Source organism: Hydra viridissima, unplaced genomic scaffold (assembly GCF_058129835.1).
Source record: "Hydra viridissima isolate aposymbiotic clone 2 unplaced genomic scaffold, HvirCarnegie_v1 scaffold_10, whole genome shotgun sequence".
Classification (NCBI taxonomy): Eukaryota; Metazoa; Cnidaria; class Hydrozoa; order Anthoathecata; family Hydridae; genus Hydra; species Hydra viridissima.
Genome location: NW_028324309.1, coordinates 1,736,066 through 1,967,171, shown reverse-complemented (window position 1 = coordinate 1,967,171; position 231,106 = coordinate 1,736,066). Strand labels below are relative to the sequence as shown.

The following is a 231,106-nucleotide window of genomic DNA, read 5'->3' as shown; positions in this document are numbered from 1 at the left end:
TTTGTAGGATGGACAAACTTTCTTAACATATTTTAATTATTGCGCTATAAATTTTAAATAAGTATATCCGGCATAGGATAAAAACTTCAGCGTTTTCTATATCTTCACATCAACTAAACCTCATATACTTGATTATAGCTTCTTTTTATAAATAGATAGTAATTATGGTTAATAAATGCTGTGTTGTTGGTTGTACCTCCAATTATCTAGGTGGTGAAGTAGTTCCAGTTTTCAGTTTTCCAAAAGATGATGATTTAAGAAAGTTATGGATTAGATTTGTAAATAGAAATTTCTGGACTGTCACAAAATCATCTGTGATCTGTTTAAAACACTTTGAGAAAAAGTTTGTACATAAAGGAGCATCAGAAAAACGATTTCGTTTGCTGTATAACCTAAAGCCTGTTCCTACAATATACCCTGCTAGCATAGCAACTGCTTCTCTTCCAGTTATATCTGGACCAAGAAAATCACCAGCTAAAAGAATATTTCAAGAAGATGAATATCAGAAATTTTTATTAAAAGATATTATTAAAGATGTTGATTCCCTTTCAGCTGCTGATTCACCAGCAGGATATTTATTTTCAAATTTTGATGATTGTGTTGTGTTCCATAGAATTATTCAAAATGAACTACACATACCTGAAGTTGCTGAGTCTATTCGTATCGACAAAAATTTACATGTCCAACTTTTTTATAAAAATCTTCCAGTTTCCTTACCATCATGGTTCAGAGTAACCCACCAATGTATGTTAAAAGAAGGAGTATGCTGGAAAATCTCAATTCACATTTTAGTACAGAAAAAGAAAAGTTGTCTTCTATTCTTGAAGAACTCAAAAGTCACCAAATAAAAAAAAAACAAATTTATTCTTCAAATGTTCTTCAATTTGCATTAATGTTGCGGTACACTTCACTGCAAACTTATCATTTACTGCTGAAGGAATTCCCACTCCCATCTATATCTTTGTTAGGCAAGCTTAAATCAGGTGAAATAGATTCTATGAAAGTTTTGAAGTTGCTACATGAAAATGGGAACTTATCGAAAGATCTTATAATAATTTTTGATGAAATGTATTTGCAACAATGTGCTGAATATTCTGGTGGCAATGTTATTGGGATTAGTGAGGAAAATGAATGTTATAGAAGCATTGTCTCTTTCATGGTAGTTGGTTTGAAAGAAAGTATCTCCTGTATTGTCAAAGCAATTCCAATTGTAAAATTGAACAGTGACTGGTTAAAGTCTGAAATTCTTAACCTGATTCAATTTTTAATAAAAAATAATTTTAATCTTCGAGGTGTTGTTTGTGACAATCACGCTTCAAATGTTTCTTCTTTTACAAAATTACTTGATACGCATGGTGAAAAAAAAGATGGTTTGTTTATTAATGTACTATCACAAAAAGTTTACTTATTCTTTGACACAGTGCATCTGATTAAAAATATTCGAAACAACTTACTTAATAAAAAAAGATTAATTTTTCCAGAATTTAATTTTTCAGCTTTCAAAGATGAAATTCATGTTCAATCAGGAGAAATATCATGGAAAATATTTCATGATTTATTAGAAAAGGACAGTCTGTTGGATGCAAGTTTAAAAAAAGCACCAAATATAAATAACAAAGTTGTCCATCCTGGAAAATGGAAGCAAAATGTCAGTGTTGCCTTAGGTATCTTCCATGAAACTACAGCAGCAGCAATAATTTCATATTTTCCTTACCGTTTAGATATTGCATCATTCTTAACTCTATTCAATAAATGGTGGACAATTACAAATTCAAAAAATCAGTTTTCTAATAATTTTCTTGGTAATGCTGCTATTATAAATGATAAAAAACCTGAGTTTTTTCGAGCTTTTGCTGACTGGTTAAACAAATGGAAAAACACAAAAATTCCAAATTTTGAGAAATATACATTATCTCCCCAAACATCATCAGCACTGCAAAGAACTTTATTATGTCATGCTTCATTAATTGAAGATCTGCTGGAAGATAAGTACAAATTAATATTGACTGCTCGTTTTCAAAGTGATCCTTTAGAAAGAAGATATGGACAATACCGTCAAATGAGCGGTGGCAGATTCCTTGTCAGTTTGAAAGATGTCATTTATAGTGAGAGTATAATCCAAATAAAAAGTTTGATAAAAGAAGGAATTGACATTTTTGAAAATGATATCAATGCTGATAAAGATATAGAACATGTTAGATCCTTAATGGAGCAGATTAAAGAAAGAGATTTTGATTGTGTGACTTTATCGGATGATTCTCGTGAAGTTACCAGTTATATTGCTGGTTTTATTGCCAAAAAATTGATTTTGCAACATACTCCAAAGAAGTTTGGAGTATGTTGCAAATTGCTTTGTACTCAAAATTGTCAACAGGAGTTAAATGATTATAATTATTTAAATATATTATCCAGAGGTGGGCTAACAACTCCATCAGTACTGCTTTTAGAATATGTCTGTGACAGTTTTGCTATGCTAGATCACATTTTTGATGTTATTTATCAGTCTCAAATGCAACACCGTAAAGCAGCAAAGTTAGTTCTTGGCAGTAGAGAAGGGTATCAACCATTTTTATGTTCAAACCATCAAAGTCATGGAAAAGAAATTATACACACTGTTATTTCAAATATTTATTTTAATAACACCAGAAAGAGAGTCGGGGATTCAATTGTTGCAGATAACATAGTTGCATTTAAAAAAAGACAGAGAGAAAAATGAAAATATTTTTTTTCACTTTTAATCAGTTTGTGTTAGAGTTTTTTATACTTTTGAAGCTTATTTTTGAGAATTTGTATATTTTTATTTCATGCACAGAACTTGACAGTCCCAAAATTTCTATTGCAAAATATAACTCATATCTTTCTCAAATCATTGTAGTTTGGAAAACAAAAAACTGAGACTACTTTACAACAGAAATAATTAGAGGTGCAACCATTATCTTATACTAAAAAGAAGCCACAATTAAGTATTCACAATTAAGTTTATTGAAATTTAGCAGTTAAGATTTAGCTAGCTAACGTAAAATTTTTTATCCTGTGCCAGATATACATACTGAAAATTTATAGCGCAATAATCAAAATTAATTTGAGAAAGTTTGTCCATCCGGCCGAATATACGATTTTTAAACTGGCCTTCTATTTTTTTTCGATTTAAGCAGTAAAGAAGGCCGTGTATTTAAGTAGGCCATGAGTCGACTTTAAAAAATCGAATAGTCAATTTAATCGACTTAGTCAATTTAATCGGGTTATGCTGACCAATTGCTTTAAAAAAAAAAAAAAAAAAAAAAAGGTAATGAGATATCTTTATAAGTGGTTTATCTTGCAAAGATAAACTATTTATAAAGATTGAGCCATGCGTAAGAATATTAGCGGTATAGCAGTTTTTTTAATTCAACCGAAATATCTGAAGACTTAACTAAATTTGCTGTATAACACAAACATAGCTCTTAGCTTAGTGTACCCCCCCTCTCGGCGGCCATGTATGTAGCACCACTTCATCAACATGTTTCTTTTTTCTTATTATATTAACCAGTTGATGCTTTTTAAAACAAAATGTTAAGCAATGTGTTATGGTATTCAGTTAGGGATGCGAAAAACATAAGAAATTTTATAAATTTGCTACCCAAAAAAGGTTTGGCAGGCCCCATCTGCCCTCACCTCGCTACACCACTCACCTCGCTACACCACTGTTCTTTATTAATTAAACTATTTTTTATTTTTGCTTTAATTGTTGTGAAAAATGATACAGAGAGTTTACTTATATATAACTTATTAAAGAATTGAGTTTAAACATTTTTTAAGTTTTATATTAATATTTTTTAAATTTTCTGTTTAAATTCAATTGAAATACTACAAGTGTTCTCGTATTTAATTAAATTCAATATTATGTAATGATTGGTACATTTATCAAAGATTTACTTTATCAACGTTTGGTTTAACTCTCTAGATTGGTATAGTTCCCTCTGGACTATTGATAATAATGATTGGTACACAAATAAATCCCTTCTGACGTTACTTTCGGATAAATATTACGGACATTATGAATGTACTTGATAGTCGTGCGGCTATACTTACGAGAGAGACGAAACGAGAGAGAACGATGAAGTTACTTATACTATTCCTTTGACTTAATCTTAATATAAGCTTTACTTTTATTTTCTTTTTTATGGTAGAAACAAAATGATGATTAGTAACTTTCATAAAAGTAAAGTCTGGAATTATTTAAAAAAAAAAAAAAAAAACTTATAATAACCACATGTAAATATAAAGATACATTAACAAACGAAGTTTACAACAAAGAACTAAAATACAATGAAAATACCAGCCAATGGCAAATCATTTGTATAGTAAGCATCGTGTTAACATTGCAGTCTAAACCTAGTACAACAACTGGTCATGTATCTTTTAAAGCTGCATTTCGCGAGGTTACAATTCTTTTGTTCTCCCATTTTAAATGTTGGGAGAAAGTTTTTGATTTTTTACTAAAAGTAATAAACATTTAAAATTTTAGCTTTACTTTTTAAAGAAATAATAACTCAAGCTTTAAATAATTTATATTTAATCAAATTATTTAGAAAAAAATTTTAAAAATAAAATATATTTTAAAAATAATCATTACTAAAATTAACAACTCATTTTCTTCCAACATTTAAATTGGGAGATAGAACAAAGGAATTCTAACCTCGCGATTTGCAACTCTCCCTCATATTGAAAATATGAAAAATAAATGATGAAACACTTTCTACACGCAATAATATAATGAATAAATTGTACATAACTTGTTTTTTTCATATACTAAATGCAGATAATTCATCAATGAGATGTTGTTCTAGCATAGACAAAGGATTTTATCTTCAAAACTTAAAGATGTTTAACATTTCTTTCGTTTACCCTCCTCACAGTATAAATCCCCGTAAAAACTGAAAAAATAAAGTTAAAAATGGACCACCCCTAAGCGATGTAAACATTAAAAAAAAGGTATGATTTGTTAATACAAACAAAATTCACGTCTTAAAAGAAACTACAGATTTAATTGCCCACGATTACAAACTGAAATTGCAGATTGTCGATTGCACTAAAATAAAAGAGGAAGTTTGATCGAAGAGTTTCAAGATTATTTTTTTGAATACTGAAGTTTAGTCATAACGAGGCAAGTTTAGTCATAACGAAATATTTAAAAGAATGACAAAGTTTTAAAAAAGCCTTGATAAACATTTTATGAAGTATGTTACAGCTGTAATTAGGTATCCATTATACGAAAACATGTTTGCAAGTTTTGGATCTATTATGTTCTGGCTTATGTGATGAGCAATCTTGAGCATTTTTATTAATGCCAAGTTCAAAATGATTTTTAGACTCCTAAAACCTCATTGGACGAATTTTCATACTTGCATTTCGGCAACTCATAAATGAATTATGATTAATTAGACGGATTAAATAATTTTTTAGGCTGCCACCAGACAATTGAGATTTAAATGAACTTTTTAAAATTGTAGTGTTTCTAAAGACGAAAAAAAAGTTTTCTTATTTTGTGATTTGTTTTTTACCTTCTTTGGCATTAACTAAAATCAATCATTGAATCACTCATATTCATCAATCGATGAAAGATTAGATCTACAGATTTCAATAAAGTATGATTCATGTCCATCAATTGATGAAAAAGGCCTAAGGTACCTGTTAGATTTTTATTTTAAAGTTGTGAACTCTTTATCATTTATATAATAGTTTTTAAGGCAAGTTTTACTGAAGTTTAGTCATAACGAAATACGTTTTATTAATCATTCAATATTTTTACTTTAGTTTAACGGAAAGAACACACTGCACTACTTTTGGCTTATTTGACTCAAGCTGCAAATATTGTTTACTGATTTGTATTCTTTAAATAGTTCAAATGTTAAATTTTTTTGTCTTTAGATGGAACTACACGTTAAAAACTTGAAATTTATTGCAGAGTATAGTAAATGGCATGGAAAAAAGTAGTACCCTATAAGTATTAGCCTAAAAACCAAAATAGAAAAAGTTTTTTTTTGGTCAAAGTGACAGAAAAACTAATAGTTCTTCTTAAAAAAATATGTTTTAAATCATACAACGTAATTACTAATGTTTACAAAAGGAAAAAAAAAAAACGACATCGCTGCCTTTATATTCTGTCTGGAAACCACATAACGGCAACTGTGTAACTTGTCAGATGGTTGAGAAACTACGAAAGGGAGCATTAGGCACACGATAAATTTTGAGAACGAAAAGAATTTTTTTACTAAAACTTAAAAAAAAACTTAAAGTCGGATTGTTGCCATGTCGGATGTTCCAATGTCGGATGTTCCAATGTCGGATGTTCCAATGTCGGATGGTTGATATTTGTGTCAATAAAAGTAATCTTAACATCTATATACACACTGAGCGAGAATATAGATACTGTATATACAGATGTATAATTCCAGACTTAATTTGAGCCCCATTTTCTAACCAACTGTACCAATCGGTTTTGCATAATAATAATTTAGGACAACGTCAACATTTTGCTTCGTCTTTTTTGAGGAGATCAAAATGGCTTCAAATCATATGAGCTTTATCACTTGAAGGCCATTTTAACATTAATTTTCTTCTTTTAAAGTTGATGCGACAAGGTTTGATCAAAGTTTGAAAATTTGAACAAAAATATTCGAGCGACACTTCTGATTAACTGACAAAATCTGTGAAATGTCGAAGAACTTTGCGGGAAATTTTAAATCGCTAGTTCACATTAGACACTATTTCAGAATAGTGTGGTACTATTTTGAAGACAGTGGTCCAATAAAAGATTTTTTTTATGGGACGAGATTCCAACATAATTATTTTTTAGTATTTTAAATAAAAAAAAATTGCTGCTTGGTTTTTGATCGTGCGTTAATAGATCCTGTATTAACATTTCGCTGCAATAAATTCCACCTTATGAATTTTGTGTGTACATTTTTACAATGATAGCCAGAAATTAAACCCGAAATTAACCTACTTTTAAAATCGAAGTCGATTTTACTTAACTCCACTTTGGAAGATATTACCAAAATCGACTAAATTATAAACTGGTAAATTGGTCGACTTTGACAAATTCGCTTTTTTTAAGGAATTCTTTTGTACTGAATGTAATTGCTTTGTCCATATCTGTATTAAAGTATAAAAAGCTATTAAGCAATATTAGCAACTTGTTGTATATTTTTTGTACTTTCAACATTATATTAGAGCACTTTACACTGAATTTGAGACCTATGATTTATACGAATCTTAATCAGCTTAAAGTTCTCTATCATCAATCATAAATATAGAGGGGCAGGGGGGAGAGGGTTTAGTTAGGCCGGATATTTCTATATGCTTTTGCTTGATGTAAGGTGACGATAAATCACAATTGAAATAACTTATAGCTGCTGTTAGACATATTATAATCTGAATGCGTTGAACAGTCGTAAACTATAAAATCCTTAACAAGATTTGATGTTTTCTTTAAATACATTGATACATTGATAAATGATGTTTTAATAACCCTGGTTTCGATTGCCGATATGTTTTTCACTATTAAAGAGTTAAAGAATTGGTTATTGGTGTCAATTTTTGAAGTAGCAATGGCCCTAACAGCTGCTGTAGTATTTTCTGTTCTTCTTGTGCTTAAAATTGAAAATCATATAAAGGCAGAATGGTGGACAATATTTGCTCCACTGTTTGCATTTGATATATTGACTGCATACTTCGATATAATTGTTTTTATAAGACTCTACTTGGCATTAGAACGAAGCCTTGCAGCAAAGAGACTTATTATTAATGCAGTAGTCATACTGTTGTTAGTTATTTTCAAAGTGCTGCTTTGTCAAAAACTTGAAGGAACAAAGCACTTTCCTCATTCTGTTGTATATACACCATTGTTTGTTCTTTTGTTTTTATTGCTAGTTCGCTCTTGTATTCTTTCTGATAAATTTTAAAGTATAAAACTATTTTAATGAAAATTATCATGAATGTGGCTTCAGTTAAGTTTAGTAATTATTTTATACACAAATATACATTAACAAATCTTTTGTTTGCATATTTTACATTATGCAATTATTTGATTGAAATGTAAAGAAGCATGTCTTGCAAATGTTATGTCCAATCAATTCAAAGATAGTTAACTACAGGACTGCATACTCTGAGATAAGTTTTATCAAAATTGGGATGATTTTTCTGTGTAGGAGAGCCTAGAATATGAGTAACTAGTTTCTACATCAGTATTTAAGGCTTCTAAATAGCTTATTTTCATTTGCAAGCATTTAAAAATATAACTAATTGCAAATTTCAATTGTTATAAACAATTGAAGTTTTCAATTGACACCAATAACCAATTTATGAGTGGTTTCGATAAGATCCTATAATACTACAATTTTACCCTTTTGATTTTGTTTCAGCAACAAATTTATTCTTTGATTGAACATTTGTGATCTTAAAATATAACTAATTGCAAACTTCAATTGTTATAAACAGTTTAAGTTTGCAATTATTTTTATATTTTTATTATTACATTTTTCTTAAGTTTACAGTTTAAGGATCCAGTTCACACAATTCAAGGTCCAACACCATGCACTAGAAAGAACTGATGAACTTATTAAATAATAAACATTGAAAACATGAAATTTGGTAATTTTGTATAATATTGTAATCTCTGCTTCTGTTAATGAGTTAAGTATATTTTTAACAGAAAGAAATTAATACTTTTTGATATCTCAGTTTCATATTGTTATCTTTAAAACAAAAAGCATCTAACCTTTTTGCAAAAAATAGGTTTTAGAGAAAAAAAATCTTTTCATTTGTCTTAAAATAAATCAAAAACTTCAAAATGTTCAATTATTGTCTAGGTGAATGCATGAAACCACAAAAATAATTCAGTAAAAGGCTCTTAGCCCTACTATTAGGTGCAATTACTGACACTAACATAAGAATCATTAACACATTAAAAGATACTTGACAAGAGTTTAAACCTTTAAGTTAAAACAATAAATTAGTATGAAATACTAATTTATTGTTTTAACTAAAACTTTTGTTTAAACTGAATTAAGTAAGCAAAACATTGAAGAGTAATCTAAGTATTGACACCTGCAGTAATTGAGGCATTGGCACCTGCAAATGCATAGCATGCTTCTTCATTAATTTTAACAGTATTTTGATAGCAAATTAATAATTTTTAAATAAGTAGCAGTTGTTTCAATTATGTTAGAGGTAATGTTTATACAGGTTATTTTTCTCCTTTTACAAAACTTGTAAATCTTTTAAAGTATTTCTAGAGAAGCAGAAATACTTTTACAAATTTTCTAATTCAAGTTTTCAATGAAAACGGTCACAACAAAAGCCAACTGGCGATTGTTGCAAGCCAAATTAGAAAAAAAAGTCTATAAAGAACAATAAAATTCAATCTGAGTATGATGCCCTCCATACAGTATCATTACCGTGGATATCATCACTATGCCCAAAATTAGGAAATATTTTTGGAAAGTTTGGATATAGAGTAGTTTTCAAATCCAATCTTGAAAATCTGTAAAAGTATTTCTACAGTAGTTAGATGTTAAGTATATATACTCATATATGTTAACAATATATATGTATTATATATTGTTAACAATATGTGTATTAAGGGTAACAAATTATTTTTAGCAAACTGTATGCATGTAAACTATTTTTTAAAATTGTTCAAACTTTGATTTAACAATATTTATGGCGGCTGTTGCTGTTGGAGCTCTAGTTGCAAGATTTTTTAATGGCTACAAGATCTGTTTGAAAAACCTTTTCATAAAAAGAAAACCAGGACATGTAATTTTTTAATTTTTGTTAATTTTTTTTACTAATCATTTCAAATACTATAAAAAACTAATTGTTTTTAAAAAATCTTATCAATATATTTACAAATAAATATTTTTTAGGTAAGTATATTTATAGATATATTCATAAATAGCTCTATCTATAAGTACATTTATAAACAAGTATTTGTAATAAAGTTTAATGTTTTTTACTGTTTACAAAAAGTAGTGTAATTAATTTTTATTTTGTCCTCTGACTAATTTTTTTGTTTTTGCAACTCATTACACATAAAAAAATATATAATGAACAAGAAATGAACAAAAATATTTGAGCAAGTATTATATATATATATATATATATATATATATATATATATATATATATATATATATATAATCATTTACATTTTTAGTTGCATTCACATATATAACTTATGTTTATTTCAGTGGCTTTTAAGGGTAAAAAAAACTCTTGCTAAATTTTTCTCAAATTCTGTCAGTTAAATATCATTTTGTTCTAGCTTCTCTTAATTCCAATTTTTTATTATCTTTTTTTCTTAGAGCATCAAATGATGGAAATGCAAGACAATAAAAAAAAAAAAAAAAAAAAAAGGAAATGTATCAGATTAAAGAAAGCATTCAGATAATTGCAACAAAACCCCATGGTAATTAATTTACTATTTTGTTGTATATGACTTGCCTTTGAACACACCTTCAATGACGTATTTCTATAATGAGTTTTAAAAAAGTTTTGTGGATAAAAATTACATCTTAAAAATTATATATTTATTACATTAAGCTGTTTATATATATGCATATACTTTTTATTAAATCATGCTCTATATCTAGTCTGGTCTATAAGTACAATCAATTACTTAATTTTCATAGTTCACCATAAATTAGTTTATAATTACCCAACTCATTTACATTAAACACCAAAACCATGTTTGAGTTATGTAATATCATTAATTTAACTGTCATCATTGGTGGTTATGGCTGTGTTTTAGCAAAATAGATTACTCAGAGATAGAGTTGTCACCAGTGAGTTTATTCAAGTTTATCAATGCTAAGCTTTCTTCTATGAGACAGACTTAGATTTTAATAAAACTTCTATTGTAATCATTGTCCAAATAATCTCATAGCATTCTGCTAGGATCAAAAAAGATGATGTGATGAAACTTAATTTGAAGCATGTAAAATGACTTTTTAGGTTTATGTTTTAGGTAGACTTTTAAGGATCTTGATTAATTTAATATTATTAGTAGTGTGAATTCACCAAAAGTTTGACTTTTTTTTTTTTTTTTTTGGCTTGAGAAAATCTTTTTATTGTTGTTTGAATGCTGTTTAAATGAATATTTGTTAATCAACGTTTACTTTTTTTTATAGCTTTAATTTTTTTTGAAAATAAACTTACAGGTTGTTGATTTTTTTTTTAAGAGCTCATTTTTTACATAAAAGGTGAAAAGGAAAAGTAATTTTGGAGAAAATTTTAAATCATTTCTTAAAAATTTGTTGTTTATCAGAAAGAGTATCCATAATCTAATATATTGACACTTCTTGTCTCTGGTTAGCAGAAGTTTAGTAGGAGAGGTTCTTTTTAATGCTTCATTTTTACTCATCCTTGTTTTTATGCTTACAGGCAGAAGCCAATCTTTGATATGTTTTATGTACAGATAACATTCTAAAAATATATCCCTCATATGTTGTCTACTTATTTTTTAATTATCATGTTTAATTCTATATAATGGGAAGTGAAGACATGCAATTCCTTTTTTTTTTTTTTTTTTTTTTAAATGATCAAAATTAAAATCTTTAGATTATTAACAGACCTGAAAATATTGAATTTAAAATACTTTGTTTTAAAGAAAATAAACATAATTTTATCCATTTAATCACAATTACATAAAATGTCTTTTTTCTCAAGACTAAACCAGGGGGTTAAAGCTAGTTTTACTATTATTTAGTAATAAATACATTCTTGTTTTCTTGTAGTTTGCTAAAAGCTTCACTATAACATACAACAAATCATGCCAAACATAGATTGTGGAATAAATTGTTTGGAGAAGAAATGGTCCGTGGTACCTTCTGCTATGTCATCAAGAACTATAAATCCAGTCCGCCGAATTGTTGATCAAATGAAAGTTGAAGCAAATCCAGAATTTCAACTGATTTCATTATCAATAGGTATGCTTTTACTGTCGGTGCATATAATTAAGGTTATTTTGTTAGAAAAATTGTTTTGAAGACTTGCATATATACAATGAAGTATAATTTAGGTGATCCAACTGTTTTTGGTAACCTTATTCCTAACGAGAATATATTAGCTGCTGTAGAAGAAAGCTTACGCTCACATAAACACAATGGATATGCACCTGCTGTAGGTTGGTATAAACATTAAAATTTCTTAAACTGCTCTTATATGTAATCATCCTGAATTTAAATTATTCTTAACTTAAATTACTTTTAAATAAAGGAGAATTAGCTGCAAGAAAAGCAATCGCTGAGTATATGTCAACCCCTAAAGCACCTCTCACTGAAAAGGTGCTTAAAAATATTTTTTGTAAAGTTTTGAAATAAAAGTTAAATACTAAATAATAATAAGTTATTTAGTTTAAACTTTTTTTTTAGGATATTGTTATCACCAGCGCTTGCTCAGGTGCTATTGAATTATGTTTGAGCACATTGGCTAACCCTGGGGACAATATTCTTATTCCTAAACCTGGATTTTCTTTATACAAAACTATTGGAGTCTCAAATGATTTAGATGTGAGACAATACAATTTAATGGTGAGTCAATTTAAGAAACATTTTCTAAATATTTACAGCAAAAGAAGTTAGTATGATGTAGATGAACTGAGAGTAACTTTTTCTGCAGCCAAATCATGAGTGGGAGGTGGATATTGCCCATCTAGAATCGCTTATTGATGAAAACACCAAGTGTATTATTGTAAATAACCCATCTAACCCGTGTGGTTCTGTTTATTCAAAAGAACATCTTGAAACCATTATTGCTGGTATTTCTATTAATGTCTCTGGCTTTTTGAAAAGTTAATTCTTTTTTTTTTAGTTTTTTGCAAAATAATCTTGTGTTTGTAAACTAATATTTTTGTAATTTCGTAGTGGCAGAGAAACATAAAGTGCTAATTCTTGCTGATGAAATATATGCTTATTCAGTAAGTAACTTCTCAATCTACTTGTTATTACACAGATAACAATGATTTCTTTATGGGTATTGTTTTTGAATAGACATAAGTGTTATTGCTAGAATCCAGGCAGGTGGCACATGCTAAGTTTATTAAAAAACAAATACCTAAAACAATTGAAAACATTTTGCTTTTAAATGTTTCAGGTATTTCCTGGGGAAACATTTTATCCAATGGCAAGTCTCACAGAAACTGTACCAATTTTGTCGTGTTGCGCCATTTCAAAGCGGTATTTGGCTTCTTTTCTTCTTTTTTTCAACAAATTTTTATAAAAATAGTAGTTTATGTTACTAGCTTGTAACAGTTTGTTATGGTTATGGTATATATATATATGGTACAGTCTGTTTGTTAAGTTCTTGTGATAAATATTGAATGTAATTTAATTTCTTAGCATCGTTTCCCTAACGTCTATGAATTAACTTTTAACTTTTCAATTTTTAAGAAGTCGATTTGTTAACAAAGTATTTATGCGAATAACCTTGCAGTTTTTTAGTGCCCGGATGGCGACTGGGTTGGATACAAATTCATGATAGAAATAATGTCCTTGAAGAGGTATTTTTTTCATGCAAATATCCTTTACTGATACTTTCTTGTGTGTGTACGCGCGCGCGTGTGTGTTTCTTTCGTTCGTTCTTTACAACTTATATTCCTTTTATTGAATTTTATAAAACCTAATTTTGTGGTTTCTGCCTCTCACAGTTTCGCAACCGTTTGTTTGATATGTGCACTCGTATACTTGGTGCAAACACTATTATTCAAGGTGCTATACCCAGGATATTGGCTGAAACTCCAAGAGATTGGTTTGATTGTAATATGCAATTTATAAAAGTAAGTAATTTGTAATTTATACATCTTTTTAGATATTGACAAATAATTAATATATTCATTTTTTGAATTTCCTATTTGTTATAGGAAAATGCTGACATTGCATATACCATTTTATCTAAAGCATCATTTTTAATACCAATTCGACCTCGTGGTGCCATGTACATGATGGTGAGTTTTTCTTTTATTGTTAAAGCGACTTTAACAAATATATTTCGAATGGTTACTTCTTTTTCCTCTATTTTCAAGTTCAAAGTGCTAAACGTTTACGCAATCGCAATTACAAATAAAATATTGCGCAATAATCCTATTTAATTACATCCGCTGAAGTTAATTTTCAAAAGTATTTTTGTGTGAATTCATCTTTTTCACACCAAAAAAAATTTATGTTTTAAATGTATAAAAAGTTCTCTACTTTAAAAAGCTACGAAAGTTCCATTTATCATAATTGATATATGTTTGTATTTATTCGTCATTAACTTAAAAACAAAAAATGTCGACGACTATTAACGCTCGCTTTTTTGCACATCGGTTGAATTACTTAATGCAGACTTATTTAGTTTTATAATTTAAATAACATAAATTTAAACGATATGATAATCATTCTTTTATTGAAGTTAGTTACTTTCTATGTTTTCGAAAAAAAGAGGGAAAATTTTACATCGAAAAATATTTTTAAATGACATTCATTTAAAAAAGTTTTCTAAGTTTTCTTTTGTAGATAAAAAATTTAAAAAAATTTAATCTAGTCTTTCCTATGGAATTAGTTCACTGTTAAAATAATTCCCTGTTATTTATCATGTTTCTATACAAGGAGTTCATTATAAGGATATTAAAGAATTGACGTCGATGTAAATTTTAAAATATAAACTTTGTTGAGGCGCACGCGATAAAACGCTTAATTTTGATTATCGCGTGCGTCTAAAGATTATTTTTTTTATAAATTTTAGGTCGGACTGAATCAAAAACTTTTAAGCATTTTTGTTGATGACGTGAACTTTACGAAAAGACTCTTATCGGAAAAGTCGGTTTATTGTCTTCCTGCATCGGTAAGTGCATCAAAGGAGCCTAAAACGTGTTTGAGCGTTTATTTCTGTGCGCATGCGTGCAATCGTTTTTTTTTTTCCGTCATGACATTTAATTTTCATATTTTAAATGCAGTGTTTCGAATATCCTGGCTATTTTCGTATTGTCTTAACGGTTCCCAGTCATTTACTGGAAGAAGCGTGTGAACGGATCCTATCCTTTTGTGGCAGTTTTTCGTGAATGGCAGCTTCTCGATTTTTAACTTTTATTCAAATGATGTACAATATTTTGTAGTTATTTAATTGAATGTGTCGTTTTCTCCACTATTTTCTTCTCAACGCGCCGCGTTACTTAAACTTGGTGATGGTTAGCAGTAGAATATGACGTATATACTTTATATATTCGTATATAAGTTTGCATTTTTTATATGCGCATATGTAAGTTTTCTTTCGGTGAAAAAAACTTACATATACGCATATAAAGAATGCAAACGCTAAGTTAAAAAGCGTACTTGTTTGAGTTGAAACTAGCTTTAAACTGTGGAGTTGGAGGTGAACTGATCTGCATTTAATATTTTACAACGTTTAATTATTACAAATTTGCAAACCCGAAAATCCCTGCTGACACTTGCTTTTTTTTAACGTTTATGATAAAAAATACCCAGCAAATCTTTTGGTGGTATAATAGAGTACACCGATTAGACCAAATATGCACTTTCATTGAAATCCAATCTCTAAGAATCAGTGAGAAAATTAAGTTTCAAAGTTTTTTTATTCTATAGATAAGATAGGTAACAAATGACAGCCAAATTTTGCATTTTTACAGCGTAAAAGTTTAATTTTTAAAACAAGTTTCACGTTGGTAGTCAAAAAGCTTTAAAGTATCTGAGATCTGAGTCTAAAAAAAGAATGTCCAAGACCAATATGTTCAAAAATGGTGAAAAAATTCTTCATCAAAGCCGAAGGTTGTAGCTGCAAGTTTAACTGCAAATGACTTAGTACAATTGCAAGTGTCAACACAAGGGATTTTTCAACATTAAAGTGATAAAACTTATCTCAACATTGAATAATGTTTTTGCTCACAGAATTGTAGAGCCTAATTTTTCTCAAGTGTCACATGATCAACAAAAAACCATTTTGACCATTTAAACATCTCTTCAATTTTAAATAGATCTGAATAAAAACAAAAACAAAATACAGTTGCGTATTGTAAAAGCTTGAAAGGACTTCTTGAAGAAATAATTAAAATCAGAAATGTCAGTCCAAATCATGATGTCAAATTGGTCATAGATGGTGGAGGTGATTTGGGTGCCCTTGTTAAGGAACCAATGGATTCAGATCCTCCAACAAAACGCCTTTTGACAACAAAATTTTTGAATACATCAGGTGTTAAAAAATAACTTCTTGTAGTAGTGTGTCAAAATCTTCCTAAAAATTATGAAAATGTTAAATCACTGTTGGAACTCATGGACACTAAGAAAGTTCAATATGTAATATCCTATGACATGAAAATGGCAAGTATCTTGTGTGGTATACAATCCCATTCAACCACACACCCTTGCTGATGATGTGCATTGATTTCAAAAACTTGACAGGCTGACTAAGAACACTTGAAATATTTGAAAAAAGATAATGAGGCTTTTGTTGAATCAGGTGCTGACATTATGAAAGTTAAAGAACTTAAAAATATCATATAAAAATATCAGATAAAACAAAATAAATAAGATAAATAAATCAGATAAAATAAAATAAATCAGATAAAATAAAAGATAAAAAATATCAGATAAAAAATCAACTCCTCATTTCATTTGATTCTGAAAAATCATTTATTCTTGATCTAATTCCACCAATGGAGTTCTACCTAATGATAGGAGTTGTTAATTATCTGATAAAGATTTTGGTTGGAAAATTACAAGATCTCTCAATTCGGCTCAAATAAATAATGATTATTTCTCAACCTTTTCAGTTTATATATTTTTTAAGTCATTTTATTTTTATTGTGTCTTTTCGTACTATACTTTACATTTTAATAGCTGTTAGTTATCAATTTGTCTAACAATGTGATATTTGTTTTAAAAATTTAACATGTACGCTGTAAAAATGCGAAATTTGGCAGTCATTTACTGCTTGTCTTGTCGATAGAACAAAATTTTTGAAACATAATTTACTGACTTATTTTTAGAAATTGGATTTCAATGAAAATACATATTTGGGGTCCACTTGGCGTACTCTATTATACCAGCAAAGGATTTCTTTTTTTTTTTTTTTAGTTGTCAAAAATATCGAAAAAAGCAAGTGTGCTAGAGTTTTAATTTCGCCATCAGTCGCCATGAGCTTTTATCTGCCCATACATCAAGTTTTTTTACTCCTGTGAGCAAAAACGTTGACAACTGAAGAATCATGTTGAGAAGAATCCTACCATGCCCATTAGAAAGACTACCAAAGTGTTTTTAAAAAATGTAAAGACCATGAGAAGGATTCTAAAGACTTCTGGGAAGGTCAGTGTTGGTCTTGCCTACTAGTTAGCTTTTGATAGAAAGAATAAATGATACAAATTGAAGCAGTCAAAAAAGATTTTAAATCGTTTAAAGAGCTATTGCCTATGAATGGTCAAAATCTTCTCAGATGAAAAGGTATTTATCATAGACTCTGTTATCAACAGAAGAAACGACCTATTTATTGTCAATTATCTCTTTCAGTTTAATAACACAGTCATAGACTTAACGCCCCAGATTACAGCAATAAGAAAAGCTTCTAAATTGATGATTGATGATTACGCATAAAATATTTCTATTTTTAACGTTCTTTCTTGTTATTGATAGGGTCAAATATTTCTCAGCAACAAATATTTGTCTTCCAAACTGAGTAAAAAGTATTTGCTTCTACCAGTATACTGTTGGGCCCGAATGAAAAAAAAGGTCATAAAAGTAAATCTACTCAGGAACCAATGACCAATGAACGTCAGCTTCTTATTATCCTCGTTGCTCTGTCTATTCTTAGTACCCTTATTGCTCTGTCTACTGCTTAATCAGTTTAGCATGCCAAGCTAAACTGATTAAGCAGCAGACAGATCAGCAACAATACTAAGTTGAAGACAGAGCAACAATATTGACGCTGAGAATTCTCAATGTGTGAGATTCAGTTTCTAGAAGACTTGACAACACTGCTTGACGAATGATTTTTTGAAAAACTGGTTTATCAAGATGAAAACTATTGGGTACTGAAACTTTCTAGAATTTAGTTGTCATAGTTTAGGTTGCCATAGTTTCTAGTTTGTTTCACAGAGAACTATTTGCAAACGAAAACAAATGAGGCTGCCTCTTGCGTTAAATAACATCGGTGATTGGGAAATATAACCTTCAAATGTGCTAAAATGTCTGAATAGAAAAATGTCAAATGTCAACGGAAATAACGAAACTTAATTAATGTTGTAAACAAATTTAGGATGTAACAAAATTTAGGGGGTAATTTTGAAGATTTTATCACATGGTTAATGACTTTTTTTTACAGTCTAATTTGCAAGTAATACAGTTTTTGTGGACGAGAATCAATTGGAAAGCCTGTGTTATGTTTCTCTAATTGACAGATCCAAAGAAGAATTCGATTTCATTAAAACTTTTATTTTCGATATAAGAATACCAACACAGTACATTCAATCACACAAACTTAATATTTATAGTAAAATAGAAAGTTCCTAGAAAGATACAGAACATTCTGGAATGTTATTATATATCTAGTAGGTTTTATAGAAGATTCTCGAATGTTCTGTTGAATGCGGAAAGTTCTAGAATAGACCATAACAGTTAGTTTTACAACATTGTCACAATTAAACTGTTTTACTATTAAAAAGTTGTCCAAGTTGCGGAAGAAGTGGTAGTTAGTGGGAGCTAGGTCTGGTAAGTAAGGAGAATGATCAAGAAATTCTAACTCCTATTTCTCTGGGTTTGCTAAAGCCATTTGTGAGAACAGATCAGGTCTTATCTTCGCCCAGTTGGTTACGTTATAATTTTGCTGTGGTTGATATGGTATTATGCAATCATAATGGATCTTCAAACACTCACCTTCAGCTTCTTTTGATGAATATTACGCTTTGGAGGCGCCACGGTGCTGAACTTTTTTGATTGTCATATTGAATCCATTCTCATGACAAGTGACGATTCGATTCAAAAATGGATCAGATTTATCACATACATCAAGAAGTTTCTAAACGCTTTCGTTTCTGTTTTTCATTCAGTTCCCGTGAAACCTTTTCACTTTACAGATTTGAGCTAAATGAGTTTATATTTTTTGCTTGCTAACGCAAAACTTCAATAATTCACTAATTCATAGTCACTCTTAGGTGGGCAACCATATAGTTCATTTGTGCGGTCAAATTTACTTGTACGAAAATTGCTGAACCGATTTAATTTGTGTCCGCTGCGTAGTAACACTAGAGCCAAATAAACAATGCTTTGCATGGTTTGCGATGACGTATCATATAAGAACTCATACTTCATAATAGCAATGCATTGTAGAGTTTAAAAATTTTTTTAGCATTAATGTAAATATAAGATTTACCCATCTTTTACCCATCTTTTACCCATCTAAGACCTGTAGGTTTTGTAATGACTAAAAATGTCCACTATCCGCAAACTTAATGTTTTAGCAAAGTTCAAAGCTTTATAATGATTTGTTCAATCTTTACAAACATAAAAAAAGAGAAAGAGGTTTTTTATGCTGTTGTTGTTGTAAAAAATAAATATCATTAGCAGTTTAATGAATCGGAAATAAATTTAAAACTTTATGGAAGTTCAAAGTTCTTTTTCCTTTTATCAAATGACGAGACATCAATGATGTGAAAGAGATTCGATTTGAAAAATTAATAAACTCATATCATAATCAAGAAAGTTTGTATTTTATAGTAATTGTCCGTTAAATATTTAGGTAAATATGTTGAAATCATTCTTTCAATCTTTTAACCACTGAAAATGGATTTAATTTTTTTCAGTTCAACCTTCAACAGCGGAAAAAAGAAATTTTACTCAGCTTTACTATCCCCTCAGCTCCACACTTGCCATAGAGAAATGCGCTAAGAAAAAGAAACCAATTTGATATCCAAAAAACCTCATAATGAACTTTCATAATTCAACTTTCATAGTTTTTTTTCGTTGTATTCGTGTGTTAAAATATGCTCTTGAACCTTTGAATGACAAGTTTATGTCTAAGATTACTTTTTTACTTAAATTCAGATTAACAACAGTTAACCAAGTAAATTTTCCTAAACGAATTTATGGACAACCTGTTAGTGAGGTTTAGGGCCTGTTTATATGGAAAGCGGGCTAGCTCGCTTGCCGAGCCAGCCCGCTTTCCATATAAACAGGCCCTCAATCTGAATTTGGAGGTTTTTATCAAATCATCTTAAATTACCCTAATCACTATGTTAGAAAGTTTCTAATAGCGCATGCTCAAACTGCTATTGACGTCAAGATCTTTGGAGGAGCTTTGCGATTAGTCGAAAAAAATCAAAGAGGGAAGAGTCTCAGTTTTTGATCTTTTAAAGTAGAAAATTATATCAAATATCGACAACAGTTAACATTTTAAGAGAGCTAAGTATTTAATCTTCAAAATTCAAGGTCATTAGTTTTTTTTTTGAAACGTTATAAGAATATTTGTTATTTGTTTTTGCTATTTTCAGTCATGGTAACACTAAAGTTTTATAAAAGAAAAAGATATTGAAATAAGATTTTTTAATAATTAATATAATTGAAAACTTAAGGATTTTACTCGGCTCCGCAGCATCGACAACAATTATAAATTTAATTCAATTACATAAATTCAGTGAATTCAATGGATGTATATCTCAGAGGATTTCACCTGCAAAACACTTTTTATCAAACAAAATAATTAACAGAAAATTTTTTGATAAATATAATCACAAAGAAAAAACACATTCTCGAATATAAATGATTTATTTTCAAGTTTATCAATATCAAATATCTCCTTATTTTTTATTTTTTATTTTTTTGAAAAAATATTATAAAAAAAAAAAAAAAAAAAAAATACAATCATATTAAAAATATTGGGTTCAGACTTTTTCCATTGATGTGAAAATAAAAAATAAAATAATAGAATGCGTTATATGTTTTCTATCTAATTGAGTACGTCTTATAAAAACCAAACAAACGTATATATATTTTTATACGGTAACATTATTTTTATTACCAGTATTAATTTATAATCTGTATCTGGAAACGTAAAACTCTTTTTAAACATACACTTAAAAAAAGAGATTAGATTCCCTGAAGATAATCTTTAATGGATTGTCGGAGAACTGCGGTAGCAAAAATTGCATCTTCTTTTGTGATACACATTGGAGGCTTTATACGCAAGACCTAAAAAGGCGAACATAAACTTTGTTACTATGGCTATTTGCTATAAAAAGTATTTCTTCTTTTGAAAAAAGAAAAAAAAAAAAAACTTACGTTGCCGAATCTTCCGCCTTTACCAAAAAGGACTCCGTAATCTTTCGTACGTTCCCATATATCTAACATCACCGCTGCAGGAAGCGGTTTACGACTAGCCTAAACAATACTCTTTGTTCAAAACAATGCTCCCTAAAATTAGCGGTGAATAGAAGTAATCTGCAGCATGCAGACGACTTAAAAAACATTTGTCAGGATTTGATTGAAGTTTTTTTACACGGGGAGTAACTGATAATAACTTTTGTGGCTAATTTGTTACTTTTGAATGAAAAAAAAAATACTTGCAACAAAAAAATAAAAAATTTAAAATATATATGAACCTTATCTGTGACCATTTCTACTCCAATCATTAACCCTTTCCCTCTTACGTCACCAACAACATCAAATTCTTTGCGTAATTCATCAAGCTGCTTTAAGAAAAACGTTCCAACAACCTCAGAATTTTTCATCAGTTTCTCTTCGTCAATAATCTGAAATGAAAAAAATTCAATATTTCATAGATTTAAATAAATTTATTAATCAAAGATTTTGTTTTGATTGGGTCCCGTGTGCAAAATGTGAACTACATATTATATAACAAATATTGAAACAAAATCTTACTGTTTGAAAAGAAAACTAAGTTATAATTCAACAAGTATGATGATCATAAATTTGTTTTAATGAACCAAATTGTGCCATAAACTTATAAAAACAACTCACATCTAAAACTGCAGATGCAGCAGAACAAGCCATAGGATTCCCACCATATGTATTAAAGGTAACAGCAGATTTCATTGTTTCAGCAATCTTTGGAGTGGTTATTAAAACAGCCATTGGAAAGCCATTTGCTATGCTTTTAGCACATGTAACTGGAAAAAATTTAATTTTTTTTTAAATCATTCATATATATAATATTAGAAAATGTAATATATAATATATAAGAAAATATAATATATGAGAAAAAACCTCTGATTAAAGAAAACATAGAGCAAACGAAAAAACTTGAAAAAGACTTACCCATATCGGGTACAACACCCATTGATTCAAAACCCCAATAATGACTACCAAGACGACCAAAACCAGTTTGTACCTAAATCAATTCATCATTAAATCAGCATCTTCAGAACTAAATTCATGTTATCAACATACAACGTAAAACTAGACAAACCTCATCTGAAAGACAAAGCCCACCATGCTCTCTAACCTTCTCATAGGCCATTTTCATGTAATTCTTTGGATACTGTACTGTTCCTCCAACACCCTATGACATGGTGAAAAAAAGAAATAAGACGCACAAAATACACAAGTTCATTGTAAAGCACCATGGTGGCAAGACAGATTTACAAAATATTATGCTAAACATATAAAATAGTCCAACTAAATTTACTTGTATAGGTTCTGCAAAAAATCCAGCAATCTTGTTAGGAACATTATAATCAAGTACATCTTGCAATTGCTTTGCATAGGCATCGGCTGCAACACACTGACCTGTTACATAAATAGCTTTAAATTTATCTAATGTTTTATAGAAAATCCATATAAACAATAATGATATTTCAGTAAAAATAATGCTAATACACAACTACATTTTCACTGATCACAATGTATGAAGAATGAAATTCACTGCATTAAAATTTCAACAAAATCTCACTTTAAAACTACAAAAGTATTTGAATATCTGTACCTGGTAAACAACTGCAAGGTGAACCACTCTAAAAGTTTTAAAGAAAAAATGTAAAAGAAAAATAGCAGGTTTTCCTGTTTAATTTAAAAGTTATGCAAATAGAATTTTATTCTAGTTTAAAGCTTCAAAACCTTTATATAAAAATAAACAACCTTCACAGGAGAGTCTCTGCAATTTTCACTGCCCCAAGGACCTCGGTATGGATCAGGATTGACTGTCTACATCATTTTTTTATTCAATTAAGACAATATTGCAAATGAACAATTGAAATAAAAAAATCAAAAAAATGAAATAATCATTAAAAATGCTTTTACATACAGCATGACAACCAAATCCTAGTGGTGTATTGTATTTCCAATTAGAATGTGATAATATTCCAAGTGTATGAGGACCAGCTCCATGGTAAGAGTTCCTATTAATACACATAGTTCCTATTAATATGCAATAAATTGGATTCATAACAGAGATAAGTCCTCAATGGCACTGGCCTTCCCTTGGCTTTGCTTACAGCCTTAAGACAAAAAATTACTGAATTTGTGTCTAGCTGAGTGTAAGGTTCTTGGCCTTAAAGACTGGCCTCGGACTTCACAGTTAAAATCTTAGCTTTTACCTTAAAGATCAAGTACATCGGCGCTGCATGATATTTACATGATATTAATGTTTAATCTCAAATAACCATACAATTTTTTAAAATTATATTGGTATGGAATTTTTAAAGTTCCATTTGCATTTCCAAATTTGTAAAACTCTATGTTTTTATTGGCATACAAATTTAAAATTTCCATTTCATCGTTGTAGTCAGTTATAGTTTTTGAATATTCAATCTTTTTTTTTTATTTGATGGTAATAACTCTGAATAAATCTGGGAATATCAGCTTACAAAATTTCTATCTTTTACCACATTTTAACAACAGTTTTTTAAAATAAACTAAAGAATGATCTATAGTTAGAAAGTGTGAGGACAAATTTTTTTAATTGTGAAAACTTTATTTCAGAAAAAAAAAAAAGTTTTTGATGAAAACTCTTATTTATACTGCACCATCTTGACAATTTGTCAATGAACTCTGGGTGTAGTTTTGTGCTTAACTCATGATCATGGCTGATTTTTCACATATCCAAACATTTTCTACTTTTTAATCAAGTCACAGATGGTTCCAAATGCCATTCCAGTTGCTTCTTGTATCAAATGTTTTACCTTAAGATTGATACAAAAAGTGACAGGAATAGCATTTGGAAACATGAACAACTCGATAAAAAAGAATCAGTAATTCATGGATTAGCTCTGACAGCTCTAAAAAGGGCACTATCGTCCTTTCTGGTGCTTGACAAGGGTCTACCTGCCTCGTTTTCTCGCTGAAATTTTTGAGCAAAGGAAATTAACAAAATTTTTTTTTGCTTCTTAACAAAAACTTTTTTTTCTGAACATTTAGTATTTTTTCTTTTTTTTTTTTTAATATATCTTTATTTAATTAATTATAAATATATATATTAAATATAATTTAATATACATATTTCAGTAATCATAAAAGTTTTTATCAAAAACTTATTTTTTTCTGCTTGCCAAGTTTTATTTCCGCAACTTTTTTTTGTTGGCATGCTTATCTTTCTAACTGTAATTAAAGAGAGAACAGTTCTAAGGTACTTATTTAGCGATTTTATATGTATGTATGTGTGTATGTATGTATGTATGTATGTATGTATGTATGTATGTATGTATGTATGTATGTATGCATGCATGCATGCATGCATGCATGCATGCATGCATGCATGCATGCATGCATGCATGTATGTATGTATGTATGTATGTATGTATGTATGTATGTATGTATGTATGTATGTATGTATGTATGTATGTATGTATGTATGTATGTATGTATGTATGTATGTATATATGTATGTATATAATTATTATCTGATTATTTCTAACAGGTGTTTTGCTGCATTTCTTTTAGATTATCAAATCATGTTCTTGTACCTTTAAATAAGAAAATTATGCATTCAAACAGAAATATAATTAACACAATTATTTATCATACATTTATTAAAAACATATTAGAAAATGTTTTAGGGGGTTTGAGGACCAGTTTAATACCCAGGTTTGAGCTTAAAAAATTAAAGTTAAAAAGCTAAACAACTTTTAAAATTGAATAATATAATACCTGTGACAAATGATATCCCAGTTTCCTGTATGTGCACGCATCAGCATCATTGCCATGTCATTGGCTTCACTCCCACTGTTGAAAAACATAACGATCTATTATAAGGAAAATAACAAAGAACAACTATAAACAATAAAGAAATTTCATCTTCAGAAGTGTTTTCTGTTCTTTACAAAAGTTTATTTCAATTTTTTAAACAAATAAAAAATTTTATTACAGCACAAGTGAAGTGCTGTGTATAGCTAGTAACTACTGTCAGCTGTTTTGCTAAAAAAGAAACAAAGCAGTGTATTTTTATACTTATCAGTAAAAACAAAAAATTTCAGAAATCTACCTTCAGGTCTCCTGGCATTTTTGCAGCAAGTTTTTCAGCATACTCATGTGTTTTTGGGTGCAAGTATATATTTGTTGTATGCCATAGTTTTTTCATTTGTTTGAAAGTTTCCTCTTCGACTTTTCTGATAGTTTGTTATAAAATTAACAATAATCATCCTTTAAAAAAACCCAGCCAACAATAACAAAAGCAACATCATCCTCAAGAGTATGGGCATAACCACTTTAGATACAGGGTGGGACAAGTCTCCCTCACTTCCCATATCTTTCTCCCCTGTCCCCCCCCCCCCCACACACACACACACTTTTTTTAGCCATTACAACAGCTTAACCCATTACGACAGTTTAATCCATCATCACATTCAATAATGTATTTTTCTGAGCAGAAAAAAGACCTTTAAAAAAATGTGTCCCACCATTTTTAAGGAGGTTACGCCCTTCCTCAAGAGAAATATCATAAAAACAAGATGCATACAGATCATTATATTTAAAAAGTTATTACAGGTGACAATGTCCAACACCAACAGTTACAATGCCAGCAAACATGTCTAAATAACGCTTTCCATCACAATCAAACAACCATTGTTTATGTCCCTAAATTAAGTAATAAAGATTCAAGCAGCACGCATTTATAAAAACTAAATAAACTATAAATTTATCAATAACAAAAATGTATCATTTCACACATAATCTTATCTCATTTTTAAGTTGTAAAGTATACTATATTATGATGTTTTTTATAGCTGAGATATCAATACTTACTTGATATTAAATTACCTACTTGGTGAATCATAACAGGTTTCTTGTAATAAGTTAAAAGACCTGGCACCATGTGTTTTTGTCTTATCTCTCTCACTTTTTCATAGCTAATACCCTGAAACACAAAAATTCAATTACATTTAAATACACTCAAACAATATAAAACATTTATACAATGCAGTATTATTAAGTGAGAAAAATAAGTGAAGAACATTACTTACGTTGTAAGGTTGAGGTTTAAAGTCACATGGAGGCATAGTTAAAGTCTCCTTATGAAAATACCTTACTGCTCGAGAAGTTAAATTGCAAGCTCCTAAATAAAAGTACTCTTTTATTAGATCTTTGGTAAAGAACAATATGTAATATATAACAACACTGCTATATACATAACACCAGAATATAATTACACCAATCCCCAAGAAGTAGTAAGGAAAAGTAAAATCTTTCAAAGGGAGAATTAGGATAACTAAATACTTCCGCTTACATACTTCTATAAGTTTTTCTTTGAAAATAACTGGCAAGTAATTACTGTTCAGGATATCAGAGGAAAATCAAACGAAAAAAACTTTATTTACCTTGAACACATTGTCGATGAAACATTTTAAAAAAAACTATGATGGTCTTGCTAAAAGAAAGTATACATGTATGTACAAATATATATATATATATAAAAGTATTTCATGACTGAGGATTGTTGCTGAAATCATACATAATAGAACTTTCTTCATTTTAAGTTCTGTTATGTTGAAATACGAAACCTCATGCTTGTATAAGAGTGCTCATACTATGTACAATATATACATACATATATATATATATATATATATATATATATATATATATATATATATATATATATATATATATACACACACACACATATATATATATGTGTGTGTATGTATGTATGTATGTATGTATGTATGTATGTATGTATGCATGTATGTATGTATATGTACATATGTATATATATATATATATATATATATATATATATATGTATATGTATCTGTAGGAATGTATGTATATGTACATATATATATATTATGTATAAGTAAAAAAATATATATATATACACACACATATATATGTATGCATGTATGTATGCATTTATATATATATATACATATATATATATATATATATATATATATATATATATATATATATATATATATATATATATATATATATATATATATATATATATATCACGCAACTACAATTTCTCCCCTACCCCCATCCACACCTTAACGCTATTTTTATGATAATTGTAATTTGAGAATTTTATGTTGATTAAGAACCATGTACAGACGTTGGTCTCAAAATCAATATAAAGCGCTCTAATCTGAAGAAGTTGCTTGTTGAAAAACAAACAACTTCAGATTAGAGCGCTTCACATTGATTTTGAGGCCTACGTCTTTATACGGTCAGCATGTTTACAAGTTACTTCGCTATTTAAAATATTTTTATAAATTTAGGGAATAGTTTTTAAAAACGCTATTATTGATTATATAAAACATTGAACTCTAAAACAACAAAAATTGTTTACATTAAAAATATTTAATACTATCAAAATAACCCGCCGCAAAATTTTGTTTTTATTATGTCCATATAGAAAAAGAAGTTTGAAAATAAATACGATTTTAAAAAACTTATATTTTAGAAATAGTCATGTATTCTGCTTTAAAATGTACATATGCACAAAAATGTAACATATATATATATATATATATATATATATATATATATATATATATATATATATATATATATATATATCCTAATCCCCAACACATTATTGACTACTTTTATATATAGTTATTTGTGTTAATACATAGCCCAAATTAAAATCACTAAAAAGCTCATTTTAAAGAAATCAATAATTTCATTAAATCTCAATTTAAAACTTCAAATCTTTGCTCTTAGCTGATGAACCCCTCTTTTGCTGCATGACAAGCTGGTACCAAATATTAAGTTTGGATCAAACTTTCTTTCAATAGAATTAACTAAGGTGTGTAAGTCTTCGCAGAGGTTTATGAAAAAGACTTCTGAATCATTGAACTTTATTTCTAGAGCACAGATGTTGTTAAACATTTTATCATTTACATTAACTATAACTTCATCATAATCACTAGTTGTAATGGTTATTCTATTTCCCTTTTTCTCTGCTACAATGAGACCACCATATTTAGCTTTCTCAATTGGAACTTCTAACCAGTAGAAATGATTCTTTAAGACATCATTGCATTGCTTCCAGACAATTTTGTTTGGAAGTGGGTCTCTCACTTTTTCTTTGAGTATATCAAATGCTATCGCATCATCATAACACATCCAATGTCCATGTTGATCATGTACTTTTACAAAGTGATCATAACCTTTACAGTCATTCTCTTTTAGAATTCGAAACTTCTCCCCATACTCTGCACATACCTTATGTCTGTTGTATGCAGTGTCTTTTCCACCTACTTGTAAAGCCATGAAGCAGTTTCTCATTGAATCCATTTCTGCTCCATTAGGATGACCACCCATCATTGCACATCCAGCAAATCTATCAGCCATTCTTGGTCCTAACTTGTAAACTCCATCTCCTCCAGCAGAATATCCTGTAAGATAAACTCGATTTGGATCAATAAGCTCCAAAATTAAGAATGATTGAATAATAAAGTCAAGCATTTCATCCATGTAGTCTTTATGCCACATATTCCAGACATCCTCAGGTGATCTTGGAGTAAACCAAATTCCAGTAACATTTTTGTATAATCTTTTATGATTTTCGTATTGTGAGTCATTAATTTGTTTAGGACATCCACCTCCTCCATGTAATCCAATAAAAAGAGAAAATCCTGTTTCAGGTTTTTTTCCATAAAAACAGTAGCAAAACTTCATGGTTTGTCCTTTTATTGTAATTTCTCCTTTTTTAAGTATCTCTTCTCTTTCAGTTTTGTAATATTTGGTGATTTCCTTGTACATATCCTTTTTATCAAGCACGCTAAACTCCTCAATATTGTATGGCCTGTCCTTCATTTTTATAAAATGTAAAAGGATATAATATGAATTACTTAAAATTTAAAATGAGCTAATGAAAGTGAAAGTGAAAGTAAGCAGTCTTTCCATTTAAATGGGAATTGGTGATTAGGCCCCAATCACATGACTGAAGCCAGAACACACGTGATAAGGGAGAGGGGGAAGCGAGTTTTCATTCAGAAATTTTAAGCGGTTTTAATAACCGGTTGTCACGTTGCCAGAGCAACGTGAAAGCCCTTTTTAAAACATGTTTCCCTAGTTGAATTTATGAAGTTATACCAGTACTGGCTCGAACATACTCCTTAAGAGAGAAAAATATCGAAGCGTAAGTATTCTAATAATTAACGTTTCAAAATTATTTAGGAGGTTAAACGAAGTTAGCCTGTCACCCGTTACTGATTTTTTGAAGCCCTTATAAAACTAGCAGTGTGAGTAATTTTTTATGATTTCTTACATTTCTGAAATTTGAGGCTGGGGAAGAGAGTCTCCTGCATTTTTAAATGTGACAAAAAACAAATGTTATGCCAATCCCCTACCCAACCTTCCACAACACACTAAACAATTATTTTTTACCTGCTTTAACGCGTAATGTTTTACGTCACAATTGACAGAAGTGAAACATGAGAGAAGGAAGGATAGACAATTTCATTAGTTTAGTTATTTTAATCAAGATATTGATTTAATAAGTTCTATATTGGTAATTTATTAATTTACTTAAAAATTGTGAAATTAAACTTTAAAAAAAACTTTTAAATATTCACTAATGCTAGCTTATAATTGGAGTTCCCATAACGAAGGTTAAAACTGGCGTCAGCTCTCGTCTATATGAGGGTCCACTTCCCTCCCCCACCCCTCTCTCCTAAATACTTTCATGAGCTCATAATTTATTATTATTTAGAATTTACAACATGAACAAAATAAGTTGCCCCATGAACCGTCATGGTTATTCCTAAGGAATTTTGTAGTGGTTAAGTAAAAAATCCAACACAATTTAAACCAGCGCATATTATTTTTGTTAAAATCTTTTTATTTTAATTGAAATCTATTTTATTACAGATAATGAGTACTTTAGTGAATTTTGTCTTAAACCTACTGGAAATTTCATTACATAAAATTTTTTAAAAGTAAGAAAAATTTACTTGAATGAATCGCATCTAGGAATGAATGGTACGCATATACAACATTCTTTAGAACTTTTTCAACAGTATTAATTAGGCTCAAACTTTCCGGTTGGATATAGTTAATAATAACTCGAGAAATACTTATCAAATAAGTTCCATATTGTTCTCATAATGACGTTTATATATATATATATATATATATATATATATATATATATATATATATATATATATATATATATATATATATACACAGTATTGGACAAAACATTTGCAACCAACATCGAACAATGCTAAAAAGTGTTCCTAATTTTACATGTCTTAAAAACGAAACGAACTATACTACCACAGCAAACAGTTCAGGAGTCTGGAGTCATAGCATGCCATGACATGAGCAATCAGCTGACAGGTGACAGCACACAGGCAGAATTTCGTTGACAAGTGCCATTTTGCAGCGGACAAAACAAGTGCAACTTTTTTGGTTTGTTTCATTTTCTTAAGTCTGGTCCGTGTCAACGTCACGGAAGTTTTTTAATAATTAAAGGAAGTATCTAGAAGTTTCCAGAAGCATGCAGAAGCTTCCAGTAGCATCCAGAAATATTTATTATTTTTATGACTTCAAGTGCAAAAATGGCTCCCGACAATCTTGGATTGGAACTAAGAAAGAAAATTATTGGCGATTACGTAAGTGGAATGTCACAAAAAAGTATTTGTGATAAATATCGCGTGAAAAAATGGCCGTATCAAGACTATGTTCCAAATATCGTTCTACGGGGATTTTGGCAGCAGATAACAAAGGTGGAACACCGCGTTCCACCACTTCTAGTGAGGATTCTATGATTGTCAGATCAGTCAAGAAGGATCCCTGGATATCATCAGTCGAGATACAAAAGCAATTAGAGCTGCCTGTATCGGACCGAACAATCAGACGACGTGCTACTACTATAAAAAGCGGGTTCTGGCTCATTGACATTTTTGCGCAGACTCATTGACATTTTTGCGCAGACTCATTGACATTTTTGCGCTGGCTCATTGACATTTTTGCGCAGGATTTTTTGCGTCTTTCCATTTTTGTGCATTTTCATAATGAGATGTCATTATGAAAAAAAGGATGTGAATGACTTAATTTATTCTTTGTAGTAGTTCAAGTATGGAAAAAGATGTTTATATTTTTCTCTTCGCGTTTCTCTAATTCTTTGTGCATGTTGTTTTTGTCGTTGTTCTTCAAATCCATGTCGTAGTAAGAGTTTAGTATTGGTATGAATGGGTAAGGTATTTAATTTTTTAATTTTATTAATATAATTTTCATCAATTCTTTTTTTGTGATTATCATCGTGGAATTGTATGGCCATTCTGTGTAATTCTGGGTCAAAAGTGTTTATTTCCTGTAGTTCGCTGTAAAGGAATTCCTCAAATTCTTCTTGTTCTGTAATACTCATTTTTATAACAAGAAAAAATTTATTTAAGTCATTTTAAAAAAGTTTTTTTTTTCACTGTATATTTTACAAAATTAAATTTAAAAAAGGGATGCTTGAGAATGGAGAGTTTGGTCCGAGAAGCAAACCAGCGCCGATAGATTCATATCCTCTTCCGCTTTTAACGTAAACTCCGTCTTTGAATGATCCTCCTTTAGGCCAGGGTGTTAAAAATAATCCGTTTCCTCTGTGCGTTCCCATTTTCATTCCATTTCCATTCTTTTTCAAATAAACGATACCTCTTCCTGCAATTTTATCAACCATAGCAGAACCTGCAGAAGATCCTACACCTGCTAACAATCCGGTAGCAAGAGCTGGAACTACTCTTGTTGCAAGTGTACTACCCAACATACCCAATAAAGGTAGAAGAGCTCCAATAAATCCTCCTTTCACATTTGCGTTATGTTCCAATTGGGTTTTGCTCATTTTAATGGTGACTCCAACTCCTCGATGGAGAGCGTCCAAAAGTTTTCGATGTTGATTTTGTGTTACAAGTAAAACGTCGTTTCCGTTAAAATCATCTTTTGAAATACGGATGCTCACAGGTTTACCTGCTATCATTGATTTTTTTATTTTTTCAATCTGTCCCTGAGACACATTTAATTTAACACTAACATATTTGCTCATTTTTAAATGTGGGAAAAAATATTTATTTCACTTCTCGAATGTGATAACGGATCGTAATCTCCTCTCCACGAAAATCAACCAAATTTCCATGTTGATCAACAACGCGAGTGATCATTGTAGAAATTTCTGAGACTTTGACAGGGAGGTAAACCAAATGAGTTGGTCTTTCGATGATTTTAAAACCAGGACCAACAGCTGGATAAAAAGAGTAGATGCAATTGAGTTGGGAGCCGTTGACGTAAGCCGACCCGATGACGTTGTTGAGGATTCTGATCGTGTTGATGCTTGAAATTCTAACAATATCGTCAGACTCATATTCGGAATTAGGATCCAATTGTCTTTTTGTAAATCCTAAAACTGATGCGATGCTGTTTTCCACGTTCAAATCCATCAAATAATTCATTCCAAGTGTGATGGTTGATTTTAAAGTGTTTAAATTGGATCCGATTTTTATGTTATCGGGAGAGTAGCTGATTTTATTTGCTGTGACGTAGCTAGCGCTTTGAGACGCATAATTTTTTATTGTGTTTGAGACGGTCTTTTGTAAATAACTGTTGATGTCTTTGATGTCGTAGCTCCCGTCTGGAATGGTGACATTTTCCCAATGGGTTCCGTTGTTCATGCTATACCGGAAAGAATTGTTTTTGCTGATGATGTTTGGAAAGCTGTTGTACGTCTCAAGCCAAAGAAAAGCCATTTCATAAGTTTTTCCTTTGTCAAAAACGATTTTGTCTAAAAATTCTGTTATGATTACGTTGGAATTTCCATCCACGTCGATGATTATGCCTGACATTTTTTATTATGTAACATTTTTTAAATCCGTTTGCGGATCAATGGAATTTCACTTGTGAAATTTTAAATCCTTCGGATTCAGACATATTTAAATGGCTTCTTTTGGAAAATAAAAAGTGTCAAATCCGCTTCGATATTTTCCATTGTCTTTTTTTGAAGACAAATCAATCACCGCAAATCCGTGAGGTTCAGACCAACAATGTCTGCAAAACTTTTCAAACTCTTTTTTTTCCATATCACTCGAAACGTGGTCTTGATAAATGTGGTTAATATTACGACCATCTTGAGGAAAGAGACAGATAAAATTGGTGTTTTCTCTAATCGTTTGTCTTGGGAGCATGAAATAATTTTGAGCGAGGTAAAAGCAGTCGACGTTAGAGTGTCTTCCTTGGATGTAATATTTTTCACACTTGTTTTGTTTGGTTAGTTGCAAATCGTCAAAGATCATTAAATTGTTTTTGGATGAATCAAGATCTTCAGGATTAGGCACATCGTCAGCCGTTTCAAAAAATTCACACTCCATGCCCTCGGTTTCGGAAAAATTTTTTGAAAGATCGTTGATAACACATTCAGGGTCTAGTTTCAATTTTTCAATTTCGGTTTGTACCTTGAACAAGTCGAGAATTATTTTTTTTGGTAATTTTTTTTCGAACGAACTTTTTAGTATTTTGTACTCGGGTTGGAAAAGAGATTTTCCAAAAACTTGCAAATGGTTATAATCCAACCATCCAGGTCTGAGCAATAAATTGAGAAGCAACGTTGTTTTTCCACATCCGGATTTTCCAACGATGATTCCTCGAATGCTTCTCGGTAAAAGCTTGTTGTTGTTTCTTTTGATTTTTCCAATATTCCATGACAAATCAGACACTTCCATTTTTAGTTTAAAAATATTTTTTTTAAATAAAAAAATGTACTGTGTTAAATGCAAAAGGAAAACAGAAACGAATCATTTGAGAAACGAAATCACAAAAAACAACCGACATATGGTTAAAGGGACTTGCAACGTTTGCGGAACGACCAAATGTAAGTTTGTTTCTTCGCATGCGGCAAAAGGAGGAGACTTGGTGGAATCGATTAACAATTTTTCAAAAAAAATAAAGCTTCCATGGGCAAAATTTCCAGGAGAAATGCACATTCCAGGAATGAATTTTGCAGGACCTGGCACAAACTTGGACAAAAGACTCACATCCACCGATATGTATCAAGAGTGGAGCAAACCGGTAGATCGAGTGGACAATGCAGCATACCATCATGATTTAGCTTATAAATATTTAAACGACGTTCAAAGCAGAAATTTAGCAGATCAAATGATGCTTGAAGAAATGAACTCTATACAAAATCCCACTCAGAGAGAAATAAACGAAAGAAAACTGATCACACCCATCATCAAAGCCAAAGCTAAATTCGGATTGGGTGTATCTGCAAAAAAAAACCACCGGAGAACCTGAAATGGACGGATCAACTTGCAAACGAGCTTCATAAACCAGTCATTCATCATTTTAAAAGAAGAAAAGTGTTTGTGAACGACATGGATGAAATATGGGCTGCAGATTTGGTTGACATGCAATTGTTTTCAAAATTCAACAACGGGGTAAAATATTTGCTCATGGTGATCGACGTGTTTTCAAAGTATGGATGGATCGTTCCGTTAAAGAGTAAAACTGGAGTTGATGTAGCTAACGCTCTAAGAAAAATATTTGAGGAGAGAAGGTGTACAAAGATGTGGGTAGACAAAGGTAAAGAGTTTTATAACAAGCATGTGAAAACGTTGGGAGTGCAATTGTATTCCACTGAAAACGAGGAAAAAAGTTCTGTTGTTGAACGATGGAACAGAACGATGAAAGAGAGAATGTTTAAATATTTTTCAGCCAACAACACTCATAAATACATTGACGTATTAGATGAAATGGTGAAAAATTACAACCACACCAAACACTCTTCTATCAAAATGACTCCAGTGGAAGCTAGCAATAAAAAGAATAAATATAGGGTTTGGATGAACCTGAATGGAAAGACGCAAACAGAAAGAGCAGGACCAAAATTCTTAATGGGTGATCAAGTGAGGATCGTAAAAAATAAGTCTCATTTTGAAAAGGGGTATACACCGAGATGGACTGAAGAGGTTTTTACCGTGTTAAATGTTCAGCATACGAATCCACCCACGTATAAAATCGCTGATGCTAACGGTGAAGAAATTAAAGGTACATTTTATGAACAAGAAATGCAAAAGACCAATCAAGACATATTTAGAATTGAAAAAGTCATTCGAAAGCAAAAGAACAGATCTTTAGTCAAATGGTTTGGATATCCAGACTCGTTCAACTCATGGGTAGATAATAATGAATTGTTAAGTTTGCAAAAATAGACGCGTCGTTTTGTATGGCAAGAAAAAAAATTTTTGAGTTAAATAAAAATCTTGTATATAGAAAAGAAATGAATTTTATTACAATTGAAAATTTTGATGAGAGCAAATTATCAGTTGGAGAAATTTACGCAGCAACAAAACCAGTAGTCTATCAAAAAGTGCCAGTAAAATATTCTTATCCAACTGGAGATGGTCCTCTTGTATTACGAACACCTACATTATTTTCGTATGGTGTGTGCGAGAATAAAGATCCGGTAACACAAAAATTGACTGGATATTCCATGTCCTTTGTTTGCTTTGATGCTAAAAAGGGTAAAACTGAAGAAGAAGCAAAGTTTATTAACACAATGGAAAAGATTACTTTGTTTATTAGAGGTGAAGTAGATAAATTGTCATCCAAACTTAAAAAAGGAGGAAGAAGAAAGCAAATTAACTCTAACGAATTGAGTATTTTAAAATATAAAGCTGACAATGCTGATGCAGCGCCAGTGTTTTATGCTAAAATGTATATAACTAAAAATTCGAAGAATTTTCATGAATCTGAAGGATCTAAAAATGAAGACGAAATATTCATTACTTCTACATTTCATAGAAAGAAAACAGCTCTTGATATAAAAAATGGAGTCAAAGGAGAACATCATAATAAAAATTTGGTCTTATCTTCTGGACATGATTTTATCAATCAACGATGTTATGCTATTGGAGGACTTAGAATTGAGGGGGTGTATATCGGTCCTTCGATTGTGTCTATTCAAGTTAAACTGTCCGAAGCCATCATCGTAAAAAATGCATCTTTACCTCATAGCATCATGATGTGTGAAAACTTGGATTTGGGGGAAATGGATTCTGACGAGGAAATGTAAAAAGCACAAAAAACTGAAAATAAAACGACTTAAAACATTTTATTTTCATATTAAAAATGCATGTCCCACACAAGTTGTTTAAAAACAGCGCTTCAGTAGAGATTCACAATGTTAATTTCCATCTGAGTCATTTAGAGGATAGAATCAAAGAGTTGGAACAAAAAAATATGAAAAACATTATTGTAACAAAGAAAAAGTTGGATTATCCCACCTATTTCAACATCTACAGACAGCACGAGATTTTTGCTCAACAAGACATTAAATTTCCTCCTGTATCTCACAAGCAGATATCGTTGTCTGTAGGTTTACAATTAGACAAAGGAATTGCTGTCGTCACTTTGATGAATAAAATAAGCAACCAAATGAATTATTTCAAAAACGATGCTATTTTTTCCGAGTCTGTGGATGACATAGTCATGACCATACACAATTACAGCAACCAGGAAGTCATCGTCAAAAAAGGTGAAAAGCTTTGTAAAATAAACTACATCGATTCGAATTAAAAAAAATGTGTCTTTGTTAAAAAGATGGAGATAATCAAAAACACTGAAAAAATTTATCCAGTTCTTCCAACAGCACCATCAGATGGAGGGCATATTTACCGGCTTCAAAAAATAAGCGAGATCCAAAAAGAAATAGAGGATGAAAAAGTGAAACGAATGGCTTTGAGTAAAAAATACCATCGAGCGGCAAAAATAATTCGTTTCACCGACGACGGATTACAAACGGTATGCATTGGTTTAGGGGTTGCAGGGATTGCACTTTTATCAACCGTTGTTGCCACTCCAGTTTCGATTGCGTGTGAAGGGATTGCTGTTGTATTGGGAGCTTTATCCATTTTCGGAAATCATCAGAACAAAAAAATGATGCTAAAGGCTGAAAAGCACGAAAAATTGAAAGTTCTTTCCGAGTCAAAATTGAATACGATTAGTGACCACATTTCAAAATCTCTTATGGATGGATTTGTGAGTGATTCCGAGTACGAACTCATTCTCAGCGAGCTTCAAAAATTCAAAGCCATGAGTGAAGAAATCCGAACCAAGACAAAAAGCGTCATTGACGAATTGACTAAAGAGTCGTTGATCCAAAAAGGAAGAGAAGACGCGATAAAAGCATTCAACAACTTGTTTAAGAAAAATTAAAGATTTTTCCATGAATCCGCGTGCGGATTTAAGAAATCGTAAACGCAATCGAGTTTTTGTTTTAAGTTTTTTTCTCCGTATTCTAAAAATGTCTTTTTTTAGAATACAAGATCCTGAAAAGCGAGATGAGATTTTGAGAGAATATAAAGCTAATAGAGAAAAGCTTTACAATGAGAGTCTTAACACCAACATTTCAGATGCAAATTATCAGACTGATTTGAGCAAGTTTTTTAAGCCTCTGATTGAGAGCAATGAAAATATAAAAAACGAACTAAAAAGCATCGCATACAGAGAGGTTGAAAACACTCCACTTGCTTTGACTTATCCAGAAAGCGAGTCGTCTTTTGAAAGTCTAAAAAGCGATGATAAAACTTTTGTAAAAACTTTTGGAAAAATGAATGTTGGAAATATTGCTTTGAAATATTTATACACTTACGCAACAGTTAAAAATAGTGCAGACAAAGTGTTTGGAATTCACTCAAAAAAAGAAGAACCCGGAAAAATGTTTATTGGAGACAAAGAAATTTTTATCGATAATAACGACGTTATTATTGATGGAGAAAAGTACGAGGGGACAATAGGTTTTTGGGAATTGATCACAAAATCTGTACCTGATACAAAAAATGTAACAGATGAGGACAAGAAAAATTATGAAAAAATACTCGTTGAAACGCATGCAATGGAGAAAGAAGGGACACCAACCATACCAAAATCTTCGGGAGGTCATAAGTGGAAAACGATTGTTTCACCCATTTGGAAAAAAAATTACACACTAACGAGTGGAAGAAAAGGTCGAGGAGTGATCATTCTTCCGAGCGATCCAAATGTGCTTACGCAAAGGCTTAACTTGAGCATCGCTGCAGGACATGCTGGAAATATAGCATCGAGAAACGAAGCCGTTGCCATTTGTGACGAGCTTTTGAGACAGGGGGAAATTAACAAAGAGGAATACAGAGCGATTCAAAAATACATCGAGTCGTGAGAACGGATTTAAAAAAATATTTTCTCATTTTAAAAAAATGCTCATTGTGAACAACAGAAGATATTTTAAAAAGAACGTCGTTGGAGGTGGAGGAATCATGGACGCGATTAAAAATTTTTTGAGGAGAATGGCAGCCACAAATGCTTCACGATCGTCTCTTCATTTATTGAGAAAAGCAGCAGCAAGCGAAATTGGAAGAGAAGCAATCACAGCTGCCAAATCAGCTGGAAAAGAATTAGCCTCTTCAGCTATATCCACTGCTAAAGACGTTGCCATCGACAAAGGAAAAAAAGCGCTTGAAAAAAGTTTACGCCAAGACAGGAACAGTGAATCCAAACCAATTACTCACCACGATTGTAAACGAAGCGGCAAAGCCTGATCCGTATATTAATCCAATGGAAGAGCTGCATAAAAAAATGTTTGGTTCTTCCATTCAAGTGAAAAAGAAAATGACGAAAAAGAATGCGGCTAGAATCCAAGATCTCGTTAAAATGGGGAGCGGGCTTTTGATTGCTTGATTATTTTAACAAATCAAAAATGACATAAATTTTTTTTTCTCATTTTAAAAATGATAAACACCGATAGATTAAGAGTTGATGAAATGCCAGAGTATGACACTGGAATTGAAAAAGTTGATTTTTTCGAGTACCACCCAACAAACCTCGATTTAAATTCTTCAAGTTCGATCGTTTTTAAGATTGATTGTCAATCGATTCAAACACTACCATCAGAGGCTTACATCCTCGTTGAAGGGGTTCTCAAAAAAGCAGATGGAACTGCATACACAGCAACAGACAACATTGCTCTGGTGAACAACGCCATCATGTATTTGTTTAATGATGTGACTTATGACTTGTCGGGAGATCAAGTGGAAAGAGTGTCGTATCCAGGTCAAGGAACAACCATGCTTGGATTGTTGAAATACCCTTTTGGTTTTCAGCTTGCAGATGGTTTGAAGCAAATGTGGTATAAAGACACTTCAAACGCCACCGGAAATCCAGGGTTTGTTGTAAGGCGAGACCACTTGTTTGCAGACACGACATCCATTGGTGCATTTTCGTTCAAGATACCATTAAAACACATTTTTGGTTTTTGCGAAACTTACGACAAAGTTGTTTATGGCTTCAGGCACATCATTACCTTCACAAAAAAAGAATACGACGACGCCATTTACAGAGCCGAGACTGTTGCCGCAGGAATGATCGACCTTAAAAAATTCAGACTTTTTATGCCTAGAATTGAGTTGGATGTTTCGAAGAAATCCGAATTCTTGAAATTAATGGCGAGTAAAATTGCTGTCCCAGTAGCTTATAAGTCAAACAGAGTCGAAAGACAGGTCATTCCTGCTGGTCTCACAGAATTCACTTGGAGCTTAGGAAGAATCACAGACAAAAGCGTTCCGAGATATATCGTGCTTGGACTTCAGACAAACAAGAATTCCAGTCAACTTGTAAATCCAGCCATTTTCAACCATTGTGATGTCAGCAATTTTTTCGTAACCGTCAATGGAATAAAATATCCAAATTACAATTACGATTTGAATTTTGGAGAAAAGAAAATTACCATGGCTCATTCTGATGCGTTCTCTTTTGACGATAAATATTATGGTACAAACGAACTTGTTTGTCAATCTGGTTTGTCTCTGCTTGAATATAAAAATTTGTATCCGTTGTTTTTTGTAGACATTAGCAAGCAAAAAGAAAGAGTTGTTTCTGAAACGGCAGAATTGGTGGTCAACCTCAAATTTCGAACAGCAATACCAGAAAACACCGTTATTTTTGCAGTGATCATTTCCGACAAATTGCTCAATTTCGTTTCCAACGGAACCAGCATGAACGTTGTTTATTAGGTTTGAAAGACCGTCATGAGATTCTTAACAAAAATGATTTAAAAAAATTTTTTTCTTTTTAAAAATAAAACATGAGATATACAAAAAATTATCTGAAAAATTTGCTTATGGAAAATGGAATCACATTAACCTCAAACAAATTGTTGCCTTTGATGATGATTGCGATTGATAATAATCTAATAAGTAAAGATTCGCTTTTGAAAGGTGTAAAAGAACACAGGTCAGTGGGTCGACCAAAAAAAATAAAAATGAAAAATGAGAAAACGGAAAAAAAACCGATCGATCCAAAATATGAGAGGCTTGCTTCAATTCGAAATAAACCTGTGTCTGTGAAAACAACCAATATGGAAACCGGGGAAGTGGTTGAATACAAATCCCTTTACAAAGCAATGAAAAAGACAGGACATGGATGGAGATATTTAGAACGTCGAAATGGAAAAGTGGAAGATGGAATAAAGATTGAAATTTTAAATTCGGAAAAGCTTGAAAGAAAAAGTCCGTGAGAAATGTAAAAAATTTTTCAATTCTTTTTTCAGAGAATTGAAAAGAAATAAAAATATTAGAAAAAAATGATTTTGGGTTAAATAAATTTCTTGCTATAATAAAAATGGAAAACAAAACGTTGAAAGAATTAAAAGAAATTGCTAAAAGACAAAAAATAAGAGGGTATTCTAAAATGAGAAAGGGGGAACTTATAATGGCTTTGCAACCTCCTAGAGTTGTCTCTGCTCCTGCTTCTCTTCGTAGGCGAACGACTGAGGCAAGACCTTTGCCTGTTAATGCTACCGTGGTGAGGTTTGTTAGACCAGCTGTAAAAGTTTCAATAAAGCCAACAAAAGTAAGGATTGTTCCTTCTGCAGTGATAAAACCTCCTATTGCTCCGAAACCAGCAATCATTCCACCAAGACCTGTGGTAAAACCTCCTATTGCTCCAAAACCAATTCATTTGCAAAAACACATCCTTGATGAACCGGTTTTAGATTTAACACCTGCCATAACACCAAAACCAGTCATTCCACCGAGACCTTCATTTTTTTCAAGTCTGAAGGCAGCTGCAAAAAGTGTGGCGTCGTATGTTAAAACTAAGTTTGATGATGTTAAAGATTGGATAGAACCCTACGTTCCTGAAGTAGTCAAGGAGAAGGTAAACGAATCAGCGGAAAAAATCGATAAAAAGATACAGTCTATCAAATCACTTGTATTAAAAACAGTGTATAAACATCCCGTGCCAAAGCCTTATAAAATAAAATTCAAGTTGACTGAACACGCGTTGGGTAGTACTGTTAGGTTATATTCTTACGAGCCTTCTTCTCAATATCAAGACATTGCATCCTTTTTTAATTTGGTAAGAGAGTCTGCCATTCAAACCATGGAGGGAGAAAGGAATACAAAAGTAAGAATTATTTTAACGTGCGAAATGAAATCTGTAAGCATCATGACCGGTGAAGAAGTGACTCGGGAAGCAAGCTTTTCATCCAGCTCGGAAATTATTCGAGCAGCTACAGATGTAAGAGAACTCATGGGTGAAATGGAAGAAAAAGTCTTGGAAAGTAGTGTCAAATACAATGCTTTAGGTTCTAATAGCATCCTATCTAAGATTTTAAGAATGGATATAAACTTTATCGATTACACACCTCTCAGCGGTGGATCCTACATTGAGCTGACTGACGATCTAAAAGACAAAAAGGCAATCATCAACATGAAAAACAACGACAATCAATGCTTTAAATGGTCAGTTACCAGAGCGTTGAATCTGAAAAATAAAAACAACGAAAGAATTGATGAAGACTTGATTGAAAAGTCAAAAGAGCTGAATTGGGAAGGAATGGAGTTTCCTGTGAATTACCATAATATTGGTAAGTTTGAAAAAAATAATCCAGACATTAGCATCAACGTTTTTGAGTATGAAAATAAAAAACCCAACCCTTTGAAAGTATCTGACTTTCTCGATCGAAAGCATAATGTTGATTTGCTGTATATTAAAAACGAAGACACAGAACATTACTGTCTCATTAATAGTTTCAGTCGATTTGCTGGCTCCTCAGCATCAAAAGGTAAAAGAAAACAACATTTTTGCAGAAGGTGTCTTCAATGTTATGATCAAGAAGAAAAGCTTCAAAAACATCGAGAAGATTGTTATAAAAACGCGCCAATGAGAATTGAACTTCCTAAAAAGGGTGCAACTCTTCAGTTTAAAGGCATCGGAAAGTCAATGAGGGTTCCATTTATCGTATATGCTGACTTTGAAAGCTTTATCAAGCCGATAGACACGTGCGCTCCCAACTCAAACCAGTCTTACACAAAAAAGTTTCAAAGACACATTCCAAGTTCCTTTTCCTATTACATTAAATGTTTTGATGAAACCGTTTATGATGCTGAACCATCCATTTCCGTATCGTCAAACGAGAACCAAGACGTGGCTCAATTTTTTGTCGAAAGTTTGGAAAAAGAAATAAAAGAAATTTTCGGAAAAATCGAGAAAAAAAAGATGGTTTTGACAAAAGAGGACGAAAATAATTTCAAATCCGCAACAGTTTGCCACATTTGCAATAAAAATCTCAAAGACGACAAAGTACGCGATCACTGTCATTTTACTGGAAAATATCGAGGAGCGGCTCACGACGATTGCAATAAAAAATTTCAAGTTCCAAAATTCATCCCAGTCGTTTTTCATAACTTGTCTGGTTACGACGCTCATTTGATCATCAAGAAATTAGGTGGAAAGATCACTTGTATACCCAACAATGAAGAAAAATATATCAGCTTCTCGAAAAAAATCAAAGTGGGAGAGTACATTGGAAAAGATGGAAAACCAAAAAACAAAAAAATTGAATTGAGGTTCATCGACAGCTTTAAATTCCTTTCCTTCAAATTGGATACTTTGTCTAAAAAATTAAAGCCAGAGCAGTTTAAAAGCCTTGCATTACATTTTGAAGGTGAAAAATTTAATTTGCTTTGTAAAAAAGGTGTATACCCTTACGATTGGGTGGACGGATTCGATAAATTTCAAGAAACGCAATTACCACCAAAAGAAGCGTTTTTCTCAAAACTTAGACACGAGGGAATAAGCGACGAAGAATATGCGCATGCGCAAAAGGTTTGGAACACGTTTCAATGCAAAACGTTCAGAGATTATCACGATTTGTACAACGTGTCGGATGTGTTGATACTGGCAGATGTCTTTGAAACTTTTAGAGACACTTGTATGGAACATTACGGTCTTGATCCTGCTTGGTATTACACCTCCCCTGGTTTGGCTTGGGATGCTATACTAAAGATAACTGAAGTTGTAATAGAGCTTATAACCGATATTGATATGCTCAACATGATTCGAAAAGGAATACGCGGTGGAATCTGCATGATCTCCAATCGATATGGAACTGCTAACAACAAATACATGAGTGATGATTATAAACCTTCAGAACCTTCGAAATTTCTTCAGTATGTAGACGCCAATAATCTTTATGGATATGCTATGAGCAAACCCCTTCCAGTTAGAGGATTTAGATGGATGACTGAGGATGAACTTTTAAATTGGAAATCCATGCCTTGCATTCTCGAAGTCGATTTAGATTATCCTGAAAGTCTTCACGATTTACACAATGATTACCCTTTAGCTCCTGAAAGAATGCTCGTTGGAAAAGTGGAAAAGTTAGTTCCCAATTTAAACAACAAAGAAAAATATGTCATTCACCATGAAAACCTAAAACTCTATGAACGAATGGGGTTGATCACTACTAAAATTCATCGAGGTATCACCTTTGAAGAAGAACCTTTCATGAAAAAGTACATTGATCTCAACACCGATAAGAGAAAAGAAGCTACAAACGAGTCTGATAAAGAATTTTTCAAACTCATGAACAACTCTGTCTTTGGAAAAACCATGGAGAATATTCTAAAACGCGTTGATGTTAGACTCATTACCACGAGAAAAGAAGCTATAAAATTATCTAAAAAAATTAAATATAAACGAAACACCATTTTTGATGAAAACTTAATCGCGGTTCACATGGAAAAGGCATTTGTTTTTTACGACAAACCTGTTTTCTTGGGAATGAGCATCCTAGACATCAGCAAAACCCTCATGTATGAACATCACTACGACTACATGAAACCTAAATACGGGGATAAGCTGAAATTACTCATGACTGATACTGACTCGCTCTTTTATGAAATAGAAACGGAAGACTTTTACAAAGACATTGCTGATGACGTTGAAAGCAAGTTTGACACGAGCGACTTTCCTAAAGATCATCCTGCCATTCAAAACTTTGGATTTGACGTTGGGTTTAAAAATAAAAAGGTTATCGGTAAGTTTAAGGATGAAACAGGTGGTAAGCAAATTAAAGAGTTTGTTGGGCTTCGTCCTAAGCTCTACTCTTATGAGGTCTTTAATGAAAAAGAAGAACACAAAAAATGCAAAGGAATTCAGAAATGTGTTGTTGAAAAGCACATCACTCATCAAGATTATAAAGAATGTTTAATGACTAAAGAAGAACAGCTCAGAAAAATGAACGTCTTACGATCTCATCATCACGATGTCTACACCGAAGAAATCAACAAAGTCGCACTCAGCTCTAACGACGACAAAAGAGTCATTTTGGAAGATGGAATACACACGTTGGCTTATGGTCACTACAAATTAAAAAAATCGACAGAGACAGAGGAAGAACACGGTGTAGAGGAAGAACCAGAACCAAAGACAGAGGCAAAAAGGTTGATCGAAGAGTGCAGAGGGATAATCGAGGATACAAAAAGGTAAGTGATAAAGACGAGTAACAAAAATGAAAGATTTAAAAAAATAACAAAATAAAAAAATGAGAAACAAAAAAATAAATGTGGAGGGAATTGTTTTACCAAACGAGGCTTTATCAACTATTCAGTTGATGGAAGCAGCAAAAAAACTAAAAATAAAAAACTTTAGAGGAGTTTTTGTCAGAGACGCGTTGCCAAAAAAGCCAAGAAAAAAAGAATGTGGAATTGTTAACACAGGGGATTCGAGCACAGATGGGTTTCATTGGGTGTGTTGGTTCAAAGACGGTGATAAAAAATTCAGCTTTGACTCTTACGCTCAACCACCTCTCGTCGAGCTCGTTGACTATTTGAAAAGTCCTGTCTTTTACAACAGTGAAAGGGTACAATTTGGAAACACGTCTTATTGTGGACACTTGTGTCTTTACGTCTTGAAAAAATGCGAAGAGGGAGACAGCTTTCAAGACGTTGTCAACACCCTTTGGTGATTTTTTAAAAGTTTTACTCATTTAAAAAATTTTTACCCCATTAAAAAATGATTGACAAATTCAACAGAAGCGAATTCAGTGCTTATTTTGATAATCTTGCATCAGACTCAGCCAGCAACGTTTATATTAAAACGGACGGATCGAGCACCATCACTGCAGATTTGGATTACAACTCTCATAAAATCATCAACCTGGGTGAACCCACCAACGCACACGATGCCGCTACGAAAAATTACGTAGACAATCACGTGACAGGTGGTACTGGAACTGTAGTGGGAACTGCAGATTTGGATTTAAATTTTCACAAAGCCATCAATTTGAACGAACCAACTAATCTTCATGACGCCGCCACTAAAAATTATGTCGATGTGAGTTCGAGTCTATGTGTTAAAACAGATGGATCCAGCACGATCACAGGGATCATCGACATGAACTCACACAAGTTGATCAACGTTTCCGACCCCACCGCTTTAAAAGACGCAGCGACAAAAGGGTATGTAGACACCAAAGTCTCTTACAACACTATTTCATACACCGACATTAACATGACGTCACACAAATTAACTAATTTAGCTGAACCTACATCAGCTTCAGATTCGGCTACGAAAAATTACGTAGACACTCATGCTTCAGGTGGAACAACTGTAGGTGTAGCAGATTTGGATTTGAATTCACACAAATTGATCAACGTGACTGATCCAACCAACGCGCAAGACGGATCAACAAAGAATTATGTAGACTTGTTGTTGCAAAAATCGAGTTTGACCAGTGTCGTTCCAGGATCCAGTTTTACCAGTTTAGGGCTTAAGTCTCAGACAGTGGCAGCGTTAACCACTTCTCCTGTGTTTGCGTTTTCTGGAAAATCAGGAGTGCTGAGAAGATTGTGGCTGGCTTTATACAGCTCCTCTGGTACAAATATTCCCGGTCAAGTTTTCATTCGAATCTTTACTGACGGAGAAATCAATGTAGGGAATTATGTAGAAGTGACTGACGGAGTTGGAGTGGATCAAACAGGACTTGCCACTGATTTGCTTTTTTCTCCTTTAGGAGGAGCTTTTTACGCCAACTCTTTGCAGGGATGCAACATGTTTAACACCACTTCCTTGGGAGGGTATTTCACATTGGACATGCCTTTTAGAAACGACATCTCCATTCAACTCGTCAACAGAAACGCTACTGCCATCACTTACTGGATTCAACCGTTCATTTCCACTCTTGCTTCTATTCCTGCTAGCATTCCTCTTTACAAGCTGTACTGCAGAACGTTTCGATATATGGATACCACTTACGGCAGCGAATACGTTTTGATGAACACCAACGGAAAAGGAAATGGTGTGTCGTTGAAATACATCAAGATACACATCATTGGCGCCTCTGGAAACTGGTGGGAGTCTAGAGTTAGAATGTACGATGGGAATTTACCTCCAGGTAACGGCTCTGTACTTACTCCTTGGACACCGTACAACACCAACAATTACACGTATTTTCCAGGATATGACGGTGACAGTACATGCTTCTTTTCCTCATCCGGACTGGAAGATTTTTATTTGTCGTCATGGAACGGCTCAAATTTAACTTCCTTCAACAACAAATCGACTGGACTTTTGTATCAATCCACTTCATCCATCGGTTCCACCACCACCATCTCTTTTTACAGAAATTTTGGAGAAGCAGATTCTATGCCTACTGTCGCAGCTGGTAGAAGACTCGTTGTCACGCTCAACTCTGGTGATGCTCAAGTTGGTCAATCCGGAAGCTTTTACCTTCTTCTAGGACAAGTCTATTATTACGCTTAAAAAATCATCATGATTTCCCATGAATCCGCAAACGGATTTAAAAATTCAAAGAATTTCCATGGATCCTTTGGATCTAATGTACAGATGAAAAAAAAATTGAAAATGACTTAAATAAATTCTTTCTTGTTATAAAATAATGAATTCTCGACGAGAAACAATAATTACAAGATCCCGTGTAACTGAAGATTTACGTTATTTTTTACATGATTTTTTTTATTACGATGAAATGATAGAACGAGAAAATTATGAAACGAGAGCAAACAGAATACGCGATGAGAGAGAAAGAAACCAAGAACATGATATTATTGAACGACGTCGAAGAATTGAAAGGCCTCCGTCTGAAATAATTATAACAGAACCCACTGAACCTGGTGGGAAAATTAAAGTTAAACTTATTATAAGGAGACCCTCTGTACTTGAAATTACATTAGAAGAAAAATTAACTCTTAAAAAACAAAAACGATATGAAATAATTGAAAGAGGACCAACAGTAATACTTAATGGACGTAGACAATAGTTTGAAGAACTACTACAAAGAATAAATTAAGTCATTCACATCCTTTTTTTCATAATGACATCTCATTATGAAAATGCACAAAAATGGAAAGACGCAAAAAATCCTGCGCAAAAATGTCAATGAGCCAGCGCAAAAATGTCAATGAGTCTGCGCAAAAATGTCAATGAGTCTGCGCAAAAATGTCAATGAGCCAGAACCCGCTTTTTATAGTAGTCGTGCTGTTGAAGCCGGATTGTTTTCTCGACGCCCTGCAAAGAAACCGCTGATTTCACTAAAAAATCAGAAGAAAAGGCTTATGTTTGCTACATCTCATATTGACTGGAATGCGCAGAAATGGCGAACTGTCCTGTTCAGTGATGAATCGAAGTTCAACATCATTGGGAGCGATGGCATTTGCCGTGTACGTCGACCGGCCGGAAAACGCCTCGATTTACGTTACTGCCATAAGACCGTGAAGCATGGTGGAGGCAATGTAATGGTCTTGGGGTGTTTTTCTGCTAACGATCTAGGTCCAATACATCGAAACGATGGAATAATGGACCGTTTCATGTATAAAAATATCCTGAAAGATGTTATGTTACCTCATGCTGAATGGAATATGCCAATAAAATGGGTTTTTCAGCAAGACAACGATCCGAAACACACTGCAAAAGTAGTCAAGCAGTGGTTTCAAGACAACCACCTATCGGTGATGGATTGGCCGGCTCAATCTCCGGATCTCAACCCTATCGAGAACCTGTGGGAGATCGTCAACCGCAGAATTAAACGTGAAGGTGTTCGTAATAAGGATCAACTGTTTGAACAAATCCAAAAGGCCTGGGCAGCGATTCCATAAAGTTTCATTGATCACCTGATCGAATCTATGCCTCGAAGATGCAAGGCTGTAATCGACAACAAAGGATTCGCCACGAAATATTGATAGCGAAATACAGCTTGGTCAACATTTTGTCAAGTTGCAATTGTTTTGTCCAGAAGGAAATCAACTTTTTTTAATACTTTTGATTAATTTATTAATTTTCGTGTACAAATAATGAACTTTGTGATGAATAAAACTTGAAGAACTTTGTCTCTAAACAGTTACATAGTTATTTCTCTAAATTGAAAAAATGCAGCATTTTATTATAAAGAAACTAAATTAGCATTATTTGGTTGCAAATGTTTTGTCCAATACTGTATATATATATAAAATTGTATTGGTGATTTACTAATACTATCAGTTTATCAGTCCAAATTGAGTAGATAATTGAATTCTTGGAAAAAGTTTTGGAAACTTTTCTTTAAAATCCAACCTCACATTCAAAAACTTTTCTAATTTTAATTCTATATTCATCACTCACAACATTTTGAAATATTAATTTGATATGTTAAAGGGCGAGGGGAGGGGTGGTGGATATTTTTTTGTCTTTTTTGTCGTTCTTCCCCTTTCAGATATTGTAATTACTTTTGCCAGCATTAATCATCCTTATAGCTTTTTTTTTATATGAGGTGAATATACAGTGAAAAAATATTAACAGGACGCAGCGGAAAAAGTTCTACAAACGGAGCGGACTGGATAAAACATCAGACTTGGTTTAACAAATGGTGTGGAATTTCTTTCGCGATACCTATAATATAGCGTGAACAAACACAACCATGTATTTGACTGCTACTCCTGAGCCTTCCCGATCAAAGGAATTACCGGCTACTGCGCGAAGTAAGTATAACTGGTACCAACAACATCTGCAACCGTTCTTTATTTGAAAAGCAAAATGTGACCACCTCCCCTAGATTATCTTCAACAAACAGCTTGGAAAGCATTCTGATCTATTTTCTAAGATTTCCTCGGCAAGTTAATTGTCCAAATACATGAATGTTGTTCAACTACTATTTAACTCATATTAAGCTTTAGAATGCAAAATGCCCCTGAAGCTCCATTTTCTGATGTCACAAATGGACTTTACTTCCCTGGAAATTTGGGTATTGTAAATAAAACACGGAGAACGATTTCAACAAGACATTATTGTAATGAAGAAATGTTATAAAGGAAAATAATCGCCTTCGATTGCAATGGAGATTATCGTTGATGCCTCTGATGTGCCATACAAAAGGAAAACTCATGCCAAAATCTTCCAGTATTTAAAGAAACTATTGGTAAGAACTGTATAGTGTTTGAATACTGGAATGAGTACTGTAAAAAATATTGAGTATATTTAAAAGAAAATCTTCCCCAAAAAAGTATTGTAAAAGAACATAGAACATGAAACCGAAAGAAACATCAATGAGAGAAAAGCACAACAGTTAGGGCTTTCAAAATCATTGCTGTACCGAATATTGCGGTCAGATCTATACTTTTTAATATCTATACCATTTTAGAAATATAGTGTTGGGCGTGACCTTGTTAAAAACAAAAACAGAATAAAACCAATTTTCATTATCTTTGAGCAAAAGTTCATAGAAAGTTCATTTCACAAAAAGTTTAGAAGTTATAACCCTAATATATATATATATATATATATATATATATATATATATATATATATATATATATATATATATATATATATATATATATATATATATGAAGACCTCAGTGGAAAAACCAGCGTTGTCACATTTTTCTTATTTTGAGATAATCGATTTTTAAAGTTCAAAACGTTCTTTAAAATTTAATTTATACACTGCTTTTTAGTTTTATGTATATATATATAGATTAACTATATTTATATCAGATTATTTCTTAAAAAATAAAAAATAAATATTTTTTCAATGTTTTTTTCGGAAACTAAAGTTCGTTATCAATAAATGGACATCACTGACTTTTTCCTTGGAATTTTTAATTGGCGTAATTACTATTTTTAGCCCTTCTTTTTTGTTTAAAAACAAAACAATATCTTAAAAATGGGCTCTTAATGATGTAAGGGGCCTCAAAAGACAGTTGACCTTGCTGTTTCTTTAGCTAATTTTTTTTTGTTATCCCACTAAAACGTCTATAGGAATTTATTACATTTTGTTGACATCTATTGTGGAGCGATAGATTTTTTTTATCTAACAAAGTCAAACTAATTAAAACATAAATTTTAACACAAATTAATCAGAAACATTACTATACATGAAATTAATGAGACCAACATGAAATTAATGAGAAACATAACCATAATTAAAGTATATTTTTCTAATCAGTATCTGAATCTTCTGATGCCGAATCTTGTGTTTCTGTGTTTGAAGTAACAAGATTATCAAAAAAACTGTGATTATCAGGTTTACATAGACGCTTCAGAACTTGTAAGTTGTTATACTTGGCAGTACTTATTGGTAGAACTGAGGAATACATATTAAACTGATTGAGTGCAGTTTCTGTTTGATTATTTTGTCTACGTTTTACCAAAGCAGTATTTTCAATATTGCCATTCCAGTTGTTACGAAAGAGAAGCAGTGCAGGGTGTATATCTTGAATGACAAGTTCTCTGACTGGTCGAGTTTTTATCGGACATGCGCACTTATAATATTGTTTCAAGTAATCAGAAAATCTGAAAAAATTTACATTGAAAAAATTTACAACATTAAAAGGTGAAGGTTGTTTTCTGCAATTCTTAAGAATCTGACGCCAATCCTCAGGAATTTCAACATTAGCCTTTATATTAACATTTGCCATGTCACGATCGCATTCCATATAGGAATGACCTCGTATAGGAAATGACACTTTAATACATTTAAAACGTTTTTGAAAGTGAACCATCCAATGCAAAAAACGAAACATAGTGTAACTTTTGTTTTGTCCTGCACATCCATCGCAAAAAAAATGTAATTCAAGGATTGTGTCAGAAAGATGATTAATGATAAAATGATAAAGCATAGAGCAAACATCATCAGCTCCCTTTTTTCCTGTTGTTTCATCGTATGTATAAAGAAATACTTCATCACTGGATAGGATGTGTATATTAAATGAAAAAAATTTAAGCTGTCTTTGGTAATACACATCATTAGTTGATTTATTAGGCATGGGTAAATTCTTCTGAAAATCAAAAGCAATAGCTTCAAACATGTCTGAGTTTTTTGCTCGTTTTTTTGCATCTGACTTTCTGTTATAAAATACAGCAGCTTTTTTTGTGTGAAAATCATGCTCTGTTTCAAGATCTTTTTTTTTTTTATTAAGTTTGATAATATCTTGACCAACTGCATTTAAAAGCTCTTGGTCAGTGTGTTTTATATTTACAATGAACTCATCACAAGCTAAACAAGTGTCTTTTCGTGGAAAGCCAAACCCAATATTAAATTTATTGTTAAAAACTACTCTGTATGTTTCGTATCCTAATTTAACAGTTGGGTAAGCATGTTTGAATAGTTCAAACATTTTAGAGACATTTAGATCTTCAGATAAGTAAATTTTTTTAGTTTTTCCAATAGCATAATGAGATGACCTTCCTCTGAAAGAAGATATATGTTTTTGAATCGCTTCACTGTCACTTTCGGTTATTTTGTGTGGCCGATTTTTATGCTTGCCTCTACCATCAATTGGAGGGCGACCTAAAAGAACAAAATGACATAATACTCATATACACAAATATATATATATATATATATATATATATATATATATATATATACATATATATATATATATATATATATATATATATATATATATATATATATATATATATATATATATATATATATATATATATATATATAAATAGTATAGTTCATAACTTAAAATATTATAAATAACTTCTTTAACTATTTACTAACCAGTTGTAGCAACTGATTTCCTTATTGATTCGATCCTAGCTTTTGTAATTCCGAAAAAAGACATCATAGCTTTAATGCAGATTGGGACTTCGATAGCTGATTGTGCTCTTTGCACCCTTACACAATAAGAATATGAAAAATTGTGTAAGTAAGTTTTATCTGCATTCTGTCGTGGTCTTCTTCTGTTAATGTTTTGGATTTTTATTAGTGTGGATAAGTACGCGTCCTGACTATTTTTAGATGAATATTCATTAAAGTTCTTAATTAGTTCGTTCCTTTCCTCACTACTAATATTTTTAAAACATGCAAGTCGAATACAATGACAGTCTTCCCCAATAATGTGGCTCGATAAATTGTGTATTTTTTTTCTATTTTTGGAATTAATATTAATCTTTCTTTTTCTTGATTTTTCTGTAACCACCGGACTATCATTACAAGCCATTTTGTTTTTTGTTTACTTTTTTCCGCGGCTTTTTTTTCAACCAATACTTGAGGTATTAAGGAATCACGTGGTTTCGTAAACTATAAAAACTTCGGACAACGCAGGTTATTCCAAATGTAACCCTTGACATCACCGATTGTTCCATTTGATCATGTTTAATTTTATCCTCTTTTTTAATGAGTGGTCTAGTTTTTTCACTTGGTAATTAAAATAAAAGATGAAATAAGATATGCTTGCTTGAAAAATAATAGTTTCTCAAAAATTTCAAAAATGTGACATCGCTGGTTTTTCCACTGAGGTCTTCATATATATATATATATATATATATATATATATATATATATCTCACGGTAGTTCTAACTCTGTTAATAAGCGACAGGTTATTGTGCGCAAGCGCAGTTGGATTATGAAAGTTTTAGAACTTTCAAAATGGCTACGGACCTTCGTTACAGAATGAATTTTTACTTAGCGACCAATTTTTCATTACTTATCACGTTTTTTAAAATCGTCTACGTTGATAACCAGCTTTTAGACTGTTAGTAATGTCTTGGTAACTTAATTTTATTAAGAAGTAAGTAAAATGAAAGGGGAATATTATTTTATGATTGAAGAGGATCTACCTAAAAAAATTTTTTCTTTGATTTGTTTACAAATTTGGAAGTCTTTTTACATTTTTTTTGAGCGGTAAAACTTAAAAGTTTTTCTACTTTTACTTATATGAATCTTTTAACTTTTTATTACTTATAAAAAATCTTAGCACTCAGTTTTTTTTCTTGTTCAAAATTTACATCTAACCATTGTCCTAAATTGATAACATTTTATTTATATCGTTTGTGAAATAAAAATTGTCCTTATGTAAAAAATTTGACTAAATGTTTCTAATAATTTTAAATAAAATCTTTTACTTTATATGAAGTTTTTTATTGATTTATTAAATTTATTTACTTCATGAATATAAACACTACATAATTCATGTGGTTAAGTTTGATGGTTATTCACAAGAACTATCCAGAAAGTTGTATTATTTTTAGATGAAAATCCATTACAAAAATTTGTATCTTATTTACAGGGTCTGTGGATATTTGGTTGGGAAAAAAAAAGTATCATATTGGAATAAACCAAAAAAGTAACATTGAAATATGTATTCCATGTCATGTTGTCAGATTTAGAGAATGTACACTCATCTAAAAATTTTCAAAACGTTATGATACCATAAATAATATGATCAAAAGAATGAAATCAACAACACTTCTTTTAAATATCAACTGGAGAACTCATTGTGATGAATGCTATTGTTGTAAGCAGTTAGAAAAATTCAGTAAAAGTTTAAATGTTTTAAATAAAAAGGTTATTGGTTGCCCTGGTATTGGTAAAAAAGTGTGGTCATCTTCCATGATTGCTACCATTAAAAAAAGCATTGTGACAGCACATGACTTGGAAATAGATATCGAAGAACTAGAAAAAGAAATCAACCCTCATTTACAGCTTTACCAGTGTAATTTTTATGGTAAAATACCAAAACAACCAGCAACTCTAAAAAAATGTGAACACTTATTTTGTTTTTTCTGTCTTGTGGAAAATATAAAGGTTAACCAACTCAATGGAACATTATGTCCAAATTATAAACAGCTTATTTTACCTGAAGATTTGATTTTCAGTATTAAAACAAATTCTCTTTTAATTATGTTGACTGTTGCATGTATATGTAAAAAAAAGCTTAATTCAATCAAAGAATATGATTTAGATATTAATCATAAGTGCATCTGCCTTGATAAATCATTAATATTACCACAATCAGCCCCATCATTATCATCATCAATATTCTCATTTGCATCTAATTTGGTTTCATCATCATCATCATCATCATCATCATCATCATCATCATCATCATCATCATCATCATCATCATCATCTTCATCATTTATTCAACAACAACATTTCTAATTTTAACTAAGGCTTTTAATAAGCATTTTTTTGTCAATAAAACAGCTGTATTATCTAATTAGATGTAGTTATATTCTCAATAACTGTCTCTAAATTACCAAACTAGAAACCAAGATTGCTGTGGCAAAGGCATAACTGACAAGGGAAACACAGCCACATAGCCTTGTCAAAATCAATTCATGAAAAAAAAAGTTTTTTGTTGCAGTTTGATATTGTTTATCTTCTCATTGCCATTAATGTTAGTATATATTTTGATGAATTGGTAATTTGTTTGCTTAAGCAGAGGCTTAAACAAACCAATAGCAGGAAACTCCTTACTCTTCCAGGTTTTTTTGCAATCTGCCCTTCCTTTTGCTTCATATTCATGAACAACTTCTATGTAATGATGCAATGTTTCATCAGCTGTTTGGCAACTTTTCACTGGTCCACTCATATATATATATATATATATATATATATATATATATATATATATATATATATATATATATATATATATATATATATATATATATAAATGGGTAATAGATAAAATTTTGGCTTATATTTCTTGTGTTAAAAGATAAACTTGTTTTATCATGTTTATATATACAAATATATTTTGGAAATGTTTGAAAAATATTTTTGTATTTTAAAAGTATAATGAAAGTTCTTGTATCATGTCAAACATTAAAAAAAAAAAAAAAAAAAAAGGCTAATCACATAATTCAGTGAAAAATGTTGAAAGTGTTAAAGAAAAAATTAACCACTCTGTTTAGAGCACATTTTTAATCTAATTTGACCAAAATTGTAACTCAAGGAAACTTCAAGCTAATTTTAAAAAAATTTAATCTTTAAAGTTCATGAGTAAAAAGTTGCCAAACAGCTGAAAACATTGCATCAATATATGTCCTTGATCCTAAAATAGCACACAAATTTTTATTGTAATAACAAAGAATAAAGAGACCAATTATGAATACAAAACAAAAGTAAATAAACCTGTAAGAGTTAGGAGTGAGAAGAGAAGTAATTAAAATTTAAAAAAAACACCTGAAAAACTAAGCAAATCTTGCCATTGGTTTGCCTAAGCAAACTAATAGCAATCAAACCCGATTCAGAAGGTAAAAAATATCAAAATGTAAAAGAAAAAATATATGTATGTATGTATGTATGTAATGTATGTATTTATGTGTGTACATATATATCTGTGTGTGTGTGTGTGTGTGTGTGTGTGTGTGTGTGTGTGTGTGTGTGTGTGTGTGTGTGTGTGTGTGTGTGTTTATTTACAAGAAAAAAAAATTGAGTGCTAAGATCTGATAAAAGTGTTAAATACTATAAAAGCTCATCTGAATTTAAAAAAAAAAATTATTTAATTTCTACGCTCAGAAAATTAGATAATATGGGCGCTACTCGACTTTCGCACCCCCCCCCCCTTTTTTTTTTTATGATTGATTCTGATAGAGAATTTTATGCTGATTAAGAATCGTATAAAAACAAGGGTCTCAAAATCAACGGAAAGTGCTCTAATCTGAAGTTGAAAGTACAAAAATATACGACAAATCCCTAATATTCGCCATCTTGAAAAGTGACTTTTTCTGTTTTAAAAGTTATCATTTTAAAGTACCAGTAACCTGGTTTTTATATATTATAACAAAGATTTCCAATTATGGAACGATTTGAGAATTCATTCATATTTCAATTATCACGCAAATTTGCTTTGACTGGGATTATTACTTTGTTGTCTAAAATATCTTTTGAAATTTTTATCAAAGAAGTTGAAAAATTCTGTTTATTGTTATATACTAAAACAAATTTGATAGTATTAAATTGTTTATATTAAAAATATTTATATTTTAAACTGTTGACCTTTTTTTTCACATACTTTTAGCTAACCCCCTCGTAAAAATTTATCATGCCTGTCGTATAAAAAGGAATGTTTCATAAATAGATTTATATTAAGTTCGTTATCATAATTATCATGGCCCTACACAGACCAACAATTAACGATTTTGACTCTCTTACCTTAACAGAAATAGGAGCAAAGTTCAAATACAATTTAGAAGCTACAATTCGTTGGTGCAGAACTTATGGTTTACTCGCTGAAAGTATGAATTGTAGTGTATGTAACTTGCAATGCACACAACAAGTACATAATAGATCAATCGATCAAATCATTTGGAGATGTCCAGTTAAGCGCTGCAAAAGAACCTTCAGTATAAGAAAAGGCAGCTTCTTTGAGAAATCCCATCTACACTTGTGGCAAGTATTAGGCTTAACATACGTCTGGAGTAGAAGTGCGGGTAAGAGTCGGGGTTTATCAATTAACGATATAAGGCAAGAACTAAATATTGGAAGTGATGACACGATTGTAGATTGGAATCAATTTTGCAGAGATATTTGCGTCTCATATTTCCTCAACAACCCTGATCCAATTGGCGGTCCAGGGTGTATTGTTGAAGTAGATGAATCAGTTTTCTGTCGAAGAAAATATCAAGTTGGTCGAATAATCCCGCAGCAGTGGATATTTGGTGGGTATGAACCTGCAACAAAGAAAGGCTTTTTAGTTCCTGTCCAAAATCGCGATGCTGCAAAATTGATTCCAATTATACATCAATGGATACTTCCTGGTTCTATTGTTTGGAGTGACATGTGGAGAGCATATAATGATATGCAAGCTCCTGCATATTTACATGGGACTGTTAACCATACCCTCAATTTTGTAGATCCGCAGACAGGCGTGACAACAAACCACGTGGAAGCTATGTGGTGTCGAGCCAAATCTAAGTTTAAATCAATGATGGGACCAACTAACCGCGAAATGATAGCTGATTATTTATCCGAATTTATGTGGATGCAGAGATTTCCCGAACATCGGTTTTTTCACTTTTGGGATCAGGTTGTTACAGCATATCCTGTTTGACTGCTACCATTTATAGCTTTTTGTGTGCATCGAATGTAACATACACTTATAGTTCATGCCGAGGATCTTGTATTTCAAAAACGGCTATTTTCATAGCCACACAAATTAATTAAAAACAATTTTGCAAAGAATATTTAGGAATCCCATTTTTACTACTTGATGAAAGTTCTTTTCAATTACCTTTTTAAACAATAACTAGCTAGTTAGTATCTGGCGCTCCCGGGATAAAAAAGAAAATCTCCAAAAAATACTTAAAAAGATATTATAGAAAAAACACAATTACAACTTTTGCTACAGATACTTGCCTCCTAGGGGAATCCTAGTTAATAAAGTACCTCCCTTAGGGTCAAAATTCTGGGACGAAAAGCAGCCTATGATCTTCTGGTAAAATGAGGGATCTGTGCAAAATTTGCTGTGATTCGGATCAAAACTAGATTTGCTTAAAGTACACGCAAACTTTAGGCTTCATATGTTAGGTAACAATTTTTACTAAAAAAATAGTTTAAAATTCTGTTATAAAATTAAAATTCACAAGAAGGAATTACATGTTTCAAAAGAGTAACATGTTTTATAGCTCGCCTGTCTGTCTGATTACACTCGAAAGTGCATTCGCGTCAAAAAACACTTTTCTATAGTAAAAACTAGGTTAGCAATGTTTTGCTTTGAAAACAAAATCAATCGTAAAGTTAGTTTATTCAAGATGGCGAATATTAGGGATTTGTCGTATATTTTTGTACTTTCAACTTCAGATTAGAGCACTTTCCGTTGATTTTGAGACCCTTGTTTTTATACGATTCTTAATCAGCATAAAATTCTCTATCAGAATCAATTATAAAAAAAGGGGGGTGCGAAAGTCCAGTAGCGCCGATAATATGTTTTTAAAAGTGTAAACAAATCAGCATATTCAAGAATGTTAATTTACTTAGAAAAGCGCAACTTTAAACTTTTTGATACAATCTTTATCTTATTGAATCATTTTCTTATGCAACTGAGATATGCTTATTATGATATTAGTTTTAGAAAGAGTTTAAAATATTGATTTATATGGAAAAATTTATAAATAATCAGTCAACTAAATAAAAAAATTCGTTGCTACGGACTGTAGCCATTATTAAAATTTGACTTTTTTAAAATTACTATTGCGCTTGCGTATAATAACTTGTCACCTCTGAACGACCGTGATATATATATATATGTATACAATCTATTTGCATGTAGTCGAAATACATCGTCTGTCATTTAAATCATTTAGTTCCTATTATTTTTTAAAAGTTTGGAAAGTTTTTTTTTTTAAAACTGGACAGACGTGACTATTGACTAGGAAGCTTGCAGATGTTCAAGGTCGTTCAGCCTTGCACGATTTCCAATTTTAGAATAGTGTTTTCTTACATCATAACGATAACAAGTAGTCATTTCTATCATTTATACAATACATTTATGCCAATACAATAATAATAAATAGTTATCATTACAAGATATTCTCTTCAAAGTGTTGAACAGTCTGCGTTTGTTAGCTTAAAGGGCGATCTTATCGCTTCTCCTTGTTGTTTATAAAATTCCAGTGGGATTTCGATTGTCTTAAAATACGGACCTGATGTACAGATGAATGCGATCATTGAAAAGCGCCCCTCAAGATTCCAATAATTACAACTGTATTTTGTTTGTCAATAAAAGTTTATCAAGAGTAATGTTAAGTATTGTAATTCTTCATCAATCCTAAAACGTAAGACCATGTTGCAATTTAAAAAAGAAACGAGGTTTTCTTTAAGGCCGTTTCTAATTCTAAATTATCACTTTTGCATTTATTTGACTAACTAGCGGGGAGTATGTCTCATGTAAATTTTGGCTTCTAAATTGTTTAACGCAAAATTGAATTTTTTAGAAACTTTAACTGACTTTATTGCCTCACCATGCACTTACCTTTCCAGCCATTAAAATTTCATTAAAAAGTAATGTTGAAATTTTAGTAGTAGAAGTGCAGATGTTAACTAACACTCAAGAAGAAAAAAGTTATAAACAAAATTAAGGAATGGAATGGTTTTGTCGAAATGGATTATTGAGATGCGGAAAAACTAAAAAGAGTTTTTTGCAGCAAATTGACATTTGCGAACACCTCTTTATGTACATTTTTTGGTTGAGATTCTTTAAAAATAAATCTTAAAATTTAAACCCTATAAAAATAAAGTTATACATAATCATCTCTGTCGAAACCTTCTTCTTCTACTTCGGCCAAAGGCCTTCTACCTCTAAGAGGTGGTAGATCTTTTTTATCATTACCGAGCATGCGCTTCTTTTTCAATTTTTTTTTTTTACTGTATTCAACTACAGATATTTCCGAAAGAGACTCACTTGTAGTTAAATGTGGATGAGGTAAAGAGCGTTTTTTAATTTTGTCTTGATCAACCACGTTTGGAAAAGCATCGCTTAGCTTGCGCACTCGATTCAATGTATCTGTCAATGTATAAGTAGAAGAGTTTTCGTCAATTTTTGCTAAAGAAACTTCGTTTTCAGATGCCCCAGAATCCGATCCGTATGAATATATACTAGACGTATTCTTCTTTTTTGATCTAAAAGCTTCAACATATTCAGCTATTTTCTCACTGTTGTTACTGTTCAAAGAGTATTTGTCTTTTTCTTCTTTCACTGGTTCTAGTTTTTCGATTTTGAAAAGTCCTTCATTTGTGTCGCCAAACTCATCCTCAAATACAAGACTCTCGTCTTCCGAATACACGTTTAAAACATCTTTACTTTTCAACTCTTTATTTGGCTTGTACAACTCAAGATCAGTATTTACACTGAATGGCCGCATCAAAGCATCGTCCTCAGATTTATAAACCACTTCTGCAGCATTTTGAGCCAGAGATTCTGGCTCAACATTATTTCTTAGAGTGAAAAAAGTATCTTGCGAAACTTCTACTGGCGAATCTTTTATGGAAACAAGTCGACCTTCTTCTGTTGTAAATACATGACCTTTAATAGATTTTAAAACATCTGCATCTAAAACCTCATTTACCACAAATTCGTTTTGAGATTCTACTGCATTTGGAAGAGATGTCTGCATAGCTGCTATAGTTATCGAGTCCTGTTTTGCTCGCCTAGGTAAACTTATGGAAGGTGATAAAATTCTTTCGCATGTAATCACAGATGGTTCGATTACAGAGTCTCCGGTACTACAAGAGGGTGATACCAAATTACTTTCCGAAACACTAAAAAGTGCTGATTGTATACTATCAACTGAAGTTTCTTTCGTTGGTGTTAGCCGGCTAGTTTTTGAAACCCGTTGTGAAACTAATTCCCCGACCTCATTAAGATCGTGCAAATTAACTGTTGAGAGAGAACTTTGAGAGGATTTTGCAGTAAAGTAAGTATCGCATTGCATTTGCTCTAAAAAAGCTCCTTGGCTGAGCTTTGGGGAAGGAGATTTTGGTCGAGATACTAAAGACTCGTTTTCGATAAACGTGAGATCACAGGTCACTTCCTCGGTCAGTCGAGTAGGATTAGACATAGTGTTTGGTCTACCCATTTGTGGAGATTTAAAATCTTCTAATACTGTTAAGTCTTTGTTATTATTGTACCTTGCGAGTTCACCATCAAGAGAGTTTTTTGATGGTGCTCTGTGCGTAAAAGGACTTTCTTCGCCACTCGTAGAACCAGAATTCATCAATTCGATTTTACTAAGAGAACGTTCTTTATTTCGTCGCTTTCTCTTTGTTTCTTCAAGCATTTCGCGATAGACTGAGGTTGGTGGACTGTCTATTAAACGTGTAGCACTCGTGTCCAAAACCTCATTTTCAAGATCGGGAGATACACGAGCATTTCCACTATCATTGAGTGAATCACTTGGCCCACGTGAATCGGAAGGACCACGTGATTGCCCGTCTCCAGCATCCTGAATTTGAAAAGCTTTTAAATAAGCCGAATATACTTTTCTTATTAAAGTCTTTATTATAATATTGTTTTCAACTTTTATTGTTACATTTGTTATGCAACTAGTTACTTAGAAAATGAAAAGACTGAAATGCTTACCCTTAGTCTACCACCAGTCACCATACCATTTCCCATATGAAGCATTTCATAACTACTGAACGAGTTTAGATTATTAATTCATTAATAAAAGAAGAGAAAGCAAAAACGAAACAAAACAATAAGTAAAAGATTTAATTAGCTGAAAACAGAAGAAAATCTAAGTCAAAACTACCTTCTCTTATCCACTTCAAAAAATGTATCCTTCATAACAACAGGTGCCTCCTAAGATTTATTAAAAAAAATCTATTTCAGAGAAAAAAAACTAAAATCAACTATTTCTCTTTCTAAAAAAAAAAAAAAACTAACAGATTCTCTTAGATCATCTTCAACTACACTTTTACTGTTAGACTCTTTGTCTGCTGTTTTGGTTCCATAGTTTTCTCTTGTATTAACAATATACTCATATGTAGATAAGTCTTTGAAAACTAAAAGATAAAAAACAGTAAACAAAACTTAAAAAAAAAATATGGTTGAGCATGTTTTCATGTCATAATTATAATCGATAAAACATAATATTTACATATAACATAAATTACAGCCAATAATACCCAATGTTATTTATTAAAATATAAATGGTTGAAAACTAATAATAATAATAATAATAATAATAATAATAATAATAATAATAATAATAATAATAATAATAATAATAATAATAATAATAATAATAATAATAATAATAATAATAATAATAATATTAATAATAATAATAATATTAATAATAATAATAATAATAATAATAATAATAATAATAATAATAATAATAATAATAATATAAATAATGATAATAATAATAATAATAATAATAATAATAATAATAATAATAATAATAATAATATTAATAATAATAATAATATAAATAATAATATTAATAATAATAATAATAATAATAATAATAATAATAATAATAATAATAATAATAATAATAATATTAATAATAATAATAATAATAATAATAATAATAATAATATTTATAATAATAATATTAATAATAATAATATAAATAATGATAATAATAATAATAATAATAATAATAATAATAATAATAATAATAATAATAATAATAATAATAATAATAATAATAATAATAATAATAATAGTAATATAAATAATAATAATAATAATAATAATAATAATAATAATAATAATAATAATAATAATAATAATAATAATAATAATAATAATAATATTAATAATAATAATAATAATAATAATAATAATAATAATAATAATAATAATAATAATAATATTAATAATAATAATATTAATAATAATAGCAATAATAATGTAAAATTATTACTTAAATAACAGTGGAAAACTATCAAATGTCCAAGTAAACCCATTGCAATCAGAAGAAGTAGGCCATTGACAATCACAAATATAATGTATGCTTCTTTGCAGGTTGAAAAGTATAACTTCCAATCTTTCATTGCTTAAAAAAGAAATAAAAAATTGAGTGCAATAATTTTTTGTTAGTTGTAGATTTGTCATTGCATTAAAAAAAAAAAAAAAAGCATCAGTATCCAAGCTTTCCTAAAAGCTTAAAAACAAGTTTTTTCATTGTATTTACCAGAATAAATAAATATGTCTGCTCTTGCTGTGTAATAGACAATCATCAAATAGAAGTCGATAATAAACATGGAAAGAGCTGTGAGAAATCCTGAGATGCAACTTCCCAAAAACAATCTGAATGACACCATATTAAAAATTTTTAATGTGTAAAAATGGCTGTGGTAAAACACCAACAAACAACATTTAAGGACATTTAAACTAACACCACCATTAAAGCACCAATTACCTTTTTTTTTAATGTTAATACAGTACAACAATAAGATAAAAATCATTATTAATCATAGTGATATAATATTAACTTTTTTAAATATGGCCTATAAATATCATTAATATTTAACAGATCACTATTAACTTCTAACTACAATTATATTGCTTATGAAAACATAATTAATTATTGAAGAATAATAATAACAATGGAGCAGTTAAAAATAATTTTTTAAACACAGAATTCATCATCTATTTTTAATCTACTAAAGAACCAGAAAAATGAAATGGTTCACAATCAATAATATATAAACAAATATTCCTAAAGAAACTTCATAAACTATAAATGAAACTTTTTTGAGATTCAAAGGAACTACTTATAAAAATACTACGCATAACTTACATTAGTTTTATATTAGTGTTGTTGTTTTCTAGAGATCAAAACTGAACAAAAGAATACACACACACAGATATACAACACACATCATACATACTTTAATATATAATTAAAAAAACACGCACTTGTAATTCCTTCCACCAATACAATTGTTGAGCCACTTACAATGATGGTCAAAGTCTGATACACATTTATTACAAACAGAGCAATGCTTTGTTGTTGACGAACTACAGTAAAAAAAAAAAATCACAATCAAGTTTTAAATATATTTAATGTATTAAACTGATATATATATATTAAAAAAAAAACTATTTATAAAAATGTGCAATATTTAATTTGAATACTTTGATATATTAATTTAAATATATCAAAATATTTAATTTGAAAAAGGATTACTCTACTTTCATAAAATTCACAGCAAAATTTTGTAAACAACAAAAAATGTAAACAACCGCAGTACAATCTTTTAGCATAATTAATTTATGTTATTTAAAACAATAATATTGCTCACACGTGTGCCTCACATATGTAGCAGAAACAGTTTTCAATTACATGAGCATGTTTTTTTCTATCAAATAATGATTTTTCTGTATTTTTTCCACGCACTGCTGGATCAGCAGGATCAAGAGTAACAGCAAAAAAATGATAAACAATGTGTATTAAATAGCCACTGGCTGGAATCTGAAGAATATTTGTTAAGAAAAATAGTGATAGTCTCTGAACCAACAAAAATTAAATAGTTTAATTAGTTAACTTCCAAAGCTGTATAGAATTAAATAAAGCCTGTGAACAAAGTCTAATTAGGCTTTTTTTGAAATGTAATAATTTTTAAAGAATTGTTTCACCTTAAAAAGCTATACCAATAAACTTATTGTCATAAAAATGACTTTGCCAAATAAATTGAAAAATAACTAAATTTTATATGCCAAAACATTCATGGATCTTTTACTTTATGAAACTTTAAACTTTACATCATTACAGAAAAGATACAATTGTACCAGCAGATATCCATTCAAGAGGAAGATAATAAACAAGTATAGAAAAATGTGTCACTGCAAACAAAATAATGAAGAACCAACCAAGTATTTGAAAAGGATGAAGTGGGCATGACCATCCATTTACTTTTGAAAATTTTTTAATCTTGGTGTCTCCAGTCTCTGGACAAACTTTATTTGTATTATAAGTATTTTTACCACAACAACTCCACATTGCGCTCATAAATAAATCATTTTAGCCAAAACTGTTTAGAAAGAAAAATCTAAAACTATTTTATTTATTTATAAATGAAAATATATAAACAAATAAAAAATAACTACTCATGCATGAACCTGCGTATATATATATATATACATAAATTTACACAAATATATATATATATATATATATATATATATATATATATATATATATATATATATATATATATATATATATATATATATATATATACACACACATATATATAAATATACATACAAGCATTTATATATATATATACTTATGTGTAATAACATAGTATTTATATATAAGAAATAGTATTCGCATAGTAATATTAGGTTATACAACTTTATTGAGTTTATATATTTATGTATACGCAGATCTTTAATTGAAAATGATTGAAATAAAGTTATATAACTTAATACTATTATATAAATATTAAGGATAAAGTATTACAGATCAGGAGATAATCACTGGAAACCATTTTTATTAACCATACCTTTTTTTTTTAAATACAGATTGTGTATAAACATAAAATACAAAACTACAATGATAAAAAACAAGTGGCTTTTATAGAGAACTGTGTACATGATCTAACTTTTTACAACTATATATTAAGATATATGTTTACAACACATGCATATAAACTTAGATAACCATATATAAAGTGAAAAATTAATTTTATTAAAATAATAGCAGTGATGTAGTAATACTATAGTATATAATGCTTTTGTTCAAATCTTTCTACTTCCCAATCTGGATGTAAAGTTGGTTTAATTTCATTACATTAACAACAAGCAAAAATATCTAGATACCAGAAAGTAAATAATTATTTTTCAAATTAATACTATAAAAATTTCAGAAAAATAAGAACAATAACAAAATATATTCTTACAGAATAAATGTGTGAACCCATATAATGAACAAGTTAAACAAAAAAATTCAAATCAAATAAGAAACTAACTTTATATATATAATCTACACATGCATATATAAATATAAAAAGGTACCAAAAAGCCTCAATTTACTATGTCTTCATACAATAGTAATAAAAAGATTTATTTTTTTTCATTGAGATATCTGTTTAAGATTATAAGCAGTTTTATTGTTTTGATTTAAGGTTTACTTAATTGTTTATATATAATAGCTACAGATGTGTTCTAGACGACTATAAGCATAACAAAATAGTATCCCATAGACTTTTTAACAAATTTATTAAAAATGATAAGAAAATTGAGCTAGTTTTTATTATGAGTGTTATCCAGGCATCATGGCATAAGAAAGCATTTCACCTTAATTTATCTATGTTATTAATACCCTTTTAATTGACCATTTTATTTTGATATTAATGATTGAAAAAAACTATAAAATTAACTCTTTTTTTAAATTGATATCACCAATTATTATGTACACGAATATTACTTTGAGCATAATTAACTAATAATATTAACTCACCTTGAGGTACATTTTTCAATGAAATTGTGGTTGATTTAATTTACTACCATATTCATCAACTTTACATTCTATTTATCTGTATTTCTTATCTTAAACCAAAATGTTAAGTTTTCTACTTTATTATTAACTGGTGTTGGATAAACTAGATAAAACTTAAAATGCTTTATTTTAAATTCATTTCATATACATATCTTTAACAAGGACTTCAGTTTTCGGAAAAAAACAACAAATGAAATTCATAATGGCGTATCTTTTTGAGAAAGAAAAAACAAAATTCCGACGTAACCATAGTATTTTTTCCTACGCAGGACGAAATAATTGTGATGGGTAAAATAAGAATGATGCAACAGGTGAATAAAGTAGGAAAATAAAAATATTGCTGTAACAATTTTAAATAGCTGGAACTTTTGCTCTTCCTTTTAATGCATATTTAACATATTTCGGTCAAACTTGAGTCATTCTAACAAAAAGCATTTCGTTTTATTTTTTGATCATTATCTATTTAGAAACTCAATGTTTCAAAAAGTTTGTCGAAAGGCCAGAAAATAGAAGGAAAAATAGATTCTAGAGAATGTAAAGTAAAAGATTGAGCCTTAATATTTTTTACTTTATGCGTGTTGCGCGTAAAAATAGAGGTCAAATGACGCAATAAAAGGGAAGCAACCAATCAGAAGCAACTATGCCAAACAAAAATTGAATAAAATAATAAAAACCAATTGAAATCTAAACAACGCACAAAATAGATTCACTGTGGTTCTATCTTAGCTAATAATAATTTCGAAATCGAAACAATCCCCACAAATGTAAATTAAAAAAGCTTTAGCTATTACTTTATAATCACAATATTTCGAAAAAAAATGTCAAGAAAAAGCATCTGCCCGGTCGATTTCCTTAAAACTCAATTGTCGCAGTCATCATCAAATATTTAAAATCGATTTTTTCTGAGCAAAATTTGCTATTTGAACGCTTTGATTTATTTGTTGCATTTTACTCGCCTCAAAAAAAGACTTCTTAATAAATTTTGTAAGATTTGATTGCATGAAAAGATCTCTCTACGCTGACGAAAATTAGTAATTTCATGCATGAACTGCATCTGTTTGCATAACTATTTAAAGTTATAAATGCAGCGATGTTATTTAAAAGAAAACTTTATTATCAATATCCTTTTAAAAATCAGAATGAAAGACCCTTTAAATCAATATTATGAATACTCTCAAGGTTTACGCTATATTGCTTCTAGAATAACACCAGCTAAATCAACAGCGTAAAAAATTATTTGGGTCAATCATAGTCTGCGGTGATTTGATTAAAAAAAAGATGTCATTTTTTAAAACAATGTTTATCTTGATTCTTAAGAAAAGTATCAAGTTTGATTTAAAAAGAATACAACACGTATTTTGAATCATAACTATACAGCTAGAAGATGGTTTTTTTTTTATTGATATAAGCAGAGAAATCCGTAATGCAGTATGAAAGTAAATTTAACATTGTACATAAATGGAATCGGGAAGTGAATCAAATCCAACAGAATACACAAAATTAACTGCGTTGTGTAAAGAAAATGCAAACTTATTACCTGTAGAATTGTGTAAACTTTCTTCTCCTGCCCTCCAAATTTCATCTCAGTTTAGTAAAGATACAAGTACAGTTTGCTTAGAGAAAGAAAATCAAGCAGTATCTGTAGTTTTAATGGATTTCAAAGAGAAGTTAAAGCACCTTGATGAGCATTATGATAAACATGTGAATGAAATAATGCCCGACTCCCTACATCGTGGAGATGTGGTATCGCCGCAACGCATGCTTGGTTATGCTGATGCCATGATGGCTACCTGTGCTACGTTTTTAGTAGTTCCATTAAGAAACTTTAAAAAAATGAAACCAGGATCTTCCTTAGCAGATCATATTTACTTAAATCGAACGGAGTTTATTATGTTTTTTCTTGGGTACTTGGTGGTGTTGACAATTTGGGAATCCATCAATATAAGATCGTTGTTCATTAAAAGAGTTGACGACATGCTGCTTTTCATGACCATGTTCTCAATGTTTACAACTTCGCTTCTACCTTTTTCATTATCACTTGAAGGACATTACCCTGGAGAAACTCTTTCTGTTTGGATAAGCTGTTCGTTACTGGCAATAGTTGAGCTTACAGAATTGTTCATAGTATGCTATGCTATAGAGCATCCTAACGTTTTACACTTTGAAATGCACAGTTGGACAAAACTTGAAAGACGCAGATTTCGGAATATGCTATGCTTAATTAACGTTGCTAATATTGCATTTATTATCTTGGGGAGTTTGTCCATTTTACTGAATCATGTGTTGGCATGGGTTTTCATCGCAATGTTGGTACTAATGCCGTCGCTGAGGAAACTGTTTTTTTACGTAAGACGCCGCATGATTTCTCCAACAAAAATGGAAAAATCGCAGTTCTTTTTTCACTTCACTAAAGGCAACATTTCAAACGAACGCGTCACTGCCATGAGTGACGCCGCTTTTGCAATTATCGCATGCGTTTTAATTCTTGACATCACAGTGGATGAGTTTCCAACCAATGAAAACGTGCTAGAACACGGCTTAGCATCCGAATTGATCCATATGAAAAAAGATTTCTACATTTACTTTGGAATCTTTGCTATTGTATCTATACTTTGGTATGCAAACCACGGGGTTCTGCACTTGTTTAAAGCAACCAATGTTATCGTGATTTACCTGCAAAAATTTTCACTTGCTTTTGCATGTTTGACGCCTCTTGCAGGAAATATGGTTGTTGTTTTTTCTGATAACAAAAATCATGATGCTAAAAAAAGCATTCTTACAGCGTCGATGGTAATTTTCCTTTCAAGTTTCTTCAACCTGTTGATTCTGATATACGGTCTCTACACTAAAGAAAAATACTTACACGGTTGGGCAGTTGGTAATAAGAACCTAAACAAGTATCAGCAAAGGTATACTATCTTAAAAACGGCTAACTTTCCATTTTGGTCGCTATTGTGTACTCTGGGTTCTCGTTTGCCAGAGTCAATTGTTTTTTACGTCATGTGTGCATGTTTTTGTTGCTCCCTTGTGACTTTCATTATTTTAAAACTTGCTTTCGATAAACTTATTGGGAAAGAAAAGTTTCGTTTGCAAAAACATTTTGTTGATATTGCAATTAATGTCAAAAAAATGGAAAACGAGGAAGAACAAGAAGTTTAACGATATACACTATAACGATATACGACGTATCGATATACGAAGTAACGATATACAACGAACGATATACGATGTAACAATATTACTTTATAAAGATCTTACCGAGTTAAATAGCGTTTTTGAAGTAGTACAGTTTAGACTCGATTATGGTAGTTTTTCAATTTTGGAAATTTCATGTTTGAAACTTGCGACTAAAATTGTACAAGCATTTTGTAACCATAAAATAAAATCTTAACTGTATTCATGCATGACCTTTTTTAATGTTTTAATTATCAACTATTGTTATGATTATTGCACCTAATATTTATAAAGTAAATAAAAGCAACTATCTGTAATTACTTCCTCGCATTTTTTAATATATAACAATGTAATGAGTTCCTTTATTGTTCACCTATCCGGCAATTAATATATAACAATGTAATAAGTTCCTTTATTGTTCACCTATCCGGCAATTTTCTATCAAACGATCTATATTAACCATTCGCTAGTAAACAATCTTGTAATATCTTCTGTTAATGATCATTAACTAAATGGCATCCTAATGTTCAATATTTTAATAAAATATTTGATAATAAACGATCTTCTGTAAAAAAATCGATAACTTGTTTGAACGCGAAATCTTGAAAAAGCTTTCGTCATCAGCTGCTTTTTTGAGCTTTAAATTAAATCTATCCCAGGTTGGCATGGTTACAACCCTTACATGTTAACATGAACTCGAACTTGTAACGTGATTTTCATTAGCTCTACGTAATATACATATACATTATATTTGTAACATTTTATATACTTACATTTTGTAAATTTGTATCTGTAATTATCGCCTGGTTTCCAAGAATGGTTGTTGAATGGTTTTAACCGTAGATATTTACACCGTCTTCATCAGTTATTAGTCAAAAATACAAAAGGAAGATTTAAAATATAAGGTTTGAAAAATGTTATTGATAAAAAAAACATTTACAATAAATTGTTTATAATATTAATTTATAAAAATATAATAAAAAGTTAAATAATCTCTTTTAGGAAAAATTATTTCAATCAAAAATGATTTATGATTTTTAAAGACTGTGGTTTTCCTTACGCAACAGGAACAATATGTCCAAATCACTTTGTAAATACAGATAAGTATTAGGGATAGAATAATACCTGTCAAACCGCTGAACCTACAAACGCTGTATATTTACACATTTTGAATGAAATTGTTTACATGCATCCATAGAAAGATGCGCGCTAGTACCCTTTCGTATGTTAAATTGCTCAAATTAATCTAAAAATATAGCAAACTGTTAAACGTGTTGTTCTTCTTCATTATCAACGGCATCGACGTTTATAACGATATCAGCCGGGCGGTTCTGCAAAATAAACTTTTCTCGTCCTATGAGCCTATTGTAAAGCAATTTCAACAGAATAAATGCCACAATACAGCAGCAAAAGCACACACACATGATGTAGAATACAACAGATTCTGGCAAAAAGGAACCAACGGCGCACGCAAAAGACCAAAATGGAATGTTTGCTGTTTTAAAATATATGTATTGCTGTTGATACTTGTTCAGATTCTTGTTACCGACTGCCCAGGTGTGTAAATATTTTGCTTTTGTATAATGACCGTAAAATAAAACCAATAGATTGAAAAAACTTGAGAAAAATATTATCAAAGAGGACATAAGAATGCTTTTCTTAGCGTCGTTGTCTTCGTTACTTGCAAAAGAAATTACCATGTTTCCCGCAAGAGGTGTCAAACATGCAAAAGCAAGTAAGAACTTTTGCAGGTAAATCACGATAACATTGGTTGCTTTAAACAAGTGCAGAACCCCGTGGTTTGCATACCAAAGCATTGACACAGTGGCAAAGATTCCAAAGTAAATGTAGAAATCTTTTTTCATATGGATCAATTCGGATGCTAAGCCGTGTTCTAGCACGTTTTCATTGGTTGGAAACTCATCCACTGTGATGTCAAGAATTAAAACGCATGCGATAATTGCAAAAGCGGCGTCACTCATGGCAGTGACGCGTTCGTTTGAAATGTTGCCTTTAGTGAAGTGAAAAAAGAACTGCGATTTTTCCATTTTTGTTGGAGAAATCATGCGGCGTCTTACGTAAAAAAACAGTTTCCTCAGCGACGGCATTAGTACCAACATTGCGATGAAAACCCATGCCAACACATGATTCAGTAAAATGGACAAACTCCCCAAGATAATAAATGCAATATTAGCAACGTTAATTAAGCATAGCATATTCCGAAATCTGCGTCTTTCAAGTTTTGTCCAACTGTGCATTTCAAAGTGTAAAACGTTAGGATGCTCTATAGCATAGCATACTATGAACAATTCTGTAAGCTCAACTATTGCCAGTAACGAACAGCTTATCCAAACAGAAAGAGTTTCTCCAGGGTAATGTCCTTCAAGTGATAATGAAAAAGGTAGAAGCGAAGTTGTAAACATTGAGAACATGGTCATGAAAAGCAGCATGTCGTCAACTCTTTTAATGAACAACGATCTTATATTGATGGATTCCCAAATTGTCAACACCACCAAGTACCCAAGAAAAAACATAATAAACTCCGTTCGATTTAAGTAAATATGATCTGCTAAGGAAGATCCTGGTTTCATTTTTTTAAAGTTTCTTAATGGAACTACTAAAAACGTAGCACAGGTAGCCATCATGGCATCAGCATAACCAAGCATGCGTTGCGGCGATACCACATCTCCACGATGAAGAGAATCTGACATTATTTCGTTCACATGGAAATCGTAATGCTCATCAAGGTGCTTCAATTTTTCTTTACCATCCATCGAGAGTAGCGATACAGTTCGCTTCATCCTTACAGACTCTATGTTAAATTCTGTACTAATACTCAAGGGAATATTAGTTAGTGAGGCAGAACTATGGGGAGACAAACATTTACTATTTCCTTCATCCACAGATAAACCTTTAGCATCTTTCGTAAATTTAATACCAGAATCCATTTATGATTGTTTTATAATGTAATAAAAACGATATTTAAACGGTAAACGATAAAGATTTTAAACGATAATGTTTTTTAAAGTTTTCATCTATATACCTAGAGTTGCCATGATTAGCAATATTTGAAAGAATTATTTAGAAAAACTGAGCATAAGTACTTTTCAATTCGATATACACTCATCAATTATCGCATTAATGAAAAAATCTACGCTTCTACAACAAAAAAGCCACGTGCGTTGCATTTCTTTCAACGTTTAATTATTTTCAACGTTTGCGAAGGTGTTCTCGAGTATTATCAAACTTATTGCACTATAACATCAAGTCAAACAGTCTTTCATAAAATGGCTTTACGTGATTTTTCATCTTGTTGCGGTCTTTCCTTGAGTGGAATAATATATAATGATATCTGAATGAAATAAATATATACTTTCATATTAACCACCAGCATTACATTTAACTTCCCCAAATTTATCTTGCAGATTACGTATGTAATCCTAAACGATACGATGATAAATAAATTTGATTCAAGGTGTATTAAAATACTTTTCATATAAAACCAAGAAGCCATGGTCAAGCTAACTTATCATAGTTATGACGTAGCATTTGTAGATAGTTAAGAAAGTCAAACGATGATGTTACAAGAGGAGTTGAAGATAATTTTTTATGTTATAAAACCACTCTAGATCAAAACTTTATAAACAGACACAGCTAAAATCATACATGAAAATAACTTCATAAATGAAGCTGGTCTTCATGATATTAAACGATAACCTATGCACCTTCATTGAAAGTGACTGAAATAATTTCAAATAAAAAAGAAACGTTTTGGTAGTTAACTTATTTTTAAAACTGTATCTTAATGGTTTTTTTTTTTTTTTTTTTTTTGAGGGGGGTGCATATAAATGGCATGTTTCATGATTTTATAAAAATATTAGGGGCTAATTTTGTCTTAAAAAACGAAAGATTATATACAAAAAAACAACTGATATTTGTCAGAGAGATATCATTTAAATTTCCCTTTTGAGATATTACCCAAGCTATCCTGGTTTGATTCGAACTGAAAAAAACCAACGGAATAGATAAATAAATTTCCGGTTTTGATAGCGGACCGAATCTGGCATTCTTATTCTTAGAATACATAAATAAGATTTTTGTTAAGTTGAAAAAATTATTTTATGTAATTATTTTTTATAAAATTAGAGTAAGACCCGGAATCACACTCAAAATTCGTTGTTAAAAAGCCTACAAATGGGTTTGCGGAAGACTCCGCCGATTGGAATTCCGATTGGTATACATAGTATACAAAGAGAAGAAAATTCTATAGTTATAATTCTGTCGTGACAATTTGTCTTAAAAATCCATCATTGCTTTTAGTTTTGATTTTAAATTCTTGCTTATAGGAAAATTAGAAATATGATATAAGTGTATTAAAGTGTAAATAAGCACAATTGTTAACTAACGTCAAAATATAAGTGTGGTTTACATAAAGCAATCTAGTTATAATAGATTTTAATAATATTGCATTTAAAACTTTATTTTTTGTACTCCATTCTCGGAATATAGTTCAGAAAATAAATGGAACTGGGCTATGAGCAATTCAAAAGTTAGACTTAAGAAAAAAAAGTCATTGTTAGTTTATTCCCTTGATGATTCTATTGATGATGATATGGCAATAAATGATTCAATTCCTCTCATGAGTAAACAAGAATATAGTAATTTTGATCAAGACGATTATTTGTCGGAAGGAGGTCGTAAGCAAGGTTATGGTATGTATTCCAATAATCATGGTGACAGAAGAACAGAATCTTTTTGCAATCGTTGCTGCTGGTGTATAAATAAAGCTTGCAGCAGTTTTTTCAGCTTGTAAGTATAAACTTCATTAACTTTTAATGAAAATTTTGCTAAATTTAAGAATTTTATGTTTTTTACTTTTAAGAAACATAAAGTTCTTAAATTTAGCAAAAGCTCATGCTTGTATGAGAAAATTATTCGTTTTTTTTAGTTGCTGTGGTGCTCTAAATAGGTTTTTTATGAGAAAAAGAGAATTTGAAGCAAAAAAAGTACTTGTTGGTGAAAATGTATGTTTTAAGATTTTATATCTTTAGTATACAAAGTAAATAAAAAATTTAAACTATATATTTAAAGTAGGATTTACACAAGTGATAAACCAGTTTATTTTGATTAGCTGAATTTCCTTTTCTGATATTTTCAGCTTTGCTCATCTTTTCTTGCTGGTATTCAAATAATGCTTTTTAAACTGAAATAAAGCACTTGTTAAATCAATTATGTATCATGTACATGCATCCAAAAATCTAATTAATTTTTTAATTTTTTACTAAATATAAGCATGAAAATAGTAAATCCAAAATATATATAAATAAAAAATGATTTAACACATAAACTCTGATAAAATAGAAAGAAATTCCTAAATGAAATTGAGCGGCGAAGAAAATCAACTTTTTGATTGGTTGTAAATTTTCACACAATAATTTTTAGGAGAATTTTTATACAAAAATAAAAAAAAAAAAATTTTCCATTCAGGAGACTCTGAACAAATGCTCCATGCTTTTGTTTCATTATCCAAGAAAAGAACTTGAATAGTTGTACTGAAAGTCTGCATAATGCCCCTCTTTATCATTGAACTTTTCACAACTGTGTCCTTCATACACTGGTTAATTAAGCTCTATAAATATTTTTTAAAGACAATAGAATTGTTGAATTATGTTTCAATAGTCTAACCCTATATGTAAAAAAAAAGGATCTTTTTTTTTGCTTAAACTTTAGTTTATCTTTTATTGTTTTATTCAAATTCTTTTTAGATTGGTCGTTCTTCTCCACCAAATATTATTCGAAATCAAAAATATTCTTTTATTTCTTTTGTTCCTCTAGTAAGAACAATTTCTCTTACAGTTTTGTGAGTGAGACCATGCATATCCACACCTTTGTCTGTGTGTGTGTTATATATTTATCTGTATAAACTGTAATTGTAGATTTTTTTTTTTTTTCTGAGGTTTTTGAAAATATTAATTATGATTTCTTACTTTTTGCTAGGTGCTGTTCCATCAGTTTAAGATCTTCCTCAATCTTTACTTTCTGTGTGTTGCAATTACTCAGTTTATACCAACACTCCGCGTTGGGCCTCTATACGCCTATTGGGCTCCTCTTGTATGATTTTAATTCACCCTCAATTTGATATTTTAAAAATTTGTTTCATGTGCTAGAGTTCATAATCATTTTTATTACCTATAAAGATATATCTTGTTGGAAATATTTTGTGTAGATGCAAAATTATAACCTTTTTGCTTTTTGCAATATTTTGCAGGGTTTTGTTCTTTGTGTGACATTACTGAAAGAAGGATATGATGATATCAAAAGATATTTAAGGGATAAGGAAGCTAATTCTCAGCAATTCAAAAAAATTACACGAACTGGTAATCTTTGTTTTTTTTTCTCTTTGATATGATTTCTTTGATCTTTTATTACTTGATTTGTAAAAAACAAAAAGCATAATCTCTAAATGGTAGGTTACCTTGAGAAGAAAAAGATTAGAGCAATAGTTTTTTTGGGAGCAATCCAGGGTAGAAATTTTCTAGCCTGAATCTAACAGTTGCATTTTTGAAACTCTTGTAAAAATGTCAAACAATTCTTGTCACAGATGAGGGGATAAAATTTTTTTTAAATGTATTTTTTTTTACTACGTTTTCCTTAATTTTTATTGTTAAAATCTGCTTGGTTACCTAATGTTTTGTGCACTTGGCTCAATTATTTTTTACTATATTAAAAATACTCTAAAAATTTGTAAGACAAAGAGACTTACTATTAGCAAGTTTAAAGTTAAAGTTTTTAATTAAATAAATACTCTAATATATTAAATAAATATTCTAATATATTAAAAAAATATTCTAATATATATTAGGTGTGAAGCTTATTGCCAGCTCTCAAATTCAAGTGGGGGATCTTATTCTTATTGAAAAGGTTATTTTTTAGAAGTCTATTACCTTTTTTTTTTTTTTTATTTTCCTAAGAGTTGTTCAGCAGGTTCTAATTCATTTTCTTGTCTTGATAAGTTACATAGTAGATCAGTCTTATTAAGTAGTTTTTCATGATACTAATTACTTTTTTTTTTTAATTAGCAGTGTTGTTATTGTTATTATAGAACCAAAGAGTACCTGCAGACATGGTGTTTCTAAGGACAACCGACAAAACAGGTTGTTTTTTTTTTAATGTAAAAAATGTATAAAAGAACAAAATAAACTCTCTCAATTCTATTTTTTTTTTTTGTTTTTTGTTTTTTTTTTTGTTTTGTTATAAGAAAAAATTATACTGAAATATATAAAATGTTTTTTCTATTTGAATTTAGGTACATGCTTTGTTCGTACTGACCAACTAGATGGAGAAACTGACTGGAAATTGCGTATTGCTGTACCCTCATGTCAACATTTATCTTCTGATCAAGTACATTATTAACTAACTGTTCTTGAACTATAAAATATTTTTGTCAAAAAATAATCCTGCTCAACTTAGCTAATCTTACTCATGCTTGTTTAACTGTCCATGGATGTATTAATATGCTTTCCTTGTTTCAAGTTGGAGAGTCAAAGATGCAGTAATTAAGTCATTATTAATTTGAAATCCAGGCATCACAGACATTGCAGTATGTTTTTTATGATATTTGAAAAAAAAAAAAAAAATCAAAAAAAAAGAAATGAAGCCTTAAAATCAATTTCTCTTAACTTTACTTCTGTCTAACATAAAATATGCTAGCTCTTAGCTATAGATACATCACTTGAGCACTGCCAAAATTCAGTACTAGCGCCATATAAACAAGGGTCTAATTAGCATTGTACACCATTAAGATTAATAAATGGTCAGTATAATGTTAGTGTAATCTTTTGGATTTTTTTTTTTAGGATTTGTTTGCACTGAATGGGTCACTTTATGTTGATAAACCTGAGAAAGATATTCATAACTTTGTTGGTACATTTTCAAGGGTGAATTTTCTATTGAACTTTTTTTCCTGAATTTTATTATTCTATGAATTTTATCTTTATTTTATATATAAAGTTTATATATTTTTTATTTATACAAGTTTAAGCGATTCTACAAATTTTTTTCTTTAAAAGTTGGAACCTCCCATATTTATTTTTAAAAAAAAAAAAAAAAATAGTTTTGAAAAAATTTTAAATGAATTTTAATTATTTTGGGTTGCAAAAAATTTTGGGTTTCTTATTACACCACATTAATTTTTTTTTTTATAAATAAAACTGATGATGACATGTTTATTAGTGCTCACTGCTATTACTTTTTTTTCTCTGGGTGCAAATTCAAAAAAATCTTTGTGCAATTTTATCAAGTTTCCTTTTTTCTTTTACATTCTTTTAATTAGATTTTCTGTCTCTTATCTATTCTCTTAGACCAATTGGTTGTGTTTACCAGAGTGTGAAAGCCAATTGATCTCTTCGACCAAATTGGCTTTCACACTCTGGTAAACAATTTCAAAAATCCAGTCTAGATTTCAAAAAGAGTGCTTATTTTTTATTTGAGCTTCATCATTTGATTGCCACCTTTAGCTCTCACGTTTTGTTGTAGATTTTTTATGATAGCTGCTTATACTTCCTTTCTACCAAAATTTTAATATTTAGATAATTTGAAATAGGCTTTGTGTGTTTGTAATTTTTTTCTTTTTTAGATTAACGGTGGTAAAGAAGAGTCAGATTCCTTAAGTGTTGAAAACACGTTATGGGCTAATACAGTTGTTGCATCAGGTAATGATGCTATATAATTTTTTTATTCTTACTGTATTAAGTAAGTTACAGCTATTTAAACATTGTCATCATTATTTTTTATTTAGGAACTGCTTGTGGTGTAGTAATATACACAGGATCAGAAACACGTAGTGTTATGAATACTTCAGCACCAAAATCAAAAGTAGGTATAATTTTTGATGATTTTAACACCAAGTAAAAAAAAAAAAAAACTGAATAAGGATAACAAAAAGAATGCTTTGTAAAATTTGAAATGCTAATTTTAATATTTAAATATTTAAATGTTTTTTTTAGTATTCTAATTTGATTGTGCTTGTTGAGGCAAACTAAAATATTACAAAATTTATTTATGTATATTATTTACATACATTCATACAAATATATTTTAATATCTTGTTAAAGTATGATGATATATATTAATGCAGGCTCCTAAAGTATGTTACAATTAAACTATTGCTTATCACATTGTGAATTGTTCTTCCTTAGACAAATTTTTTGACTTATAGTTTGGTTTACTGGATGGAGAATTAAATAATGTAACCAAAGTATTGTTTCTGCTAATGGTATTTTTATCCCTGGCTATCATTATTATGAAGGTAAATTATATATAAATATATAAATATATATATATATATATATATATATATATATATATATATATATATATATTATTAAATTTATAAATATATATATATATATATATATATATATATATATATATATATATATATATATATATATGTATATATGTATATATATGTATATGTATATATATATATATAAATTATATATAAATAAATTTGGTTTCTTCAGTTGCTGATAACAGTGAGATAATTCTGTCAAAAAATTCTGAGTAATTAATTCTATTGAAAATGTTTTTAAAATCATATCTTGCTTCATACTTATTTATATAATTAAAAAGCAGCAAAAAAGTTAAATACAAGAAAAACTTCTTATTTGCCTCTGTTAACAAAATAATTCTAATATAACTTCTTCTATCAACCCATTAGAGTTTTTTAGTCTGTCAAGTCTTTGTTATTTTCCAGTTGATGTTCCTTTTAATAAAAATAGTTCATACAAGTAAAAGTTTTTATTAAGACAAATACTGAACCAAATAATTTACAGAATATAACTTAACAGAATAAGAGGATGGAAATTTAATAGTGAAATCCTATCAGAACTAAAGATATACTTTTTTATTTACTAGTTTTTTTTGCATTCCGGATTTTCATTGTAAATTTTTTTTTCTATCATAAATTTTTTTGTTTTTTAATTGTTAAATAATTTGTTTTTTTATCATATAAAATGTATTAATGTTACAGGGCTTCAAAGGTCCTTGGTGGAAATTCTTTGTGAGATTTATAATCCTATTTTCTTACATCATACCAATCAGGTAAAAAACTGTTTTGCTTTTATTACCTAATTGGAAGTGCAATCAAAACTGTTTTATTTAATTATTTTCTTATGATTTAACTCTATTTAAATCTATAAGTACAATGTTTGTTATGTTTCAGTTTGAGAATTAATCTTGATATGGCAAAGCTCTGTTACTCTTGGCTTATTTCCAAAGATAAAAATATTCCTGGTACAGTTGTTCGAAGCAGTACCATACCAGAAGAACTTGGGCGTATTTCTTACTTGTTGACTGATAAAACAGGCACTCTCACTCAAAATGAAATGGTATTCAAAAAATTGCATTTGGGAACAGTATCATTTGGTCAAGATTCCATGGAGGAAGTTCGAACTTATTTAACATCATTATACTCACGCTCATCTGATGCTGTTGCTGCTAAAAAAGCAGTAATAAAATTTATTTTATACTATTTTAATTTTTTCATAAATTTTCTTTTTAAAAGAAAAAATAACTTTAAAAAAGAAAACACAAGAAGCAGGAAAAAGTAATATTATCACAGAAGGTGCATGTTACTTGGGTGTTACCTGGCAAACTTAATAGTTTAAATTATTACAGCTAAATTGTATTTTGATATGAATTGCTGATATGAATTTTACTTAATTGTTTGTTGATACATTTCTTAATTCTTAACTATTTATATTCAGATCCGAAGAACAGTAGTAACACGTGTGTATGAAGCTGTAAAAGCATTAGCACTATGTCATAATGTAACACCAGTTGTAGATGAAAAAGCTCAACCGCAAACTGCAGTTGGACAAATGGAAACAAATGATGTCAGATCTGATGACATTGTCTATCAAGCTTCCAGTCCAGACGAGGTTCAAATTTTAAGGGTTTTATTAGTTTTGGGATATTATTTCAAGACTTTTTTTAACATGAAATCTTTTAAAAACTTATTAAAGAAAAATAATATAAAAAATAAATGAATTTCAAAAACAAGCAATTTTAAAAATGTTGTAATAAGAACCATTTTTCTTTTATCCTACACATTAAAAGAAATTTTAAGAGTTAAGCATTAAGAAGAAGTTGATAGAAAGTAAATGCCTGTAAACTTCACAATTACTTTACTTCAGTTTTCAATCTTTTGTGACCTTGACATTTTTAAAGTGATTAAAATGCTAGTTTCCTTTGTTGTTGTAAATATATCAGTATGAAGAATAATATATTTCAGGTTGCATTGGTGTCTTGGACAGAGAGCGTTGGTTTAACTCTTATTAACCGTGATTTGACAACAATGACTCTTCGGTCCCCTTTAGGAGACTTATTGTGTTACAAAGTTTTGCAGATGTTTCCTTTCACATCTGAAACAAAGAGGATGGGTATCATAATAAAGGTTTTAGAAGTTGAAAAGTTGAAATTTTTATTTAAAATTATAAAATTATAATTAAAACTTTTAAAAATTTTACTTTTTAATTTTTAAAATGTTATTGCTTGCCATATTTTTATTTATCTATTTAAAAATTTTTGAAGATTTTTATCTAGATATTTGAATTTTTTTTTTTAAAGGACGAACAGACGAATGAGATAGTTTTTTATATGAAAGGTGCTGATGTTGTCATGCAAAGTTATGTAAATTACAATGATTGGTTAGAAGAAGAGGTTAAAATTTATTATGCAAATTTAACAATTGCAAGTTGTTTTTTTTATTTTCTTGGGAGGGGAGGGGGGGAGGGGGATGGAGAGTAGTTTCAGCATGCTTTTAAACCTAAAGAAGGATAGTTTTAATAATATTAGAATATAAAATTCAGGTCAGAGGTGCAGAGGGAGAAAAAACAGGAGGGGAGGGGGGGGGGAGTGTAACTTTATACTTTTCTCAAGTAGCTTTATGTCTTAGATGGTCTAAGACATAAAGCTATTTGAGTTACTTAGTTTAAATATTTTGTATTGGTTAGTAAATATTTTAATCATTTATACAGTGTGGAAATATGGCCAGAGAAGGTCTTAGAACTTTAGTTGTAGCAAAAAAAGTAATCACAGATGAGCAATATGCTGATTTTGAGGTAATTCTAGTTCTTTTAATTTCCCTCCCTTTAGAGGACCACTCTCTGAAGTTTTAGTTTTGTTAATTTTTCCATTTATTTATCTCTATTTATTTATATATTTTTATTCCACTTCAGTATCGATACAATCAAGCAAAGTTGGCCATGGAAGAAAGAAGTGCTAAGGTAGGTTTGGAAATTTCTTGCTTCACTGCGGAAGCGCGAGTTAGACATCTAGTTAATATATATCATTTTTCAATGATTTCTTTAGCTTTCCTGTTAGTGATTTATTAAGATTTTCTTATCGTTCTTTTTTTTTATCAGAATGTTTTTTCTTGGTGTTGAAAAATAAATTTAGTTTTAGTATTTTAAATTTAATTATATATATATATATATATATATATATATATATATATATATATATATATATATATATATATATATATATATATATGTATATGTATATATAAACTCATATATATAAGTTTATATGTAAGTTTGTATATAAATTTATATGTAAATGGTTAAGTAAATTGGAAGTTGTTATGCAATAAAATATGCCATCAACCAATGAGGCAACCAGTGTTAACCAATGCCACCCGACCAGCATCAGTCAAAAATGGCTGAAAATTTTTTTATACCATCCCTACTCTACTATTAACAAATTACTATAGTTTTTATATTTTACAACAGAGAAGAATATAAATACCATCCTTGCATTTTTAAAATGTTTACTAACAATATTTTTGAGATAGACAAAGTATTAAATATAATCCTTAGATTAATTTTAAAGAAAAAAAAAAATAAAGCTAAATTTGCACACTCAGAGCTTTTAAAAAATTTTGCTTGAATTTTTTCTGATACAAAAAAATCATTGTTGATGGTTTAAAAATTTTGAAAAGTTTTAAATAGAAAAAGTTTTTGCCATTCTTCATGCTTCTTTTTTATGTTTATAATTTATTTTTTTATCTACAAACAGTTTCACTAACAAGATAAAATCTGCTTAAATCTAGGTATTAAAAGTAGAAGAAAGTTTAATTTATGATATGGAGTTGCTGTGTCTCACTGGGGTTGAAGATAAGTTGCAAAAAGATGTTAAGCCAACATTAGAACTCCTTAGAAATGCAGGCATTAAGGTATATTTTCTATGTCGTATACATCACCTTTAAATTCTGTGTTTTTTTTTTAGTTATAAAGTTGTCTCTTTTTAGGTTTGGATGTTAACAGGGGATAAAATGGAAACAGCTATTTGCATTGCACAAAGCTCAAGATTAGTGTCAAAAACACAGAGCATTTATCAGTTTAAATCTGTAATTAAAATTTGCTTGTTATTTTCCAGTGCTTAGTTCTTATTTCTTTCTACCTTTTTAAAAATTCTTTATCTTAAAATTATACCTTAAGAATTATTAGTTAGAGTTGTTATTATTACATATTAGTTATAGTTGTTATTATTATATATTATTTATGATTATCAGTTATATAAACTTTATCAGTTATCTTTTTAGGTTTTTTTTTACCTTTTTAAAACTTTTTGCTTTTATACGACTCATTGATTAAATATTTAGATTTAGAAAGAAATTTTGTATTCAAATGTTATAAATTTTAAGTGAAAAGTTGCATACATAAAGTCATTATTTTAAATCTGAAAAGTTGTGTTAACTTAAATGTAATAACTGTAACAGTAATTGCAAAGTTTGTAAATGTTTTTTCTTAAATGCCAACTTGGTTTGTATAGTGCTTAATACCAACAATAATTTAGGTTACAAGTCGTTCTGAAATTCATCAAGAATTAAACACATTTCGTCGCAAGAATGATCATGCACTTATCATGAAAGGAGAATCTTTAGAGGTGAATGTTTTAGAAAATTTATCTTTAAATTTGGCAAAACGTTTGATATTAACTTCTTTGATAATACATTTCCTACCATAATTTATTTTAATTTATTTTAATTTATTTTCATGAAATTTATTTTAATTTATTTTAATTTATTTTCATGAAATTTATTTTAATTTATTTTAATTTATTTTCATGAAATAAATTTTATTCAAAAAAACTATCCATCTTACTTTTTTGTTCCAGTTTAAAAATTTAAAATTTGAATTAAATTTGTGACATTTTCAGCATGATAAAAATTTATACTGTCAACACTTGATCACATGAAATTTTGTAGAAAAATTTAAAACTAAACAAATAAATTTACTTGTGAATTACATTATTAATGGTTTATATATGTTAAAATTTATATATCTTAACATGTTTTTTTCTATTTTTTAATTGTATTAGTTTGTCATGAACCATTATGAGCATGAGTTTATGGAGTTAGCTATACAATGTCCGTCTGTTGTTGTTTGTCGGTGTACTCCTACCCAAAAAGCTGATATAGTTAGATTGATTAGTGCTCATACCGGAAAAAGGACATGCGCTGTTGGAGATGGTGGTAATGATGTGTCAATGATTCAAATGGCTGATGCTGGAGTGGGCATTGTTGGAAAGGTAATACTAAACCATTTTTTTTTCAACGGCTTTCCATAATGGTGCAATTTTTAAAAATATTTTTAGATATATTTTTCAGCATTTATCATGTTTATTATAAATGAATCATCTTTTGTTTTTTATTTTGGTTGATAAAAAATATTATTTTAAGGAAGGAAAGCAAGCCTCTCTAGCTGCAGATTTTTCAATTACGCAATTCAGCCATCTTGGAAGATTACTGATGTGGCACGGAAGGAATAGGTTTTTTTCTTTTCTTTTAATTAGTGTTTGACAGCATAATACAAAAGTTCTCCAAAAAAATTTTATGGTTATTTCTGTATTTTTTTTTTTTTTTAATAGCTACAAAAGATCTGCAGCACTTGGTCAATTTGTTATACACAGGGGGTTGATTATCTCTGTCATACAGGTTTGATCTAATTTTGTAAATTATCTCTGTCACACGGGTTTGATCTATTCTTGTAAATTTCACTGCAAAAAAAGTTAATTTTTCATTTTGTATTATACATATTTAAAAAGATATTCAAATGTTATTAATTTTATATTTTTACATGGTTGTAATTGAATTATTTTTGATTTCTAACTCTACTTTTAGGCTGTGTTTTCTTGCACGTTCTTCTTTATTTCTGTACCACTATACCATGGCATGCTCCAAGTTGGGTAAATTTACTCTGCTCTATTATACTAAACTTATTTTATAGAATCACGAACCATATGTTTTTAGCTGTTGAATTGAGTTGGCAAATGAAGTTTGTTCTAAAACTGATTTCAGTTATTTTTTATAATCTTATTTTTTTTTCTTCCAGATACTCTACTGTGTACACTACAGCACCAGTTTTTTCACTTGTTTTGGATGTTGATGTTAGAGACGATATTGCCTTACGTTATCCTGAGCTGTACAAAGATCTTGTCAAAGGAAGAATACTTTCCTATAAAACCTTCTTCATATGGTTATTAGTTAGTATTTATCAAGGTAGGTTTATATCATTCAACAATCAATATGATTTAATGTTTTATGATAATTTATGTCATTATTGAATATTATATAAATTATGTAGATAACATGTAGATTATGGTCTTCTGTATTCAGCTATAAAAGCAAGCTTGATCATGAAATAAGTGTTTAGAATTGATTCAAGTTCTTTGATGAAAATGGAAGTAAATTGATAGAATAAATTTTTGAAGCACAACAAAAGATTTTTAATCATAATATTGTCAGTGGTTTATATGTTGCTATGACCCGATATACTGATTCAAGTTGTAAAAACGTTTTAATTAATAGTTAACTTATAACTTAACAATTAGCAACTCATTCAACTGTTAACACTTTTTTTTTAAATTGTTACTTTAATAAAGTGATGTAAAAAGGGTTAAGAGCGCAAAACTATTACAATATAGTTTGTATGACATTGCATGTATACATGTATATATATAAATATATTAGGATGGTCCTTAACATTTTGCTAAATATAAAAGTAACAAATTTAACTCTGGCACCCATCCATTCCTACCAAAATTCATTTTAATAAAATGCATTTCATTCAAAAAATAAAATATATTTTTATTTAATTTATTCATTTTAATTTATTGATTAACTCTTATTTTTTCATGACAGTCTTAAACTTAAACAGCTGATCAACTTCTGTAAAGTATGTCAATAAAATAAATGTTAAATTAGAAAAACCACTTAAAAAGTCGTCATCAATTTTTATTTTAAAGTATTTTTTAAAACAATATTTGTTTAGATTTTAACAAATTATGTGTTAAAGCCTGTAATTGATATGTGACACTTGAGCTTTAAAGTTTTATGAAGCCAGGAAACTGGCTTCAATGGTCTTAGAGACTGAAGTTGATCCTCATCTTTTGTAAGCTTTTTATTGAAATGTTGAATAAGGGCCACCCCTCTCTTTGCCCTGTCATTGATGACTGCCAATACTTTCAATACTTCAAGTGCTCTTTCATATGATTTTGTATTCCACTGTTGCATTTGAAGCTGTAGACACTGCTTTGATTGGTTGTTAACTAGCATCTCAAACTGTCATTTTCTCTACTTAGTGAGATTCATTGATGATAGCTTCGAACCTCTTACTCATATAAACCGAATAAGTAAACGTTTACTTGCCCTTTTTTTGTACAAATTTTTTTGTTTCTCTACAAAGGAACAGATCACACACCCATACATGCACACACACCCATACACGCACACACACCCATACACACACACACACACACACAAAATATTCTAAATTATTATTAACATCTTAGTAACATTCTTTTTTTCTTGTTTCAGGTGGAATAATCATGTTCGGAGCATTGTTATTGTTTGAAGATGATTTTATCCACATAGTAGCTATCTCTTTTTCTGCACTCATTCTCACTGAATTACTAATGGTTGCCCTTACCATTCGAACGTGGCATTGGCTCATGGTGTTTGCAGAGTTATTGTCTCTCGCTATCTATGTTATATCTGTAATTGTTCTCAGACGGGAATTTGGTAAATAAACTTTAAAGTTTTTTTTTAATAAAATTTAAGTTTGAAACTATTTTTGTAGAAATTTAAAATTATATTTATATTTAAATATTTTTTTATCTTATTGTTAATTTCTTTTTTTTATTATTATTATTATTTTTAGACCAAAATTTCATAACGACCGGTACCTTTTATTGGAAAGTGACTGTAATTACATTGGTCAGCTGCTTGCCATTATATATATTGAAGTTCTTACGAAGAAAGTTTGCGCCCCCAAGTTATTCAAAGTTAAGCTAGTCTTTTGACTCAATTTTTGATAATTTGCGAAATCAAAGAGAATTTGTGAGTGAGACCTTTTAATCCTTGGAAATCTTGCGAGCAACGAAAAAAAAAAATCTATGAGCAACGAAAAAATTGACATTTACAAAAGGAAAACGTCGGTAAATATAAGTAACAGCGATAAATATTAGAAAGTCGTATTTATTATTTTTTAAGTTTTTATACTGCCATCGACAGATGATGTTAAGTTGCTGTTTGAGTTGCTCGATTTCTCACTTTGGGTTGCTCATGTTGGATTTCTTATTTTGGGTTGCTCATGTTGAGTTACTCATTTTGGATTCAAGGATTGAAATTTAATTTCAAAGTAATGCAAAGAACTTTGAAATGTTTTAATTTTTTAAATTTTTTTATTTATTTTTTCCTTCTTTGAAACTTTTTAGATTCCCTTTATTGGCCTATATTTAGTTTTTCTCTGAAACTTTTTTTAGATTCCTTTGATTGGTCTATATTTAGTTTTTTTTTCTCTGAAGAACCTTAGATTTGTTTAATTGGTCTATTTTTAACCATTCGATAAAGTTCATCAAATGGTTAAATTTAGACCAATCAAATGAAACATAAAGATTTGTTTAATTGATCTATTTAAAACCATTCAATGAAGTTCATCCAAAGGTTAAATTTAGACCAATCAAATGAAATATAAATAATGAAGGATGTAAAGAATTAGGAAGGATAAGGAATAAGGAAAGCAGAAGGATTTTTAAGATTGCTCTTCAATTCTTATTTATTTGAATTATTTTTTATTGTAAGAGTTTATATTCAAGCGAAAAAACATTGTTACTACACCTACGTCTTCAGTTTTTTTGAATTGACAAAGCGAGGGAAAAAATCTATCGTACGATAAGGTAAAACATACTGGGTCAGCAAATTATCCAAAATATTTTTGATATTTTTAAGGTGTAAAAAAAAAAAATTAAAAAAACTGGTAACATAAAAGTATAGTAGTAACAAACCAAGTTGACGTTGCCCTAAAAGGTATGGCATTAAAAAACCGAGCTGCTAAAAATTACTGACGTTTTAAAGGGGAAAGATAACAAGACAAATCTTCGTCAAATTTTTGAATTGCGTCTTATTAAAAGTTTTTCAAATTTACAATTTGTGAATGAAGGCCGGTTCATTTTTTAACTTAAGATTTTTTTTTTCGATTGTAAATTCGTCACTTAAAAAGGGAATTTTATTTTTTTTAAATTAACAATTTTTTTTGACAATTCCATTTGAATTTTTTTCTTCATAATTCAAAATTATGTTCATGTAATTTCATGGTATAGGTTATTCAGTTTTTTTTAGCACTAAATCTTGTTTTAGTCAGACTAAAGTCAAACTTTAGTTAGACTAAAAAGTTAGTCGACTAAAATTAGTTAGACTAAAAAGTTAGTCGACTAATTATAGTTAGACTAAAATGTTAATCGACAAATTTTAGCTAGACTAAAACTAACCTTAACTCCAACCCCTACAAAACACACACACAGAATATCGGGGTCTGTTAAAAATCTTATATTGGATCACTCTTTTCTAAATAAGATAAAAATGGAGCAAATTTGGAAGGATTGATTTTGGACAAGCCAAACTCAACTTATCAACCACCACCACCACCCCTCCCCTCCCACGTTTGAAATATTGCGCTTTTATTAGAAGTTTTCACTTTCAAAAAATAAACAAATTTTTGCAATTTTTAAAACATAATTGCCAAATTTACCAAATTACATCTATGTAATTTGGTAAAGTTTGCCTGCTTAAAGCTAAAATCTGATTTTGGAAATTTAGACTCTCGAAAAATTCTAGCAGTAAAAGTTTCTTGACTATTAACATTATTTTGAAGGTTTTTTGAATTCGTTCGTGTGGAACTTGGATTTGAGAGTTTACTGCTTTAAGCATAATTATGAAAATATACTAATTTATAAGATATCTCATCATCTTTCATCAAATCTCATCAAGTTTATAAGATATCTTAACATCTTTATTCTCGTTAGACTTAATTCTTCTTCCACGTTTTGTATAAAGATAACTTCAAATCAAAATATTGGATCATCTTGTTTTCTTTTTGGTTTGGTTCAAGTCTCGTTATTTTGGTTCGATTCTCTTCGAGTCTCGTTATATTTCACTAAGAGTTCGGCTTTAGATTTTGGTACAAAGACATTGGGATTTGGTTCGAGTTCTAAATTTAACTAATCAAGGTAGTAGCCAGAGGAGTGAAGTTGATGAGTTTGGGTTCTTTCCCCTCTCGGATTTCAACAATGTGGTCGGGAATGCATCACAAAACGTAAACAAAGTAGAACGCGCAACATCTATCTATCTATATATACATATAAATATAAATATATATATATATATATATATATATACATATATATATATATATATATATATATATATATATATATATATATATATATATATATATATATATATATATATATATATATATATATATATATATATATGTTTATATATATAGCTGCCGTAGAAGTCAGTAATAATGATTTATTGTAATGAAATGCTTTTCAATACTCGTATTAAACATTATTTTTTTTAGCTAAGTATTCATTATTTATTGATAGATACAAAAAATGACAATTTTATTTGGAGTACATGAAGCTTCGTTAGATAATACTGTGCTATTGCAACTCTCCAATTAACTATTTAATTTAATACTGTCTGATATGAAAAATGCATAATTATGTTGTAATTGACGTGAAAACTTATACATTAGTGACTCGCATAATTATGTTGTAATTGACGTGAAAATTTATACATTAGTGACTCGCATAATTATGTTGTAATTGACGTGAAAATTTATACATTAGTGACTCGCATAATTATGTTGTAATTGACGTGAAAATTTATACATTAGTGACTCGCATAATTATGTTGTAATTGACGTGAAAATTTATACATTAGTGACTCGCATAATTATGTGAAAAATTGACGTGAAAATTTATACATTAGTGACTCGCATAACTAAAGTATTTGTTTGATAATTGTAATTTAAGTATTTGACTAAAGTTTAGATGTTGAGAAGAATATTTTTTATAAATGGCACTTTGAAATCAGTATCAATTTTATTCTTATCAAGTTTTTCTGAACGATTAACAATAAAAATAAATAAACACGATTGGTTCTTGGTTTTCACTTTAACTTGCAGCCATTTGGTGAAATATCGTGATTCTGTTAATTCCAGTATGGATTGTTAACTGAGTTTTTGCAGTTTTTTTTTGCAGTTTTTTTTTGCAGTTTTTTTTTCCTCTTAATATATTTTTATTGAATGTTCAACAATTTGCGTTTATTAGTTTTGAATAATTTGATCGTAGAACAAACTATTTCAATAAACCCAGGAGAGGATACAGCATTAGCAACTGCTGCATTCGCTAATGTCAAGAAAAATTTATAGAGATACTTAAGAAAGTTTGTACGAGTGTTAGTTAAGCGATCGTAATTTACTTCTTCCGCTTTTTACGATCGAAAGCGATCATAAAAAAAGGTAGAAGAAATTGTCGTTACGTAAGTTTCCTTGTATTAATGGCTTTTAGCTAGAAGTTTTGAAAATATGTTTTGAGCGGTTTTCTTACGACGGTATTTGAGGAATTTTTGTAAAGAATGAGCGAGAGAAGTTTAACGCGAAGTTTTTATAGAACAGAGGTTTAATTTTTTGGTATAAAATATAGGTTTAAATTACAGGTATAAATTATTTCTACCTATAAGGAAAAATAAACTAGTGCTTTTTTTTTTTTTACATCTAATTTGGTGCCTCTTTTTAAAATTAATATATAAATACACTTTTTTTTTTTTTTTTTTTTTTGTAAGAAACCAAGCAAATGGGTTTGTACTAGAAAGTTTCTTACTTTAAGGGTACTTTTTTACAACTGTAGAATTATAAGTTTCTTAAGAGTTTCTTCAGTTTCGGATTATCAAAAGAGAAAAAAAGTAAAATGCAATTTGAAAACATGTTAACAAGTAAGATAAAATGTTTCGCATTTTTTCAAATAAATTTATTTGAATTCCATCAACATAAATTCATTCAATCCTCATATTATTGTCCCTGAACAAAAAAAAAAAACGAGGAAAGATTCCTCGAGCTCATAGTAAAACGTGTATCGTTGATCAACTTTGAAATAACGTTGATCGACGTCGATCAACGTTATTTTAAAGTTGTTTCAACGTTGTATGCTTGCTGGGAACATAAAATGGTTCAATTTTCTTATTTGATTATTTTCAGCGTATATCGAGTTAAGACAGCATGATTTCATGCTGTCTTAACTCGATATACGCTGGAAACTGGTAACATAATTTAAGTGTTTCGTCAATCTTTTTATTGATGCTGGATTTATAACTGTAGATAACTCTAAAGCAATAAATGCAACACCATTAGAATGATGTTACCGTGATAGAATTATAGCAGTTGTAAGTAAGAAACAACATTAATAGTACTGTGTTTCAGCTGCATCATTTTTGTGATGATTGAAAAAATAAGAAATTTAGACTTTTTCAGCTTATTTTTAATAACCCACCAGGGATTTTCAGGCCTTAGGGACCTCTCAGTGTAGAAGACTTCTATAAAAAACGTCACAGACCGGACTTTCTTAACTTATGAACTTTTAAATAGATTTTAAACTCTAATATAAACCTACATCAAAATACAGTTTTTTACACTTTTGAATTCTTCCTAATATTAATAATCAAAAAATACTTCACATGTTGAAATGCACAGGGAAAAAAAAGTAGGGTCAAAGTGCCATGTAAAAATTTGATACAGAGGAATCTATATTGAACCATCGAATCAAGTTCACGTTACAAAAATATTCCAAAGCCAAAAAACCAATGACCATAAGTCAATTAAGGTCTTAATAACACAAACACACATACTCAAACACACACACTCTCACACGCGCGCATTTACATCCACACACGTATTTTAAGAAGATTTTTTAAAACAATTTCTTTAAAAAAAGAGTTTTTTTATGTTTTTTTTTATAAGTTTAATAAATATAAACTACCACTCTTATTAGAATTTAAATTAGGTCTTAAAATCTTTGTTATCTCAGACATTCGTTGTCTCTTCGTCATCTTTTAATCATAAACTAAGTTTTCTTTTTAGACGCTTAAAAGATTTCGTGACCCACAAATTTTTTTTTCTTCTTGCGATTTCTCAAGATGTGTTGAAAAATAGAGTTTTTGTGATGAACGAATTCCATATAAAGAAGTAAAGTTTGTGACATCCCCAAAAATATCATTTTTAAAGCGAGGCTTTTTTCCAAATTTTCGCATTAAATCTTGAAGTGCATTTCGAAAATGCGAACCTGCTAAAAAGTATAAAAAAGGATTTGCGCAGCTATTTAAAGTTGGCAATACGTAGTTAAACAAAGATGTCACAACGTCGTAAATTGTGGGATGTTTGCAATGAAAGTTCTGCAGTACATCGAATTTCCAATATTGGATCAGCGTTATAACAGAATGAGGAACCCAGCAAAATGCAAACACCGCAAATACAAGTGCTACCATCTTTGTTGCCTTCATTTCAATATGCCTCTTTTTGAGGGAGCTCGCGCTCATTTTTGCGATAAATTTTTCTTGGCTAATTGCAATTCTCAAAATAATCATGTACAACCAAAATGCAATAAAAATTGGTATTATCATTATTACAGAGAGCATCACTGTTATGTAATATTTGTTCGGGTTGTAACAAAATCTCCCATTGTTTACTAATATAATACTAATTAAAGATTTTGATGGAGTCTCCCATGATAACATTCCTAAAGACGCCCATAGCATGCACCATAGCCAAATAATGCATACAATTGATTTTCCTTTGGCTTCTGTAAAGTAAATAGAATAAAAATAAGGGCGCGTTATAGCAATGCATCTGTCAATAGCTATTACGACAAGATGGGTGATTGAAGCAATTGGAAACAAAAAATCAGTGAGGACGAAAATGTAACACATTTCCGTTCCTAAACAAAAGTTTTCATTATGTCTATACATGTCTACTTTTAAAGAAGTAACGAAAAGGGATACGCCGATATCCGCGGACGCTAGTGAAACTATGAAGAAGTATGCGCATTTATTTCTCAAGTCTCTCGTCCAAAGAATGACCGCAATACAAACTGCATTTCCAAGTATCCCGACGATAAAAACAAAGGCGCTAAACGTAGCAAGTAAAATATTTCGGGTAGAGGGATTTCTAGTACATGGAGCAAAGATATCTGAACGAGATGAGTTTTGTTGATTGTTTGTCTTGTTTGCCTTTGAAAATTCTGCGTTTGTTGAATTGTAAACAAATTCTTCCAATGCAGCTACAATCATTAAGTTGAAAGCGAGTATCACAAGCTCTCTCATTTTGTGCTGAACCTTAAAAACAAAAAAAGCAAATCCTCAAAATTACATCGTAGATAAAACAAAAAAAAAGGAGATTCCTTTGAGCTCACTTCAACAAAGTTTAAAAAAGAAAATACAACAAATTTTTATAAAAACTTCGGTACCGGCAATACTGCCTTCTTGATTAACAAGACTTTTGATTGACTTTAAAAAAATACAAGTTTAGCAGGTATTCTACCTTAAACTTAAAAGTCAATTAAGTATCAAAATGACATCAAATTAACACAATTTACTACGTTCTTATAACTATTGATTTGGCTGCTGATGTTACAATTTTGGCTTTCAATTTAAAACAGAATTAATTCGAGTATTTCTGCTGATAGATCTTTATATATCTTTAGCTTTTTCAAGTGGCTATTTCCTACGTATAAATGCAAACAGATGCACAATGTCTCAAGAGATTATGGCAAACGTGGCGCGGGAGATATTTGCTGACATCGAGTAGAATCAATTTAAACATTTTTAAGAAATAGCAGAAAATAACAAAGTTGAATCAGATAAAATAGCGTCGAGAAAAAATACGAACTAAAATGGAGTTTATCTTTGATTTATAGGAATCATGAGTAAGTAATTTAAAAATCTATTCAGAAAACGAAGTCACTTTTTACTGGTGTTTTCATCTGAAATGAAATAACATTGATAATTGTCAAAAATATCTTCAAGTTAACTTGACAGATGACAATGCTGGTCAGGGTCTAAATACTTTCTTCTCTGACCGTAGGTAGTTTCGGTATTATCGGAAAAAATAAAAACAAATCGTTTTTTAGACGTGGCTTTTTTCCGAACTTGCGTATCAAATCTTGAAGTGCGTTTCGAAAGTGTGAACCTGCCAAAAAATATAAAAAAGGGTTTGCGCAGCTATTTAGTGTTGGCAGCACGTAGTTAAATAAGGATGTCACAACATTGTATATTGTGGGATGAACACTACTAAAATGGTACAGAGTTTCAATCTTCCAGTATTGCATCAACGTTATCACAGAATGAGGAACCCAGCAAAAGACGAACACAGCAAACACAACTGCTACCATCTTTGTTGCCTTCATTTCAATATGCCTCTTTTTGAGGGAGCTTAAGTTCATTTTTGCGATAAATTTTTCTTGACTAATTGCAATTCGTAAAATCATCATATATAGCAAAAACGCAATGAATGTCGGTATAATTAGTATGACTGAGAACATAACTGTAATGTAATATTTGTTTGGACTATAGCAAAATCTTCCCCTGCCATTTATTACTAATATACCAATCGATGTTTTTGATGGTGTCTCCCAAGAAAACATGCCTAAACATGCCCATAACACGCACCATAACCAAATAATGCATACAATTGATTTTCCTTTAGTTTCCGTAAAGTAAAGAGAATAAAAATAAGGGCGGGTTATAGCGATGCATCTGTCAACCGCTATCACGACAAGGTGCGTGATCGACGCAATTGGAAACAAAAAATCGGTTAGGACAAAAATATAACACATTTCTGTTCCTAAACAAAAGCTTTCGTTATGTCTGTACATGTCTACTTTTAACGAAGTAACGAAAAGAGAAACTCCAATGTCCGCGGACGCTAGTGAAACTATGAAGTAATATGCGCATTTATTTCTCAAGTCTCTCGTCCATAGGATTACTGCTATACAAGTTGTATTTCCAAGTATGCCGACAATAAAAACAAAGGCGCTAAACGTAGCAAGTAAAATATTTCGAATCGAGGTATTGTTGTTGCACGGACTTGTGATGTTTGTCGAGTTTTGAGATAAACACTTTACCAACGAAATATTTATCAAATTTAGTATAAAGGCCAGTAATGGTTTCATATTGCTTTGAGTTGTTTAAAATAACATAATTAATTTAAGTATTATATATTTAATTTAGGCACACAAAAAAAACAAAAAAAAAAAAACGAAAACAAAAGTTGTAATATTTAGGTGTTAAGTTTAATGTCTTTTTTCTTATTTGTTTAGGTACTTAAAAGTTGTTTAATTTTTTTTATTGCCATTTAATTTTAGTTTCAAAGATGAAAATGAAAAAAAAAAAAACGGTGAGATAAATGATAATAAAAACAATAAGATAAATGATAGTAAAATGATAAGATAAGTAATAACGATAAAAATGATAAAAAGAATAATAGTAAAATGATAAGATAAATAATAAAAATGATAAAGTAAACAATAATAATATGATAAGATAAATAATGATAAAAACGATGAAATAAATAGTAAAAAAATGATAAGCAAAAATAAAAACAAATAATTTTAAATGATAAAAAAAATTAACATTTCTATTAGCAGTAAAACTGTAAGAACGCAAAATAAATAACAATAATAATAATAAACAAAATTATAACACACAAACAAAAAAGCTCATTCAAAATTTTTGCTCCGGTGTAAAACGTCAATTGAAAAAATTAAAAACATTTTTCATGTTTGAAATTGTTTATTTTTTTGTACTTAAGTGCTCCTTATGGTTCGCGAAAATTTATAAATCTATTTTTTACAGAGCGAATATATAGACAAAACTCCTTTTCGAGGATAAACCTTCCCACCGTGTTGAAATAAAAAATGTCTCCATAAACGTTTATTAAATTATTCTCAATCGATAGCCCAAAAATTTTATAAATGAGTTTATAAGTTATCAACTGTTTGTTTTTTTTTTAAAAAAAAATTTCTGCTTTAAAGATTGCGAACTTATTAAAACTCGTCTCTTGTGCTATCAATGACTGAAAGGTTTTCACAGTCTTTAAACTTGAACGCAAAGAAATCTATTTTGACAAGAAAGATTATTGTATATATTCGCCTTCGCAATCGAAGAATTTCCTTCGCATAAAAATTTAAATGAGAGGTGTTCCCAACTTATTTCACGTGCATTAAGGAATTAAAAAAAAAAAGGCTGAAAAGAGTGATCTGTGCATCTCACAATGGAAAATCTAGAGAAGAAAGTGAAGTGGATTGAGGAGGTTGTTATTGTGTTAAGTGCGAACGTAAAATGTAAAACAAAACAAATAACATCATGTCGACAAATAGATAAGGCACGGTTGGTTTTAAATCATCTTCCCGGTTTTCTAACCCTATTTCATTATCTTTAAAAAATCGCATTTGTATTAAATATCTAAATTAGATTCTAGAAGACAACGATGCCCATGATATTGAAAAAGTAGCTGAGTTTCCACCAAAAATAAACTCCTCCGTCAAATTAGACAGAGAGATTACAGAATGTTAGAAACCATTTTGTTACGTTTCACGAGGAAACGTAATTTTGAAAATTAAAACACTTACTGGTTTCTGAAAATCGACATCGAAAAATCTTGTTGGCTTTTATTATAATGCGTCAAAAATCGTTTATCTCATGGTCCTTCTGATCATGAAACAATTGGTTTTTCATTTCGTTATATGGATAGAATACAATAATAATAAAAATTAAACCAACATAAAAAAAAAACCTTCCGCACGTCTAAAAAGATGATATGAATAATTTAAGCTAAACAAAACGTTGATGTTATGATTTGCAATTATCGAGGAGAAAGAGCTATTCAATCTAGAAGAAGCTTCTCTCCCGAACTTAAAAACAAATTTAAACAACATTGGAGTTGCTTTGTAAACCGTCTCACCGCCAACTACATGTTGCAATGGCTTTCTATCGTCGTTTTTCAAATTTTGCAGATCGATCAACGTTTTAAAAACGCCGACCAAACAATCGACAATTAACATTTAGCGCCGAAAGAATTTGTTCGACGTGCTAAATGTGGGTGATAATGAAGAACTTCTTTAAAACTGCTTCAGGTTATTTGGATTAAAACGAAAAAAATACATTATTAGTTCCATAAGTTTTTTAAAAGCTTCACGAAGCTGCAACGAACAAAGAAATATTACTTACAGTTAATCTTGGTGCGTTAGAACCGATCCTCTTTAATTCTGCTCTTTTGAGTTTCTATCATTTATTGAAGATGATCGCCTTCTTTCATGTCATCTTGTCATCGTGTAGCACAACCCAGCTGTCTTCATTTTTTTAAAAAACGTGTTCTAGAAATGACACTTGTATGGAAAATAAATTTTTATTTTCCGTTTTCCGGAAAAGTTAAAAAGATATTTTAGATATAACTTAATCTTTGTTTTTTTAATTCTTAAATCTTTCTGTCTATTGTATACTCTTGTAATTAATGCTAAAAACGAAGTTTAAAACCTTCAATTCAAATTACAACCAAAAGTTGTTCGCTTTGTAAAACGTAGTAAAATGTTTGTAAGATTTCGCTCATGAATAAATAAACCTTGGTCTACACAACACAATCTGATAGTCTACAGATTTCTAATTTTAGATCCAGAATTGTTATCAGTCATCAAAACTTGATGCAAATTTCCAACTTCATAGATTTTGCGAGGTTTTGCGCTACCTTTTCTGTAACTAATAATGAATTGAATTTTGTATATTGACATGCCAGCGAAAATAATATAAGCATTATAAATTTTGGTGAATAAATATTAGAGTCAAACGACGCCGCACTATTTCGAATTGAATATTGAAGAATTTTTTTTGGATGTTTTTTTATCAGAGAAGTTAAACAACTAACGTTAATAAAAATCGTTCGCGTTTTCAATAAACCGCATTTTTGTTGAAATTTTTCGCGAAATTCGGCAAAATAATTCGAAAATTCGAAATTAAAGAAAAAAAATTGGCCCATAAAAAAATACAAAATGAAAATTATTTTAATTAAAACTATAATTTAAACAAAGTGTAAACAAATGAACAAAAAAAATTGGCGTCAAGTGTTGCGATCTTTGTTAAAATTATCTTAATTAAAAAAAAAAAATTTTTTCAAAATTTTAGATTATTATTTTTATGCTTTATTTTGTTTTGATATTTTCATCGGTTTCTGGACAAGAGTGTTAAACAAAAAAAAAGGATTCGTAAAAATTATTACGGTGAAGATATCTCTCGGTAAAGATACCTTGATAGATATCTACCAAGAGCGGTGGAATCTATCGAGAATGATGGGCATATACCAAAAATGCTCGACAAATACAAAGATTGTTGGACTATATGAATTGAAAAAAAATGACAAAGATTGCAAAAACTAAGACGAAAAACAGTAAGAAATTTCCATCGGAAAGATTAGATAAATTTTTATCCATTTAAAGGTTTAATATCGAAAGTTTGAGTCACAAAAACTTTCACTCCCTCTCTCTCACTCTCTCTCTCTCTCATACACGCACTCATATAATCTGTGGGAAATTTGAAATTTTTTTACACTTGTTTTTAAACCTCAACGGTAAAAAATAAATGCTTTCGGTAAAAAATAAATGCTTTCGGTAAAAAATAAATGCTTTCGGTAAAAAATAAATACTTTAAATACTTTCGTGATCCATGGTAAAAACCATTCTCTATCACTTGAACTTGTATTGAATAATGATCATTTTATTACTTTACAGCATGCTTTAGAACAAATTGTTTGAATAAATAAAATTACCTTATCTAAGGATTTATTATTTGTATTAAACATAAAAAAATATGTAGCAATGTAAATTCATTCACGGTTGAAAACTTTATTTGATGATTTTAATTCGTAATAAGAATAACAAACGTTGAAATGTTTTTTAAAAGTAAGCTATTTTTGTTTCCACGTTTTTCATTAAATTAAAATATACATCTTCGAAAAAACTATTTTATTTGTAATTGTAATTATTATGACAATATTTTAAAGAACTAGGTAAATTTCTTGAAAAAAGGATTTTGTAAAATAAATCTTTTTGATGAAAATTCTGGAAATCTTATAAGGTTTATCGTTTATAGCTTACGTCACATCCTTTATTTAATTGTTAAAGTAAAAATAAAAATCTTTTTTAGGTGTAAATTGTGTGAACATAGTAAATGTTTCATGAATTAAATAAGAAAAATGTCACTAAATAATGATTTCTTTTTAAGATTTCTTTTGAGATAGTGTGTCCATCATTACAAAAAAAAAACAAAAAAAACAAACAAACGTTCTGTAAGGTTCATTTTTTGCAACAAATTTAATTGTGAACAATCTTGTGATAAAAAATGACTGAAAAAGGTTTGAAATGCGAAATAAAACTCAAATCACCGATAAACAATTATTTGAAATGAACTTAGCGTGTTGTTGCTCAATAAAATACTTGTGGGGTTAGGCAATATAAATCCTTTTTGGATTAAAAATTTTAAAACTTAGATTTTGATTAAATTATATTGCTATTTCAAAAGTAAAGTAGGAAGAGTTTGGTAAAGTCCCTAAAAAAAGATAATGTTTTTGATACTTATATTCATACCGCTTCTTCATTTCCCTCGGACTTAATTGTTTCCTGTACGGAACAATACTTCTTTCTCAGATAATGTCCCCTGAGATGAAGTTTTTTTTCTTTTTTTTGTAATTTCTTTTATTTTTCATTTTTATTATTTATATATGTATATTTTCACTAATAAACAACAGGTTTTTTGAACTTTGTAACGTTCAGAACATCATAAATTCAAAGTTCGTTTCTAAGACGACTAGCGTATGTCTCCTTTAGAAGTTTTTACTGTTGCTAAAATTACGTCATTATCTTGCTTAACTAAAATTAATTTCACTGCTGGAAGGTAAACTTTTACTAAAGGGGTGCTAAAGTTTTTTAATGCGCCCCACTTTTTTTTACAAATGTGGAACGCAAGCGATAGAAATTTATTCTAAGTAATTAAAGGTGAGTTCTCTACTTAAAAGTCCAAAAATTATACCGGAAATTATACCGGAATAACTCAAAGAAGATTGTTCGGCTATAATTTATAAACAGCTTTTAATAATAAACGTTGTGTATCTGCTAAATAACTTGTCTCGCTTTTTCTTGTGTGCAAAAATCGAAGGAACTTGTTTCACCAGTAATGGATCCATTTAATCGCTTCCTTTATGAAAAAATTGTAATCTTTATTTTAAAATAAAACGTTTAAAAAAGACTTAGTAATTAAGTTGAAAGTTTTTTTTATACGAGATCTCAAAATTTTGATTTCTTCTATTTTTAAGCAACTAAGTGATTTTTATAAGTTTATGGTTAAATAAAAATTAAATTTTGAATTTTTTGGTATAAAATAAAGCCTTAAAACTTTACATTTATTTTATGAGTAATTTAAAGTAAGTTTAAGTTTTGATTGCAATATAAAGAAATATATACTTGTATAAATATAAATTCTTTTATATATTTATGTAAAGAAATATATTTATATCGGCTTAATATAAATATAAATATTATATATTTATGTAAAGAAATATATAAAAGAGTTTATATTTATATAAGTATAAAAATATAATATTATATAGGTTTAATATAAATATAACATATATTTTGAAAGTATTGTTTACAGTCAAAATGCTGATCACATGTTGCAACTACAATGGAAAACAACGAATAAAGTTGGTGTTGGAGTAATAACTACGCGCCACAAAATATAGATTGTTGCAAGATACAAACCACCTTGAAATTCACAGACTACCAACTTGAAGGATTTCATTGGATAGCTGGCTAAAAGTTTTTATCGAGTTTTATTTAATTTTCCATACTCTCCCCCCCCCCCCCCCCCCCTCTTTTTTTTTTCATTTTTTTACCTCTTTAGTGGTATTCTACAATTAAAAGTAATTTTTTTTTTTATCTTGAGTTTATTTAAAAAATTAAATTTTTATTTGAAGGTGGATTTCCTAAAAAGAATGAGTTGGAATCGCCTAACAACCCTTCACCTTTATCTGACGTCATAAGAGCAAGAGTATCAGCTTTATGCAGAGACAAGAGCAAGAGTATCAGCTTTGTGCAATTATAATTTTCTCAATGTTATAGTCCAATTATTATAAGCAACTTCGTAACTTAAAGGATTGTTGATATACTGAAGAGCGTTTCTGCATCGATACTTCTCAGAGAAATGGAGAAATTAAATGCTTCGTAAAGAAAAGATTTTTTTAAAGTTGTACTAACTGGGATTGCAGCGATGTGGATGTTAGCTGCGTTTATCATTAGGTAGAGGGGTATTGCAAAATGGCCCCGGATTAAGCTAAAAGACTGTGTAGAAAAACATGCAAACTTTGTGGGGTTTCAGACACTAAAGAAGGTATTTTTGAAATAAACTTTTACATTAACTTCTCTGCTACATTTTATACACGTTGTGTTTAACATAGTTACTTAAAGGCTGGTAACTAGAAACTAATCAAAAGGTGACTTTTTCATTTGATTATTTAGAATTTCAAAGGGAATAAGAAGCCATTTTTTAAAAGATGAACACGAAGAAAACTTGCTTAATCAAATAAATGAATACAATTTTTTAGTTGCTATAAATAGTAAGTTTTAATTTTTTACTGAATTCGTAACTATTTATTTTGAATAACTTGTTTATGTAAAAAGTATAGTAGAATCTCTCATAATTGTCGCGTAATTGTTAAATATATAAATGAAATTTTCTATATTTAATATTTCGTCGTGCGACATTTTAAATGATATCTGCGTAATTCCTTAAATAAATTCAAATTTAGTGGATCGATCTAAAAAATGCTTAAGTATTAAAAGGGAAAATATGTTTACAACCTAGAATTCCTAAAGCAGATTCAATAAAAAGCGACGAAATGGATTAAAAAGAAAGAAAACTTTTTTGGTCGCGAATGTTGAGAAAATATTTTAAATATTTATAAAGACTTTAAGGTAACGTATTGTATCTGAGCTTTCACATTTTTTCTATATTTGTAAATCTTTAGCTTGACTCCGTATTTGAATCAAAAGAAACTGGCAAAAGAATTTTGTGATTCAAATTGCATTTTAAAATAAAAAACAGGACCGTAAACGAAGATGATATTATCACAAACGAAGTTGATATTATCATAAATCATCGAGGATGCCTTTAAAATTGATATACTGTCAACCTTGAAAGTTTTATATTCTTTGGATTCTAAAATTAGCTACGAGCTGGATTCAAAACTCGATTAACCTGATTCTCAAAACTTGTTCATCCAACTAAGATGTTACCTTAAATTCTAAACATGTTATTCCAACTAAGATGTTACCTTAAATTCTTAACATATCAGCATTTTTTATTTTAATTCACGAATAAAAATTGTTTCACTATTTTACAAAATTTTTTTAGACATTAAACAATTATTAAATATTTTAGACATTAAACAATTATTAAATATTTTAGACATTAAACAATTATTGAACAACGATCAAACAGTTTTTTTTCTAAAACAATTTTTATAACACTTTTTAAATAAAATTTTTTTATTAAAAACATGTTAAACAAAAATAACGAATGAAAACTGCAAATCAATTTTTTAAAAATATAAATTACTAGTCTAAAAAAAAGAGAGAGACATTTCAACACAATACAAATGCACAACGAGTCTCAGCGATATCTATAAAACTATAATGAATTAACTAAGTTTAGTCGCGCAGACCGCCAAATGAAATGTTCTTTTAAAAAAAATTCGACATTTTACTTATAAACAAATTTATAAACTTTAAACAAGAGATAAGATGTCTCACAGACCGAATCATCCTCCAAAAGATTATAAAGTTTAAACAAGAGATAAGATGTCTCATAGACCGAATCATCCTCCAAAAGATTATGGCAAAATGATGTCGTGAAAAAGTTCTAACGTCACAGAACGAAATATCTTCAATTGCAGAGGTTGTAGAACTGAAAACTAAATAGCATGTCTATTTCACACCCTCTCAAGGCAACGTTTTAGAGTTTAAATGCAAAACAGTGAACATTTGAAATTGTAGTTCTCTATTTTTCTGTTGCTCTTTAAATTTGTTTTTTTTTTGTGACAATTAAGATTATAAGTAACTAAAAATGCTAAAAGTAAAGAAAAAAATTTTTTTACACAAGATGTTTTGAGATATTTGACCCAGAAATTGGGTTATATAAATTTTCGTTTAACACAAGTACAAGTACATAAAAGGTATACTTGAGGAGTATTTACGTACAAGCATCAAATCAAAGAAAGTAGATTGAAGAGCAAAAAAATTGCAAAAGTCAGCAAAAAACTCTTACTACTTAGAAGCAGCCTTTTTTTATAAATATGAATTAAGTTGAAAAGAAGAAGCTGAAAAGGCTCTAAAGATTCTTTAAAGCATCTTTAAAGTGATTTAACATAACAATACCAAGCTGTCTGGAGAAGGCCTTTGCTAATACATAAGGGAAAAACTACCAGAAAATGTAGAACTTAGGGATAAATACTAAACTGGTTTTTTACGCAACAAATAATATGACAAAAATGTATCGTTCTTAATAAACTTTTTTAAAGTGACCTGTACCAGCTAGGTTGATACCTAGGTTGATAGTCTTGGTCTTAAACTAAAGAAAAAAAACAATTCTTTTAAGTTTTTAAGTTTCGAAAGAAATTTTAAAAGATTTCTACCCAAATAATAAATCTTTATCTAAAACTCAAAGGAATAAAAATTAGATATTGTGACAGGGCAATGATTAATTTTTTTTCTCTTTTTTCTTTCACTGTTTCAAAAGAAGAAAAAAAAGCAAAGCAATTAAGAAATATTCACAAAGGATGCGTGAAGGCAAAATTGCACCTAATTCTAACAAATCCTACAAAAAAAAATTAAATTAAAAAAAAAAACAAAAACAAAAAAAAACAAAGCAAAATTCAGCTTAAAAAAATTTTTTTTTTTTTAAATTAAATTTTAAATGTTTACATCAAGATGAACAATTGTTTTAAATTCCAAGTATTTTTGTTTAATTTTGAATTTCAAAAAAGCTCGACGTCTCGATGTCTCGAGCTGAAAAAGACATTAAAATGTATTTGAAACCTAGTGCAACCTATAAACTCAGTTTCAAAAACGTTCTTTCAAACCGACTTTTAATTATTTATAAACAACTTAAGTAAATTCAATGCACAAAAAGAATTGTATTCCCAAGTTATCAAAAGAAGAGACTTTGCAGTCTCAAATTTGAAACCTTTCGCCTCTAACGAGATCACAACGGCAAAAATTCTACCTTTCATAAAAGTTTTTTGCTGGTTTAAAATGTTCGAGTTCTTTTTTTAAATTCCGATATTGATAAACTGTCACAGCTGTTTCTTTAACTGGTACAATCCTTCTTGAGAGCCAACTTTGACAGTGTTAGTACGTGATGTTAGAACAAAATTCATCTTCAACATTTATTCAGGAAAAAACCAAAAACGACGTTTTTCAAAACCGAGAAAATTAAATTTAAAATATACAAAAAAAAATAAATAAATTTTTATTAGTAAGGATTTCGTAACAGCAAAAAAATACTAAAATTGTAACAGGAATTCAGAAAAAAATTAAAATATTTTTAAGGTTATTAGAATGTTGAGAAATGTTGATCTTGATTAGCAGTTAATAATCCAAAAAGTTGGTTCAACTGTCCACAAAGTCAGTGTTTTCCAGGAAAGGAAAACAATGAATTAAACCATGTAGTTAAAAAACACAAAGGCTAAAATTATTGTTTAAAATCATCATAAGGGTCGTCTTCTTACCATAAGAGTTCTAATAACCTTAAAAATATTTTGATTTTTTTCTGAATTCCTGTTTTAATTTTAGTGTTTTTTTGCTGTTACAAAATGCTTACTAATAAAAATTTATTTTTTTTGTATTTTTTAAATTTAATTTTCTCGGTTTGAATAAGTGAGAAGTTTCGATGAAGTATATACATAGTAAAATAAAAATTTTAGACAAAGAAAGGAATGATACTGTTTTAATTAAAGTCAATCCTTCGAAGGATATTTCTGTAATTTCTGTAAAAAGACAGTTTTTAAAGATTTCTTATTTACAATTAGTTTTATTTTGTTCCATTCAGCATTATATACATAGCCTTTATAGCAAAAATCTCTCAGTACCGAAGGAATAGATTTAGTTATCTTAAGAATTCTCTCTGGCATTTAAAGCATATATTTCATTTTGTCGCCTAAAATAAAAATTACAGGTTGTCCTGTAACATAGTACTCTTATAAAATTTTTTTTTAAACATAAAAGCTATAATTTCAATAAAAGCAAGCAACTATCAAAAATAATTATAAAATTAAGCATACGAAAAAATAAAATGTCTCGCTTAGCTCAACATTTTTTGAAAAAGTGTCAAAAAAACAAAAGCTTCAAAACATGCTTTCTCATAAGAACCTGCTTTTCATTATCTAAGTATCCCTTATGAAGAGATCTATATTTTTTCTTTGCTTTTTGCATATAGGGTAAAAAGTATATTTATTGGGACCTTAAGAAAACATGCAGATTTATATCACTATATTTTATCTGTTACCATGGTTAAAAGCTTCTCAGCAATCCTAAATCAACAAAAAAATGTTGTAATCTTTCAAAGTTTTATCATCAGATTTGGTGTAGGTTTAACATTTATTTTTAAATTAATAAATTTTTAGAAATTAATCAAAAAATACAGTTATTGGTACCTTGTTCCTATAATTGGCACTATATATCATAGATGTTGGCTGCTTTACATTTTTATTATAAACGTAGGGCTCTTGTAACTTTTTATGAAAAGAATAACCACATAATATAATATCAACATGCAACATTTTTAAAACGAACATAACAATAAAAATTTGTAAGAATCTATATTAGTCACTTTCTTCAATTAAAAAATAGTTCAGTTTATTTTTTGAAATTTATCTAATTTTGAAATTTATCTAAGGCTCTGTCGCAATCAACGGCCGGGCTAGTTCTAGACTTATATATGTTTTAGGTTGAGTGTTTTTTGGTTTTTAAAGGTTTAAAAATATCTCCCTCAATACTTAGTTTTGTAAAGTTATTTTTAGGCCCATTTTTTGCTTGTTTATTTTCAAATTTCTTCTTTTTTTTTATTTATCCTTTTGCTATCCTTTTAACTATTCTTTATGATAAGATTAAATTGGAGGTTGAAATTCAATAGTTAACACTAACAAAATTTTCTGTTTTTTTTGTAGTTGCTTAGCTATCATTTTCTATATCATCTTATTTATTGTTTTCTCTTGTGTTATACTCAGATTTCTTGTAGAACTAACAATTTTAAGAATTGGTTGTTCATTATTTTAGGATAATAATTAGTCAGCTTCATTTTGAGTTTTATTATTTTGTTTTAACTTTTCATACACAACAACAACAACAAAAAACTTTAGAGTGGTTTCATTTGAAATTTCGTTTTTTATATTCTTAAATTTTTCACTAGTCTCAGTGTCAATAAAAATCTGAAAATTGCTTATAATCCAGCATAAAAGGTTTTATTACTAACTATTACAGTCATATCAGTTGTAAGGGTGTTAATTTTATTACTACCTATTGCAGTCATATCATTAGGACTTGGATTTTTTTCCAAACACTTATTTAAAGTCAATATTGTTCGCATTCCAAGGAAAAACTCCACAAATCTTAAAGTATTTTAAGAAACGGCTTTAAACCCTTGTGGAGCCAAAACGAACATAGTTTTTGCACAAAGCAAAAAAAAAAGTTTTCATTTAGTGTATGCAGAGATGATAAGTTATTATCCTCACTAAATTACTATTGGATGTCTTCTTATAAAAAGCTTTAAAACTATAAATACCAGGTACCAGGTAAGTTATTTTTAAAAGGGCTTAACATCTCTTGTTCATTTAAAAATAGCTTGACACTGTTTTGTATGTCATACTAGGTAGTCCTTTTTACCAGTTTCCTTCTTCATCAGTAGTTAGCTCTGTTTAAGGTTCATTTAAAATAAATTTCTGTTCATCTAATTAAATTCTGTTTTTCTGGATTTTTTAAACTTAAGTCGTAGATCAAGCAACTCGATAGCTTTTCGGCAGCTGAATTTCGTAACGTGATACCAACCTGTATAGCTTCTATCAATGTTGTCAATATTGTTAGTTTTTTTCGCTTTTTGTCTTTAAACCTTTTTACATAATTAATTAGATTGTAAATAATCAATTAATTAGGTAATTAATGAAAAATAAATTTAGAGTTTAACGAGTTAATATTTAAAAAATATGTAATTAATGAAAAGTTCAATTATTAGCACTCCGTGCCGATAACTAAAGTTATTGAAATATACAATATTTGTGCCCATCATGATATTTAAATAAAACACATGAATGCATTTTAAATTACACATTTCAAACTGGAAATGTTCTTAGATTCAAAATCAACTAAACATTTCTGTTTACAACCATTTAAGGACTAAACGGGAAGAACCATAGAAGCCTCATTTCATGAATTTTTGTACCTGCGTCTTTTTTCATCATCTACTGGTACTTACATATTACTTCTGACAATATACAATCCAAAAACCATTTCAATAGTCTTTAAGGTGGTAGACTGCTAAAAAACATTGAAAAAAGTAGTTTTTCAAAAGTTGATTAGTTAAAAACTTTAACTATTAAAAAAGGCCTAAAAAAACAGTTTAAACTTAGTAGGGTGTACTACATAAAAAGGCCTAAAAAAACAGTTTAAACTTAGTAGGGTGATTTTGCTTCCCCTAGCAACGCTCATAGCAACGTCAAAATAAGGCAATTTTAACTAAATTTTACAAAATCTAAGCACTCAAACCAATAGCTACTTCTTTGTTTTTTGTTTTTCTATGTTTAAATGATATGGTGTGAAAGAACAACGTTGTTGAATTGGTTTATTACTATATATTAACTCGATAAAAGTGCATACTATCAACATGGGTTCTGCAGAAAGAAGAAATAAGTCTAAAAGCAAAAAACGTAAATGTTATAGATTACTTGCGAATAAAATTCACTTGACTTCTGAATATACTACTTCAAGTTCAAATAATACATCAAATAATACATCTCTAACAAATACTTCTTCAAGCAAATCAGCATCTGCTGAAAAGTTAAATTTACCTACTTCTGATACTCCAAGTATTAGTCAAGATAGTAATCCTGAATGTTACATTATATTTAATTCTGATGTCTTGAGTTCAATTTTAAATCTTGTTGGTTCTTGTCCAAAATGCCAATCTTTAATAAAATTGAATAATGATTTATCAAGAAAGAAAGGATTTTCACATCAACTTGTTTTGTCTTGCACTGCAAAAAAATGTCAATGGCAAAATGAGTTTTTTACCTCAAAAAAAATTGAAAAAAACAGTGATAATGAAACACAAGGCATGAAATCGTTTGACATTAATATCAGAATGTGTGTAGCTTTCAGAGAAATTGGAAAAGGTTATGCTGCAATGGGAAGTTTTTGTAACATAATAAACAGTCCACCACCAATGCAAAAAAAAACATACAATAACATTGTCTATAAATTGCATTCGTCTTATATCAAAGTTGCCCAAGATTCCATGAAGCGAGCAGCTGCACAAGCACAACGTACAAGTGAGTCTACTATTGGTGACCCTGATATAAAAAATGTTATTGTAAGTGTTGATGGAACGTGGCAGCGACGCAGTTTTTCCTCGCTGAACGGTGTTGTTACAGCTATTAGTAATGGGAAGTGTGTTGACACTCAAACTCTCATAAAGGATTGTAAAAGTTGCCAATATTGGCAGAGAAACAAAGATATACCGGGATACAATGACTGGGTAGAATCACATATTTGCCCAATTAATCACAAAGGTAGTGCAGGTGCAATGGAAGCTATTGGGGCATTGCAAATATTTAAACGATCAACTGTTTTTAACAAACTGCGTTATACAAAATACTGTGGTGATGGTGACAGTAAGTCTTACCAAAATATAGAAAGTAATAATGTTTACCCAGGGTATAAAATTGAAAAAAGTGAATGTGTCAGTCATGTTCAAAAAAGAGTTGGGTCTCGTTTACGCTCTCTTAAAGTATTGTACAAGGGAAAAGTTTTAAAAGATGGTAAAAGACTTACTGGAAAAGGAAGGATGACAGATAAAGTCATTAATACATTGCAAAACTATTATGGAATGAGTATACGACAAAACAAAGGGAATTTGTATGGCATGAAAAAATCCATAGCAGGACTAATTCATCACTGTTCTGAAAGCAGCAGCGATGAAGAATGCCATAAGTATTGTCCTCGTACTAGCGATTCGTGGTGTAAATATCAAAGGGACAAGATTAATCAAACTTTGACTTATAAAAACAGTATAAACATTCCAGAAGCTGTTTGTGAAATTATAAAACCTATTTTTTCACACAAAGATCTTAGTGCAAACAAGTTATTAAAAAGATGTCTTGATGGAGAAACACAGAATGCAAATGAATCGCTCAATAATGTAATTTGGACAAAATGCCCAAAAAATGTGTACGTGGGTAGGTCAACACTTGAAATTAGTGTTGCATCTGCTGTCATACAGTTTAATGATGGTAAAACTGGTATGATAGATGTTCTTCACAGTTTAGGAATTTTACCAGGACATTTTACTAAAAACGGTTTTCAAAATAGTGATGTGCTACGTGAAAAGCTTATGGACATAAAATCATCTGAAAAGTTTAAAAAACAAAGAAAAAAGCTTAGAGCAACAAGGAAGGGGTTTGATGATAAGCACAATGATGAAGAAGGAACATTATATGAAAAGGGGGGTTTTTAACCTGTTTTCAAGTGTTAATATATTTGTATTTTCAAAATATAAAGTTTTATTTGCATTTTTCTTTGTTGTAAAGTTTTTCATATTCTGGATAAGATTGCGGGAGCTGTATTTGTTCAATTGAAATTTTGAAATTTTGTACAGATGTTCATTTTTATGAGCTTTATGTCCTGAGATAAAGAAATTTTGGATAAAAATTAAAATTAAATTTTTTGGACTGTTTTGGGGTCAGGAATTTGGCCTAAATTTAGACGCATAGAAAAAGCTTATGGTGCATCGAAATTGAAAAAGATTCAAATTTTTTGTTTATCTCAGGACATTTATCTACTTAAAAGGTACACAACTGTAAAATTTTGAGACTTGATATATTTTACTTTTTGAGATATCTTTTCCAAGAACTTTGCACTTTTTAGGCCTAAAAACACTTAAATTTGCCCAAAAATTAGAAAGAGGAAAAAAAAAAAAAATTTTTTTTTAATCCTATTTATCGTGTTTAAAATGAGAAAATCAATTGGAATAATGTCAGATTTTAAAGTTTTTTTTTTAGCAGTCTACCACCTTAATGTTAAACATTTTTAAACAGCTCGACATCAGGTGCCTAATGGCACGTGATGTTTAATGGCACGTGCTGTTTAAAAATGTTTAACATTAAAGACTACTGAAGTCTTCTTAAATTACAGTAGAGTTTATTTAATACACTACAGACTGACTGTAAACACACTTTTAAGTAAATCATTGTCAGATAAGTTTTAGGTCTTACTAAATTATGAATAAATACAGGTATATTTATTTTGTTACTGTGAGTTGGTCTAGTTAGCACTTGCGCTAGGAATATTAGTCCCTTGAAATGATGAACTGCTCCTATTGCTTTTTTTTGGTTGTATAAATGTTTTAAGTATTAAAGTAATTGGAAAAAACCAGCTCAATTGTCTTGGGCATTTTAGCTGCTTTTTTCTTGCTATCAAACGCAGCTTTTTCATCTGCTGTATAAATTTAATTGTCATTAAGTTTATAGAATGGTGCGTTTGTAAAAAGAGAACATATTCATGCGTTGAGTAAACATATAGTCAAAATATTGCAGAAGAACCATGGCCAAATTCACAAAAATCAATCACTGCTCTTGTATTTGCCTCATAAATTTTACAAGTTTGTTTTGTTTAACACACATTCTTTTGATTTATAAATTTGATTTTAAATCAACTTTATGCACCTATGATAGATGTCTTTTCTTCTGGAGAAACATTTGGATTTGTTATCTGTAAGTTTATATTTGATCACTGGTGATGGTTGTGGAAGAGAAAAAATATTGAGACCTGAAGACGAAAGAATCAAATTTAAGATCCCTATTTGTGTCTTGTCTTGATGTTTTTCTGGTGTGAAACTCCCGATACTGCTTCAAATGCTTATTCCGAGCCACCTGAGCCTCCTCAGATAGTTATCCAATAGGAATATTCCTACTTGCAATGATTTTGGCACCATAAACTAATATTTTATGAACTGATGCGGGCGTATAATACCAAGCATATTCTTCTACTAGCAGTTTAGCAGTATCAGTACAATATTCATTGAAATTTTTGGTCTTGATTTTGTACTTGACAAGACTTGAAGAATAAAACAACAACATTTTTATTAAATTTTTGTTTAGTCCGGTTATATCAGCAGATAGTTCATATTTTTGGAAAAATCTTCTGGCTTTATTTCCATCATTGGTAGCTATATGAAAATTGCAAAAAGTATTCAAAAAATCTTATCCAAGTGTGCAGCATTGGCAAGATTCAAATACAAATGAAGCATGTTTGAGAAGATGTCTCAGTGATTGAGCTACAAACTTTACCGTCTTTCACAGTGAAAATTAAACGATGAACCAAAAGTTGTCGCCCGTCAACTGTAGTGGGATGCAAGTGATCAATTTGTTCTTGCTGTTCTTGTTCTATGCTGTTCTTCGTTTCGTAAAAGTTTCTTTCACAAACTAGAAATGACGAAGGCCAACAATATCGAGTTGAAGAAGGAAAAGGATTTTTGAAAATGACTTCTGAATCATTCATAATACAAATTGGGACTGTCGAAATAAAGATGTCATTATCGGTTCGATTTGTCGGCTCGTCATAGTCATACGCCTGTTTGTATTCACTATGCCCAGTGCTGCCATTAAATCACCCTTCTCACTAAATTTTCAAGTTTGTCACATTGTCTGCTAAGTTATGTCCCTGCACCAGTCTTCTGGAAGGGTGATCAAACAGGTATTGTACTTTCATTTCGGCCATGGTATTAGTAATGGTCATGGAATTTTTGGCAGGACAGCAATTCTTTTTAGCCTCATGAATTTTGTAATAAGGCAGATATGCGTCATAACAATTTTCCATTAATAACATCCAATTGGGCTTACATTTGTCTAACAATACTACTAATAATTTTTCAGAAGAAAAAGGCTTCGATGGTACACTTTCCATTGCCTGTTTGTAGACCTTAACTTTTGCTGCTCTCAATGGAGATTTTTGGGAAGCTTGTTAGATATCTGAAGCATCCTACGTTATGACTTTCATTTTTATTGCAGCTACATAAGCAACATCATCAGCTTCTATTCCATCCGTTGATGACACTGATCAAAACTGTTTATGTCGTTCAGATAGAGCATCGAATGGCTTGAAGTGTTTTTTAATTTCAGTTTGTCCTCAAAATCGTCACGTATCACTTGTTGTACTCAACAAGTGACACATGACCATATGTCTTCAAATCAAGTGCTCAAATATCGTTCAACTATCAAATATCATGTCAGCCAACTATTTCTGGAGAAAATGTAATGAGAGTTCAGATGTTGATGGAAATTCGTTTCCATCATCTCTTTTTTTTTTGTGTGACACTTTCACTTGTTTAAGATATTTTCATTTGATCACAGAAGATATCTATATTAGATCACAGAAGAAAGATGCTGAAAATGATAAAGATTGTGTCATGTGCTAAATGTAGCGGAAGAAGATATTTGCTCTACCATTTTGGTGACCAGTGAAATGGGTGACTAGTGAAACGAGTGAATGACTTACTGAAATATAGTTTGAATAGAACTGGCACATGATGCGATTAACATCACTAGACGTATTTTTCTACACGTGAGAGTTATGTTGTTGAATGGAAATCTGTCTTAAGCATTCATGAAAATAACATTAAAATCATTCAGTTACTAAGTTGTTGATGAGACACAGCAAAATAGAAATATAAATCCAAATATTTCATACCACGACATTTTTTAAAATTAACATCCACATAAAAATAATATAAAAAATAATACTATAAAATTTCATTCAAAACAAAAAATTAAACTCCCAAGTTCTTTACAAAACCCAAAAAATAAAAAAATTCGAAAAAATCAATAGAAAACAAAATGCAATTTCTATTAAAAAAATAAAAAAAAATAAAATATCGCAAAACTGCGAAATTATGTTTAAAAATGTCTTGATAGATCAGATCAAAATACCTAAATGAATCACGTTGGATATAGTTATTACCAATAGGAAAATAAATTCAACAGTTATTTATAAATAAAATAAATTTAAACCCAACGAAATAGTTTTTTTTCAAAATTTGAATTTAAAAAAAAAAAAATTTAGATCACTAAAACTGATCGTATCATGATATAATCTCAACGCTATCTTCCAACTGCGAGATTTTTTCTAAAGCATTCAACAATTACGATTGTTATAACAGTTAAGAGACTGGACCAGATATCTTTTTTTTGTATTTATTACAAAACATGGTATTTTTTACTTTATCAAAATATACTGACGTCATAAACAAAAATAATGACGTCATAAACAAAATATTGAATCTGCTAAAGATAGTTTTACGGCATTCGAATAAACAATTTTTACCTTGGCTTAAGTTTCCGATAACACTCATCTTATGTAAGAACATTTTTCGATCATCTTGACTGACATCAAATGATTTCATCATATATAGAAAAGACCTTTATAAAAAAAAAAAAGAAAAAAGTAGTATCTTAATTTTATCGTATATTCTTAGAAAAAGAGAGGACTATTTTAATAAAATACAACCCCGAAATTACAAACTTCTCTATTTTGTAAAATAGAAATTCTATTCTGCTTATTTTATCACTTCCGAAATGGATAAAAGAGGTTTAGCGGAAGTGATAAATTAGCAGATATGACAACGAGAGAATTACAGTAAAAACTTCATAAAGTATATATGCTAAAAATGTTTAAAAATTTTTGAATGCATTTATAAAAAAAAATTTTTAACTTTATTTTAAACAAGAACAAAATTGGACCCATTCATATCACTGGTTCAGGTCCATGTATATTATATTCTTTAACTTTTCTCATATATTCTTTGTAGCATATAGCCAATTATTGTCATTGTTCTTAAAGGAAAACCGAACTTAAATTATAAAAAACATTCTTCTATATTGTAATTGGTTCTAAAATAAGTCTAACAAGACTAAAATATAAACCAATCCAAGTATGGCTATGTTCAATAGCTGAATTCAATAAATTTCCCAGTTATAAAGTATCTCCTTAGAATATTCTGGTGCATATAAAAAAGCCATATTCACTGCACTTTATTACAAGAAGTCTAAGGTTTTGATGTAGAAAAAGATTAGAGTTAGGCAAGACCAACAAGGGAGACAAAAGTTCTCAAAAAAAACTACTTTAAATTGTTTCGAAATTGAACTAAGGAATGCATCTAACACATCTTAAAAGGATTTTTTTTTTATTAAGGACCTTATGCAAAAGAAAATTATTAAAGTCTCTTCAGAGTTTAATTTGATAAGTTACAGACTTTTCAAAAATGAAACAACCTGGAATTACATTGCAAGATGTTCTTAATGGAAAGCCATGAAACTACATGAAGAATCATAAGGTTATTTCAAAAGTCTTATTTTAGGCATTGAAAATTGCAATTGTATGACTAGATAACTGGAAATATATCAGGACAACAATGTGCTGCACCACATCAAAAGAAAATATTAAAGACCATTTACAATTACTTTACCAATCTGCCAGACTGTAATTTAAGTAACTCTACTCTAGGTGTAGCCACCAAGAGTCAACTTTGCTTAATAAAATTTCAGCAAAAACTTTCAAAGTTTATTATATGGTATTTGAAAAAACACAATGGATAGAGAATATGGTACTTTAAATTTTTTATAAAATACCAGCTAATATAACAAAGTATGATTAGTGTAAACATAACAAGTGGACGGAACAGTAAAAGCATTGTACAAACTTCAGAACTCCTGAAATCCTAATTAACCTCTAAATTTACTGGTGCCAGTGGCAGCTTAAAAGGCATGACAGGATATACATACAGGAACCTGTAAAACATGGTTGAGTACCACTAAAAAAGACTGACTATAAAAACCAGTCTCTTTATAGCCTAGAAAATATTTGATTCTGACAACTAGAGTGTTGCATTGAGTGAAAATGTATTTCTTATAAATATAATTAAGTAGCTTGTATAGTAATACAAACTACTTAGCTGGAAAATCATTTTTACATTTTATTTCGGTAAGGGTCTGATTTTTAACTGCTGTAAGAGGCAGGTTGATCCAAGATAGTCTCCTCCCCTTATAAAAGTAGGGTAATGACTCATGAATATGTTAAAAGACTCTGATCTTGATATTCTCAAAAGTTGCCAAATTCTAAAAAAAGTCTGTGAAAAAAGTGATCTGAGAGAGAAAACTAAAAACACTGCAGAGAAAACAAATTGAACTGTAAATGAAACAATTAGAAAAAAAAAAAGCCAAGCTGGTTTAGAAGTGAAAATTTGGATCTACCTTTACATCATAAAAGTTTGTACGAAAAAAAAAAAAGCTATGCACAAAGGTTTAATTGAGATGGAGTTTTTCACAACGAAATGTTAGTTTTTTAGAATTTAATGGAAATAGATTAAGTTTTTTTTTTTGTTTTTTGCTTTTTATGTTTATATTGATAAAAAAGCAGGGAAAAAATATTCCCACACACTACTCAGCTTCTGTAAAACTAATTTAAAGTCATATGCCCCTATTTTACCAATGACATGTTTGATTAAGTTTATTAATTATAAATTTTTCACACTTGATTACTAATTGTTTTACTTAATTACTGCTTTTATTGATGAAAATGACTGAGTATAGGTTATTCTTAACTAAAGAAAATTAATTCAACATTTCAAAGCAGAGTTTTAATTGCTAAAAATCGTTAAATGTTAACTTGAAATATTTCAAACTTCAATTCACATACAAATTAGTCAAAAAGTATTAGAGGGCATTAAATAGGAGATTATTGGACTACTTAAATCAAAAAGCTGTAGCAAAATTAAAATAAAAAATATTTGGTCAATGGATCAATGCTCAGTTGTAAAACCATTAAACTCAATCAAGCATTTGAAGCAACTTTTAAACAAGCATTGGTTAAGGGTGTCATGTGAGATGTGCATAAAATTAGTTGAACCAATGCAGAGATGAGTTCTTCTTCGCTATTAAGCAAAAGAAGGACACTTTAAATGTTAGACTCGCAATTTTTTTTTCTTTTTGTTTTTTTCTGTTTTGAACTTTAACTCAATTTTTATGTAACTCATTGTGTGATATAATTAATCAATCAATTTTTTTGTAATTAATTTTTTTTAATATTTTATTGTATTGACATTAATTGTATAGCTAATTGATTATTCATTTAAAATTTTAAAAAATTAATTAAATTCATTTTCCAGATTTTCTTTTGAAAAAAAAAAAAAAAAAAAAAAAAAAAAAAAAAAAAAAAAAAAAAAAAAAAAAAACAGAAAAGTTGGATTGAAATTAACATCTCAATTTTTTAACTACTTTTATGCATGACTGTTCCATAAGTATATCATAATTCTAGGTATAAAAAAAAAATAAACAGAAAAAATAAATAGAAAATATATTTTTACTAGTTTCCAATAATAAAAAATTTAAATTACTTTCAATGATTTAAGTTTTTTTATTATCAGTAAAAATTAAGTGATGAATAATTTATCCCACAACTCACAAACCTGATAAGATTTACATGAAATATTTGACATCAACTTACACTAGATGAGCGTATGTAGAGTTTTCTTCACCAGTTTCAAAATCTTTTCGCTGCTCATTAGTCATTGCATTCCATTCACTATACAAAAAAAATGTTTACTGTAGTAAAATAAAAAAAGCAAAAATATTTTTTTGATTTTGTTTCTGAAAAATTCAAAAAATAGCACTGCCACACTTACATCAAACCATCTGTTCGCTTCTTTCTATCATCATGTATTGCATGCAGAAATGCAGCATTCCAAAACCTCTGAGACTTCCTTAAACATAATGATTTATTTTTTGAAAAAAAAATGTTTATACTCAAATATATACAAGTTTAATTATAATCATAAATTATAACTCATTACATTATTAGTGCTTTCAGATTATTATTACACTAGTATCATCATGACTATGATTGTTTCAATTGTTTATTACTATTATCATTTTATTATTACTTTCATCATCATCATGATCATCATGATCATCATGATCATCATGATCATGATCATCGTCATCGTCATCTTCATCGTTATTATTATTATTATTATTACTATTATTATTATTATTATTATTATTATTATTATTATTATTATTATTATTATTACTATTATTATTATTATTATTATTATTATTATTATTATTATTATTATTATTATTATTATTATTGTTATTATTATTGTTGTTGTTAATATTATCATTATCATTACTACCAAAACTTTAAAGAAAAGATCCAAGATAACTAAAAAACTGTTCTATGAATAAATCATGAGTTCATATTTTGTTGGAGGAAGATGGAAGATTAGAGAATGCACATACCAGATTGATTGTTCCTTTAGATACTCATAAACATATTGCTTAGAAGGTTGACCAAATCGGCCTATCAGAAATTTAAAGAAAATACAATTTATTTTTTTTTAAATATCTTGAAATATTTATATAATCTTGTATATATCTATCATGTATGTACCTATAATGAATAATTGTAGGCAACTTTAGATCAAATAACTGATGATTTTAGAAAAAGACCTCAAAGAAGCCATTTTAAAAGCAAGAGATCAAATCAGTCCAAAAAAACAAAAACCGACACCAGCGAAATCAATGCCACAACATTTTGCAGTTGTAAATAAAGAGGTCCAACAAAATAAAAAAATTGAAACTAATTAGAATCTTTTGTTTTTTTTTTTTGTAGATGAAGAAAATTGTTTAAAAAATAAAGATATGCAATGCTTTTCAAACTAACAAAAAAAAAAAAAAAAAAGGTAAAAAAAGTTTTTGTTCCATTAATATTATTTTGTTCCATTAATATTATTTTGTTCCATTAATATTATTGTTCCATAAATATTATTTGCTCACTGTATCTTTATTGAAACATCTGGACATCAAATTTAACTTAAATACCTCTTAAAATATTTACTCTGCTTAAAATATTTGGATATATATCAGTTAGAAAACTTTAAAAAATATTTAGATTTATTTGTTATTCATCTTTTCAAAAGTATTTCCATATCATCTCCTCAGAGCAAAAAATATTTAGAATTTAAAAACTGCTATATTAGCACATTAAAAAAAAAAATGCTAGCACAATTGAAACACCTGGTTATTTTTTCTTTCTTGGAATCTCGATTTACAAGAAAGTACTAAACTTCATAAATGTACAACATTTTCAGCTAATTAAGCTATGATTTCTTCATGAATTTTCAAAGCAAAAGAACAAGGTCAACTTTTTTGCTCATGTTTTTCTTACATAACCTAAATTATAGTGGTGTGAAAAAGACATAGATTTACCTATTCAGCTTCAGCAACTAATTTGTGAAGCAAAACTATAGTCTTGTTACAATATTTGTGCCTTTGAATCAAGAAAAGGCAATAATGGCAAAAAATATGGAATTGAGAAATAATTTTTACAAACTTGTTTGAATTGTTGAATTGAAGATTTTACTATACTTTGAAACAACAATTTTTCCTAGTTTTAAAAAAACTATTTACCAATGCTCTTAGCTTTTAGAAAATATATCAGCTCTTAAATAATTAACACTGCTGGTCTTCACAAAGACATTCAAAAATCTTGACAACTACTATTTCTGTCTTAATAGAAATGAAGCTTAGAGATTGATGACAAGAAAATGCATTCAATAATTTAATTTGAATATTTATAATAATATAAATAATTTTGTAATATTCAAACAATTTTCATGTTACAACCATACAACTTACAGTGAATTGTAACATTTTGAAGGATTTCATAAAAAAATTTAATAATTCATATAAATGTGCATAATACTAAACTTGCTTTGTTCATCCATTTTGATTAACAAAAAATTAATTGATTTACACCTGAAACAGAAACTTACTTCTATTACCAAAATTTATCTCTCCTCACCTATTGAAACAAAGTCCAAATGCTGATGCTTTTTTGCTCTAAGGAAATCTATCTTAATTGAAAATTTTCAAAACTCTTTGTTGAAAACGTCCCAAATGTAATAATTGTTAGGAACCTTTAAATAAAATAATTGTTAACTAGTTTTTAAGTGTACATTATTAGAAAATGAAAACAGATTTTTTTTTTTTTAGCAAAAAGAAGAGAATTCTCAGTACTAGTAATCATTATTCCAACAAAAAAAATAAATGTTTCATAAAGGTGTTTTTTTTATCTCAAATACTAAAAGAGGCAATAAAACCTTAAAAAAAAATTGTTAATTAAATGTATTTCTTTCTAATTCTTTAGTTTCAAATACATAGAGCAAAATTGCTTCCCGATCTTTGCTACTTTCAAAATTTTTCATGGAAATTTACAAAAAAGGAAATGATGATTAGTCAGTGAAATTAAGTAGACTTTCTCCCCTTTTTCAGCATTTGAATGTCAACAATACGAAAACATTTTGATGTGCATAATGATGCTTTCACCTGTAAAGTTAACTCAAAATATTTTTCTGTGCAGAAAACAGGCACCACTTCTCACCTTTGGGCTCATTTGCAGAAAAAACACCTTAGTATTCATGCCACTGCAAGAGAAGAGGATGCGTAAGTGAAAACTCACAAAATATCATTACTGGAAGCATCTGCATCAGAGCCAATCTAAAATTTCTTTGTTAAAACACTAGATGTATCCACAAAGGATACATCATACAGCTGCTCTGAAATTTATTCTTAATGATGGAAGACCATTTTAAAGTGCTGCCGAATGTGGATTCAAATACCTGTGCTCTTTGGTAACCAATGGCATCTACAACCCACCACATCCAACAACATTTTCACATCAACTTGATAACATGAGCAATGTTTTTCCTGACCAATTTGAAAAAACTTTAAGAACAGATATTGGACGCTCAAGGCCTTCTATCACATTTGACTAATGGAAAGCATATAACCAAAAAAAATTACCTTAATTCTCACTATCCATTTCTGGAGCTGATTGATCTCTGAAGTCCAGATGTCTGTCAGTGGTGAATCTTGAAGGTTTAAGTGCTGACCACATATCTTTTGTTACAATTAATGATATTTTAAGGTCATGATGCCAAATTAGTTAAAGAAATACCAAATGAACCTGTTACATATTTGATCAAGTTTTTTGCAAAAGGTTTACCCAAATAAAGTAAATTTTACTCCAAAAAAAAAAAAGTATCCACAAAAGATATCTAAGATGGTTATTTGTTATATCAAAAGATATATAAGATGGTTAATTGCAAGCAAGGTTTTAATTAAAGCTGCTTTTGGCCAAAGCAGCTTTAACCTTGCTTGTAATTCAGGCAACAAATTGTTTATCAGAAAGAGTTAGTTCAGTTGGTGGACAAATTCTTACTGAGAGTCATCATAATTTCTCAAACAATAATGCTAAAACATTAATATGGGAAAAAATCAACAAAGATCTGCCTTTTGAAACTGCTATATAGTAGTATTGTAATTGCTACATCCAGTATATGGTTTTGTGTTGAATAAAAATTTAAAATTACATTTTTTTTGTATGTTACAGTTTTTTTTAAATAAAATTTGCTTTAAAGACCAAAATTTTCATGATTTGAGAGGCTTGATTTGCTTCTGTTGATTTTTTTGGGGATTCGATTTGATATTAGACTCAAAGAAAAAATTTGCAGGTCCCTAGTGATTATTCTGTTTGCACGTCCCTAGTAATTATTCCATTAACATTAAAGAGAACCATTTAACACTTTGAATTATTTGTAAAAGAATAAAAGTTTGAAAAATGATAAGTGGAAATAGAAATAAAAAATTAATAAACTTTCTATTTCTATTAGCACTAAGTAATATGCAAAATAATGAAAATGGTATAAAGTAAATAAACGGTATACAAATTAAGTAATGAGGTAAATAAAGAGTTGAGAAAAAAATTACTAAGGAACTTATTTTGGATTCATGTTCATAGAAATATTAAAAAAAAAATTTTTTTAATAAGTTTTGTTGTTTTTAAAATTTAAAACTTAAGAAAATTTAAAATGTGATAAAACTCACCTGGGATCATGACTGATGTAAAATGATAAGTAAAGGACATATTCATCACAGAGGTAGCAGGACCAAAATCATCAGCCATGTTAGACCTACAAAAAATTCTGGTCATCAGGGTGGTCAACAAAAAAAAGTTAATTAAAATTATAAAGGTAATTACCTACTAAATAACCTTTAATGGGAAGGGACAACAGAAAAATAAACTAATTCATTTAGTTTTGATTAAAAATAGGAATAAAAAAAAAAAATACTCAATTAAATTATAAATGATATTTAAATAATCTGCATCAATATATTGCAAAGGTTCTTCATAAATAAAAATTTTTCATCTTTTTATATTCTACACTTTTCTCATTTTTTATGATTGTAAACTACATCAAAGCATATTAAATGTTTATTACTATGTATGCACATGCATGTTACCACAAGAAAAACACCATGCTTATGTATGTTACATTCCAATGACAAGTCAGACTTGTCATCTGTAACTTTCGTTATTCATGTCGATGATGAGTCTCACTTGTCAAATGTACCCAAAAAAAAGTGACTTCGCACAAAGTGACTTCACACAAAAAAAGATTTCACACAAAAAGTGATTTCACACAAAAAGTGATTCTCTAAAAAGTGGTTAAAACGTAAAATGTTGACGTTAAAAGAAAATGTAATAAACAAGAAATGGGAAATGTATGTATTACTCACTCAAATAAAACAATTGCAAAATATTGAACAAGTCTATAAAATGTAAATTCATCGACAGCTTGAGCAACACTTCTCTAAAAAGTTTGTGATTCTTAAAAAAAAATCATTGAGTAGACTTTGAGCTACAGTAATGTTAAAAGAAAATTTACTATTTCAAATAAAATAATTTAAGCTTGAAAAATATGGTGATACTAGGAGAATATTGTTTAAAGAAAAAAAAAAGACTAGATAGAATACTGAAATCAATAACTCACAGGTGAAGGTACAGGATAAAACTAGACAAAAAACAACCTGTAAATCAATAAACCTGCCAAACCAATCTCTACCTTCGTGGTGCTAAAAAAAGTCATAAAAAACAATTATAAGAACTAAACTTAAACTTAAACTCTTGTACAATTTTTTTGATGAAGAAAAAAATTTAGCATTTTTTGTGTGGAAAATATTAGAGCCACCTTTAAATTTAATTGATTTCTTTGGTTGGAGCATGGATTTTTGGGTTTTTTATCTAAATAAAGCCAATAATGCTTTTTTTTTTTTGCTAATGTTAATATTGAATAGTAGAAATTTAAAATTTTTTTTTGATTTCAAGCAGTTTATAAAAAGTTTTAAAATTTTGAATTCTGAATTCTTTTTAGATTCTTTTTTAATCTTTAAATAATTTTTTTAATGTTACATTTAGCAATCAGAAAAGTCACTGATCCAAAAAAAAATGATTCAAAAAAAAGAGATGAAGTTGAAACCCTGCTGAAACTTGATGCATTTTTCTCAAAAGAGACCAAAAAAAGTTGTTCTACGTCAGACAACAGTTCATACCAGCAAAAGAAGACTTGACATGGGATTAACATCATTTCTGGAATGTTGGATCTCAGATCAAAGTTTTTTCACAACTTTTTCTCATATCAAGCAGATTTTGGTGATGAAGTGCAGCATAAGTAGGAAAATAACTAGCAAGCAGTTTTAGAGAACAGTAGAGCAGCATTATGACAAGGCTACCACCAGATGTGTCAGGCCTCATGTAGTTTAGTCAAAACTTGCTGCTCACTGACCAAGGAAGAAGTCTCTGCTAAGCAATAAGCAAAGACCCAAACATCTCCAGATCCAAGGATTAACAACATTGGGTTGGTGCTGATTAGAGCAAGGTAAATTGAATGACATAAGTCATTTTTATTAATTTTTATACTTTTCTGATATTTTTATTGTCATTTTTTCTCAATGACTCAATGAGCTGGCACCTGACTCAACAGTTAGAAACCTTGATAATATTCTACTCAAATGTGCATTAAAACTGCTTAACTTTTTGCTTATAAGTTTATGTTGATAAGTAGTCAAAACAAGAAAAATGCATTAGATTGCTGAACATTATAAGAATGGTCTTTTTCTGAAAACATGGACCCAAATTCAACAGCCTACATCTAAGGATCTGCTCAGATCTGTATATTTAAATTTTTTCAGCTTTCCTATTATCTATCATGTCATGATGTAATACATAAAAGTTTGGTAAAAGGGTTTCTAAAGGTAATGCTTGATTTTTACTGAAAATATACCCTTATACCCTATATAAAACTATAAGAACTCAAAATAAAATTTGTGAGATATTTCCAGTGAGGTGAAATCAAATAACCAAATATCAAAATATCCTTATGTGATAAAATGACAATAATTTATCCCTGAATTGCGCAACAGCAATCAGGGTAATTAAAACACAAAATTTCATTAGAACACAATAACTTAAAATGATCTAAATAAATCACCTGTACTAATAATCCAAACTTGGCTTTATCTTCCTGACATATATAACCACTAAAAATAGACAAAAGCATACATTTTATTGAGGAAACCATATATGCTAAGCTTTTACCTTACAACATCAATAATATATATGATTAAAAAAAAAAAAAAATTGATAAAGTATTAAAGCTTGGTCTCTAACTGAATAGTAGAAATATATAGTTTTTCTAGGAATCAGACATTAATATTTTTTTTAGAGAAAAGCAGAAAAAAATGTAGAGCATATGATCACTGAAGAAATTTATGACAAAATTTATATATAGAAAGAGTCCAATATGTTAATGCATGCTCTCTCACCCTTTCTGGTCATGTAAATAGGTAAAAAATATCTTTGCAAATTGATGAAATTTAGAGGAGCAAACTGGTGTTAAAGTTCCATTTCTTTCATCAACAGACAATTTAACATCTTTACAAATGTCTTTATTTAGTCTATTTGTGAATGTCTTTATTTGGTCTTAATTGTCTTGCAGATGTCTAGCAATATTTGTCTTAATTAAAAATGTCTCATTAAAATATCTAAGGTCTTACACAAGAATCTAAAGTCTAATAACAAAATAATCTTACACAACATTTCTTAACATTAGCATTTATCAATAATATCAATAATATTAAAAAGATTAAAAAAGAAAAGAAAAAGAAGAAGGTATCTATTTAAAAAAAGATGTTATCTCTCTTTTTTCTCCCAATGTTAAGTGTAACTTTTAAGTGTAATCTTTAAGTGTTTTTGATGCTATTACAGAATACAATTAGATGTAAAAAAAAAAGCATTTTTGCCATTTCTTATCAGAAAGAGTAAAGTTTTTTACCAAAGAGTTTCAAAAATACTGAAATCTAAAACTGGCTTTTGACATTCAAAAGACTTTTTTACCAGTATATACTGGTAATAAAATATTACAAAATTTATAAGAACATTCAAAACATTCAACCAAAATAATGGGAACTTGATATAGACATTTTAATAATCAACTTTTTTGCTTTCATAACTAAATTTATTTCACACACAAAAAACTATTTCAAGAATTTTTCAACTAAATACTTTATTGTTCCAAGAAAAATTATTTTAAAAGTGTAATTTATTTTAAGATTTAAAAAATCCATTTGGCTTTCTTATTGGAAAAGTTACAAGCAACAGAAAAATGTTCTTTTACAAGATGATTCCATAGAATGAGAATTTTGTCGATTTTGCAACTATAGTTTAACTTTTTAAAATTACAAAACCATATTTTTGAATAAAATTATGTACTGCATCAGATTTTGTAATCATCCTTATAAGTTTCTCACTGTTCAAACTTCTGTTGCTATTTTTGAAGTTCTGCTGTAGACATTTCATCCATGTTCATATTTTGATGATAATGTTATGAATGGTTTTCATGTGCAAGAAGAGACTCTATGCGATTGTACCTCTGTACTTGATGACAGAATTAAACTTGGTTTTTTTCCCTTCACTAGTCAAATCATTTGATTTTGCAAAATGTTTCTATACACCAGAGCTTTCTTTAGGGATGCTGGTTTTTGGCACTTAATTACAATTTCTATTTGTATTATATTATATTTTTTTATTTACATAAACAAAAATAAAATACCATTAATTAATCAAAATACAACAAAAAACATAAATAACAAAAGAAAATTAATTTAATCTATCTTTTATTTTAGTTTTGATAATAATTTATAATATAATAGAATTTTTTAATTTAGTTTTTCCAAGAGTTACACTTATAAAACACTCATCAATTATATATTCTGAAGAGTTTAAAGGTTCAAAGTTTTGCTAAATATTAATCAGTTTAGCTGAATAAAATAAAGAAACCAGATTTTCATAGAACTGTAATATAAATCAAATTTTTAAATATTATAATTTTTCTTCAACAATTTTTGCATAGAATTATTGGAGTTCAAACTTAAATTTTCTTTAGCTTCAAATTTTTATTGCTTTAAAACCATACAAGACTGGTATTGCACTGTGGTTGTGGAAACATTTTCTACAATACCAGTTGTGAAAATTGAAATTGAAAACTGAGGAAACTAAGAACAAATTAAGCTCCAGTTGTGTGGTCTAACTTCTTACTAGTTCAATTAATTGATTACTAATATACTTTATTTTAATTCACAAAATAATTTTAAGTCAAATAAATTTAAAGTTTAGTTTGACTTTAAAATTTCACGTGAAATTTTTTTCAAACTATGAAATGCAATGTTGTGCTTATTGTGTTTATCTGATGTATGTATGTATGTATGTATGTATGTATGTATGTATGTATGTATGTATGTATGTATGTATGTATGTATGTATGTATGTATGTATGTATGTTATGTATGTAATGTATGTATGTATGTATGTATGTATACACTACCATTCAAAAGTTTGGGGTCACATTGAAATGTCTATATTTTTGAAGGAAAAGCACTGTACTTTTCAATAAAGATAACTTTAAACTAGTCCTAACTTTAAACAAATACACTCTATACATTGCTAATGTGGTAAATGACTATTCTAGCTGCAAATGTCTGGTTTTTGGTGCAATATCTACATAGATGTATAGAGGCCCATTTCCAGCAACTATCACTCCAGCGGTTTAATGGTACAATCTGTTTGCTCATTTGCTCAGAAGGCTAATTGATGATTAGAAAACCCTTGCGCAAACATGTTCACACATTTGAAAACAGTCTAGCTCATTACAGAAGCTACAAAACTGACCTTCCTTTGAGCAGATTGAGTTTCTGGAGCATCACATTTGTGGGGTCAATTAAATGCTCAAAATGGCCAGAAAAAGAGAAACTCGACAGTCTACTCTTGTTCTTAAAAATGAAGGCTATTCCATGCAAGAAATTGCTAATAAATTGAAAATTTCCTACAACAGTGTGTACTACCTTCTTTTAGAGGACAACACAAACAGGCTCTAACCAGAGTAGAAAAAGAAGTGGGAGGCCGCGTTGCACAACTAAGCAAGAAGATAAGCACATTAGAGTCTCTAGTTTGAGAAACAGATGCCTGACAGGTCCCCAACTGGCATCTTCATTAAATAGTACCCGCCAAAAAAACAGTGTCAACATCCACAGTGTGGGATTTTGGGCTTCAGGACAGAGTGGCAAAGAAAAAGCCATATCTGAGACTGACTAATAAAAGAAAAAGATTAAGATGAGCAAAAGAACACAGACATTGGACAGAAGAAGACTGGAAAAAAGTGTTGTGGATGGATGAATCCAAGTTTGAGGTGCTTGGATTACAAAAAAGAACGTTTGTAAGATGCAGAACAAATGAAAAGATGCTGGAAGAATGCCTGACACCATCTGTTAAGCATGCTGGAGGTAAAATGATGGTCTGGGGTTGCTTTAGTGCTGGTAAGGTGGGAGATTTGTACAGGGTAAAAGGGGTTCTGAATAAAGAAGGCTATCACTCCATTTTGCAACCCTATGCCATACCCAGTGGACAGCACTTGATTGGAGCCAATTTCCCTAAGATAATGACCCTAAACATACCTCCAAATTGTGCAAGAACTATTTACAGCAGAATCAGGCAGCTGGTATTCTATTGGTAATGGAGTGGCCAGCGCAGTCACCAGATCTGAACCCCATAGAGCTATTGTGGGAGCAGCTTGACTGTATGGTACGCCAGAAGTGCCCATCCAACCAATCCAACTTGTGGGAGCTGCTTCTAGAAGCATGGAGTGCAATTTCTCAACAAATTAACAACTAGAATGCCAAAGGTGTGCAATGCTGTAACTGCTGCAAATGGAGGATTCTTTGATGAAAGCAAAGTTTGATGTAAAAACAATGTTATTTCAAATACAAACCATTATTTCTAACCTTGTCAATGTCTTGACTCTATTTTCTATTCATTTCACAATGTATGGTGGTGAATAAGTGTGACTTTTCATGGAAAACACAAAATTGTTTGGGTGACCCCAAACTTTTGAACGGTAGTGTGTATATATATATATATAATATATATATATATATATATATATATATATATATATATATATATATATATATATATATATATATATATATATATATATATATATATATATATATATATATATAAGAAAATATATTTTAAAAAGTTTCTTATATTATCTTATTTTCTCAAAATTTTGAAAAACAAGGAAATAATCAGAAATTCTTATTTCAAAAGACATTTTTATTTTGCTGCATGGGTCTAAAAAATTCAGTAGGATTTGTTTAGGCCTATGCAGCATAATAATTATTCATATTTACAATTTGCTCTGGATATTAGTGGAAAAAAATTCTGACTCACATTCTACAAAAATACACATTGCATAAATTTTAAAATTTCTATTGAAGATAAATTATGCTAATTATTCTAGTTATTTAATGATATGAAGTGATTAGATTATGTTAACCTATACATATAACATATAATTATACATATACATATAACAATAAATTCTTCAATAAACTTGCTAAATTATTAAAAAGTTTTGGTTGTCAGTTTTTTAACAAGAGCACATTATAACATCATGACTGCTTGCTCTGCCAAGAACCCGCTAGGTGCTTCAACCAGTTTTTGTTTAAATTAGTTAATTCCTAGTTGTAATTCTAGAATAAACAATACTTTTCTTTGCTCTGTCATTAATCACAACAATTACTTAAGCTTCAATGAGTAGTAATAGAAGTTGTCTTTAAGCTATTACAAAAAAAGCTGTGTAAGGTGTCTAGAGTATTCAGAAAACATCAGTTTCTTTATGCTTGTGGTGCAGAATAACTCTATCAAGAAAATTTTTTGTTTCACTCCAAGGGCCACTGTACTCTAAAAATATGCTCTGGCATAATATTATCTCTAATATCTGTCAAGTTCCTTCAATAAGCTTCATTTCTGATAGGTATCAGAAGTACAGTCCCAGCTGTCTCCATTATCTCCAGTAAGCAGTGGCATTAGAGAATTATTAAACAGCATTATTGAATAATTATTAACTCATATCAACAGCATTATTCTAATTGTTATATTATTCTAATTCAATTTCTCTATGGATTTAAGATTATAATAAGTTTTAAGAGAAAACATCAGACTCACGGAGGATGAATTTAAGTGTAGATATGGAGGTAAACCTAACATTTTACAATAATGTAAAATTGTATAATAATTCGTCATGGCCAGCAGGGTACCAGTGACTGTTTTCTGACTATATTATCAAATATTTCAAAAAAAAAATTTACATTTCCTTATACCGCTATTCAAAAAAGTTTAAACGATTGCAGAATTTTCAAATCTAATCTTCGGTTTTTCTTGAATAAAAATCTAACGGAAATAGATATCAAAATAATTATTTTTCCAATTTGGTAAATAGGTTATTTGTTAATAGAATAAAAAAAGAGTAGGTTTTGACTCATTACCGTTTACTCAGAAATTTCATTCAAAGGTAGGTGATATAAATTAAGAGGTTTCACAAAAGTTTAAACGATTTTATTTAGGATCAATTATTTGCTAACTAATTGATAAATCCGCTGCAAAAAAAAATTTCGCAGTGAATTTATCAATTAATTAGCAAATAATTGAGTAGTTTTTCAATCAAAAAATTCATCACAACATCATCAGGCAGCTTTTAATTCATTAAAAACCAACTTAAAATATTGTGAATTTCAAATTAATTTCAATTGCGTGCAAATGGGTCGAAAATCAGTTTCTAGTGACATCAAATGGCAAGTTATTGGTATGGCGCGGACAAAAAATCACACAAACGTTCAAATAGGCAAAATACTTAACATTTCTGAATATTGCGTTAGAAAAACCATCAAAACCTGGGAACTTACCAAGGACATCTCCGACATGCTGCGTACTGGGAGACCATCCAAACTCAGCAACCGTGACAAAAATGGTATATTCAGAATGAGCAGAGAAAACCCCAAAGTTAGCAGAGAGCTCGTGAGACGAACATTGTCAGACAAAGGTATTGGAACGTACATAGCTGCTAAAAAACCTATTCTTTCAATCACGGATAAACGTAAACGACGAGTATGGTCCAAAGAAAGGCTGGACTGGTCTGTAGAACAGTGGACAAAAGTTATTTGGAGTGATGAAGCTAACTTTCAAGTTGTAAACCGCAAGGGAAGAATCTATGTCAAAAGATTTGCAACTGAGAAATATTCAGACAGGTTTTTGCAACATCGTCGACAAGGCAGTGGAGGTTCGGTTGGCATCTGGGGATGTTTTTCTCACAAAGGTATAGGCTTCTGTCAGCTGTATGAAGGCCGAATTAATCAATACACCTACAAGAACACATTGGAAACGTGTTTAGTTCCATCAATCAGACACTTGTATGGCAGAAGCAAGCAATTCATCTTTCAACAAGACGGGGCTTCAGCTCATACAGCACACTCAATCAAAGAATATTTTTTGAAAAAAAAGTTCAATGTGATGCCCTGGTGCCCTAGATCACCAGATCTCAACCCAATCGAAAATATTTGGTCTTGGATCGACAATCAACTGACATACCATGAAATTCAATCAACTCAGCATTTAAAGCAACTTTTGAATGAGTACTGGCTGAAGGTACCTTGCGTGATGTGCATGAAATTAGTTGAATCAATGCATAAACAAGTTTATCTTTGCTATAAAAACAAAGGAGGACACTTCAAATATTAATTCCCCTTTTTTTTTCATTTTTTGTTCGAATGTTGCAATTCGTTTAAACTTTTGTGCTTCTTATTTTTCCTATAAGATTTTTTGTAATAGCTTTTTTCTAATTAAATATTAAAATTTTTACAACATGTTCATATTCATTTTAAAGCTAATTACTTTTTCTTTAATAAATAAAAAAAATTAAGTCGATATCATTTGACAGTTTTTCTTTATTAAACAAAAACCAAACATACTTGATAAAAATTCTGCAATCGTTTAAACTTTCGTGAATAGCTGTATTGGCATAGAGCTTTAATTGAAAAACATTGGTATATGACACGTACATAAAAACCACAATTATGTAAATCTTACTCATCAACGAACATATCTTCAACAAACTTCTGCATGAATGTTTTGCACAATTTGTCAAAAAGCAATGTTTCAGCATTGTAGTCAATATCAAAATCTGAAATAGAGTATTTATTAAAACATTTTTAATTTATTTGGCTCCAAATCCATTCTCTTTAACTAAAATGTAGTTTTTTTAAAAAATGTCTTTTAAAAAATCTCTATGACTTTTTTTATGTTGATTTATACAGTTAGATGAGGTACGAGAGTTAACCTTTTGTCAAATAAAAATTTCCATTTATTATACACAAACATGAAATGTTCTAAAAAAAATTTCTAAGTTTTGTAAAGATTAATTTTGTGGCAGATATTTTAATAGAATTATTTTTTTTACTAATTGGTAAAACAATTTAATATATATTGATGTGCAAAAGTAATATGTATGATAAGTTAGTAATTTAGTGTAAATTACAATTTTAAAGTTATGTTCTCATTGAGCCATAAGGTATTTTATGATTTTTCAAAAACTAGTATTTTGTTATTTTCCAAAAACTAGCATTTTACAATTTTTCAAAAACTATTTTTAAACCTTTTAAAAGTAAAGTTTAAAACCAAAATTTGCTCAATAAAATGATCAACTTTTAAATTTAATATTTGGTTTTAAATGAAAATACTTTGAGATGTGCTGACTCAACCTGCACACTAGGAAAGATGCAAATTAAGTAAACTCAGGATTAGTGGTGAATACTTTGTGATATGTTGACTCAGGGTTAGTGGTGAAGACTTTGTGATGTGCTGACTCAACTCTTACACTATGAAAGATGTAAAACAAGTAAACTCAGGATTAGTGGTGAATACTTCGAGATGTACTGACTCAACTTTTACACTATGAAAGATGTAAAACAAGTAAACTCAGGATTAGTGGTGAATACTTTGTGATGAGCTGACTCAACTTAAAAAAAAATTTTAAAAAAATGTGTGGCTGTGGAAATTGGCTTAAAATTTGATAAGCAGTTTGTTTGCTTATTGTTGTTTTTTGTTTGTCTCTTTTTTTTTTTTTGACATTTAAAACATTTGACAATTATTAAACCGCTATTTTAAGTATTTTATTTTAGGAACTTTTTCAGATGAGCATGTCATACAAGCAAGGTTAAAGATGGCTTTAAAAAATGGTCTAGTATGTAGATATGCAAAAAGTTAGTCTTATCTAAATGTCTATCTAAAAGTATAAATTACTACTTTAAAAGTAATGAGCGAAATAGTACTTGATCATTTTTAACACTTCATGTAGCATTTAACCTTTTTAAAAGTATACCAAATTTTAACTGATTGACTTTTAAATTTTAAACAAGTAAAAGTAACAATAAGTATGCAAGCAAATTCATTAAATATGTCACAATTAGTCTCACTGAATTTTCACATTTCTCATTTTCTTATTTTTTAAATATGTCACATTTAGTCTTTCTGAATTTTCGCATTTCTCATTTTCTCATTTTTTTTTTTAAAACTAAAATAAAATAGTGACTTAAATACAAAATTAAATTTGTATTTAAGTCACTATTATCATTCATTGGTACAGGAGGAAAAAAGCCAGCATTGTGTAAAGTCTCCATTTTATGAAAACAAAAAATTATTTAAGATTTATTATTTGTTAGTCAGGATTGTTTAAATCTGTTCAGACAGAATGGATTTGGTTTTAGAGGAAAACTTTTAAAAAAATCCCCATGAGCATGACTCAATTCTAACTGAAAGAACTTCATAGCTAGTTATCAAAAAACTTCTAACTCATCTAAAACTAAACTAAAATACAGAACAGATTGTAGACAGGTACAAAGTGGTAATGAGACTGGGAAACCTATTATAAAAGCTATTTTCATCAGTTCTTCTTAACATTTAAAGCACATCTTTCAAGATGTTCTTCATGTATAAGAAAATGAAAGGTAAAAAAAACCTCTAAATTGACAAAAACCATTAGCACAAAATGTTATGCTTTCCTGCCCAACAAAAAAAGGAACTATATTTTAGACTTTTAGGTCATTTTTCCTTGTGTGTGTGTGTATATATATATATATATATATATATATATATATAATGTAAATATAAAAAGTGTATAAAAAGTTCTAAATAAAATGTAAATATATATATATATATATATATATATATATATATATATATATATATATATATATATATATATATATATATATATATATATATATATATATTTACATTTTATTTAGAACTTTTTATACACTTTTTCCATTAAAGTGATGAAAATAATTTTTCTATCAAAGTGATGAAGTGACAAAAATAAAACTTCCAAAAGATGCAAGTCTTATTGAGTTGCATTGTGACAGGTTCTAAAGAAAAACAAATAAAAAATGACCAGCTCAATGAACTAATATGCAATAATATATTTACACTTTGATACAGTATAAAAGAGGCTTATCTCATTAGAATATAATTTTTAAATACTAATTTAAAGCTGTTGTTATTATTCCTATAACATAAAACAAACAAATGGAAATATCATTCCCATATATTGCACTCAAAATTATTACTTAATTTTCAAACTGCAATCAACATATTAATTTTATTATCAAATGTTGTGATACAACTGGCTCAGTACTCAGCAAATCAAGATCAGGCTGGTCATTAAAGGTCAATGAGTTTTTAAGAAATACCATTATTAGAGGATTCAAAGTAGATTAGAAGATTTCTGCAACAAAAATTGCAGCATCAAATGAAACAATATTTGTTTCTATAAACATTTTAAAAATTTTTAATATTAAACTCCACATATATGCAATCTGCTCATATAGTCTCAATTGACCAAATACCTTTTTTTATTTTAAATAAGAGCACCCCAATATTGTAATAATTAATACAGTACAAAATATGTGCTAATTGTTAGATGTATTTTAAAGAAAATATTTTGAACTCTTTTATTTTTGATCTCTTTTATTTTTGATCTCTTTTATTTTTTTTAAAAAACAAATTTCATCAAATTTGGTTTTTATCAAAATTGATTTTTACTACATGAATTAATTATTATGGGTCATAGAGATTATGCAGATAAAAAAAGATAAAACTATGACATCATCATCCCATAATTTAGCTGCATTTATTTTTTATTTAAAACTTTTATTAATGTAATTTTATATTACATGTTAATATAGTTTATGTAATCTACCTGGGTTAAATAGTATGTCAACATCACCTTTCGGTTTTTGTTTTTTTACATTGCTGCTAATAGCATCTTCAATGACTTCCATAGACAATGCTCGTACAAATGATATCATTACTGCAATTCTAAGTGATTACACAGCAACAAATAATTATACTATAAAACACTATATTAAAGTATGAACATGTATACACACATAGCTTTGTGCACTTATATAAAAACAGCATACCTAAAAACTGATACAAAATTTTAAATAAAAAGGTAGTAAACACAAAAATTTCAATCGAAACAAATAATTTCCACATCAATAAAATTAGCCATAGTATAAACCATTCACCAAGCTACTAGTGTGTAAAAAAAATGCCCTTGAGTCAAGGAAATTTTTTCTATATTGTTATTATTTGGAATTGAAATAATAACAAACAGTAAACTGATCAAAAATTTTTATTATGACCTTTATAATATAAAGCAATCATAATTCTTCAGTTTTGTATAGAAACTTTAGTCCTAGTCGATCTCCAGTAGCATCTTTGACACTGATAATGGTGTGAAAAACAAGACAAATTTTTTAATTTGTTTTCCGGTAAAATCAAACAAACAATCCGCCATGTTATTGTCCGCGTTGATGCGGACCATTGAAATAACTTTTCAATAATGATAGCAATATTAATTAATCGCTCTGCTGGTATTATTTTGACTAGTCTTCAGAATTTCGATATCCACTGGCATGGAAAATAACCTATTAATATCTATTTTAATGAGCTTAAAAACGATTCGCAATTAGTCTATGATAAAATCACGGTTGTCATGCCAACAAATTAAATTTTCGGAAGCTAAGTCTTATTTAATATTATTAAATAATTTTTTCTTATTGGTATTGAATAAGTTTTTCTTGACAAAGAGTACTTGTTAATCAAAAAATAAAAAGGAACATTCCGTTTTAAGGGGAGGCTAAGTTTTTTGTCATCTCCATGTGGTAGAGATGAAAAACCTCTTCGCCTCCCCTTCTTTATGCTATCCTCAGCCCCACGGCCTTTAAACCTGAAACGTTATTTGAACTAAGGTAAGGGAGGAAAATATACCTCGTCACCCCCCTCTCCCCATTCAGATTAGTTTACCTTGGGTACTCACACATTAAAGCACCAAATTAGTTCAACAAAGTTTGACTGCTTCATTTCATATAATTAAGGTATAAAGACTTAAAACTTAAGAAATTTATAAATATTATAAACTTGTTAAATTACAAAACGTGTAAAACTTCTTTATCTTTGGCTGCTTGCCTGCGAAATCTGGGAACGACTTTGAACTTGACTCTTAGTTTTCGCATTTCTAAATATTTTACAATTTACATGACCTATAAGCATGCGCATACAAAACATAAAAGATAATCGTGTTGATTATCGCATCGTTAAGCGAAAGAAAAAGCAAAACAAAACAAAAAATAAAAAGGCGAAAAAGAAGAAAATAGTAAAGCAAGATCTAAACAAACCGCTGAACACGGAATCGTGGTTACCTTTAGATTCCATTATGAATTTTTAGACTAGTCAAGAAAATTTAAACATCGTGCTTTCCTCTTAAATATAAAAATGACAAAGATCATTTCGTGTGTCTGCTTAGTATGAAACTCTCCTTTAAACTTTCTTGCTTGAGAGTAAATTTACAGTTGTTCAAATACGTCAAAAATGAAATAAAGTTCTTCGCCATATATTTATGAAGTCTATATACATATTCGTGAACACACTGTCTATATACATAGTACGTGTACATAACATTTACTTATTGCAAAGTTCAGTATATTAGTTCTAACAATTGTTAAACTTTATTCTTTTAAGTAGCATTTTTTTGACTTTGATGATTGTGATTATTATGATTTTTTTTAGTGAAATATTTGATAAGTATATTGGGAAGAATTTAGCGGCTATCACAGGAATGCCTTTTCCTTACATTTTTTGTAAATTACTCATACTAAAATGATTCCGGAGTTTATGATTTGTTTCATATTTCGAATAATCCTGCCAATTTCATTGATAGCAGGTAAAGAGTTTTTTTTTACACATCTTTGTATGTATGTATGTATGTATGTATGTATGTATGTATGTATGTATGTATGTATGTATGTATGTATGTATGTATGTGTGTATGTATGTATGTATGTATGTATGTGTGTATATCTGTAAAAAAATTTTATAAATCAGTCAAAAATTAAAAATAACAAAGTCTTTCATTCAATTTCTAAAATTAAAGCTTCTATTTTGAGAACTTATTAAAAAGAACAAAAAAAAATTTACATTTTCATATGAAAATTATTTAAAATTAATTAAAATTATTATATGATCATCAATATAATTCATACTCCTAGATAAACTATTAATGCTTTATGCAGGTTAAAAAGTAGTATATATCATTTCAGAATAGATCAGAAACCTTTTTAAAGAAAAAAAATAAATAAATGAGAAGATATTTGGATAAAACATTATTAGATGAATAAGAATAGAATTAAAGTTTAGTTAAAAACTAATTCAAAAAAAATTATATGGAATTTTTTTTTTTTTCTTTTTATCAGACAAACAACTTCCAAACTTTTTATAAATTTTTGTTGAAGTTGCATTTTTGAAATATATTTTTTAGAAATTCACATCAGTCTTTTTTTCTTATGGTTTGATTTCTCTCAAAAATTCCTTATCTTGAAAAATCATGAAATTTTTGGGTTCTTTTATTGTTTGTACTTTTTCTAATATATTGGCACTCAATTCAATCTTAAAAATGTACCTGAACTATCAGTTTAATTTATTGGCAGAGTTTCTTCTGAATCACAACCAATTTTTTGAGGGATATAGTTGCTTTAAAAGTTTGTTAGCAAAATTACAAGTGTTTTTTTTTAGAAGAAAAAGCAATTTCATTCTTCTTTTTGTTAACCCTCTATACTGATATCTGATAAAGAGATAATAATTTATTTAGACTGGTTTTATATTGAATCAAAAAAACATTAAGCCATAGCAATATATAGCTTGTTTAATTTTTAAAAAATAAAGATCTGTAGAAATATCTGATTCCAATAATAATAATAATAATAATAATGATGATGATGATGATGATGATGATGATGATGATGATGATGATGATGATGATGATGATGATGATGATGATGATGATGATGATGATGATGATGATGATGATGATGATGATGATGATGATGATGATGATGATGATGATGATGATGATGATGATGATGATGATGATGATGATGATGATGATGATGATGATGATGATGATGATGATGATGATGATGATGATGATGATGATGATGATGATGATGATGATGATGATGATGATGATGATGATGATGATGATGATGATGATGATGATGATGATGATGATGATGATGATGATGATGATGATGATGATGATGATGATGATGATGATGATGATGATGATGATGATGATGATGATGATGATGATGATGATGATGATGATGATGATGATGATGATGATGATGATGATGATGATGATGATGATGATGATGATGATGATGATGATGATGATGATGATGATGATGATGATGATGATGATGATGATGATGATGATGATGATGATGATGATGATGATGATAAGAATAAGAATAAGAATAAGAATAGTAACAATAATAATAATAATAACAATGATAATAGTAATAATAATATTAATAATAATAATAATAATAATAATAATAATAATAATAATAATAATAATAATAATAATAATAATAATAATAATAATAATAATAATAATAATAATAATATGTGTTATGTTAAGATAAATCCAAGTTGCAGAAAATACCTCCATACAATACTAATTTTTTTCAATAATTTTATGTTTATGCTTTCAATCAACTACAAATTGTCCAAATCTATAAGTGTTTTTCTTATTACAGGCTAAGTTTAGTGATAAACTGTCTTCTATCTCATTATTGAATCAAAGTTTAACTTTTACTCATTAGTGCTTTCATACTCAATGTTTATATAATGCCATCTTTTGAGCATATTGTACTTGAAGTATTTGTCTTTTTTTCAGAGGGTTCACTTTGGATGGCTTTTTATAGAATCTTAAAGTGTTTAATGGGATTCAAATTGGTGCTATTTTACTTTTGCACCCCATATTTTTATTACAGATTATGAAAGATCATTGTTTAAAAATAAGAAAATGTATAAGAAACAATACTTTTAGACTGACTTAATGTACTCTAAACTCAATCTGTAAAATTTAAAAACTCATAAAAATGCTAATATTTGCCATTTTTTCAATGCGATAATGAATTTAAAGTTTCTTTGTCTTCCATCTGTTATCTAAAAAAATTTTCACAATTTAAGGTAATTAACAGTTAAATATACATTAATTTTAAATACTTAACAAATTTATCTGAATGAGCTATTTTACACAAAGTTAGTTGTATGATAAATTTTAAATGATAAATGATGTGATTTTATTTCAAAATCCATCACTAAAAAATGTTTTTAATTGTCATTTAAAACAAATTTTGCACTCCATTTAATACTCTATTAAATAAAACAGTTTTAAAATTGCTCAACTACTTGCATATTTATTGAGACTTTAGTGAATGAATGCTGACAATATGATTAACTTTAAACGAAATATTTCTTTAGTAAAACACAAGACTGTTACTAAATAATGTTTATTTGAACACAGAGAAAATAGTACTTATGTAAAAGTGTGATGTTGCAAAAATACACCGTTTGCAAGTTGTTTGTAACATTTATAAACTTCTTTATTTACTGTTTAATATTGTTGTATGTAAAATATTAAAAATAAACCTGATTGTAAAAAAGCAAAATTCTCCATACATATTACAGCAGACATCAACATTTGATGATAATGATATTTTATGTATTCTAAGTCCAAGGCCCAATCAAATACAGCTGAGAAAGGTGTAATTTACACACACAAAAAAACAGGATTTTTCTCACACAAAAATCTTTCCGTAAACTGCAATCTTATAAACAAAATTGCGTAGAATTTTTGAGTAAGTTATTCAAAACTTCTGGCACAAAAAAATCTACTGCAAATTCTAACTTTTGCATAATTACGCAAAATTTTCATTTTACGCAAAAGGTTCATGATTTATTTTTCAAGATGTCTATTTTTGTAAACAAAAAGATTTATTCTTGAAAAACATAGTTACATAATTTTTAAAAGTTTCAGTGAATACTAAGTGCTTCAATAATATTTTTGACATTTTTCTAAATGTAAGCATTGTGTGAGAAGCATTTTTTAACTTTTTAAAATGTTTAAAAATCCATCAACTTGAAGATGAAACTTTTATCAACATGGTAAGTTTACACTAGAGCAAACTCATGATTAATTGCAATATAAGACATGAAAGACCTAGCATTAGGCAACCATCACTCTACAAAACAAGGGATTGAATGCTGTAGTATTTACAAAAATGTATGAAAAGATTTTTATTATAAAACAGTACAACCCCTTTTTTGAGTGATGAACCCCTATTCAAACATTGTAATCATGTGAAATGAAAAGTATTTTGATATTTTCAACATTAGTGGAGAAGAGGTTAACCATTAAATAACTTGTTATTTAATGGTTATCCTCTAAAACAAATGTTTGTCAATTTAATAAATGACAAACATTTATTAATAAATAATGAACATAATATATCATTGAGTACATATGCCTTATTAATATATCATTGAGTACATATGCCTTATTAATAAAAAATGAACATAATATATCATTGAGTACATATTTTTCAAGCTCTAAATTTAAGAAATGCAGACCTTTTTTTGGCACACAAGGTAAACATGGAATATTTTATATATATATATATGTATATATATATATATAAAATATATATATATATATATATATATATATATATATATATATATATATATATATATATATATCATAGATATAGGATAGTCAATAAGTATAGTTTACTCTGTAGAATGGCTACCATGTATTAATTTAAAATATTTAAACAATATGTTGCTGTAAATAAAGAACAATATAAAAAGTACTGGAAGGGAAACCCAAAAAAGAAAAACCCAACAAAAACAACACAAAAGTAAACATTTAAATTAAAAACAAATTCTAAATGAAACAAAAAAACACATCAAGTTTAGCGTCTATTGTCAAAAAATTTCCATATCTTTTTGTGAAATTGTAAACTGTGTGTTCTACTATTTCTTAAATGAATATAAACTGTGTGGGATTTTGTCATTTTTGTCACTGAAACCACTGTGAAATTATTCTAAATTTACAAATTGTAATTTACCAAGTGTAATTGAAGCTCAAAGCAATTTAAGGATTTTTAATTTTGCTTACTCTATTTCTGTAAAAAATTCTACATGCATACTTTAATAAGGAATTTCTTTTTTCACATTGATCACATAATGTTTTTGCCTGGAGTTGTAGGCAGAAGTGGTCCTCAAGTTTCCCTTGCAAGGTATTCTATTTTTTGTGGTGAGTCTGGCTTTTGTGCAATGCTGAAATATGATTCACAGCTTTAAAACTTTATACAGCTAAATTCTTTAAATTTTGTGGACTGAGGCATTTGCGCATCTTGAAGGTGGTAGTTTCCCATCTTATTTTGGTTGATAAGTTAGGTTTCTTTTACTCGTTTGTAAATATCCTTTCTTGTAATTAACACAGTAACTTTTTTTGTCTCCAAGTTTCTGTCTGATTTTTATTAACATGAAGTTAAAACAACAATGGAAGTCTCATTTAGTCGGACCACAGGCATTTTTCAATATTTTTGCCTTTATCTTTTCTCCTCATAATTGTTAAGCAAGCTTCACAGCTTCACAATGTCTTCTAATACATGGTGGCTGTTTGATAAATGATAATGATCCTGTTGGCTTTATTTCAAAATCTTTTGCAAAATATATTTGAAAATTTGAATCTATCAATAAGAAATCGAAAGATGCACTGCTTGATGCAGCCAATATCATTAAAGAAAAGCACAGCAAATAAAGCTAATTCTTGTATTATGTTAATTATCTGGCAACCTTGGAGAAATATATGCTATTATCTGCCAATTGAATGTCTTTAAACCATGTATTTATCATACGATTTACTATTTTTGTTAAGTGTGGGCTTTACTACCCTAAAAAAAAAAAGTGAGACTGAATAAAAGTCTATCATTCATATATATAAATTTTTGTCATACTAACCTCAGCTGGTTGGTCTGGGGAATAGTATTGTAAATAAAAACTGTTCCTAAGAGACCAAAGAATTAGTAATATTTTGGGGGCCAATAACTATGATAGAAATCTGCCAGTGGAAAATATTTTGGATAAAAAGTGTTAAAGTTAGATGAAATTATTAAAACATCAATAAATTAACAAAAATGCATGATATTTATACAATATTTTATCTACTTGTAAACATAATGCTCATTACATAATCACTAATTTTCATGTGGATGCTGCCAGTAGGTCAGATTTAACAAGTTGTTTTCTAGCTTGCACTCTAACATTAAACATGATTGAAAATTTTTAAAAAAATACTGTTTTATATATCATATACCAAGTTTACTAATAAAAATTCATCTTCAATAAAAAAAACTTTTTAAAAATGTTTTAATAAACTTGTGTACTCCATATCAAGAAATGACTCAGTCTTCATGTCAAGAAGATTTATTCATTTCTTGATAGTGACACTTTTCTGTTACTGTTTGTAATTTATCCATTTCTATTGTTGCTGTACATAAATATAGTAGATAAAATATATTATATATGTTACATAGTATATATTATGTCATAGATTTTTATATGCGTATTATATATTTAGTTTTAAGTATATCTGACCAATGTTTTGTAAACAGTAAAAAAACTTAAATAATCAATTCATATACACTGCTGATCAATAATCATACCTTGTATAATTCTCTATTTATAAAGAAAATGTTGTTTATTAATAATCACAACTTATGTAATTCTCTATTTATAAAGAAGTTTTAAAACGTATTTTTAACTAAATTTTTATATTATTAGCTTGTTCTGTTCGTTATAATGCACTTTCATTGGTCTACCTTATATACTTGCTTATTATACCTTTGGTACCAACTCCTCAAAGGCTCTACTACAGTAAGTTATTTTTTATTATGATATTCTGTGTTTATGTGAGTTTGCATGTGTGAATATCAGTTTATGTTTATTATAAGTTTATGTATATTTGCAATGTGTGTATGGGACACAGTGGTCCCTAAATTTAAGAAATGCATATCTCTAATAATTAACATAACCTAATTAATCCTGAATAAAGCCTAAATGTTATTTACTACTGCATGAACCTGTCTAATTACCATAACAATACAAATTGAAGAACTGTGCCAGGAATAGTTTGGATGTAATTTCAGAAGGAAGTAATTATATTGATACGTTTGCTGAAGAGCAGCATTTTCAAAAACTTGTTCACTGTGCTGACTATTTTTTATAAATTAATTGTAATAATAAACTACAAAATATATATTTATAAGTAAGATATTTGATCTAGATAATTTTTTAAATTTATCACAAATTTAATTTATGTTATTGTGACACCAGATACATTCAAAAAACGTTGTATGTGGTGTATGTAATGAAAATATTCTATAACTTAATGGATGCAAATAGAAATCATAGTTGCTTTGTATCATGCATGAAAAATGTATCTTTGGAGAATGTTGAAAGAGTAAAATATTTACCAAGTAATAGATATACTTAGGTTGTTAGGAAAGTTCGTAGAACTCCCTTGTTAAAAAAAAAAAAAGATTTTTTTAAATATCAAAATAATGTCCATTGTTATCTATACAAAGTTGCATCCATTCAAGCCATCCTTTCAAACGTTTTTTTATACTCTACTTTTGGTATACTTTGAAGTTGCTTCGTTATGCGAGTTTTTTTACTTTCTACGTCAGTATCGTCATCAAGATTTGTTTTTATCAAGTCGAATAGCCAATAATCAGATAGAGCTAAGTTTGGTGAGTGTGGTGGGTGACGAATTATTGTAATTCCAGCTTGGTTTAGACAATTGTGTCGGCTTGAGTCACATTGGATCGAGCATTATCATGAAGAAATTTGAAATTTTGAGTGCCTGTTTTAGGTCTTTGCTTATTTATTTTGCATATAAGAGGTTTCAAACAATTTTTTATATAATATTTGCTAGTAATGGTGTCTTCCTTTTTAACATAACCCAAATGAAAAACACCTGTTGTTTTGAAGAAGATGTAGAACATGTTTTTTGGCTGAAATCTGTTGCATCTTATTATAGTTCTTGGACTTTCACCTTCACCAATCCAACTAGCGTTAGCCGACTTGTGTCCAACTTGTCCCATATAAACCACAACTCATCCCCTGTAATAACATCATATAGTCTCCGTGGGCTGTTTCTGAAAAGGGATAAATTTTCCTTACATGCCTCAACTCTATTCTTGCAATTTTGATCGTTTAACTTGTGGGGTATCCAAAGTGATGTTAATTTTCTTTTTTTTAAGTCTGTTGTGAATGATTTGGTTGATTGTAAAATGATTAATCGATGTCAGGGCTTCAATTATATCATGTGTTGCATGCGGATTTTCTTTAATAATGGCTTGCACACGTTCAATATTCTCAGCTGTATACGTGGTTTGAGGGTGCCCTGAGCGAGGATCACCATGAACTAAAACCAATTCATCGGTTATGACTTGTGCTGAAACTCCAAGTAGAACATGGGTTTTAATATATGCTCGATATTCAAATTTTTCCATTTTTAAATATTTTCTTTTATATATATAATAAAATTTAACTAACTTTTTTAATAAACATTCAAAATATTTCAACAAGTACTTAAAATGTTCATAATTAAAAACAGTTTAAAATGATATATAAATATTTAATTATTTCCTGTCTCATTGTATCTTTATAGATGAAGTTCTACGAACTTTCCTAACAACCTAAGTACTAGATTGTAATATATAGAACTTTTCACACACATCAGTAATGTTTTTAAAACTTGGTTAGGTTAATCATGCTGTACTGTGTTCCTGATGTTAACAAAACTAATAACAACATGAAAATTATATTTAAATTGACCAGAATTAATAGCATTCCTTTTAAGTTTGTATCAAATTTAAAATTAACAAATATAGTTAATGGAATGCAGACAGCATCTGCGTCATATCAAAACCCATATTGGTTTGTTAGCCTTAAGTATCTGAGAGATGACTGTTTTGAAATAAAGATGGAAAACTCTAATGTAGTAAACCCTCATTGTTAAAAGTTGAAAACCTATAACAAAAATGATTAGTGATAGCAACAAGTAATGATAAAAAAGAATTTAAAAAGATAATAGAAGCAACAAATGTTAAGAATAATAAGCAATGTAAACAATTACTAACAAAAAGAATTTAAAATTATATTAAAAAAACAAATAACAAAAGAAAAAAATACCAATAATTAATAAAAAAAAAAAAAAGAATTTCAAACTTAGTAAAAACAAACAGTAAAAAGAATGAATAATAACAACAATTGATAATTAGAAAAATTTTAAAATATGATAAAAATAATAAATGATAACAACATTAATATAAAGAATTTAAAATGAATATAAAAGCAATAGAGAATAAAAACAATAAATGATAACAAAAGTAATAAGCAATAAAAGGAATGTAATAATATAAACAAATTAATATAAAAGTATAGTAAAAATTTTTTAACATATAATAAAAATAGTAAACAATAACAATTACAAATAATAAATATAAAAACATGATAAAAATAACAAATAATAATAAAAATAAATTATAACAAAATTTTTTAAATAAAAACAATAACAATAAATACTAATAAAAACTTAGAACTATAATAAAAATAAGCAATAAAAATGATAAAATTAAAATGTAATAAAAATAATAAACAGTAACAATGAAAAATAAATGAAATTTTGAAATGTAGTAAAAATAAAAAATAATGAACAAAAAAAGTTTTTAAGATAAAAACAACATAGCAACAATACTATGAAAAACTTAAAGTTATAATAAAAACATCAATAAAAGAAATAAACAATAGCAATAATATGTAATAAAAAGAATTTAATAATATAACCAAATTAATAAAAATAAGCAATGATAAATAAAAAAAAAGAATTTTAAAAAGGAGTAGTAAAAGTAATACAAATAATAACAACTAAAAATAATTAAATTTTTCTTTCCTGTATAAATCTTATTAATTATATATTAATTATATATTGCGTTAGCTGAAATTTTAATTTTTTCTCTTAGTTCAAGATAATATATTTACCAATTAATAACTCTCCAAACTTGAGATTGCAGATCAAAGTAAAAACTTTATCTGTTTTTTGTGCCATACTTTGACCTGGCACATTCTTCAGCTGAACAATTACACGTTCTCACATATTAGATTTTTTGATACTGGGAAATGATAATTTCACAGCATTTTTAAGTAAATTAGATAAAGTAAAATAGTCAAATAGATATATCATGGTATATCACTAAAACTTTATAATGATTGAGTAACTTTTGAAAGTGTGAATTAGAGGTCATCACGGAGACCAATTTTAAAGATCTCTAAGATATCTAAAAAGGGCTTGTGCTGGCATGGTGTCTTTCTCAGAATGCACATGGTGTCTTTCTCAGAATGCAAATGAGGTCTGCATGTTCATCAAATAAAAGATGAGTATCTGTAACCTTAATGTTAAATAATCAATGATAAAAATTTCAATCTTTTAAATTGAATTGAATTTTCCAAAATTTCATTATTCATAATTAAGAGAATAAAATCAAAGACTATTATTGTATGATTTACTTTAGATATCTACCTTGTGTCTTGCACTAAAAAATTTTTAACTATATAATTTTTTTATATTCATATGTTATTTTTAGAGGGTGCAATAAGATTACAAGCACTGCTACTTATAACATCAACCGTTTTCATTATTGCTCAAGCTGTGTTCCAAATTGTACTTGTGTCCTATGGACCATATGGTCATTTTATCAAATTATGTAAGTTTAATTGAAGTATTAAACAATAAAAAGAGCTTAAGATTGAACAGTTGTGAACATTGTTAATTTAGTTACTACACCAGCGTTTTTTTCTCTTCTTCAAGAGGCTTATCTTAAAATACATTTTAAGAATCTTAAGTTTCTGCTTTGTTTACACTTCTGTAAACTGCAAGTTGATTTTATCTTAAATTTTGTTTATAGTACAGTTTTATTCTGTAAAATTTTATCAGAGTAGCTGCATTTTAATTAAAATTAAATTCTTCATTAAAGTAAATAACTTTCATATAAGTTAAGATTTGTCTTTGAAGAAATCAATTGTAAACTATGCTTTCAAATAAATTTAAAACTATTTTCAGGTTTTTACCAATAAAAATTAACTCTGATGAGCGTATACAGGATGACAAGAAATAACGGAGATTCTCTTTTTTAACATTTTTCAACAGAAAAAGGCATCAGTGAAGGTAAAACAAACCAAAAAATTAAAGTTTTAAATATCTATAATTTCCTCACAGAAGGTGTTGAAAAGGTCCGCCTTTAGATTTCAAAGGTTTACAGAAATTAAGAGCTGTAGGCTAAAGCTCTTCTTCCCCTATTTTATCCCACTCATGCAATAAAGATTGTTTTAAGGACTTCAATTTTTATTGGGTTTAGAACAGCAGTTCTCTTAAATTTACCAGATTCAATAGTCAAGAGGTTTAAGATCAGGTGAAGATGGGGGCCATTCTTGAGATGTGATAAAGTCAGGAAAATAGAACAACACCAGTCAATTTTTTGACACAAATAAGTTTTCAAAGGAGTTTTCCCAGTGGCACAAATTCTAGAGAAAGCCATGAGTGAAGATGGATCTTGGCAGCGTTCAATTTGTCTTGCATCATTGGGGGACACTTAAGACTAAACCCTTTCATTTTGAGGATTGTAGGCTTACTGAATTGTGAACAGTTTTTCATTTGAAAAAAGGACTTTTCCCAATTGTCCCCTGCAGCCCTGTTCAAGAGCATCTGACATCTTTACATACAGCTTTGTTAGTATTTGTCAGCTGCTGCATTTTTATGCATTTTGTGAGGTTTTAATCCCACATCCTCCTTAACAATCAGTTATACTGTTTTGTGATTCACACAGATGTCACAAGCAATCTTTCTCATTGATCTCTTTGGATTCCATAGAACTCTCTTTTTGATGATAGTTGGTAAACAAGGCGTACAGACTGAGGGTTTGCAACCTCTTCCTGGTCTGTCACATTCATGACTCAACTCCTTGTATTGTTGATTTGTTTTCAAATCAGTTTGGTTAGCAATTTTCAAGGTCTAGGGGTATTATATTGATGCTTGCCTGCTTCATGAAATGAAATTATGGAAATTCAATGTTTTGACATAATCTTAACTCTGAAATGCAAAAAAGCAACTTTAATATGAGGTAAACAATACCTTATTAACAAAATTGAGCTGTAATTTATTATTACAGAAATATTTTTGATTTCTATTTTAGTATTAAAAATTCTCCCCATTATTTCTTGTCGCCTTGTAAAAAAGTTTACACCATTATCTGCATAGTCAACTTTGTTGTAAATTCTAAAGTAAAGAAAAAGGAAATGTTAAAAATAGTTTTTTGAGTATACTTTCAGTTTATATGCTTTTTTCTTAGGTACAACAGCAGGGAGAATCTCAAATCAGATTGGTTTTAACAGGTTTGTTTATCTTATGAACAAATGTTATTTCAAGCCCCAGCAGGAACATCAGTTTTCTATTTTTTAACCAGTGCATAATATATAATCCATTATTTATGAAGTTTACTGTTAAATTTGTTTAAATTGTTATTGCTAAGTTTTTTTTAACATGTCTGTTAATTTTTAATATTGAAAAATGCCAAGAAGTAGTTTTTGTCTATCATGGTTCTTACCTGAAAATATTGCTCTTATGTTTTAACAGTAGTATAATTTAATTTATAGTTGCATTTATATTTATTCTTAGATTTGATGGCTCTAAAGTCATTGATATTGTGCGTTTAGTTGCTCCTGATGTTTGCGTGTTTATATCTTCCCTAGTTGCATTTTTATCATCTCGTGGCTTCCATACTCGATATTCTGATGAAGAGCGTGCAGTTGTTGTTAAAAAAAAAAGCTCCCTTATTGAAGAATACATTCCCATCATATCAGCAATGATGTTGCTTCTTACAGGAATAATGCAACCAAATGTTTTGTCATCAGTTTATTTTGTAACATACATTGGTTTAGGTATCTGCTGGGCATTCCATCTATTGTCTGTCAAAAGCAGAGTGTACTTTGTTATGAAAACTATGCTCACAATATATGCAGCTCTTCATGTTCTTATTATTTATTTGTATCAGTTTGAATTCTTCCAGAGTATATTAACCCCTGATAGTTTCTCCCCCAGGTAAATTGTTTAATTTTGTCCTCCTAAAATTGCAATTTTTGGTTTGAAGCTAATGCAAAAACATAAGTGTATTATTTAATCTCAGCTGTGAATATTTTAAATCAAATATTATTAATTTTATGATCTTTAACTCTTTGCTATCATTACATATTATCTTACGTATTGTTAATTATATATTATTACATATTATTATATGTATAATCTTAAAAATTAATAATAAAAAAGAAAACATGTAATATATTATTATATAATATATTACATGTTTTCTTTTTTATTATTAATTTTTAAGATTACTTGGTCTTCCGTCGATTATCAAAAATCATGATTGCTCGAGAAGTAGGGAGTTAATTGTCAATACCTCAATGCGATGGCCATTTTATGTGTATCCTCTTGTCTTGTTTTTCTTATACTGGATATTAGCAGTAGAAATACGTCTCAAGTCCAAAAAGGTTTGATTTCATTCATGTTTATGATATTAAAATATTTTGAATTTTGAAATAAGTTTTTAGATTTTTATTTATTAGTAATTTTGTCCTTTCTGTTTCTTAAACTGAATTGTAATAAAAATTGATGAAAGTAGTATCATGATTTATACTTGTACACAGCTGTTTAAGTTCTTTTTTTTTTGTATGCTTTATGTAAATAAATTTAGATCATACTTTTTCTTTTTGATCAAGTAAGTTATGAAGATAACAATTTTCTGTTATCTGTTGTCTTTTAGAAAAGTTCAGCTGAAGCTACAAACTGCTGGACCATGTGCTGCAGAAATTCTGAGACTTCAGTAAGATGTACATTTGTTAATATACAGTAAATTGGTTCCAAAATTTTTATATACTTGTGTATTCAGAATCATATAAAAGAAGATATTTTGGCATGTGCTGTTCCCAAGCATCTATTTTTAGGGTGTTTTAAATTCAGTATTTGGTTGCATTTTACTAATTTCATTACAGTTATTATTTTATGTACATTGTTGCAGAGATTTTATCACTAGTACAATCACAAACTTAAGTTTGAAAATTGCGAATAAACTAAAATTTACTGATTTTGAAGTTATGAAATAGTGCCAAGATTTTTTTTGCTTTTGCAAATATTTGAGTATTGGGTATATTTTCTTCACAGTTATACACATGCCATAATCTTGAGCACTTTGTGCTAAGAGTTGCCAATATCAATTTTCTAGTATCATTCACAATTCAGGATTACTTTGCATCAAGTTCTACAGTTTTTCAACTTTACTACTAATACAAAGTGTTTTCTATTGGTAAAGAATAATTTTAACTGTAAATAATTGTCAAATAAATATATTGCAATACAAAATATTGCAGCAGACTACATATAGGTTGTGCCAAATAATTATATCATTTTGCCTTAGTAAAAAAAGCAAATTACATCAACATCTTGCAGGTTTACAACATGTTACGATTGCAATACACTAATGTTTATTTTCTAACTAATTTTATTTGCTAAAAATTATCTCAAAGTCCTTAATTTTTTTTTTTTTTTTTTGATCTACTTAAAAGACTTTTTTTTGGGGTTATTTTCCATTGATTTTCTATAGTTTTTCAATTTTACTCTAGCTAATGCAAAAAACTTTTTACTCATAATTAAAAAGCATGAAGCTCGGGAGTTTGGCATAACTAAATTTTAACTAAAAATATGAAATCTTCTAAGAACTTTCAAAAGTGCACTGTTTTTTTCTAGATGTTTCATTTTTATGATGCTTTTTGAAGTGTCATGCATTAATAGATACCAATTTAATTCAGTTCTTTTTTTAAAACAAGTTATTATAAAAACTTTGAACTTTTAAGAAACCCTTGGTAAAACTTTTCTATGAAATTACTTCAAGAAGCCATTACTTTTCTTAAATTCAATATTTTTTTTTTATGAGATCAACAGCTAATTTAAAATAAAATCAAGTACTGGTGGTAAAATACTGGCAATAAATTGCTGTTACTAAAATAGCAGCATTTTTCATATAATACTGTTTTTTGTTGTTGTTTTTTTTTCTTTCTTTTTTCCTTATTTTTTTTATATAAAGTTAATTTCTTTATATCTGTGTTAATACTTTAACAATCACTTTAGTCTCTTCTTTATGATAATCCTATGCACAGTTTATATGGCGCATTGGGTGAAGAATTACTTGCAAAAGATCAAAGCAGACAGCAATCAGAAGATGGCGGTCAAAGCACATTTAAAAGTATCATGTTTTTTTTTATGAGACAGAGCTACATTGCTGCTCTTATAATCATGATGGTATGCTTGTTTTTTTATTTTTTATTCGTTTACTTATTTCCAATTTTTATTTATTGTTAAAAAAGATATTTTCTATTGAAGCATAATTGCTTTTATATTTGCTTAAAACAAATAACTGCATTTATTTAATGTTTATAATTTTGTCTTAATTTCATGAAAACTTTTTTAAAATTTTGTATTATTTGTCTCTTTATTTGTTTTTAAAAATTCTGTTTTGTGGTATCAAAACAGTGTTTATAGTGACGTTATAAAACATATGTGCAATAAAATTTCTGACAAAATTAAAATTATCCTTATTTTTTTATTTTTGAAAATTTAAGAAAGTTCTTTATCAATTATTAAACTTTATTCGCTCTTCTTTAAAATGAGTATAAGTATTCCTATATTATGCCTTCTTTTTATTGACTTTAAAAATGCCAAACCAACTTGAGTTGAAAAAGCATGTGTACAAATTTTATAATTTGCATAGAGATTAAAAGAAAAGCTTTATTTGGAAAAAATTTTAAGATTGGCTTTGGATGTAAAAAAATACTATTTGTTTAGAAAAAGGATAATTCTGTCAACTAACAGAAGCATGTCCAATTGAAGATTTTTGGTCGCTGCTAAAAAGAAATATATATAAAGATGACTGGAGTGCCAAAAATATCAGTTAGTAAAAAAATTTTAACATGCATAAAAAGAATTGACAAGAATAGTTTACAGAGTTTTTAAGACAGTTTCAAAAAAATCAATGCCATAAGAAGATATGATGTTAAAAACTTCTTTTATTATTATTATTATTATTATTATTATTATTATTATTATTATTATTATTATTATTATTATTATTATTATTATTATTATTATTATTATTATTATTATTATTATTATTATTATTATTATTATTATTATTATTATTGTTATTATTATTATTATTGTTATTATTATTATTATTATTATTATTATTATTATTATTATTATTATTATTATTATTATTATTGTTGTTATTATTATTATTATTATTATTATTATTATTATTATTATTATTATTATTATTATTATTATTATTATTGTTATTATTATTGTTATTATTATTATAATCATTATTATTATCATTATTATTATTATTATTATTACTATTATTAGTATTATTATTATTATTATTATTATTATTATTGTTTTTATTATTATTATTATTACTATTATTATTATTATTATTATTATTATTATTATTATTATTATTATTATTATTATTATTATTATTATTATTATTATTATTATTATTATTATTATTATTGTTGTTATTATTATTGTTATTATTATTATAATCATTATTATTATTATTATTATTACTATTATTATTATTATTATTATTATTATTATTATTATTATTATTATTATTATTATTATTATTATTATTATTATTATTATTATTATTGTTTTTATTATTATTATTATTATTATTATTATTATTATTATCCAAATTTTCATTAATAAAGTTTTGTTAAAATAATTTTATTTTTTATTTTTTCTTAAATTTTATTGCACATATGTTAATATAATGCAATAAAATATGTAATATAACAATACGCAATATGCAATAATATGTAATACACTGTGACTTGACAAAATGTCGACAAACACCTTGGCCTAAATAATGTTTTAGAACTTAGTGACAAACAACTCCAAAATATTAAATGATATTTCTTTTGGTTCTTATAATTTGTTTTGCTGAAATATATAGGAAAGAAATATATTTTTAAATGTAAAAGTATATTTATTTTGTAGGTTTGAGTTTAGTTAATACAAAGTACAGGAAAATGTAGATCTTCATGTTGTTCGTAATCTTCAATGGATTTCATAAAATAAAATTTCATTTTTTTCCTGTTTTTTCTTTTTCTTTTTTTTTTTTAAATATATATATATATATATGTAAAATTTAATGACTTCTTCTTGTTCTTTGAGGATTTTTTTTACTTAAGGGTTCTTTTTTGATCTTTTAGGGACTCAGTGTTTTGTTTTATATATATATATATATATATATATATATATATATATATATATATATATATATATATATATATATATAAAATCACAAAAGAATTATCAGAACCCTTAATGAGTCTTCTTTAATGTTTGAGGGATTTTCTTTTACATATTTAGAGTTTTTAGAGTTTTATCAATATTTATCCTATGACTGTCTGTATATCTCTTACAAAGATATTTTAATTAGCTATCAATCATTATCTAATGCATATGAAGCTATATTAAGTAATTCACCTTAGATGAATTACTTATTATAATTTTATATGCATCAGATGAATATTGATAGACATTAACAGCATTAAATTTTTAATGTTAATGTGGAGAAATGTTATAAAAATAATTAATGTTGGGTAAATTATATTATTTTTTCATGTTTGTTGTAGTTATTGTTTTATGTTTTTTTTTTTTTTTTGTTTTTTTTTTATACTATTTTTTATATTTCTTTCTTTTTTTGAAATAAATAATAATTTTATCATTCACTCTTAGACTTGGAGTATTAGTTTTCATTCTTGGTTGACATTTGTTCTGCTGCTTTGGGCATGTCTTACTTGGATTACACCGTTTGCTCGTTGGTTTTGCATGGTGTCATCTCCGTACTTAGTCATCTACTCTGATCTCTTGCTTATAATTCAATACATATATGGAATGAATTTAAGAAAAAATGAACTTCCTACTAAAGAGGGGAGTTTTGACCTATCAGAACTAGGGTTTTTAAAACCAGAATATCCAGTGCTAGATATTGGAGTACAGGTTTGTTGTATTGGAAATTTCTAATATGTAAAGTTTTACTACTTTTTTTTTTTTTATTTTTTTCTTTAATTTTTTAAAGATATTTTTAGAGTCTTTTTGCTGGCGTATTTCTTATCACTCTACGACAACATATAAGTGACAAGAATGTGAGTCATGTTAAAGATGATGCATTGGCTAGTGGTATTGTTTTATCCTCACTTACTAAACCAATTGTGGAAGCTATTCGCAGAAGAGGTTCATCTTTTCATTTGATAACAACAGATTTTTGTTTGTGAAATCTTGTTCCTCACTCTGATTGATATTTTGTTATTATGTTTAAATAATCACTTTATCATAAAAAACTTCTTACTACTTTTTTTTGAAAAGTTAGTTTAGGGTTAAAAAATTGTTTTGTACACAATCTAAAGATATTGAACTGATTCAATATATCTATAAGAATATATATTTCCAGCCCTGATTGCCATTATTATGTCAACTTCATATACTCCCTGGCTTGTATCATCAGGACAAAGAAAAGTAACAGCTACATTCTTGAAATGAGCCAACCAAGATTTTCTTTTCAGGTTTTGAGGCATCTTTGACTCTTTGCTTATTCTACCATGTCAAAATAACCTTGTTTAATGCCAATGTGATACTTGATGTTATGTTTCATCTTAATCTCATAGAACATGCAAACATGACTTTGTGTTACTAAGGCTGCAAACAGCTTCAAGATTTCTGTATCCTACGGTCTGAAATCATAGTTGCACATGCCACAAGTAAACCACCTACTTTGTAAGGCAACCACATTAAAGATCTGCTAATTCAGGGTCAATCTTACCATTCTATATTTCATGAAGATACTTCCATGCTTTAGTTTTCTTATACTCTCTCATATTAACAAGATGTTTAAGAAGTGTGCCTGAATCAAATTCAGCATTTCTTTCTAGTATCTCAACTTTGGAAAAGAGTTTATTAACTGTACCACACTATCTCTTATCTGAAGAAGTCCATCTTTGCTACAATACAATAGAACGGCAGTCATTGTATATCTATAAATGCTTATTAAGTTAAAAAGAGAAAATTTATGATAGACATTTAGTATTACATTCAAAGTTTTGTTAAATAATGAATAAGTAATAAGGATCATTTTTTAACCCATGTCCTTTGTGAAAAAAACTGCTTAAAAATACTCTACTATACCATCAATCTACAATTGTCTTCAGTGCATTAATTAAATATTCTCTTAAAGTTTTTTGTTTTTAATTTACAGTGAATGTAAGTCAATCTGTTGAATCTATTGGATCCAATCACGCAACTGAGTTTATAGTTTGGATTAAAAGCGTTTTTGCAAAGTACTGGATATTAGTGTGTTGCACTGCATTTTTGGTTGTTGCTTTGCAAAATGATGTCTCACTTTTCCAAATAGTTTATATGGTTATCTTTTTAATTGGATTCATAATTTATAAAGTGAGTAAAAAGTTTTAATGAAAGAAGTTTGATTGGGTACAGAGTTTTAAAAGAGATCTTTTTATGAAATTCTGTATCAGTTCTGTTTTTGAAGTACATATTCTGTAGCATGATAATCATAAATTATTTCTATATTTACACAACCTTTAATCAAAACAAAAATTTTAGCTTTTTTTTTTTTCTAAAGTTTTATTTGTTTGATAGCTAGAGATGTTTTTTTTTTTTTTAAGTTTTCATTGCGCATATGGAAAACTATCTTGAGGCCATTATGGTGGTTCATGGTTGTATATTCAATTGTGATGTTGTTGATTATATATACTTACCAATTTGAAAACATGCCTCAAAATTGGTCAAATGTTACTAAATTAAGTGACCAGTGGTAAGTTAACTGTAAAATTTTATGAAGTTTTCTGATTTCAGAGAAAAATAATGAATTTTGTTTCATAACTAAAATTTGCACAATTTAAAAAAATAAAAAAGGATTTAGAAACCTGATAAAATATTTAGTATATAAATTGTGTTGAATAATTATGTTACAAATACACTGTTTTTATCTAAACTAATTATTAAGTATTTTTAGTTAATTAAAAAATGATTCTTTTAACAAGAGCAAGTAAAAATGTAAAAGAAAAAAAAAATCATTTGATCAAAAAAAATCATTTGGATTTTCTATTTGTTCTATTTGTTCTATTTGTTTGGTCTGTTGGGTTTTCTATATAATACACTAATTACAAATTCATATTTCAGGACTTAAAAAAAATCTCTTAATTCAAACTTAAAAGTTCTTGTAACTTAAATATCTTGTAATACTACTGATCTTTTTTACATGCTGAATGTCTTTCAGGTTGGTTGACATTGGTTTGCGACAACAGACAAAAGCTAATTTGCTCATTGAGCTTCTCACCCCCACTCTTTTTTCCATTGTTATTGTTGTTCAGCTTCATTTTTTTCACTCACCGCTTGTGAAGAACATCAATCAAATTTTGAATAATCGTAAAATTTTAAGAAGTCACAAAAAAACTGCATCGTCAGCTCGAAGTTCAAAAGAAATGCCTGCCGTTTTGGGAAAGAGTACATTGGAAGAAACTATTGTTCCTAATATTACAACTGATGCAAATGTGAATAGAACTTCGGTAATTTCAAAAATCATGGGATATTATAGTAGTTTCACATCTACTTTGTGGCTATTTGCTGAACTTCACATACAAAAGATGATATGTTTTACAGCCATGGTAGTTGCAATTCAACAGGTAATTTTTTAAAATAGGAGCAAACCATTAAACTAGCTGTGCTAATTGAAAAGATTTTTGATACTAACTATATTATTATTATTATTATTATTATTATTATTATTATTATTATTATTATTATTATTATTATTATTATTATTATTATTATTATTATTATTATTATTATTATTATTATTATTATTATTATTATTATTATTATTATTATTATTATTATTATTATTATTATTATTATTATTATTATTATTATTATTATTATTATTATTATTATTATTATTATTATTATTATTATTATTATTATTATTATTATTATTATTATTATTATTATTATTATTATTATTATTATTATTATTATTATTATTATTATTATTATTATTATTATTATTATTATTATTATTATTATTATTATTATTATTATTATTATTATTATTATTATTATTATTATTATTATTATTATTAGTATTATTATTATTATTATTATTATTATTATTATTATTATTATTATTATTATTATTATTATTATTATTATTATTATTATTATTATTATTATTATTATTATTATTATTATTATTATTATTATTATTATTATTATTATTATTATTATTATTATTATTATTATTATTATTATTATTATTATTATTATTATTATTATTATTATTATTATTATTATTATTATTATTATTATTATTATTATTATTATTATTATTATTATTATTATTATTATTATTATTAAACAGGTATCTTTAACATTTAATTGATTTCTTTAAATTACTCTTGCTGGTATCAACTTGGCAACAATTTATGGATGCTATTACAAAATTACCTTTGATAGAAAAATTTATTTGCAAAATTTTTTTTTTTATCAAGTTCACCAAAAGTGAGATTAATCAGCTGGAGTGAAAACTTTATTATTGTGCTATGCTTTATTATTTGTTTGTTAAAATAGTAGCTTTTTTTTTAAAAGTTCATAAATGATTTGATTCTTCAGCTTTTTAACAACTGATAAATTAAATAATTTGCTTCTCAGAAATATAGATCTATCATCTCTACCTGTGTAATTAACACTTATGCATTAACCTGCTAGTTTATCAAAGTTTATTTGGATCCTGTGAAATTTGTGTCAGGTTATAAGATTTTTTATAGCAAGGGGAGGATAGTAAACAAGTTGGAAATTTTATTTATACTTGTTTATGGTACATTTTCCTATTTTTAAAAAAAAATTTTTTAAATGTCCAAAAACAAAACCCATGGAATTTCATGCAAAATATTCTGTATCATGTTTCTATCAAAGCAAAAGGTGTTATGTAAAAATGCTGATATCCTAAATATCACCACTTTATTTTTAGGTAAAGTTTAACATTTTTTTAAAAATGATACACTTATGTGGTTTTTTATTGTTTAAAGATTTTTTTTTTTTTTTTTTTTTTTTTTTAATGTTCAAATAAACAAAAGTTTTTTTGTTTTTTTTTTTGAAAATAGTTGCATATTTTATTTAACAGTTTTCAAAAAATGCATAACATCAGTTTGGAAGAAACTAATTAAGGTTTGTTTTATTTAATGTTTCTATGACATTTAATATTAATCAGTGTCTTTAATAGGTATCAGCTATTAATGCTGTCTTCATCATAATGATTGCATTGTCCATGCCAAGCGAGACATTGCAACGTATTATTAGCTACATCATGATTGTATGGTCATCAATAATAGTTCTTGTATACATGGTTTACCAACTGAAGTTTGTAGAAGAAAACATGCTGGACAGAAATTGTACCAATGTAGTAAGTTTTTTTTGTTAAAATATTTATTTTGAACAGGATTGTATTTTTGTTTTGTTTGTTGAAATATCACAGAGCAATTTTGCATGCTAATAACAGTTTATGAAGAAAAATATTGCTTATTCTTTTGGTAGTTTGTTTTGTTTTGTGGTTTTTGTGGTTTTTGTTTGTTTTGTGGTTTTTGTTTTGGTAGTTGGTATGTAATCTAGTTTGTGAGTGTTTGCTTATGTCTGTGCTGTAAATAAAAAATAGTATTCTGTGTTGCTAAAAGTGCATATTCTGTTAGAATTTACAAAAATTTTTGAAAGAATTACAGTTTCAATGTTGTTTTCTTTCCTGAATAAGTGAAATACAGGCTGCATAAATTTCCACAAAAGACTAGATCAAGGTGTAAAGAATCAATTAGAATAATTTTTAAAAAAAATTAACAAGTCTGCTGTCATAAAATACTTGTTTCAAGAAACCCTGAGAATGTTCCATAAGTCAATGTTATTTAAAATCCTATTTTCTTCAGCACATGACAATTAAACAATTACACTGTATGCATATGGCATATTGAGCCAACTATCACCGATGAAGTACTAAAACAATTTACCTCATATTGTCCTCAGGGTGATTTCTAAGTCAAGTTTAAACAGCTCAAACTTCCAGATTGTTTGTATAATTTGTATCTCTATCCACTAACAGGATGGTAGGTTCCAGACATGTCTGGGGCTGGATGATGGCTATGACATGTTCAAACCACCCAATGTGCTGATGTACAACAAAGCACTGTAATATTCTTGTAGCACTAGTCAAAATGCTGTTGTTCTATTTTTCTTTTTTTACAAAAATGTGCTGTGGTTTTTGACACATCATATACCCAGACATGCTATGATTGTCAGTGACACAGCTCAAGTCTTATCACTGTTATAGATGACTTTCTCAAGAGCATCAAAGAAAATACCCAATATCACCTTATATGATTATTAAAGCAACTACCATTTGCATCAATGTCTTCTCTGGGATTCTGATGGACTACTCAGCCCTAGCTCTTTCATGATTCTTTAACCATGGTAGCTTTTTTAATATTCTTCTGTAATGTTACCCCCAGTATTCCATATTGTTTGACTGCACCTTTCTTGCTCTTTTTGTCAACAATCACTGCACAAACAGCACCTCAGAGAGATTCATTAGGCCACAGGGCTTGTGTTGTTGAAAAATGTGATTTTGTTCTAAAAACATGATATAATATACCATATTACCATATTATAGTATGAATACAAAAACACCTGTTGCTTAAATTAGTAAGAGAGTAAAACAATTTATACAATTCAACTAGGTAAGCCTAGTATGGATACCTGCTCATATTAGGGTTGGTTGGTGTTCCTACATTAGTTAGCCTAAACAAGGCCTTATATAACTAGCAGCCAGTTAATAGAAAAAGTTATTACAAAACCAGACAGCCTGGAAATTTAAAAAAAACATGCAATTTTTACAAATTATTGTTAAGTAAAAAATTTTGAAGTTATTTTCACCTGAACTAAATTTTTATCATTAGACTCCTTGTTTGCACAAATTTAAAAAATTTAAAAACATTTGACAGAAGGCAGTACCAATATACTGCAGAAGTACTAAAGTAAATGTATATAAATGCCCATAATAAGAGACTTTACCCTAAAAATAGTTTGAAATATACAAATAGCATATATATCATGTACAAAATGTTAGAAAATAACTTTTAATTTACTAAAATCTTTTTAGTCTTCATCAGTGCATTTACAAATGGGTCATTTTTCTTCAAATGCCTGGTGGCTAGGTCTTCATAAATCCAACTTTGTGTCAGCTGATGTTCGAGTAAGATTTACATGTACACTATTTTTAGTTACCTATTTTCTAAGGTTTTTGTTATAATACCTACCTAATAACTAATACCACATTCTCTTCTAATAGTACTTGTTTTGTTTTTTTCCTGAAAACTGTTGAGCTGTTTGTTTATTGTATTGATTATTTTCCAGGGTTATCTGTTTATTGTATTGATTATTGTTATGGAGAAAGTTGTGAAGCATCATCAGGTAGAATATTTACATTTATGCAAATGTTGGTTAGCAACATAACTTTGATAATAAGCTGTAGTGATATTTTTTTTTTATAAAATAGTTTAGTAAAGTTAATATAAAGTAGTTAATACTATTTTGCTAGTTATTGTTATTAGTTGTATACTGTTATTACTGTTATTGTTAATGTTATTACTGTTATTGTTGCAATGTATACTGTCTAATTGTAAATAAATCCCTTAAGTTTTTAAAGTCAGTTTTCTAAAAATTCAGGAATTGTATCGATATCATAAAGGATTACCAATGTCTTGCCCTGGTGTTTTGTTTCCTGAAATCACCCGCAAAATGGCAGATGAAAATGTAAAAAGATGCATTAAATATCTTTGTAACAACTGCTTCACTATATTTGGTTATGAGGTACATTAAATAAATTAATTCTAAATGTGTCTTAAATTTTCATTTCATCTAACATTATTCATTGGATTTCATTCTACACTTTATATTTTATATATTATATTTTATTTACTTATACTATTAGTTTTGCTGAAAAAACTTCAGAATTTTATTTTAAAGTTAATTTTTTAGTTAATTTTTTCAGATAAAGGAAAGATTTATTAATCAAGAAAAATATTTATCTGTTGCCAATTATCTGCTGCCGACAATTAACCAAATCCTCTGATAATTTTGAGAAAAATGAGAAACTTGTTAATTTTTGTTTCCATCCTGTCTTTATTTTTTAAGCTTTTGTTGTTCGTGGCATTTTTCAACCTAGAATTTTGAAGAAATTTATTTTAAATCCAGAAAAAATTTTATCCAGTTCAATATATATTATTTTAGTTCTGTTTTAAACTGCTATTTTAAAGAAATGATAATTCCAGTTAGTAAAATGTTATTTTGGTAAAAAAAAATTTATCTTTTTGCTAGAATTAAGACACTGCACTATTTTTTATTTTATTTTTTTTTGCATGTAACTTTTTAATTGGTAAGATAAATGATGTCTTTTTTTTTTTTTTTTTAACCACAGATAAATCTAATGGCTATGGCAGTTTGTATGAGTATCCGGGGTGATGCTGTTGCAGTAATACACTCACTATGGCTTTTGCTGTTTTTAATTATCCGTCAAAAAAATGCATCAAGTTTATGGTCAATTTACACTTGGTTTTTGTCTTTTTTTCTTGCAGCACAATACATATTAATACTCGGGTGGCCACCTGGTTTATGTAGAGGTACCTAAAAATGTTCTAAAATTGTTTTGCATTTACAAGTTATTTAGCATGCTATTTTTCCTTTCAATCTAGTTATGTGTTTACACTGTTTCAATCTAAAAATTATGACAGTGATATTCTTGGTTCTATAAGAAGTGTTAAACATTAACACAAGGATGAGTTTGTTTTTTTTTTTATGAAAAGTATAAGTAGTTCTTGTAAGTAGGCGTTATTCTATTTGTTTACATAAATATATTAAGTAGTGCTGCTATAATTTAGGATAATTACTATGTCATGAAATATTTTTATGGTCATTTTGTAGCTGTGACAAAAAAAACTCATAAACTTTTTGCAGGTTACCCTTGGGATGATTTAACTTCTCGGCAAGTTGTGCAATGGATGTATTTAACAGACACAGCAAAACCACAAAATCAGTTTTTATTACTAGGTATGTTGCTTTTTATAATTGAATTGTTTTAAAATAATTATTTGTATTTAAAAAATATATTTTTATAATAATTATTTATATAAAAATTCATTGAGCTATAATTAAATTTTTAGCGGATTTCATTCTATTATTTATGGCCTGTTGTCAAGGAAATGTTTTTCGGAAAGAGTTTGCATCAAGGGCAAATAGTTTGACATCTACTGAAGAACCATTTAACAATTATGTACCTGCTGACTTTATGTCTAATAAAACATGGCTCGATTTTTTTAAGGTTTTTCTTTTTGTTTTTTTGTTTTTTTTTACTATTTTTTGGTTTTATTTTCTGGGAAATGTGAAGCAGTACTAATAGTTGAAAATAGAACAATACAAGTATAGAGCAATAGAACAATACAAGTATAGAATAATAGAACAATACAAGTATAGAACAATAGAACAATACAAGTACAAAACAATAGAGCGATATAAGGATAGAACAATAGAACAATATAAGAGTAGAGTTTGGTTTTGATTTAGGTTGTGCTGTTAGATCAGTTTTTATGGTTCACTTTGAGTATCATCCAAACAACTACCAGTCTCTTCAATTCTGGTTTCCTTGTTGGCTGCTTTTTCTTTTTATGGCATGGACAAGGATTATACTTGCGACCACGTAGAACAATGAGAAGATGGTGGATGACTTTAATTTTCTACAACTTTTTTGTGATATTATCTAAAGTTTGGTTACAAGTAAGAAATGTTTAAGGTTTTTTTTTTATTCTTTTATTTCTTTAAATCAAAAGTTGAGTAGATTTTTACTTTTGGTGATTAACATTAACTAATTGCTAATTATTGTTACTATTGGCTATCTATTAGCTGAAATTTAGTTTAAGTTTAGATAAATTCTGTTTTAAAAGTAAAACTCAATTTTTTGCAGCTTGTTTCATGTGTTTACATTGACTGGATTTACAAACAGACAAATTGCTATTTAGTTCAGCTTTTTAACTTATACTGTTTGCGTTCAAATGATTACCAGCAAAAAACTTTCTCAACAACTAATGAACACTGCAGCATTGAAGCAAATAATAGTATGACTATGGACTGTGTTTGCTTCATTGTGATTATTATTCAGTATCATATCTTTAAATGTTCATACTTCAAGTTTGTAATTAAAGAGCATAAGAAAAGATCAGAAATGGCATACCGGTAAGTTCAAAGTTCTCAATTTAATCAAAATGCATTAGTTTATTATTAAGTGCTAATAAATAAATATTAATGGAATAACTTTTTCATATTTCAGAATCTGTACGTTTCAAAAAACCCACACAAAAATTTAGCTTACTAGGGTATTTTATATATGTATTTTGTATTTTTTTCTTTATTAAGAGGTGCACAACTGGTTGAGGAAAGATTGCAAATTCGTTTGAAACAATCTATTCAAAGAGATGAGCAAATGATGCATTCTATAAAAAACAAGTAATCTTTTAGGGTTTTTTATTTTTGTCTTTTTTAAAGTTTTATGTTAATTGTTTTGATTTTAATTTTTATGATAGGGTTGCAAAACTTAAGCAACGTCAAGCAGAGCTAAATCCAAAAGCCCAAGAGCCATTATCTCATTATGAAGGTAACTATTCTGTTTTTGTTATATTTTCATGCCATTCTTTCTTCTCTTTTTTTAAATCTAAATTGTAAAAATTTCATACAATTTTGTGTAAACTTTATTGATTATAGTTATATTTTCTTAGCAATCTATTCTGGGGATTACTATCTGTTTGAAGATTCAGATAGCGAATCTGAAATAAATGTTAAGGATCAGGATGGATTCCCAGAGGAGACAATTCCAATACCTTCCTTGCAAACATCAGAATCTAGCCTAGTGGTTATTAAAGTGGATTCTAATACTGATCAAGATCAGTTCAGAGATTCAAGTCTCCTGCCTGATGACAGTATGTTTTATAACTTCCAATACATCATTTCAAAGAACAAGCTTTAAATAAAATCTATTAAAAACTATTGGGGAAAATTTTAATGCAGTGTAACTAGTCTAATCTTTAAAACACTAATTAATTCTGAGAGTTTATTTGTTATTATTTTAAGTAATAGTTATCACATTAAAATACGTTATTGTGTGTAAATTAAAGCCATTTTAAAAGGAGTTTTGTTCTTCAAGATAACTTCAAGATGAGAGGTAAGTAATAATTATCACATTAAAATACGTTATTGTGTGTAAATTAAAGCCATTTTAAAAGGAGTTTTGTTCTTCAAGATAACTTCAAGATGAGAGGTAAGTAATAATTATCACATTAAAATATGTTATTGTGTGTAAATTAAAGCTATTTTAAAAAGGAGTTTTGTTCTTCAAGATAACTTCAAGATGAGAGGTAAGAGGCATGAGGCTAATTAAAATGAAAATCAGAAATGAAAAAATATCAGTTGGATTGAAAAAAGTTGTTCAGTATATCATAGTGATCGACCGGAACAGATATTTTGCCGGAACCGGAACCAAACCGGTAATAGATTCTAAATATTCCTAACCGGAACCGGAACCGAAAATAAATCCAAACCGGAACAGGAACCGAAACCGGAACCGAAAATAAGTAATATATTTTTAAAAAGTTAGTTTTAATTTAAACAAAAATTAATGTAGTAAAAATAACTAAAATTTTACATTTTTTTTAAAAGTTTTTCCGAAACCCAAGGCATAGAGAAGCAGTTAGACAATCCAAAAAAATCATTTAACACCTAAATGATTTTTTGGATTGTCAAAACGCACATTAATCGTTTTCCCCTGTTCGAAGTTGCGCAATAATTTTTACAATGTGCGAAAAAGATGAGCTGCAGGAGCCAAATTCATCTTTAGGAGGTTCAAAATTGTTCATTTGGATCATGACAATATGTTTAAGAAAATGAGCTGGTAAGAATCAGAATGGTGTAACTTCAGCTCAAATAATAGCGATAAAAACATTACAAGATATGAATATTAATTTAAAGTTAATTTAAACAAGAAAATTAATTAGTTTTCAAACAAAGCCAAATTTTATTAACATTAATTCTCAAGCTTAACAACTAATTTAAAAACTTTTTTAATCATTTTTATCAAAATGATCATAACGGTATTATGCTAAATAAAGCTTTATAATATATATTTTCGGTAGCATTTTGAACCGGAAATCCGGCCGGAACCGAAATCTTAAATATACCCGGAACAGGAACCGGAATTTCGGTTCCGGTCGTAATTTTGGCCGGAAACCGGATCCGAACCGAATTCCGGTCGATCACTAGTATATCACACTAAAATTTTTATTTTTATAGCCATAAATCTTGTAAAAGCTTGTTCTTTGAAATGATACTGCTTACCATTTTTTTGAATTTTTAGAAATGTGATGTGCTATTTCTTAATGAATTTCACATGCTGACATCAAATGTAAAAAAGATTTTGTTAATAATCTAGTTTTCATGCAAATTGATGTCACCGACAAATTCTAGCCACACAGCCGTTTCCTTGCCTATTATACTTTTTGATTACTTATTATTACTTTATTAGGAAACATTTTTTTAAATTATTTTTGTTTATTTATAAACTTTTTGTGTTTCAAACATTTTAGTTGAGCTCATTGAATCTTTGGATGATCAATCAAAAGTATCCCAGCAAACAGACCAGAAACAAGGTGCACCTAATGTTGACAGTAGTAACTCAAATGAAGAAGTATCATCCTTTAAAAAGTCTTTTGTTAATAATTTAATGTTTGCTAAGGAAGTATTGAAGACAAGCATAAAAACCTTAATAAAGGTATTGGATGACTCTTCATATGACTATAGAAGTATCGCAGCACAGTTAGCTTTAGAAAGGAATAATCATTCTAAAAGAATTTCTGTTTGTAAGACTCCTCCAATTGAGCCAAAAAGGCAACAATCAGTGAGTATATGATTTTCTTTTCTTCATAAATAATTATTAACATTAAATGTAAATTTTTTTTTTATCTGTTTATAATCGTTTCCTGTAACTTAATTAAATCATATTCATACAAGTATTCATAAAACCAGGTGCACAATTTGAGGTGCAAGATGTTTTTAAGGTGATAAGATGTTAGATTAAAAGTGATAGAAGCAATCCGCATGATGAACATGAAAACAACTGCAGTTTTTATGTCAGATTGATATTACCATAGCCTTGTGGGATTAAAATTTCAAACATTAAGATTTGATACATGAATTAGTATCCATGTTTTGAATACTCTGTATTATTATCATTATTATTATTATTGTTATTGTTATTATTATTATTTTTATTGTTGTTATTGTTGTTGTTATTTTTATTGTTGTTTATTATTATTGTTTATTATTATCATTATTATTATTGTTATTATTATTATTATTATTATTATTATTATTATTATTATTATTATTATCATTATTATTATTATTATTATTATTATTATTATTATTATTATTTTTATTATTATTATTATTATTATTTTTATTATTATTATTATTATTATTATTATTATTATTATTATTATTATTATTATTATTATTATTATTATTATTACTATTATTAGTATTAGTATTAGTATTAGTATTACTAATTACTAATAATATTAGAATATATATATATATATATATATATATATATAGACTGTTGAAGACTCATCTAGTGGTTCATCACAAAGTAATGAAAATGATAATGATGCTTGGTTACTTTTGGAAGATGATAAAGTTACTGCAAAGCAAGATAGCGATTTCATAGATGTGAGTTTGATGGTGTCGTTATATAATGCCCTAATAGCTAATTCAGATTTGTTATGCTATACTTTAATGATTGTAAACCATATGTATTATGCATCAGTACTGTCGATGCCACTGCCTTTTTTCGTGTTTCTATGGGGAATGCTTTCAATACCTCGTCCTAGCAAACGGTTTTGGATTGTTGTCATCACTTACGTGGAGTTAGTGATTGTTGTCAAATACATCTTCCAGTTTCAATTTCCAAGAATGCAGAATATTAATGAATGCAGTTATTACAACATAAAGGAAGAAAAAAGTCCACTTTGTCCACCACGTATCATAGGAATTGAGAGGAATACATACTCATCAGTTTGTGATCTTTTACTTCTGTTGGGTTTGTTCTTCCACAGATTTGCTTTAAAGGTAATCAGTTTGATTTTCTGTGTATGTCTTTTTGATTTAGAATGCTTTTTTTTTTTTTTTTAATTTATTTATTTATAACTAAACTTAATGTAAAATTTGAACTTATTAATTGTATACCCTTTTACTTTAATCTAATTTTTATATAATTGATTTTTATACTTAATTTTGCACACAGGCTCATGGTTTATGGAGAGAGAAAGCGTTTAGAGATGATGAAGATATGACACCTAGACACAAAGATGAAGCTAGTCGTGAGTGACTATGATATATTTTGTAAATAAGCAAAATCACGATTTGTAAATATAATCGATTGATGGTGTATTTTCTTTTGAAGGTCAGCATGTTGTTTCATCTCTACTCAACAATTCAAATGCAACTGATTCAGACAATGTATGAAAAATTATGTGACGCTTTTATCAATTCGCTTGATTTTTTTAAAGAAGCATCATTAGATTTATAGCTTTTAAACTCTATAACTTTGTTTAAAGTTAAGCAAATGTAAATCAATATTTTGAGCAGTTGTATTTCTTTGTATAGGGAGATTTTTAACTGATACCCAACATTGATTGTTTTTAGATTAAGCAAAAAGGTGATGATAGCTCTTTGGTAAATAAGGCTATACCTCATCAAAAGCCAAGGTAAAGATAATCTTATTGTATTCTTACTTCAGCTTTAAAAAAAGTATTTTAGAAAGTGGCTCAGCAGGTTAATTACAATTTTGTATTTCTTATCTTGTTGGGAACAATTTATATCAATACCTTCAGAATTAAGGTTAATTCTGGAAAAGAATTCCTGAAAATTTTGGCGCTCAAGTGTTTTATATCCAAACCTAAATTACATATTCAAACATAGTTTTTACTAATGTTATGCTTGACTATGTAATTTAGGTTTGACTTTAAAGTGATTTTTAGTTTAAAATCAGTTTTCAATATCTTTAATTTTTTTTCAGTATTGGATTTACTTTTCTAATGTTGTTTTGCAAAGCTCAAATTTTGTTTGAGAGTTTTTTTTTAGGCAATTGTATTTTTAATATAGTGCCGTATTTAAAACAATCAGGTTACATTACTCTTTGTGTAAACTTTTATCATAGTTTAGTTGAGAGTATTAAACAATTCATTCATCGTATGCTTGATCCAGAGATAGGTGCTGGTGGAGTTGACGTATATGCTTGGATGTTCTGCACACAGTTTATCGTGTTTATTGTTATACTTTCAAGTTGGTCTGCATTTTCCTCAAATCAGGTTTTTTCATTTGCCTTTTTTTCTATTAAAAATAATAGGTATATAAGTATGAAGCAACCGCTCACCAATTAGACTCTAACTGCAGATAATGGTAGTATCAGTATTTTTAAGTGTGTTTTTTTGAAAAATGGTTGTCACGTACTTGTAGTTCTATTATATATTCATATTATTATGCCAATTTTTTAATGCTTGATGAGAATTTAATTGCATGATGTTCAAATAGCTCTTGTTTTTAAACCTCTAAATTTATTTTGTTTTTTTGAATTACTACTAACCTGTTGAATCTAACCAGTTTTGCAATTACAATCAAAGTTAAAAAAAAAGTACTAAGAGAGTTGTTGACTTTCTCTTGAACTATAATCAAGATCAAAAGTGATCAATCAAACAGTTCAAAGATGAAGGTTGCAAGAACAATTCTACAAGTAATAAAGTATGCTGATACTGTCAATGTTGAGCATGTAAAGAATTCAAGTATGCAACCATCTGTGCCAACTGCTAAACAACTGAAGAAGATTAAGAGAGAAAAAAGTTTTTTTTAATAGCATTTTAGCTTGAGAGTTATTCTCAAGCTAAATGCTATTAAATATTTAACAGTCATTTAATTCAAAATTTTGGAAACAAAATGGCTTTAACTTGATATTGAAATTAAAATGAAAACAAGGTTTATACTAAACTCTTTAATAGTAAAGAATGTTGTAACAAATAAAATGTCAAACCCATAAAGAAAACATTGTAAATTTTACTTGTTTGGCCTCATGAAGTCTTTTTGTTATATGGTGGTGGTCAAGTTTTCTGAACCATATGTCCTAGCAGAAACAATGAACAACCAGGTTTACCTGTTAGTTTGTGACATTTATAAACAAAATGAAACAAGATCCACAATATGGCTAGGTTGCATTATGCACATATTGTATTGTGCAAAAGTTTAGATGAACAAGAAATGAAATAAAAGAAATGCACCATCTGTACCAATAACCAATAGAATTGATTTCTAGAAATTGTGCAAGCAATAGTACAAACAGCTGAACAAGAAATGTGACAAAATTTGTAGGTTAAAGATTTTTGTGGATAGAGATTTCAAAAAATGCAGCAGAGAAAAGTGGTGTTAATCTATTTAAAGTGTACCCAGTTGATAATGAAGCCTATAGTTTGATAGGCCCACCATGATGTTGTTATTAAGCCTATAGATTTTTATGACACCATCATGGTGGGCCTATCAAACTATAGGCTTTTATGATGGTGTCATAAAAAAACCTAAAGTTATAAGCTAATAAACATTTTTTCAAATATTTTTATTTTTTTTTAATTTTAAATATTGCATAATTATTATTTATTTAATTATTATTGTTTAAATAATTAGATTATGTAAATAAATTTAATTTTTGCAGAAAATAATTTTAATTTATTAAATTATCTAAATAATTTCTAATTTTATTTATCTCTTTGAGTTGCACAATTAAAATTGCATAGTTATAATATAATAGTTATGCATTTTGATCTTCATTTTTGAAATTTTGTTGCATATGTAAAACTTATAGTATGATGCAAACTAAAACTAATGCAAACTAAAACTGATGCAAACTAAATTTTCTTGTGTAAATATTACTATAGTTATTAAATTTGTTTGTCAAAATTTGTTTTTAATTTTAAGGTAATTAAGTAATTTTCTTTTTCTTTCAAAAATAAAGCTTTGTAAATGATAATTTAACATTTGAGCATTTAAAAATTCTACAGCATTGCTTGTGTATATTTGAATTTATTTGCATATGTATTGTATAAATTTGCATACCAATACTGCTTTAGTTTATTTACAAAGATTATTTTTTACCATAATTATTTACAGGATTCCAAATCTAACTTTGCTAAAATCATTGAGGAGAATGTTGTAAGTCCTTGTTTACATTTACATAATTTTTCAAATATAATAAATATTTTTGTATATAAATTCAATTTTCTAAAATTAGAAAAGACTTTTGCACCTTTTACACATTACAGCCATTTTTAGCTTCTTTAAAATTTTCCAAATGTTTTGGTGAAATTCCTCTTAAAAGTTATAAGTGTTATTCAGTTATTTAAAAGAATTTATTTTTTCTGTTTCATAGGTTCCTAAAACTTTTCTTTACATGTTGCTTACTCAGTTTTTGCTGATGCTATTTGACAGGTTATTTTTTTTTTGTTTTGTTCTAAATTCAAATTTATGTTTAGATTTTTCTGTGTTTGTTATTATATTCATTTAAAAATATTTTTATTTTTAGTTTTTGTGTTTAGATATCTCTACATTCGAAAATATGCTTTTGTAAAGTTTATATACTTGGCAGTTTTAGTTTTTCTTTTCCACATCTTCATTTTTGTTGTTGTTCCAGGTCTTACTCAGAGGTGATTATATAGTTCTACTATTTTTTATATTATTTTTTTTTTTGTTTTTTTTTCACATTTTTTAATTAAACAATTTTTGTTTACAGAGCATTTGTTGACAATATCCCTGCTATTTTTATGTACTTATTTCAATGTATTTACTTTGGTCTGTCTGCATATCAAGTTCGTTGTGGTTATCCCACTAGAATACTTGTTAACTTCCTTACAAAAAACTACACAGTCACAAGTGCTATACTGTTCCAAGGGTATTTTTTCTAGATGATTTCATTTTTCATTATTTCCTATTTCAAGAGAATTTTTCATTATTTTCAAGTATGTTTTTCTGAGGATTTTCGTTGCTTTCAAACTCGAATCAAGAGGAAGCTTTTACAAGTTTTTTGCTGTTTTGACAACTTATTTTTAAAAAACTAAGATTAACTGATGTTTTAGGATACAAGCCATTCCGTTTCTTCTTGAGCTAAGAAGTGTGCTGGATTGGGTTTGCACTAAAACTACTTTGACTTTAAACCATTGGTTGAAAATGGAAGATATATATGCTAATACATTTATATTAAAGTGTTGGAGGAACTCAGAAAAGGTGCTATATCATTTTAAATAATATTTGATTTTTTGGCAAAATTTATGATTAATTTATGACTAATTTCTATATTGTTTTTTTTTTTTTTTGTTTATTTTTTTTTCTAATTCATAAATTAGAATTACCCGCATCCACGTGGGATGCACTACTGGACATCAAGCAAATGGTTGATTGGAGGTTTACTGGTTGCATTGTTAATTGTAGTCATCTGGTTTCCTTTACTTTTCATGTCATTTATCAACTCTGCTTATATTTCTAACCCTCCTGTTGAGGCAACGTTTACCTTAACTCTGGGAGGGTATCAGGTAGATTTTTCAGTCCTATACATACATACATGCATACATACATACATACATACATACATACATACATACATACATACATACATACATACATACATACATACATACATACATACATACATACATACATACATACATACATACATCATACACACACTATCGTCCATAATTACTTGAATGACAGATTTTTAAAAAAATGCCTAAATTTTACATTTCTTTTTATTATTTTCTTTTTTGTAATATTGGTAAATCATTGCAATATAAACGTAGAAAGATAATTTAACTAAAGAATGGTATGCTTTCATATTATCTCAAGTGTGTGTTTATAAATCATGATAACTTTCACGGTTTTCAAAACCAATGTTCATGTTGAGGTTATAAGACGCTAATAAACATATGCATTTAATTAATATTTCATATTACATTTCAAAAGGTTAAGTTTTGCCAGTTTGAAGTTCGATAATAATCCTAATCTTGTTATTTTTACAAAAGTTGAAATTTTTAACTAAAAAATGGTAAGAAGACACGAATTATCAGTAGAAACATGATCGGTAATAAGTACATTGTTGTTAGAAAAATATTTAACTGGACTAAATGGAAAAAAAAATCAAAATTTCTAATTCAACAGTATAGAATATTATAAAAAAGAAGGAAGAGAAACTGTATTACCTCTATTGCTACTGAAAACAGAAAAATTGCTACCACTAGTAAAAAGCAAATAGATTTTTAACTAAGACCCAGAAATTACAAGTCATGGTACTTATTATGAACAGTTCCTAAAAAGTCCAATATCTTTGACAACAATAAAGAGGCGATTGATGGAAGCAGGGGTTCGTGGTAGAATAGTCGCAAGGAACCACTTCTTCGGGCCCAAAATAAGAAAAGAAGACTACAGTGGGCAAAACAGCATTAAAAATTGAGTGTTGATGATTGGAAACGTGTTCTTTGGACCGATGAGTAAAAATTCTAAATTTTTGGTTCGAAGAGAAGAGTGTTTGAAGAAGAATAGGTGAACGGATATAGTTGAGGTAGCGTCATGGTGCTGTGTGTTTTGGTGGTAGTAATACTGTTAATATTGTTAAAATAGTTTGAATAATGACGAAAGAAGAGTTTTTGGGTATTTTAAAAAATTATACCATTACTGTAGGAAGATGAATAATTGGAGAACCATTTTTTAAGATAATGACCCAAACCATTCCTCAAACTCTGTAGGATTCATTTAAGAGAATAAGAAAATGATTATATAATTAAAAGAATGATTTGACATCCTCAATCACTTTTCCTTATTTCACTTTTACACGATGAATTAGAAATGTCTAAAATTTAATCCTCAAAAATGAAAAAGATGTGGGAAAAACTTTTAAGTGAGTGACATGAAGTAGACTTTCAATATTCGAAAAACATTAAAATGTAGTGTCATTCGAATAATTATGGACAGTTGTATGTGTTTTTTTGTTTGTTTTTTTTTGTTTTTCTTCTGTTCTTAAAGAAATTCCACCCTTATTATTTTAGCCTCTTTTTAAAGTAACCACTCAGCAACAGTTTTTGCAAACGCTCTCACCAGATGACATTAACACAATTGTAAAGCCGTCTATGCATTCTGATAATCCAGAATGGGATCCTATCAAGGTTATTAATTTTAAGTTCTATATTCTTAATAAATTGTTTGTAAGAATTATTAGTTCATTTAACGTAGGTTGTACAATCTTCGCTAAAGGAACTCGAACCCGTAAATAATCTTTGATTGGTTCTTTGCTTTGTTATACAAGTAGGTATTACGAAATATGTAAACATTTGAAATATTTTAGGTGGAGCATGGATTTCAAGACTATAAGATGACTGGAAATATCATGCGTGTTAAAGTATTAAGCAATTCTAGTTCCATTTGGACAATCAGTCCGCCTTCTAGAGCTTTTCTTATCAATGATCTTGAATCTGACTCAAATATATCTCTCAGGTTTCAATATGTATTCAATAGGTAAGTCATGGCTGTTTTTTTTTACTCAAATTTTCACATAACTTTTATTTGGATATTTGCGATAAGTAATAGTATTGCGAAGCGACTAAAATCCTCCTTTTATTTTTTTAGGGAGCCGGATACTACTCAAGTTGCTTTAGTCCAAGAAACAGTTTACGGTGTCATAATAAAATCTCTGCCACCTGGTGATCCTATTAGAAAAGCAATTTCTAATGTTTTAAAAAGTTATAGTGGTAAAGGAGAAATGTAATGATTTTACAATGAATTCGTTCTTTTTTAATCAATAAAAACTTTATTAGATTTAATAAGAGCTTAAGTATATATAACATATTAAGAGCCCAGAATCTAACAGAATGGTATCGTTTATTAAGTTTTTTTTTTTACCTTTTTTTTGTTCTAGAAAAATACCTCATTTATTTGCAACTTTTGTTCAAGTGCCTGCTCGAGGATCAGTAAAACCTGTAGATTGGTTAGGCGGGGGTAGTTTTGTTAATTGTACAATCATATTAAGACACGGTTCTATCCCAGGCTTAGAAGGAAATGGTTCGCAGGTTGAATGGTGGGAAATTACTCAAGATAATCCTAAACCAATGTTTTCATTTGACACTGGGAATCTGGAGATTATTGTTCTCAATGACTTTGTACCACCGTTACACTTGTCTTTTTTTGCAAGTAAAGGGTAGGTGTTTTTTTTTTATACTAAATAGTCGAAATCTTGTTTTGTTTTTTTTTAAGATTTTTTTAAACGAAATCAAATCTTTTTCAGAATTATTGGTTTGTATGTCGGTTTCGTTTGGTTGATCGGTAAGTTTGTGCGACTTTTCTTTACTTCGATTTCGTATCGTATTATGTTTGATGAAGTACCTAATGTGGATCGCATATTGAAGCTATGCTTAGAAATCTACATGGTCCGAGAGAGCAAAGAACTAAAGTTAGAGGAAGACTTATTTGCCAAGCTTATGTTTTTATACAGATCTCCTGAGACTTTAATAAAATGGACCAAGTACAAAAGACAATAATATGATTTGTAGTATAAGGTATTGTTTGCAAATTTAGTATTAACGCCCTGTTTACTGTTTTGTAAGCGAGTATCGCGTTTAAGGCTTTGATTTCCTTTCTTAAATTGTTTGATATATTTTTTAGTGAGTTTTTTTATCACGTTTCATAATTTGTAATGAGACAGAAAGTTTATAAATTTATTTATACATTTTGAACATGCTTTTTGGACATCTTGTTAATCAAATGCGTAGGCGGTAAGCTTTTTATTTCTTTGATAAAATCTCCTCTTGGAAGTTCATACTCGGGCCGGGAATCCTTAATAACGCCTGGCAGAAGGCAACAAATTTTTTTATCTTTTAGTAGATTCTCTTATGGAAAATCTATTTACTATATTTTTCTTATCAAAAATATTTTAGTCGGAAGCTATAGATATTTGAACGCAAAAAGGACTTGCGTTCTTTGTTTACGTCTTAAATTATATAAATTATAAAAATATGCTTCTTAAATTATAAAAAAGTTTGACTTGTATTTAGTTGTTGTTAAAGATATATTTTCATCGGTCATTCACTAATTTCTATTCTCGATGTCACTGTTCCTGTATTCCTGATTGTTCATATGACCTGCGGTTAAAATTGTTAAACTTTTGTTGTGTGCCTATTTCAAAGTTTCAACACATAATCTTTGTGTAATGGAAAAATATGTTGCTAAGAAATTTTATAATTAGAGTTTCATAAGTTAATATGTTTGTTATACATCGTTTATAGTCTACCAACTATTTCTAAGAATTAAATCCGTTTTCTCAGCTATTAACAATACACATTTCATTCAATATATTTTTTTGAAATTTAAAAATGTACTAAAATCGAAGTAAATAATGAGATGTTTAATAATATAAACAATATTTTATTTAACTGAACATTTTAAAAAATGATAATTACTCTTGTTTACCAGTTCGCTTTGAGTTTAAATCTTGCGAACAGTGTCGGATTAAGTGTGACTCAATTAAAGTTTTTCGCTTGCTATATTTTACTTTTTTTTTTTTTTTTTTTTTAATTTTATTTTATTTTTTTTTTTTTTGTTATTCTTTATTTTTTTTTTGTCTTTTATAACAACAAATTAAATATTCAGTTTGTGGTGAGCGTATTATTTAAGTTTGTGTCAGGTCAGAGCATGCTCTGCTACCGTTACAACAGTAGCCGGTACAACCTGCAATGCTGTACTATAAAAAGCTTTGATGCTACCGTTACATCGATATCTTTTTTGATGCTTTACAAATAAATTATAGTTTTCACTTTGTATCTTAATTTTTCCTTTTAAATGGCGTTCTTCTTTTTCTCCAGACTAAAAAACTTAGCCTTTTCTTTTATATACCCGGGTGCTTTATCTTCCAAATATTACCCAGCATTCTATTTCTGTACATTCAAAAATAATTTCATTTTGAAAGAAAACGTTTTATGAATTGATTTTGGAGGTAATTTATTGCACATAATTATAAACTAATGTAGTCAAGTTAACTTCATCTTCTTGCCGAAAATGGTACAAAACTTCTTTGACAAAAATGCTTTCTGTGTTTTGATAGAGTGCTTTATCTATCATTTGGCCTCATAACGGATATCACAGACTACTTTTATTTAGCCCATCATGTTGCATCTTTCTATTCAATTTTTCCGGTGTTATGATATACAATATTGTACCTAATACACAGTATAAATAGACTGTAATAGACTAGGATGTCATAATGTGATTTGCTTGATTTTGTTTTTTAAAAAAAAAATTTTGCGCATCAATTAAAAGCTTTTTGTCTTAACGTTTTTTGTAAATATTATCTGCTCATACCAAAGTTTTGAAAAAAAATTTTTTTTTTTTCGACATGAACTCTCATTTCATTAAGCACTTGTTTTTACTTTCAATTTGACATTTTTTTTTAGAATTAAAAGATTGTTTAAAAAATCAAATAAACTAGAAATAAAAAGACATTTAAATCAATAGAAATTGCTTGAAACTAAAGTTGAAGTTGTAAAGGAAAAAAAAAATTGTCATTTAAAAATAGGTGTATTTTACAGAAAACACAAAACTTGTGTCAGTTGCGTACTTAAGTGGAAGCACCGTGAAAAGAAGATTTCTTCAGGTAAGCACAATTTCGTCAGAATATTTTTGAGTAAATTTTGTCTATTTAGAGTTTTTTCTGTCTACAACCACCAATCAAATAGAATATTTAGGCTATTTTGTTTTTAATCGTTTTATACTTTTTATTATGGCCTTTAATTTTTATAGTTGAAAGAACAACCTTGCCACAATAAGGTATGGTTATAAAAATGGATCTATTGTAATTTTAATTTAACGCCTTTGATTCTCAATCTAATTTCTATTAATTTTTTTCAATGTTCCAGCCAACTCAAATTAATACTATAAATCTATCGGATTAGAAAACCTATTTTATCGTCTTGTAATTTTTATTTGTTTTGTTTGTTTAAAAATCTATTCATCTCTTTATGTTGTTCTACAATAATTAAAGCATTTAGTGTTTTTGTTGTTGTTGTTGTTGTTGTTGTTTTTGTTGTTGTTAAATAGCCGTAATTTCAACTAAATATTCGATTTTATGTGGCACTCGATAAAACCTAACACGTGGTACAACTTAGTTGTTCACGATATTTTAGTCAATACATTTAAATAAAGGAGTGTATGTGTAGATTTAATTACTTTTACTTTTAAAATTTTTTTCCATTGGTATTTATCGAATATACAATTCCCAAATGATAAGCTAGCTTTGTTACTAAACTCTTAAAAATCTGTTTATGTAATTTAATATTTTTAAAATGTATAATTTGATATCCTGTGCTGAAAAGTATCAGTAAAGAAAACATATGCTAGATGCAAAAGATGGCTAACTGAAGCTTTTTATTTTGAAAGGATTGCCCAGAGAGGTACAAAACAGGGCTAATTTTCTCGAAGGAAAAAAAAAATTCAAGATGAACTAAAAAAAGGTCCGTGGAGAATTGAGAGTTCCACTGAAAATGGAGTTAATGAGGTATGCAATAATAGTTGCGAAAAAGATTCATACCTGTAGCTACGCTTCTTCTATGAGAAAAGTGTACAAAAAGAAAAAGGTGTTGAGTCCACTTTATTGCCTTAGTCTCCGAGGAATTATTAGGTGTACGAATTCGACATTTATTTAGGTTTTTACATAATTAAATTTTACATAAGATGTCAGCATCTTCAAAGAATTTCCGAAATACCACTAACCGATGGAAAACATTTTTTGGAAGTTCGCTTGTAAAAAGTAGTTGAAAGTTGCACTTCATTTTTACAGGATACTTGCAGTGACAAATAAAAAATAGAGGTCTTTGCGTCGTACGTCGTACGATATATCTTGTACGATATATCCTGACATTTTATAATTTGTACCTAATGTTATTATCGTAAATGAAATTATTTACTATTTATCTCTTTTATTTTATAAAGCAACTATTCTAACTTCTACTACTGCTACTATTTTTGTTGTTTTTAATATTACCATTTTTATTTTTACCATTCTTTTTTTTATCATTATTGTTTTTATTATTATCATTATTATTATTGTTATTATTATTATCACCTTACTATTTTCATTATTGTTATTAATATTATTGATATCATCATCATTATTTTTATCATTATTATAATATGCTTATATAAAATCATATTTTATTATAAATATATGCAACTTAGAGTGTAAATGCCACAAATTCCACAAAATCTATTAAGATTAAGTAACCGCAAAAGTTTATTGAAGAAATATGTTTATACACTATGGTGGAGTGGAGTTCTGATCATAATTCTCTACCGCATAGACAAATTTGCGGAAGTTTCAGTAGTTATAGGTTTATTTTTAGAAGTTTTGCGCGTTCATCTCCAACATGGCACTTGCTAGGACTGACTAATATATATTATAACCTACATATTCCTACCTTTTATCCTTTTATTATGCAATAATCTCATTTTTCTCAGTGTTAAATAATAATTTAGTTAGGAGCAGAATTGAAAAATAAAGTAAGAGTGTTTTTATTTTAAGCTGCTCCCGTCCTTGCCTATGAAATATTTGAAATTCGTATTTCACTAAATAAAGACTTGACTGTCTTAGAAAAAGATTTATTTTTGATGTGTAATAAGGTGTATGTTTTGTTATGAGTGTGTATGTATGTGTGTGTGTATATATATATATATATATATATATATATATATATATATATATATATATATATATATATATATATATATACACACATGTATACACATTTATGCATGTATACATGCATGAATACATACATACATACATACATACATACATACATACATACATACATACATACATACATACATACATACATACATACATACATACACCTTTTTACATGTATACCATACCATCATCACATATCATCACTTATCAATATCAAAATGACCATTTGTATTTTTAATGGCATTTGATTTAAAGTAGCTATATATCATGATGAAAAAATTGGAAGGAGGTTTAAGTTTATTTTGTTAGAGCTAAATGTGGAAGTGTGATGAAATCAGTTAAGCAAAGTTTTATTAATTTTGTTTGATAGCTTAGGATAAAAAGAAGATGTAAGATTTCCTTGTAATTTAATGGGGCTGAAGTTTTCTAATTTTTTAAAAGTGAGTTTTAAATTGTTGATTTTAAATACAAAAGGTGAAAAGTGTTTGCAGATAGTTGTTACAATACATTGGGTGTAATTATTCAGTTCCAATTAAAATGGTAAAAGGTTTAAGAAAATCAAAAATATCAATTTATGTAAAGTAAATTTACTTATTACCAATCATCAGCAAAGAAATTGAAATTAATAAATTTGTGTAAGAAAATTGTTTCCAAAGGAAACATTAGTTCAGTTCTTTACCAGCTTTAAAGCAAATAGAGCTTCAGCAATAGCTAGAATCTTAAATTCCAAATTTTTTGTAAGCAATAATTTTGTCTATTTTCATTTAATCACGTTTTTATTAAATATTAATTTCATTTAATGCTGAAAAGATTTCAATAAAATATTTAGTATGAATAGTTTGATTTTGTTTCAATTGCATTTGGTTTATGCAGATTTTATAAAAATGTATAAGTGCTACCAACTTATTAAATCAATAAACAATTTTAAACCAAATTTTTTAAATTTGAAAATTTGAAAATTTTTTATGATCAATCTGATTAAGTAACTTTAACTTTTTTGTAATTTGAAATGAGAAACATAGAGAATAGACAACTCAATAAAATATTCATATTTTGTTCATATGCTGCATATTTTGTTGTTGGCTAGTTATTTAATTTAAGCTGTATGGTGACAATTTGTACATTTTTCAATAAAGAGTCACATTGAGGTTTTTTTTGACTTTTTAAAAACATTTTCAAAAAATAACGTAATTTATTTCAAAGTTAACATAGTTTTTTTGTTTGAAAGAAAAGATTTTCTATCAAGTAAAAAATTTAGAAATTAATGTAACTTGGTACTAGTTCACTATTTTTTTTTATAGCTTTATAATTTTTATAGCAAACATGATTCTATCACCAGGCATGCAAATTCCAGTCCACACAGTTTGAGTGGTTAAAGGATGAATAGAAGAAGATAAAATTAGTTTATTGCCCAAGTTAGTTCAATTGCCAGATTTGAATCAAACTTACCCTCTTCAGACTTAGATGGACAAAGAATTACTTCAGGTTTTTTGTACCTTCAATACAGAACCTGTAACAGCAAATAGAAGCTACTTTAAAGATGATTCTTTTTTTATTTTATTTTAACATCAATTGTACTTAAATTTGCAGCAGTCCATTAATATCGATGCAAAAAAGATACATAGCTTGCAAATAAGCCCACATTTAAAATACTAGTTTTGATGTTTTTTTGTTGTTGTAGTTTTTATTATCATTTTCTAAAATAATTATCAAATTTGTAATATAATTATTTGTTTTTAAATGTTACTGTGGTATGGTAGTAATTAATTTTTTAAATTAATTTGATATCTTCATTGGTTTTTAAATATTTTTGATAACTATTCTTTTTTTTAAAAATAATATGTATATATCTGTGTGTCTGTGATTTTCTTTCTTTTATTTTTGTTGTGGTGTTGTGTGTTTATATTTGTTTATTACTAGCGTGTGTATGGATATGTGTCTAATTTTAAATATATTTAGGTAAATATATGTAAACATAAAATCTGATGTAAAAGTGATGTCATTGAGTCATTGATGAATGGTGAATTTTTTTTCCATTTCAATTTTTTAAATTTATTCTTTTTTTTTCTTTTTTCTTTTTTTTTTCTTAATGAAAACCTAACTTAATCTGTTTTAATTAAATTAAATATTAATTTATAGATGTCTGATGACTTGGTTTTCCCACCAACTGATGCTTTTTCATTCATGCAAGATCTTAGCCAATTACAAGATCATGCTAATGACATAAATCCTGCATTTCCAATGCCTGAACAGTTGAACATACCAGAACTTGTTCCACAGAGAGTGTTATCACCTAGAGATGAGCAATTTCACAGTATCAGTCATTCAAATGCTTCTTCTTACACACCAATTTCTCAACTTATGAAGCAAACCCAACAACTCACTGCACTTGTAGACTCTCCTTCTATATGTTTTCCGGGACAAATGGAAAAGTTTAACTTCATTCCACAGCAGCATCAAACAAATGAAATGCATAATAACTTTGTAAAAGATATTCATAATATTATTAGTAAAGGTTCACCAAATGAACTTATATCATCTTCTATGAAATCAGCATCACAGAAATCTCAGTATTTAGTTTCTGGCTCTCCACATATATCAATACCACCTCATAAAAATATAGATATCTCAAATTTACAATCTAATATGCAGTATAATAAAATAAACACTCCTGTTGATCTTTCAAATTCTTCGAATCTTTTACTGAACATTAATGTAAAGCAGCCTCAGCCTTTAAAACTTTCTTCAGAAGTTCAAATGTCTGCTAAAGCTCCTCTCAAAGGACAAATAGTAAAGACTGCTGACCAGAAGTTGATGTTTGTCACTGAGGTCAATGGAAAGCGTCTTGGCTATCTTATACAACAGTCAAAACCATCGTCTGAATCTCAACAAAGTAATTCCTTGCAACAGTTACAGCTTAGCACAACTTTGAATCAGTTTTCTAACACAATAGATGATGATGTCATACCAGATTTAAAAGCATCATCTGATATAACTAACCAAAAACTTTTGGTTGATAGTATAAAGTCTCCTGCTTTTTTTGATGGATCTCCTGAAGCTTCTAAAAAACATTTTGAAAGTGACATTAGAAAAGAATCAATGGCAAATGTATTTAGAGAAAAATTCCATAGTTTACGTAATCCACCTCATTCTAAGAACCAATATAACAAAAAGTTAGATGAAATTGTCACATCTATTAAAAATCCTAGTACAACTGTTATTGAGCATGTCCCAACAATAAATAGGATTATGGAGGATTTGAATAGAGCAATGGAAGTGCAAGTTGAAAAAGATAGTAATGAAAATACTTATGATGAAGAAGGTCAAGAAATTGAATTTAGTGAAAATGATTTAACCTTTGAAGAAACAATGGAAACAGAGGACAATAATAAAAATGAGGTAGAAAATTTAATTACAACAAGGACTGCAAGCACTGATGATGAAGACTCAGTGCCTTTAGCAAAGTTAAAATCTGAAGAAGATTCACCTGATTTACTGTTAAAAAAAAAAGGAAGGAAACCAGGCTCTAAAAACAATGATTTACTTCCATTATCACAAGTTGCAGCAAAACTAAGGAAGGAAGACGATAATAAAGTAAAAGTAAAGAGAAAAGAAAAAACTAAAGAAAAAAAAAATAAGAAAGATTCAAGAGCACCTGTGAAGTGAGTATCTTTTTATTGTGTAATAAAAAAAAACTTTTATTTCCAACTAAAACAAGTGAATGTTGCCCCTAAATGCATTTTTATATTAAAATTTAAAATAAAAATAGTTATGAAGCTAAGATTTGTTCCAACACCTATGAATCACTTCTTGCCAAAAAATAATTCATAGGTGCAGTTTTGTTTATGGCTTTATTATTTTGAATATGTGTTAAAAACTTTAAAATGTTTTCAAAAGTGAAGTTTAAAAAGTTAGCATTTTTAAAAAAGAAATACAAATTTAATTTTTTTAATGCAGGTTTTAGTACTTGTTTTCAAAAAATCAAATAAAGCATTTAATCAAGTACATTGTTCTCTTAAAAAACAGCTGTTTATATGTATTAGGCCCATTCTTGCTTACCAACTGTTTTTTCGAGAGGTTCAAACTGGAATCAAGAAAGATAATCCGGAGGTTTGTAGGCTTAAACTATATTATATTGTTATGTTATTAAAAGCTTTTAAAAATACAAACTATAACTATAATAATATTACTGTTTCTATTTGTTATATGTAAAGATAAGTTTTTTAGAGATTTGGAAAACTGAATTCACAAATTTTTAAAATTATTATTCTAAAAATGTGTAGAAATGTGGTTTTTTAATCTGTGCCACATTTTTGGGTTAAAATAATGCAATTGTTCTTAAGTAGTCCTTCAATTAACAGTAATAAACCACAAACTTTTGATAAATGCTTCATGAAATGCTGAACCACATTAGTTTTAATTAAATTGGTTTTAATTTGAAGCTATAGAAATAAACTTTATTTGTCTTCTGGCATGTCTCTTATATTTAGTGTATTTTTAGTTTACATACCTTTATTGTCTAAACCCACTTAAGATAATCTTTAAAAATTATAGCTAAATTTAAAAAAAAAAAAAAAAAAAAAAAAGGAGTGTTGTTGATTGACTATATTTGAGAATAATTTAGACTGCAAGATCTTATTCCAAAATAAAATGATTGCAGCTGGATTTATTACGTTAAATAATAACAGTATTAATGTAACAAAAAAATGCTATTGAAGTAGCAATTTAGGACAAAAAAAATTGATCGACCAAAGCCATAACTCTTAATACTTAATTATGGTTTAAAAAAGATTAAAAGATTGAATTATTAAGTACCAAGAGTTAAAGCCTTTTTTTTTTATTATTAAAGTATAATACTGGTTTTAAAAAAACTAAGCAGTTCTTCTATTAGTGATTTAAAGAATGTTTTGTTGTTGCTAAATAATATAATTTAGTTCAAGTTAAAATTGTGCTGCTCAAAACCTTGTTAAATTTTCTCAAAACCTTTCTCAGCTCTGTTATATTTACTATTTACATCTATTTTATCACATTTTGATAAATATGAAGAAAACTGAGTTGATTTTTGAAAAGATGCAATTTTTGTTTAAAATTATCAATACTGTAATACATAAAACAAGATAGTGGTACAGAACTTATGCAAACAATTTATTGTTTCATTGTTCTAAGATTATTTAGTGTGATTGAGGCTTTGTTCTAAAGCTATAACAAGAGATTTAAAAATCTGCTTCAGCCAAAAACTAACCTTTGGCCAGACATTAATAGCCAACACAATAACACTATTTTACACAATATTCTGAGTAGTAAAAGTTATTTCCTAATTGCTTACAGCAAAAGTATATAGAAAATTACTCTTCCCCCTCTTCCCCCACTTCTCCCTCTTCCCCCTTCCCTTCCCAAGACTTGTTTGTGTAACCAGCGCAGTGATATTTTGAAATTAGGCTCCAGTGAGAAAACAGGTGAGTTAGTAACTTTTTATTCAAAAAGCATATATATCTAAATTAATAATTTATCATAATTATTAATTAATCAGTATATTAATATAAATATAATAAAATTTACATTTATTACATAAACTGTTTCATAGTTAATTTGTTTTATTTTTCTTTTTAGCTTGGCTTTGGTGAAGTCTCAAAAATGGTTGCTCAATTGTGGGAGGCAATGGATGAAGATAAGAAAAAGGTCTAAACTGGTCTATGAGTTTGTTTTTTTTTCAGTTGTTTAAAATAATTTTTTATTTTACTTATTTATTTTTGAAGTAATAATTCATTCCATTATACTGTAACAAATTTATTGTTTAATTGCTTTGATCTTGTTTTACAGGTTAAATTATTATAATTATTATAATTATATATAGTTATAACCATATTAAATTATATTACACATTATACAGATTTTATATATATTACATATTGTTTACATATTAAATACACTCTATAATTTTGTTTTACAGGTATACCAAGAAAAGTATAACAAGGAGAAAATAGAGTATGCAGAAAAGCTCAAACAATATAAAGAGTTACTTGCTAAGGTAACGATTTTATTGGGTTAATATCATTTTTTTTTATCAAAACACTTTTTGTTGGTGAAAAAAAAAATAAATAAAAAATTCAATCACAGGAAGGATCAGCTCCAGTGTTTTCTCCATCATCACCTAATGAAGAAGTGTGCAATGATGCCTTAGTTAACTTGCTTAAAAGAAAAGGAAAAAAATCAAACAAAATACCAGGGATGAGAAAGAAATCATGGACTGAATCAGACAGGAATGCAAGCCAATTTATGGAACAAACAAACCTTGATTTAAATAGTGAAGAACTTAATAATGATGAATCAGACACAGATACTGTAGACCCCGATTATGCTGTCGGTGGTAATAAAAGCAAATATAAAATGAGGATAAAAAACAAGCGTTTTGAGCCTCTGAAAGATCCTGGCTCTTCTCCTTCACTACCTTCATCTGACAGCTCTGATGATGATAATGCTGATGATCCTACTATATCTAGGATAAGGCAAAAAGCTGCTGAATTAAAAGAAAAAATAAATAAGGAAAAACTTGCAGTACGAAAACAGCCGAAGTTTAATAAACCTGTTAAAATGGAGGTTGAAACTGTATCAGAAGGACTAGTGAGTAATATTGGTGTCGAAAAAACTTTAAAACAGACCAACCCTATAGAACGTTCTTCTGAACTAAAATCGCCTGTTTTATCCAAACCTGTTTTCAAAATACCAAAAAAATCAACCAATGAAAATGGCGTAGTAAGTTTTTTTTTTTTTTTTTTTTTGCTTTGCTTCGTGTTTTTAAAACTTCGCTTAAATATTTTTATTTGGTGTCATCAATGGCTTCAAAAGCAATTTTAAATTTTTTTTTTTTTTTTTTTTTTTTCGCAGAGTGTTTTGCAGACGCCTCGTCTATGTATACGTGTTGCATGTGGAAATGTTGCTAAGACAACCCGAGAACGTGGTGGTCAATATTGTAGTAACGAATGTCTGGTACTCTACTGCAGGTTCGTTATGATCAGAATTGCATTTGAAACCAACTTAATACTTCGACTTAATACTGTCCTTTATAATTAGCGAACATTCTGTTATTTTTATGATGTTGTTATTTTTAAGATAACTTTTTTTATGTTTTAATTGCTAAATATCTGTGTAATATTTTTATAAATGTCTAAATAATACCCAGCGTGTAAATGTAGTAATACTTCTACTTTAAATGAAGATAGTTAAGGCAGAGAAATTCTACGCGTCTAGGTGATTTTCTTTTTTTTTTTTTTTTTTTTTTTTTTTTAAAGCCTATTTATCGATAATTTAGACACCTATCATGAAACATGATTATTTAACGAATCCATTTTCTTTAATTAAAATTCATGTTACGTGAACCAAGTGTCAAGTTTGTAGTCTACTGAAAGAATGTATCTTAATGTAAATCAGCCCGTACGTTGCGTTTTTTTTCAGTAAAATATTTGCTGTAAGTGCAACCTACATACTAAAAATAAATACTAATTGGTTCGAAATCGTGACAGTAAGTAATAAAAAGGAGAATCTATCTGTTAGAATAGAACAAAATCTACATAAGATTTTGTCCAATCCTAATAGATATTGAATTTTTAAAAATGAAAAAAAAAAAAGAAAAAGAGATTATCGTTATACCTTTTTTCCTATTTACATATTCTTGAGAGTTCCATCATTTGTATTTCTATTGTTTCTAGAGAGGTTTTCGACTCATGGGTGTTAGACAGACAAAACGAAGAGAGTGGAATGGTCACTTAAGCACAACTGTTGGTGTTTACTAATTCTACGAATAACTCTGTGATCTCCAAAAGTGATTGAACGGGACGTGACGAAAGTCGTTGGAAATTTTCAAATCGCTTTCATGTCTGTAGCACTTAATTGTTTTCGGCAACTCTTATGCTTGAAGATTAACAATGATATATTTGACGTTTGCTAAACTTTAACTTCGTCAGACGAGTTCTTTTAACTGACTGAATTTTTTAAGTTAAAAAAACATGCAACTTTATATATAGATTTATAAATTTTTCATTTATAAAAAAATAAGCTTTTCATTTGTTCTCTCGCTCTTCCGATCTCTCGCTTGCTCTTTCGATTTTTAATTTCAAGAAATGCTACCTTCTCTTTTTAAGGGTCAGAGAAGGGTCTAGCTATATAAAAAAAGCTTTTCAGAAAATCTTTTGATAGAGTTATTCTTTTTGTTATTTTTGTTAACAGACAACAGATTTTTGTTACATCAAATATTTTTAATTCAACGTGTACACAGTGCACCAATAAAACTCAAAATGATAAATTTTGTCTTCAAAATGTAGTGAAGTAATTAGGAGTCGGTGTTACAACTGTATTCTTCATTAATTCATATACATTAAGCAAACGAAGTATTATTGAGTGAAACTTTCTAAAAAAAAAAAAAAAGAGTTTTTATTGGTGTATTTTGTTCGCTACATGGGTCCCACATTTAAAATACTCACCCAATAAAATTGTATTTTACGGCAAAAGCATGTTGATCTCGAAATACGTATTTTTCGAACTCGCAGTAATTTAAACAGCTTACATTTTTTAGGATAGGAATTAACGAAGTGAAAGAATACATAGCGAATTTAAGTAACGAAGTTAACTTGTGATATCGAATATTTAACTTTTGATGGTGTTATTTTGTTAATATTTCGACTGAGGTGTAGTAATAGCTCTAAGTTTCCGCTATTACATGCTAGGCTGAATTTTACAACTGTTTTAATCTTTTCTGTTAAAAATTGATACTTTTGGGAGTTCGGCCTCTTAGGTTTTTAGCACTAACTTGCATCACAATTTTATTGCATCACAATATTTAAAGTTTATGTAAAACAAGATAATTTTAATAGGATTAACTATTTCAAAGTGAAATTAAAAATTCTCCCAAATGCAACTATCTTCTTTTATAGATTAATCATCAAATAAATGATCTTCTATGGCCTCGGTAATAAGATCAGAATTGACACCGTATTCTCAACAACATAGAAAGTAGTTCTTTAGGAAGATCCAACAAATACAAGACTTCCAAAGGATATATCTGTATTATGTTATCAGATTCAGAAATCAGATGTTCTGAAGATAGCTGTTAGCTGGGATGCTCTTTTTTAAAGAGTTCTTATAAAATAAATTACTTTGAAGCGGTCTTAAAGAAGATACGTTATTAGAATGAATTTTCGATGCATTAAGTTTTTTTTTAAAAAGGTGGTTTCTTTAGAGAGTTCATTAAACATAAAACCATGAATAAAGTAGTTTTAGTTCCAAATGAGAGACAATTTGTAATTGACTATTTGATTCGAAGAAGAAGAATATGACTAACTCTTAATACCATTCTCTTATATGCCTTATACTGTAAAATCGTAATTATATTATGACAGTTGTATGTATATATATTACTTTATATATAAGAGTGTGGTATCAAAAATTTCTTTTAAACTCGCATGAATTATTTACAAAAAATGTTATTAACAAACTTTATATTGCTGTAACACCTATCAAGACAATACATAAATCACAAGCGGCGACTTGAGTTTTATTGCGTCCTTTTTTTAAAGATATATAGATTGCAATGCATCTTGGGAAGAAAACAACTAGTTGCGTCATACTAACAGTTTTTCTATAATTTAATGATTCAGAGCCAGAAAGCACTCGGAGTTTAAAGAACGAAAAGCTGTCTCTTCCCATAACTGTGAAATGAAGTGGGCATTTAAAGAAGAACATTCTTTAGGTACGATTTAAAAAGTTCGAGTTTTAATATATTTTATTTGTTATTTGAGAAGTTATAAGCTTTCTTTATATTTATGAATATACATTTAAATATCTATACAGGCTTCCTCTATATATCTATCCCTCAAGAGTTAAAATTTATTAAATTACTAAATCGGAATTGTTTAGGAAAGCTAAAAAATGGTTTTTAATCATATAAAATATTGATTTGATACATATTTAGATTGGTTATTAAGTTGTCTTCAAAGCAAAGCTTTGAATTTTCCCTAGCGGTCAAACATTGTTAGAAATAGTATACAGCTAATAACTCATTTCCTGACTACAATGCATAGAAAAAATATATATAAAGACTATACCAAAAAACATATACAAAGACTATACAAAAAAACTACAAATGACTAGTTTAAAAAATTTTTGAATTAGTCCTTTTCATCATGTATTGATAATTCCCTTCTACTTTTGACAATATACAAGCAAAAAATTGTTGTTTCCAGGCACTATCAAGGTGCTTAAAAAGTTTAACATTAAAGACTACTGAAGTTTTCTAGTAGAAAATTGTGGGTCTTCTCCAGTAATTTTCATAAATTCATATATACGCACAAACACACACACATTTTGGAGAAATCTGAATACATAATGCAATGGTAAAAGCTTCAAGATATAAATCTGACAGTTGAGGTCACCTTTAAAAATGGCTCTTTTGTATTTTATAGGCTTTCCAGACTCAATCCTAATTAATATTCAAGAAATGACTTTTGTATTTATGAACTTCCTTCTCCAACTTAATGATTTCACTCAATAGAGGGACAGTAACTTTTATTATAAATAATAAAATCGTCTTTTATTTTTTTAAACTCTCAATTTAAAAAACATTTTGTTATATATAATTATTAGTTGTTGATTTTTTTATATATATATATATATATATTCTTTATTAACAAAACTATTAATGTTGTATTATAGTAAAAGTCTAATTTTATATATAAATATATTTCTATATAGAATTTATTCTTACAGTGAAAAGGTTTCTTTATCTATATAAACAAATATCTAAATTTAACTCTATATTCTGTAGGAAAATGTTTTGTTTTATTAATACCACTGTGCTTTGTTTTTTATGTTATGTTTTTATCTGGTAAGTTATAGTTGTGGATCTCTATTATAAAAAACAATAGTTCCATGTTTGCAAATCAAATAGTGAGATTGAGAAATATAAGAATAAAAATTTTGTAAAAAAAGTAAGAAATGTTTTTTTAAAAAATTAGCTTCACTATTTTGTTTATGTTTTACATTATTACTTTTATGATAACAATAATTGTTGCTGTTATCATGATTGTTACTAATATTTATATCTATAATAAATTTATTTTTATTTTTTTAAATAGTTTAAATGCTAAATATAGGTTATTCTGTTACTTTTGTTTAGAGAGTAGATGTCAGGAATCAACAAAAATAAGAAGCAAGTATCCTGATCGAATTCCTGTAAGTTTTATGGGTCAGAATATTTTTATGATCTAATTAAAATGTATCTTTGACTACGTGTTATTACCTTTGGGCAATGCTTCAGTTTAATCAAAGTAATAGTTTTAGTTCAGTTTTATCAAAGTGATAATTGCAAGTACTAATTGATGAACCAATCTGAATTACAGGAATAATTTTTTAAGTAGATTTTTCTCTAGGAAATCTGTTGTTAAAAAAAGCCATAAGAATCTTTAAACTTTGAAATGTTTTTACACTGCATTTTATATATAAATAATGCCTTTTTTTCTTGCTGGAAATACACTGTTCTATGTTTTTTAAGTTGTATAATATCTAATATTTTTATATATTTATAACGAAAAAAAATTGTTTTCTTGCTGAGTTCAGGTTGTAGTTGAAAAAGCGCCTCGTTCAACAATTCAAGATATTGATAAAAGAAAATTTCTTGTACCGTCAGATTTAACAGGTGATTTTTTTTACTGAAAAAAGCAAAAGTTTTGTAATTATTTAAGACTTTCTTAGTATTGAAGTTAACTGTTTATTTGCAATTTAAGTTTGTTTTTTTTTTGTTTTTTTTTTTTGTTTTTTTTTGTTATATGTAAAAGTTTGTTTTTAGTGGCACAATTCATGTATATCATTCGCAAACGCATTCAGTTAGCTCCAGAGAAGGCAATGTTCCTTTTTGTCAATAAGGTCTTGCCAGCTACTAGGTATATGTTTACATAAAAAGTTTCAATCCCTTAGTTTTAAATAATGATTGATCTAAAGAGTATATGGCAGGGGATAGGATTTGTATGATACGTAATTTGATTAGTAAAGTAACATGTTGTAGTAATGGCAAAAAAATTAATGTTTGCACCATTCTTATTCTTAACTAAACAAAGTCTAACTAAGACTTAACAAACATGATTTTAATTGCAAACTTATTACTCTATCATCTATATATCTTGCTCTATCAAGGCAAAATCTTTTAAAATATTTTTTGCTCTCTTACTAAACAATACAAATAGTATGGATGAAAGCTGCATATTGAGTATTCAAAGCATTTATTGATTGCACAGTTTGTGCAAATATATTTTTTCCTGCTTTATTTTTATAATTTGCAGTTTGTAAACATTTTGCCTGTTTTTTTAGTAAGATTTACCAAATAAAAAATGAATATTTAAATAGTATTAAATAATCTAAGCATTGTGACATTTATTGATACTTGAAATGTGATTTTTTTTCACCCAATTATTAACTATAACATTAAAGCTGTTTGCTTTTTTAATCGACCTGTGATGATAATAGAATTTTTTTACGTTTTTCTTTTTGTAACTTAGTGCAACGATGGGGGCGATTTATGAAGAGCACAAGGATGAGGACGGATTCCTTTACATCGCTTATAGTGGTGAAAACACTTTTGGTTTCATTTGACAGTTTTTTTCTTTTTGCGTACTTTCTTTATGTCTCGTAAAACACGCGTTGTAAATATTAGGTATGAAATATGGTAGTTTTATTGACTTCGTTAAATGTTATGAATTTAAAGAGCAATACTGCCGAACATTGTTTAAACTGGGTTTTTTTTATGTTAATTAATATTCTTTGTATTTAATTTTTCATTAATTTAGTCTTCTTAGTTCTTCCAAATGTAACAAATTAAAGATAATTGTAAATAAAAAGTATACTTTATGTTATTAGCTGCGTCTTTTTCTTCATAGCACAATTATCTGCGTAACTTAGAGATGAAAATTCCAGACCCATCGATAATGAACAAAAAAAAAGCAATTTTTTTTTATGTGAACAAATTTATTTCTAAAAAATGCCGTCAACTGAAATGGATTTTAAAATGTTCGAATAATTATCAATTATAATTTGAAAGCAATTCTTATCGAAGACATTTTAATAAATTTTAATAAATTATGCTCGCACTCAAATTGTTTGAGTGGTTGCTTTTTTCCGTTCAAAGAGTTTGTTGAACTCAATCAGAGTCGTATCTAGACACGATGGGGGGCCCTGGTAAGAAGGGCAACTGGGACCCTATATACGTAACATCCCACTTTCAATTTACACAAATCAGAGTCCTTTAAAAGTATTATAATATGAACAGCAGTTTATTATTCTATTATTTACAAGTTCTGTCTTTTACAGCAAAATGTTTCAAGAAACGTAAATAATTTTTTTTTAAATCACTGTTTATTTGTCTAGAACATGTCTCAATTATTTACAATGCTGTACACAAAAAACTTACATAGCCTTAGCTAACTTTCAATTCCACTCCCTTGATGGGTTTTTTTAACAACTTAAAAAAAAGAACAGTTTAAATGGAAAAAGAAACCTACACCATTTACAAACATATAAATGTGGATATAATATTATACATGCAAAATGTTATGTTATGTAACCATATGTTGTGATTATCAAGCTTTGCAAAGCATTTAGCACTAAAGAAAATAACTGTTTTAACAACAAATTTTTAAAAAAGGCACATCAGGACCATGTTGTTGCATTTAAACAATCAATATAAACAAACAATGAGTTCTAAAATAAACCTAAACAACATAATCAACAACTGTGAGCGCAGTTGATTTTTCTCACCAGTTCTACATAAGTTTCCGAACTTTAGCATGGACAAATGCAGCTATTAGATCTTCCGTGTCCTGCAGATATTTCTTTCGATTGAAATCAGAGTCAGTCCTATGAGCCTCTCTTGTACATGATTTCAGGTATGGCTTTGTCAGTTTTCAAGGAGAGAAGTTTCTTTCTTCTGATCCAACTTTGATTGGAAAATTAAGAAGGAGACCCAGTGCGATTCTGAGATTAACCCTAAAAGCTGCTCACTGTAAATGAAGTTCAGCTTGTCCTGTTGGACATAATCGGGAATGGTGTGGATGGTTGAACTGACTTCCAGAGCTAAGTCGTCTGCTCCAACTTCTTGAACTGTTTTTTCAAGCATTCTACAAGTCTCTTTGATTTTTTTTTTCCTTAACTCATATTTTTCATTGAGAAGAGAAAACTCTAAAAGTCGTACGCATCTTTCATTTTCACAAAGCGATTGTTGAGATTTCTGAGGGCTGTGTTTACTAAAGTGAGAAAGAATTCTTTTCTGAATGCCTCATCTGAACTGTGCAGTGGTTCTCTTTCTGTTTACTCAGGATGAAAATGTTTTGGTGTTCTTCTGGTCCTCTAGTTCCTCTACCATTTCCTCAGCATTTACCTGAAAGGAAGAAAGGCCATTTTCTCTGAAGCGCATAAGGTATTTTCTTACACCTTGTGTCTCTCTTCTAAGAGTTTTCAGAGAAACATTTGGAATTTGCAGAAGTTTGCTCATAAAATTGATTTGGTACAAGATGTTGTACCAAATCAGAATGCGCAAAAGAAAACACTTATACGGAGGTAAAGCCCTTTTGGAGATGAACGCGATTGCGCGATTATTTTACAGCTATTTTAATAAAATTAAGCGCTTGACTCTGGAGCTCCCTTAAGACCGGGGCACTGGGCTAATATCTAGCTTATCGACCGTTTTCCGACGGCACTGAGCTTAAACCTACTTTTTAACTCCAAAGGCGTACTATTTTTTTTTTTTTTTTTTTTTTCTTTTTTATCTTTCTTTATAACTAATTGTCAGGACCACTGATCTCTGTAATAACTGGATAGCGCATCTCTAATATCAAAGTTGACGCCAAATTTGCCATATTGGAAAGCCCCAGAACGCTGAAAACTGATACTGTGTATTTAAAGCGATTAGTCGAAAAACAGAACTTAAAGCTTACGGGATTTGAATTTTTGGGGCATTCCAATATGGCGATTTTGGCGTCAAAAAATTAGAAGTTTTGCTCGGAGTTGCGCTATCCAGTTATTATCAATGATATATTATATATACTAGATGTCTAACTTGAGGGAATTTCTTGGACGAAAAGTAAAGCTGCTATTTTTGTTCACAAATTTAATCCGCCATTTGTAATAAGGGCAAGAGCTATATCCGACGTGCAAAATAAAAGTAAAAATGAATGTTGAGAGCATCTAAAATTCTCAATAAATTAAAGATACTTCGAAAACTCGTTTTAATAATGGCTTAAGCAAGTAAAAAATAATTGCTGCAAAGAACCGAGTGCTTTAACGTAGTAAACTTCTCACGTTTTTATGCGATTGTCAACTTTTTGGAAAATTCTTAGTTGAGAACTAGAAATCTGTGAAAAAATGTCACTTCCTTTCATGTATCTATTAGAACAACCATACGCAGCTCATGAATTTACTATTTTAATGTTAACTTTTAAAATGTCATATAGGTAGATAAGCTTTTTGCCCGAAATAGAAATGGCTTCCACGGCTTTACTTTTCGGATCGAAGTTAGGCATCTAGTATATATGATATATCATTGGTTTTTATAGAGATCAATGGTCAGGACTTCTTTTTTATTATTCAAAAATGTATGAACCTGAATTTATTATTATAATAAAATGAATTTCAAGAGTGAATAACGTTTTACATATATTCATCCAAAATAATTGGTAATAACTTGGAACCCCATTAAATAAGTCAGTTGCGGACAAATTATAGTGTATAGATTACATACTTCAAAACGACATATGATGAAATAACTTATATCAGTAGTAGCACCATGAAGTAGTAAACAGTGCAAGGTGTTCGTAAGCAGTCTGAGTAGCGTTTTTAAAATTCGATTTATTAAATTTGATAAACTTAAACAATTCCACTTGTTAACACAGCTTGATATTCGACAGTGACTAATTGGTTACGTATACTCACCTGTAGTTTAAACACAACAGAAATTGAAGTCCTGAAATTGTAATTTTCTTTCAACAAAGGAGAAACTAATTTATGCGAAACTTTAGAATCTTTTGTTATATAAAAAAAAAATTTTGAAAATAAATCCAGACCGGGTTTAATGTATAAATCCATATTTGTGTCATTTGTATGAAAGTTTTTAGTGAAACAAAAACTTTTAAGTGAAATATAACGAAAGCTTCAAAGAAAATATTGCTTGATTAAAACTTTAAAAAACCTTGAGGTTAAGTATTGCTCTATGAGATTTGTTGACGTTATAAAATTTTTTCAGGTGTTTTTAATACGAATTTTTAATTGTTCATTTTAACTTATTTTGGCATTTTTTTATTTTTTTATCTTTTCAATTTTTTTTTTTTTTTTTTTTTTTTTTTTTAATTTTTTTTTTATTTTCAGTTTTACGATTTATCAAATAAAAACAGTAACTATAATAAGGAAAAAAAAAGGATTGCTTAGCAAAACGACACACTATCTGTCCAGTTTTACCCCGCATTATCCGATGGAAATGAGGGAACGTCTAGAACTTGGCCTACCTCGGGCCACAAACTCTGCGGCCTCATTAAGATCAAGATTATGTAATAATTGGTTGCTCTTCAACGCAGATCTCTCTATTTTTGTAAAAGATGTTGCGTTAATGAACTGAAAGCCTAGGAGTACTAGCATGTGGTTTTTTAATGTTCATTTACATATGTGCTTTTTTATCATCACAGTTTTTATTTAATATAGATACCACATCTTCTCAATAAAAAAGTATGAATATTTACATGTAAATACAAATCCTATAATCAAGGGTTTTTATGAAACTTTCCTTGTAACTAATTTGCATCTACACAGTACAGCAAACATAAACCGACGTACCAGTAAGCTTCAGCTAGTACTTAAAGTGATACTTGTAAATTATGATAATTGGAAATTGGTATTAATGCTGTTGATATATAATATGTATATATATATGTATATATATATATATATATATATATATATATATATATATATATATATATATATATATATATATATATTATATATATATATATATAATGTAATTTATATGTTGTATAATTAAGTTGAAGACGTTATGTGTAATTAAAAACCTCATAAGGTATTGATAACATATTCTGCTTGTTTTTACAAGTACATTTAGTAAAAGCATATATAACTAGGAATTAGTCTGACTTAACAAAATACACATATAGCTACATTACAATCCTAGTTACAATATATAATTTGGCTCCTTAAGTAACATCATGAGTGACGAAGTATATGCAGGAGAGTTTGAAGGTTCAAATTGGTCATCCCCACGTAAAGAAAGTGATGAAGCTTTGATTGATGATGCATCTCTTAATGAAGAGGCAGATGACCCAGTATGTTTGTTGAAATAAATTTGTGTGTATATCAGTAAGGCAAATGTTAAGTTTAGCATCTTAAATTAAAATTATTTTTATGTTTCTAAGGTTAAGTTAGCTTAAACCAATTTATTTTGAATTCACCATGTTTTTTGGATTTTAGCCAGTTTTAACCCTAGTGCTAAATTAACATTAAGATTTAATTTATCGATTAACATTAAGATTTATTTAGTTTGAAGCCTAACTTCAACCTAAATCAATTAAATAAAACTTAACTTTCTTCTTTAATGCATGTGTTTTTAAAGAAAATGCAAATAGTAATATTATGCAACGCTTATATTTACCTTTCAGCAAATAGGTTGTGATGTAAAACCCTCTAAAGATTAAAAAAAAAAAAAATGCTCATAAGTTTAGCGTAGTGTAATTACAAAAATATTTAGGTGCAGTTAATGGTATGACCACCCTTTTTCTTTGTGCCTAGTTCACATCTAATAAAATCAAAAAAAATTTTTGACAATAAACAATTTATAAGATGTCTATGGTACTTTCAAACTTTCTCCTTGATCTTCAGTTACAGAAATTTTAGAGATTTTATGCTCCAAAACTAACCATACATTCATAATCAGTTTTAGATTTGGTGATAAACTGTAGTACCCTGACTTTTTTACTTGAAACAATTTGTAACTGATTTAAATTTGTGACATTGTCTTGCTAAAAGAGACATTCTGTCCAAATTTTGTTTCATTAAATATTTGTCATTTTATAAATAACAGGATGGCTAAATTTGTCATCTTGGTTTAAATACTAAACTAAAAAATCATAAACCAACATTTTTATAAAAATGTTAACAGCTTAACAAAGAATTTTTCCAAAAAATTTGAACCAGAACAGCATTGAAACAGATATTATGGTTTCTTTTTTGATAAAAAAAAGAAACAAGAATTCAGGAAATGTAACAAAATCATTATTGAGCTATTGCAAAAGTTATAATAAAAAGTTGGTAACAAATATGAAGTATTTATCACTATGAATATTTCAATAGCCAATTGAAATGTAGTGAGAAATACTTTATATTTGTTACCAGATAAAATTTTGCAAAACTAGGAAATATCTACCCTCAAATTCAATCATCTTGCTGAGGAACTCAAAAAGTTAAAGTAGCTTTTATCTGATAGTGCTACTCAGCAATGATGAGTTTTTTTGCTCAGGAAGTTTTAAGTTTAGAGAAACTATGAGTTATTTAATGAATTAAGTACTTTGTTGATGAATATTTAGAGTCTACTTGCACAAAAATCTGAAGTACTCTGACATGTTAAGTGAATCAAACAAAAAATCACTGTTAACAGAGATTTAAAAGTTTGTGTGAGATGTCTCTTATTTCTTGAAGAATGGTGTATTACTGCAGCAATTTGTTTGATATTGTCATCTGCATGTATAATTTTATATTGAAATTGTTTTTTCCATTCTATTAATTACCAATATGGTATATTCTCTTGAGTTGGTGACCAAAATTTTATTTTTGACTTTAGCTTCGAAAAACCAGGAAATGTTTTTGGTTTGCTACCCTGAAATAATAAAAGAAAAAGGTTAAGGATAAAGGTTATTGATAAAGGTTATTGTTTGAAACCTCAATTGTTAATTTGAAAATCTTAATTTGAGAAGAAAATAATTTAAGGGTACAAAACTTTTATGCAAAAAATTATTACTTATGGCAAAAAGTTGACACTCAAAAATGTGAAAAATTTTACTCCAATTTTTTTTTCTAACAAATATTAAGGTTAAAATTAGGATTGGAAAAATCTCAGCCCAGTCAATTTAATTTGCAGGTGGATATTTGAAACTTTAAAATAAACAGTAACTGCATAATGATATTTCAGTAGTTTAAACACTCATGTCATTTACAAAAAAAAATTGTTCATTTAGGCTAACCTGGTTTTAAAAAAATAATAATACTAAGCTTGAAAATCAAAAAATAAAATTTTAGACATGTAGTTTTTGTAACATTCTTGATATGTAATTCCAGCTTCTGTTCTTTTGTTCTTTTTCTGTGCAAAGCGTCCAATAAATGCATTCAAATAAATTTCTGAGAAGATTTAAGATTTTTTAGTAAATAAACTGTTTATAGGAAATTGAAGCAATCAAGGCAAGAGTAAAAGAAATGGAAGAAGAAGCTGAAAAGTTAAAGGAAATGCAAAAAGAAGCTGAAAGTAGTTTAATGAGTCCACAACATACAGGTTTAGTCATGTTCATATTAAATTTTTTTTTTTTTAAATCAAATAATTCAGGAATTTTAAATTATTTTAAATGGTTTGTAATTTGTACAAATTATTTTCTGTATCCTGGTTTACTTTCTAGTCCCATCTTCTCTTCCTGGTGAAGACCAAGCTTCCATTGATTGTCGATCTGTTTATGTTGGAAATGTATGTGTTCATTTTAAGAATTTTTAAAATTTTCTAACTTGGTTGAAGTTTTGTATTATCAGAATTTCCTGTAATTTGTCATTTAAGGTTGATTACTCTGCTACTGCCTCTGAGCTTGAGCAACACTTCCATGGTTGTGGATCAGTGAACAGAGTTACTATATTATGTGATAAGTTTAGTGGTCATCCGAAAGGGTACATTTTTTAAATTACCATATTTTTGTGTTAATAACACTTTAAAATTAGTTTAACTTATAAATTTATATGTATAAAAATTGTATGTATGTATATGTGTATGTGTGTGTATAAACTAAATGCTATAATTGATTAAGGTTTGCATATGTTGAGTTTGGTGATAAAGATTGTGTTGAAAATGCTGTTCAACTCTCTGATTCGCTTTTTAAAGGGAGACAAATTAAAGCAAGTGTTTTTTTTTTTTTTTTTTGCTTTTTTTTTATTCGGTTAATAACAGGCAGCTTTTGTTTCTGTGAAGTCTGGTAACCATTGTACTTATGTTATTTTATGATTTAAATTTTATTACTATTATTACACTTTGAAAAATGAAAACTACATGGGAAAAACCACTAATGTCCAATTTCACAAATTTGTGTCTTTTACATCATGTTCTGGTGCTCACATAACTTCTGACAATATATAAACGAAAAACCACAGTTACCAGGCATCGAGATATTTACAAATATTTAACACAAGGTTACTGAAGTACACAAGACTCCATTTTTCTCTTGAAACTGTGTGTCTTCGTCCCCAGCCTTCAGTTGTTTTCTCAATATTTTGTCAAAAGTCTGAAACTAATGACATTCTTTATCAGGTGACAGCAAAACGTACGAATGTACCTGGCATATCAACTACCAATCGTGGTTTTCGTGGAGGTCAAGGAAGAGGCAGAGGTAGAGGAGGATTCCGAGGAGGTTATATGGGTGGATTTACTCCTCGAGGAAGAGGCGCCTATAGGTAAAGTTAATGACTTAATTTTATTTTTAGAGATAAATGTTCGTGTTTAAGTTAATAATTTTTCTTTTTCAGATCGCGACGTGCTCAGTGGTTTTCACCGTATTAAGGTAAGAAAATGGTACTAAAAAATTCTCCCTTTAAATCACACTATCGGGTATTCGTTGTTCGTCACTTTTTTCGCTTGTGTTATGCTTGCAGACAAGTGAAAAAAGTGACAAACAACGAGATATTATCTCAAAAATACAGAATGTTGTGTATTCTCGTTTTGTCATTTTAACCGATTCTCTCCGCTTGTTATAGATGACTTCACATTCCAAAAAAAAAAAAAAAAGAACCAAGAAAAAAATTCAAAAGGAAAAAAAAGAAGTTTAAAAAAAAAAAGAAAAATGTGAAAGAAAATGTTTATATTTATTACCGGTCACGTGGCATATAGAATAAAAGATTTTAGATTTTACTTGAGAGTAATATACGAAGGGAAATGGTTCAGAAGTTGATTGCGCCACGTTTCATTCTATATATTGACGCCGTGGCAATGTTAAAGATGGCTGCTACGTCGCAATTTAAGCCAGAAAGCAATTACATTTTTTGCTGAGAGTGCAAGCTGTTATATGATTTCTTGAAGTGTGCGAAGAATTTTTATCGGCCTATCTCTAATAACCCCACACGTAAAATTATATATATTTTTCGTGTGTTTAAGCTCCAATATTTCTCTCACTGTTTTATTATTTGATGCACGCGTATTTTCTTGACGTTGATGTTTTCTTTTTTAAACTGAATTAACTTTTTGAGTTTTAGCTAAACGTAATTATGAAATTCTTAACATTCAGTTTGTATATTTTTTTCAGCAAAGTTTAAAAAGAAATCTAATGCTTTGTTTATTCATCGTTCGATACCCGAATTTTAAAGTTTTGTTTAAAAAGATTTCGCAGTTGATAAAATACTTAAACGTCTAGAGTAAATGTGGAAGGGGCACAGAGTTGTGGTTTAAAGGTACCGGGTGAAAACTTTAGGAACCAAAATTACCATATGTTTAGAATCGATTCCTTCACTTTTGTTTAAGAAAAGTTTGAGAATCCAAACTTTTCTCGGACAAAAAAAGTCTTCTTAATAAAATGTTTCTAAACAATGATTTAACACTGCAATAGCTTCTCATCGGACTCTCCTTTTTTTCTTTATAAAGTAATAAATATCCAACATCCCTTGCGCTCGACTGATTCTGATCCCGATCATTCGAATATTTATTCAAGTTGTCAGATAATTCAATTTGTAATGTGCGTCTTTTTACTCCTAAAATTAAACACGCTCCTGAGAAGATGTTTTAGAGAAGATCTTTCTTATTTTTCCTTTTATTCGAAAGACGTTTCTGAAATATGAATCTTCCGAAATTGTCCGAATAAATGAGCTCGAATGATTTATGTACTAATTTGTTTCCGTTTATAAATCCTGCTTAGGTTTTTTTTCTAACAAACTTCGTTGAGTTATGTTTAAAATTATGGAACGTGTCACCCAGAGAAATCTAAAGTTTAAGTATTTTGATTTCGCTTGGGAAATTGAAATGCATGCAACGCACTATTCTGGTCCTCTACGCTCCTTTTATTTTCCACGAGCTGCGTGTATGAATACTTCATACCAATAAACTGTAAATTTCATTCAAATACTTCTCGATAAATAATATTCTTAGTTTTTTTCGCATTTTCAGACAGTTGAATTTTTAAAGAATTCATTGATTTTGCCCTCGACAACGCCACCTATAATAGCTCATGCGCAAAAAAAAGGCGTGTCCAGTTGAATGCCAACTTTAATGAATGCCTGACCCTAAGATTTGGTAATTGTCATTGCAAAAGATAATTTGATAGGATATTGCTTTCTTTGAAACTCGAAAAGAAACTAATCATCGGTAGGTTCTAATTTAATTTTTGGAATTAGGACACATTTTCCTATAAAGCTTCCCGTTACAATTTCACTGTTGATAATATTCGGGAAAATTCGCATCATTCGAAAACAAACACTATTACAAAGACCACTTTTTATGTCTAGATTTCTGAACAACATAGCTATTGCACCAACCTTCAATCATAGCTCGTGGGGAGGCAAACCGCTGCTTAAAAGAGTATTCAAAAGTTCCATTGTATATTCAGTGGTTCGAATTTTCACCAGGTTCACAAATAATTTGGTCAATGCTTTTTACGACGACCAAATCCTGTAAAATCAAGTAACACATGTTATCAAATGTAAATAAAATTTACTTATATAATATCCTAAGTACCCATGTGTTTTTTTATAACTAAAATGAAACGGCTATTAAAAGTAAATTATATAAAATTACTTTTGATTACTTAAGTTTACTTTTTAAATAATCTTTAGTTACAATTAAAAGTAATATATACTTAAAAAGTAAGTAAATTTACTTTTGGTCAACATTTTCTCTGAAAGGATACTGTACGAGTGAGTAAAACGCAGTGAAACAAAACTTTCAGTAAAGCATAGTTAATTTGATTTGGGGCAACAACTGGTGTGAACGGATTTAGATATTTTTTCCCTGTCCACCTTTAAAATATCTATTGTTGATAAGCGAATTGAATTGAAATATCTTTGCTATAGCCTCTCGCAAGGTCTTCTATAATTGCTGGTAAGTACAGATTCCACATTTCCAATGGATTACTTGGCTGACCATGGATAAGAATTGTTGCAAATAAAATACGCAATCTCTCGACATTGACAGCTTAATTGCTTCCCGCATACAGTTATTCCAGTGGTCATCTCTTTCTACCAATCCTCTTCGAACTGCACAGTTTTCAATGATTCAAAACTTGTTGCACCAGGACAATAAAAAAGAAGCAATCGCAAATAAAAACTTTCGATCTCTCTAGGATTAACATTATATATTCATTCAATTATATTATTGAGATTAAGTATCCGCTTTTTCCTCAAGTTTCACTTTGAATCCCAAGTATAATGGAAAGGATTATCATGATGGAGAATACTCAAGGCAGTTTCATCAATTTGGTTCAACTTGAAACATGCCGTCAACGTAGTTTTCGAACTTCTTTCGATTGCTTGTTCCTCTTCTCCTTGTTTAACATGACCAAAATTTAAACAGTTGGGTCAACCGAGTCCTTAAGGTCTCTTCGCTAATTCCTTAAAACTTTTGGAATTGTAATCAAAAATATTATTTTTATTTACATCTATTATATTTATCTTTCTTTACTTCCAGTTTATCATTTAACAAACAACTCCTAGAAGTTAGTCACGCAAAGTTCGAATCTATTTTACATTAGGTGTATATTTATTTAGGACAAGCGAAATATCCTTTCTTAAACGAATATCCCAACTTTAAATAGTACAGTTTAAGTATCGCAAATATCGATCGGCTCCGTATGTTTTAAAGAAAAGAAAGGGGTAAAAACATGAAGTAGAACAAAGAGTTGACAAAAGCTCTTTGACAACAAAATTAAAATTACAGAATAAAAGCAGCACGAAAAACGTCTCTATACGTCTTCACCTGTCGTTTTATAACGATGTTTAGGTGCCTAATAATAAGTTTCTGTCTGCACCCAACCTGTAACAAAAGTAGTATTACTTGATTGACTGCAACTTTTAACAACAAGCTTACTTGCAGATTAAAAAACGACAAACCTTTTGGGTTTCGCCTTAAAACGTATCTTCTAATTTCATCAAGGAAAAGAATCAACAAACTGAATGGAAGCCCAGTTAGCCACCACGTAAAGTTCATCGGACGTAGACGAAGTCCTACATTTACTCCAGGAGTGTACTGGAGAAAAGCTGCAAGAGCAGTCTCAAAGAGTAGTCCAAAATTTAGAAACCAATTGCTAAATACAATGTTACACAAAATAATAGAACAACCTTTTAAAACAGAAAGTTCATTTTTATCAAACCGCTAAATGAAATAAACTGCAAAAATTGTACTTTTAAAAACTGCTTAGTGTACCTCATTCCTTGATGAAAAAGAGAGAGCCTTCTAGTTTTACTGATAACAAGATCTGCCCATTGCACTACCACAATGGTAACGAAGAAAGCTGTTTGGCATGTTAGCTCCAAATCTTTACGCTGTGAATAAGTCCATTCACTTCCAAAGGAGTCAGCAAGGTTGTTAAGCTTCCGATCGTCCCATCTATCTCGAATTCCAAACAAGTGTGATGGCAAAAAACCGTTTTCACCCATGATTACAAAGTATGTAAAGAAACCAGCAGTGGCCTGTAATATAAGAAAATTTAAACAAACCAATGATAGAAAGTGAGTTATACATTCGTCATGCTAGCAAGTGATCTTAAGTAAAAAAGAAAAAAAAAAAAAAAAAAAAAAAACCTGTGCAAAAACAGTGAACAACACAAGTTCTTACAAATGAGATATTCTAGTACAGTAAAAAAAAAAAAAAAAAACCTACCTGCAGCATACCAACCATACCGTATGCGAAACTAATAAGGCGCTCGTTGACAAGTTTATCTTCCAAAGGATCCCGTGGTTTACGCTTCATAATGTCACTTTCAGCCTTTTCATAAGCCAGTGAGATGGCAGGAACCATATCAGTACCAAGATCAATGCAAAGTATAGTAACAGTTCCCAATGGCAACGGGATGCCAAGTAAAATGTACATGAGGAAAGGAGATATTTCAGGAACATTACTAGTCAAAGTATAGGCAATTGATTTTTTTCAGTTATCAAAAATAAGGCGCCCTTCTTCAACACCAGTTACAATCGAAGCAAAATTATCATCTAACAAGATCATATCAGCAGCTTGTTTAGAAACGTCTGATCCTGCAATTCCCATAGCAACACCTACAAGAAGTACAAGTAACTTAAGCTTTTCAAGTGACACTAAAAACACATAAGAAAAGAGCACCACATGCATCATGGAAAACTTACCGATGTCAGCTTTTTTTAATGCAGGTGAGTCATTAACACCATCACCAGTAACAGCTACAATTGCACCAAGCCGTTGAAAACCTTCAACAATGATTAACTTTTGCTGTGGTGAAGTCCGTGCAAACACTATTTCAGTATGGTGTCTTAAAATATCATCCAAATCGTTTTGGGATATGTCTTTTAGTTGAGCTTTAGATAAAGAAAGTTCATGATTTTAAAAACTGCAGTAAAAAAAACTCAATAATTTTAGATCATTTTAAATGTATTTAGTTACATACACCCATGAACAACACAGGCTTTAGCATCACATTTATTGACTTGAGCTAGTGGTATGTTCAATCGCTGTGCTATGTCTTCTACAGTTTCATTCCCCTCCGAGATGATTCCAACACCTTTTGCAATTGCTTTAGCTGTAATTGGATGATCACCAGTCACCATGATAACTTTAATACCTATAACAAAATAATTTAGAGGTTGCAGAAAATAAATTTTTTGTTATCTATTATTTCAAATTTTTTCATATCTAATTTTATATATTGAAAAAATCTAAAACAAAGAAAAGTCAACGGATCTAGAAAAAATATTCAGCCATTTAAAAGTTTTTTTCAACACCTCCGTTTTATGTAGAACTATGACTTAGATATATACTAGGTACTAATATTTGAGGATACTGATATTTCGGCATTTTAATTGTCTTTAGTGTTATACACTAGGTACATGCTTAGCCAACACTTTAGGTGTTTACTAAACCTGAATGAAACTTAGTGGTTAAATAAAAGCATTAAAAAAATAATCTAAAAACAGATTGTTTATGGTAGAACATTTATTTGAGAACATACCAGCACTCCTGCACTTGCTGACTGCATCAGGTACAGCAGCTCGAGGAGGGTCAATCATACTTAATAGACCCACAAAACACAAATCTTCTAATGGGAAATTCTGTTCTTCATCAGTCTTGAATACAAAACCTCTGGGATATTGTCCAGCGGGTAGGTAGTAATGACAAAACCCTAACACTCGTTCTCCAAGACCACCTAGAAGGCATTCAACATTTCAAAATTGAACACTTTTCAGTGATTACAATGTAAAAATTGTATGATTGTTGGCAACAAACCTAATTCTTCATAAGCGTGGTTGTAAGATTTCCTAATATCATCAGCCAAAGCATGTTCAACTCCATTAATAAGAATTGTTGAACATCTTTCCAATATTCTTTCAGGTGCACCTTTCATTACAAGAAGATATCTTGGATCGTCAGGTTGCTTATGAATAGAGATTTGATACTTATTGGTTGAATTAAATGGAATTTCTGCTACTTTTTTGTATTTGGCTCTTATACTCATAACACTGCCTGCTGAATGTTCAATGAACTTCAAGATGGCAGTTTCTGATGCATCACTGTTGCACTCTTTTCTGCAAAACAAAAAGATAACTTAATTACGTTTACGACAGATATTGTGGGTATTGGAAATTCAATGCATTTCATTAATCATTAAACAACTTGCTTTTTTTTTTCAAGTCTTTTTATGAAATATATCATTTTTTAAATTAGTGTCTTTTTTTAAAATTTGGGTACAATTTTGTTGCTTATACTTTGTACATTAATTTACAACTTAAGCTCTCCACAGATACTTTGAGGTTAAAAGTTATTTACACTTATTTATGTGATTTAAGCTCACTTTTTTTGTGTTTTTATTTTTACTTTGGATTAGTCAATGAATAAAAAGATATAATCAAAATTGATGCAACACCTCAGAACAGGAATATTTTCCTGTTTAGGCTTGAACTCAGCGCGATTACACAATGCTCCTACTAGGGCCAGAGCTTTCCATGTAGATGACCCTTTCTCATGGGCAACACCGGATTGGTCTTCAGTTGTGTCAGCTTCAACAATTACTTTGTCAAACCACATATGAGCTACAGTCATGCGATTTTGAGTTAATGTACCAGTTTTGTCAGAACAAATAACTGAGGTGCTTCCAAGTGTTTCAACTGCCTCCAAGTGTTTCACGAGACAATTTTTTTTAGCCATTTTTTTTGCAGTCAGGGTCAAGCATACCTTTTATAAATTAAACAAATAGATAAAACGAGCCTATTTACAGCAACAATTTTTATCAATATCGATGGTCATGCAAAAAATAGATAGTCTTAAAAAGTCAAGAATGCTTTCTGTGACAGTAACTGGCAAACCCTCTGGGACATTTGCAACAATAATACCAATTAAGAAGATGATGGCCTCAAGCCAATGATATCCCATTGAAAGTGAAATGATCAAAAAAGTTACGCCAACAAAAATCGCAAACTTAGTGATAATACGAATAAAATGTTCAAGTTCTTTAGCAATAGGAGTTTGTCCACTTTCCAGTCCTGATGCAAGATTAGCAATTCGCCCCATTACAGTGTTATCACCAATTCTAACAACTACTCCAGTTGCAGTACCTTCGACAGCATTTGTGGAAAAAAAAGCAAGGTTCTTAGTTTCGAGGGGGTTTTCAGATGTGCAATCAACACTGCGACCTTGGGGTTCCGATTCGCCAGTAAGTGAAGAATTGTCTACCTAAAAATAATTTATTTCCTAAGTAAGTAACCTTATTAGAAAATTCATAATTTTTTCAACATTTTATATGTATATAAAAAACTCAATAGCATTAGTTTTTCAAATACCAAACACTACTTTTGATGACTTTAACAAGCATACACTTGTATACATAGATGATATGATGGTATGATGGTATGGTTATATTTACTTGCCTTTAACCCTTTGCAATCAACAATTCTAATATCAGCTGGAACTCTGTCTCCAAACTTTACAAAGACGACATCACCAAGAACAATTTCAACAGGATTTATAGTGATTTTTTGACCGTCTCGTAACACAACAGCTTCCTGCGGTATCATCTTTTTAAAGCTCTTCATGATCTTAGAACTCTTTGCCTCCTAAATATAACAATGTAATCAATAAAAAAAAAGATGCTTGTTTAAACAAACGTTTAAATTTAAAAACTTTTCCTTAACTATCTGCTAAGTTACATTATTTAAATATTCAAAATTAGTAATTTTTTATGTAATCACAACTAAACTTGAGATTTTAATCTCTTTAAAGGTAGCATTTCAAATAATTTAGCATTTAGGAGTCTCAGGATAAACTGTGAAAAATAACTTGTTTACATCAATTTTTACCTGATAGTATGCAAAACATCCAGTGATAAAATTTACAGAAGCCAGAGCGATGCCTAAGTATAGCTCTTCTTTTGCCAGATCTTCCTCTCTACTTATACGTATAAGATAGGCAATAAAACACAGTATTGCACCAACCCATAATAACATGGCAAAACCACCAAACATTTGCTTACAAAACTTAAGCCATTCAGGCGTTTGTTTTGGGGGAGTTAAGGCATTTGGCCCGTCACGTTCTAAATTGCGAGCAACAACTGAAGATGTCAAACCGGTTTCTAAGTTGGTATCTAGGGATTTTAGGAAATCCTTAAGCTCCATTTTGTGTTCAGACTGTAAAAAAGAAATAGTAAAACAAATTGCAAACACTGTGACAGCCACAAAAGTTTGATTGCATGAAATAGGAATCAAAATACCATTTCTAACTCTTTTTTTAAGAGATCTAAATTGATCTTTTTTGGTTTCACTCTAACTTTCTTCTTTCCATCCTTGTGTTTGCCAGCACCAGCAGTCACTGAATAACTGCCTGAGCTCTAAATAAAAACAAAATGATCAACTACACTGTTTTATGCAATGCTAGCTATGCAAGAAGTTAAGCCACTGAAAAAAAAAACAACTCATGATTAAGTATAAAAAGTAGTCTTGGATATGTCATCCCTGGTCATCTTGAGTGACATGCAGTGAGAACAAAAAGAGAATCAGACTGATGAGGTCATATCATTATTTATAGTTAAAGTAAATGGATTCCCAGAACTACATAAGATAAATGCTAAATTTTATGAAAAGTATTAAGTTAATTTAAGCTCTAGTAATGAATAATTTTATTAAGAAACTTTATGATACATTAAGTTTATAAACACAAATTTAACATAATAACCTCTATATCTAGTCTACTTTTTTTTTTAAATTCAAACTTAGTTATGTAGATAGCCTAACTTCTATACAAAATAGCTTTTTTTTCTTTCTTAATGTACAATAAGAAAGTAACTCTGATTATAAAAAGACTCACCGTTTTTGTTTCTAAATCAACAGGGTCAGCCATTAAAACGAATGGCCAAGTGTTAAGTATTACTTGTCCTTGGATGTGTATAAACGAAATTGTAAATGATATGAGAGTGCTACCCACTTCAGCAAAGCATAACTTGATATCTGATGAAAAGAAGCGTGATAAACTTGGTAATTTTATCATGGGAAAAGCATTCATGGAGAAAACTGTGGTAACAAGATCAACAAGTTACAAGACTGGTTTAACTCTTCCTGCTCAATAAAAACGAGTGAACATATTACGTTTAAACACGTGCAAAGTGGATGGTAAACCTCCATGATGTAGGTATGTGCTTATCCGGCTGTTTACGCCAGTGATATTTACAACTGCACGAGTCCCTTCACAAAAATTTCGTTAGAAAATATGAAGCAGGTTTTTAAATTTTTTATTCAGGTAGCCGTTTTATATAAACTGACAAGAATTCATCTTTGTGTTGCTTTGATATATCTTTGCAACATTTTAGGGTGGCAAAAAATTTGTTTCACTGCCGAAGCACGAGTTGGATATCCTTGATTTACGTTGTCACTTTAAATATAAAAAAAAGAAAAAAGTCCTGCGCATGCGCAAACTAACTTTTTGAGCGGAATTCAAGAACCGAACTTAAGTCAAGTTCGACTTGAATTTTCAAGTTCGACTTTGTCAAATTACCTTGAGCGTAAACGAAACTTGAAAACTTCAAGTTCTTGCTTGAGTAATTCGAACTTGAAAAATAATCTAGGCGTTTAACGGAAAATAACAACCAATAGCGGCAATGCATATTTTTTAAGGGAAAAACCTTTTACTGAAACAAATTCACATAAATGATATTTGAATAATTGATGATTTAATAAAAAGTCAGTAATATAGTAAAAAAGAAACAACAGTCTTATGTATTTTTCATTACAAAAGTAAATTCATCTTGGTACTTTCAGTTTCAAATCCTAAGTTGTAGGTATCCAACAGTTGGTCATAAACTTCAAGTGATCAAGACAATCTCTCTTGATTTCTCTATTTTAACTGATTCCATTTGAATTAAAAAACATGGAAATTATCTAAAAAGTACAGAATCCTATTTTGACACCTTTTGGGGTTGATGGTATTCTACAATCTATTTTTATTTATTTATTTTTTCTAGTATTTTTATGAAAACAAAGGTTTTTTTTTTTTTACAAAAACTAAGAAAACTATTTAAAACAAAATTGTTTTTCTCAATGCTAATACTATATATATATATATATATATATATATATATATATATATATATATATATATATATATATATATATATATATATATATATATATTCAGGTCTTCTAAATGAGTCAATTGAGATCACATATGGAGACAGGTCTTCTGAAATTATTGGGCCACTTATAGAAACAGAAAAGAAAACTTTTACGAAACTATTGATAGTATCTTGTTAATTAACACATGAAAAAGATCAAACTTTAACATTAAACAAAATATCTCTTAATTAAAAAAAAGCAAAAAAGCAATATAATCAAATTCATGATCTTGATAAAGAACTAATGCAAAAACAAACACAAATAGCTAATGTAAAAATAAAACTCACTCCAGCAAAAGCAACAATACAAACAAAAAGTACATGAAAATGGAAATTTACCAAAAAAAATTGTCATAGTTGTATGTTTTAAAAAACAACACAACAGAATTATTCTATTTGAGGATTATTTTTTTCAAACAACATCAAATCTGATTTTTTCTTTTTTTTGGAAAGTTTTAATCTATCATTTTATTTTTTAGTGAAACTGTTTTTTAATATACAATTTTAATATACATTATAATTATAATATTACTTTAATATACAATAATACTAATTTGAAATATAAAATGTAATTCTTTTGAAATAATATGCAGTATAAACATTTGCAAATACTGTTTTTCTTATTAAACTTTTATCCATAATCAGACACACACAACAAAAAGTTTTAAAAGAATCGGTCCACAATTTGATTTCTTATCATTTCTTCAAAAATATCTCTTGTGAATGCTTCAGCACCATCTGTATTTTGTATTTTATTGCCTTTCCAACAATCATTTTGTATTATCATAGCTATAGAATTTCGGAGTTTTGTTGGTAAGGGAATGTTAAGGCAAGAAAATCGTTTTTTTAATATACCAAAACAACATTCAACTGACATGCATGTACTTCTCAAGCTGTAGTTGTATTGCATTTCACTTTCATTTTTTGGATTAGAAAAAAATTGTCCTTAAATATTGTTTACAAGGATAGCCAGGATCACTTTAACATGAACATGTTGACGAGCTTCTAAAACTTGTTTAATAGCTGAGTTAGCAAAAACTCGTGAATCATGAATACTTCCAGGCCATTTAATACAAAATTTTAAAGTTTGTAGGAAATAGCAAAATGCAAATATCCATGAAAACTTATAATCACCTTTGTTGAATTATCAAAGAATCACCCTCTGTTGGAAACTTTATGTACTGATCTTTTACTAGCAATTTGAATTGAAATGTTCTTAACCACTTGACAAACAGTTGACTGATTAACTTTCAGCTGCTCCAAATCTCCTATTACTCTCTAAAAGAGTTTAATTAACTAAATCATATCATAAAAATTTAAATAAAGTACTTTATTTATTTTTACTTGAGTATATTATAAAATGTTGTTAAAAAAATAATATAGAATCTACAATAACAAGGTATAATTGTCTGATACCATTTCTTGAATATCTACTCACTTGCAATGAACCAGTAGCATAAAACCAAAAAGCAATAGCCAGTTGTTGTACAGATGAAAGAGGACACCCTCGATTGTTTACATTGTTGTCAATAACGTCATTAGCTGATATTAAAAAGGTTTCTTTGGAAAATCTGTATTGCTTTTTAAAGTCTATACTGTTGTAGACTTCTAAAGGATTGACTCTGTCAATTATAAACCTTAATATGTGATTTGGGATATTTCTTCTTCTTTTTCTTCTCCTTCTTTCTTCTTCTTCCAAAGTGCAGCTCATACAGATTTTTTTTTTTTTTTTTTAATGTTTTAAGACAAGTTTTTTTTAATCTTTCATATTATCATAACCACTTCTTCTCGTGAAATATCTTTTACTACTTTTATACATATCACATTTTTGTATAACTGGAACTGTTTTTTACTAAATAGAATTAATTTTTATACTTATCTTAATCAACAGCCTTGTGAAATTGGCATATTAGAATCCAATTAGGCAACAAGGCTGTTTATTATTTTAAAAGTGTAAGATCTTCATTATTTGATAAGGAATTTATAATGCTAGGATGTTCGACCTTTCAAAATGCTAATAAGCATTTCTAATGGCATCATAATATGACATTGGATCATTACATACGAGTTACAGGATGTTTTAAAAAAAACACGTTTTCACAATGTTAATCAGTTTTCTGTAATGAATTTATAGACAAATATACTTTCACAATGTAATCTTCTTAATGAAATACGTCAATATACCTAAGTAGCCCCTTTTGCTTGGTAAAAACTCATTTTTACATTTGCAAGTTATACGGTTATAGCAAAGTTTTATACACATCTACAAAATGATAATAGCGGTTTTTTTTTTTTTTTTTTTTTTTTTTTTTCAAGTCTGGTTTCAAGATTGGTAGAATCAAAAAAAGACTTGAAATTTCAAAAACTCTCGTTTTTCAAGTTTGACTTCAATTCAAGTTCGCTTCTTGCATTCCGTTCAATCATAGTCACAAGAGTATATTGTCGGGAAACAAAGGCCGTTTGATTGTTCAACCGCCTTATGTTGAAACTCTTATCAACGACCCGGTGAAGGTGCACAAAAATATAATACATTATTCAACATTATTCTCCTTGTGATTCTGAATTGGTATTCGGATTTAATGTTGGGATCTTTCAAATAATTTTTATATTCATAATCATGGACCTATAAGAGATGGACGTGCAACCTATTGTTTTACATCAAAAAGGCCGCAGAAATCAGCGAGCCATGAGAGAAATTTTCACCCGTCAACAAAAAAATCTATTAAAATGGCTGCCCATAGTTTTAAAACAGAAACTTTGATCACGTGGTATTAGTTTTAACTTTTATACCATTTGTTTAAAAAGACTGCTCAGGATAAAGTAACTACTTCACGTGATGACAAATTACTAAACAAATTACACCAAGGTAAAAGAAATTAGTTGTTGGAACGAACAGATTTTTATCATTTTTCCAAGATAAACATTTGTAAATTTGAGAACTTTTTTCGTGTAAACAAAGTCTGTCAATGATAAAATAGAGCAGTAGGATAACTTTAAAACGACTAAAAAAAGTACAGCGAAATATAAAAAAGCTTAAATAAAATTATTTGTCAAGATCTGGTTTCATTCAACTTCTTAGTCCTTCATTCCGATATGTCGCCATTTTTTGCCTCGACTACTCTATAACTTCGTAATATATATTCCATCATGCATTTTTTTTTTTAGTAGGTGTTTTTTCAAATGGGCTTTTTTATAATTCAATTGATAATGCAAAACCTTTTAAAAAGTTATTAAAATTTATAATTATCTTACAAAATGCGGCCAGATATTTCATGTTTTCGTTTTTCATATTTCATATATTATTTCATTTGTCATAAAAGGCACATAATAACTCGTTTGTCTCTATCAAATAAAAATTAGTTTACATATCGCGAGGTTAGAATTATTTTGTTCTATCTCCATGTTTAAACGTTGGGAGAAAGTTTTTGATTTTTTTCTTAGAGTAAAAATTATTTCAAATTTTAGCTTAAATTTTTAAAGAAATAATAATTTATGCTTTAAATAATTTATGTTTAAACAAACTATTTAGAAAAAAATTTCTAAAATAATGCGTATTTTGAAAGCAATCATTACTTTTTAAAATTAATAACTCATTTTCTCCCAACTTTTAAAATAGAAGATGGAGCAAAATAATTCTAACCTCGCGATATAGCTGGTAAATCATACCATATTAATATTAAATACTTAGCTATTCTTGCGGTTTGCCATAAATTGGCTTTGCTAGATTCTTTAAAACTGTGACAAACTATTTATTTCTTTATTGTATTTACATTCATTTTGTGAATAAAATATTTATCCTTAGCAATATAGTAGATGGAGTAGTTCCCCGGACATGAAACAAATATCCTCTAGGTAGCTACAAAAGTTGATATTTTGTATTATTTATTATATCTCTAGTTATACATATACTAAAGTAGTTAAGTAAATGATCTTAATTTCCATATTATCATCAGCGTTATTTCTTAAAATATTAGGAATATCTAGTTATATAAAATTAAGCTTAAAACCTGATTCTATTGCTGTTATCTTGAATAACTTAAAGGAAGTTGATGTGACTGGTTAGACGAGACAAAAAAATTTTCGACGAATCTGACAGACTTTAATATAATTTAACTTCTATTGTTTGAAACAAAGATTTGTAACTATGCGCAACGAGCATGGTTTGCAAAGAAAACAATAGGTTGCATGTCCATCTCTTATAAGTCCATGACATTATCTCTCCGGTATGTTAAGAAAGATTAATAAATAGAATGCTTTATTTAAAGTTAATTTATTATAAATATTTATACATTTTTTGCTTATTCCTATTACTAATTACTGCTGTTTTGTAGTGATGCTGTTATGTACTTCTTGTGTTAGTTGAATATGATTTTATTTTTGTATATATATATATATATATATATATATATATATATATTTATATATATATATATATATATGCATATGTATGTACATACATATGATATAAAAGAAATAGGTATGCTAGGCAAAACAATAATATTTATATTTTTGTATATAAGTTATATACATTATATGCACTACATGTGTGAGAAAATCAGAGGTGCATCATATGGATAATTTTTTCAAGTTATTAATCTATTATAATGTCATTCATTCTTTTTTTTAAAGAAATTGGCTACAATGATGATCTATTTAATTTTATTAGAAAATCGTTATGAGGACCACCTCCATCCCCCACACGCCCATCCCCCATATTATTGCGGAAAATGTTAGGTACCTATTCTGCTACAAAAAATTAGGTGTCTTCCACATAATATTTTTCATGCACATAAAAAAAAAAGTCTTTAAATTGGGCCTAATGCATTTAAAAAAAGACTCAACACACCTTCGATATCAGTTTTATATATGAACTACAACGAAGTTTTTTAGAACAGTAAATTCAATAATTGCAGTGGTAACTGCAAAAAAAAAAAAAAAACAAACACAAAAAATGAAGTTTAACTATTCCACTTTTTAAAAAATACCTATCTTGATATGAAATTCTAAAAAATAACACGACAACATGCATTCTTACACATACGCCAAGCACGCAATAAAATAAAATGGTCGCAGATTTTGATTATAAAATCAGTACCGTTGTTATGTTAAATAAAAAGACAAGCATGCATATTTGAGCATGCGCAGTGACTAATTTTCAAAATTAAATTACTAACTGCGCACGCACACGTGATTGATTTTCCCTTCCCTTTCCCTTTCCCGTAGCAAAAACGGATGAGTGGAAACTCTTCTTAAGTTTGAAGTCGAACTTCAAACCTGAAGTACGACTTGAGCTAATAAAAAAAGCGAATTTCAACTAAAATTAGACTTGAAAACAGCGAAAATTATGTCGTTTTTCTAGCCTAACTTCAAACCAGATTTAAGAGAGCAAACATACTTTCCGAATGCAAGAAGCAGACTTGAAATTTCAAGTCAGACTTCAAATCTGAAGTCTGTTCCGTTGATCTGCTCGTATTGTTCCGTTCCATTGAACCATTGTCACAAGAAAATAGTCTGGAAACAAACAAAAGTGCTTTGTTTATGGTATTGTTTAAGAAATTACTCATTCTCATTCTTCCGAAGGTGTACAGTAACTCAAATAAACAAAAAGATGTGTTATTTTTAAGTATCTGCAAAGAACAAAAAAATTATTGCTTGCAAGTCATCACTTAAAACCTTGGGAACTTCAAAAGGCAAGCTTTTTGGTAGAGACTGCTTTGTAGCAAACAATGATTTTCAGCTCAATAAACTGCGTTACAGTGACAGTAAAGGTAAATAAATATAAACTATTTATCATATTTTTACTCTAAAATAGTTTTGCTGATCAAATTATGGACTTTGAATAATATTAAATATTCTGAGCATAAAAGATTTGTTAAGTAGCATAGTTTTTTCAAATATAAAAAAAGTTCTTTGCATGGCCACACTTGCACATCCTCTTTCATACACATGGAGTTTTGATCCATCACTTCCACAAACTTCAGAGTTTTCTGGAGTAGTTTTGTGTGAAGGACTGAAAATATGTTTGTTCCAAGACTTCACACCTGAAACAGGTTAGATTTTATGTTGTAATAATGACCTCATCACATACTTTATGACTCTAGCTTTAATTGGAAAGCTACTGGTCCCTGGATGAAAAAGTTCTATGTTGCATCAGGTCATGGACTTGAGTAATTGTCTTGCAATCAGGTTGTCAAAGATATTTGTAATGCACTTATTAAAAGCAGCACAATGGCTCTTTCCCTTATTCACAGAAAAATAGACATTTTTAGTGGTGATCTCAATGAACCAGTTTTTAATTCAATTGTTTACTTTTGCCCAGGTACTTAGGAAATGATATTAGCCAGCTTCCTAAATGGTATTATTAGTGGGATTGACTGTCAGTATGAGTGACAGCTCAACATGACCTCAACTGATCAACTGAAGTCCCAGACACTTTTAACACAACCTCTTAACATTGATTCTGAAGAACTTGTAGGTATGTTTAGTGGTGCAAAGCAGAAAGCTTGTACTGCCATGCTTTGTTTCTTGTCATCAAAAATTCACACATGCAAATATAGGACAACTAATTTTATCTCTAAAAAACCAACTGATGTACAAAATAAATTGATGGCTTGGTCTATCTCCTCAGCCCAAAAAAAGCAGTTAGCAAACATACAATGCCATGAAACGAAGTTAGAGTTGACTAAACGCATGGCTAAAATGATTCAATTTAAAGAGCACAATGTAAGAAGAAAAGCAGAAAAAGTATTAAAAACTTGCATGCCTCAGCAGATAAAGCGACTGTTTCCTGATTTGGAAAGTAATGCAGCTGCAGATATTGAAGACATTCTCAATGGTATGTGTAGCATGTGACATGATGGTGACACTAACAGCCAAGATTTATGCTATGGCAGACTTCTTAGCATTAAAAAAAATAACATTACCATGTATATAGTTTCTTATGAGGTTGGATATCGCAATAAAAGGTAGAAACAACCTGTTATACTAGAATGGCCTATTGCCTCACAGAATGTTTGAAGAAACATGTCACTGCCTCGATGGTTCAAAACGCCGAGACAAATACAGTCGCTAACGAGTTATTCGCTCAATGGGCGGGGTTTGATAATTGGTATAGAGGTACACGCTAGTTCCTCGCTATCGACTTTCGAAGCACTAGCGATCAACATCTTCAAGGTTCAGACTTGAAACTAGAAAACACAAATAATGGTATAACTATAAATATAACTCGTACCTCGTCTGGAGCCGCGTCTATCGATGTTAATGTGTTCATCGTGTTTGACGTAAAGTTCGAAGAAGGTTGCTTCATAGGAGCCTCATCTTGAGAGACTCATCTCAGAGGCTACTGCACGTTTGGCCTCATCTTTTGCTACATCACTGTCATCATCAACCCTGTCGCTCGCGGCTCGCTCGCTACTCACTCGTTTGCCGGCCGATAGCCCGCCCGTCATCCAATCTATAGCCTGCTCGTCACCTGCTCGCTTGCTGCTCGTCACCTACTCGATAGCTCGCACGCTTGCCGCTTGATAGCCAGCTCGCCGCTCACTCACTCGATACCTCAGTGACGACCTCACTACCCCCAGAGGGTTGATAAGTTGACATACTGGGAAGGACTTACCCTTCTGGCGAAGCCCTCCTTGAGTCAACTTTAATCAACCTGTGAGGATTACCCCTCAGAAGTACGTTAGAGAGTTCCTCACAGGGTATTGAGCTATATCTGACTCATCAGAAAAAACTGAGTTCTCAGCAGCCTTTTGCATCTTACTTGTTTTTATTCGCATAAATTTCTGTAATAATAATGTAGAAAAGAAATATTTTAACATTATTAAAACTAGACTTTAAAAAATTAACCTTGTTTTGTTTCTGTTGATAATTAAAGAATGAAGTACAGCACGTTTAATGATCAACATGGATCATTGATTTCATTTTCTTAAATACAAAGGTTAGAATTAATCGCTTCCGCGGTTAAACGCTGAGCAGTTTACCGAAATATACATTGAACCCTCTGAACCCTCTATTACTACGTCTCTGGAGGGAAACGTTTTGCAAACCCTTGGGATATCACTACTATAAAAAGCGGGTTCTGGCTCATTGATACTTTTCTATACTTAAGGGTTCTGGCTCATTTCCATTTTTGCGCATTTTCATTATGAGATGACATTATGAAAAAAGGTTGTGAATGTCTTAGTTAATTTATTCTTTGTTTTGGTTGTTCTTCAAGTATGGAAAAAGGTGTTTATATTTTTCTCTTCGAAAAGTTTTTACCGTTTTTTTAATTCTTTTCGCGGGAGAATTAAAAACTTATGAAACAAGATAATTGGCAAAAATTTCGCTTATTGAGTTGTATACATGTGCTTGACCCATTTCATCAAATCTAATCGTATACTTTCTTCCCCACTCGTCATGTGCAGTAAATTCGCATCCAGCCGCATGAATTTCTTTTTCTTCATCAAACAGATGCGCACGACCCATGGTATCAAATTCAATCACATACTTCCTATCCATCTTTTTATTTATGCCAAGAATTTTATTTAAGTCATTTTCAATTTTTTTTTCATCTGTACATTAAGCGTAATAATAGACTTGTCCGAGAAGAAGGTAAAAGCTTCCGGATTGACCGACTTGAGCATCACCAGAGTTGAGCGTGACAACGAGTCTTCTACCAGCTGCGACAGTAGGCATAGAATCTGCTTCTCCGAAATTTCTGTAAAAAGAAATGGTGGTGGTCGATCCGATGGAGGTGTTGGATTGATATAGTAACCCAGTCGATTTGTTGTAGAATGAAGTCACATTTGATCCGTTCCATGAGGATAAGTAAAAATCTTCCAGTCCAGAGGAGGAAAAGAAGCATGTGCTGTCACCGTCATATCCTGGAAAATACGTGTAATTGTTGGTGTTGTACGGTGTCCAAGGAGTGAGAACAGTGCCGTTACCTGGAGGTAAATTCCCATCGTACATTCGGACTCTAGATTCCCACCAGTTTCCAGAGGCACCAATGATGTGCATCCTGATGTATTTCAACGACACACCATTTCCTTTTCCGTTGGTGTTCATCAAAACGTATTCGCTGCCGTAAGTGGTATTCAAATATCGAAACGTTCTGCAGTACAGCTTGAAAAGAGGGATGGTTGCAGGAATGGAGGCAAGTGTGGAAATGAACGGTTGAATCCAATACGTGATGGCAGTAGCATTTCTGTTGACGAGTTGAATGGAGACGTCGTTTCTGAAAGGCATGTCCAATGTGAAATATCCTCCCAAGGAAGTGGTGTTAAACATGTTGCATCCCTGCAAAGAATTGGTGTAAAAAGCTCCTCCTAAAGGAGAGAAAAGCAAATCAGTAGCAAGTCCTGTTTGATCCACTCCAATTCCTTCCGTTGTTTCTACATAATTCCCCACATTGATTTCTCCGTCAGTGAAGATTCGAATGAAAACTTGACCGGGAATATTCGTGCCAGAGGAGCTGTATAAAGCCAGCCACAATCTTCTCAACACTCCAGATTTTCCAGAAAACGCAAACACAGGAGAAGTCGTTAACGCCGCAACCGTCTGAGACTTAAACCCTAAACTGGTAAAACTGGATCCTGGAACGACACTGGTCAAACTCGATTTTTGCAACAGCAAGTCTACATAATTCTTTGTTGCTCCGTCTTGCGCGTTTGTCGGATCAGTCACGTTGATCAATTTATGAGAATTTAAATCCAAGTCTGTTGTACCCACAGTCGTACCACCTGAAGCATGCGTGTCTACGTAATTTTTCGTAGCTGAATCCGAAGCTGATGTAGGTTCAGCTAAATTAGTCAATTTGTGCGACGTCATGTTAATGTCGGCGTATGAAATAGTGTTGTAAGAGACTTTGGTGTCTACATAGCCTTTTGTTGCAGCGTCTTTTAAAGCGGTAGGATTGCTCACATTTATCAACTTGTGAGAGTTCATGTCGATGATCCCTGTGATGGTGCTGGATCCGTCTGTTTTAACACATAGACTCGAACTCACATCGACATAATTTTTTGTGGCGGCGTCATGAAGATTGGTCGGTTCGTTCAAATTGATTGCCTTGTGAAAGTTCAAATCCAAATCTGCAGTTCCAACTACAGTTCCAGTACCACCTGTCACGTGATTGTCTACGTAATTTTTAGTAGCGGCATCGTGTGCGTTGGTGGGTTCACCCAGGTTGATGATTTTATGAGAGTTGTAATCCAAATCTGCAGTGATGGTGCTCGATCCGTCCGTTTTAATATAAACGTTGCTTGTTGAGTCTGATGCAAGATTATCAAAATAAACACTGAATTCGCTTCTGTTGAATTTGTCAATCATTTTTTAAGGGGTAAAATTTTTTTAAATGGGTGAAACTTTTAAAAAATCACCAAAGGGTGTTGACAACGTCTTGAAAGCTGTCTCCCTCTTCGCATTTTTTCAAGACGTAAAGACACAAGTGTCCACAATAAGACGTGTTTCCAAATTGAACCCTTTCACTGTTGTAAAAGACAGGACTTTTCAAATAGTCAACGAGCTCGACGAGAGGTGGCTGAGCGTAAGAGTCAAAGCTGTATTTTTTGTCTCCGTCTTTGAACCAACACACCCAATGAAATCCATCTGTGCTCGAATCCCCCGTGTTGACAATTCCACATTCTTTTTTTCTTGGCTTTTTTGGCAACGCGTCTCTGACAAAAACTCCTCGAAAGTTTTTTATTTTCAGTTTTTTTGCTGCTTCCATCAACTGAATAGTGGATAAAGCCTCGTTTGGTAAAACAATTCCCTCCACATTTATTTTTTTGTTTCTCATTTTTTTTTATTTTGTTATTTTTTTAGATCTTTCAGATCCGTGAAAAATTCTTCGATTTTTTTTAAATTTGTTTTTTCTTCATTTTTGTTACTCGTCTTTATCACTTACCTTTTTTAATTTGTAGTGACCATAAGCCAACGTGTGTATTCCATCTTCCAAAATGACTCTTTTGTCATCGTTAGCGCTGAGTGCGACTTTGTTGATTTCTTCGGTGTAAACATCGTGAAGATGGGAACGGATAACATTCATGGTTGCAAGTTTTTCTTTCTTTTTCATTAAGCATTCTTTATAATCTTGATGAGTGATGTGCTTTTTAACTACACATTTCTGAATTCCTTTGCATTTTTTGTGTTCTTTTTTTTCATTAAAGACCTCATAAGAGTAGAGCTTAGGACGAAGCCCAACAAACTCTTTAATTTGCTTACCACCGGTTTCATCCTTAAACTTACCGATAACCTTTTTATTTTTAAACCCAACGTCAAATGCAAAGTTTTGAATGGCAGGATGATCTTTAGGAAATTCGTTCGTGTCAAACTTGCTTTCTACGTCATCAGCAATATCTTTGTAAAAGTCTTCCGTTTCTATTTCATAAAAGAGCGAGTCAGTATCAGTCATGAGTAATTTCAGCTTATCCCCGTATTTAGGTTTCATGTAGTCGTAGTGATGTTCATACATGAGGGTTTTGCTGATGTCTAGGATGCTCATTCCCAAGAAAACATGTTTGTCGTAAAAAACAAATGTCTTTTCCATGTGAACCGCGATTAAGTTTTCATCAAAAATGGTGTTTCGTTTATATTTAATTTTTTTAGATAATTTTATAGCTTCTTTTCTCGTGGTAATGAGTCTAACGTCAACGCGTTTTAGAATATTCTCCATGGTTTTCCCAAAGACAGAGTTGTTCATGAGTTTGAAAAATTCTTTATCAGACTCGTTTGTAGCTTCTTTTCTCTTATCGGTGTTGAGATCAATGTACTTTTTCATGAAAGGTTCTTCTTCAAAGGTGATACCTCGATGAATTTTAGTAGTGATCAACCCCATTCGTTCATAGAGTTTTAGGTTTTCATGGTGAATGACATATTTTTCTTTGTTGTTTAAATTGGGAACTAACTTTTCCACTTTTCCAACGAGCATTCTTTCAGGAGCTAAAGGGTAATCATTGTGTAAATCGTGAAGACTTTCAGGATAATCTAAATCGACTTCGAGAATGCAAGGCATGGATTTCCAATTTAAAAGTTCATCCTCAGTCATCCATCTAAATCCTCTAACTGGAAGAGGTTTACTCATAGCATATCCATAAAGATTATTGGCGTCTAAATATTGAAGGAATTTCGAAGGTTCTGAAGTTTTATAATCATCACTCATGTATTTGTTGTTAGCAGTTCCATGTCGATTAGAGATCATGCAGATTCCACCGCGTATTCCTTTTCGAATCATGTTGAGCTTATCAATATCGGTTATAAGCTCTATTACAACTTCAGTTATCTTTAGCATAGCATCCCAAGCCAAACCAGGGGAGGTGTAATACCAAGCAGGATCAAGACCGTAATGTTTCATGCAAGTGTCTCTAAAAGTTTCAAAGACATCTGTCAGTATCAACACATCCGACACGTTGTACAAATCGTGATAATCTCTGAACGTTTTGCATTGAAACGTACTCCAAACCTTTTGCGCATGCGCGTATTCTTCGTCGCTTATTCCCTCGTGTCTAAGTTTTGAGAAAAACGCTTCTTTTGGTGGTAATTGCGTTTCTTGAAATTTATCGAATCCGTCCACCCAATCGTAAGGATACACGCCTTTTTTACAAAGCAAATTAAATTTTTCACCTTCAAAATGTAATGCAAGGCTTTTAAACTGCTCTGGCTTTAAATTTTTAGACAAAGTATCCAATCTGGAGGAAAGGAATTTAAAGCTGTCGATAAATCTCAATTCAATTTTTTTGTTTTTTAGTTTTCCATCTTTTCCAATGTACTCTCCCACTTTGATTTTTTTCGAGAAGCTGATATATTTTTCTTCATTGTTGGGTATACAAGTGATTTTTCCACCTAATTTTTTGATAAACAAATGAGTGTCGTAACCAGACAAATTATGAAAAACGATCGGGATGAATTTTGGAACTTGATATTTTTTATTACAATCGTCGTGAGCCGCTCCTCGATATTTTCCAGTAAAATGACAGTGATCGCGTACTTTGTCGTCGTTGAGATTTTTATTGCAAATGTGGCAAACTGTTGCGGATTTGAAATTATTTTCATCCTCTTTTGTCAAAACCATCTTTTTTTTCTCGATTTTTCCAAAAAGTTCTTTTATTGCGCTTTCCAAATTTTCGACAAAAAATTGAGCCACGTCTTGGTTCTCGCTAAACGATACGGAATTGACTGGATCGTGCTCTAAAACGGTTTCATCAAAACATTTGATGTAATAGGAAAAGGAACATGGAATGTGTCTTTGAAACTTTTTTGTGTAAGACTGGTTTGGGTTGGGAGCGCACGAGCCTATCGGCTTGATAAAGCTTTCAAAGTCAGCATATACGATAAATGGAACCCTCATTGACTTTCCGATGCCTTTAAACTGAAGAGTTGCACCCTTTTTAGGAAGTTCAATTCTCATTGGCGCGTTTTTGTAACAATCTTCTCGATGTTTTTGAAGCTTTTCTTCTTGATCATAACATTGAAGACACCTTCTGCAAAAATGTTGTTTTCTTTTACCTTTTGATGCTGAGGAGCCGGCAAATCGACTGAAACTATTAATGAGGCAGTAATGTTCTGTGTCTTCGTTTTTAATATACAGCAAATCAACATTATGCTTTCGATCGAGAAAGTCAGATACTTTCAAAGGGTTGGGTTTTTCATTTTCATACTCAAAAACGTTGATGCTAATAGTTGGATTATTTTTTTTAAACTTGTCAATATTATGGTAATTCACAGGAAATTCAATTCCTTCCCAATTCAGCTCTTTTGACTTTTCAATCAAGTCTTCATCAATTCTTCCGTTGTTTTTATTTTTCAGATTCAACGCTCTGGTAACTGACCATTTAAAGCATTGGTTGTCGTTGTTTTTCATGTTGATGATTGCCTTTTTGTCTTTTAGATCGTCAGTCAGCTCAATATAGGAAGAAGCGCTGAGAGGTGTGTAATCGATAAAGTTTATATCCATTCTTAAAATCTTAGATAGGGTGCTATTGGAACCTAAAGCATTGTATTTAACACTACTTTCCAAGACTTTTTCTTCCATTTCGCTCATTAACTCTCTTACATCTGTAGCTGCTCGAATAATTTCCGAGCTGGATGAAAAGCTTGCTTCCCGAGTCACTTCTTCACCAGTCATGATGCTTACAGATTTCATTTCGCACGTTAAAATAATTCTTACTTTTGTATTCCTTTCTCCTTCCATGGTTTGAATGGCAGACTCTCTTACCAAATTAAAAAAGGATGCAATGTCTTGATATTGAGAAGAAGGCTCGTAAGAATATAACCTAACAGTATTACCCAACGCGTGTTCAGTCAACTTGAATTTTATTTTATAAGGCTTTGGCACGGGCTGTTTATACACTGTTTTTAATACAAGTGATTTGATAGACTGTATCTTTTTATCAATTTGTTCCGCTGATTCGTTTACCTTCTCCTTGACTACTTCAGGAACGTAGGGTTCTATCCAATCTTTAACATCATCAAACTTAGTTTTAACATAGGACGTCACACTTTTTGCAGCTGCCTTCAGACTTGAAAAAAATGAAGGTCTCGGTGGAATGACTGGTTTTGGTGTTATGGCAGGTGTTAAATCTGAAACAGGCTCATCAAGGATGTGAATTGGTCTTTGCAAATGAATTGGTTTCGGAGCAATAGGAGGTTTTACTACAGTAGGTCTTGGTGGGATGATCGCTGGTTTTGGAGCGATGACTGGTTTTATCACTGTGGAAGGAACAAACCTAACCACGGTAGCATTAACAGACAAAGGTCTTGCCTCAGTCGTTCGCCTACGAAGAGCAGCAGGAGCAGAGTCAACTCTAGGAGGAACAGTAGGCTGCAAAGTCATTATAAGTTCACCCTTTCTCATTTTAGAATACCCTTTTATTTTTTGCTCTTTAGCAATTTCTCGCAATTCTTTCAACGTTTTGTTTTCCATTTTTATTATAGCAAGAAATTTATTTAACCCAAAATCATTTTTCTAATATTTTTTATTTCTTTTCAATTCTCTGAAAAAAGAATTGAAAAAATTTTTACATTTCTCACAGACTTTTTCTTTCTAGCTTTTCCGAATTTAAAATTTCAATCTTTATTCCATCTTCCACTTTTCCATTTCGACGTTCCAAATATCTCCATCCATGTCCTGTCTTTTTCATTGCTTTGTAAAGGGATTTGTATTCAGTCACTTCCCCGGTTTCCATATTAGTTGTTTTCACAGACAGGCTTATTTCGAATTGAAGCAAGTCTCTCGTATTTTGGATCGATCGGTTTTTTTTCCGTTTTCTCATTTTTCATTTTTATTTCTTTTTTTGGTCGACCAACTGTCCTGTGTTCTTTTACACCTTTCAAAAGAGAATCTTTACTTATTAGATTATTCTCAATCGCAATCATCATCAAAGGTAACAATTTGTTTGAGGTTAATGTAATTCCATTTTCCATAAGCAAATTTTTCAGATAATTTTTTGTATATCTCATGTTTTATTTTTAAAAAGAAAAATTTTTTTTTAAATCATTTTTGTTAAGAATCTCATGACGGTCTTTCAAACCTAATAAACAACGTTCATGCTGGTTCCGTTGGAAACGAAATTGAGCAATTTGTCGGAAATGATCACTGCAAAAATAACGGTGTTTTCTGGTATTGCTGTTCGAAATTTGAGGTTGACCACCAATTCTGCCGTTTCAGAAACAACTCTTTCTTTTTGCTTGCTAATGTCTACAAAAAACAACGGAAACAAATTTTTATATTCGAGCAGAGACAAACCAGATTGACAAACAAGTTCGTTTGTACCATAATATTTATCGTCAAAAGAGAACGCATCAGAATGAGCCATGGTAATTTTCTTTTCTCCAAAATTCAAGTCGTAATTGTAATTTGGATATTTTATTCCATTGACGGTTACGAAAAAATTGCTGACATCACAATGGTTGAAAATGGCTGGATTTACGATTTGACTGGAATTCTTGTTTGTCTGAAGCCCAAACACGATATATCTCGGAACGCTTTTGTCTGTGATTCTTCCAAGGGTCCAAGTAAATTCTGTGAGGCCGGCAGGAATGGCTTGTCTTTCGACTTTGTTTGACTTATAGGCTACTGGGACGGAAATTTTACTCGCCATTAATTTCAAGAATTCGACTTTCTTCGAAACATCCAACTCTATTCTAGGCATAAAAAGTCTGAATTTTTTAATGTCGATCATTCCTGCGGCAACAGTCTCAGCTCTGTAAATGGCGTCGTCGTATTCTTTTTTTGTAAAGGTAATGGTGTGTCTGAATCCATAAACGACTTTGTCGTAAGTTTCGCAAAAACCAAAAATGTGTTTTAATGGTATCTTGAACGAAAATGCGCCAACGGATGTCGTGTCTGCAAACAAGTGGTCTCGTCTTACAACAAATCCTGAATTTCCGGTGGCGTTTGAAGTGTCTTTATACCACATTTGCTTCAAACCATCTGCAAGCTGAAAACCAAAAGGGTATTTCAACAATCCAAGCATGGTTGTTCCTTGACCTGGATACATGACCCTTTCCACTTGTTGTCCTGATAAATCATAGGTGGCATCGCTGAACAAATACATGATTGCGTTGTTTATCAGAGCAATGTTGTCTGTTGCTGTGTATGCAGTTCCATCCGCTTTTTTGAGAACCCCTTCGACGAGGATGTAAGCATCAGACGGAACTGTTTGCACAGATTGACAATCAATCTCAAAAACGATCGATCCTGAAGAATTTAAATCGAGGTTTGTTGGGAGGTACTCGAAAAAATCAACTTTTTCAATTCCAGTGTCATACTCTGGCATTTCATCAACTCTTAATCTATCGGTGTTTATCATTTTTAAAATGAGAAAAAAAAATTTATGTCATTTTTGATTTGTTAAAAAAATCAAGCAATCAAAAGCCCGCTCCCCATTTTAACGAGATCTTGGATTCTAGCCGCATTCTTTTTCGTCATTTTCTTTTTCACTTGAATGGAAGAACCAAACATTTTTTTATGCAGCTCTTCCATTGGATTAATATACGGATCAGCCTTTGCCGCTTCGTTTACATTCGTGGTGAGTAGTTGGTTTGGATTCACTGTTCCTGTCTTGGTGTAAACTTTTTCAAGCGCTTTTTTTCCTTTGTCGATGGCAACGTCTTTAGCAGTTGATATAGCTGAAGAGGCTAATTCTTTTCCAGCTGATTTGGCGGCTGTGATTGCTTCTCTTCCAATTTCGCTTGCTGCTGCTTTTCTCAATAAATGAAGAGACGATCGTGAAGCGTTTGAAGCTGCCATTCTCCTCAAAAAATTTTTAATCGCGTCCATGATTCCCCCACCTCCAACGACGTTCTTTTTAAAATATCTTCTGTTGTTCACAATGAGCATTTTTTTAAAATGAGAAAATATTTTTTTAGATCTGTTTGCGGATCAATGGAATTTCACTTGTGAAATTTTTTAGATTCTTTGAATCCATTGAAATCTACGATTTCTTAAATCCGTTCTCACGACTCGATGTATTTTTGAATCGCTCTGTATTCCTCTTTGTTGATTACACCCTGTCTCAAAAGCTCGTCACAAATGGCAACGGCTTCGTTTCTCGATGCTATATTTCCAGCATGTCCTGCGGCGATGCTCAAGTTAAGCCTTTGCACAAGCACATTCGGATCACTAGGAAGAATGATCACTCCTCGACCTTTTTTTCCTCTCGTTTTTGTGTAATTTTTTTCCCAAATTTTTGAAACAATCGTTTGCCACTTTTCACTTCTCGAAGCTTTTGGTACGGTTGGTCTCCCTTCCCTCTCCATTGCATGCGTTTCAACCAGTATTTTTTCATAATTTTTCATGTCCTCGTCTGTTACCTTTGTTGTATCAGGCTTGGATCTTGTGATTAATTCCCAAAAACCTACCGTCCCCTCGTACTTTTCTCCATCAATAATAACGTCGTTATTGTCGATAAAAATTTCTTTGTTTCCAATAAACATTTTTCCGCGTTCTTTTGCGTGAATTCCAAAAACTCTGTCTGCATAAAATTTTTTGGCTGCATATTTGGATAAATAATCCAAAGCAGTATTTCCAACATTCATTTTTCCAAAAGTTTTATCACTTTTTAGACTTTCAAAAGACGACTCGCTTTCTGGATAAGTCAAAGCCAGTGGAGTGTTTTCAACCTCTCTGTATGCGATGCTTTTTAGTTCGTTTTTCATATTTTCATTGCTCTCAATCAGAGGCTTAAAAAACTTGCTCAAATCAGTCTGATAATTTGCATCTGAAATGTTGGCGTTGAGACTCTCATTGTAAAGCTTTTCTCTGTTAGCTCTATATTCTCTCAAAATCTCATCTCGCTTTTCAGGATCTTGTATTCTAAAAAAAGACATTTTTAGAATACGGAGAAAAAAACTTAAAACAAAAACTCGATTGCGTTTACTATTTCTTTTTGGATTCTTTAATTTTTCTTAGATTCTTTGAATCCCATGGAAAAATCTTTAATTTTTCTTAAACAGGTTGTTGAATGCTTTTATCGCGTCTTCTCTTCCTTTTTGGATCAACGACTCTTTAGTCAATTCGTCAATGACGCTTTTTGTCTTGGTTCGGACTTCTTCACTCATGACTTTGAATTTTTGAAGCTCGCTGAGAATGAGTTCGTACTCGGAATCACTTACAAATCCATCCATGAGAGATTTTGAAATGTGGTCACTAATCGTATTCAATTTTGACTCGGAAAGAACTTTCAATTTTTCGTGCTTTTCGACCTTTAGCATCATTTTTTTGTTCTGATGATTTCCGAAAATGGATAAAGCTCCCAATACAACAGCAACCCCTTCACACGCAATCGAAACTGGAGTGGCAACGACGGTTGATAAAAGTGCAATCCCTGCAACCCCTAAACCAATGCATACCGTTTGCAATCCGTCGTCGGTGAAACGAATTATTTTTGCCGCTCGATGGTATTTTTTACTCAAAGCCATTCGTTTCACTTTTTCATTCTCTATTTCTTTTTGGATCTCGCTTATTTTTTGAAGTCGATATAAATGTCCTCCATCTGATGGTGCCGTTGGAAGAACTGGATAAATTTTTTCAGTGTTTTTTATTATTTCCATCTTTTTAACAAAGACACATTTTTTTTAATTCGAATCGATGTAGTTTATTTTACAAAGCTTTTCACCTTTTTTAACGGTGACTTCCTGGTTGTTATAATTGTGTATGGTCATAACTATGTCATCCACAGACTCGGAAAAAATAGCATCGTTTTTGAAATAATTCAATTGATTGCTTATTTTATTCATCAAAGTGACGACAGCAATTCCTTTGTCTAATTGTAAACCTACGGACAACGATATCTGCTTGTGAGATACAGGAGGAAATTTAATGTCTTGTTGAGCAAAAATCTCGTGCTGTCTGTTGATGTTGAAATAGGTAGGATAATCCAACTTTTTCTTTGTTACAATAATGTTTTTTGTATTTTTTCGTTCCAACTCTTTGATTCTATCCTCTAAATGACTCAGATGGAAATTAAAATTGTGAATCTCTGCTGAGGCGCTGTTTTTAAACAACTTGTGTGGGGCATGCATTTTTTTAATATGAAAATAAAATGTTTTAAGTCGTTTTATTTTCAGTTTTTTGTGCTTTTTACATTTCCTCGTCAGAATCCATTTCTCCCAAATCCAAGTTTTCACACATCATGATGCTATGAGGTAAAGATGCATTTTTTACGATGATGGCTTCGGACAGTTTAACTTGAATAGACACAATCGAAGGACCAATATACACCCCATCAATTCTAAGTCCTCCAATAGCGTAACATCGTTGATTGATAAAATCATGTCCAGAAGATAAGACCAAATTTTTATTATTACGTTCTCCTTTGACTCCATTTTTTATATCAAGAGCTGTTTTCTTTCTATGAAATGTAGAAGTAATGAATATTTCGTCTTCATTTTTAGATCCTTCAGATCCATGAAAATTCTTCGAATTTTTAGTTATATACATTTTAGCATAAAACACTGGCGCTGCATCAGCATGGTCAGCTTTATATTTTAAAATACTCAATTCGTTAGAGTTAATTTGCTTTCTTCTTCCTCCTTTTTTAAGTTTGGATGACAATTTATCTACTTCACCTCTAATAAATAAAGTAATCTTTTCCATTGTGCTAATAAACTTTGCTTCTTCTTCAGTTTTACCCTTTTTAGCATCAAAGCAAACAAAGGACATGGAATAACCATTCAGTTTTTGTGTTGCCGGATCTTTATTCTCACACACACCATACGAAAATAATGTAGGTGTTCGTAATACAAGAGGACCATCTCCAGTTGGATAAGAATATTTTACTGACACTTTTTGATAGACTACTGGTTTTGTTGCTGCGTAAATTTCTCCAACTGATAATTTGCTCTCATCAAAATTTTCAATTGTAATAAAATTCATTTCTTTTCTATATACAAGATTTTTATTTAACTCAAAATAAAAATTTTTTCACTTCTTTATTATCCAAACCATTTGACTAAAGATCTAACATTTATCATCATTTGAACTATTTTAGTACATATATTACAGAGTCTACGCAAGTTATTCATGTATGTTTCCAATTTCATATTTCTACTATCCCATAGAAATATCTGTTCCACTTCTAAAAATTCATCAACCAATTCACTTTCAAAATAATTCATCTTATTCAGTATCTCATTCCTATTATCTAAATTCACTGCTTCATACATACTACAACGTAATTCATTCAACATCAATTGGTACTTAGACATGAACTTATTCAAGTCATTATCTTTCATGCATTCATACATATCAGCTTCAAGCACATTTATTTTTTTAATTATCTCATTCATTACCGCATTCATTTCTTTTCTATATACAAGATTTTTATTTAACTCAAAATCAAATTTTTTTTTTCTTGCCATACAAAACGACGCGTCTATTTTTGCAAACGTATCAATTCTTTATTATTCACCCAAGAGTTGAATGAATCTGGATATCCAAACCATTTGACTAAAGATCTGTTCTTTTGCTTTCGAATGACTTTTTCAATTCTAAATATGTCTTGATTGGTCTTTTGCATTTCTTGTTCATAAAATGTACCTTTAATTTCTTCACCGTTAGCATCAGCGATTTTATACGTGGGTGGATTCGTATGCTGAACATTTAACACGGTAAAAACCTCTTCAGTCCATCTCGGTGTATACCCCTTTTCAAAATGTGATTTCTTTTTTACGATCCTCACTTTGTCACCCATTAAGAATTTTGGTCCTGCT

At 29.3% G+C, this 231,106-nt stretch overlaps 17 protein-coding genes, 1 long non-coding RNA gene and 2 pseudogenes across 36 annotated transcripts; 12 read left to right on the top strand and 8 right to left on the bottom strand.

Annotated features, from left to right (window-relative positions):
- The first annotated feature begins 7,592 nt into the window (after positions 1–7,592).
- LOC145193463 (transmembrane protein 203-like) lies at positions 7,593–7,946 on the top strand. The gene has a single exon (XM_080070926.2). The coding sequence runs from the start codon at positions 7,593–7,595 to the stop codon at positions 7,944–7,946; it is 354 nt and encodes a 117-aa protein (XP_079927052.2).
- Positions 7,947–9,328: 1,382 nt separating this feature from the next.
- Positions 9,329–15,161, top strand: LOC145193188 (tyrosine aminotransferase-like). Its single transcript, XM_090100429.1, has 14 exons — positions 9,329–9,801; positions 10,350–10,453; positions 11,781–11,972; positions 12,065–12,169; positions 12,262–12,329; positions 12,417–12,575; positions 12,664–12,802; positions 12,909–12,961; positions 13,138–13,220; positions 13,477–13,543; positions 13,691–13,819; positions 13,904–13,987; positions 14,767–14,865; positions 14,978–15,161. The coding sequence occupies exons 3-14, from the start codon at positions 11,816–11,818 to the stop codon at positions 15,080–15,082; spliced, it is 1,248 nt and encodes a 415-aa protein (XP_089956555.1). The 5' UTR covers positions 9,329–9,801; positions 10,350–10,453; positions 11,781–11,815; the 3' UTR covers positions 15,083–15,161.
- Positions 15,162–20,945: 5,784 nt separating this feature from the next.
- On the bottom strand, positions 20,946–26,946 carry LOC145200272 (alanine--glyoxylate aminotransferase 2, mitochondrial-like). Its single transcript, XM_090101357.1, has 16 exons — positions 26,792–26,946; positions 26,438–26,529; positions 26,239–26,331; positions 25,960–26,051; positions 25,459–25,582; positions 25,125–25,219; positions 23,284–23,377; positions 23,118–23,183; positions 22,966–22,993; positions 22,669–22,769; positions 22,450–22,542; positions 22,299–22,371; positions 22,002–22,150; positions 21,623–21,772; positions 21,303–21,401; positions 20,946–21,212 (listed from the first exon to the last, which is right to left on the bottom strand). Exons 1-16 carry the CDS (start codon positions 26,814–26,816, stop codon positions 21,111–21,113), a joined length of 1,476 nt encoding a protein of 491 aa, XP_089957483.1. The 5' UTR covers positions 26,817–26,946; the 3' UTR covers positions 20,946–21,110.
- Positions 26,947–51,066: 24,120 nt separating this feature from the next.
- On the bottom strand, positions 51,067–53,320 carry LOC149882575 (uncharacterized). Its single transcript, XM_090065757.1, has 2 exons — positions 52,741–53,320; positions 51,067–52,515 (listed from the first exon to the last, which is right to left on the bottom strand). The coding sequence occupies exons 1-2, from the start codon at positions 53,180–53,182 to the stop codon at positions 51,164–51,166; spliced, it is 1,794 nt and encodes a 597-aa protein (XP_089921883.1). The 5' UTR covers positions 53,183–53,320; the 3' UTR covers positions 51,067–51,163.
- A 285-nt stretch (positions 53,321–53,605) lies between these two features.
- LOC149882574 (uncharacterized) lies at positions 53,606–55,180 on the top strand. The gene is made up of 2 exons (XM_090100893.1): positions 53,606–53,753; positions 54,252–55,180. Exon 2 carries the CDS (start codon positions 54,404–54,406, stop codon positions 55,124–55,126), a length of 723 nt encoding a protein of 240 aa, XP_089957019.1. The 5' UTR covers positions 53,606–53,753; positions 54,252–54,403; the 3' UTR covers positions 55,127–55,180.
- A 1,903-nt stretch (positions 55,181–57,083) lies between these two features.
- On the top strand, positions 57,084–58,025 carry LOC149882573 (uncharacterized). Its single transcript, XM_090100081.1, has one exon. It carries the CDS (start codon positions 57,084–57,086, stop codon positions 58,023–58,025), a length of 942 nt encoding a protein of 313 aa, XP_089956207.1.
- A 1,408-nt stretch (positions 58,026–59,433) lies between these two features.
- LOC145200271 (uncharacterized) lies at positions 59,434–70,360 on the bottom strand. Of its 5 annotated transcripts, none has more exons than XM_090099628.1 (10): positions 70,195–70,360; positions 65,215–65,464; positions 64,736–64,905; positions 64,350–64,451; positions 63,622–63,737; positions 63,352–63,483; positions 62,358–62,476; positions 62,224–62,273; positions 62,052–62,106; positions 59,434–61,914 (listed from the first exon to the last, which is right to left on the bottom strand). In XM_090099628.1, the coding sequence occupies exons 2-10, from the start codon at positions 65,440–65,442 to the stop codon at positions 60,211–60,213; spliced, it is 2,676 nt and encodes an 891-aa protein (XP_089955754.1). In that variant the 5' UTR covers positions 65,443–65,464; positions 70,195–70,360; the 3' UTR covers positions 59,434–60,210. The 5 variants fall into 5 exon arrangements, with proteins under 5 accessions (XP_089955754.1, XP_089955755.1, XP_089955757.1 ...); XM_090099629.1 differs by lacking the exon at positions 70,195–70,360 and adding an exon at positions 66,898–67,162; XM_090099631.1 differs by lacking the exon at positions 70,195–70,360 and adding an exon at positions 66,898–67,158 and having other exon boundaries at positions 62,052–62,103; positions 65,215–65,482.
- Positions 67,858–70,996, top strand: LOC149882572 (endosomal/lysosomal proton channel TMEM175-like). Its single transcript, XM_090099632.1, has one exon. It carries the CDS (start codon positions 68,395–68,397, stop codon positions 70,093–70,095), a length of 1,701 nt encoding a protein of 566 aa, XP_089955758.1. The 5' UTR covers positions 67,858–68,394; the 3' UTR covers positions 70,096–70,996.
- Positions 70,997–74,321: 3,325 nt separating this feature from the next.
- On the top strand, positions 74,322–88,300 carry LOC145193590 (putative phospholipid-transporting ATPase IIA). The gene is made up of 29 exons (XM_090100258.1): positions 74,322–74,919; positions 75,059–75,134; positions 75,876–75,944; positions 76,108–76,221; positions 76,379–76,487; positions 76,973–77,031; positions 77,213–77,264; positions 77,417–77,511; positions 77,967–78,047; positions 78,746–78,821; positions 78,908–78,984; positions 79,328–79,417; positions 80,144–80,214; positions 80,336–80,621; positions 80,880–81,053; positions 81,407–81,568; positions 81,742–81,834; positions 82,152–82,235; positions 82,353–82,400; positions 83,228–83,350; positions 83,426–83,524; positions 83,974–84,063; positions 84,499–84,708; positions 84,860–84,948; positions 85,048–85,114; positions 85,301–85,365; positions 85,512–85,678; positions 86,996–87,199; positions 87,339–88,300. Exons 1-29 carry the CDS (start codon positions 74,645–74,647, stop codon positions 87,470–87,472), a joined length of 3,339 nt encoding a protein of 1,112 aa, XP_089956384.1. The 5' UTR covers positions 74,322–74,644; the 3' UTR covers positions 87,473–88,300.
- Positions 88,301–92,071: 3,771 nt separating this feature from the next.
- Positions 92,072–98,096, bottom strand: LOC145193533 (cysteinyl leukotriene receptor 2-like). 3 transcript variants are annotated; one of them, XM_090065635.1, is made up of 3 exons: positions 98,051–98,096; positions 97,745–97,890; positions 92,072–93,853 (listed from the first exon to the last, which is right to left on the bottom strand). In XM_090065635.1, exon 3 carries the CDS (start codon positions 93,839–93,841, stop codon positions 92,600–92,602), a length of 1,242 nt encoding a protein of 413 aa, XP_089921761.1. In that variant the 5' UTR covers positions 93,842–93,853; positions 97,745–97,890; positions 98,051–98,096; the 3' UTR covers positions 92,072–92,599. The 3 variants fall into 3 exon arrangements, with proteins under 3 accessions (XP_089921761.1, XP_079927126.2, XP_079927125.2); XM_080071000.2 differs by lacking the exon at positions 98,051–98,096 and having other exon boundaries at positions 97,147–98,044; XM_080070999.2 differs by lacking the exon at positions 98,051–98,096 and having other exon boundaries at positions 97,745–98,044.
- Positions 93,869–96,090, bottom strand: LOC145193281 (adenosine receptor A2a-like). Its single transcript, XM_080070730.2, has one exon. It carries the CDS (start codon positions 95,686–95,688, stop codon positions 94,576–94,578), a length of 1,113 nt encoding a protein of 370 aa, XP_079926856.2. The 5' UTR covers positions 95,689–96,090; the 3' UTR covers positions 93,869–94,575.
- Positions 98,097–101,166: 3,070 nt separating the features above from the next.
- LOC145193180 (piezo-type mechanosensitive ion channel component 1-like) lies at positions 101,167–175,156 on the top strand. 5 transcript variants are annotated; one of them, XM_090065625.1, is made up of 47 exons: positions 101,167–101,376; positions 101,535–101,947; positions 102,076–102,173; positions 102,422–102,531; positions 123,196–123,655; positions 136,303–136,456; positions 142,432–142,524; positions 146,298–146,417; positions 148,059–148,101; positions 148,385–148,807; positions 149,097–149,256; positions 149,529–149,588; positions 150,890–151,060; positions 153,572–153,835; positions 153,925–154,069; positions 155,088–155,284; positions 155,515–155,663; positions 156,129–156,534; positions 158,130–158,309; positions 160,050–160,142; positions 160,304–160,360; positions 160,616–160,759; positions 161,367–161,568; positions 161,903–161,995; positions 162,109–162,266; positions 162,509–162,718; positions 162,906–163,174; positions 163,355–163,444; positions 163,522–163,592; positions 163,714–163,914; positions 165,574–165,884; positions 166,604–167,116; positions 167,292–167,367; positions 167,448–167,506; positions 167,693–167,754; positions 168,207–168,357; positions 170,201–170,242; positions 170,460–170,518; positions 170,626–170,733; positions 170,820–170,978; positions 171,163–171,310; positions 171,430–171,615; positions 173,125–173,241; positions 173,421–173,590; positions 173,702–173,836; positions 173,991–174,269; positions 174,357–175,156. In XM_090065625.1, the coding sequence occupies exons 6-47, from the start codon at positions 136,393–136,395 to the stop codon at positions 174,607–174,609; spliced, it is 6,891 nt and encodes a 2,296-aa protein (XP_089921751.1). In that variant the 5' UTR covers positions 101,167–101,376; positions 101,535–101,947; positions 102,076–102,173; positions 102,422–102,531; positions 123,196–123,655; positions 136,303–136,392; the 3' UTR covers positions 174,610–175,156. The 5 variants fall into 5 exon arrangements, 3 of the variants coding, with proteins under 3 accessions (XP_089921751.1, XP_089921752.1, XP_089921750.1); XR_016444650.1 differs by lacking the exons at positions 101,167–101,376; positions 101,535–101,947; positions 102,076–102,173; positions 102,422–102,531; positions 123,196–123,655 and adding an exon at positions 135,960–136,177 and having other exon boundaries at positions 167,451–167,506; positions 173,702–173,823; XR_016444649.1 differs by lacking the exons at positions 101,167–101,376; positions 101,535–101,947; positions 102,076–102,173; positions 102,422–102,531; positions 123,196–123,655 and adding an exon at positions 135,960–136,177 and having other exon boundaries at positions 173,702–173,823.
- On the bottom strand, positions 113,561–136,067 carry LOC145196187 (uncharacterized protein KIAA0513-like). 8 transcript variants are annotated; one of them, XR_016444651.1, is made up of 14 exons: positions 135,936–136,067; positions 135,667–135,751; positions 134,429–134,547; positions 131,260–131,353; positions 124,268–124,316; positions 122,808–122,852; positions 122,517–122,590; positions 121,824–121,909; positions 119,740–119,854; positions 118,176–118,236; positions 117,557–117,634; positions 117,379–117,456; positions 114,202–114,296; positions 113,561–114,003 (listed from the first exon to the last, which is right to left on the bottom strand). XR_016444651.1 is itself a non-coding variant. In XM_090065628.1 (12 exons), exons 2-12 carry the CDS (start codon positions 134,450–134,452, stop codon positions 113,960–113,962), a joined length of 846 nt encoding a protein of 281 aa, XP_089921754.1. In that variant the 5' UTR covers positions 134,453–134,547; positions 134,877–135,169; the 3' UTR covers positions 113,561–113,959. The 8 variants fall into 8 exon arrangements, 7 of the variants coding, with proteins under 7 accessions (XP_089921754.1, XP_089921757.1, XP_089921755.1 ...); XM_090065628.1 differs by lacking the exons at positions 119,740–119,854; positions 135,667–135,751; positions 135,936–136,067 and adding an exon at positions 134,877–135,169 and having other exon boundaries at positions 131,142–131,353; XM_090065631.1 differs by lacking the exons at positions 119,740–119,854; positions 135,667–135,751; positions 135,936–136,067 and adding an exon at positions 134,877–135,078.
- Positions 175,157–175,748: 592 nt separating the features above from the next.
- Positions 175,749–178,026, top strand: LOC149882571 (uncharacterized). The gene is made up of 2 exons (XR_016456370.1): positions 175,749–176,717; positions 176,864–178,026. It is a non-coding gene; the product is annotated as an uncharacterized LOC149882571 (long non-coding RNA).
- A 905-nt stretch (positions 178,027–178,931) lies between these two features.
- LOC145192914 (uncharacterized) lies at positions 178,932–187,050 on the top strand. The gene is made up of 8 exons (XM_080070244.2): positions 178,932–180,828; positions 180,948–182,470; positions 182,852–182,918; positions 184,419–184,487; positions 184,759–184,836; positions 184,926–185,561; positions 185,694–185,809; positions 186,515–187,050. The coding sequence occupies exons 1-8, from the start codon at positions 180,826–180,828 to the stop codon at positions 186,573–186,575; spliced, it is 2,553 nt and encodes an 850-aa protein (XP_079926370.2). The 5' UTR covers positions 178,932–180,825; the 3' UTR covers positions 186,576–187,050.
- A 1,343-nt stretch (positions 187,051–188,393) lies between these two features.
- LOC145193014 (gamma-aminobutyric acid receptor-associated protein-like 2) lies at positions 188,394–191,707 on the top strand. Its single transcript, XM_090065395.1, has 5 exons — positions 188,394–188,550; positions 189,976–190,031; positions 190,416–190,494; positions 190,645–190,738; positions 191,351–191,707. The coding sequence occupies exons 1-5, from the start codon at positions 188,517–188,519 to the stop codon at positions 191,442–191,444; spliced, it is 357 nt and encodes a 118-aa protein (XP_089921521.1). The 5' UTR covers positions 188,394–188,516; the 3' UTR covers positions 191,445–191,707.
- A 4,196-nt stretch (positions 191,708–195,903) lies between these two features.
- LOC145193159 (polyadenylate-binding protein 2-like) lies at positions 195,904–200,414 on the top strand. Its single transcript, XM_090100804.1, has 8 exons — positions 195,904–196,174; positions 198,282–198,390; positions 198,512–198,576; positions 198,664–198,770; positions 198,908–198,995; positions 199,405–199,547; positions 199,620–199,654; positions 199,848–200,414. The coding sequence occupies exons 1-7, from the start codon at positions 196,058–196,060 to the stop codon at positions 199,651–199,653; spliced, it is 663 nt and encodes a 220-aa protein (XP_089956930.1). The 5' UTR covers positions 195,904–196,057; the 3' UTR covers position 199,654; positions 199,848–200,414.
- A 2,558-nt stretch (positions 200,415–202,972) lies between these two features.
- On the bottom strand, positions 202,973–209,213 carry LOC149882570 (sodium/potassium-transporting ATPase subunit alpha-like; annotated as a pseudogene). Its single transcript, XR_016456521.1, has 14 exons — positions 208,615–209,213; positions 208,022–208,138; positions 207,612–207,938; positions 207,179–207,368; positions 206,602–206,984; positions 206,183–206,490; positions 205,546–205,844; positions 205,271–205,465; positions 204,710–204,883; positions 204,432–204,620; positions 203,953–204,344; positions 203,497–203,762; positions 203,184–203,377; positions 202,973–203,106 (listed from the first exon to the last, which is right to left on the bottom strand). The product of XR_016456521.1 is annotated as a sodium/potassium-transporting ATPase subunit alpha-like (transcript).
- Positions 209,214–210,373: 1,160 nt separating this feature from the next.
- LOC149882569 (uncharacterized) lies at positions 210,374–212,353 on the bottom strand. The gene is made up of 2 exons (XM_090100745.1): positions 211,353–212,353; positions 210,374–211,192 (listed from the first exon to the last, which is right to left on the bottom strand). Exons 1-2 carry the CDS (start codon positions 211,623–211,625, stop codon positions 211,070–211,072), a joined length of 396 nt encoding a protein of 131 aa, XP_089956871.1. The 5' UTR covers positions 211,626–212,353; the 3' UTR covers positions 210,374–211,069.
- A 3,637-nt stretch (positions 212,354–215,990) lies between these two features.
- Positions 215,991–216,883, top strand: LOC149882568 (uncharacterized; annotated as a pseudogene).
- The last annotated feature ends 14,223 nt before the right edge of the window (positions 216,884–231,106 follow it).

What these genes read in the sequence shown, in the direction of transcription:
- LOC145193463 (XM_080070926.2), top strand. Translation starts at nt 7,593, where the DNA reads ATGGCCCTAACAGCTGCTGTAGTATTTTCTGTTCTTCTTGTGCTTAAA.
- LOC145193188 (XM_090100429.1), top strand. Translation starts at nt 11,816, where the DNA reads ATGCCAAACATAGATTGTGGAATAAATTGTTTGGAGAAGAAATGGTCC. An exon ending in AAGCACCTCTCACTGAAAAG is followed by an intron (nt 12,330 to 12,416) that starts GTGCTTAAAAAT and finishes CTTTTTTTTTAG; the next exon opens with GATATTGTTATCACCAGCGC. An exon ending in TCTTGAAACCATTATTGCTG is followed by an intron (nt 12,803 to 12,908) that starts GTATTTCTATTA and finishes GTAATTTCGTAG; the next exon opens with TGGCAGAGAAACATAAAGTG.
- LOC145200272 (XM_090101357.1), bottom strand. Translation starts at nt 26,816, where the DNA reads ATGTTTCATCGACAATGTGTTCAAG. An exon ending in TCATCGACAATGTGTTCAAG is followed by an intron (nt 26,530 to 26,791) that starts GTAAATAAAGTT and finishes ACTTTTATTTAG; the next exon opens with GAGCTTGCAATTTAACTTCT. An exon ending in TAGAAATGGTCACAGATAAG is followed by an intron (nt 21,402 to 21,622) that starts GTTCATATATAT and finishes AGTATTGTTTAG; the next exon opens with GCTAGTCGTAAACCGCTTCC.
- LOC149882575 (XM_090065757.1), bottom strand. Translation starts at nt 53,182, where the DNA reads ATGGCTTGTAATGATAGTCCGGTGGTTACAGAAAAATCAAGAAAAAGA. An exon ending in GAAATCAGTTGCTACAACTG is followed by an intron (nt 52,516 to 52,740) that starts GTTAGTAAATAG and finishes TTGTTCTTTTAG; the next exon opens with GTCGCCCTCCAATTGATGGT.
- LOC149882574 (XM_090100893.1), top strand. Translation starts at nt 54,404, where the DNA reads ATGATCAAAAGAATGAAATCAACAACACTTCTTTTAAATATCAACTGG.
- LOC149882573 (XM_090100081.1), top strand. Translation starts at nt 57,084, where the DNA reads ATGGCCCTACACAGACCAACAATTAACGATTTTGACTCTCTTACCTTA.
- LOC145200271 (XM_090099628.1), bottom strand. Translation starts at nt 65,442, where the DNA reads ATGAGCGCAATGTGGAGTTGTTGTGGTAAAAATACTTATAATACAAAT. An exon ending in GGATATCTGCTGGTACAATT is followed by an intron (nt 64,906 to 65,214) that starts GTATCTTTTCTG and finishes AATATTCTTCAG; the next exon opens with ATTCCAGCCAGTGGCTATTT. An exon ending in AGTTTTCCACTGTTATTTAA is followed by an intron (nt 62,477 to 63,351) that starts GTAATAATTTTA and finishes TTTATCTTTTAG; the next exon opens with TTTTCAAAGACTTATCTACA.
- LOC149882572 (XM_090099632.1), top strand. Translation starts at nt 68,395, where the DNA reads ATGGAATCGGGAAGTGAATCAAATCCAACAGAATACACAAAATTAACT.
- LOC145193590 (XM_090100258.1), top strand. Translation starts at nt 74,645, where the DNA reads ATGAGCAATTCAAAAGTTAGACTTAAGAAAAAAAAGTCATTGTTAGTT. An exon ending in TAATACAGTTGTTGCATCAG is followed by an intron (nt 78,822 to 78,907) that starts GTAATGATGCTA and finishes TTTTTTATTTAG; the next exon opens with GAACTGCTTGTGGTGTAGTA. An exon ending in ATTAGTTAGTATTTATCAAG is followed by an intron (nt 85,679 to 86,995) that starts GTAGGTTTATAT and finishes TTCTTGTTTCAG; the next exon opens with GTGGAATAATCATGTTCGGA.
- LOC145193533 (XM_090065635.1), bottom strand. Translation starts at nt 93,841, where the DNA reads ATGAGAGAGCTTGTGATACTCGCTTTCAACTTAATGATTGTAGCTGCA.
- LOC145193281 (XM_080070730.2), bottom strand. Translation starts at nt 95,688, where the DNA reads ATGAAACCATTACTGGCCTTTATACTAAATTTGATAAATATTTCGTTG.
- LOC145196187 (XM_090065628.1), bottom strand. Translation starts at nt 134,452, where the DNA reads ATGTTGACATACTATTTAACCCAG. An exon ending in AGTTTGGATTATTAGTACAG is followed by an intron (nt 122,853 to 124,267) that starts GTGATTTATTTA and finishes GACTTTTTTTAG; the next exon opens with CACCACGAAGGTAGAGATTG. An exon ending in TCTACATACGCTCATCTAGT is followed by an intron (nt 114,297 to 117,378) that starts GTAAGTTGATGT and finishes TTTTTTATAAAG; the next exon opens with GTCTTTTCTATATATGATGA.
- LOC145193180 (XM_090065625.1), top strand. Translation starts at nt 136,393, where the DNA reads ATGATTCCGGAGTTTATGATTTGTTTCATATTTCGAATAATCCTGCCA. An exon ending in GCCAATTTCATTGATAGCAG is followed by an intron (nt 136,457 to 142,431) that starts GTAAAGAGTTTT and finishes TTATATTATTAG; the next exon opens with CTTGTTCTGTTCGTTATAAT. An exon ending in TTTCAATATGTATTCAATAG is followed by an intron (nt 173,591 to 173,701) that starts GTAAGTCATGGC and finishes TTATTTTTTTAG; the next exon opens with GGAGCCGGATACTACTCAAG.
- LOC145192914 (XM_080070244.2), top strand. An exon ending in GATTCAAGAGCACCTGTGAA is followed by an intron (nt 182,471 to 182,851) that starts GTGAGTATCTTT and finishes TATATGTATTAG; the next exon opens with GCCCATTCTTGCTTACCAAC. An exon ending in ATAAAGAGTTACTTGCTAAG is followed by an intron (nt 184,837 to 184,925) that starts GTAACGATTTTA and finishes ATTCAATCACAG; the next exon opens with GAAGGATCAGCTCCAGTGTT.
- LOC145193014 (XM_090065395.1), top strand. Translation starts at nt 188,517, where the DNA reads ATGAAGTGGGCATTTAAAGAAGAACATTCTTTAG. An exon ending in TAAAGAAGAACATTCTTTAG is followed by an intron (nt 188,551 to 189,975) that starts GTACGATTTAAA and finishes ACTTTTGTTTAG; the next exon opens with AGAGTAGATGTCAGGAATCA. An exon ending in TGTACCGTCAGATTTAACAG is followed by an intron (nt 190,495 to 190,644) that starts GTGATTTTTTTT and finishes GTTTGTTTTTAG; the next exon opens with TGGCACAATTCATGTATATC.
- LOC145193159 (XM_090100804.1), top strand. Translation starts at nt 196,058, where the DNA reads ATGAGTGACGAAGTATATGCAGGAGAGTTTGAAGGTTCAAATTGGTCA. An exon ending in AATGAGTCCACAACATACAG is followed by an intron (nt 198,391 to 198,511) that starts GTTTAGTCATGT and finishes TTTACTTTCTAG; the next exon opens with TCCCATCTTCTCTTCCTGGT. An exon ending in CGAGGAAGAGGCGCCTATAG is followed by an intron (nt 199,548 to 199,619) that starts GTAAAGTTAATG and finishes TTTCTTTTTCAG; the next exon opens with ATCGCGACGTGCTCAGTGGT.
- LOC149882569 (XM_090100745.1), bottom strand. Translation starts at nt 211,625, where the DNA reads ATGAGCTGCACTTTGGAAGAAGAAGAAAGAAGGAGAAGAAAAAGAAGA. An exon ending in ATGCTACTGGTTCATTGCAA is followed by an intron (nt 211,193 to 211,352) that starts GTGAGTAGATAT and finishes AAACTCTTTTAG; the next exon opens with AGAGTAATAGGAGATTTGGA.